The following is a 214,411-nucleotide window of genomic DNA, read 5'->3' as shown; positions in this document are numbered from 1 at the left end:
CGTCGGGGCTCCTCAGATCTCAGCTTTGAGGGATATCAATCCCAAATATCTGAAGCGAGATACATTGTTGAGCAAAAGAGCCCGTGCGCACTTATCTCCCGATGAACTGGTGATTGGACATAGCTTACATTGGTCCTTACTGGGGTAGACCCTGCAGTGAATACCTTCAGGGATAGCCCCGCCTTCTTCCATTTTTGGCCTCGGCGTGCAATCTACCAATAAAATCAATAGGCAAAGGCCGGAGGTGGTCACATGGATATGGCCCCGATATCCTTAAGTATACGTCCTTTACTTCTAGGTTAAAGGGAGGTTGAGGGAGTCTCAGGGAACGAATAGATGAATGTACGATTCAGCTTGCAATGCCCAGAAGGAAGAGGCTGCCTCTCTAGCTGGAATTATTTGGCGTTGTTTCGAGTCCGTCAGAAGACTATATCTAGGTACTGGGCAAAAAGGACTACGTTCTGAAGTTAATCCATCCCCGGAAGGTAAATCCGCCTAACCTTGTATTGTATTTGTTGAAGTATCAAGTAAAAGCCGATTTGCAAGAGCGAACAGCACCTAGCCCTAAGTACCTAAGTGCCAGCGGGAGACGGCCATGAAACCATGAATAACTAAACTGCATAAAGAACAAAAGCGTGAAGACAAAGAAGAATCCGCAGAAAGAGTTGACATTTGGTAGAAAAATACATCATTGTTGGAAAGCGTAACGGGTTTTTTATCTCCCACAAAGCTCCCTACTCCCTTTATCTAAGGCGTCATTTGTGTCCGTATACCTCTATACCAAGAGGGAGGACTTCTCCAGCCGCCTTCTTATCTTGCAAAATTTTGAGTTCATAGTCTAAGGTCTGTTCATACGGTGATACGATCTGTAGAACATCACGAAGCTCATAGAATAGGTATTTCCCGCCATCGGCATGAAAGAGTGTAGAGTTGCGAGACGCAGACCCTTTCATTCTTTCAAAGGGCAGATAGGTGCCGCCGTCAACAACAATTGAGCGCAAGCTCTTGCTCTGCACAGCGGCTAGGACCAACTCCTCCAGCTCACTTTCCATGTCCAGCCCCCCCCCCCTTTCGAACTTAATCTAATCATGGAAGATGCTGTAAAGTCCCAGAGACTCGACCTGTGGGGCAAAGAGCTTCGCATCTTGCTGGGTGTCTCATGCTGACACTAATAGGCGAGAAGATGATAAGGGGTAATGTTCAGAACTCGTAGTTTGGTAAAGTCTGCGAGACAGAGACAGCAGCCGCGACCTCTCCTCGGTGGCCCATACCCATCTTTCTGAACATTTTCCGTCGGTGCGAGATCGAGATATCCCAGTTAATCCTTTCAGCAACACAGTATCTCCCAGAGGGACTCATGCAAATCAAGTGCAAAGCCGGGCTCTGATTCCAGGAACTTTATCTCCAGAGAAAGCTATCTAAGCTGACTGGTAGCTCTGAGAATGGGGGCATAGCGGCGCAAATCCTCGCCCATCTACCTTTTATCGTGAGTGCCGACCTCAAAACCGTGAGCCAGCGCGACCCCTCAAGAGAGCTTATGTGTTCCTTTGGATCTTCACCTCCGATGTTATGAGAATGCAAGACAACTAGCTCCTTCACATTGGGGAGACGGTAGTAGGGAAAATCCTCATCAACAGTATGCGCATAACCCACATTAGACAGCTCTTGAAAATCCTGGCGAGCTGGATCACACAGTGGGATGAGTGGGAGGCTCTCCAGACTTTGGAAAGCCAACCCAGGGTGCGGAGACGCGCCACGATTCCCTGCTGCCGCGCAGCGTACGAGCCACGGAAAGAAAGGTCGACAACTGCATAAGCAAGGGTAAAAGTCAAACGAACAAGATTAGGGAAAATCCAAGTAAAATGGCAGCAGTGATGGCACCTCATACACATAGTATCCCGAATTATGCTCACAGGGTAAATGGGTTTAATGGTAGCCATTTTTACCAAATTGAGACCCACTGTTCCAGCGAGAAAGGCTCAATTACCACGAGCAGTGATATTGAACTGTCAAGTAAGCAACTATATACGATTCCTCAGGGTGTACAAGTACACTCCTGGCGACGAGGTCTACAACGCCTGATGTTTGTACAGCTGTGGGTGCTTCCCGAATATCAGAGCCCCTCTACGCTGATCTAAGTTGAGAAAAGCCTCTTTTGAGTCTACTCAGAGTGGCCGACAATCTTCCAAGCCTCCTAGTGTGGCTATTGTAGTTCCCAATCTCCGCATCTTTCTTCAGTCCGCTGCCAGTTAGCATACTCTCCGCACGGATCTTAGTAGTCGCACTGTGCTTGACAAGGAGCTCCAAAAGTCCATTGGTCGCCATTATCAGACACTCGCTCTACCACCAAACCCATGGGCGTAAACCACCTCCAGAAGACCTTTTCACCGACTGTTGATGCCAACGCCTCATTCTGTCTGATTTGGCGTCGATGTCCTTGCCGAGGCTTCCAATCGGATGCTCAATTGCAGAAACCAGGTCACACTCGTCTGCAAAGAACAGTTGCAACAGAGTGAAATCGTTTTTTGTAGCTCGGCAGAGTTGGAAGATGCGCGAAGTGTCCTCTCTGTAGCCGCCATACTTCGTGGATGATCATGAGAGTAGCTGAATTCCATAAATACGTTCTCCGTATCATGAGGTCCACCTGAATGCTCTCACATGTCTGCAATCTGGTGAGAGACTGAAACCCTTGCCAAATCCATTAATGAGCAAGGTGCCGCCAACTCCATGCTCCGCTGAGCCATTGGAAGGAACTCTCCCTATTTGTTTGCCCTGGTGGTAAACGGTTCTGATTGTGTGCAATTTATGCGTATTTTGTGCGCAGTCTCAAGGCAAATTGGGAAAAAAGTAACTTCTCGCAATATGTCTTTATGCTTGCCAGCGAGACTTCCGCCTCTTGCTCTAGTTAATGAGGATTCAGCAGGATGGGTAACCCTATATGGTTGTCAGGCGGCTCAATTCCAGCACTCAGGTAGAGGACGGGTGTTAGAAAGGTCTCACAACTATTTGAAAACGGGTGCTTTGGTCTTTAACGCTGATTCTCCTCCTCTTTCTTCTAACTTTTTCTTTTGTTGTCGAACTTGGCGCGAATCTACCTGGGTTCATTTCAATGGACGTGCTTCCGCTCTACCCGCAACATCCGTTGCAGATCTCTGCGCCTCAGATCCGCAATGGCCGCGGAATTGTGACGAAAGATCTCTCTTCAGGCGTCCCAGTATCGGCCAGGTCGACCTATATACCTTGAGATCCTGCAGAGACCTCATCTCAATGAATAAGACATGCCGGACAAAATGGAGAGGCCAGCCGATCAGTCGGATAATGCATGGGGCGGCCCAGATCTCGAGAAAGGACATAAAAATTCTGAGAAGCATCAGAAACCCATGTCGATGGGCGGAGGGAAACCCATGCCGCCTCCTCTACCCGACTCGAAGCACTATGTTGTCGACTTCGATGGACCGGATGACCCAGCCCATCCTTTCAATTGGAGTTTCGCGAACAAGTAAGTCAACATCGAAATGGACATAAAGAAAGAAACATGACTGACACTAACCACGACAGAGTCTATATATCATCGATCGTCTGCTTCGGGACCCTAACGGCCTCATTCACCAGCGCAATCTTCGCACCTGGCACTGAAGGCGCGAGTAAAGCATTTGATGTCGGCTCGGAGGTAGGCACCCTCGGCACAACGCTCTACGTCCTAGGCTTCGCATTCGGCCCAGTAATATGGGCCCCCGCGTCAGAGTTAATAGGAAGACGATGGCCACTGACGATCGGCATGCTGGGAGGCGCGATCTTCACCATTGCCTCGGCCGTGGCCAAGGACATTCAAACATTGGCCATATGCCGCTTTTTCGCAGGGACATTCGGCGCCAGTCAGCTTTCTGTTGTTCCTGCCGTGCTGTCGGATATCTGGGATAGTAGGCACCGCGGGGATGTCATGGCGCTTTACGCGCTGACGGTGTTTGTTGGACCGTTCATCGCGCCATCTATTGGGGGATTTATCGCGACGAGTTATCTGGGTTGGAGGTGGACGCTTTATATTCCGGCTTTCATAAGTTTTGCGAGTGGGATATTACTCCTTATCTCGCTCAAGGAAACATATGCGCCGCTACTGCTGATTTCGAAAGCGGCGGCCTTGCGCAAAAGGACTTCGAACTGGGGAATCCATGCAAAGCACGAAGAGCTGGAGGTAAAATTTGGGGAGTTGTTGCGGAAATACTTCACTCGTCCTCTGCAGATGCTTATCACCGAGCCGATTCTCCTGCTGATCTCAATCTACATGTCCTTCATCTACGGTATTGTTTACGCTCTTGTGTCAGCATACCCTTACATCTTCGAGACAGTCCACGGCATGGCTCCTGGAATTGCTGGTCTCGCATTCATAGGTCTCATTATCGGCGCATTCCTAGCTGTTGGATTTATCATTTTTCAGCACGCGGGCTATGCAAAGAAAGTGGCCGCCAATGGAAATGTGCCAGTTCCCGAATGGCGTCTGTCCTCGACGGCCGTTGGCGCCCCGGTATTTGCCATCGGTATCTTCTGGTAAGAAATGATGCCTACTGAAATCAAGAAAGGTGTTGATGCTGATCATGACCACTCCCCTAGGTTTGCTTGGACTGGATGCACCCCATCAATCCACTGGATGGCACCCATGGCGGCGGGCGTGACCATTGGGTTCGGTATATTGAGTATCTTTTTCCCGTGCTTTATCTATATTGTTGACACGTATCTGCCTTTGTAAGCCTTCCCATATACTGCCCTGTGATAAACTGGCAAGCTGACCATGAATCTTTCCAAAGAGCAGCATCAGCTGTCGCTGCCAATATTATCTTACGCTCTACAGTTGCTGCCGGCTTTCCGCTCTTCTCGAAGCAGATGTTCGCTAATTTGGGAGTGCAGTGGGCAGGAACCCTACTCGGCTGCTTGGCCGTCGTTATGGTTCCGATTCCTTTTGCCTTTCAGAAGTATGGGCCATGGCTCCGAGGAAAGAGTAAGCTGGTGCCGTAAACAGCTAAATCTGTGGAAATTTTATTAAACAGCGTCCAGAGGCCGCGGAATGAATTTATACTGGCTGCAAATATTTAACCAGGGGGCATATAGCTACACGGAGGGTAGCACCCAAGCCTATGAGCCCCAACCTCATCCAGGTCGTATAATCTATTGCTCTGAGTTTACCCCATGTTCTAGTACTCATTAAGATGGCGTATGCTGCGCTGTAGGAGTGTATACTGGAATTCTCTATGGGTCCCGTGATCGTCGGCATTAAGTCCCAGTTTCCGCAAAGTCCGCAAAGTCCGCCACCCCACCGGCAACGACGACTTTCCACGACTTCCGCTCATCAGCAAACCATCAGTTCTCACTTGGACAACTGGACCTGACGGAATATGTCAGAAATAACGGCCCAGCCTAAGCGCAAGCGCGCGCGAATGGCCTGCGAGCCGTGCCGCGAGCGCAAGCGGAAGTGTGATGGGGAGAACCCCTGCAGCACATGCAGTAACTGGGGCTACAAGTGCTCCTATCCGGCTACTCGAAGCACCAAGAATAGGGCTTCTGCGGCTTTTGCGGAGCCGTCACCAGCCTTGGCTGGTCCTTCGCCCACCGGCAGTGGCGGTGGTAGTGCTGGTGGTGGAACTACTGAACATGGTCGCTTGAAGCATCATCCAGGCGTGACTCGCAGCCTCTCTGCGAACTCTGGCGCGGCCTTTGTGCGGAAGATTGGCCTGAAGGTTGACCCGATGAATGCGCCTCGCCTGAATCTCTTCGGGTGGAACTTGGGTGCGCGGCACTTGCCATCAGGGCTCGCCATGGCCGCTAGCGCTCTCCCCATTGTCAACATTATTACTCAGGAAGAGATGACACAACTCGCCGAGGTTTACTTCACCAAGGTTGACCCGTGCTATGGGTTCCTCGACAAAGAGACACTATTTGAGCGTCTAAATGCGCGATGGCTGGCTACTGGTGCTAGCAGCATCTACGACAGTGTCTTGGCCGGAGTCGGGGCGCTGGGCCTATTGTTCTCAGAGCGGACAGCCAAAGTCACAGAGCTACTTCTTCATGAATGTTCCAAGTCCCTCCTGGACAGCTACGACGCGTTCACAGCGCCTTCAACGGACCTTGTCACCGGCTGGTTGCTGCGTGTCGTTTATATGCGGATGACTGCACCGCCATACTCGGCATGGCTTGCTAGCTCGACTTTGATGCATCTTATCGAGGCCGCAGGGCTTCATCACGAAGCTTATGACGGTATAGCGGGCGCATCGAACGCAAACTGTGGCGTCGATATTCGACGGCGCCTGATCGGCATGGCCGTACACCAAAACATGTGGTCATCCTACGACCTCGGTCTGTCCAGGGTATCTCTGAAAGTCGACCTCTCTTTGCCGGTGGCACCACGACCTGGAGACGTCACAGTAGAGCTGCTAGAGCTGCTACCCATCTCGGCAAGCTTAGACCCCGAGGAAACGCACGACGATTCCGACCTGCAGTGGTCCCTCGTCCAAACCCTGGACAGGGTCCACACCCGACCGCCATCGGTCATGGCCCAGACAAACGTGGTTCTCTGCATCCTGCGCCGTCTCCAGCTTCTGAATATGAACACTTCCCCTGCCATTGCAGACCGTGTTCTTGAACTGTTCCAGAAAGCACTGCAGTCAGCGCAGAGTATGCTTGCAGACTGCAGTCCATGGCATCATGCCGCTAACGTGCCCTTCCACATCATCACTATTCTCCTCGAAATGGACACTTGCGCATCCCTGGCCCTGCTACCCGCGGCCATGGAAACCATCAAACTGGCTGCCTCTACATACAACACTGCGACCATGAGAGAAGCTTACGCTACCGCCCGACTGCTTGTATTCCTGTACCAGCAACGGCGTTGTCATGATGCTCGATTGCTGCGGAATGTGCTCGATGGCGACAACCAGCAAGGGCCCGGGACAGCTGGATCTGGATCTGGATCTGGCTCTGGATCAAAGACACCGGCGCCAAATGGGAGTACTCACTTGGAAGACATGCCCCTGCTAGAGGAACTAGTTGCCGATATGCCAAGTCTACAGGGTTTCGACTTTGAGCAGTTCCTGGATATGGATATGCTGCGGTCGGCGCAGGGTATGGATGTACGATCGCCGGACTCGAATGCGTTCGAGTGAATGAATGTATACTTCAAGCCGTGCGTTCCCAGCTGGAAGTACATATAACTATGGGCATATACTGAGCGGCAATATCCGCAATACCCGCTCGAGTTTCCGCTCTGCTCCACCCACAGCTAGGAGTTACGTCACAGGAGAGCATCAACGCCCATACCGACACTATCCACAGTTAAATTAAAAAACACTCCAGTCTCCTCCTAAAAGACTACTCACTAAACCTTAAAAGGCCTCTTCGAAGCAATCAGCAAACATGGCAATACCCCTCTCTTCCCTCTTCCCATGGGCCCGGAGCCCACTCATCATCAGCGCCCCAATGCGAATAATGTCCAGCCCAGCTCTAGCCGTCTCTGTCTCCCGGTCTGGCGGGCTAGGCTTTCTCGGTCCCGGCGCAAAAACCCAGGATATGCTAAAGGACCTCGAAGAAGCCGAGTTACTACTCCAGAAGGAACCCGCTCTCGCTCTCGCGAACGCCATAAAGGGCTCAAGCGCGAGCTCGACGCCACCAGTTCTACCCATCGGAACAGGCTTCCAACTCTGGAACGACAATCTCGAAATCGCAGCCAGCGCAATCCAAAGATTCAGACCGTGCGCAGCGTGGCTTTTTGCGCCAAGAGATGGCCAGAGAGATATAGATACCTGGTCTCGGAGACTTCGCGCTTCTTCACCGTCTACACAGATCTGGGTGCAAATTGGAACTGTCTCCGAAGCACGTGGTCTCATTTCCCCCCACGCCGAACAACCAGACGTCATCGTCGTCCAGGGCGCCGAAGCAGGCGGGCACGGACGGGCGACTGACGGCGCGGGACTGATGACCCTCGTACCCGAGATATGCGACCTCCTCGCTGAGAAGAAAGTCCAAATCCCGCTCGTTGCGGCGGGCGGGATCGTTGATGGCCGAGGTGCACTAGCATCTCTATGCCTCGGCGCATCCGGAATCGCAATGGGAACCCGGTTCCTTGCGTCAACTGAAGCTCGAATTGCAAGGGGGTATCAGAATGAGATTGTGCGTGCAAGTGACGGCGGTGTCTCGACGACGAGGACTCTGCTTTATAATCATCTCCGCGGCACGTATGGGTGGCCGGAGGGTTATAGTCCGCGGACTATTATTAATAGGTCGTATGTTGAGCACTTCGAGGGGAGGAGCTTTGAGGAGTTGAAGGTTTTGCATGATGAGGCTGCTAAGAAGGGGGATGAGGGGTGGGGGCCGGATGGGAGGCTTGCGACTTATGCGGGGATGGGGGTGGGCTTGGTGAGGGGGGTTAAGCGGGCTGGGGATATAGTTGAGGATGTGAGGAGGTATGCTAAGGAGCGGGGTGGTTCTTCGGGGACAGTGAAGCTTTAGGCTTGGGTGAGGTAGGGCTGCTTCAAGAGTTCAGAGAAACTAACCCAAGGACCATACCTACTCCCATCCTGTAGAGAAAGATAATATTTTTATAAAGACTAATTGTTCTCTATGGAGAGATATATCAGTCATGACGTCTCATCATAGCCTACCGCTCAAGGAGATATGTGAATGGCCATACCATATACTCGAACACCTCTAGGCCCTTCACGTGGTCAAATTATATGCTCTGCGCCCTTCTCATACATCATAAATTATTGACGTCCAAAACATTACCTTTCTCTTATTGGAGGAGACTGAGGATAAATTAGCTTTAGCGAGAGGGGATATACAAGGAAATGAAGGGATCAGAAAGGAAAGCACGAGATTCAGACGCCTTCACCTTGATCGGTCATTGGACCTTGTCCCAGAAATCATAGAGGTAAACCATTCCATCCAACCCATCGCGCGGTTTTCCGCCCTAAGTTTGGCTCCGCCCGTTATATGATCCAGCGTCATCATCTGAGCGGGAGTAAACACAGCCGAGAGAAGTTCCTTTGCTGAAACTTGGTACCTTTCGACTGCCACCTGCGATTTGTATCGCGCGGTTGTCCCTAAGTGGGTTTGCATGGAAGGCAAATGAACCGTGTGATTGAGATTCGCGTTACAGTCCAGTAAGAGGCAAGCAACCTCGTAAAACGCATTGTCGTAACCGGAGGCGGAACTTTTGCCTCGCTCATGAGCGTAAAGCACGAATAGTTCCCATACTGTTTGCCCACCGTATATGTGAATACGCTTGTTAGGATCGGCGCCACGGTAGAGCAGAGAGGCGACAAGATCTTTTTCAAGTCCTGAAACTTCTCGGTCCCTGAAGTATGGAAGACCGCTGGGTGTGACACGAGTTGGACGGAGAGCGTAGTCCAGTAGAGGCCGGCCTTTTTTTTTGAGTTGGCTTGGGTCTCGATCCAGGACGTATTCGACGTAGTGCAATAGCCGTGCCTGAGTTGCTAGACCTAAGTAAGAGCAGTGGCCGCGCTCAACCCACTGGACGTAGGTGGTGTTCGTGGGTGAGTCCCTGCCATTACTCCAGTGGACATGTTCTGCTTTTGCATGGATAGTCATGACCCTGTCAATCTCGTCGAGAAGGGGAAACTGGGAAGCTGCTTGGCCGAGCTGCTCTAATTCGTAGGCGTAATAGAGAAATTCATCCACAAGCGTAAAGAGTCCGTTTAAGGAGCGTCGGAAGTTTTCCACGGGGTAGCACTTTATCAGAGCCAGAAGCATCCTGCATAATGTCTTCTGACTGCAGAAATGCTGAGGAACAAGGCTGTGCAGCGCCGTATGATGATTATCGCGGAGAAAGTCTCGCACCGTTCGGTGTAGAAAGTCGACAGAGTGCTTGAAAAAGGCGTCTTCGGCTTCATCCGTACGCACAAGCAGCAGGTCACCGCATCGGGCTTGTAACTGAAGGCGCAGGTCGGCACACACATTTGATATTTCGGTTGTAGTCAAGGTCTTCACATCTGAATAGAGAGCATATCGCTCATCTTTCAGCTCACTTTCCAGGAAGGACAGTGCAAATAAAGGGAGTGGACTGGCAGACTCGACGGCAATAAGAAAGATGCGCGCGGTGTCCTTTCGGAAGAAGGGATCAATCCGATTCAAGATGCGAGTGAAGTACTGATTAAGCTCCTGCGGCAAGCTTCGCAGACGTGCCTCTAGTGTAGTGTAGGTTTCCCCATTTTTGATGTCTCTCGTCAGATCTCGGACGACGAGAAATACCCACAGCCATACCCCGTTTGCGCGCTCCGCAATTTCCGGGACTAGACCAAGACATCTGGAATCTCTTCGAACGAGTTCTTGAAAAGTGTCATTGTCGGTGAGCATGCTGTGCACGTAGTTTTCCATGTCCCGCCTAGTAAAATCTTGCAACATGAACATGCGCTCAGGGTGGGTGAGCTCCTTCTCGAACGCTGCCCAGGGCCGACTAGAGGCACATATTTTGACGTTCTTGGACTGGGCTAGGGTTTTCAGAACTTTGATAATTTCCCACTCACTGCCGTCATATTCATCGAGACCATCAATAAAAAAGCAGAATCTGGCTGAGGATGCGGCGCTTGCCAGGTCCGCGAAAGCATTCTTCAGCTCCGTAATGTCCCATGGCTCCGAGCCCTGATGGTTGGGACAGACTTGGGAGACGAGAGACGGGTCAAAGCGAAGAATCTGGTACAGGATACTCTGGAGAAGCCCTAATTGAGACTTCTGCATGTCAACTCCGACATTCCAAAAATAGAAACTGGCGACAAATAGCCGCTCTTCACCAGCCCAGAGTTTGAGAGCGATCTTGGTCCTATCGTGGTCGGATATATACTTCATCAGTGTAGACTTGCCGCTGCCAGCCTAGTTCGAATGGGTTACTATTAAGTTTCCAGCCCAGAAGGAATAGATCGCCCTACCAAACCAGTCACCCAGTAGATCCCGCCTTCCTCCTCAAGCCACCGGCTGAGAGTCGTTGTTGATTTATCCAAGACCCAGTCTAGGGTGTTGAAATGCGCATTATCGATCTGACTGTGACGTTTGGTCATAGCCTTGAATGTGAGACTTTCTATTATCCTCTGCCGGTGCTCGACGAGCCTTCCCTCTTGAAGAAGGTCTGTGAGGGCCAAGTGTAGGCCAGAAAGATCCACGGCGTACCTCTTCCCGCTATTGCTTGCGGTCGGTGCTGTCGCATAGGCAATTGGGTCCTTGAAATTAGTGATTTGGTTTGACGTTGTAAGGCCAGCATCCTCGACTTCGCGACGGAGGCTCTCCAACACCAGCATGATGCTCGAGTAGTGTTCTTTCTGGGTTGCTCTTGCGACCCTTTCGCGAAGTTGCGTTTCCATCATCCGCAGTCTGTCCCACAGTCTCTGGATAGCCTTTCGTCGTGTAAATGCCGACATGGAAACTCGAACACTTTCAAGCATGCGATACTTTGCTTGGTTATTCACCTCCAATGGTGCCAGCTCCGCTAGAAGGCTGTCGGCGATCACGTTGCATTGGTCGGCAAGGGCGCGGATGGCCAAGTCATCTTTTGATAAGGGCTGAAAAGGTAGAGACGAGCAAATGTCCTGGTTGAGCAATCTGATATCTTCGACAACCAGCTGCAGCTCAGCCAGGTCTTGCCTTGTCCCGGCGTTGGAATCATAAATTTCTTTTGCTTCATGCACCAGCCGAAAGCCAATATCGAGGAACTGTGCGATGGCCGCAGCCAGACCCACGATGGAGAACGGATCAGACATAATCACAGGCCTGCCTATCTCGTGGAAGTGGAAGCTGTCAAAGTTCACTCGAGGGAAAGATGTAGGAGGCGCGCTGAAGGGCGAGGCTGAGGCAGCTGCCTGATCGTCGCTGCCACGTGATGGAGGGAATATGATCCCTGTCAGTGAGGCTTTTCTTTTACGCATCCCCAGCCTCGTTTTGCACCTTCTCCAGTGCTCTCCTCACGAGAACAATCCCCAGATGGACTCGCAGTTTAATTTCGAAGGAAACGAACGTCGGCCGTTGCTGGGTAACAATTTCGACAGTTCCATACCCTGGTCAGAAGATGATCGCTGGTGGATTCGTGTCCCAGCCCGACAGCTGCTCTGGCTGCGTCGCATAGTGCGCAAATCGGTTCGATCCTTGTCAGGGGATCTCACACGGATACTCCTAGTAGCTGTTCCTCTCGGCCTTCTTGCGGACTCGCTTGGATTTGGGAATGGCATGAAAGTTGGTCTGAACAGCATCGCACTACTTGCTCTAGAGTCGACTTTTATTTCGACCGCAGAGCTGATCTGGCTATTCTCGAGCCAGACAGTAGGCAAATTTTTGACGGAAATGCTTCCAAATGTGTTTCCCATCCTGGTAAGAAGACTTTCATAGGCAAGAGCGGAGTCGTTGACCGCGATAACTGACTACCTATAATTGCCTAGATCGGAATAATGTGCATAGTGGAACAGCAGAGAATACTCCTGAAATGCTTTATAGTTGGGCTACTGATCATACACCTACTTGTGGTAAATTCCCGCGAAGAATTAAATTGCTCACGAGTTTATATCTGACATGCCGAGGCTAGGGCACCGGCTTCAGCTTTCTGATAGGGTGTATTAACCTTGAACAAGCTTATATCAATTCAACTGCGGCATCTACTTTGTCGCAGCTCACATTGATGATTTCAGTCCCGTTCGCGATATTATTTGTGCTCTCCGATATATTATCTCATTACGGCCCTGGCTTGCGGGAAACGGACAATTCCTTATTCCTCGCATATGCCACCGGAGCTCTCTTACTAGCGTTCGAATTAATGTGGCTCATTTTCAAGTACAAAACGCACGATTATATGTTTGGAGAGCTCGCGGATAGGGAAGAGGAACCAGAACCGGGTGATCCTTCACCTGCACCTGAGCATGTCCGGATTCCGCTGCAATGGCGTGTCGCCTATTTCCTCTGGCTCGCGGCAGCCCCCACCCTCGCCGTCAAATGCTTGGCTAACATTATCAGCACTCCAGCCTGGCCTGTTGCGGAAGCCATATTTGGTGGTAGTGTATTGCTTCCCGCAGCAATTAGCGCCTCCGGAATTGTCAAGACGTGTAATATCGCAAGATCCGGCCGGATGCAACTAGTCATCCACCTGACTGTCGAAACAGCAATCGGAATCTCCTTCTTTACGCTTCCCATTTTGATCCTTATTGATGCCCTAATGGCCAATGACGCAGTTATATGGGATTTTCCCGTCATCCTCACCGCCAGTTTGTTCCTCACTGTCTTCACAGTCGGCATTACGATCAAAGATGGGACCCTAAACTATATGAAGGGCGTTATGTACTTGGCTCTGTATGTTATTTGCTCACCAAATTCTTTCCACTGGGCATACTAACATGCCTGAAGGTATTTGGTTATTGCCCTTTCGCTCTATATTGCTCCATACGAGCATGACAGTCCTTTTCACATCGTCACAACTCCTAAAAACAGATAGTAACTGGCAGTCTTATGGTCCTCTACTATGATACTGGATCCAGCCGAACTTCCTAGCTCTGTGCATATATTTGGAAAGGGTGAAGTGGGACACCAATACGTCTTGTACGCCATATTAGAACAATGTTTACTGCCTCATCATCAATCGTGTCTACAGCGCGATCTAAAGGACAAAGTGTGTGTCATACCAAGATAAAACACAGCAGAAAACAGAAAAAAAAAACCATTCTCAATCAATTATGTACAAGGGGCGGCTCCGCTAAAACAATGTAACACCCTTTTCTAGGCGGAGCGGTTTCCGTTCCGCCGCCTAATCTCGAGAATCTCTACCTTAATGGGTAAGCCTGTTGCCAAATCAATAACCTCTGACCTAGAAGGCACCGAGTCAGCTTCCTCGTCCAAAATGTGATGCAGACCGCCTCTGAGCTCCACCTCAGTTTGGTCAGGGTACATGGCGCTCGATAAACCACGCGCTCGGGAAACAGAAACAACATAGTATGTATGTTTGATTGGCGAACCGCACCACATCCGGGCAGCGCTCAAAGTCTTAATGGCGAGTGACGGGTCCATTCCAATTAAGTATGTCCTTCGAACATATCGATACTGGAATCAAAGGTCCAGGTAAAGACTCATGGGCAGCTTCAATCCGGGATATCATACATCGAAGAGTTGTGCATGGTTGGCTCTTTTGCAGCCATACAGATTTGATTGGTAACCATCGGGTGGCCCCTGGTTCAGGAGCCGTAACCCTAATTATCCAAAACCTGTCCGGAAATAGGCTATTCAGGATGTACGAAATGTCAGGGAATTCTGCTTCCTAAGAGCTTGGGATTAACAATGCGCTTTCTAGGTTTTCAGACAAGAACCGAGCCCAGAAGGATTTAGATGGTCTAGAGAGGTAATAGTTAGGATCCCTATACCAAGTGGGAGCGATAGCCGCGCGAACAGCTCGAATTCTTCCATGTCTCCACAAAGCCAAGTAAAAGTATCAGAAACGTCAAGAAGCAAAAACAAAAAAAACATACAACAGCTGGGATTCGCATGTGGTCACCCACCATACTACTAACCAGCCGGCGTGTGGCTTAAGTACGGCTGAGCGGACGGGAAGCCCTGTTCTCCACACCCTGTGGTCGTATGTACTTATTCCAACCTGAATGCGTTTGATATGGATTTGTAAAAGACATTAGATGGGTGAGCAGGTGAAGGCTGAGCTTCTCACTACCGGCTCACCTGCCTCGCTTGCCTCGCGCAACCTGCTGAGTACTCGTTCGTTTGCAGCAACCGATCGAAGATTGGCTACATAAGCCACTACGCCAGTACTTCAAACACCGGCGCAATTGGGTCGCCTAACATAGCCATAGAAATGTTGCCGACTGGACGGACTGTCATGACGGTTCGGAGGAAGGAGGCGGGGATATTGGCGTACCAGGCGAAATCGAGGTTGCGGGTTCCTGGTCCGAGAGAGCTGCTGGTGCCAGGGATGGTGTATCTATAGAGCTGGCTATAGATGCTCATAGTTAAAGCATGAAAGAAGAAAGTAATACGCGATGGCTTGACCGTACTCTATGCTCGCGGTCGCATGTGGTCTATTCGCCCCGAATACCTTGCTTGTCTCCGCGCCCTCGCTCACGACGCTCTCAGGCACGGCTCCGCGCCATGCTATACCCGACATATCTGCGCGAGGCAGTCTCGCCGAGGAAGGTCTTTTAGATAATAGAGCACACTCCATCGGCGCCCAGTACTAGGTTAGCTGATAGTGTACGAGTCCGTCAGATAGCGATATCCTGCACTACCACAGATATCTTGGTGCTTGTGGTTGGGGCACTCCCTTATATCCATAACCTGCTGTTCAGCCTCGTACACTGCCCGTTTCCGAGCACTCTTTAGGCCTTTGCCATCAACAGACACAGTTTCCGGTGGGTGTGGAATATATGCACTGCTTATTCCGTCAAGATTGGCCCGGAGGCGAAAGTAAAACGCTCCCCAAGCGGTTATGAGGGCGCTGAGCGTCTATAGCCGCTCGATTGGGGGGGAGGCGGGAATTCCGAGGTGAATATTTCTGACGCGGTCGATGCGGTCTAAGAAGGTAATAGCATCGGGGCTGGAAACAGTGCCGGCCATGTGCGATTTGTGCGCGATTGTTCGAAAATGTGAATGTTGTGGCTGAGACGGTGGAGTATGATAGTTGAAGGAACCTCCGATCTTCAGTCTATTAGTCGTCGATTTGAGCAGTTGCTGCGTTGGGCGATAAAAGTATGCAGGACTTTTCGACTGCTAAGAATACGGCAGGAGGATTTGGTTCGCGTAGCTCGGCCCTAGGGCTCACCCATTTTTCATTCGAGCATAGGCATCTCGAAGTTTTGGTTGCAGTACTAGGTACAGGCAGGTTTGTGCATACTGGTTAGACTAGAGGAACGCTAAGGCACCAGGACTGTCTTCCGTGTCTTCAAGTGCAGTTCCAAAATCCTCTCGTCCTGGCTAGAATTAGTTGTTCTCTCATGAATTCTCCTGTACAGAATATTCCTGATAAACTGCAAGCGCGCTGCTCAGAGAATGCCGCTCGTCGTAATCTTGGTCGGGTTTGGACACGAAATATCTGCCAGGCTCACCCTCATTCGCAGACGGCCCCCATATATGTTCGGGAAAAGTGGGTTCCTTGGAGAAGTCAGTATCCAAAGAGCAGCCCTAACTATATCGTTTGAATTATCACAGCATGAAATGCACACCTGAACACCAACCCGGGCCATCCATCTTCGAACATATTCTCTCAAAATATATATTTCCATAGGCCCAGGAACGTGACGCGTTCCGGGCTCAAATCGAGTGGCATAAGTCGACGATGATAAGTCCAAGAGTTGTTCAAAGCATTCCAAGTGATAAAGGTCCGTTTCAGTATTAGTTTGAGCCTCAGACAATAAAATCATCAGATAATGAATAGGAATAATCACCTGGTGATCCGCTCCAATGGTTCTCCCCAGGTTCCACTGCAATTCGATAATCACCGGGCAGAATCTTCTTTTCGCAGTGAATGAGCTGGCATTCTGCTCCATTAGCGGAATTCGGCGCCACCTGGAGCAGGAAAACCGGGTATGGGCGCTTCGAGTATGGTCCCAGCTCCGTGTTTACATAGCTTTTGAAATATCGAACCGCAGCTTGAATGTCTTCTTCCCGCCGTTCTGCGGCTGAAAGAGCCTGTCGGCGCTCTTGCTCCGCGGCATCATCTTCCTTCCATCTGTTGAAGTACTCTCGTATATCAGCAGTGGTAATAGAATTAGGATCGCGGCCGGAGACTCGAGCAACATTCTGTCGAAGTATTTGCTGGCGTTTCTCAACTGCGCGTTTTGCTCTCCTCTCTCGCTGAATTCTCTTTTGAGCTTCTCGCTCAGATGTGTCTGTGCCACTAACTTGTGGGGGATTTTTCCTCGCTGGAGACCTCGTTACCAGAACCTTGGCAGGCGATGACGGAGAACGCTGTTCATTAGAATGTAGTTCTATCGAGGTATTTTCGTTTGGCATCCGAGTGCCTCCCTCAGGTTGGGACTGGGTCTGGTTTGGTGTTGAGGCCTCCAAACCTGCAAAGAGTCGTCCGTTGTTTGTTGCCAATCTTGGCTGCCTGGGTTCGATGACATTCCTGTCTGTTTCAATACTTTGCGGAGGCTTGGAGTTAAGCGTCACACCATACACCCGTGGATCGATAGGGCGATACTCCATTCTGTTGAGGAAGAACAAAAGCTTTAGCAATACCTGAAGTTGGCACAAAATAGAGAGAATTGAGTAGTTGACCGAGTGGGCGAGCTCATGGACACATAAGTACAACCCATATAGCCCCTCACTAGTGGAAAATTACTTTTCCACACCGAGCACTAGCCATAACAGAAACAATAGAATGCCTGACATGCGCGGACTAAGAAAGGCATTTTGTTTTGGTGGCAAAGATACCAACATCTCATAAAGAAAACAAGGCCCTTTGTACCATGATACTCTTTCTTGAGGTCACAGTGAAGGTGTGAAGGAAGTAAAGAAAGTGTAAGCAATCTTAAAACTTTTCAGTCGTCTAACTCCATTTCTCTTTCCTCCATAGTCCGCAATGTTCTGCAGATGCCAAGCAACCGAACATTTTGATTTAGCGATTCCAGTCAACCCACTTTTGTAGCTTCACTGGGAAGAGTGCAACCACTTCATAAGCTTCACCCTAGAAACAAAGCTAGCAAGGTCTCTTGCTTGTTTGATGCTATTCCTGTCCCGGCTAGCCCTGGATAGCTAGGTACTTTGCTCTGATAGCGAGGCATAAGAATGCTTGCAGGGGGCAGGAACCTTAAGGACAGCTCCCTTCTTAGCAGGTCGATCAGCTACTTTGTTCTGGGGGACTTCTAAAGTGCCGCGGGACCCAGCAGATGCGTATAGAGTATCACGACCGTCGCGGGTCATGATCCCGAGCGCGGCGAGCGAACGGAGTCGAGAGTATTCTGCCGGGTCAACAGACAAGAACTGTCCTTACACATATTATGGTAATCGAAATTTCACCTTCACTGGGTTACTGACATTCTATGAGTAGACCAAACAGCTGACTTGTAATTCTGCATCTCAAGCTGGAAGGGATGTGTGGGCATATTGATATCACTTCACTTCTAGAAGACCCTTAGGTAGTAAAATATCATACTATAGCACAGGATAGCAAATTATACCCAATCATACCTGACACGAGCATCATACAACCTCCCCGCCGTCTGTGATATCCAGCCGCCCGAATCCCGATTATCCCTGCAGGTTTGTTGCAACGCAATACTTTGAAACAATCCAGCACCTGTACCCGGCGGTGCATTCCACACTTCATCGCTATCCGGCATGCAGAAGTCCAAGTCTGCCAGGGTTAGAAGACTAGGACTGCTGTCATCCCTAATGTCAGTGTCGGCTCTGCCGCTTTCACCTTGAGCACATGTACACAGCCTGCAAAGCTTGTACAGCGCCAAGCCAAAACGCTTGACCTCCTCGACGCTCACCCAGACTAGGGCAAGGGGTGCAGAAGACGAGTGCTTGGTGAGCATATTTGGGTAGTAGAACAGGCGCAGCCGTCGGCAGGTTTCGACTAGAGATGCGAGGAGCTCGTACTTCTGGAATGGAAGTTGGAAGCGGAGGTTTAGGTCAAGGGTTGTTTCCTGTTTGGCCACAAGAAGGGCAAAGATGCATTGTAAGAGGATACTCTGGTAGGTTGCCATGGGCCATGGGGCTTTGCTGTCCCGACAGGGCGTTGATTCCGAAATATACCATTGTGACTGGGCTATAAGTCAGCAAAGCTTGTTCTATTGCCTCGAGATTGGCGGTTTTTACTCTTTGATCCTGGATTGCAGAAAGTAATTTGAGGTGGAAAGTCATCGCTGTGTCCCGTCCTTCTTGCCCGCCTTGAATCCACAAGCCAATCATGACCATGGATTGCAAGAGGATACACGGTTCTTTGGAGACGTCAAACGTCCCTCGGTGTAGAAACGGCCAAATTGGGTGAAAGTCGCGAAAGTAGATATCGATAAAGTCCTGACCGGTCCACCGTGATGTGTCTGGTACGGGGCCGACCAACTCCGTGCTCAGGAGGGCCTGAGCATTTGGGACGGTTGACTCATCATGGATTTCACTTTCCTGTCGAGTCCTTGAACAGGTAATCCTTCTCCTCTGACATCGGTTGCACGGACTTCCACTATCACAGCGTTCTTTCCGAACATGACAGGCCCTGCAAGCCTTGGGGGCACGAGATGGCGGTGGCTCTTTCTCTGGGTGATATTTCCGAATGTGGCGGCGTAAGAGGTCACTGGTGAGAATTAGCCTTTGCAAAGTTTTATTAGATCTTTCGAGTGGTCACGTTCCTTCTGACTAAAATACTGTTGCAATGAGGGCAAGGGAAGCGCTCTGTTTGGGCATGGCGTGTTGCGTGACGGTTTAGATGCTCTTTTCGCCTGTAGGCCGCACTGCATCCTGGGTGTTGGCATCGAAAAGGAGCAATAGTATACATATTAATTTTTGTAGATTTTTTTGCTTCAGTTGGGAGTGGAGAGTTAAGAGGGATGCCGAGTGGCAACCCGGTTTCAAGGATCGACTACGTAACGACTAAGTAAGCAGGCATCCCGCTCGGCATCCCGCTCGGCCACTCCCGCTACCCAACTATAAGAATGTGAGAGTATTGCATTGTCCCGGATTAGTTGCAATCAGTCGAGAAACGTAAGGCAATGGTGTCTTCCTGCGACCTCGAATCCGTCAGTGTATCACTAGACAATGACCCGAACTACGAAGTCTCCTGGGAACCTGATGATCCGGAGAACCCTCGTCTCTGGCCGATATGATACAAAGGTACCACTGTCGTGATGATGAGCCTTGGTGCAACATTGGTCAGCCTATTTAGCACGCTATATACTTCAGGGATCCCCGGCTGGGAGGACGAATTTTATGTATCGAAAACCGTCGCTCTCCTCGGTGTCTTCACCTACCTTCTCGGCATGGCTATAGGACCATTGTATTGACGCTACCTAACGAAGTGGACGGGCGACGACCTGTCTACCTGATATGTCTAACCGTCTTCGTCTTACTGACTTTCCGGAACGCTTTTACAGTTGAGCATAAACGAACGCATTCAGAACTGTTAGGGTAGAAATCTCAGACAGACACTGCATAACTGTAGTACTCCCACCCAAGAGGTTGACTTGAGATTTCCGTATCTGAATCGGCCTCCGTCGGGATAGCCCTGGTACACGATTGCCACGGGATTCGGCAAGCGAGCTTCGTCCAGCACCAGTTTTCGATGATGAAAACTTCCAGACTACCTAGATATGTTTGCAATGTCTCCACTGTTAGGGTAATAAGACACTTAGTCCGGTATATCCATCAGAATCTGGATTTGTTTTTAGGTTGCCGAGGTGGGCTACTCCGAAAAGTGAGAACTAAACCCGGCGGTCACCCACCTGGGTGAACATAGTCAAAATTTCCCGCGTCATGAATGGAAGATTTAGATAATCGAGATCTACTAATCGCATACTGAACCGTAGAGGCAAGAGGGTGCCGAAGCGCGGGCGGTATACCGGGTAGGAAGCGGGATGCCGGAGCCTAGCAGTAGGTATGTAGGTAGCTTAGTGGACTGATTAGCTGATCTAGACTGAAACATTGAACCTTTTTTTAAAGCATATTATGCCTATGCACAGAAAGTATAAGAAATCTTACCCTCCCGTCTATCTCAACTATCCATCAACACTTTTTACATACACTCTATACCTCTCTCGTCAAACCGCCATGGCTCCCACCTTAAACGTCACCCACATCGGCACCGCCACCGCCATCCTCCAAATCAACGGGATCAACTTCCTAACAGACCCCTTCTTCTCCCCTGCCGGAACCACCTGGGACCGAGGCAGTGTAAGTCTAAAAGTGACCGATGACCCGGCCCTCCGCCTCGACCAACTCCCAGTCATCGACGCCGTCCTCCTAAGCCATGAAGACCACCCAGACAACCTCGACGAACTCGGCCGGCAGCTTCTCGATGCCCGCCCCGTCTTTACAACCGTCGACGGAGCCAATAACCTTGCCCCGCGCCCAGCCGTGCACGGTATGAAGCCCTGGGACGAAATCAGCACTACCATCGCCGGTAAGGTCTTCCAGATCATCGCCACGCCGACCCAGCATCTCCCTGGAGGCGAATGTACGGGGTTCATCGTTACGGGTGAAGAGTTCGGATATCACACCGAGACGACCCCGGATGGCCGGGTTCGCGTTCTGCCTAACGCGATCTACTTTACTGGTGACACGGTCTATAACGACGAACTCGGGCTACAGTCCATTGCGGACAGGTACCATGTCTGCGTGGCGGTTATGAACTTGGGAAATGCGCATGCGCCTGTCTCTGAGGATCCCAGTGTGCCTCTGTTGCAGATTACCATGGGCGGGAAGGATGGGGCGAGGCTTTTCCGTGACCTTAAGGCCGATGTTCTTGTTCCGATGCACTACGAGTCATGGGGGCATTTCACGCAGTTTGGGGCGGAGTTGCGCGAGGTGTTTGAGGAGGAGGGGTTCAGTGATAGGGTTTGTTGGTTGAAGGGGGGTGAGAAGGTTACTGTTCTTTAGGTTTTTTGGGAGACGTAGCTTAGGCATCTTTCTTCCTGTTTCGCGGACATTATTTCAGTTTGAGTGCCATTGGATATACAATTCGCCGAATTGTATTCCTGCTTGTATCTTTCTGGAATATTAATGCTTGGTTTGGTTTGAGTCTGCGGGTTTGATAACATATCACGCATTCCCGCAAAATTATGAAAATTTCCCGTACCGCGCAGCAAAACCAGTATAAATTTCATTATAAATAGTAGTTGACTGTTCTAAGAGAGGAAGCCTTCGTTGCGAAGGAACAAAAAAGATGGGAATGCGACGGAGTCTTAATGGATGCGCTAGCTAGCTACTGAAATCAATGATATGTAACGAATGCGAATGCGAATTATACCAGACATAGAAGAAGGAGGAACCATAGGCTCCTGTATCTTGACTATCGCTGGGGATACACCGGAAATCTTATGGCTGCAGCAAATAGAAAATTAACACTGTACCCCTGATGCTGAGAGCTTCTGCTGTATAAGGAAGGATGTGCAAACTGCAAAAGCTCTGTATGAACCTCACTCCAGAAAGTTCACCTTGCAATATCTGCCATATTTCTTCCTCTAACTTCTTTTTCCTGTCACAGGCCAAGCGATATGTATCATGCTATTCCCACCTTTTTGTCAACTTGGCCAGTTCCGACCAGAGCATTTTCGCCCGTATCTTGCATTCAGTGTCACCGGCTTCAACACATTCCGCCGGAACTTTCAAGGAAATAGGCCACTGTTTGCGTATCTTTTAATAAATTTGCCATTGTTCGTCCAGAAAAAGCAAGGTACTGGGTGCAGCTGTCCCATCGGTACTTCTTGCCGGTTTCATCGAAAGACAAATCTAGTCCATCACGAACGTCCAGGAAGAGGTCATGAGTCAGATCGTATATGGACCGCTCATTGCCTCTACAACAGTTAGAGCATAGTATAGATAGTCGTGGAGAATCGAAACCGCGGAGAGTTAGGTACTGCCGTGTCTTTCCTGCGCCTTTTTTCCAAGCGCTTTCATAGTAGGCCAGCAACGAGCTTTCGTAGCTCCCATGTAGACGCCATTGCTTAGCATAGTAGCTCCACTTGCAAAGAACAGTCGGGTGGCCTCGGCAAGCGAGAATTTCCTGTAGTCTCTCAATGGCCCGCAACTGCCCAATTCGCAAAGCCCATAGCACATCTTCTTCGTGCATGCGTTTCAAGGCATGGAGCATCTGGGCTACTGAGCTCACAGGACCATAGCTCCCTTCTGACACGTCTGCTAGGTGGGTGGAAAGCTCCTGCAAATACTTTGAGCTTTCCTGGCCCGCCTGGAGTCCGTAGATATACCGACATATTCGCCAGATTCGGACCAGAAGGTGCGGGTCTTTTGAACTCAAGAGCGGACTTTATATCGCCAAAGATCAATCTTAGCTTGAACTCGCCTTCTTCGGACGCTGTTTCCCTTTTGAAGAAGGGCGCTAAGCTCCAGCATTGACCGTTTATGTCCTTCCATTCTTTAGCAAGGCTCTTTGGGCCTTCCGGGGGAAGAAGGGTGAAGCTGTCGAAGCCCCAACTTGAGCTCCGAAAGAGCTCAAGGCAAAGGATATTGATGCTGTGGAGCATCATCTCCGCAAGATAAAAGGCATCGGAACTTCGGACTATTGGTATTGATTGAATGTAGGCCGCATCTTGAAAGCTGACTTAATTACGAGTACAGGCAGCGCAGGCTCTTGGGCATATAGATGCATAGCGCCGGTCTGACGGCGTCTCGTCTTTCCCTCCCTTCCCTTCGCTTGATAACTGGCGAAACCTGATCTTCCATGTCAGGAATCTGATTAGATGTTGGGTCGGCTCCTCCATTAGATCGATCCTTTTCCGTAGGAAACACCTTCTTGGGTATTCCGCGCCTAGGCAGTGTAAGAATGGGTATGCTCTGGATCTTTTTTGGTATGCAAATTACGTACGAGAAATCCATGCTGTATACCAATTCAAGGATTCTCCTGACATTTTCTTCTCGCTGGCTCCAATAGGCACGGATCCTTTCTACAGCATTTTTCAGACAACTAGCGCCTTCTGAGACATTGGTCCATTCATCTCTTTCATTTGCTGTCCTTGGTGGAAGGGAATCGTAAATTGAGTATCTTCGCGATGCTGTCGTAGTACTAGATTGAATAGAAAAGTAACGCTTGGACTCATCGTCGCTTTTTTTGTGGGCCATACTGAGATGTAAGAGGCAACAATACTGTTCCAAGGCCAAAGCTGGCAAAGACAAAAAGTTCATATTTGAGCGGTTTGTGTTGGCTCGAGAAGAGGGCGGAGGAGTCCATTTCTGCGACAAAATTCCCGATTATCGGTCTTTCACCAGCTGACACTCCGTCTGACAAGTGTAAGGCCTGGTGCATATGAGGTCGTGTATGATATGTTAGATTAAGAGAATTTTGCGTTAGTGGGAGGGATGTGCGACTGCTTGCCAATCAGGGTCACGCTCAACAGCAGTTCTGATTAGCTAGGGCTCCAAGCCATCCTGGACATCAGAAAGTCCAATTTTGCATTTGACCACCGCGTCATGGAGTGCAAACGGAGGTCGAAAATAGCGGAGTCCAAATACGGATCGATCGTCTATAAATATAAGTTCAATCCCCAGGACGAGGCTCGAGAATCCACTTCCCTTCAGCCCTTCAACAGCCATTGCCTCCCTTCTCCAAAGTTGCTCTTTACCCTGTCCAGCTACCCTAGATTTCTTGTTCAACTCAGTCTTCTACTATATGTCAGCCCCTCGAGAACCATACCTTCTTCTACGGACCCATATAGGATCTCACACGACGAAGTGCGGCAACTCTTCAAAGCAATTGAAGAGCAGAAGAAGGAAAATACGAAGCTCATCATTATCGCTGTCTGCCATGCTCATGCTAGCGTGAATGACCTCCGGGATGAATACAAAAGCATTTGGTTCAGTCGCTGTGAGTGTGGATGAACTCCTGACCCCCACGCTGGATGTTGTTAAGGCTCCCTACTGACCCGACCTAAACATGTTAGCCAACAAGAGAATCATACCACAACGGCCTACAAAGGCCTATCACGAACAAAAGCTCATGTTTCTTGTCAGCCCATATGTCACCAACATGTCCATCCACATACCGCCCAAATTCCACATGGTGACGATCAATCGCTGCCGCAATATACCTCGCAAGAAGAAAGGCGATGAGGCAGATGACAAGCTTCTGCTAGATGACTCATCCACATTCTGCAATGTGATGCTCAGAAAGTGGGACGAGAGGTCCAATACGTTCAGAAACCGCCGGTTCTGCGTCCTTGGGGAAGTCTACCTGTGCCTGAACCTCGACCAAGTGGAAAGGCGTCATCGCAACCCTACTCGGCACAACCGCGGGCGTGTTGAAATTCAAAGCTGGCATGAAAGTGATAGCTGCCGGCTTCTACTACAGCCACTGGCTCGGAATGAAGCTCTTCGGGGGTTATATCAGCACGTCAGCCTACATGGCTGCTGCTGGCCCGGCCGTCGGCCTCGCTTTAGGCAGAGCCGCTGCCGTCTACTTCATCCCATGGGGCAAATTGTGGGCATTTTTCCGGCGCCTTGTTGGAACGCTTTAGGATACTCTTGGTCGGATCTGGGATTGGGCTAAGGACAGGTTTTTGAGTTTGTCACCGGTGGTGGAGGATTTCCCGCCGCCTCCTGTTTACTCGATGAGCGCCTAGTCCGTTTAAATCGTAGTATAAAGTGCCTCGGACGAGAACTCTCCTTGTCTGTGGAGAGTTCTAGTTTATTTTATTTTTTTTTCTTTTGTTGCGTGCGTCTCTGTGCGCTTTTACTTTCGGTAGTCTCGACTGTGCTTGCTTCACACAAATTGTACCAGCTTTCCATTGTCTATCTGAACTAGCCAATGCTAATTCGCATATGCAGTTTCTAATAGCCTTCAGTGTTGTATCCAGATTGGTAAAAGTCAAATTTACATAGGCAATCGCAACAATGTAAAAAGTGATATCACCTAATTCTGATACCCCGGTGTGGTTTGCAAACCTCACCTCAGGCTGGGAGTGTTGCCGACTCCTTGGGAAACTCCACGCCCCTCTCCTCAGTAATCCACTGACCGGATTCACGATAAATGGTTTTCTTAGTAAGGATCCCTGGCGTTCGCCATGCTCCACAACCAATACTACGGATTGCTCGGTCCGTACTCCGAAACCAAAGGTGTGCCCGGAGTCCACGAATTGATTAGGATCCCCCGAGCAAGAACTATTGAAATACATAACCCGCTCTTTAAAAGAGGCGGTATATGAGAGAGCGGCGTCTCATAGCGCAGTTGATGTTTCAAGGAATGGATATACTCGTATAATGATTCCCGATTCTACGGACCCCGCCCACTCAGCCGCTCCCCTTAAGGCACATGGATAACTGCAATAAATATCCTATCTGGCTTTTCCTGAATGTTCAACCGACAAGCTATGGATTTTTCACGTCGAACTGCATACTCCTGACCCACGCTTGCGCCAGATTGCATGTTGTACCCCGTCGCCAAGAAGAGGAGAAACAAGGCTAGGCCCTGCGAAGGTTCGACTCAGCCTCACTCATGCTTGGCCCAGAGCTTTATAAACCCTCCCAAGCCCTCTCCGAGTCTGAAATCTGACAGTCAAGACATCAGCACCATGGCTGCCGCTGGTATCGTCTTTGAGGTCGTGGAGCCTCCGAGCCCACACTTGGGCGACCACTGCTGGGAATGGCTTCAAACGCGTGACTCGGCATATCCGGCTTCGTTTCCTGAAGCGCTGCGGAGACGACCGGCTTTGCTGCCGCCAGTATCTATTGGTTTGGCAATCAGTGTCACTCAGGGGACGGCCAAGGCCGTCGTTGCGCAGACATTTCGAAACGACACTCCTAGAACCATCGAGAAAGGCACATACCAGTTCCCGATCCCACACGAGTCGAGCGTTGTTGATTTTAGATGCAAGGTGGGTACAAAGACTCTGCAAGGAAAAGTCAAGCCTCGACCAGCGGCAAGGGAGGAGTTCAACCAGGCAGTGAAAAGGGGATACTCTGCCGGGCTTGTCGAGCAGGATAGCCCCGAGATCTTCAGGACGAACCTGGGAAATATACCGCCGCACACTACCGTCGAAGTCAAGCTGTCCTTTATCTTCTTTCTCAAATATACACTCTCCGATGACGAGGTAACAACAACCGTCCTCACAATACCGACGTATATCGCGCCTCGCTTTGGCAATCCTGGATTCCAGCTCAATGAGACCGGACCGAGACGCAGGACAAAGCTCTCCGTTGACATTGACATCCTGGCCAGCACTGAGATCCGCGACGTGCGTAGTGATACGCATCGAATCCTCGTTGAGCAAGGCGGTCGCCAGGGACTGGGTCAACGCTGGGCTGATTTCTTGACTGACGCTCCTCTCGATATCGACCACACCGCCGCCTCAGTCAAGCTTGATGAGGAGTCAGCCTGTCTGGATAGAGATTTCATCGTGACTATCTCTGTACACTCTCCTATTGACAAAGAGATGCCACACGCTACACTCGAAGCCCACCCGGACTTAGGAGCATCGTCGACAATGATGATCGAAATTCCTCCCAGCTTCATGCTCCGTAACCAGCGGCCACTCGAGGACACAGAAGTGGTATTTCTCGCAGACCGCTCAGGGTCAATGTCGGACAAAATACAGGGACTCAAGCAGTCACTCGAGTTCTTCCTACGCGGTCTTCCCCAGACCCGATTCAACTTGTACTGCTTTGGAAGCCACTACACGTCCCTGTGGGGTACATCTCAGCCATACAACGATGACACCCTGGGTGAAGCCCTCCGCTATGTTTCCGCCTTTGACGCCAACATGGGTGGCACTAGTCTCCTACCAGCCTTGGAGGGCCTCGTTCGGTGCCGCGCAAAAGGCTCCCTGGATGTTATTGTTCTTACAGACGGGGAGGTCTGGCGGTTACATGAGACGATCGACTTTGTGCGACGGACGCACACAGAATCCGGGGGCGCAGTCCGGTTCTTCGCCATGGGCATTGGAAATGCCGTTTCGCATGACCTTGTCGAAGGCATCGCCAAATCTGGCGGCGGATACACTGAGATTATTCCCCTTGCGAGTAGTGAGGGCTGGGAGGCTCGTATGGTGGCTGTACTGAAGGCTGCTATGACCGGGCACGTTGCTAGTATTTCTTTGGAAGTTGATGGGGTAGATCTTCAGCCGCAGGGTAAGGAAGTCAGGCCCCGCTGACTATGGTCGCTACTCGATACTAATGTTAAAAAATACGTAGGTGATGCAGACTCACCACCGACGCTACAGATGTCACCAAGCAATATCTCCACGCTGAGCCCATTCATTCGCAATCGCATCTTCATCCTCGCAGAAGGGAGCCAGGTAAATACTGACTCGGTAGTCAAGATCAAAACAAGGTCTATCAGTGGCCAGGAAGTTATAACCCAGGTTCCAGTCTATGCCCTGAAAGAGAAGGATGCCACCCTCCACCAGTTCGCAGCAAGAGCCCTGATCAGTGATCTGGCCACAAGACAAAGCTGGATCCAGCGCGAGGAGAAAATTGATCCTGGTTCACTGCACGAAAGCGAGGTTTCCCAGAAAGAGGGCGAACGGCTGGGTTGTCTGCATTCGCTGGTCTCGAAGTGGACGAGTTTTGTGGCGGTCGAGATATCAGAGGATACGGGGGAATCCTTGGAAGAGGACTGGGTCAGTATATCAACAGACACGATAACTGCAGGTATCGGGAACCTGATGAGACATACGAGTAACCCCCGCCGGTCCTGTTCACAAAGCCAATCCTTCGATGCCGACTTCGCGCCCGATACCAGTGCCTTCAGTCTCGATTTCTCGGCACTCGAGAATCCAGATATACTGGAGAACTTTGACTTTGATGCATTCCTCAACACCGATGCTGATACTGCCGGGTTCGGCTTTCAACCTGACGCTGCCCCTGCATATTTTACTCCACCTGTAGCTGCGCTCACTGGCTTTCCTGCAGCGAGGCGCAGCCTTCGATCGCAGTCCACCAGTGATTCAGTTAATCCAGCCAGTAGCGATACCGCGCGAAGCCCGCAAGCGCACCCTATTCCCGGCGTCCTCTTCAATGATCCTGTTGTTGAGGTGCAGTGCGTACCCATGATGATGAACAGCTACAGCTACGGCGACAGAGAGAGCAGCAGCCAAGCCAGTCGTGTTGAGTTCCCACCGGTTGACAACCCAGCAACCTTCATCCGCCAAATCCTCAAATACCAAAAGGCAGACGGATGTTTCAAGATCCCTTCCGATGGGCTGGCAACGTGTACTAGTCCGGAGATACAGGCGCTTGTCTCAGCGCTACTCGCCCAAGGGGTGGAGTATACCCATGCTGTCACGGGTGTGCTGGTTATATGGATGGAGGTAAAGATGCCAGCGCTGAAAACGTTGTGGGTGAGGATGGTGGAGAAGGCGAGGAGGTGGATTTGGATGGAGGAGCATGGAACTGTCGATCAGAAGGCCGGTGGAGATGGGAGGTCGGTGTTGGAGATTGCAGACGAGATGGTTAGGGCTGACTAGTTAGCTAGGGCTCGGGAAGTGGGGTTAGACTGGGTAGGTAAGATGATGTTGGTTCTGATATGCCTTTGGCTTTTGGTACTTGAAACTAGCTTGACCTTGGGTAATGCGAGTTATCATTGTTGCAATATGGGATTCAGTGTATAAGTCTACGAATACTGGTGCCGGAATAAGCACATTTATACCTCTTTACAGCTTACGGCCCCGTGGCTTGGAATATTTGTATCAGACTCATTCATAGCTTATATCAACCCTTTCTTCCTTTCGTGTAACACGTACATGCACTGCTTTACTTATCCAGACATCACGCTTTTCAGGCGATGCTATTGAATAATGACGAGATTCCGGTTGATTTACTGACCAGGTGAAGAAATCTTGTCTTGAACACCTCTTTACTTGAAGATAGAATCTCCCTACAACAAATTTATCCGGTCCACAGAAGGAGGTGTCAGCTTTGGCTGCAATGCCTGCACCACATGCATGAACACTAGGCTATACCCACCTGATTCGGTCCACTACGAGTAGTCGATCGTAGGGTTTTGGATATATCAACTTCCAGCCCACTTTGAACTTCGATGTGCACGCGCCGGTTCGTTCACCCTTAGAGGCCCTGATGCGAGACTTTTATTCGAGCAACGGCTTCATCACATAACCAGGGCACATGTTTCTCTACAAACTAAGGCGTTTCTGGACTACCAGCGTCATGGCCAGAAGTGATAGCGTAGGCATCCCACCTGTCTGGTTGGCAAGCGACAGGCCAATCAAAATGTCCTCTCAACACTCCGTCAGGCGACTGAGCCACTGCGGCCTCGATGTCGGGCTCTCTGTCAGCCTATTGGTAGCGAAGACGTTGGTTTCCCTTGCGGATTCACAGCCTTGTGCGCCAGTCTACTGATTCAAGTTGTGTTGGAACCACAAGGCTGAATTGTCGTCATATGAGCCCTCTTGGGCTTGATGAGGCGCAGTTCTTCATCAGGCGCCTCGATCCAGTCTCCATGGGGCAGCTTCAGAACTGCCAGGCGAATTCATTGTCGACACTTTCCACAGATGCCTAGAGGATTGAACATAGCCCCAGACTTGTTTCTATTCAATTCACTTAAGTACTGCGGTCTTCAGTCCCGCGCGGTACATAAATTAGCCACCTGCAGGATTCTCTTTCTTTTCTTTTTTCATTCCCTCCATCGTTAAGCTACCATAAGCCGTTCTGAGGTTATCAACAACTAGCCCACCTAAGCCAGTGGTAACCGCAGGATCAAATTCACGATAGATTATCCCCTAACGGAGGCTATGCGAAACACTGGCCTGGGTGACACACCAATAGCCGAAGAGCCAGAACAGTTACTTTTCAATCCTCCACCGGACATTGGGCTCGCGCCGGATGCCCTTGACAATATTCCCCGGTATCTCTTCCGAATTGTCTCCCCGCGTTCGGACGGCAAAACAGATGCAACATGGGTGCGCTCCGAAGCGGCCGAACAGAACAAGGATTCCAGCCGACAAGACATCTTCGAGAGCCTAGATTCCCAGAAAAAGGCCGTTATCGCGCGCACACTTAGCAAGCATCTCTGGTGGAAGAAGGATGATGTCGAGGACAATTTCGTCTCATGGACTAGCTCGCTGCTCTTTGCTCTGCAGTACATCTACTACCGACACCGGAGCTGGAAGGACAGGTCCAGATTGGAGGATATCAGGCTCTACGTTATCGACACAACGCGCTTCCCTCGTGGGACATTCCTCTGCGACCTGGATCTGCTAGAGGTCTTTTGTGAATTCGACGTGCACGTTAACTCACGTCAGGATTTGAATAACCTCCGAACGCTCCGAACCGGGGGTGGATTTTACTTCGGGGAATACCTCTCGCAGGGATCGTTGGAGATCGCGAATAAGCATCAGTCAATTGGTGCCGTGTTGCTGTTCAAGGATAACCTATTGCATCGCTTGCAACCTCTTTTCTCTGATATCCAGGTCCCCGCAGACGTGAAACCCCTCTGGGCGAAAGAAGTGCTTGATCTTCGCGAGAAAATCTGGCCTGCCAATACACCTGGCCAACTATCCATGCAGGAAAGGAGTCGTCGCTTGGGAGTTGTTTGGGAAATTGTGCATCTATTTGATCGGGGATGGAGATTCCCCCTCGCCGTGTACTTTGCAGCCCTAATCGGGCCGGAAGCCGGAGGTCGAGGAGATACATTTTTAAATACTTCCGCCCGTTCTACGGTGAGAATAATAACTTCCGATATCTAGGGTCAATGTCTGACTATACATGCGAAAAATGCAGGCGAAATGGACTGTCTTGGATTCTCTGATTTCCACATTATCGCGCCGGGCACAATGCCCGAACTCACACGGGCGAAGGAGCTCGTCCATGAGGTTTACATGTACTTTCTGGCTTATCGCGCTTCAGGTTTGTTTGGATCTTCTTCTTTCCCATGTATCCATTAATGTTTCTGTCTTGCTGATTAACCGCTAGAGTTCGTTAGGAAGGCTGAGACGCTTATTCGCCATCTACATCCACGTCATGTCTCAGAGCTGGAAGGTGCATTCCCTGTTGCAGACACAGGCTGTAATAAGGGTATTCTGCCCGCGCGGACCCTCTTGGAACGGTCTGGTGATTTACGCGCAGTGTGTGAAGAGGCTGTAAAGGTATACGCACACGATAAAGAATAAGTCATTGCTTGGCTTTCGTGAGGGTGTCTACAAGGGAGCCGCCGCCAGCGTGTCTAGAAAGAAGATTTTCATATCAGGTTAGGGGAAGAATGGAACATGGCTGTCTATTTGGCGCCCACTTCGGTTTCAAGAGCATAAAGAAGAACAGAATGTGATTACTGGGATGTGCTAGACCGAAATCGAATATATGAATTCAACTTCAGTAATCATGGATACTGGCGTTAAGCCATAAATTAAATAAATATTAAGCTATCTCCATTGCATTACACTGTGCAGTTCTGCATTCTTGCCCAGGTTATTTCTGTGCGCATTGCCGACACATGAGAAGCTGGTGTCACTAGGGTGATCGTGGATTGACTCCGGAAACCCTATGTTGGCGGAAGGAATGTGGTATCGTCACTCTGGGAATGATTACGGACTTATGACCCCGAGCATCTATTGGCGGTGCCTGGATCTTTTCCCAAATACATTATATCTTTCCATGTGTTTCAAGGCGGAAGTTGAATCAAGAGGCAGAGCGCCCTCCAAGATTATGCGATAAATACAGCACCGGCAAATTTATCCTTACTATTTACGTCTTCAGCTGCACGAGTTAGATGTTGTGCACAAATCTGGTCTCATACTAAAAAAAAAAACGGAGTCAGTACGCACAAATGCACACTCGCAGACCACGTAATGGAGTCACAGAGATGAGCCCAAGAAATAAGTCAGGGTGACTAAAAGTTGGCACTCTCAGGCCTGGACCTTCGCAGGAAACTCGGAGATGGACTTTCCAGTCACAGAACCCTAGACTAATCGAACTAGAGTGGGAGTTCGTACGTTCAGAGAAGAATGTTACCATGCAATTGGCCCATCCAAGAGGGCCCGAGCGAGGCTATAAGAGCCGCAATTTTAACTAAAGATTATGCACCAATAGGAGTGTTACATGTGAGACAAGTCCCTTCAGTTAATACCCACCAATACCACCCTAATCTCCTGTTCCTGGAGCCCGGGCTCACGGTTGGCCGCCAGAATATAGGCTAAGCTTAGCAGGGCACAATAATTTTGCTGGGCTGAGATCTGGGTTTGTTTAAAAGATGCCGGTAGAACCTCTTGCCACCCAAACCCAACCCATTACTTTCTCGCCCCAGCCACTCTTTAAAGTCACTCCCACAAGGGGCCAACTAGTCACTACCTAATCACTCGTCGCTCGTTATACAAAACCGACCTGAAAATGCAGCTCCTCGCTTCCCTCCTGCTCACCCCCCTCCTCGCGGCGGTAGTCTCAGCGGACTGCAGCGGCCCCATTAGCTACACCACCTGCGAAGACCGCATTGTCCACTGGTTCAACCCTGAAACCGGCGAAGTCTGCGACCCGCTCGACTGTGGTGGCGGCCGAGCCCCCGTCAAGTACGATGTCCCTGGCTGTGCCGCCTACACGGGGACCGAGATCTACACCTCCACCAGATCGATTCTCTCCTGCTGGACGCCGTCCACTGTCTCTGCTACTACCACGGCTAGCGAGACTCCGAGCGCCGAAGAGACCAAGACCGAGACCGAGACTACTCCTACTTCTGCGGCTACCACTACGAGCATCACCCCATCGACTACCCCTGCACCTACTTCTGCTCCTGCGGCCTCCAGCTCCACGGGTCCTGCCAACCAGACTGAAACAGCAGACGAACCTATCCATACCGGCGCGGCTGGCTTGCAAATGGCTGGTGGGGCAGGGTCGCTGGTGGCTGCCGTCGGCGCGATGATTGTTATTGTTAATTTGATTTAATTGTCATTGAAAGAGGTCGTTGTCTGGCTCCACTCTAGTGTACAGCACTCTCTTACCTAGGCTCTGTCGATGATATTTTCGAGGCGCGGAGCCAATGATAAGGCTCCCTCCGCATAAGAGCTTAGACCCTTACTTATTAGTCCACGTAATGGGATCGTCCTATATTACAGACCATCTAGAATGGAGAATATAAACCTAGACTGAGGGCATTGTAAGCGCTAAGAAACAATGGGACCGGCTCAAGGTGGTCAACAACTCCTACAAGAGGCGTCCTTGCACGACAAGTGCCAGGAGTTCAATAACCGCGTGCCGGGGAAAGCAGGCCGACCTTCCTTGTGGCTAGCCTCGTACACTAGGGCACACTGCAGCGGACTACTCTATATCAACTTCCCTCCTATAGCAACTATTACATACGACCACAGGGTGTGGAGAACAGGGCTTCCCGTCCGCTCAGCCGTACTTAAGCCACACGCCGGCTGGTTAGTAGTATGGTGGGTGACCACATGCGAATCCCAGCTGTTGTATGTTTTTTTGTTTTTGCTTTTATTTGTTTTATATGTTAAGACGAGTGGAGGGTTGGAGAGGTGGTCACGGACGCGGATATAATTAAGTGCGGTGTAGCCGATGGATATATATAGTTCGGTCCGGCTAGTTTGGTGACAGAAAAGGTCTACCCGAGGAGAAGTCTGTGAAAACACTACCTATTGAGGAGCAAATTTAGACCAAATAAACCAAATCCTCGTCATCAGCGCGCGCAGGCAGTTGGTGAAGCGGACCCGGACGGGGGTCATTTTATGCCTTGTTCATCCAGAGCGCCCAGGCACATTGGCCACCGCGAATTACTATTGTGTCATTAAGTCATGCCAATAAAAACCCAGTACAACCGCAATCTGCAACACATCAACCCACGGGATAGGATTTCCTGCGGCATTCGAAGTCGACGCCCAAGTTTTTTTCGGGCGCAGTTCACCGCGTTCCCCTTTCTCGAGTAGATCTTTTCGTTCCGGCACAGTCGGTGGCCAAAGCATATATCGCACCGGGATAGACATGGCCTGAACGCATTCAATGAGTATGACCAGCGCGGGTGTGTAGACGGAGGTATGAATATGCAGCACCCCCCCCCGCCGACTTTGGCGTCATGAATCCATGAAATGGGCTGGGCTAGGAATATGATGACGGAGAAAATAGAAGTCACCAGATAGAGGATGTAGAATAGTATTGATGGCGTGCGAAGCCGGGCCATTGTCGGGTTTCGAAAATGCGAAGAACGTTCGTTAGCGGTGGAGAAACAGCTTAATTTGTCGGCTAGAAGACTGGCAAGGTACGTTGCCCGTAGCATGCTGACGTTGCTTTCAGGACCAACTTTGATAAGATCCGTCGGGCGCAGAGTGAAGATGAGAATGGGCGTCATGAGCAGCGGAAACAGCGTGTCAAGGAGACCTTTATACAGCCTCAACGAGCCAATCATTGCGGTTGCTCGTCGAGCGAGGGTTCGTTGTCGGCCGGGGTCCAGCGGCGGGAGGAAGAAATTGAATCTTCGCGCCATAATGAGATCGCCTTCGGTCTGGATAACCTGTATTGAGTAACAGATCAAGCTGGATGGACACCTATTGCTTGACTCACCCACCGCAGTCGCTGGCTCACAAGTGCATCGAGTGAGTCTGGCGTCAGATCATGTTGACAAATGTCCCAGCAGAAAGCGATTTTCCATCCTTGGCCGGCGAGCAAATGGCCGCAGTACAGGTCTTCGGCACTGGGAACTTGCGGCCAACCTGAGATGCTGTCTAAGGCCGAGCGCCTCATGACGTATCCTGACCCGTACAGATTGGTGACGCCCATAGTATCCCGCATATGCTCGATGGATATGTCCCAGGGGGTCGCGATGTCTTGACCAAGAACGTCATCCTCAGGGAGATTGTAGTGGCGCTGGATGGTATATCTGGTTAACAACGCCGCTCCATCTGCGTAGAATTTGGCCAATGGAAGAAATGTAAGACGACTTACAAGACCAGGAACAACAGCAGCTAGCTTTCCATCCAGCAAGAGATGAGGAACCATTCGGCGCAGCCAGTCCGGCTCCGGAATTGCATCGACATCCAGTGCCGCGATGTACTCAGAACAAACGCCTGTCTTTCTGCTTTCCTCAAGGCCGAACCGAAGGTTCCCAGCTTTAAAGGAGCGCGGTTTTCCCGAGACCTTGGTGCGGGATAGGTACTGAACATCTCGAGCGGAACGAGTCCTCTGTACATTGTAAGTCCGGATTGCATCTTTCAAGTCCGGATTGCGCGCATCATCCAGCACAAACACCCTGTAGCGATCAAAGGGATAGTCCTGGCTAGCTGCCGCATAAACAGTATCCAGAATCAAATCCAAGCTTTCACCGCAGCAGATCACAAACACATCGACTGTTGGGCTCTCACTCCCAACAAGTCTGTATCTGGGTTGTTGCCAGGATTTGCTAACGCGGATTAAAAGGTAAAGCGCCATGTCAACCTGGAACAGCACCGGTCCGAATCTGGCGCAGATATCAATCAGGAACATGAGCCAGGCGGCCCGGACCGGTGACGGCGAGGATAGAGTAGCCAGCAGTCTGTATCGCTGCACTAGGTAGGCTCCGGAGAGAAGCCGTCTCAATAGCAGGAAAAGGGCGGCGATTGGAGAATCGAGCGGCAGCGGACTGGGACGTTTGACTTCTTTTTCGATGAGGTACGGGCTTCCTGGTAATGGAACCGCATCCCACCGGGGAACATGACGCGAAGTTTTTGATGGCATTGTGAGAGACACCCGGGAGCTCGGTTCGTGGGTAGATGTAAAATGGTGAGAATGAAGGAGATCCTTGAGATCCGGAAAACCAAAATTACCAGGGACTGTGGTATTCTAGGAACCCTTGAGAATTGTGGACACTTTCTGAATTCAGGGCATGCATGCATGGGATAAGCAAACCACAGACCAAAAGATAACATTAAGCTACCTGGCAAAAAAGAAAAGAAAGGAAAAGTAACTACGTTATCGCGTGCTATAGAATGTCTAACAAAACCGCCTAGGAGTTCCATGTCAAGTATTGCCCCTATTCAGGGGCTGAGCATTTGTACAACTCTATACAGAACCATCTTCCTCCTCTTCCCGGATGACGGAGTTTAGTGAGAGGAATAATTCCGTATCCTCGCTACTAAGTAAGGGTTCCTTTTCCAACCCTAGCCCTCTCCAATCATGGCCCGGCACGCCCATATACCAATAAATAAAACTATACCAATCAACGCCGGGTGCGAACCCTCGTTGCGAGAACAAATCAGCCGTGTAAACCAAGTCTTTGAACTCGAAGTGAAGATAGGATAGCTGATATTCCTCTCACCCAACAAAGTATCCTGCTTGCAGTTAGAGTCTGGATGTCTCTCGTGCTAGGATGGAGTAGGAGTTTACCTCGAGCTAAATCGCGCTCCATGAGAATCAGCTGCACCCTCGATAACCGAGCCATGGCGGCCGTATTGCCAAAGTACAGATTTGCTACTATGGAATGGATATTATCCATGTAAGCATCGAGCTTCATCCCGTCTTCGAGCACCCGCGGCCAATACGCGGTTCCGAGGGGCCGAAGCGGACGCATGGCCGAGAGAACCAAAAGTAGGTTCCTGCAGGTTCTGGTCATCAATTGGAGTGCTTGAATGTACTCGTCTGGGTCGCGATGAAAGGGGTCTCCGCCCATGCTCCGGATAAGGAGTTCGGATTGAGGCGGCGCGAAGAATGCAGAGATGATTGTGGTTGTATAAGGTGGTGAGCATGATGCCAATCTGAAGTCCAGGATGGGAATGTAGCTGTCAACAGCTGCGGCAGCGGCTTTGATGTCCAGAGTGCTATTGCGGCGCTTGAGCTGAAGCTCCGGGGGTATGGAGGGCATGCTGAGCGACCGAGTGTCTGACTTGGAGTGGTGATCAACGACGGCTCTAAACACTGATTGATATAAATAGTTAGATCATTATTTCGTTTCTCCGTTTTCTCACAAACGCCATGGGGTCTCCAGTTCACCATCAGCAGCAAACAAGGATCGTTGGTGCTGGTCTTCCGCGCACAGGAACAACATCTCTCGCCGCAGCCCTGGAGATCCTCGGATTTGGGCCTGTCTTGCACGGCGCGGAGGGTGAGTGGCAGCGATCCCTGGCCTCGATGCCGCATGCAACTCACATTGAAATTACATTCCCTCCAGGTCAAGACCGACAAGAATACACAAAACTCCTGCATGCAAAGGTTACCAACCCTGGTGCATCTGGTAACGAACTCTGCCAAATCACCGGCATATCCCTTTCGGACCTGACGGCCCGCTATACTTCGACCCTCGACGTGCCCACATCCGAATTCAGCGCAGAACTCAGCTCCCTTTATCCCGAAAGCCTGGTCATCCTCACAGTCCGAGACTCCGACTCTGCATGGTGGAAATCGTGGGACGGGACTTGGGGCGCTTATAACAGCGACTCCATCAAGGGCACCCTCCTCCGTATTTTGATCTGGCCTGTTTGGGAAGTCCGGGATTCCATTCGCATGGTCTCGGTTACCGTGGCTGGCTGGCGGCAGCGGCATGGTTGTTACGGACCGGCTGTGCACGGACGGTATAACGCAGAGGTTATTGACCGGATCCCTGCGGGCCGGCTGCTCGTGTACAATGTGAAGCAGAGCTGGGGTCCGCTTTGTCGATTTTTGGGAGTTGGGGTCCTGGAGGTGCCCTTTCCGCATGTGCGAGCGTCTCCTTTTGCATATTGAGTTATGTTCGGGGACAGACGCTGACGATCAGTCTACAGGAATGACACAGAACAAGCCAAAGAACTTGTCTCGGGTGCTCAAGATTCAGGCTGTTGTTAATTGGATGATAGGGTTGGCCATGGTGAGCGGTGGGCTTTGCGTCGCTGCATATTTGCGCGGGACATTTTAGGAACAGGGATGAATGCGCTGTGTTCTGATGTAAATGGCAGTCCTACGTGAAATGGAATATTGAATGCTGTGCAACAAGGGGTACATGAGTACACAAGCTCTGAGGACCAGGAAATCTCAGCTACACTGAATAATCCCTTTGTTCTTTCTAGCCGCTGTGGAACACACACAGGTTACGATACAGTGGGAATTCACCGAAACCCCCTCAGATAATAACCACCCCTGATGTTGGCTAACAAATTGATGGGTAGTAATAACGCGCGACAAATTTCTGTATCTTTCTTAGAGGCTACATAGCACCATCCAAAATGACTCCCCAGACTCGAACCATCTCCGTATTCGGTGCCACAGGACTTCAAGGAGGCTCGGTGGTCCGTTCCTTGCTGAAGGACAAGATCTCGAATTTCAAGGTCCGGGCCATAACCAGAAACCCATCATCAGAGAAGAGCCTATCGCTGGGGAAGCTCGGCGCTGAAATAGCTAGAGCAGATGGCTGGAATCAAGACGAAGTCCAGGAAGCTGTTTCGGGATCATGGGCTGTCTTCGTAAATACCAACTCTGATGATCCGGTATGTACATATGTCTCAAGCTCCATGTGGAAAGCAAAGCACGGATTTGAGCTAATATGTGATTGGAATACTCTAGATATTCCTGAATCCCGAAGGCCCGACAGAATTTGACCTGGGCAAGTCCATCATCGACGGGATCCGCGGCGCCGGTGTGAAAAACCTCGTCTTGAGCTCGATGAGAGCCGCCGGGGAAGCAACGGAAGGGAAGTTGTTCATTAAGACTATGGATAGTATGTATGGTCGTGTTCTGTGAGCGGTACATACATGCAACGACGTCAACCGATGCTGATTGATGTCCTTCGGCGTATAGTGAAGGCACACATTGAAAAATACGCCAAAGAGACAGGAAGCTTCGACACCGTTTGCTCCGTCCACGCTGGGTGGTATTACGAGTTGTTTCTCTCCGAGTGGATGGCGCAGCTTCACCGCGGGTTTCCGTATTATCCTGATGCCGAGGGATTTCTGAGCTTGCATCTGCCGCGGTGGGGGGGTCAAAAGGACGAAGTTGTTCCCTTCCTAGCTGTGGGGGATGATTTCGGGGATCTGGTTCATGGAATCCTGCTTGATCCGAGGGCGTACAATGGGAAGCAGATACAGGGCGTCAGTGAGATTTGCTCATTGCCGCGGTTTGTCGAGATATTTTCTGATGGTACGTTACCTGTCCGAAATTTGGGGCATCTATGCAGCCTGATACTAACTAGCTCTGTGAGCGATTAGTTACAGGTAGAAGGGCACGGTATATCCCGCTAGCCTCGTGGAAATCGCTGGGGGAGGGCATTGCGGAGATGGAAGATGTCCGGTTACTCTTTGCGTACGGCGAGATTACAGGGGGCTGTTACTTTGGAGGTGAGCCTTCGTCGACTGCTGCAGCGGCCTCCTTGAAGAGACTGGCAGAGACTGCTCAAGGGAAAGATGAAGTTAGATCGCAGTTGACCTCGCTTGCTTCTTTCTTCAGGGCACATTTCACAGAAAGGAAGCAGCAATGAGGATATGCCTGGGTGCACAATCATCTGTATTTTCATTATTCAAGGGCTTAATATCGAGACATTCGTTCAGCTGCTAAGGCTGAGTGCATCCCTGGGATCTTTCAAATCAACCCATCCATGAAACGGCTCACTGGCGGCAAACCCGAGTCGCTGCAAGACATCGGGGGAGTAATGGGATAATTGCTCTTTGCCAAGTGTAAGATACTGATTTTCCTCCTGCCAAGCAAGGCAATGGTAGATTAGCACAATGGCATGGCAAAGGAGGAAGACAGCCTGCCTACCTGTCTCAAATACCCCTTTGTGTAGAACGTCGAGTAAACCACACGATCCTCATCAGACCTATTCGCCGAGCCCGCATGAAAGCAAGAAGCCAGCATGATAAACGCATCGCCAGGCTGCAGCTCTGCGTAAACAGTAAGATTCTCATCCGGTCGCCGCGACGTATCCCATAGACGTGAACCCGGTATGATTCGTGTTGCACCGTTCTGCTCCGTTCTCTTGGTGGCCCCAACGAAGATTCCCACCGCTGCATCACGACCAGGTTTATACTCCTCTGAGGATATGGCGGGAAGAGTATGGTGCAGACCCATATCATCACGATGGAGCTTCTGCGGTTCGTTCCCGGGCCCGTTGGAGATGGCAATGGCAGCGTTGATTTGGGGGCGTGAGGTAAACGTTACCTCTCCGTTACCATACCAGCAAGTATATGTAGAGGTGAGGAGATGATCGCAGATTTCCAGGAAGAGCGGGTTGCACGCGATTTGGTTGATGAAGGTTGTGGACTTAGTGGCGATGCCGGATATGACACGGCTTTTGCTTGTGAAAACATCGCCTTTACAGAAGTCAGGGTAATGGGGCGCTAGTTCGTTGGAGATCTGAGACAGCATATCTGCTTCGATGAGATTGCGCAGACTGACGCCCCCATTTTGGGCGAGGGAGTCAAAGACTTCCTTCAGCTGGGCGGATTTGACGTCGAGGGCTTGAAGGGGCATTATTAAGGACGGGTTGAAGTATGAGAGCGAGATTTCAAGATGGCTTCATTGCCCTGAAGACATGTAAGTAGTTATTCTACCTTCTCAGAGAACTAGCCCTAACATACGTAAAACTATGCGAAACCTATCCGAAACCATTCCTCCAATCGCAACAGCTTGGTTTTTCCACCCTCCTTTCCCTGTGCAGCTGCTGCCAGCTGTTTGAGCTTCAGAGCAGTGTCTGTCTCCGTAGGCACATCACCGAAATATCGCCCCCCTGTTGCCTGCGTAAACGCAAACAGCAGTCGATGATCATCCATTTCCGGGATCCCCCGCCCAAAGTCCTCCCAGGACTCCAGTAGAACGTATCGTGATTTCTGTCCGGTAGCTGAAGAACTCGTCAGCCCGAATAACAACGGAAAAAAGGAAGGAAAAGAGGGTTGAGGAAAAAAAGGCAAGAAAAAGAAAGCAAGTCTTCTTCTGCAGACTGAGCACAGTTACACACCGCTACCTAGGCGGTCTAATGCTCCTCTGGCCCCTATTTATCGCAGGAATGATCGAAAAGCCGCACCCACCCCCAGCGGAAATGGGTGGTTCGGTGCCTGGAGGTTATTGGGAATACGTGGGGGTTGGTGCAGGCGCTCGCTGTTATGGATGTTCTGGTTGTGGACCCGGGCATGTTTTATTCGGGTGAGAGGTATGGGGAGGCGGCTGATGCTGGTGATGCTGGTGATGCTGGTGATAGTTCTTGGGAAGGGAATTGTCGCTCAGGGGGCTCGGCAGGCAAGCTTTCGTTTTCGGTGTTTCATTTACCCTACTGTCATCTTGGGACTTTGAAGGAATATCGGGAGTTGAGGGCATCATCCCTTTGGGCCAAGGCCAGGAAACGCAGAACTTATATGTTGGTTGAGAGAACGTACGTACCGGTGATAAAACCCGCTCAACTTTGGTATAGTTCGCCTGACGGTACGTTGAATAGCTAGAAGCTTGAACACCAGGCGCGGCCCCTAGGATATTACTATATACAGGCTAGCCCTTCTTGTATGGGAGACTTGATCTCCTGCCGCGCAGTCCCTGAGTTGTTGGAAATTAGCTCTCTCAGGCTGCTTCCTTCGCTGTCTCAAAAAAAAAATACAGGGTGAGTGACATAAACTTGGGATCCATAAACATTCTTGCTGGTATCTACGAGAGAGTGGAGTGCAGTGAAAAGCATGCATGCCTGTTAAGCATCCAGCCAATTGTTTGCGAGACTGGGGTCCCTCACCAGCTATATACAAAGTGCAGAATCAAGTCGCCCCCATACGACCGATCCTTAGACCAATAGCCAAACTTCCGAAAAGTAAGCTTAATCAATTGAATACCCTCGCCGGAGAAAGGACAAGGACCGTCCTGCTGCGCAACGCTAGTCTTCTTCGCCCTCAGCAAACACTGGCAGATCAGGCCCTTCGAGGAATCCAGAAACAGGGAAACCCCAACTGTAGAGTCAGCAGGGACGGCGGTATATTCCAACCCCGTAGAAAGCATATGCTTGTTAACTCGAACACACTCATGCTGATCGTAGCCATAGTACCTAGCGTGACTGATATACTGACTGAAAACGGACTCGTCTAACTGCACTGAGTTCAGACCGGCTGTGCTTGTTCCCTCGAAATACCAGATATACGGCAAAGAGAAGGGATGAATCAACTCACAGACTGTCAAGACCGTTGTTTTAACAGGGCGCTTAGCTCTATTCTTAGCGGATTGTTCCTGCCCCAACTCTTGACGCTTGTTCGGGGCGCTATCTACGTGCTGCGGCAACCGAGCCGATAAAGCGGGCCATGGCTGCGGCGGCCTTTCGAGATGAATTAGGGCAAATGACTGAGACCAATGAAGGCCATAATCAGACTCTAGCTTTCAACAAAGGCTCACAACTAGACAAAGCCCTTTTTCCATCAATGGCGACCACAATACCATCAAAGCGACCCAAGCAAAGAAGGCACATGCCTTTCTATTTGAACCCTTCACAAGCCATGTGCAACGATGGCTCTCTCCTCTTCTCCAACTCCGTCCATGTCCTAACCAGGGTATTTGATTCCTGCTCAACAAATTAAACAACATGGACATCCCCGATACCCCGACGACCCGCTCCTCGACGAGCTCTTTTTCGATGACATCTACCTCAATCCCCACTAACCCTATACCTCTCGCCCGTGCAAAGGATCTACGACAGATCCCCACCCCGACACTGGGTGCTAATCTTCGCGCCTCTCGGCAACAAAAGCTGCACATTTTACCACATCATCCGAAACCAGATCTCGTCGGTTAATATATCATCTCACCTCGCTTTCCTGGTATTTACCCGTCTAGGTTATCTCCGCAAGTTACAAGTTAACCCCCCCCCCCCCCCGGGGGCTCCCCTTCCCCCTCTTCCCTCTCCCTCACCCCTCTCCAACAGCATCTCCTCCATCAAATCCTCGATCCCCTGCTCAGTCGTCCCATCCAAATCCATTGCCTGTATCAACCCATCCAACCCATCCGCACTAAGCGGCTCAACAAACCGATGATACTCCCTACAAACGCCCTCAAGCACATGGCCCCCCTCCTCGATCATCTCCAAGAAAGTCCACGTCCAAGGCTGCGTCTCATTAGCTACATGCGTCAAAGCGGCCTCCGCAATCTGCATGATCTCTTTCATGAACGGATTTCGTGATCGAGGCTATCCTGTTTAACGCCACGCGGCCATTCGAGACGGGGATCGTCGAGCGGAGGGAAACATTCCTTACCACGGGACCACGTCGGTAGCGGTGCCTGTTCTCGGTTCCGCCGAAGCAAGAGCCGGGCCCGGGAAGCCCTTCTCAACCCCCCCCCCCCCCCTTCTGCCCTACCGCGGGCTCTGATATCGATGCTGTTGTTGTTTAAGTCAATACTCATTCAAGCTCGATTGGAGCCACTCAAAAACGTTCTACTACCGTTTATTAGAAGAAGTTTCTATACTTACCCAGTCTTTCAAAGCATATATGATCAAGCTAATGCACATATACTCTCACCCCTGTTTGTTGAACAACTAATTAGATGGCCCAGGGTTAGGGCTTCGTAAACATTAGAGCGATATTTTTATCAAACTAGTCACTTGCTATATTCATCTTCTATGGTATGGTATGAAGCTTTGAATGACCTGAAGCTTCTCCCACCTCAACCACCAACATTCCCAACGTCACATACCTATCGATTTACCATCGCCCTCGTGTCCTCCGCGATAACATTCATCCATAATGTCAAATAAGGAATTCTTCTCCAGTCCGGTATCATCACCCTGGGCTTATGTACTGCAATGTCAATCCCCGAATGTCCTGCTGACCAAGGCTAATGGCCCCTTAACAGTAACTGACACTAAACAGTACCATGAGTTGATCAAGTGCAACATCATGCAGCTGTTCCTTATATATATGCGAACTCACACGTTCTATACCACTAAGAACACTAGATGAAAGCCCGGGCCTCCATCACATCAGCCATGAAATCCAACACCGGGCTTTCTTTTCTCTCATTGGGCTGCCAGTAACCATTCTCCTTATTTAGGCGCCAAATTACACCATCATAATCCAGTGGCGCAGCTTTTGCAATACAGAACTCGAAGAACATATATAAATGAGACCAAGCTTTGTTTATCGCAGCATTACCAGTATTTATGTATACGTCTCTCTCGGTTCTCGCCTTACGCCCTCTGCTACGGGCAGCTAGGCTATATTCTGGATCAATAATCGGTCCCCTAAGCCCTAAATACCTACCACGAACCACCATGATAACCCGCCATGAAACTCGATCTCACCCCGCTCATCTTCACGGGTGCTATCTCCCCCCCAACCCCTCCTCACAACGGCCCTAATTAGCCACGCCCAATATTGATCCCGTTGGTCTCGAGATTGAAAAGCGGCAGGCAGACTGTAAGCTTCTTTCCCGCAAGGGAACATTCATTACCTTACCTGGTCCCATTTTTCCGTCACCTCCAATGATATATTAACTGCTCCTCGTATCCTGCGCATTTAGCACTAATTAACCGGCCAATTGACACCATACTACAATCAACCCAGGAGCGACAGTGCGCCATCATACCCTGCAACGAACGGAGAGCACCGTGATTCTGTAGTGCGTTCTTGCTTGGTACCTCTTTCAGGCGCGTTTTCTGTTCTGTTGCCATGGACGATAGAAGGAGATAAGAGGGCGGAGTATACTGATTAAGGTGTAAAGAACGGATTCTGCGGCGAGACAGAGAGTCGTAGCTCAGTTGTATTTTAAGTTATCTAAGGTTTGAACAAGAATTATCGTTGGGCGTTTCTTCCAGCCGCTGGTACTGGTGCTAGTGCTGGTGTTAGTGCTGGTGATGGTGATGGTGATGGTGCGTGTGCTATACCTAGGGTTAGGCTATATGTTATTTCATGTTAATAGTCATTAATTTTCTCACCCAGTACACTTCCAATGTCGAACGTCATCCTGAACTAAGGTATAGTGACCGGAATCTCTTCCTTACCTTTAACCTTGAGACAGCTGCGCCTTCCTTCATTGCTTTGACTCCATTTTATGATATAGAATGGAATAATTTGGGACGAGATGCCTAGATTGAAGGGGGTTTTCAAGCATGCTACTTCAGTATGCTATGCTGCGTTTTGGGGCTTTTTTTTTTTTTTTTTTTTTTTTTTTTTTTTTTTTTTTTTTTTTTTTTTTTTTTTTTTTTTTTTTTTTTTGGGTGCTTGAGAGCATTGCAGGCAGTTGAAGATGAGAGTAGAGCTTAGGGTTACTCGAGGTCAACTACGCCTTGACGCACGCCCGATCTATCAAGAATCTGTCTGGCCTTTGAGAAGTGGTGATTTCTTCCTATATATACCTCATTCGTCATGTAGAGGTTCAATTACTTTATGCTTATAATTATTGGCAGCTTATAGCTTGCCACCGTCCTTAAGGTAGCCCTTCGACTTCAACCAAGACCCAACATCCGCACGGTCGCGCTGTACCCATTTAACCTTTGCACGGATCGCGTCGAGACTCTGCTCGATGGCGCGGTCGAAGCCCTAAGAAGATCGTTAGTCAGACATTTCCCGTCATTATTCGGAAAAGACTAAGCTTACCTTAGTATCCTTGTTGACAAAGAAGCCCTCTACATCCTTGAGCTGCGCCTCCGTGCAGAAGCTGGCGGTACAGATCTGGAGGACGGTTCCGAGCATACCCAGACCAGGGGGCAGACGCTGGTAAAGGGTGTCCCAGTTCTCCTTAACCCACGCCCATCGGGCGTCAATACCGGCGGCGTGTGTGCGTAGTCCACCAAGGGGCATGTAGATATCCTGGTTCTTGACCTCGTCGCCGAGAGCGAGACCAAGAGTGCGCTTGATGAGCGCGGGGTCTTCGGCCGTACCAAGACAGCGAAGTGCAGTGGTCTTCTCGTCAGAGGTGGGGGCATTCTTGAAGCGGTCGTAAACAACGTTGTATTCCTTCTCACCACCGTTCTTCAGAACGATCGAGAAGACGCTGCCACGGATGTTGGGGTGGATGGCGCTGACATCGCCGGCAGCGAAGCGCTGGAACATGTCCTTGGCGGCCTTGACCACGACTTCGTCGCCAGCGTTACCAGCAGCGCTGAACAGCAGAGCCTTGAACTGTTGGAGAATGTGACCATCGCTATCAGAGAACTCCCAGCCGAGCTTGTGAGCCTTCTCGCTGACAAGGGCACGCTGGAAGGCTTCCAAGGCGTCCTTGGTCTGGGCGTCTTCGAAGATCCAGGCGGCGCGGAGAGCACCAACACGAGTCAAGATCTCGTTCCAAACAACGAACTCGGGTTCACTGTCGAATCCAGCCAGAAGCGACAGCAACCCGGAGGTGCTCTGGTACCCAGAGGCAGCCAAGGCACCGGCGTCAGCAATCATACCCGCGCGGTCCTCGACAGTGAGGAGACCCGCCTTTGCAGCTTCACCCAACTTCGTCAGGCGCTCAGGGGTGTATGATGTGCGGTAGATAGCGGAGTGATCAGCGTTAAGCTTGTAGAAGTCAAGATCAGGAACCTTGAACTCGCCCTCACGCTCCGACAGCAGAGTGTCTTCATCAACGCCCTGCTTCGTGCGCAGACCAAGCATAACAGGGAAGATAGTCTTGTCCTCCTCGGGGCGGACATCACCCGTGCGAAGGAAACGATTCTGCTTCACCTTGATTGATGAAGCGCTGGCGTTCTCCGAAACAGTGACCACGGGGAATCCAACATTCTTAGTCCAGATGTCCATGACCTCCTCCACGGGCTTGCCACTGGCATCAGCAAGGGCAGACCAAAGATCGCCCGTTTGCGTGTTGCCGTAGGCGTGCTTCTTGATGTAGTTACGGACACCCTGCAGGAAGACATCTTCACCCAGGTACTTCGAGATCATGCGCAGAACAGATGATCCCTTAGAGTAAGAGATGGCATCGAAAATCTGGTTAATCTCATCGGCACGCTTGACGGGAACCTCAATGGGGTGACTGCTGCGGAGAGAATCGAGCGAGAGCGCACTCTGCAGGTTGTCAATAACGTATGTCTGCCAGACCTTCCATTCGGGGTAGAAGCTGTTGCAAGAGTACCACGACATCCAAGTAGCGAAGCCCTCGTTGAGCCAGAGGCCATCCCAGAAGTCCATAGTAACCAGGTTTCCGAACCATTGGTGGGCGAGCTCGTGCTGGACGGTCTCAGCAATGCGCTCCTTTCGCGAGGCACTGCTGGTCTTCTCATCCAGGAGCACATCAACGATACGGTATGTAATCAGACCCCAGTTCTCCATAGCTCCGGCACTGAAATCAGGAACCGCAACCATATCCATTTTTGGCAGCGGGAACTCGTTATCAAAAGCCTTTTCGTAGAATGCAAGTGTCTTGGCGGCGAGGTCCAGAGAGAAACGACCATGCTCAATGTCCTGGTCCGGCGTAGCATACACCCGAATGGGGACACGGAAGTCTTTAGTCTCGATGTAGTTCAGGTGCCCAACAATGAAAGCAACCAAGTACGTCGACATCACTGGCGACTTGCTGAACGTGACAATCTTCTTCCCACCCTCAACCTCCTTCTCCGAGGCAACATCCATATTACCCAAGCAGGTCATGCTCTTATCCGCAATCAAGCTAACAGTAAACTCCGCCTTGAGCGCAGGTTCATCAAAGCAAGGGAACGCCCGTCGGGCATCGGTAGGCTCCATCTGCGTCGAAGCGATGTACTTCGTCTCGCCGTTGGCCGTCTTGTAGCTTGAGCGGTAGAAACCAGCCATGTTATCATTGAGTGTACCGGTGAAGGTGAGCTTAAGCTGAGCAGACGACCCAGCGGGAATGGTATCCGCAAACTTGATAGTAGCCTCTTGCTTGTCATTGTTGAGTGAGATCTCGGGCGACGAGCTGACTACTGAGCCTTTGGCGGAGACGGTAGCTGTGTGGATGTCGATTTCGGTGGAGTTGAGGGAGATGGAGGTTGTGTCTTCGACGACCTGTAAGCTATAAAATACAACGTCAGCTCGGTCCCGCCCTGTTCATTGCCGGATTGGTTTCGTGAACATACTCGATGACAACAGTACCGTCATATTTGAACGTCTCAAAGTTCGGCTCCAGCGTCAAGTCATAGTGAGTGGGCTTGACATTTGTCGGTAGAACCTCACGGCCAGGAACGCCAGTCGAGCCCGACACCTCGGAGCGTCGAGAACCACACATCCTGCGGTAGGAACAGTAGCGTTTTGGAGTCTGAGAGAGAGGCGAGCGTCGAGAGGTGGGAGGTCTGTGGGCGCGGGGAGTAGAGACAGAGTTGGGTCTGGAGATGGCGGAGCTAGAAGTGAAGGAAGAGCTGGAGGAAGAAGAGGAAGAAGGAGGGGCAGCAGACAGCAGACGAGCGGTGATGAGGGGAAGCTGCCTGCAACGGCCACTGCCACTGGGGGGGAGAGAAAGCGGTGGCCGAGGGCGTGCTGAGTTCAGCAGCTGCGGCAGCCGCGACGAGGACACGCGACGCATTCGACCAGTGATAACTGGTATTGACCGGGTGTTGAGAAGGAGGGAAGAAGTCTGGGTCTGGCGAGAATTAATTCCAATGGGCCAAGAACAATCAACATTGACAGCTGCAGGGAGAAAAAAAAAGGACAAGAGCTGGCCAAAACTGTTCCCCGGTCGGCAGAACAGAAAGCGGTTGTCTATTTGAAGAAGGCGGTACGCACCTCATCCCATCGGGCATTGCCACCCTTGATGCCCGGCGTCTCAGGCATCAACGACCTATATCGTTGGTGATCGCTGCCTCACCTCAATATAAACATCACTAGGAGTTCACATAGAAATATAACCTCCGTCTCATACTCTTTCAGAGTCCAACATACCCCGCACAATCTACCTGCTAACCTTCCGGCAATCGACCTCGTACAATCGAAAGCCGATCCTCCATAAAACGGAATCGGACTGCAGCCCATGACTCATAGAACAACAATTATGTTGCCTGAGGCAGTTATCCCGCAAACCAGCCTAGTCTACTATAGAACTAGCTAGTCTAGTCACGTGCATAACGCACCCAAATTTTCCATTCTTCGCCGCAAACTCTTCCTAACTCATACATACATATCATTCATTCACGCAGCAATCTACAGCATATACCTACTATTGATTCACAGGTATATGTAATAGGCTGTCTTCGACAGTGCTTGCCAGACGAAGTACCAGCTAGTTTGAGGGGTCCATGACATTCCCTACCCTAGCCTTTCGAGGTTAGGGGGGAAGTGATATCGTGGGTGGGCTTCCATAGATGGTTGGGACAATTTCAGGTTTTTTTTTTTATACTTTTGTTTGGGTTGGGCTTATTGTGTCGGTGTGTTTGATTGACTCTTTTCTCTGCCCATGGAGCTTGATTGAGGCTTTTGCAGTGAGCGGGCTGTTTATATGACCCTAGGTCTAGGTGAAGGACTTCTGTGTCTGCGTCCCTACATATACTGTCCAGAGCCTCTGGAATCCAAACTCATAAGACAGTACCAGAAAAATGAATATGCTCATGCATTGCAAAGGATTACTAGATTATCATTACCGTCGTTTTTCATGTCAAGCACTATTCACATTAAACCCATCAAAACCACAACAACCCACCTCTCCTCTCTAAAAGTTCGCAACATGACCCTCCTTAACCCTATTTACAGGCAATTTCGTAAAAACACTCCGACTCCACCCATCCGCATCAACAACCGTCTCCTTGACAAGAACATAACCCCCTGCGCGCGGGAGTATAACCGCCCAAACAAGATAATAAACCGCGCCCGCAGCAAAAATCCCAATCGCCACAACACAGTGCAAGTAGTACGGCAATTCCTCATACACGCTCTGGCCCTCGCTGGGCGGAATATAAGGCGCGATAACGAGGTAGATGTTTGACAGGCAGAAGAAGATCGTTACGGGGAGTGTGGCTTTTATGCCGGGAGACCAGTTCGGGAAGTTTCGGGCACGCGTGAGGTAGATGTAGATTAGGCCGGCGGAGACGAAGACGTTTACGATTGCGAGGGGGTAGGAGATTAGACTGTGCTTTGTTAGTACGGACCTTGGTTTGGGAGGGGAGGGGCGTCTTACTTGACGAGGAAGTTGTATGCGTCGCCTGGCGGGGGCGCCAGCATGATGATGATCGAGACGACCCAGTGCTCGAAGAGGCCGGCGGCGGGGGACTTGAAGGGTTTGTTGCTGGCCCAGAGCTTAGAGAAGGGGAGGACGCCCTCGCGGCCGAGTTCTTGGACGACTAAGACACCGTTAGTTTTCCCCTTATGGAAGAGAAGGATGAGATACGTACTTCTCCCCTGCGAAAAGATAACAGAAAGCACATTCCCAAACGCACTCAGCGCCACAAAAACAGACATGACCTTTTCCGCGCGCGCCCCAAACATATTCCCAAAGAACACGGCCGCCACGATCTGGCCAGACTCAAGCATCTGATCCTTCGGCACGGCCGCAAAGTACGCAATATTGCAGAACATGTAAAGAACACCAACAGACCCAATAGCAATGGGGGCCGCGATCTTCAATGTCCTTGTGGGATTCTTCGTCTCGGACAAGGCGTAGTTCGCATTCGAGTACCCGATGAACGACCAAATTACGTTGTAAAGCGCCATGACAATCCCGTACCCGCTCCCCGTCGTGCCCTCGAATGCATTGCGGAAGTTATCAGGCGTCTCGATCCGCGTGTGTCCGGCTAGCGCTACCCACCCAGTAACGACGATGATGAGGACGATGATGAGCTTTATGATTCCGAGGAAGTTCTGGAGTCGAAGACCCCATTTAAGTGCGAAGCCGTGGATCAGGAATGCCGCTGTGATGCAGGCTAGCCCAATGCCGCGCTGATTCCATCTGTCGACTTCGACTTCCGCCGCGTTGAGGATGTACTGCCCGAAGACGACGCTGTTGCTGGCTGCCCAGCCGAGCAGGACGGCGTAGGCGGCGAACATGGCTGTCGCGAGGAACTTGGGTTTCTTGTACACGTATTCGAGGTAGTTCTTTTCACCACCGTTTCTGTATATCATTAGTCAATCATCTCTCACATCCGAGTAAAAACGAGATCATACTTCGGAATAGCAGTCCCCCATTCCAAATAAACCGCCGTACCAGCAATCGCAATCAGCGTTCCAGCAACCCACATGAACAGCGAGAGCCCAACACTCCCAGACAACGAGAGGATGGTACTCGGGGTAGCGAATATTCCGGTCCCAATGACACGGTTGAAGATGAGGAACGACGCGCTGATGATACCAATCTGACGACGGTCCTCGGGCGTCGTATCAAAGATGTTTCCTTCATCTGTAGACCTGAATCAGAAAATGAATCACGCAGGCGTCTTGAGGTGTCTAACATACAAAGCTGAGTAACACCATCAGCCCGGCGCGGCCCCTCCTCAATGAACTTTGTGTCCTGATGGACCTCATTCTTGGGAATGGAGCTTGAAGTAATCTCCATGTTGAGCAGGGACAGCACCACCCACGCGATCACGATAACTCGAAAAGAAACACGAACTGATGAGTGAGTGAGCTGGCGTAGGGCTACCTCTATATAAGACGCCAGAAATGTCGTGCTGCAGTCAAGACTGATGCAATTAAATCAGGCGCACGCTAGGAGCCCAGGGTCGTATAAGATGGCCGGGCTGCTGTCTCGGCAAGGCCGCGACTGTACTGTCAGGAGCTGGGCATGGGCATCAGTCAAGAAGAATGAGAAAAGTGAATATTGGAGGAATACCGTGGGAAACCGAGGGCTGGTGGGTTGGCAGGTTGGCGGGTTAGCACGCAATGGGAGTGAAGGATCGGGAGAGGCGAAACTCTAGAAATAGTCTGGAAGCTGTGAAAGCTGCCACCAGCCAGACCCGGGCCATGGTCTGTAGAGCAGTATTGTGTATCGAGGTTGGCAGCGGCAAAGAAGCGCAGGCTCCACCGGAGCCACTGGAGTTGTGAAGGCCGCAAACGTTGAATCGCTGGGAGGCCGGGAATGACACACAGAAACCGATGGCGCAATTTAAGCTATTCTGAAGCAATTCCCTGGATGTAACTCTACAATTCACTCAATTGTCATGTTGTATTAGCTGGTAAATAATATTCAGCCCATAGCATATGTACAGCCCCCAACTCCAGACATGGCTCCATATCATCCTTCGTTATCCAAATAGTCGCAACGGCAATTTGTGTCCTTCAACTCCAGTAGTCCTCAAAACTTCCCAAACATACACCAATATCAAGTCTCTCATTGCAAATGGAATGCCATATGAGAAACGATCCCGGGGAGATTCCGGCCGGGTCCGAGCAAGTCAAGCCCTGTATAGATGAACGCCGAATGATAAATATAAAAAACAGCGAAGAGAAAGAAACAAAATCTGCACGCATGATCCAGCATGCAAGAAATACTACTCATCGAGCGATAGCTGCCCCCGTTGCATGTGCTAGATTCGAAGGAATCATCTTTCCACTCGATGGCGGTGTTTGTCGCTGAGCAAGCACGGTCAGCCTCTTTCGCAAAGATGCCAAGCGACTGCGAATGCTCGCAACCACTGATGAACCAGTTAGCCTCAAACACTATGATCAAAGGGGACTAGCGGACTTACACTTGATGACAACCGCCCGGTCTTCTTCCTGCACCCCGTCCAAGGTAATCTTGTCGCCCTTGTCGCCCTTGTCGCCCTGTTGGTGGACTTCCTCTGCTTCTAAAACGGCTTCCAGCATTCTAACGGCGGTCACATAAGCGATCTCGCACCCTGGGAGATCCTCGCCTGTGAGTTCGCTGATGGCCGCTGATCGGCTCATCTCCAGCGCGCGGTCATACATCAGCTTCTCGGCCGTCACGCCAGGGCTGACCACAACGTCCACTGACGCGCCGGAGCCGGCCGAGTCGAGCGAGTGGTTATTGGGGTGGCAAGGATGATCCATTGGCAGTCGTCTCTGCGCTTCAATCAACTTGAGCCGCACGAATTCCGCCTTCTCCAACACCTCGTTGAACCGGCCTCGAACCCATTGGACAACCTTGTTGATGCGAATCGATGCAGGGTCTAATCGGCTAGCACCGGACTCGCCCAAGCCCTCGCCTCGTTTCTGGCGGATCCACCAAGCGTTCGCAATATCCATTGACTTGGCAAGCAGGGATAGTGCCTTGACGTAAAGGACCAGGGCCTCTTCCGAGAGCGTCACGACAGCATCGGCCGTTAGCTCGCCATCCTCAAGGTCGGTGCCTGGTGCGTTGGAACCCTCTTGGGCTGCAGGAGCAAGCGGTATGAGCTGCTTGTATTTCACTTCCGCGAAGCCATATACAACGTCACTGCGGGTGGCGCACTCTTCGAGCTCTTTGACTGTTTTAGTATCCTCATCCGCGCTTACTTGAGGCTTAGCACTATCTCCCAAAGTGATGAGCCCAGCCGTAGGATAGGCAGGGAAAGGGTTATAGGCCAGAGGAGGGGAGCGACCGCCTTTAGTAATATTTAACGGTGGCGAGAAACCCATGCCAAATAACCTTCCACTCGCCATGTTGAGAGCCTTGGAGATGGCCGACGTTGCAGAAGTAGGGCTTTTTCCATAACGCCGCTCGTAGGACGGATGCCGATTGTGTGCCGAATCAGCTCGAGATCGACCCGAGACAACCTGAACCGCCCTGCTTGGAGAGGATTGCGGTGATGCCTGCGAAGTTATGGGGAGAGCTGGTGTAGTTTGCCTTCGCGGGAGAGCACCGTGTCTACCCTGAAGCCTTGGGTCATGCGCCATCTCATCTGCAAAAGCATTAACCTCAACGGCCCGCTTCTCCACAACTACATAGTCGCGCTCGAATGCGACTTCTTGTGCAGCGAGTTCGCGTTCCTGTCTCATCTTCTCGGCCGACCTGCCTGCCGGTGGGGTACCAAAGCTTTGTCGGCTCCTTTGACGCTCCATAGCATTGGACAAAATCTCCTGACGTCCGGGCGCTGTTGCATGTGAGACTGCCTCTGGCCTTTGCGGAACGGGACTCGGTATTTGCTTTGCCGCCGACAAAGGCCTGTCGCCACTCCTAGTCCTCCGCATGTGTGTAGAGGTCGTGGGCGTCGTAGGAGTCTGCGGCCTCTCATCACGCGGTACATACCGATGGGGTGGAAGGTAACCTTCATCCTCGCGACTCTTGGGACGTTGAACGTCAGCAGTCGGATCGCGAGATAACTGAGGTTCTACCGGTTCAGTAGCGACCGCTTCTGGAGGTGCTGATACGTCTTCAGATACTAGACCCGGTATTGGATTCACGATGATGGTATCCTTGAAGAAATCTGTGAATGTCATTCGGACCACCGGATTGAATTTCAAAAGACCGCGGACAAGTGCCTTGATTTCGTCCGAAGCCGGGTTCTCTTCTGGAAACTTGATCCGGTCTTTTGTGTTTTCAATCTTGCGTAGCAACTCAACGTGGTTTGTCGCCCTAAATGGCGGCCTTCCGACCACCATCTCGTAGAGCACAGTGCCAACAGACCATAAATCAGCCTTGGCATCATATTTCTCGTATCGTAAAATCTCAGGAGCCATATACAGTGGCGAACCGCATAACGTCTCTGCGAGGGATGTGGCAGGAAGAGATCGAGCGAAGCCAAAGTCTGCTAACTTGAGCAATGGCAATGATTCTAATCCCACGGCGGGTGTAAATGAGTGTTCACTCCCTTTCATGGGTGTCATCTGGGGCTGGTCGGGCTCTGAATACGTCGGCGCAGGGCAAAGCAGCAGGTTCTGAGGCTTGATGTCACGGTGGATGAGATTCCGGTCTCGAAGGAACCTGAGGGCACTTGCGAGCTGCTTCAGGAAATGCCGAACGACGACCTCATTTAGGGCTCCACCGACAACATTCGGATACTTGGCTATCATGTGCCGTGTATAGTTGTGGTCTTTCAAGCTGTCTCTTCGCTTGATGAATTGTGACAGGTCGCCCAAGGCACAGTACTCCATGACCAAGTGAATGTGGGTTCTGGTCTCGAGACAGTCCAAAAGCGCCACAATATGCGGGTGTACAAGGCCTTTGAGGATATCGATCTCCAAAGCCAGGTTATCCTTGAGCTTCTTATTCAGCTTTCCGAGATTGACCGATTTTATGGCAACAAACGAACGTGACCTCTGAGACAAGCACGCATATTAGCAATAACACCCTTAAAGCAGGCATAGCCCGAGAGCTGGTTCGGGCAGGACTGAGGATGGGTTTGTTGCTCACCGTATGAACACCCCGGTAGACAGTAGCGAAGCTACCTTTCCCAATGTGATCCATCCTCGTGTATTTCCCAATCGTCACCTCATCATAAGTCTCCTTTGAGCTCTTCGAGCTCCGTGTATGTTGTGACGACGCCATGGCGATGATAGCGCCTAGATACGCTTAGGTATCGACGAAACCAGTCCACGCCCGTCAACCACACAGCTACCTCAGCAACGGCAACGAAAGTATCGGAGGATAGGGGCCCATGAGGGTAGGGTGAGCAGGATCGGATGGGTGAGAGCTTTATCTCGATACCGATGGATTTGAAAAGGACGGACGACAGACGGGAGGCGGGAAGAGAGGTGAAGAAGCCGAGCCGGTGCCCAGATGGGAAAGGCTCGGTAGGTCGACGGGGAGCTCGACGTTGCCCTGGGGTCGTCGAGTCGGAAGCAGCGGCGAAGCGGAACCGGGGGAGCTGCAGGGGACGATGATGAGCTCCGTTGGTCGTCGGGGGTTGTTAGGAACCAGGGAAAGTGACGGAAAGCAGAAGGTTATCTGCCTGGAGGCTTGAGGATTGAATGAGGACGGAGCTGATAAGATAAGTAGGTTGGAGATGGAGGTGGAGAGAGGCAAGAGCGAGTTGTGGGAGAGGAGAAGCTGCAGTACGGTATGAAGAGCCAAATCGGAGAGAAAGGATGGAAGGTCTGGAGGATGAGGTGCAGGTAGAGAAGAAGATGTTGTCGCTTGGGAAGAGCGAGACAGCGCGAGCGTGACCAGGAGCAGCGATAACGGGAGCAACCAAGCAATCAAGCAACGAGGCACTGGCGATGATCAGAAAGGCGGTCAGCAGGGCGGTTACTGAGGAGTTGCCACAGGGTACTTGGTAATATAGTTCAACAGACTGTTAATAATTACAATAATATAATACTCTCAGTTCGAGGACACAAATGAGCAAGATAATAATCATCGAAGCCATAAAGCAGGCTGGACAGGGCGTTTGTCAAAACACCAAGTACCATGCGCAGAGAGTATCTTAGATCACGCTATCGATTAGATAAGAGTCGTGAGGCGTCCGCAATCAGGTGACTCATGACCTCCCCATTCCAATGTTCCATACTCTATGCCTAATGCTAATGATCTGATCCGGATCGCTCGCAATCGCATTCCAGTCTGACTCCATCCCACCTCATCGACTACGCATTCTGTTGCAATGAACGACTCATCCTCAGTCCCATCCCCAGTCCCAGTCCGGCTTGCAGTCCCTGCATCCAATTTATCGGTCTGCGCATCCCCGCCAATCAGCACCAGACCAGAACACCCCCTCAATGACTCAACAACCTTAGCCTAAGTGCCACTTTACCTCACTTCTCTCTGGGCACTACTTCATTCACGGCCTGGCAGAATCCCTAATCAAGAACGAATGGACAGTGCACAGTCCGCCACAGTCCCCTCGGCATCTCATCTCAGTGGTTTGATAGCGACTGATAAGCTAGTGAGCTCGATGGGGACGGTGCGCCGTTCCAGAGTGGAAGAGTAAATCAGGGCGCAGCATGAACGTGCTATGGCCTCCACTGTGAGCGCTACTTTTGTCGATCGACGCTGATAACCATCAAGCCGGGGAACTGTGAAGACAACGCCCGTTAAGTTCGACCATGGTTCTCCCATCCTGCGTGGCGGTAAAGGGATAAAATTAGCAGGAGCCACGATTCTCTCGTGCCACCTGAGCTCAACCTTGCATACCTAGTTATACCTACCTAGTCGGCACTTATGCTGCATGCTTTGGCCCTCTCTTTGTTCATCGACAACGCATCTTGATCACTTTTAACTCAATCAGAATAGACGTCGGCAGACCAGAAGGCCAGATGAGCTACGGTAGGTTTATGCATAAAGCTACAGCCATAACAAGGACTCGAAACCGCTTCATCTTTATACAAACCATATGTATCAGATACCACGAACATGCTGGTGATAATCGTTTGGTACCCTTTGTAGAACGAACGGCAAATCAAACTAAACTGGTTAAAGAAAGGCTGCTTATATTATTGTCTTCGTTATATTTCTATAATGGTTGGACTACACCTTCACGAATCCAACCGAGAAAAGAATCGCCCAATCCCTCAAATACTACAAATGCCTAATTCAATTCCTATGATACCACAATTTTAGCGTCTGAATAACGCCGCATTGCCGATCAGTATCTACTGATAATTACAAGACCTCTGCTTCTCTAAGATCTACCTACGTGGCCTACAAACATCTATAAAACTTGCTTTATTTGCATGGCCTACCTTTATAAGACCTGTCTGCGTGACCTGCCTGTGCCTTTATAAACCATGCCTGAAATACCTACCCTTATAGCTAATACCAGCCTAAGTACTTTCGGGGCAACCCACGCAGGTAGGTCTTGTCTACTATATAGAGGTAAAAGCAGGCTACTCAGGCAGGTCTTATAAGGCAGGTAATGCAGGCTTGAGGCTTGCTTATAATACAACAGAATGTTGTACTTTACTCCTTAAAGTATAAGATGTTTAAAATAGAATACAGTAGCATTTGGGGAATTAGACGAAATCAGAATGTATAAACAATATGGTCGGGGAATCTGCCCTGCCCCTGAAGTTGAGTAGGAAGTACCTAGGCACCCAGAGCGGCCAAAAGCACGTGCAGGAGAGAGTTAAAGATGGGTGTTTTCAAGCTCTCTCAAGCCTTGGTCATTATCTTCGTTGTTTGTTATCATATGAGATATATAGCATAGCATAGTGTCCATAAATCATCATCATAAGCGTCGAACATGAGAATGGCGCATGAAACATATCAAGCTCATCAATACAGAAAGGAAAAAAAAAAAAAAGAGATCAATCACTCTCAAAACCAAGTCGCCCATTACCACCTTGCACTTGCACACCTATCCCAACCCCGACCTTCACAGACTGGGTCGAGCCACCTAGCCCCCAATCTAGACCACATAATGCGGCCTCCGACTCGAACTACTATGCCTCCGTCCATGACTCGAATGCCCCCGTCTCGACCCATGACTATGACTCCTCCTCCTAACAGTCGTACTCTCCTTAACAACCCCCCTCTCGCGATCAGCCGAGCGCCGATAAATCCAAAGCGCCCAAAATGCCGTCCAGACAAAGAAAATAACCTCCATAATCCCAATCGCGAAACAAGCCTTCAACATGCGACACGTCTTGTTCAAGTCATCCGCTAGATCGTTGCCTTCTTGCCGTCCGTACGCGCCAAAGGGTCCGAGACTGATATAGACTGAATCACCGTCCCAGTCGCCGCAGTCGGCGTTCGCGATGAAGCGCAGCTGGTATACGGCTGCGATAAATGCGCCGAAAAAGAGCATGTCGACGAAGGAAACGAATGCGGCGGAGCGTTTTGTGGTGGAGTGCCGGATGAGCGTGTCGATGCACCAGAATACGGCGATTACGGAGACGATGAAGAGGACGAGGATGTAGGGGGGCACGATCATGTTGGCTTTTAGGTAGCCGTCGACGAAGTAGGCCTGTTGGTTGTGTATTAGTCCAGTCCATGTTTGCTTGGTTGGGGCATTTGGGGGGGGGGGGGGGGTCGTGTTTGGTTGGTGAATGGACGCACCATCATCCCGATTATGGGAATCAAGAAGGTTATCTCCGTCAGGCGGTTGAAAATGAAGAAGAGGCTTCCGATCATTTTGGCGGTTGCTTGCCTACACAATAGGGCTGACGGTAGTTGTCGAGTTGCCTGGGGTAGGAATGCGATGCGACGGGGTTAGGTAATGTTCAGGCGTGCGATCGCAGTCGCATCACAAAATGCGAACGCTATTTCTCAAGAGTCCACGAGAGAAAGCCGGAGATCGATGAGGTGAGCTCAATGTCTCAGTCTGTAATGCGATATCTCGATCTCTCGTACAATCGCGGCGTCGATCGCCAGCACAGATCAGCGAGGACTCGATTCAATCAATCAATCGCAAGCCAGCCAACACAACACCCGCAAACGCACGAGGATTCAGGAACGAGACAGGTCTCAAAAACAAAACAGATGCAAGGAAACTGGCGGTGGAAATAAAAATAAGAAAGATGAAATGCAGCGGCTGCAAGCAAAGTGATGCTATGGCGGGCTGAAAGAGACGAGGCTGGGCGAGTCAACGTCGCTGCGGGGGTGGCTGGGAGACCACCATCACCCTGCGCAACATTTCTTCCTTTGAATCTGACACGCTTCGAGACTTTTCAGTCTTATTAGTCTGGTATTATTATTAGCTAGAGGGCCATCTAGTACGGCCTGTGGGACAGCACGATGGTGCCATTGGTGTTGGGCTCTTGGTTCGTGATCCTTGTTTATATTGGCCAGCCCTAAACAATCTTGATTCTAGAGTACAACTGTACAGGCTTCCCGCGCTTTCGCCCAACGCCTTGCGCAAGGCACAAATTTGAAATTTGGAGGGAAAGGAACAACTACCAACCGCCCTTACCACCGAATCCAGAAGATTCTTCAATCTTCTTCCCCACTCCGCGCGTGGGCTTCGATTGAGCCGCCTCGTGCTTGCGTAGTTCTTCCGGCACACGCGAGATAGGCGACTTGATGAGCATTTGTTTGAGATCGTACCTGCAGCTGTTAGCATACCATACTTGCTTTTAAAAAAATATAGAAGAAGGAAGAACATACATAACGTCCGTATCCTCGTTACCCAAGAACGTAATAGCCACACCACTCTTCCCAGCACGACCGGTACGACCAATACGATGCGTGTAGGATTCAATCGAGGTGGCCATGTTGAAGTTAATGACCAGAGAGACGTCAGGAACATCAATACCACGACCCGCCAGATCCGTAGCGACAAGGACATCTGTCGACCCGTTGCGCACAGACGCCAGCGCCGCCTCACGCTGTTCCTGCGTCTTGCTACCGTGCAGCGTGACAGACGAGTAGCCCCACTGTTTGATTTCGCGCGCGATAGCATCGCAGTTGCGCTTGATGTTGACGAAGACAATGATTGGGGGTCGGAAGTCGCCGGACGAGAGGATCTCGCCGAGGCGCTTCTTGCGCTTGTCTTCGCCAGCGATCATCTCGACACGCTGCTCGACTGTGTCGACTGCTTCGCCGACGCCGCCGATGGTTACGATTGCTGGCCGGCGGAGGTACTTGCGGGCTATGCGCTCGACGGCCGTCGGCATCGTCGCTGTGTACATCATTGTCTGGCGGTAGCGGTCCTTGCCGCCGATGTGGCGGGACATGGCGGAGGAATCTTCGGCTTCTTCGGAGTCGGGCTTTTCGTTGGATACGGGGAGGGCGTCGAGAATTTTGTTGACGGGTTCTTCGAAACCTAGGTCGATCATGCGGTCGGCTTCGTCCATGATTACGTAGCAGCATTGGCTGAGGACTAGCATGCGGCGCTCGATGCAGTCGACAAGACGGCCGGGGGTGGCGATGATGATTTCGGCGCCATCCCGTAGACTGTAGGCTTGTTCTTCGAGGGAGTGACCACCGACGATACTAACGACGTTGAAACCAAGCGGTGTTGTGAACTTTTTGGCTTCGATTTCGATCTGCTGAGCCAATTCACGGGTCGGTGCAAGAACGATCGCGTATGGCCCGTCATTCTTGCGCCACTCGAACTCGTCTATCCGCGGTAGTTCCGCAATGTAGCATAAAAGAGGGAGTAGAAATGCCGCGGTCTTACCGGAACCGGTCACGGCAACACCGATGAGATCGCGCGACTGCATGGCGATGGGGATAGCAGCCCGTTGAATAGGCGTCGGCTCCTTGTACCCAACGCGGTCAACAAGCTCCATGAGCCGCTTCGGCAAGTTGGACTCGTCCCAGCTGCGCATAGGGTTCGGTACCGCACCACCCTTGGTCGCGATGTTGAAGTCTTCTTTGAAGATACGCCAGTCTCGTTCGCGCATGTGCTCCAGTTTCTTCTCGCTCCAGTGCTTGTCCAGCTGGTTCCGCGTACTCTCCTCGCGCCGTCTCCGCTCCATCTCAAGGATCTCTCGCGCGCGGATACCTCCCGCTTCGTGATCACGGTCCTCCAACGCCCGAGCATACTTCTTCGCCACGTTATCCGCCACCTCGTCTCCGAAACCAGCAAGACGCCCTCGTCCAAAGAAATTGGCTTCATGTCTGTGCTGGTAAAGCGGGTTGTAGTCACCACTAGTATCCTCCTCCGCGTTCCACTCGAAGTTGAATTTCCGATCCGTCGTCCGCTTCCGCTTCTTCTTCGCTGAGAAATTTGACGTTTGGTCTGCGCCCATGTATCTCTGTTTAACGAGTGCTGCTTGCGCCGCTGCCTCGTCCTCCTCGTCGAACTTTCTACTCCTTCTCTCATCTGATCTCGTAGAGTGCGAGTCGTTTCGCGAACGCATGGCCGCTGGCCCTGTCGGCGCATCCCCATTCCGCATAGCACGAGGACCGCTAGGAATTGAACGAGTATCGCCGTTCGTGTTTGGTGTCTCGGAGCCCATAGAAGGTGTATCCAGGTCCATCCTGTCTACTCCATTAGGCGTTCCATTTGTCTTAATCCGTCGCTGAGCGTCAACTTCCTTCGCGCGTTTCTCCAAAGCAAGTCGTTCTCGTTCCGCCTTGGACACGAACTTCGGCTACAGACACAAAGTAATGTTAGCCATAATTGCTCTTCAGAGAACATTTTAGCAAATTGGTAAAATGAGATAAAAGATAGGACGGAACGTACTCTAGCCGCAGCGGCATCAGCCTCTCTCTTCTTCCGAACCAGCTCTTCAACACTTAGTGGTGTCGCCGCCGGTTTCTTCGCACCCCATCCCTTTTTCTTCTTTACTTGCGGCTCTGGAGGAGGAGGGGGCAGGTCGTCGGGCGGGGGTGGAGGCGCGGATACATCTGGCGGCGGCGGAGGTGCGCCGAACTCTGCTGGCGGTGGTGGAGGAGCACCGAAATCATCAGGAGGGGGAGGAGGGGGGAAATCGGACGGTGATTCCATGGAGCCGTCCATGATGATGCCGTCCGAAATTGGAACTTTGCACAACGGCGTGTTTATAGAGAATACTTAACAATGATGGGGACATAAGACCTCGGAAGGGCCTCGATTTTATACGGAAGGCAAAGACACCAAGAGCGTAATCACGTGATCGTTAGATTTCTACATTTCGCTCAGACTCAATAGATCGAGGAGCTAGATCGAGGAGCTGCTACTAGTGGTAAGAATACAGGGGAGACAGTGTCCAAACTCATGATACCCACCCAATCCAAATCATGCGCGGTCTCGTTTCTTGAGCGGCAGAGTGGTGGGTTGGGCAAGCCGAACCACTTCGCTCAAACATGGAACTCGCTGGAAGGTGGTGAATAGTCAAAAACGTAGGAGAAAACAGGGGTGTTCTACACAGTGCCAGAAACAAACCAGACTCGGGTGATAATTGCACGTCGCCCAGGTCACGATGACCGGATCAAACTAACATCGTCCGAGGTTTGCTTTGGCTATCAAGCCTGAGCGGCAAAGCCACCGTTCACAGGACTTTGCTGCTGGTAGTAGTTGTGCGGGATGGCTTGCGGAGTTGGAACGACAGGAGGGGCGGGGGTCATTGGAGGTGCCTGTGGCGTTGGCTCTGTGCCTCCTGTCTTTGCCTTGGAGACAGACGCGGGCCCATGAACTTCCCTATCCAGGGTCATGTATTCCTTCGCGGCGTCCTGAGTACCGCGCTCAAGCAAGTACACCATGTAAATTTGGACAAGCTCCTTGGCAACGTCCGACGAAAGAGCGCTCTTCGACCGGATGTCCTCGACCACTTGCTTTATCCGCTCGTATTGAGCAGTTTCTGTCGCAGCGCTTGTGGGTTGGTCAAGCTCGAAAGTCAAGTAACTCTTCCAGAACGCGTGGCTGTCGAGGTAGTATTGTTGGTTCTTCTGGAAGACTTGGCGAGCCTCCTCAGCCGAGCCCTTGATCTTCCACAGTAACCGAGCCCATTCAGCCACAAGGGCGGCCTTGGTGCTAAGCTCGCATTGTGGGGAATCCAGTTGTGACTTGTACACTTCAATAGCGGCATCAAGACCACCGTGACGACGTGATGTGTTGGCCAGAGAGACAATTGTTTCGACGTGGTTGGGGATGTTGATGAGGATAGCTTCGTGAATCTCCTTGGCCACACTCACCCGCCCTGACATCTCTTCAAAGTAGGCATACTGTAAGCGGGTGGCCGGGTTGGCAATTGGAACATATAGATAGCTCGCGCGCTGATGAATGTTCCGTACTTCCTCTTCTTTTCCAGGCTGAGCTGACATCCATCTAGCATAACGCTGCCAGAATTCGTCGTAATGAGCGCATGTCACGAGACATCTCTCATACAAGAACTGAATCCGAGAGTAGGAGCCTTCGGACTCCTCGAAGTCAAGATACTTCTTCCAGTTGTTCAGCTGGCCCTCGTCTAGCTCGGTGACGTGGAAGTACGGGCGCTTTATTTCAGATTCGTAGGTCCAACGCTTCGTCGTCTCAGTCTGTGTCTTGGAGAAAATTTCAAGATGATGACTGTCGACACGAAGACGCAGATCGCGCTCGACCTCAGCATCGGCCTTTGCACCAGGGGCGACTTGACCCGCAGCAGCATCCAGTTCAGCACGGAATTGGGACAGAAGATCGTGGGGAGCCAAATCCGTCAGGGGGCGCGTTTGCGCAAGCTGCCTGTAACGCTCAAAGTAGCGGGCATACTGATGCATTGGAATCTCAATGACACGAGCCAGGATGTGGAAGATTTTGTCATACGCCTCAACGCGTTCCTCAAATTCAATGTACTTGTCCCAGAAGGGGTGCGAGAGGAAGTCTAGACCAACACAGTTCGCTCCGCGTTCAAAGAGCCTGCAAGATACAGTCGTCAGTCAGGATTCGAAGAAACCAAGTCTGTCAAGGGAGCAGGGGGCGGGAGGAAGGGAAGGAGCGAAATGACAAGGATAGCAAACATGAGAATTGATATCTTTCAGTGCGTGCGGGCCCAAACAATTCAACGACTAGGAGGATCAGTTTGTGGAAATGCTTTGTTTGTCCTGATTTGCAGCGAGCGCAGATAGGTACCATCGAAGATGATTTGTGGACCATGGTGTCGGTACAAGGAAAATGGTGCTTGAGCTCAAATCATTCTACGGGGGAAAGAACAGCCTGAAAACGCCATGGGTGAGAAGTAAACTCCAGTCGAGTTCGGGAAAGGCGACATCTCACCCAGCTTGAGGGAGCTGCTGTCAAAGAGCTTTGCGTCAAGCGCATTTGCCCCAGGATCATGTCGGCGCTGCATCGGTAGTGGTTACGGGGAAGGAAAGGAAACCAGCTCTAATCTACTTACTCTCTGATGATGTCTGTGTCGTGGGAGGTCTCGGCCTTGAAGGAGCAGTAGTTGGTCCATAGGTCGACGGAAGATGAGATACTCGCGATTCCTCTTTCATAGACCTACAGCGAACATCAGCAATCTACCCAAGCGTAGATCCAGACGTGCGAGAGTGTCGCATACCATATCCGCGGCCTCGGTTCCGGTGATAATGAATTCCAGATCGGCATATTTCTTCCAATATCCGAACAGCAGCGGGAACTTCGCCAGGAATCGATCATAAGCGTGGCGCACTGTAGTAATCGCTTGCGGATTGGAGTTGCGGTTGACGCCGCCCTCAAGAGCCTCAGCTCCTCGAACCAGCCGTTCCCAGGTCTCGAAGTTATCCGGATCGTCGAGCTATAGAGCATTTCTGTTAGCCTCAGAAGTTTCGGCACTATTATCGCAACGTACCAGCTCAGCTTCCAGCTTCTTCAGCTCTGCGTTCTCCTCCTCGGAGCCTCCATAGTGGTAGTCTGCCATGTCGGCTCAAGTCTCTGTACGATCGCAACAAAGCTGTCGGCGACACGAGGTGGTAGATTGTATATGAGAAAAGAGAGTCGGGAAAGCGAGAACCTCTATTATTTTCAGGTAGTGAAGCTATCGGTGTCCAACGAAGAGAGTGAAAGCCCTCCGAACGATCCCCAGCCACGGGAACTGGAACCGCGCCCTTTTTTTGTTCCGCCCCCGAATCTGGATTAGCGTCGATTCTGCAATTTCTCAACTCCAAACGATAGAGAGCATCGTCCATCCCAAAACCCAGCTGGTCAATTAAACATTGACGTGCACTCCAATCGTCGGCCGAACTCACACAATGGCCACAGTTCAACAAGCCGCCAAAGGCGCCTTCGACAAGCTCCCCTCTCGCCTCCGCAACTTCTTCGCTCGCTATCCTCCCCAACACTACTCCGCGGCCGTCGCACCACGTCCAGAGTCGATTTCAGATACACCACCGGCACCAGAGGCACAAGCGCTTCCCTCACCCTATACCCCCAACAGAGAAGCAAAGGGATCTAAACGCGAGGATCCCAGGGCGCCGTCGGCATCCCGTGCCCTCCTCCAATCCGACCCCAAATACCCCAACCCGTTCCTCCCGCGCAAGAACTACCGCACGGGGACATGGTTTGGCCCCATTTATGGACTACGCCAGCAGGCGGACTTGGTCAAGCTGGCTCGCGAGTACAATGTTGAAGCCTTGCTGCCGCTGGGGAAAAAGAGCACAGAATACAAGGAAACGAGACGGGCGGAGCGTGGTCTGCAGATCAAGGGTACGGGTATCGGGCAGAAGGTCAAGGGTCACGGATGGGAGAGGTCTATGGAGCAACGACTGGAGGATAGGAGAAAGGCGATGATGGAGATGCCGGAGATGGTTCGGTTGTGGAAGCAGGTGAGTCTACGCTCCGACGTTTGTTTTCTACACTCGATTTGGGTCAAATTGCTAACTGATTTCCTACTATACAGAGAGGTCACGGTCGTGGATGGAAGAAGTGGCCCAGACGACGGTAATCCCATCGTCTTCTTTGCTGCATTGGGTTCCGGGTTTTATAATGTACTATCTATGGTTTTTTGGTCCTCGACTTGTACAGCTTATGAAAGGCATCGGGGTCAATTTCATTTCAATTCTGCTTGCATGTACTGTACCAATAGATGTCTGCTTTGAATTTTTTCAAATAAATGCGTGTGCGAGACACCATATTTCAAGATCTCCAATCTTGAGAAAGCATCTTGAGTCAGCCAGGAATATGCCCAGGTGGTCACGCCGTATTTCCACATCCAACTACTACGCTTATCGGTGGACAAGAGTGGGGAGCTTGATCTTCCCCCCCGCGACGCAGTAGTAGATATACCTTGCTTGGTGACAAATGGTCTCAAAAGGAATAACAAACTAGACATCTGTAGAACATTTGTAGTTGTCAAGCGGAAGTGGTTGAGCCTCGGTCGGGCCCGTCCTTTGTATCGCTTCAAGCTGAACTCTTCCGTCGGCAACCGCCGGTAAGACAACTGAGATTCATCCTCATCCTCATCCCCACCCCCAATGATACTTATTCATACCGGCAACTGCATTGCTAGACCGTGGTTGATGTAGACTCCTTCCCCGACTTTGGAGCTCCCCACTATTGGTCAAGCCAACGCTGTTCCTCATATTTCCCCAGACCTCGCCACCTGCGTTCTTGATTATGAACAACTAGTTACCTTCGATAAGACAAAGATGCTACAACGCTGTGCAAGTTTTTCATGGCAACCGCAAATATGAGCGCGGAAAAGCGCAGCACAAAGCTTCCAGCATCATACTGCTCAGGATACTCCGATGACATCGACGCTATCCGCGAGCGCGAATATCCCTTGCTAGAAGGTCAGTATAACCTCGCCCCCCAATGGATGACTGCGCTAATCAGTTTCGACGTAGACACAACGTACCTCGACCATGCAGGCACAACGCTCTATGCAAAATCTCTGATCGACTCGTTCAGCCAGGATCTGATGGCGAATCTTTATGGAAACCCTCATTCCATGTCTACGTCGTCGCAGCTATCAACCCAGCGAGTAGATGACATTCGCCTAAGAGCACTTCGTTTCTTCAACGCAGATCCGGATCACTTTGATCTTGTTTTCGTGGCGAACGCCACCGCTGGGATCAAGCTGGTTGCAGACGCCTTTCGAGATTCACCGCGGGGTTTCTGGTACGGATACCATGTGGACGCTCATACGAGCCTTGTTGGAGCGCGGGAACTTGCGAATGCAGGATCGAGGTGCTTTTTGCATGACGAAGAGGTGGACGGGTGGATATCATCTTTGAGTTCGGAGGACAGGGGGGTCCCTGCGTTATTCGCCTTTCCAGCACAGTCGAATATGAGTGGTCGTCGACGTTCGATGCTCTGGTGTGAGCAAATACGTAGCCGGTCTTCAAAAACACGAGATGTGCATACACTTTTCGATGCAGCTTCTCTTGTCTCAACGTCTCCACTCGATTTAAGCAATCCTGCGGCCGCCCCGGACTTTACAGTCCTCAGCTTCTACAAGATCTTCGGCTTTCCTGATCTCGGTGCTTTGATTGTTCGCAAAGATGCTGGGCATGTCTTTGAAAGCCGAAAGTTCTTTGGAGGTGGTACGGTCGACATGGTCTTGACAGATGGATCTCCATGGCACGCCAAAAAGCGGTCTTCGATTCATGAAAGGCTCGAGGATGGAACGCTTCAGTTCCATAACATCATTGCCCTCAACTCAGCACTTGAGACACACAGTCGGCTCTATGGATCTATGGAGAATATCTCTTCTCATACTCGCCACCTTGCAAAACATCTGCACGATCGAATGACTGCTCTAAAACACTACAACGGAGCCAAAGTATGTCGGCTCTACACTTCGCCCCAGTCAAGTTACGATGATCCCTCGACTCAGGGTCCAATCCTCGCTTTCAATCTACGGAACAGCCGCGGTATGTGGATTGGCAAGTCAGAAGTCGAACGGCTAGCAAGCATCAAGAACATTCAAATCAGATCTGGAACACTCTGCAACCCAGGTGGTGCAGCCATCAGCCTTGGTTGGACAGGAACAGATATGCTCCGCCACTACTCCGCCGGAATGCGGTGCGGAGACGATCACGATATCATGGATGAGCGCCCGACTGGCATTTTACGAGTCAGCCTAGGTGCTATGAGCAGTCAAAGAGACGTCGACTCTTTCATGGCCTTCCTTGAGGAGTTCTACGTGGATAAACCCCCAGAGGGTATAGTCGTACCGCTGATGCAGAGCATGTCCCTGCCACAGCAACATCCCCGACAGCCCAGTTTCTACGTCGAGAGTCTCTCCGTCTACCCTATCAAAAGCTGTGGCGCGTTCCGAATCCCAGATGGACAGCGTTGGAAAGTGCGGAGAGAGGGTCTCGCCTGGGATCGGGAGTGGTGTCTGGTTCACCAGGGCACAGGAGTAACCCTCAACCAGAAGAGGTACCCTCGCATGGCGCTCATCCGGCCAACACTCGATCTTGGACGTGGAATGTTGCGCATAGTTTGCGGGGATGCACGTCCATCACAAGGTAAAGCATTGGAAATACCCCTCAGTCGCACAATTATCAACTCCAACTGCTTCACGACATCTCTATGTCAAAATGCCTCCAAGCCTTCCACTGTCTGCGGGGACAAGGTGGTCCTGCAGGCATACACCTCGCCGACGGTCTCTAACTTCTTCACATCCTTCCTCGGTGTACCCTGTACACTAGCTCGATTCCCGCCTCAGTCCTCTACCAGGTCTTACTCTGCCAGGGGCCAACGACACAGTCAGAACCTCGGCCAGGCAGCCCGGTCTCCCAGGCCCAGTATGCCCGGTTCATTCCCTCAGTTTCCTAAATCAGAGTCAACCCAAACCCCCATCCTCCTCTCAAACGAAAGTCCCCTCCTCCTCATATCCCGCTCATCCGTCAACCGCCTCAACGAATTCATCAAATCCTCTTCCTCCAACAACGTACATCCAAACTCCTCCTCTCCGTCACCCACCCTAGGTCCCAAAAAACCAACCGCCGTAGCGGCAGACGTCTTCCGCGCAAACATTGTCATCGCAGAAACAATCCCCACCGCCGAACGCCCATACATCGAGGATACCTGGTCATCGCTAACCATCGGCCCCGGAACCGGGACCGAAACAGGTCCTGAACAATCACAGCCACAGCCACAGTTACAATTCATCGTTTTGGGTTCCTGCGAGCGGTGCCAGATGGTTTGTGTTGATCAGTACACCGGGGTACGTGGTGACGAGCCGTACGCGACGTTGGCGAAGACGAGGAAGGTCGGGAGGAAGATTCTGTTTGGGAGGCATGTTTCGCCTGTGTGTTCCGCGGTGGATGGGGGTGAGGATGATGACAAGAACGACGTTGAGGATGAGACTGATGCGAGACTGGGAACAGTTATGGTTGGGGATGTCGTGACGCCTTCGTATGATGAAGACGACGTCGACGTCGATGTCCATAATAACGAGTCATGACGATTTATGACATGAAGTTGGTAAGGCTTGCTTGGGAAGATATCCAGCAGCTTTCATGTTCGGAAATTCAAGATTCATTCATATACCCAGTTCAATATAAGTTAGGTAGCTAGCATTCAACTTCTTCGTCGTTTCCCAGCAGGTAGGCCCATCTTCGCCCACACTCGCAACCCGTACAACCTCCCATTGTGAGTAGCCGACGAACTCTTAAAACATTCGCGTTCAAGACCGGCTTGATCCCCCTAGCCATCCCGGCCACGGTTAACCATATCGTGTGCCAACGGGTCTAGGTAGCCAGCTGTTCGCTCTCCATGGCAATTGGTATACGCACTTGAAGCAGTCCACCAAGGCAGCCCTGGGAATGCGAGGCGGGCTGTGAATGAAGCTTGCCTTTGGCATCTGGGCCGCCGTTCGGTGTCTGGTCCTACATACTCCGTACTACGTACAGCAAGCCTAGTCTAGACTGACTCAATCCCTCGACATCAAGAGCCGTCCACTAGATCTGAGTGAACAGCGCCTTGGTAAATTCTACCGGTTCCCCATCATCAGGAAATTGGTTTCCCAGGCGCTGAGGTCATGCCAAACCAAGCTCCTGCACTCATGGAGGTATCGATATCAGGACCAGAACGACCACTCGATATCAACCTTGCACCGACGTCAGTTTAGTGGCTACAGTTCAATGAGAAACGGCAAGTGCGGCAAAGCACCTGGGCAAGACATGGAAAATAAGGAAAGGGGCTGGGGCAGGATGCCCGATGTCAAGGGTAACACCATTATCAGACACAGCTTCGGTTTGGGAAAGAGGAAGCACGAAACGAAACGAAGTGGACAAGGTCTCAGTGGATGGAGTTAAGATCAATCTCCCATGATCAGTAGGGAGTCAGTCTCTTCCTATCATATGTTATACATCCAATAATCTCATCATAGACCTATGAAGAAAGAAAAAGAGAAAGAAAAGAAAACCCTCAGAAAAAATTTCTCCCATCCCTGCCAGCGCCTTCCAAATGTTACGTAATCCCACCAAAACTTCTGACAGTCACCAACGGAAAAAAGGATAACCCGCCCCGGCCAAACCACCATAAAACGCGGCATGCCGCAGCAACCTTTTCATTTTTTTCTTCTTCCTTTCTTCGTGCGGCGACGCAACTATTCACCCGTGTTGCCTGGACATCTTAAACCTCAATGATGTAACCCAGGTGTCCGTTGCGTCACAGAAGATTGGAATTGCACGCCGGTTCTTACTTTATTGGTCTTTCTGATTTTTATCCGAGGATGAGACCATTTGGTTTGGGATCGGACATTACTCTCTAAACCTCTGTCTTGATGATGATGGAGCAGTAATCTTTTCCTGTGTTGGATCCACCTACAGGCAGGGTTTTCCAATAGCGAATATGATATCAGATTTTTCACTACGGTTTTTTGGGTCATGGATTCATTGTCATTTGTAATTGTAATCGTAGTCTAGTTGATGCTTCGCATGGGTAGTATTTCCATAGCTGCATGTGGCTTATTCTCCCGGCTCGTCGCCAATCTTCTCCAGCTTGCCCATTTCTCTTCCCACGCCGGCCTCACCAAAGATGCGGATTCGGTCTACCCGCGTCTTCTCGCCGTCACCGTCGCCATCAACAACAAAGACATTGAGCGAGAAAACGCTCTGGAACTTCACAAACCGCAAGTCGATCTTGGCGGTGCCGGTCTTGGGGTCCCAGTCTTCAGAATTCAGCGTCACGGCTTGCACAGGCTTAATGTCCTCCGCCTCGTCGAACCCAAGCACATGCGCGCGGTTCGTGTAGAGGTGGACTGTCTTCGGCCGCATCGGGACCTCGTCGTCATCTCCATCAGAGGGAGGAAGAGAGGTGATATGGAGCGAGTGGACCTTAAGCGTCGAGTTGAATGGGACGAAAAGCATCAGCTGCTCGTCGGTGTCACTCTCGACCCAGTCCTTCGCACCAGAACCAGTCTCCTTGCCCTTCCCATTACTCAGCGAAGAAGGCTTCGACGGCTCGAATAGTGTCCTGGCAACTCCGAACTCGCTGTCGCGGTTTAGAAGCTCGAGACCCTTCGGGTCGTATTGGTCCGTGATGTCGCTGTATCCCTTGGGGGTAGCGGCTCCTATCCATACGCCGCCGGAGCCGGAAGATTCGCCTTGGGCGTTGTCTGAGTCGTCGGACTTACTCGCTTCGGTGGCGAGCTTGCGGATGACTTGGTTTAGCTTCGTGGGGTCTGCGCCGCGGATCGTGTTTGCGACACGGCCGCGTTCGAAGACGATGAATGTGGGCATGCTGACAGTGTCAGCACATCAGAGTCTCAAATCCCCGCATATGAGTTCGCTTCTTAGAGAAGAGAGGAAACGTACGCTGTAACACCATATGCCTTGGCGATCTCCTGCTGCTTGTCGACATCGATCTTGGTGAAGGTGATCCGATTAGGGCGCGAGAGCTGCGCGGAGAGCTGATCGTAAACGGGAGCGATAGCATGGCAAGGCCCGCACCATTCGGCGTGAACTAAAGGATGCAGAGAACATGTCAGGAATTTTATTGTACGCGGCGGATGAGGAACCCGGTCGAAGAGGGGTCGGGACTCGGGGATGAGAAGCGGGGGATCAACAAAGAGGAAAAGGTCTCACAGTCTGCGACGACGAACGTGGAGGAGCTCAACAGGTTGTTGAACTGCTCCTTGGAGGAGATGTGGATGGGAGATCCCATTGTAGCGATTGAAAAGGCTGATGGGTTGAGGAAGGGGAAGATGAAGAATTGATGTTGATGTTGACAGCTGCTCTGTATATGTCATCAGCCCCTCCGACTCCGCGGTGAGCGGAACTGTCATCACCGTCGTACCTGCTCACCAACAACAGTACGTACTATTTATCAAAAAATGGATCTATAAGAGGATAGACAGTTCCCAGAATCTCTATAGCTGTATTGAATTATTATTATTTCGCTGACGGGGAGCTCATTTCATTTTTGTGACGCCGTATCTGTATAAGGCGGGATTGTCAGAAGCAGAGATCTGACAATGCTTTCTGTTGCGGTAACCAAATGGTTAAGCAGGTCCAAATGCGGCATCATGACACCTGTTCAACCGATGAGCATTTGGTTCGGACTTCACTAACCCACAGTGAGTTATGCCGGGACGCTGTCGAGTTCGTTGCCCTCAGCACCGCAGCGGCCGGTATCACGCCTCGCCATGCGCGTACCGGATGCAATAGCCTTTCTCGATAAGACTCCAAGGCGGCATAGTCCATGTAGAAGTGCCAGTGCCAGTGGTCTTCCCAACTTGCCGTGTCGGCCTTCGCGATTCTCGTCACAAGAATCAAGTAAAGAAGCAAACAACATGCCTCCCTAACTCTCACGTCTTCCCTTCATCCCCATCATCCTGCACCGCAAACAAAACCTTCATATATAAACTACACCCACGACACCCAACAACAATCTCACCAGCCTCCACCTCGCGCTCCAGATCCCGCTCCGAAAGCTGAAACCCGTGCTCATCACCACACCGACAATCCCTATACCAGACATCCATTTCCTCGCCCTCCTCACAATTCAGATCCTCAAGATCAACGACTTCCAAACCCGTGTGGAAGACCGTCCTGCCCTTCCCCTCGCACCCAGCAACCCTATCCCGATCGAGCCGCAAAGCGCGATCGTATTCGGCGCGCAGGGAGGGGTCAGAAAGGGTTTTGTATGCGGTTGTGATTTCATCGACTGTTATGGGTTTGTTCGTGTGCGAGCTTGCTCGCGAATGATCGGGATAGGTATGCGTATAGGAGGGGAGAGTGGTGGTGGTGGTTGCGACTGCGCCCGCGCCCGCGCTTAAAGCTTTATCCGGGTGATGCTTTAGGAGAGCCTTATGGTAAGCGACTTTCAGCTGTTGTTTTGTGATTGCGGGTTTCGTATTCGATGATGAGCCGGGGAAGGGAAGGTTTAGGATTTCGTAGAAATCTGGGCCGGCTGAGGATCGAGTCATTTTCTTTTCGTTTGCCCGGCCCTGAGCGAGGGGGTTGCTTTGGTTTCGAGCGGAAGAGTAATTTCTCGAAATGGAACCGAAGCTTTGTTATGTTTGCTATTTTCTTGTCCTTCAAGTAAGCGGAAGCGAGGCCCCTTGGGCGAGTTGGTGAGGGCTGTAGATCAATTGTTGCGCGGGCAAGAAAGATTTGCGGATGCGGAGTTCCTCAGATGCCGCGAGAAAATTGAAGGGACATATGCGCCGCACGCCAGGTGAGCCTACCACGTCCTCTCCACCAGCGAGTTCAAGTTACTTGACAAGAAAAATTCAGATGTTCCTACAAGGCTCCTTTTTGCTACTTCTATGGCTACATGCTAATGTGCGCAATGCCTACGCCCGGGACGAAGCAATGAAAAATTCGTATATATTGTGCACCTCTACTAGGAAATCTATCCCATCGTAGTACAGTCTAGTGAGTAGACAATGAACCAGGCACAAATGGCCGAAAACGTCCAAAAATGACAAGTGAGTCGGATATCGAAAATGTGGCATCAAAATGGCGAAAAAATATCATGGCTGAACAGGAACCCAAAACCCAAGATTAACCAAAACGAACGCAAGCACAGGATGAAATCCTCTACTCAGAGGTCTTGAAGACATATCGGTCTTCAGCCTTGCTGGTGAAGGGAACACCAAGTTCAAGGAGCTTCACAAAGACGTCGGAGAACTCCTTGAAGAAGACGTCGCTGTCCTTGGCGTACCGGTCAACATGCTTCTTGAACTCCTTGTCCTTGACAAGCGCAATATCAGTAGGAAGCATCATCAGCGTCTGGGTAGACTTGTCCGTGAACTGGGCAGGACCGTTCCACTTGCGGTTTTGCCACTTCTCGTCAACGAGCAGTCTGAAGAACTCGTTGGTGAACACGGTAGGGCTAAAGTCCCAGGGACCGTCAAAGCCGGAGCGGTCGGTGTGGGCACGTCCAAGCGCGTGAGCACCGCAGAGGGCAACCATTTCCCGGTCGTCAAAGCCCATGCGGCCGAAGATGGCACGGATGTGTCCCTGGTCCTTGGAGGCATCGGGCAGACGTCCGTCGGGTGTACAGGCGGCAACATCCTTGTCCTGACGGCCAGGTCTCCAAGGGATGTTGGGGCCGCCAAGTTCCTGGATGGCGCAGGCACCAGCCAGGGTCCAGAGGTCGGAGTAGGTGATCCAAGGGAACTTGGCCTTGATAGGCTCAAGGAAGTCGCGGGCGTGCTTGAGACCGGCATTGGCGCCGTGGTCAGACTCGGGAGCGAATCTCATGGTGGCGCCGTTGCTACCTCCGGTGCCGGTTTCCTTATCATAGGTACCACTTGCGTGCCAGGCCAGTCGGACAAGGACCTATACACAGACGACAGTCAGATCCATGGTCTTGTGGATGATGAAAGGGAATTGCAGGGAAGCTTACCGGTCCGTAGCTGCCATCGTCATAGTCGGTCTCATTAGCGAGACGATCCGCAATGGCATCATACACCTTCTGGTAATCCGCCTGGGTAGGAGTAAAAGTCTTGGAGCTGACGGCAGCATCACCACCCTTTAGGTAGAAGTATGCACCACCAGCACCTGCGGCAGCAATACCAGCCCACAGGAAGGTGTTGGAGGACTTGCCGGAGTTAGCCTCCGAAGCATAGCCGCGGCGGGACGCAGCGCGGAAGCCTTGAGGAAGGGCAGCGCGAGAGCTGCGGACAGCTGGTCTGAAGGAGGAGCGCAGCAAAGCGCGGGATGCAGATCGAGCAGCTGATGCCATGGTGAAGAATCAAGTTAAGGAGCGGCCAGGACAGAAGGAAAGACAAGACAAAGAGGTAGAAGAGGAGAAGAGGAGGATGATAAGAGAAGGAGTGTCGGAATTCGCAGGACGAGGGAACAGGGATACAATGCAGACTAATAAACACTGTTCCAGAGTCTCCCCAGAGCCGAAGCCCATCGAACAAGCGCTCACCAATCATTGGGGCCACATTGGTGAGCTCTGGAGCCAGATCTTTCCAACTGAGTCAGCAGCAGAGTCAAGAATGGCGCTCTCTCCGCATTTCTCTGCCCTTCTCCGCCCCGCTGCACAGGGGGTGCCGATTCCCGTTGGAGTCCAGCAAACATGCGTGGCAATACGCATCATGGATCAGGCCATTGCTGGTCCATGGGTCGATGTTGCCTTAGCTGCTGCAAAGTAATCAGTCTACTGCTGTTAGTCATGAAGAAATTCGAGCATGGTTAAATGGACTGTTCTGTCGCAGTCGATATACATCAGCAACCGAGGTGTTGGTAAATGCCATGCCCCATAGCGATGAACGATATGGGGCTCTTGTCCCACTGATTATTAACAGCCACCACCTCTTTGGCCAGCCAGACTCACGGAAAATGCCGAATCTTCTCCGCGACTGTCATCCTTACTCATCAGTAATGTCCAGCCTTTCATGCTTTTCATGGTTGGTAAAGATTAGTTGTAGGTCACATGGCTGCCAAGCCCATTATATAAGCAGAGTTGTCCCGCACGAGCTAAAAGTTGACCTCAGGTCACCTGCAACCACCTTTTCATGCTGCTATGTTTAGCAGGAGCATCGACAGACGAAGGCAACTATGCTCTGAATAGGTCTATACGACTTTTTAAGGCAGAATCTACGGAGTACAGATACGAAAACAGAATAAAACAGCTGTATAAAAGGTGGCATTAATATTGAGAAACTTATATTTGAGATGTCCGTCGTAAAAATAGTCCTGCTGTTCAACCATGACAAACACCAGGGTGGAGTAGACGCAGCTCTGCTAAAAACTGTTTGGTTTTGATCTCCCACTGAACGAACGTAAAAAAAGAGTACGCCTCTATGCCACTGTCAGGCTAGACGCTCACTGTGTGGTTGGAGGCCGAGAACACGGCCGAGAAGCTATCAATGATACTGTAAGCTAATCCAATCTGTACATGCGACCGATCGCTGGAACTCATCATCAAGAGTTCAGCACGCGTCCGAATGCGAAAATCCAAGGTTGGTGGAAGATGGACGGTGGGAAATTTTGAAGCGAAAGAGAGGAGCAGCTCAGCAGAAATTTCGCTGTTAGCGCTAAGTCACGTGAGGGGTGTCTTCGCTTGCTGTCTGCTGTCATGTGATCTTCCGATGTACATTGGCTGGAGTGCAGACGATTGGGCGATCATGCTCTCGATTGTACTGTTTATCTAGTCAGTAGGCTTTATAGGGGCTCGGTGCGGATGTTAGTATCTTCGAACAGTCTTTCACCCTACGTGGTGGTGACAGCCTCAATCGTGTGTCGCTAAGCTGCTGTCCTCCCAAGTTCTCCAAAATATATATTTCGCGAAACCAAGAATAGAAGAATGAAATCTCGACACTTGCCTTTCACGACACCCAAACTTCTACGAAGCACTGTTCTAGATTCTACAGCTCATATAACTGTTTCGTAAAGAACTTACCTCTGTAGCGTACGAGATTAGGAACAGTCTATGAGACCAAAAAGTCGACCTGAGGCACCAACATCACGTGACACATCGGCTGTATATCTGTCCGCCAAAATTTGCACGCGGCTTTTTCTCTTTCTTCTTTACACTTTTCATACCTCAGGACGCATAATCAACCTCCAATTCCTGTAATCTTTCTAGGTTATCTCCATAGGATGGTAGGTCATATTGGCGAACGAGATTATTCTTGTCATTGGGCAAGTTAAGACTCCTCTACCGCGCTGGGTTTCTTCGGAGGTTCAGCGCAATGGTGGACGGAGTCGCATGCTGCTCGTGACAGACATCCTACTTTATATTTACCCACGTATAGTAGTCGCTTTTTCATCAACAAGCGGGCAGGGTTCATGCCAGAATGATCAGATGCTTGGTCGAGAATAGGGTTGTGGTTACGTCCTCTCTGGATGGCTTCAAGATGGCAGCCAGCCCTCGCCGACTTTGGTTCTCGTAGCGATTCCACTCTGAAGTCGATAGCAACTGGGCCAAGCATGACAGCTGATGATCGTCTTGCTGTTACGCCGCGTCTCTGAGCAAAAGCTCTGGGCTGGACTCTGCATGGCGGCTAGATGCTCCTCTTGTGGCCGGGGCCGGCCCGTTATAGTATTCAGTTTATATGGAAAAAAAGGGTTCTGCGCCGCACTGCCCTTAGTTCCTGAATTTATTTGCGACAATGCTTCGAAATTCTTTTAGAGGGACTAGTAATCAGGCCTGAAATGCTGACTGGAGCGCCAAAGAATGGGAAAGCCCAATTGTCAGTCAAGGCTCAGCTCAGTGCGTGGCCTGGTCAGCCAGATGGCGGCAGGCTCTTCCCCACCTCCGTCCTCCGCAGCTCAACTCGGCCAGTCTCTCCTTTTACTGCCCACCATCTCTCTTCCCTTCTCTCTCCCTATCATCACTCTTGCATTGACTTATGAATGCACGCCCCTTGTAAATATGTGCTGCTGGTTTGCCGTTTAATTCTATCCGCTCTTCCATTCGACCCGTTATCGCGATAGACCACACCCGCCGCCTGCCCACGAACCCCCAGGCCGTACCTGTCCCTATTCTTACTCTAGAGCGTGTCTGGACCAAGCGCCCACAATATGGTGGCCGGTATCAGTAAACGCCAGCAGCAGCGCAATGAGCGTACCTTACAGGACCTCATCCGGTCGGTTCCTGGAAACGATCGATGTGCTGACTGCTCGGCGATGAATCCAGGTTAGTCCGGTTTAGTACCAGCAATTAATGATTTCAAATGCTAATCAGTTATTGCATTTTTACAGGATGGGCCAGTTGGAATGTATGTACTCCGATCGGACGCGAACTAGATTTCTCCGGCGAAGCAACTGACATGGGCGAATATAGATTGGCGTTTTCCTTTGCATGCGATGTGCAGCCCTGCACAGGAAGATGGGGACGCATATATCAAAGGTCAAATCTCTGAGTATGGATACTTGGTCTACGGAACACGTCGATGTGAGTTATCCGGTCAAGATGCCCCTATGGATGTCAGTCGGCTGATGAGGAATTGCTCAAGAACATGAGGACGCACGGAAATACTATCGTGAATAAAATCTACAACCCCAGGAACGTCCAGCCGCCTGTTCCGACTGATATCGATGAATCCGATGCGTGCATGGAGCGTTTTATCCGACAGAAGTATCAAACAAGGTCATTGGAGACTGGGAGGCCAAAACCACCAAGCCGCCAGGATTCTAGCTATACAAAATCCCCGGAACCAGAGGGCTCGCCTCCGCCGCTGCCCCCGAAACCTGCTCGGCCGTTCGGCTTCGGTCTTCGGTCTGCCTCCTCTGCCACAAACCTCAATCGTTATTCTACTGCCAACCGTGGCCCAGAATCACCTGTCACGCCAGTGTCGGACTCGCGCCGCTCATCGTTTGATCTCAAGCTTGCTAGATTGAAGGAGATGGGTTTCACAAACGAGCGCAGGAATGCAACGGCTCTCAAGGGACTGGACGGAAATTTTGACAAGACTGTTGAGACATTGGTGAGGGTGGGAGAAGGCAAGCAGACGCCACAAGTCAGGACTCCGGCTGCTACGACACCGTCGATAGGGGCATCTGTGTCAGCTAATCCCTTTGATCAATTGGATGCAAAGGAGCCGGCACAACCTGCGCAGGCGAATGGACAGAGTTACAATCCTTTTGGCATGCCTACTACGCAACCCCAGGCTCAACCACAGCCAGCTACACAATCGCTTGAGCAATCCTTCCAGAAGCTCCAAGTGGCCCAGCCTCTGTTCCCACATTCCACCGGGGGATACCCAAACACACAGAATCCAGCTCCTCAAAGTGGCTACTCTCCGTTTGCCCCAGTACAACGCGGTTTCGTTTCCTCTCCGCAGCCGCTTGACAATGCGAGCAACCCTTTCTTCCAGACTGGAGCTCAGCCGCAAGCCAGTCTGAACACCCTTCAAGACCCTTATTCTGCTCAAACGAACCCCTTCTTCAGCCAGCCATCCACGCAACAACCGCAAGCGCCCTTCCAGAACCAGAACCAGCCCGCTGGATCTACTTACCCCACGACGCTCCGTCATGTAAACACGATGCCACCTTTATCGTCAACAACATCACCGTTTGGACAGCCATCTCCATTCCAACAGCAGCCGCAACAGCAACCCCAGCAGCCGCAACTCGGTTTGCAGACAACGCAACCAGCACAGCCTGGGCAGAGCCCATTCAATACTCTCCAATCCATGAGTGCAACGAATACGCCACTGGCTGGGTATCCTGGCCAATCTCCCTTTGGATATCCGCAATCCGCTCATCCCCTTGGCCAGCAACCCACGGGGCGAGTCGACAAGAATAGCATTCTCGCTTTGTACAGTTTCTCCGCGCCGCCTCCTGCTATTCCCGAGCAGCAACAAGCCCAGCCTCCGGCAGAATTCGGAGCAGGTCTACAACCTGGCCAGGCCCAGAACCCGCAACCGACTACATTTACATCAACAGACTATAACAGTCAGCCCCAACCAACAATTGACCAGACAGCTGGATCTCGGAATCCTTTCATGGGCTTCGCTGCCCCTGGAGCACAGCAACCCACCCATGTGCCGACTCAACAACCTGCGTATGGCATGCCCATGACTTCCGCCAACCCAGCTGCCAACCCCGGATTTATGCGCAGCCATATGAGCCAGCAAAGTGTGGATATTAATGGGTTCCAATCCGGACGGCATAGCCCGGATGCCTTTGCCAGTCTGAGCGCGCGACAGGGACGATGATATACGGAGTCGGCTCTTCCGCGTTCGATGTCTACTTTTCTTTTCTTCAAGACCTGACTTTTTTGGCGACTGTAGGAATAGCAGAAGATGTGCATTCTTGGGCGTTTTGTATATCCCATCCCTATGTCTGTATGATGATTGGAGGGAAGAATATTCCTTCGGTACTAGTATATAGCCTGGCAATGTGATGTCTAGATCTGGCGATAGCCTTCTCGATACTCCAAGATCGAGGCTGCAGGTGGTGTTTTCCAGAACTCGCCAAGGGCAACGGGGCAACTGCCAAGGGAGCAGGGGCCAACCATGTTAAGCATGCGGGCACGTGCTCTTGTCGTGTTATGGGGCGACTTGCTTTTGACACGGTTCAACCTGGCCAGTTCCAACTTCCATCCAGTGCGGGGGAAACTTACTCTGACGCTGACAGAACGGAACATGCATGATGACGCGCTGATGCCGCGATTGCTGCACACTACAATGATCGGATTTCATCAAGCCTGCTCTCGACGGCTATCTTTACCCCAAGCGCTGCTCGAGTCCGGGTTATATCATGGCCGGTGCAACCTCTTGATTGAGCTACACGCTTGGCGAGCAATTGGCGAACAACGGGCTAGCTTGGCTCCTTGGCTCGGCTTCTCTGGATCCCGCAGTCCCCCGTGGTCAATACGATACTCTTACGCTTTATCTTGTCTGGTTGGCTGCCCAACCATCTCTCCAACCTTCCGTCCTGTCCAGACCAGGGTGCCAACGTAAAAAGGATCTGGGCGCCAAGATGATTGCATCGCCTCTTCCAATAGCTGCTACTGTTAAAGCTCCATTTCATGGTGGGGATGAAAATTCTATACGCTTGCCCGGCAGAGACAGGCTTATTCCCGTCATTACACATTTATAAGATTGAGTAGATCCTGCTGAGAGTCCCTGTTTCCTTTCATCACCCCCAAGCCGGTATCGTTCAGATCACTCTTTTCGGAGCCTTGTTGTTCGAGTTCGATCTGAAAGAGCTATCACACTCTCTCAGTTTGAAGCAATGGCTAACGAAAAGGCCGACAACCCTGGCGGCCCCCGCCCTGGTCATGCTCCTCTGAGCCAGCCGGCTTACTGCCTCCCATACGAGGTCGTCTTGAAAGAACTTGGAACCAGAATCAACGAGGGCCTGACGAAAGACCAAGCTGCTGGTCGTCTGCAGCAGTATGGTCTCAACAAGCTCGACGAGGGCGAAGGCGTCTCAGTCATCAAGATCCTCGTGCGCCAGGTGGCCAATGCAATGATGCTAGTTAAGCGGCCCACTTTATTCTGTCCCCTGTCGTCCCTCGTATAAGAGCTCCCAGAGTCTGATCCAATTCGTCGTTGACAGGTGTTGATTCTGGCCATGGCGGTCAGTTTCGGAATCCAATCCTGGATTGAGGGTGGCGTTATTGCTGCCGTGATTGTTCTGAATATCGTCGTCGGTTTCTTCCAGGAGTATGCGGCCGAGAAGACTATGGAGTCTTTGCACTCACTGAGCTCGCCTACTGGGACTGTTTCGAGAGACGGAGAGACTTTTTCGGTTCCGTCTACGGATATTGTGCCCGGTGATATGGTTGAGTTGAGGACTGGCGATACTATACCTGCGGATATCCGGTGAGCACCTAATTTCACCTGCATCGCTGAGGACCTTACGTCTAACTCGAGTAGATTGGTTGAAGCTGTGAACTTCGAGACAGACGAAGCTCTCCTCACCGGTGAATCCCTTCCTGTGCAGAAAGAATGCGACTCTACGTTCAAAGAGGACACTGGCCCAGGTGACCGATTGAACATCGCCTATAGTTCCAGTACTGTTACACGTGGTCGTGCGCGAGGTGTCGTGGTCAACACTGGCATGGCTACAGAGATTGGCTCTATCGCAGCTGCCCTCCGCGCGACAAATAGCAAACGCCGTCCCGTCAAGCAAGGCCCTAACGGAGAGACTAAGAAGCGTTGGTACATTGAGGCATGGACTTTGACAGGGACCGACGCGGTAGGACGCTTCCTCGGAGTCAACGTGGGCACTCCGCTACAGCGGAAACTCTCTAAACTTGCAATCATCCTGTTCGGCGTTGCTGTGCTCTTTGCCATTATTGTCATGGCAGCCAACCTGTTCTCCAGTAATAACGAAGTCATCCTGTACGCTGTTGGGACTGGTCTCAGTATGATCCCTGCATGTTTGGTTGTTGTGCTCACGATCACCATGGCTGTTGGCACCAAACGCATGGTCGAGCGGAATGTTATTGTGCGCAAGTTGGACTCGCTAGAGGCGCTTGGAGCAGTTACAAATATCTGTTCTGATAAGACCGGTACCTTGACTCAGGGCAAGATGGTGGTCAAGAAAGCCTGGATACCTTCGCGCGGTACCTACTCTGTCGGCAATTCGAACGAGCCATTCAATCCAACTACCGGCGACGTTACTTTTACTCCGCTGTCTCCCTTGAACTTTGACGATGAGAAGGAGGGCCCGGTGGCTGAGAATGTGGAAGCCCTCGTTCACGGCAACCGCGCCCTAGAAGAGTTTCTCGACGTCGCATCCATGGCGAATTTGTCTCATGTGTTCAAGTCTGAAGAAGGAGACTGGCGTGCACGAGGCGAGCCGACTGAGATTGCTATCGAGGTATTTGCCTCGCGCTTCAACTGGAATCGCGACCGGTGGACCAAGGGCTCGAAAGCTGTGTGGCACCAGAATGCGGAATTCCCATTTGATTCAACCGTGAAGAGGATGTCAGTCATCTTCAGTAAAGTCACCCAAGAGGGCGAGCACAGCATGATTTTTACCAAAGGTGCCGTCGAGCGGATCGTTGATGCCTGTACAACTGCAGTCTGGGAAGAAGAATCCTCTTCCCCAATCGCCCTGACAGACGAAATGCGCAATCAAATATTCCAGAACATGGAGGAGCTTGCCAAGATGGGACTGCGTGTGCTGGCGTTGGCTCATCGGCCATACAACGAACAAGGCCGACTCCTCGAAGGATCTGATCTCAACCGCGAAGAAATCGAAAAGGATCTCTGCTTCCTTGGCCTCATCGGGCTATACGATCCGCCGCGTCCTGAGACTGCGGGGTCAATCTCGGCTTGTTACCAAGCAGGTATAACAGTGCACATGGTGACCGGCGACCATCCAGGCACAGCCAAGGCGATTGCCCAACAAGTAGGTATCCTCCCGGCAGATATGTCCACCGTTGGTGCCGATGTGGCCAACGCCATGGTCATGACAGCCGCACAGTTCGATAAACTGTCCGAAGATGAAATCGACGCTCTTCCAACTCTACCGCTAGTCATTGCTCGCTGTGCTCCCCAGACAAAAGTGCGCATGATCAACGCCCTGCACCGCCGCGGCCGCTTTGCAGCAATGACAGGCGACGGCGTTAACGACTCTCCCTCCCTTAAGCATGCCGACGTCGGCATAGCCATGGGCCAAGCTGGATCGGACGTCGCAAAAGACGCCTCAGACATTATCTTAACAGATGATAACTTCGCGTCTATTCTCAACGCTGTCGAAGAAGGGCGTCGCATCTTTGATAACATCCAGAAGTTCGTCCTGCACCTACTCGCCGAGAATATTGCGCAGGCATGCACACTCCTTATCGGACTCGCCTTCAAAGACCGCGACGGCCAATCTGTCTTCCCTCTAGCCCCTGTCGAAATCCTCTGGATTATCATGATCACCTCCGGAATGCCAGACATGGGCCTAGGCATGGAAGTCGCAGCACCAGACATCATGAACCGCCCACCCCAAACCAAGCAAGGAATCTTCACCCCCGAAATAATGGTCGATATCCTCGTCTACGGCTTCTGGACTGCAGCACTTTGCCTCTCCGCCTTCTCCCTGCGCATGTGGGGATTTGGCGACGGCAATCTAGGATCCGGATGCAACCGCGAGTATTCCGCAGACTGCGACCTGGTCTACCGCGCCCGCGCTACAACCTTTGTCTGCCTAACCTGGTTCGCGCTCTTCCTAGCCTGGGAAATGGTCAATCTACGCCTCTCCTTCTTCCGCATGCAGCCTGCATCAAAGAAGTACTTCACGCAGTGGGCGCACGACGTCTGGCGCAATAAATTCCTCTTCTGGTCGATCATGGCCGGCTGGATTACTATCTTCCCGATCCTTTATATCCCTGTCCTGAACACGGTCGTGTTTAAACATACCGGGATTAGCTGGGAATGGGGCATTGTCTTCGTCGAGGCGCTCTTGTTCTTCTTAGGCGTTGAGGCATGGAAGTGGGTGAAGCGCGTGTATTATCGGCGGCGCGCGAAGAAGATTGCAAACGCGGCACTTCCCTATACAGGGCCAACGACCAGCGGGAGTGAAGATGCCTAATGATTGCTCCCCCTCGCTCGAAGCGATCGGATCTCGAAGCTGAGGCTGAATACCAATCCGGAGCGGGGGATACTCTTCTTCTTGGGACTGCTTGCGCGATATACGGACTTTTTCTTACTGGATATATGGACTCTGATGGTGTGGTGGTGTGCTGACTCATGGCGGGTGCAGATAAGGCTTTTTGGTACTGCTGCTGCTGTTTTGGACGATGGAAGGTGGGAAAAGATGGGGCTGAGGGTGTTTTGTGCTTTCTGGTGAGTTTATGTTTATGGTTGATTGTCTTGGTTGTCTGGTAGATAGTGGTAGTACTGGTAGCGGTAGTGGCCATGCTGAGGTAGAAGCAGAGATAGCGGTAGACAAATTGGTACTTTTTGGTAGTTGTAGTGAAGTTCCTGTCTCATCCATCACTATGTAACATGTACTCAGCTGCAGTAGGTATCTAGTCGAGCGACCCATTGGAGAACCCGACTAGACAATACTGAACATGAACTCGCGGCGATCTGAAATAAATAGTTGAATGATTTCTCATTTACCTGTTCAAAGACTCGTTGGGGGTGGAATAATGCATCTGTATATATTTATATATCTTATGGTTGAGCGAGAGGGGAGCACCATCCACCCCGGCGACGCGGTTATCTTCGGGAGAGATATAACCATGCGTTTGCTGAAAAAGAGTAAAAAGGCAAAGGGAGAGGAAGAGCGTTGTACTAAGAAGGAAGGGATATTGCTTCAGTAATTGCTTACTGCTCAGCTGTGGTATGTTGCTTTGGATTTGAGATATTGTGGATATTCGTAGTAGTTCATACGGACGGTAGGTATGGAAGACAGAGGAGACCGAAAGGGAGAGCTACGGAGTAAATGGATATTTCGGGTGTGAATTTGGGTTAGATAGAAATGCTCAGGAGCGATGTAGTTAGACCTGAGCGTCTTTATGTGCTTGATGCGGTTGAGTAGCGTTTCTACGTAAAGAAGTACATAGCCAATTACGTACGCTGTTACACCAGGAATTTGCTATACGAGGATGTTTGGACAGCGGGGAACGTACCTCAGTTCGACAACGAGTAGTGCTTGACTCTGTAAGTGTCCTGATAAACACCGAGAGTCTTGTGGTTCATCCTAAATGCTCAAAGCAGACACAGTCGTCATCTGTAGTGCTGCTTCATGAAGCGCGGCGCATGGGAGGCGAACATCAAATTTGCGCTGTTTGCATTTAGGTCTCGCCGGCTTGCCTTTGGGTGAATCCGGGCTTGCCCGCGATGGTCCGTCCTTCGATCCTGAGGGCTGAAGAGCCTGAAGTTCAAACTCCAAGCTTGGCTGTCCCGGCTGTGTCTGTGACTCGACGAGTTGACGACCCGCTACCAAAGAAGCTGAATCGGGCCAAAGTATGGCGCTGCTCATAATCTCATTTGGCTCTTGAGTGGATAGATCGATAGCTCGAGAAGTCGGGAGGTCGTGCTCAGCGCAGTCACACCGCCCGCTTTCACAGGCATAGTTTAATTGAAGACCTGAAGCCTGGACGCTGGTCCAGCCGTCGTCGATCATGGTCCGAGGAACAGGGACACTGCACCCTGGACACGAACCGTGAACGACGAACGTGCGCTTTGTCCCGTGCACACTGCAAAGTTGACCGTGCATGCTGCAAGACCACGGTTCAGGTCGACCCACGAGGTCGATGACAAGCAATCGGATCCAGGATGATCTATGATTGTGCCGTCTGGAACGCAGCCTGCATGCTGGCCCATGTTCAGGTCGTGAACTCCCACTCTGTGACGGACTGATGGTGCTGAGGCGGGGTGGCTCTGCTTCCGCGATGGGGCAGAAAACCTTCGATCCATCGCAAATTGCAATCTCATGTGGAGTGTCCGCTGCCTGGAGCCGTTCCTTCGTAGATAGAGTTTACAGCCACCGCGCAGTCCTGGCTTTGCGATTCGACACTGCGATTTCCGTTATCATCCAACTCTTGGTGGGTAAAGCGCTTGGTGTTGGTGTTGGAGGAAGAAAAAAAAAAGCAAAAGTGACACTGGATCCCAAAAGGATTGACTAGGTTGGCTGTGAAGGACCGAAGATCGGAAGGCGCGATGATCGTCCGCCAAATAGAGAACCTTCAACCAAGCTGTCAAGTCGGAGTTTTTCAAGGTACCTTCGTTTCATATGCACTAGATACTACTGTCGCCAGAGACATGACAGAGTTCGCCGTGATGGTGGCGTTTGCGCGGAGTGGTTCGTCTGGCAGAAATTCCGATTCCGATGTCACTGGCTTGCGTATTCCGTATCGTTTGGATACGCTCCTCGTCTCCGCTCTTCAACTCAAAGCCGGACCCTCAAAAAATTTGGCCTCTCGCAGGCCTATAACGGAAGTTCCCGACTCAGAGTCTGGAGATGGGGTCTGATAGACATCGGACCGTGTTGATGAATTCGCGCACTGGAGACGATAGCCGTGAATCATGCCCGATCGAGATGCAGAAGAATTAGACGAATCCGAGGCGAGGGACCTTGGGGGGTATACAACTCATCTGAACCACTATTGAACAAAGATTCCGGGCCCACGAGGGGTCCTCTTCTCTTCTTGAACCGTGGGTCGCGAGGCAAGCATCTTGCCTGGCGAGGGATAGATCTGGACGGGGACCTTGGAAGGAATGGCACTTGAGCTCACGGCGGTTTTAGCACGTGCTGGCTAGAGGGCGGATAAGAGTCCACCATGCACGCTACTGTGGGAACGGCTTGCACGAGAGAAGGAGGCCCACTATCAGTCAGCCTTTCTGTGGGAGACTATTGAAGCACGTGCTTTGTGCGACGCTCGGGAATTCATTGATCCAGTCCTTCCATGGAGATATGGAGACCCATGACTCGAGTCACCTTCCTGAAGCGGCAAATGAACACTGCCGACTCTCGTCCTTCCCCAGGTTTGGCGTCATGGAGCTGATGGAACTGATGGCAGCTTCCGCGGGAATTCTTTCCCTGGCCAGACACGACACGCACCTTTTATCTTCCTGATGGTGATACCGCCGCTATGGAGATATGGAGTCCCATGTTCCAGGTTGATGGGATGCGCCAAGTAAACAGTCGGTTTCTCTCCGAGTCGCTGGTTAGCGGTCTCCGGTGAGTCTGTTGTGGCGTGGTTTGATGGTATCTCGTTAACGTGGAGCGGGTTCCAGACTCAGGAATAATACGATTTGGAATCCCTTGAAGCTATCGGCAATCGATCGATATATGCCTCAGATGTGGCGACGAAGTTATGAACGACCCCTCCTTTGCCTCTGTTGACTTTCCTATGCCGTATACAGAGCATTCATCACGGATAAAAGACCCAAAGTAGAATCCGCCAGTCTGGATCCTCGCAGTCGTTGCCCTTCCAACATTCGAAGAATGCCACTATATAAAGCCTATTTTTACCTGGTCAATAGTTGCGGCAATGGTCACATCGATTGACGGTACCGACTGGCATGATTGGCTGCAGAGGGGCCCCGGAGATGAAGAGCTCTAGCGTGTTTCAGAATGTCGAGCTTGTTAACTTAATTGCTCGCTTCCGAGCTTCCAACTGGCCCAAGAGGTGTCCAAGACGGCCGCATCCACGAGTCTCGCGCTCCACTGCTGGCATTATTGGTTTGGTATATCTCTGTAGTGATGCAGTGGCTGGGCAGTGGTGGTGAAGATGGCTGAGATTCAGAACGTCAGTATTACTCATAGAAACCTCCATCGCAGTCTATCCCGCCTTGGGTAGGTGCTTTGCAACCATGGCTCCAATTACTCGAGTTGGTGCCTGCCGACGCTGAATGACCATCACTGAGTTAATTGACCAACCGCCACATACCTGTTCGAGTTCGAGATGCGCCAAATGGACTGCCAGCACCGGCGATGCATCGTCGACCTGGATATCATCGGTCACGTTCCGTCGATATGCAACGGCACCCCCAGCGTCTGCCGCCCAGTAGCCCACGGTACTGGGTCTCACTGGCGCAGACCTCAACAGTTAAGATGGGACATGTTACATCTCACTCTGACGAAACTTGAAGCGTCAAGTGCCCTCGCTGCTCCCGCTGATTCGCCAAATAAGCGGCAATCCCGACACTCGTCAACAGCACGAGGTCTGTAGGGCGACTTATCTCAAAACCGCATGCAAGGGACCCGTGGCCAGCGGGTCTCGCGGCGCCCGGCACTCACTTACGCGGGAGTCCGTCCAGCTGTCATATCTTCGCGTATCAGTGGCCCTAAAATCACCTCGTGGCTATTCGCAGAACAAGGTCCATCAAGGTCCTTACCATATCGCCAGTCAATCAAATTATCTAATATTTATGCGTGAGTTGCGAGACAATTGAGGGTCCAGAATCCGCCCTCGAGATTCCTTCCTTTGTCAGGCCATTTGCCGCTGGTGGGGTTAGCATTGAACCTGTCACGCACCTCGCGGGCCTCGAAAATCAGACAATGGTGCGTATGACTATGACGGCCTCGGAATTGGGGGCCACTCGTCAATCATTCTGCAAGGCAGGTGTGAGCTGCGTGACGGCGTCGATCATCACATCACTGCATGGAGTACCTGCCTGAATCTGGTGCCCAGAACGCCATGCAGGCGGCAGGGCAATTGCACCCAACTCCAATTGCGAGCCGTCGGGGTCTGCCTATCATTTTCGATGGTCAATCGTGCCGTCAGATACGCGCAATCGGCTATCCCCTATCCGTGAATGATTTGGGGTATCTATTATCTTGACTGCAGGTTTACTTGCGGTGTAGATATTGTCTCTAATGTGATTCATGCACCGGCAAAGGATTCCCAATGATTCGACTCGTCACATTGATTATCCTCGCAGCGTCTGTGCGACAACGGTGCCCTCCCCCGTTTCGGCCTCGGACGCTCGGCACCCGAGGCCCTGAAATTGATTGAATGCTAAGAAATGACGGTGAACCTCGAGACAACGACTTTGGTCTTTGACTCGAATATCGAGCTCCCCGGCCGAAGATCCATCATCTGCCTCAGATGACAAATTACTAATAACATCTACGAAGGAAATTATATCAAAGTGGAGCGACGAGCTTCGAGCTTTCGAAATGGAAGTCTTCTCGAAGGAAATCAAATGGTCTCCAGTTCTCCTGGTCCCGTACCGGTTAATCTATCTGCTACGGCTATTGACCTTCTCGAAGGCTTCTATGGAGTCGATATGGCTCGACTCTTAATCAAAGGTGTGGATATTCAACAGTTCACCATTCAGGAGTAGCAGGAGCCGGCGGCGAGCCTATCTCAAGCTCGTCATTCCAAGGTCTAGCCGACCGTTGTTTAATCAATTATGGAGTCGCTAGACCAAGACATCAGTAGGGCCGAAGCCGGGGAGAAGGGAAGCGGTGGGAGAGGTGAGATGAGAAAGTACAGTACTAATCTTGCGTGGTGTTGTTGCCTGTTTCGACTCTCGACCCTCGACTCCAGCGGCCCAGCGTCTCCATTATCATCTCCGTCCCTTGTCGCGAACCCTCCTGTCAAAAAGTACCTTAATTCCCAGACAGGATCAAGTAGTGGCGACTGCGGTGCTAGCTATTTTTAAATGGCCAATGAGTGGCGGTAAATTCACGCGCTAGACTGCATTAGGTGGCGCTAGACCTTCCCGAGCCGGTCTCCAGCCTGGCCCGTCTGGAGTCTGCGAGTGTGCAAACTGCAGGTGAGAAACATCAAATGCTGTCACCGACTCCCGTCGTTTCTCGCTTCTCGAGTAGGCAAGAGACATGTTTTCGGATGGGAACTTCAAAACCTCAATACTGGACCTGGACCACACCCAGATTCAGAACTCAGGTTGGAGAGTTGGAGAGTCTAGACAACTGTCTCTTTACCTGACGCATCTGGAACGCACAATCAAAATTCGGCGAGTTTGCGTCCCACAAAATGTACCAGTACCTGAGTGATGACGAGAGGCCAAATATCGGGTTGTTACTTTTTGTGCGATAGACTGCGACAACGCCTGGTAACGTTCGGGTACCAGTATCTCGCTCGTACTACTCTGTCTACTCCTGTGGGGTGTGTACTCCGTACAGAGAGTTGGAATATAGATGCTCAAGCTTGCGGTCACCCACTCGGTTGACGGTCTTGTCTTGATTTTACTCTGTCTCTACAGAGTATCTAGTTCTACGGCTCCGGTTGGGATGGATCCCTTGCTTGATTGAGCCTTGTAGATATAGAGTTGTCAGGGTTTCGCTGCGATGCGGTCTCACCTGCACGATTGATTCCCCGCCCTGCGAGGGGCAACTTGAGTATCTCCATCTTCCATATGCCACACTTCGAAATGCAAAAAATCTAGAGTATGCGTCGCTGATCATTGCGTCGAAGTCGAAGGTTTCATTATTCGAATGCATGAGTCGGTCGGAGTCTCATTATCGCGATACGGCGATAGAGAATAAAGGATAAAGATTGAAGTCAAGATTACTGCATAATTGTATCGCCGCTATCTGCAATCACTGCAGCAATCTGCATCGTTATCATTGTTCTTGTCGTTGACTGAAAAATGAGGGGCAAGATCACCTAACTTCAAGTTTGACGAGAACTACGAAAGAGTTGCTTTTGCTTTATTCAATCTACTCGACCCATTGAAGGCCTCAAGGCACAGATCATCATGCATGAATTCGTGCCTGGCGATTCAAAGTCGAAGTCCAAGCTGCATTGTTTTGTCCAGACTCCAGATCAGAATCAGATCAGCATGAGTCAAAATCCAGTTAAAGGACGGTCCGGAGCTCGGAGTAAGCTTTTAGCTTTGGTTTTCAAGGTCATTACCTGCCAAGCAACGTTCTTTGACGTTGGTTGAAACAGCTCACTCGCTCTTCCGGGGTATCTAAGTAGATTCAAGACAAAGAGAACCTTGAATAAAGTGTAAGAAGCTCGAAGAGCTATCCTATTGGTCTAGGAAAGGATTCCGAATCCCGGAATTCAGTGTGGGATTATTTGAATCCTGGCGAGAAACAGCGTCACTTATGATTCTCTATTCTGTATATTATTAACTGAGGTTTTGTGCAACGTCGGTGCCTGCCCGCATTTTCCGATAAGCAGAGACAACCCCGATGTGAACCATAATTGGCTGGATTTTGGGGGCGCTGGCGGTTGTGGGTTCCAGGTCAAGACTGCTGCAAGGATGCGCTCTCTCCGCAGTTGTTCCTGCAGTAGACCGCAAATAAGTAGTGACCGGTCTAGACGGTGTTGAACAGGTCCAGCCAAAACTGGAAAGTATGTGATATGACCTTGTGGCTCAGTCTCTTTCACTGAAACCTGTCTCGCTTTACGGTTTGCAGGCGGTGATTGCTGGCTGCCTCAAAGGTAAAGTGATGATTTATTTGTCAAATGCGATGGTTGGATGCTCCGGCCCGCAGCAATATTGTATGCAAGGTGGGCGCTCACGCAAGCGTACCTGGCAGATGACAAGCAAACTTGTGCTGGAGGACAGGATGCAGCCCCTCATGTCAGAAGCCACAAGCAATCGGCATCGAGAAGCTGTCCGTGGAATCGGTTGCAGGAGCGTCATGTGAAAGAAGGTGCGTTGAGAGCGCATAATACACTGCAGATATTGGCTATACCGACAGGGATTGCATGCACCGTGATGTGTTCTCTGTTCTCAGAGTTCCCTACCATGCCACAATCAGTGGGCCGTTTTGAATCGCCACAATAATACCCGTTAATATAGGTCTCAAGTAGATTACTCCGGTCGGCGCATCGTAACCATCTCGTCAGCCTTCTTTGTCCTCTAGGGTGAAGGGAAGGCAAGTCGACGGCGACAAAAGTGTGGCACTGACCACTGACCACGGCAGCGGTGCGACGGACAGAATCCAGGACCCAGGGCAGCACGGGGAATTGATGTTGATCGACCCTGCCGTCCGTCGGTGTCTTGCTCACAGTTCACCTTCACAGTCACAGAGACCCTCTTCGTCTCATGGTCGCAGACGCAGATCTTACTCAAAGCACGGCGACGGCTCGAGCGCAATCAAAGCAATCTACCAAAGAGGCCTAGCGTGGCACTCCAACAGGCCGGACGGGATGCCCACTCGCAGTGGGGCCGAGCGAGTCAATCCTTCCCACTTCAAACACTGAGATAAACCAACTTTTCGGTAAGAGTGAGACTCGCGCTGCTATCAACGCCCGCACTTATTGGCTGTGAGAACCCCCCGCTCTCGCTCAGAAAGAGGAAATCGAGGCGGCCCACTTCAATTTCGACCCGGGCGCTGATTGGCTGCGGGGCGGTGCACATCGCTGATAAGCCGATGGCTTGGAATCAGACCAGCATGTCATTGTCACGTCTGGACGCCGTTGCAGCGCTGTCATTGATCGAGGGTGGTTCGTCGGTAGGCGCGGGCAAATGCGTGGGAGGGCACAGTCAGGCAGTCAGGTAGTTGTTGGTGTGATGCGGCTGGGTTCAGGGAAGAGGACGACGAAGAACGACTGGCGGAGGGCGAGCAGCATTAATCAAAATTGGATCTATTTTAGGAAGGAGCGAAAATCATTGGGCCAGTTACACCTTTTAGTCTTCGGTCCCGAAAATAATACTCTGTAGTCGTCTAGTTGTGGCAACTACTCAGCCTTCGACAACACAACATCCAAATTGAGCTGAGACATCATGAGAACCGCTGCCAGAGCTAATCAGACTGTAGCAGGAAAAACTCTGTTGGCCACTGAGACTGTCCGATGCAGCGCCGGGAACGCTGTTGGTTCGCAGCGGCAGCCTGTCAGCGACAGCGTACCTGAGCGACTGAGTCGAGTCGAATAGATCGCTCTCCGCATTCACCGATCCTGTAAGCGGACCGTCGCAATGGAACTGAGGCCACCATTGGAAATGGGGCTTGACTCCTACTCGTGCTCTCTTAGCAAGCCCCCCACTGTCTTTACGCTTTTTGGGACTCCCCGGGTGGACCGTCACCGCACCCTTCTCGCTCTGGCCTTGCACAGCATCCGATGGCAACAACGGCCAGCCAGAGCGAGCACTGTGCACTGTGCACATTTCTCTGCTCTTGCTCAGAGGGTGAGAGTTAGTCAATCCTAGTCCCACCGTGCCGTCTCCGCTGAGGTTGCAACGATGGATGGCCATAGCTGGTGCCAGAGGAGCATCAATCTTTTTTTCGACAGAGTAGGTATCTGATTGCAAGTCTGATAAAAGATGTATCTACAGGTTGGTACTATAGGTATACTGGTATAGAGTTGATAAGTGCTCAATATTGGCCTGCGAATGACACCATCCATGATCTATCGTCCGATTATTCGTCGCAGCTAGTGGAACCGTTTGGGAAAATAAAATAATTAATTTATTTCCTGGACAAAGTACGGCTCCAGTCCGTCGAATTCGTAGCACAGGCAGATCACACTCTTTTACCCACATCCACCAACATCCACTCGCTCACTCCATCACTCCATCCCCATCCACCATCCATTCCTTCCACTCTCAGTCTCTCAATTTCCCTCCCCCGCGACTTCATCTTCTCATCTCTTCCTTATTTCAATTTGTCCCTTCCTTTCCTTTTTAGTCCTTCTTGATCCCTCGTCTTTCGTTCTTTTTCCTTTTCTTATTCTATACATATCCTGCTTGCGTCTCTCTCTGCAGACCACCTATCTCTATCTGTCTTCCGGCACCTTGAGACTCTACTACTACTGTACTGTCTACCTGGTCCTGTCCTTCCTTATTAGACCTTGCGATACGTCGTCTAGAGAACGAGAGATACATAAGAGCACGGAACATCAACAACACCAACCTCGCTTCATCTCGCCTGCTCAAGTCTTATCTTGGGCCGCTATACTCTGCCTCTCCTATCATTCCTTATTGGGGGGCCCAGAGCCATCCGACAACACATTCTTTGCACCACTATCGTGGACAATACTCGCCAATAATACCTAAACTACTACTATATTTATAATAATACCCGGTCGAGAGCAGACTTTCTGCTCTTATATATTTCGACTATAACTAATGTGAGTACGGGTGGTATGGTGAGACGGTGGACGGGGTGCTGACAAGTATAAAGTAGCGACTATGGACGCATACACAATGGCTTCCAACGGACAGCCGCAATTCGCATACTACCCTGCCGATTCACAACCGAGACCCCAGTACGCCAGCCATCCTTCGGAAATGCAATACTATGGCCAGGTCTCGCCGTTCCCGCACGCTCAGCCACAATCTCAGCAGCAGCACTGCGTGCCCGAGCAGCCAATCTACACTGCTCCTGCAGTCCTCAACATGCACCAGATGGCCACCACAAACGCCTTCCGCGGCGCTATGAACATGACTCCCATCGCTTCTCCTCAGCCATCGAACCTCAAAGCTGCTCTTGCTGTGCAAGGCTCGCCTGCTTTGATGCCAATCGACACCCGTTTCGTCAGCCACGACTACTACACATTCCCCTCCACCCCGCCTCTTTCGACCTCTGGAAGCTCTGTGAGCAGCCCGCCTTCGTCTATTGGCTCCCTCCACACTCCTCTCAACGAGAACTTCTTCACCCTGGAGAAGTTTGAGGGCGTGAAGGAAGGATGTGAGGAGGATGTCCACGCTGAGATTCTGGCCAACGTCGACTGGCAGCGCTCAGCTTCGCCCGCCATGACTCCTGGTAAGTTGTCGGCTTGACTGAGAGCATCCAGTCTACCCACAATCAGTAGACTAATACCTCCTAGTGTTCATCCACAACCCTTCTATTTCCAGCCAGGGTTCAGAGCTTCTTTCGGCAAACAGCTCATGCCCATCGCTATCACCATCCCCTTCTCCTGTTTCCTCGATGTTCGGCCAGTCCCAGTCATCCCTCCAGGTTGAGCACTCCACCTCTTTCTGCGACCCACGTGAGCTCACCGTGGAGTCGGCCCACAACGCGCCTGCCGAGCTGCCTCCATTGCCCTCTTTGTCCTGCGATGACGAAGAGCCCAAGGTTGTTCTTGGTAGCGAGGCTGTGACTCTTCCCGTGCACGAAAACCCCGCGCCTGCCTTCACATCCACCACCCAGGACCCACTGAACACCCTGCCGACGTTCGACAGCTTCTCGGACCTCGACTCGGACGATGAGTTTGTCAACCGTCTGGTTGACTTCCACCCCAGTGGTAGCACATTCTACCTCGGTGGAAAGAGGCAGCGTCTTGGAACCTACTCGCTGGATGAGGATGAGTTCCTGAGCGAGCACGGCTTGGAGGAGTCGGAGGAATTGGAAATCTCTCTTTCTGGTCTCCCTACCATGCCTCTCGAGTTTGGTGAGACCGAAGAGTCGGCCAAGAAGCCAAACAACCGCAAGTCAAACAAGAAAGCTGAGACTGAAAGCGACCCTGAGGCTCTCGCCGGGATGCAGACCCAGATGCCCGTCAAGGGCAACGCAGTTGAGCCGGTCGCGCACGACCACTCTGATTGCCAACCCCGCCAGAACTCGGTAGTCAGCTCTTCTGGATCTGAGACCGCCTCTGCTCCCGTTTCAGTCAACCGCCGTGGTCGTAAACAGTCATTGACCGACGACCCTTCCAAGACCTTCGTCTGCACTCTCTGCTCCCGCCGCTTCCGCCGTCAAGAACACCTCAAGCGCCACTACCGCTCCCTGCACACGGAGGACAAGCCCTTCGAGTGCGGTGAGTGCGGCAAGAAGTTCTCTCGCAGCGACAACCTCGCCCAGCACGCCCGGACTCACGCTACCAACACCGTCATCATGGGCGTCATTGACACCAGCAACGGTGCCCAGTACGACGAGCGGGACCCATCCACGATGGGTACCGTCATTTACGAGACGGCCAAGTCCAGCGAGTCCGAAGAGGCGCCGGCTGCTGACCGACGGTCGCTCAAGAAGCGCAAGCGTGAGGAGGCCAATGCGTGATCCGGTATCTCCTGAGGCTTTCACGAACGCTATGCGACCAGGAACTTTTCCTATTCTTTTATACAACTTCTTGCATTTTCACCAGCTTCGACATTCATACCGGTCGGTTTGGCTTGGATTCGGCGTTACGAGCAATCATTTTTGGGTACGGGTTCGCATCACAATTCTCGAGGTCACAGAGAAAGAGAAATCATAGGAAACAAGCGGTGTTTTTGGGACGCCCTCATTTGGGAATATAGAAGGGGCGCAACACTCGGATCAACAAAATTATAGAGCGCATCGCATGGTTGAGACTTATCCATCTCAGCTACAACGGGTTGATCTTCTTTTCCTCTCGTTGATCATTTTTACCTCTACTCATTTTTATTCCTGCTTCTCTTCTTGTATTTGTTTGCAGTTTCTCTTTGACATATTTTTTTCTTCATTCACTTCGTTCACTGTCTTCTGCCTATTCTGTTTAATTTGCTTTTCCTGCCATCTGTGCTGGTTACATGTATAACTTACCTTTTCCGCTTCTACCTGTCGTTTACTACCTCATACCCCCATTGCATACTGTTTTATATTGGACATTTGCCAATTGGTTGCATTTCCCGTGTGCATAATACTGCGTTGTGCTTTTGTGGCGGTCGTCATCGGCTTCGCTAGTCATAATTGAGATGTTGCTGAAGCATATACTTTCCACCTTGTAGTCACTGTAGAAGAGCCACTGTATTGTTATTTAACATTGAAATTGATGGTAGATATGTATGCCGCTCGCGGGAGTTCGATTCCAGTACTCTTCAGGCAGGAGCGAGGGGACGAGCTCTCGCGCCTGCATCCTGCTCTACATAGCAACCGCTGAAGCTGTTCGAGTCTCTTGTATTCTCTTCATTTGCTGCACCCAAGGAATTTAAGATTTGACAGTAATAAAGCCGAAAGTGTTGCTCTAGTCCTTATTCTCGCCTCCACATTCTCGCGGATACACTTCATTGGCATTTCCCCACCAGATCTTATCTCCTGAGGGGTATCCAGAAGAAAATTCTAACCCCTCACAAACACCACTCCCTCAACATGTCACAACGGAACCCGAAGGCCCCAGGTTCAGGCACAAGCCTGAACGTAATCGCCCTTATCTCCGGCGGAAAGGACTCCCTCTACTCAATTCTGCACTGCATCCGCAACGGACACAAAGTCGTCGCGTTGGCGAATCTCCACCCGCCACTTCCCAGCACCACCACCAACAATAACAATGATGCATCCCACACAACAGAAAAAGAAAGGGGCGAAGCAGAAGACGACATCGACAGCTTCATGTACCAAACAATCGGCTGGAACGTGATCCCGCTTTACGAGGCTGCGTTGGGGATCCCGCTCTATCGGCAGCCAATTGAGGGGGATGCTGTTGATAGTGGACGGGTTTATGGCGATGTTGATGTTGATGCTACTACCTCTCAAGACAAGGACAACTCAGCGGTGTCGGGGACGGGTCCAGAAGACGAAACGGAATCTCTCATTCCCCTCCTCCAACGGATAAAATCCACGCATCCTGAAGCCAACGCTGTCTGCGCAGGCGCGATTCTCTCGACTTACCAGCGGACCCGCATTGAAGATGTCGCGGGAAGACTGGGGCTAACTCCTCTGGCTTGGTTATGGCAGTACCCGTTCCTTCCGGCCTCGGCGGAGCGAAGGTCACTCGGCGGTGCGGATTCCGAAGCAGGACTTCTAGAAGATATGGCGGCAGCCGGATGCAGAGCGCGGATCGTGAAAGTTGCTTCGGGCGCGCTGGATGAGGGGTTTCTTTGGGGGGATGTTGCGGACCCTCAAGGTGGGATTCGGGGGAAGATTGTGAGGGGGGTGAAGAAGTTCTCTTTTGGTGGGGGTGAGGATATCAGGGGTGCTGTTATTGGTGAGGGAGGGGAGTATGAAACGCTTGCGGTTGATGGGCCGGGGTTTCTTTGGAGGGGGAGGATTGAGGTTCCGGAGTCGGGGAGGGAAGTCAGAGTTGGTGACGGTGGTGTTGGGTATTTGAGGTTGACGGGAGCGAGGGTTGTGGCCAAGGGAAACAGTGAGGATGGTGTGAACCCGGACAACGTGCGGAGGCCGGCGATTTTGGATGGGGAATTTACGGGGGCTTTGAGTGGGCTTCAGAATGGGGATGTTGATGTGGATAGGAGCGAGGATGAGGCTGTACGAGGCGAGGGAAAGTCGTCCTGGACATCTACAGAGTCGATTCAGGCCGTCAACGGTGGTGTCTGGACAGTCTCTAACATAACAGCACCCGAGGCTGGCCCCGGTGCTGCCGAACAGATGGCCGCAATTGTGACGAAGATCCGCAACGTTCTAGATACCCCAATCCAAGGCGCCGCCTCACCCTCAGCCTTACCCTCAGCCTCACCCCGAACAACATCCGACATCATCTTTACAACCGTCCTCCTACGCTCTATGGCCGACTTCCCCTCCATGAACGGCGTCTATTTATCTCTATTTCAGAAACCGAACCCGCCCGCAAGAGCCACAGTGGCATGCGGCGAGAGCCTACCCGACGGCGTAAACGTGATGGTCTCAATGGTCGTCGATCTAGGATCCAAGGCTCAACGAGACGGCCTGCACGTTCAGTCGCGGTCCTATTGGGCCCCCGCAAACATAGGACCGTACTCACAGGCCATGTCTGTGCCGTTACGGGGATCGGAACGGATGGTTTACATTGCTGGCCAGATTCCGCTAGAACCAGCCTCCATGGAGCTGATCGAGAGTGAGAGCTCTACAGATAGCGGAAGGCCTTCATGGGATGAGACCTACTGTCTACGAGCTGTTCTCTCACTCCAACATATGTGGCGGATCGGAGCGGTTATGGAAGTGGGCTGGTGGTTGGGGACCGTTGCGTTCTTTACGGGGACGGATCACGTCCGGAGTAGGGCTCGGCTTGCATGGAAGCTCTGGAGGAAAATGCATACTCCCATTGAGGAGGCACTCGCTGAGGAGGAAGACGAGGACTCAACGTTAGACGTCTGGGATATCAAGTACGGGCGAAGAGGACACGAGCAGTCGCAACCACAAACTAGTACGCGTCCGCAACTTCCCAACTTCGATCTGGTGGAAGCCGAAAGCCCAGTACCTACATTTTTCGCAGTGCAAGTTCACGAACTTCCCAAAGGCAGCGACATCGAATGGCAGGGCCTAGGCTACCGTTGCATGGCAGTCCGATTAACAAACTCAGAGTCAAAATTTGGGCGCACGGTAGAAGCGACTACGAAAGAAGGTCTGCGATATACTGCTATTGAGATTGACAGTGGCGCAGACAGGGATCTCCAATCTCAGATGCAGCATGTTCTGGAGGTCTACGGCTCCCAACCTGCAGCGTCCCACGTCGTTATCTATACCAGCCAACCTCAGGCTATACCCCACGACACCCGCCAAGCACAAATCGTACCTTGCAAGTCCGTCTGGGGTCCAGAGGGAAGGAGACTAGCAGCGGGGGTGGTTATACAGCGACAGACGTGATGTAATCTATGGCCATGCCATCGACACAAGTTCTTGACTCCGAAGACCGCGTAAAGTCCGTCCAGGATGGAGGGGCGATGCGATGGATGGCGTAAGATTAATCGAGAAAACCTGCAAGAGGATTATCCAACGGCTCTTGGAGGACTCGTTGATTGGGCGATAAGCGTGGGCTAAAATGCCGGGCAGATGTCACCAACGGCCGCCCATCTTAAGCGACTCCCACTGTTCTGGAGTCTGGACGCTGACCCGGCCGTCGTACGTGTCGCCCGGCCGACTGGGCTGGCGCAGTCGCTAGAGCCTGCTAGAGCATGGTCCTCCGAGCTAGAGGGAAAGCGTTGGGAAAGAAAGCGCAAACAGGATCTCAGATAGGTAAACGGGCAGAAATAGTTTGATCCATGGATATGTACTCCGGAGTAGAGAGTGTGAGTGAGTGAAGATAGTGGACAGGAAGAGATCTCCGTAGGCAGAGGGAAGTGGTCAGAGCATGTGACGACAGAAAAGGCCCGCCTTCACCTTCCGCTCGATAAGCTGCCATCTGCACTCAAGTCTAACAACATCTCCCCACTGATACCGATCGGGATCTGATGTCTGTTCGTCTCGTCACTACTGTCAGGTAAGATGATCCTGCCGCCACCCTCGCCCTTGTTTTCGCCCCGCTGGATCTACTGAACCTACTGACCGTCCAGGCTTAGTACTAGTGGCCTTTGCTCTCCGACTTCCAGTTCCGCCCTCACACGACACGACCCGTTTTCCCACCCACGTCCGATCATGACGTCCCTCGCGCTATAAACACGATCCTGTTCACATTCATAATATCCATGGGGCCATGGCAATGTCCTCTTCTACAAGCCAGGAGGACGACGCGCTGTCTCCGCACCCGAACATATCTATGATTCCGACTCCCGCGGACTCGAATTCGGAGCTAGCTGATCTCCGCGCATTATCGCGATCACCGCACCCGTATCATCGCACCAGTATCAGCACCAGCAATGGCAATAACAACAATAATGGCAACTGCTCCGCACATCACAATCATAATCACGATCACCACCGAAAACGAACGCAAGCACGAACATCTAGCGATAGCGGCACCGAGGCGGACGACGAGAGTACAGGGCTGCTGAAAGGTCTACCGGTACCGCCGCTTCGGTCTCGGAGAGCTTGGAATGGGGTCTCGGAGACTGATGTTTGGCTTCCCGGGTTGGGGCTGCAGAGATGGCCGTCGCTTGCGCGGTCGACTTCGCGGAGCTCGAGACGGAGCTCGAATGGGGTTGCGGGTGACCAGGAAGATATCCTGGAATTGAAGAATAAGATCAAATTTAAGAGGAGGATTGAAATTATACGGAGGGCGTTTGAGACTGCGCTGTTGTTTTCTGTTGGTGGGGTGGTTTTGATGCAGCCGGGGGTGAGGCAGAGAGCTTGGGGGTGGAGGAAAGGTAGGTTGACTTCATGCTATGGTGATTCGATGGCTAATTTTGGTGATGCTAGAACTCGTTGCATATACCCTTACTGTTGTCGGAGTTTACCTTTTCTACCCACTCAACCGCCACGGACGTTTACGGCTTTCCAGATTCTTGTCCTTTGATATTCCGTCTAGTTTCGACCCAGCGCCGCTTTTATACCCAATTCTTATTCCGGTTTACGTTTCCTTGTCCTTGTCGAGCCACGAACCTTCATTGATACTCCCGAACGTTCTTCTAGCTCTCGCCTCAATACCTCCCGCAGCCATACCTATGCACGACCTAGTACATGGGCAATGCGTGATGCACTGGCTTCTTACGTTACTGCCTGTCCTCGTCTCAGAGCAACTGTCCTGGCGCAGCATCCGACCAACCCCTCTTTCTCTCCGTGGTCTTGATTCCGAACTCTTGACTCTTGTTTTTCCTTTGCACCAAGCATTGATACCCACTCTAGATTTCCTTTTGTCAACCAGCATTCTTCCAGCGGAGTTACAACTTCTGACGACTGCTCTTATTAATCTGTTTCTATTCGCCACGTCTCCTCAGGCCGAAATTCTCAAGGCACTGCTTTGGCTGGGCAGCCTTTGTATTTTTATCTCTTGCCGCCAGGTTCTCCATTGGGAGGTTGCGCTGGCCCGGATCCCGACCTGGAAGTTTCGACGGTCACCGAGCGGGTCGAGCTCGCGCGAGCCGAAGAGTATTCTCAACTTGCTCGATCATAGGATTTGTCAGAGGTTGAGTCGTGCGGCGTCTTCGGATGATCCTGGCTCGGATAGTGATTCGCCGGATGGCCATTTGACCTCTACGTCGAGAAGAACAACGTATGAGGTACGGGAGAAGACACCACCGGAGAGTCCTACTGAGAATGCCATTGTGGAGGACTCAATCCGGCGTCAATCATCTATCAACTTTGAAGAAGCCTTGCGCTCAGCAAAGGCCAGGACTACGCCCAGGGGGCGACGCAAAAGGCTAATATCGCCAGACCTGGCGTCGTTCCTGGCAATGACCGTTCCTCAGGTCCAGGTCCGCAAGTGGCTCTATGCGCTCTATACATACTTAGCTGTTCTGGCTGTCATCCTCGGTCCGGTGCGCAAGTATGTCGGCGAACGAGCTTTGCAGGGCGAAGATCCCTTTGGCTGGGCCTTGGGATACTTGCTTGGCAATGTATCCTGGTTCAGGTTCTGGGTTATTACTTCAAGCCTAGAGCGCTGGATCCCGATTCCCCCTCGCCTGGACACCAGTCTATCCGACGTATTCTGCCATCTCGGCCGAGCAGAACACCTCCGTAACGCCTTTGGCTACGCCAACACACGCCTCCTACTGATCGCATACTGCCTCACCGTGCTAATTACTGGCATCGTAATCGTTATCCGGTTAGGAACATACGTGGAAGTCGACACTCGCCGCAAAGTCTTCCACGGCACAATGGTTTTCATGTTCCTACCGACAATCTACATCGACCCAGCCTTTTGTGCGCTGGCCATGAGCCTCGTCCTGGCCATCTTCCTCCTCCTCGACCTCTTCCGCGCCTCTCAACTCCCGCCCATCTCAAGACCCCTCACATATTTCCTTGAACCATACGTCGACGGAAGAGATTACCGTGGCCCTGTCATTGTCTCTCACATTTTCCTCCTCATAGGAAGCGCTATCCCCTTATGGCTTTCCTTATCCGATATCGCTCGCACCGGCGACTCCCCGTGGAAAGACTGGGACGTTGCATCCCGCGACCCAAGTATGCTCTCTGGTATTATCTGCGTTGGTCTCGGTGACGCCGCGGCCTCACTCGTGGGCCGGCGCTTCGGTCGCCGCAAGTGGTTCTGGGGTGGTGGGAAGTCCGTCGAGGGGAGTCTTGCGTTTGCCGCGTCTGTCACTGCGGGCTTGATGGTTGCTCAGGGGTACCTTGTCCTGGGACAGTGGCCTGGTAGTGGAAGCGTGAATGGAAGCGCAAGCGAAGTTCTTAACAGACAGGAAATAGAAGTACAAGGGCAGAGCTTGTCATTGTTATTGTCACCGAAGAGCTTCGCCTTCCACTGGCCTCTAGCTCTAGCATTCATCAAGGCCGTCCTTGCGGCTGGTGGTGCGAGCGCCACGGAGGCTGTTCTCACGGGTTGTAATGATAACGTGGTTGTGCCTGTTGTGTTGTGGCTTCTTGCTCGGGGGTTAGGGTTTGGTGTTTGATCTTGTTTGATCTACCAATACCAAGCAAGTACTATCTATCTATCTAGCTATGGATGATATGATAATTCTCTATGATTGTTGATGACGTGATGGTGCATTTTATCATCGTACTAGGTACTAGGGTGTATAACAGATACGAATTCAGCGACGTTTCGTCGATTCCATTTGGTTCTTTGTCTGTCCTGGACTTTTGAACAATTGTAGAGGTAGAGGTAGAGGTAGATTGGCACGTGTAGACTGTGCCGTAAATAGGGCGGCGATTGGGACTCTTTCCAGGCCTCTGAGGTACCTTAAGCTTCAATGTCTATCTAGGTACTACTATTCTATCTAGTAGGTACGTAGTAGGTAATAGGTCCATTAACCTCGACACGAATATCATAATCCTATTTATTTGACTCAATCATCAATTACTTGATCTTGAACTCAAGCACGCATGCACTGACTGGTCGAGTCAAGGGGACCGGACGGAATATTCTCATATCTTTCCTCTCTCTTGCATTGCACGGAACCCGTGGATCTCGTCTCTTCTTTGAATTGGAATATGGACGGGAGAGAACCAACCCTGCCTGACCCGTCATTCTTGAGTGCAGAAGACGGTTGGGTTGGTATGATAGAAGCGACGTCTGTTCCGTGGATAAGGTAGATAGATACTACCAGCCACGGCCCTTCACTTCGCTACGGGAAACTGGCCTCCGGCAGTTTCTTAAGCGCAATAGAGAGATAATTGTATCTATATAGAGTTTCCCATACAATCAGAAGTACCTTCCATAAGTCAAAAGGATATGATGACTATTTTAGGAAGAAATATTTCCAGGGCGTTTCCCCCCGGACCCCACCTGGCCTACTTGAAGCGCAATATAGAAGTAGTTTGTAAATATAGATATTTTATATACAAACAGAAGTATCCTTGCGTCAATATAACGTTGCAGAATATGCGTATAGTGTAGGTAATACCTACCTACCTACCTAGTCCGGGCGCTATCATCCACCCGCAATTTTGAGGCCCGAACATGTCAACATTGACGGCCCGGAACTGGGATCCAGATATCTAAATATCGGGTACTGTACTTGGTGTACGAGAAAGAAGACAGATAGAAGGATGGAATGCTAGCTGGAGCGGATTTACCAACTCCCTTTTAGTTCAGAGAGTACCCCACCTGGGCAAGGTCAGAGGTCCAGATGAGTATGAGTGCGCAGAACTACCTAAGGTATGAAGAAAGAGGAATAGAGTAGAGTAAAGGAGTAGTGAGAATCCAGATATGACGGCGCTGGAAATGATACTATAGGAAGATTCATTCGCTTCTCTACATTTCAGTGGACTAGACTTCATCCGCTCCTTCCTGAAAGGCATCCCACCCCACCCTATTTGAGTCCGCTGTACAGGGAAGGTGCGGTGGAGCTCTTTCCGTTTCACTTCGGCACGCGACTTCCTAGTTAGAATCATTGGCTATATCCCAAGTTGCGGCGGGGGAAGCCTGGTGCCGATGGTATCGCTCCCTCCCATTGTACGTAATTAGTGATTACACCCCCCCGTCAACGTCATTGTCCTAGAGAAGTAAATTCCCACTGAGAAGAAGGCATCGTCTCAAAGAACGCCGCATGAGACTGGAACTTTCGCCTCATCGCCACGTCGTCACGAGAAGCACGAATATTAGGATAACCAACGGCATCCAGCGGCCGAAATGGCAGACATAGGGGCGAGGTAGTCTGATTCCGGCAGAGTGTGATGTACTTTCCAGCCTTGTGCACACTCTCGACTTCACCATAGACTAACAATTCCAGCTTGGGTAATCCCTTCGCCCCGAACGCCCACGCAGCGAACGTGAAGAACTCGAGGAGTTGGACGGGGGCGAAGTTTTTCGTGTGGGCGGAGAAATTGAATGAGAGGCCCGGGAAGCGGTAGGAGAAGATGGAGAGGAGGTTGTTGAGTGATTCAAAGTCGAGTGAGCGCGTTGGGATGTTGTTTTGTAGGTTGTGGAGGTAGTGGGTTAGGTGCGTTGGTGCTGTGCGAATGTGCAGGATTTCCCATTCGAATGGTGGAATGTCGTTGTCGTCCTGGGAGAGTTTTGCCATCTACATGAATCCCGGCTCAGTGGTTGATACAGGTTCTGCTGGATAATGTAAGGGGTAAACTTACGAGTGTTGATGGATCTTCGGATATTGCGAGACACTGAAGGTTTGCACCGCTCAGCAACGCCAGCATCTCTTCATCTAGCTTGACAGCGGTATCGGGGGGAGTCGACGTGTCAACTTCAGGCCAATGAGCTGCAAGACGTCTGTGATATACGAAGCGCCTGAGTCGCGTTCTGAGTGAAAAGACTGACCGCCAATGGATACGGTGGGATAGCGATAACTCATCCAAAGCATCCACGTGGATATACACATCTTCGAGGTTGGGCAAAGAGAGGTGAAAGAATCGTTCAAAAGCGTCGGTATCCTCATTATTAGCAGCGTCGATTTCCATATCAAGGCTGTTCAGTTGGACAGTGGTGGTGATGTCCGCGATAGTACCCAGGAGTTCTGAAATGGTGGCACATTGACGCAGCGTCAAATGCCGGAGTTGATGCAGCTGAAACGCGTACGCCATCTCGGGGACTGCATACTTGAAGTCAACACCACAAAGTGACAGCTCTCTCAAACGTGACAAAGACGTCTGGGCGTGCCCCTTCTGCAATTGAAGGATTTTTACTGCGAATGCGTTCTGATTCCCCTGGGGGTCTTCCCATCCTCGCAGGTTCGTGCTCAGCGAGTGATGGACACCCAGTTCGAGCTTTTCAAGCTGATGCGCATTGCAGCTGAAGAAATCCATAAGGGAGACGCAGTCTTTGATCTTGCATACCCCCTTCCAGGAGAAGCTCCGCACTCTGTGGAACATCCAGATGGATAATCCGTCACCATGATTGTTGGCGCACTTTGAGGTGTCTAGCGCGAGGCATTCTATGTTTCTCTGATTCTCACACATGTACCCTCCCGGACCCAAGAGATGATGAGGGACGCACGAGCCAAGCTCCCATCTAATTCCCCGTCAGCATCAAACCTCAGGTATACATCAAGGTCAGACGAAAGAGAAAAGCAGACCTAAAACTCACAACCCCATCCCTCACCAACCCTCGATACAACGGGATCACCGCCCAGGACAAGCCATCCTCAGGGTTTCTCAGAGAGGCAGCAGGCCTCTTGGAATCGTAAAAGCAATTCTTGACATAACAATCCCCAGGATCCGCCGCGAAGACCAGTTCTTTGGCGAATCTCAGGTTGTGCTTGTCCGGTAGAACAGGGTCGGCGTCCCAGTCTGTGTTCAGCGCAATTGTCCTCTTCCGATAGATTTCGTGAAGGTGTATTTCGATAATTGCATGCAGTCGGCGAGAGAGTTTGTTGACCTTCGTCAGGGTGTTGCTGTCGAGCTGCGTTCCCGGTGAGTACGGTGTTTGTGCGGGGTGAGAGCTTCCATTCCAATTCCTTACATATTTGCATATCTGCAAGAGAATCTCGGCGGGAAGAGAGTCCAGCATGGCTGATCGTCATCCATCAGCGGGATTAATTTGGATTGGTCTGGCTGAAATTGGAGGCATGGTAAAGTGAAGTTGGTTGAAATAAAGCACGCCTGTGTGGTCGTGGAGATGCGCTATACGCATACGGAGGCTGAAGATGGTCTTTTTCTGGAGTATGGCTCTCGAACAAGCTCTGATCCTGTTATCGAGCCATCTAGTTTCTAGAGTCAGTAAGTCTTCTTACTAATGGATTGAGGCATAAGTAGAAACCTAAAATCTTTAGTACAGTCTATCAGTATCTTTCTCTGTTTTACTCCAAGTATATGGCAGTCACATGATGACATCACTGATCACTCCCCCATACAACATCCAACCCCACACTCCACACCATCAATCGATCAACCCCCCACCCAACAACCAAATCGCCAATCCAAACAACTAAATACAAACATTCACCTACAATCCAATCCAAACCCACCCACTCACCCACTCACCGACCAACCAACATCACGAATAAAAATGTCCGACCCAATACCCTCCGCCGCCCCCTCCGACCCCTCAACCACAACCTCAACCTCAGCCGAAGACCGCAAAGCCGCCGCCGCCCTCTCCTCTCTAAACACAACCGAGATCTCGGCGTCGGGCGCAGAGCCGGGCTCCGGCGGTACATCTGGCGCAAAGCAGCAACCTTCATCGGCGGACCAGGAGGCGTTGGGGAAGGCGATGAGTCGGCTTGAGATTGCGGCGGGGAAGGGGAAGGCGAGCGGTAAGGCTGCGAGTTCGAAGGAGGGGACGACTGGGGGGAATGGGAAGGGTGCTGAGGGGGGGAAGAAGGTTGCGGCTGTGAAGGTTTCGGGGGAGGATGTGGCTTTATTGGTAAGGGTTATTTTTCTATCTTCTATCCTGTCCTGTCCTGTGGGCTGGGATGGACTTTTGAGTTGGGACAGCTAACTAACTGGCTGGTTGTTCGACTATAGGTAAGCGAGTTAGACCTAAGTAAAATCAAAGCAACGGAGTTGCTCAAGGCGAACGAGGGAGATGCGAAGAGGGCGATTCGGGCCTTTATCAGTGCTCCCGTAGGGGCTTGAGGTGCGAGTACGAACGAGTACGGGATGGAACTGCGTTCTTGATGTTGGAGTTGGCCTTGGCGTCACTATTGTAGGTTTTGGATCTGGTGTTCGGGGTTGAGTTGGAATGTCTTGGTTGAGTGCGGCGTTTAGTGTTCATAAAGAGTTCATATGGCAGGGTAGAAATGCATAAACTTTATATATCCCATCTATATCAACATAAACAAACATCATCATCATCATCTAGACAGTTCTCGTCGTAATTCATGTCGCGCAAATACAGGACGTCACCATCATATGTTCATACCCATGGCATCCATATCCAATCCGCATTCAAATGCAAGCTCAAACCCACTCAGTACCTAATCTTCCTCACCTCCCATCCTCAAGCTCATCCTCCTCAACCTCCCTAACCATAGCCCGTCCGCGATCAACCCCCCTCCCTTCATAAATCGTCCCCAGCAGCACCCAACCAAGCAACGCCTCGATCGCAAGCGCCCACCAAACCCCACCTACACAATTAAACTCCAACCCAAGCCCCAATCCCCATCCCGTAAGCAGCGGCCCCAGCGTCCGCGCCGCACTAGAGATACTCTGCGCAACACCATGCACCGTCCCAAGGATGCTCGCGTCCGTGACGCAGTTATTTATGAGGATTACCGCAGCGGGCAGCGCAAATGTCCTCGATATTACCTGCAGTCCGACGACGAGCGTAAACGCCGGCCAGACAAGATATGGCACGTTCGGGATAAGGATGAGGAAGGGCATAAGCGCGTACGAGAGCGGGGAAAAGGGAAGAAAAGTGCGGAAACTTGTCAGCGTCCCTAGTTTTCCCTGGATGCGCGGGTACAGGAAGATCTGGAGTGGGAGGCCAATGAACCCGATGATTGCCGTTGCCATGCCAACTCTCGAACTGGGGAGGCCCAGGCCGCCGCCGAAGCGGAAGGGTGGGTGCTGTGTTTCCTGCGGGGCGCGCGGGTTCGGAAGGAAGATGAAAGTCATGCTGTTGAAGGCGCTTGTGTGGAATGCCAGTAGGAATTGCACGAACAGGGTAAGGAGGACGTTGAGCGTCCAGATTTGTCGGAACCCAGGACGCTTGAGGTGTTGGCGGCGTAGGCGTGCGCGGATCGGGCTGGGTAGTGCAGACCTGCTGGTTACGCTCTCGTAGAGCGATGTGCTGTCGTCCGCGTACTCTGATAAAGCTCGGTAATGGTGGTATCGACGCCGGTGGAAGAGTCTCGTTAGGCGCCGGCCGAGTTTGCGGCCCCAGTCGCTCCTATACCGGGCGACCTCGTGCGTCTGTATATATACAATTAGCAAGATGGACATCTCGAATTAGGTGGACCGGGTGTATACGCACCTCATCAAGCCCCAAGAACACCGCACTCCAACTAAGGAAGATAAAAACCGCCGAGATCAAATTCGGCAACGCAAACGGCCACCTCTCCATCCAGTACACGCCCCCCTCACCACCAAAAACACTCCCCGGCCCAAAAAGCCCCGGGTAGTTCCTCCTGGGATCCGCCAACAGCCCACCAAGTATCGGGCCTACAATAACCCCAATGTTGAAACACATCGGAAGCAACAGGAAAGCCCGACTCTGGAACTTCTTCTCCTCGATAATCTCCGATATCATGGTTCGCATCACACCAACATTACTATTCAACGCCCCGCCCAGCGTCCTAAATACCGCTGCCGCCGCAAACGATCTCGAGAACCCGAACCCCAGACATGAGATACATGTTCCCAAAAGCCCAATAAGTAATACCCTCTTCCGCCCCATGAACTCGCTATCAGCAAGGCGGCCCCAAATCACGGCAGTCAGGAATTGCGCGGCTGTAAAACTCCCCTGCAGGATACCCGCCTGCGTCGAGATCGTGCTCTCGGGAAGCGATGGATCGAAGGACCGCAGTTGGTAGAATAGGTATGCCTGCAGGGAAGTCTGCGCGAGGGGTTCTGATAATCGCGCGATTGTGAGGATCGCGAGTTGGCCTTTATTGGGGAGGGAGGACCATGTTACTGGTTTTTCGTCACTTAAATCGTCCTTAGGTGGTGCGAGGAGGTTATCTTCGTCTCCATCTGAGTCGGAGTCGGAGCTGTTGTCGTTGGTGGTGTCGCGTGAGCCGCGCCATCGGTGGTCTTCGATTATCGGTGCGGGTTCGAGGAGGCGGAGGGGTGGGGAGTGGGTTTGATTGTCGTGGATTGCGGTGCGGACGCTCGTGTCGTCGGAGGTATTGTCGTGGACATGGTGAGCATTGCGAGAAGAATGTGGGTTGCGAGAATTTGAGGTGAAGGGATCTACATTGTCTCCGCGGTGAAGAATTGGATCATGCTGCTGACTAGCGCCCATTAAATAGAGGTGTAGTTGCACAGAAAAACCAAATATGCCTGAAAATCAACGCAGAAAGCGAAAGTGAAGAGAAGAGACCGACAGTTGGAGAAATAAAGAACGAAGACGCATCCAGACCGGATATCGGCTTGACTCCATGCAGCGCTAAGCAGAGTGGGGATGTGGATTCTAGGCGTCAACGGCAGGGCAGAATAATGAAGATATGAACTACTACTAATGGAATTAGGTACACCAACAGTGAACAAGCCAACTCAATTGGATAAACCTGATGCTTAATGGTGCTACTTTGGGACAAACTGACGCCGTCGCACGCTCCCCAACATGCGAGATACCAAAACAAATGCAAAATGCGCCTAGACACCCAACGATAACCGCAATTATACCAAACAAGCAATAAACAGTAAAGCTAGCAGCGAGCCATCAATCTAGCATCATCACACAAACAATACGGAATATGGCCTAATTATGCCGACTTCCTCCAGTCATCTCCATCGTGCTCTCAATGCCTTCCCACGGGAGCTCAGAATCCTCCTCGTCGTAATCTGTTGCATCTTTGCGGGAGGACTTGTCAGTCGTGCCCGTCACCTCACCCAGCTTAGGGTTGGCATCAATGCCAATCGATTGAAGCGTGACCTCGATCTCCTGCTTGGTCATCTCTTGCCCGCGCTGTCTCTGGCCTTCAAGGACATCGTAAAGAGCGTAGATCTGATCAGCCTTCATATCAATGTCCTTAAGCAGCTTCTCGATCTTCTCCGTGAGCGTCTTTCTTTGACGCTTGCTGATGGAGGCGTCCAGCTTGTTGTACGCGCCTTGGTATGAGACGAATTGCATTCTCAAATGCGCCAGCTCGTCCTCTAGTGCCTTCAGTACGGTAGCTAGAGCGACAGCTGGCGACTGTGCAGGCCGCAGTGTGGGTTCTTCATTGTAGACAGATGGCTCGGGCATCCGCTCTGAGACTGGAACAGGCTTGGGGATCTTGACGGCATCGCTTGTGTGCTCGCAACCTTCTCCAGGGACGGACTGCTTGCACACGGTGCAGTTCTTCCCACTATGTTGAGTAGCCCGGTCCAGCACTCGCTTGGTCACCTCAGGAAGCTTGTCAAGGTTCTCGGCCAGATCAGCGTGTCGCAGTGTGATGTCGGGCAGGATGAAAGCAGAGGTCATCTCCTCAGCAATCCGGCGGCGTCGTCGCTGAGTTGCAGGAATCGCAGAATGGTCCGAGTGTCGTCTTGGGCGCTCAGCCGCGGGAACTGTAAGCTGACTCTCTCCTTCCGCGGCACTAATCTTCGAGGCGGCAGTGAGGTCGCCCAAAGCGGAAGAAGGTCGAACAGGAGTTTTGCTCTCCTTCATTGATGATTTGCGAGGAGCAGGCTTCAGCGCGCTCTGACGGGAGAAGTTGTCGGTCTCGGTTGCGGTAGGCTCAGGAGCAGGATTTGATGAACGCCGCTTGCGGGCCAATCGCTCCTCTTCAAGCGTCTTTCTCAGCTGTGCAATTTCGCGTTCCTGCATACGTTAGCCAAGGTACACCGTATCAGATATGATAGAACTCACGTCGATGAAGCTCAACAGAGTCAGGTCTTGCTCCGTGGTAGAAGATTTGCGAGTATGTCCGGTTGCTTCAGCAGTCGTGTCGACAGGCTCAGTAAGCGTAACTTCCTCCACCACAACTCTCTTGACGCGCTTTCCCTTGTTCGGCTGGTTCTCTGACACCTTGTTCTGAGCACTAGTCGCCCGAGGGCGAGTAGCCTTCTGCTTCTTCGAAGACGACTCACGCACTCGTGGTAGTTCAATTGAAAAGAGAGCCTCGTCAGCACGTTCCCTCTCCAGGCGAGATATCTCCCTGTCAACCTGGGCCGGGACTCTTGACTTCGAATCCTCCTTGTGGTCACCTCTTGTCTTTGAGCGCCAGCTCTTAGCGGTAGCGTCTTTCGTAGTGCTTCGTCTGGTAACTACCTGGCTGTCCTCTGCACTGCCGTCGCTAGCAGTACTTTGTTCAGACTGAGCAGTTTCCTCCTGACGTGCGCCAGTGGGAAACAGTTGAGCAAAGCGGGCCTTGAAATCCGTCACCTCCTGGCGTAAAGCTTCATTCTCACTCTTCAGATCCTGAGACTCGAGGTACGCCACGCCTAGCTGAGAAACGGCCATATCCCGCTCCTTGTTCAGCTTCTTCAACGCCGCCTCCTGGATATCACTCTTGCGCTCGAGAAGATCAACCTTGTTCTGGAGTGCCAAGTTCGCCGATTCCAGTTCTGAAATGGTTAGCAGAGGCAATTGCATTCGAAAATAAAAAATAAATAAAAATAAAAATAAAAATAAAAATAAACACTTACTCTGATTCTCGTTGACCAACCGGTCCTTCTTGTATTCGTTCTGCTCATTCTCATAACGCTTGCTGTCTCTGTGTCGAGACTTTCCTCCCTTGAGGAAAGAGTTCTCCTGCCGCAGGTCATCCATCCTCTTCTCAGCGTCAGCTTTGGCCCTCTCGAGCTCCGAAACCTTGTCCTGCAGAAGTCGCAACGAAACAAACAAAGCTTTCTCATCTTCCGGGATTGGGATTGCATCAAGAGGCATATGTTCGCGGCTCAGCGAGACATCCGTAGCATCAGCCGGGGGTGAGACGAACCGAGTCGTCCTGGTTCTAGGCTGTCGGGAATACACCGGCGTCCCGTCCTCATAGACACCAGAGACAAGGTCCGAAAGATTGGGCAAATCTGGAAGGAGAAACGACTGCTGAGTGGCGGTATCACCCCCAACATGGGTAGACGAACGCGCCTTTGCGCGGCGAGTCTCCTTCATGTACGCCTCCTGCGACGCCCGCTCAACAGCATCCTGGATCTGTGCGTTCCCAAACCGCGTCGGACGCGACGAACTGGTACTCGCAACGGGTGGCCGCTCATCCTCAATCAGGGACCCATCATAATCATCCCGAACCTTCGCATGGATCTCAGATAGGGTACATCGTTCCTTGCGATTCGACTTTGGCGGATTCGGATCGATGTTCTCCTTGTGCGCAAGACTCGCCTGCCTCAACTGCGCATCTTTTCTCAAATTCTCACTAACGGCGCGCCTGGCCGGATTCCGGATCGCTGATTTCTGAGGCGTCGGCACGTCCAGTCGTACAGCGGGCGACGAAGACCGAACACTATTCTCCATACTCATGTATGAATTCCGCGAATCGTCTAACCGGCGCGGCGGGTTCGGGTTCGTCGGGGCCCGCCCAATCTCAATTGAGAAATCGTCGTCGATGTCAATGTGGTGGTCTTCTTCTTCTTCTTCCTCGGAAGTATGGATCGGTGAGATGTTGGGGAGATATTGTTCGAATGTAGAGGTGTTGAAGACGTAATCTGGTTCTTCTTCTTCGTCGACCTGCGATAATTGCTTTCGGGGCCTGGATGAAGACGCGCCGTTCATCTTGGGGAGTCGTGGGCTCTCGTCGAGTTCTCTGGTTGAGGCAATGGCTTCTTGTTCGGGGTCAAAGTCGGACCCGAAAGACGCGAAGCTGTTGGCTGTGTTTTCGCGCGACATAGTGACGCGACGAAAAAGGATACAGACTCGAGAGGGAAGCGGAAGGTAAGAACAGAACAGTCCTTCGCTTCTGTATTCAACTCTCGAGGGAATAAGATGTATCTACCTCTATTGTTGAGGAGCGTGCAGCAAAGCCAAAAGCGCGTCGGGCGGGATCCGATCAGCATAGCAGAGGGAAGTAAATGGGGAGGCTGGGTTGGGTTTGTTTACCCCGTGCCAAACTAGTCTCACCGCCCTTGCCACCACATGTCGAAACGTGCCAAGCTGCCATCAGTTCACAAGCCATGGATCGAGCTACGTTCAGCAAACGTTACGGTCTCTCCATCATCGAACTAAAATTTATACTTGAAATAATTAACACAGTTGATTATATTTCCAGCTATATCTGATAAATACCCCTCCCACTCAAGATCGCCGCCCAAACGCCTTGCTAGAGACACCACGAATCCAAATATGCACACAGAATGTCATTAATATCTTATAGTCGTTGCAGGTCGTACTCATTACGAGACAGTCATTATTGAACTGCCCTCACGGTGGGAGCCACGGTGGGGGCCGCGACATCGCTTGGAACTCCTGCTCCCGCTGGTGTTTCCCGTGCTGGACTATCCGGCGGTGAATGTGCACTCTCTTGAGGAGTCGAAGCAGTAGCTGCGGCGGGCGTTTGTTCTTCCCTTGCCGTGAATGTTGGCGTGGGAGAGTCGCTGCTCACCGGGCTCACCACGTCAATCTGAATCGTGGGTAGCGGAGTCAGCTCGCGTAACCGAGGCGGGCCATCGGGGTTTGACTGTGTTGTTGGAGGTTCATAGGGAGGTGCGTCTCCCCAATCGAGATTGTCGTAGTCGGGGGGCGGGATATTCCGCGCTCCCATGTCACCATCCTCAGGTTCATGTGAAGGATGTAGCGAATGTGAAGAAGTGGCATGCGAATGTACAAGAGCTAAGCTCTCTCCGTCGGAACCGCCAGCTGCGGAAGAATATGATTCACCACGGGAATGTACGCTGATCAGCCCCGATGAGCGATCAGGACCATCACTGCTCATCGCGGCAGCGTCGTTGAGAAGAGGTCGGGAGTCTGAATCGCGCGAACTAGCTCGAAGCCGAGACCCGTCATGTCGGACATAGCCAACGTCAGCGTAACTGACACTTGATATCCGCCTATCTCGGCCTCGACTCTGAGCTTCCGCTAGTGCTGTCGCCGCTGAGACTGATGTGCCTCCGTTGACAGACTCCCGACTGTTGGCACGTGCTCGACTTTCCACCCGCAGCTGTTCGAGACGAATAATGTCCCCTCGTTCGCGGGCTTCTCGACGCTCGCGACGTCGGGTCTCACGATCGGCAATCTCCTGTCGCCGTTGTAGACGAATTTGGTATAGCGATTCCATCATTTCCTCCCGTCGCTCCTCCTCTTCTTCCGCTGTTTCCGGAAATTCAACTACCATATCCATTCCTCCTCGTTCTCCTTCTCTAGCGATCACTTGCTCGGTAGGTTTCGGAACCGAGGAATAAGCGGGTAGAGTCATGATAGAGCGAATCGAAGTGTCGCGGCGAACTCCGCTGTTGGTAGTTGTTTGCGAGGGTTCTTCAGTGGCTTGAGCGGCTTCCGTTGCAGCAGCTCGGTTCGACGAGCCCGGGACTTGACCGTATGATGCACCAACATTCCATCGCGTCCACCGATCCTTGAGAAACTTTCCTGGTACGTATTTCGGTCGGCAGTTCATGCGTCGGAGGGCGCGAAGGACAAAATAGACGACCACTAAAAATGCCACCACGAATACTACGATGGCAGCAACCTAGCATGGTCAGTGATTATATCCTTCCAGAAATTCTATCGAGCAATGGGAACATACAATAATGACCACATGATTATTCCCACCCCCTGAGTCTCCGTTCGAGTTATCGTTGCTGTCTGATGCATTCCTCGGGCGGTTATTATCTGGCGGAAGGTCCGAACTTTGACGAGGCTCGAGCTGCCTTAGCTGAACCGGAACCAGCATGCTGCGAGTGGGCGAACAAACAGCACGAGAGCCCGATTATTGTTGAGTCCGACGCATTCAGGAGAATAGTCAAGTTGAAGTTATGCGAATAGGAATTATGGAGTGAATGAACCAGGTCCAAGCTTCACTGACCAGACAACAAAGGCAGAGAAAATAAAGCGGACTCGAGCGGAACGAGCACGAGTCGGCGGCTGGTTTGACAGCTGAGTGTCGGTGTGGGTCGGTCTGACGTTGAAAGCGATAATGTGAAACGACGCCGTGTATATTATATAGTATGCCAAAGAGGACAGATGGGTATCTCAAGAGACGACAAAATTAAGGGCTGAATTTCGACCGACTGAATCTCCGGAGTGAAGGCGGGAGGAAGACGAAGAGTGACATCGCGACGAAGGCTCCAACAAAAAAACGCCAAGTGCAGGTGGTACTGGTAATCAAGCCAGGCGTCCAACCTGCATACAGGTTATAATTGGAAAGAGGCCATGATAATCACCAGTAAGCTGAGCCATGGCTGGCTTCTGTTCATTGGCGCTGATCGCACTGCGTGTGGCTGGGCGAGCCTAGATTCAGTGTCCGACGAGACTCCGCCGAATGAAGGACTGCGAAATCGAAGAGATCCATGGCTTCGACAGGAACCAAGTACGGGGTATACAAGGTTCTCAGAGACTCTTGCGCAGCAGTTGTACATAAGTGGGTTTATCCAGTAGTAACAGTTTGAGAGATTGTTTGATGCTTCCCCGGATTCATGATCGCTGCATTGGAAGGTTGCTGGAGCGTACACACGTTACATAATCACCAGCCACCCTCTCCGGAATGCGCCACCACGAGGCGCTGCTTATCGGTATAGAGTATAGGGCTGAGTCCTCTTGCAAGATCGACAGCGTATGTGAAGAGATCCGAATATGGCTACCTTTTTATTCCGCTGATCCCCAAGAACTCGGTGTAATATAAACCCCAATTAGTGGGGTTGCTCTAACCCGGAATCATAGATACAGTTGCATGCCAGTTCTACCATTGAGCTGTTGGCGTCAATCGGGAACTGCAGAGTATTTGACCTGAAAAGAACTGCTCCATGCTTTTCCAACAGCCGGACTTGAGCAATATAGCCGCCGCTTGCTGCGGAGGAAAGCGGCGCTTTCAGAGATTCAGGTGCTTGTAACGTCCAATTGTTCGAATCACTCAGCTGGCTTCGAGCAGTCAATATCGACTTGGCAATTCGTACGTGTCAGTTTCTCGCAGCATCTAGTATCAGGTCATTCCAGAGTTGTTCAGTCAAGTCAATTGGCGCCACGGATACGCCAAGCAATCCTTCCACGAGCCATATTCGATCGGGCGACTCCAGACGACACGAAACTGCCCACCGTAGCGTCGATTCCTTGGTATACTTGTAAAGAATCGGTTTAAAAACATCGCGAAACCTATGGTTGACAAGGAAAAGTGAACTGAGATCCCAGGCACAGCGCAGGAGGTCGGATATGCTATAGAGAAGCTCGGTGGGGAGGTCATTAAGCCACATGATGCTATTGCTGGGTGTTGAAAACGAAAGTAATAAGTATAATATGGATATTAATGTTTCTGAATTCGGTAACAGATACCAGAAGAGTGTTTCGATGCTATGATCATGTCATTTCAGACATTTCGGATGTTGAATGAAGACTTGCATTGGTCGCTCAAGGCCACGAACGCCCAAATCCGATCTCATTTAAGCACTCTCGTTAAAGTCGTACGCATTTCCGAACCCCCGATTCAGGTACCGAGACAAGGCCTCTTTCCTTACTTACCCAGTCCACCGGGACTTCGAGATCGCTTTGCCCTTCGATAGTAAACTTGAGATCCTCCGCGAATTCCAGCCTCATAGGGTTACGGTACCACGACGCGAGACGATCTGCACAAAAGACATACAAATTAGCATATACTTGCCCGCCCATCAACTCCTACCATAACCCATCGAGACGAAGAAGGACCGCGAGGACGACTTATTCATAGCCAGCATAGCCCTGGCCTCCGGCTTCTGATTGCCTATCCCCGCATGCCAGAGTCTCAAGTCCCTCACCAAAAGTGATCCCTTCGGTACGGTAGGCTGAGACGGCGGTCTCAACTTCCGGCGCTCTTCAAGAGCCGAAGCTGTAATCTGCCCACTAGCCCGCTCACCGTGGGCGCCTTCTTGCACATGCAGTCCCGAATCCGTATGCGTACCTAGCCAGACCTCGGTGAACCCGTCGTCGGGCGTCATGGTAATCAGGGGCACGTTAATCACATACGCAAACGGGTACGTATGGTGGGCGAAGTCGGCATCGGCGTGGACGGGCTGAGATTATGGTGGGGTTGTCTCTGTTGGCGGCATCGTGGTGTTGCCGGAGCAGAAGGTCCATTTCGGCTTTGGGCCTAGGGCTGTGCTTGTTATTTGTGTTGCGATGGCTCTATACTATGCATGATTAGCCAGAGCCTCGCAAAGAAATAGAAATATAGGGATGGGCAAGACATACTCATAAAAATCCTCTCATCAAACCACTCCTTCACTGGCGGCGCATCCTGCTGGATATTTCCCGGGTTATAAGTAAACGGACTGTCGCCCTTCTTCGCCTGCAGGAAATAAGCGTCCTTCACCTATCTCTCATTTAGTTTCGAGAGACTCGTTGGGGATGACATTCTCACAACAGCAAGGCCATCATGGTGTAGACTTCGAATAGCAATCTCGAGATTTGCGGCGAGAGTCTCGATGCTTACACTTCTGGCTGTGAGGGAGACGGGATAGCTGGAAAGTTTTCTGATTCCAATTCCAATGCGGGTCACTGTCACTGACTGGCATTTCGGTCGTAGATGCTTGAAGAAGCGGGTTGTTGTTCTCAAGCTGTAGGTATTCATAATGATAAAGTTTCAGTTAAGATTTGTGGTAGATGGGTTATCAGATTCAGGTGAGTGAAATGGCTAGGTCAGAATACGCAAGACGAAAACAGTCTATTTATGTTTGCTAGAGTTTCTACTATACGTAATATTTCTCATATAATTCGCGCAATCTCGCCTTTCGCTTCACCTTTCGCCTTTCCTGCAAGATATAGTGGCCCACGCTACTACGCTACTCCACATGGTCATGGCATGGGGGAGAATTACGGGGGCCGTAGGCTATGGTGGGACGCTAAGCGAGAGCGCTACGGGCATGGTCGAGCCCCGGGACTCCCCGAAGGAAAATGTGTCCGGGGGCCACTCGGGGCGGTCGGGGTCTACCTGTATTATATCTCGCTCTCCAGGTTCCTCCACTTACTCGATTCCGGATGCCTTGGGTATTTGGACCGGTGGAAGTATTCATAAAATCTTTGTCCAGGGTCGTCGGTCGAATTCTATAGAATGCGTCGCGTTCTTGACCCTCAGCTCTTGCCTTGACGTTCAACTATTGTCGCTTCTAGGGGCAAGTACTGCGCATTCAGCATCATTGGAATATGGACCCGGCTCGAGTTGATTATCGAGTCAATTTACCAGGCCTCAAGGGTCGAAGCACTTATTCGTTTAAAAACCCGTTGATGCCGCCTATGTAATCCATGCAGGGCATTGTGGGGACGAAGAACGTGGGGTAAAGGGTTAAACGGTTGGAATTGCAAGTGGCAACGCGAAAGGCGAGCCAAACGCTGGCTAGAGACACTCACTCCTCCACTTCAAACTGCACTTCAACCGCGCAAATGCCGCGACGGTTTGAGCTCAACCGTAAGCGCCCTGATTTTACTGTGGCAGCTCTAACAAATATCTGACCTAGGATGGTGAATTCCGACCATGTTCTTTTGCTCCAGGCTGGGGCATTTGCCTTCTGCCTGCCATTGGAATTCACTAGTAGCTGACTGCCTTGCACAGCCAACCGTGTAGATTGCGCAGAGTCAAGTGCTAGTCTCGATCACGCATTATCTTGCTTCAGTAAAAGGTGACCGTGGTCGAAGGCAATGGAGAACGGCCTATATGCGCGGCCTGTCGAAAGAGCGCCCGGGATTGTCGGTGGGTTGGCGGCGGCGTCGGCGCCTCTACAACAACGCCAACGCCAACCTCAACCGTTGTCAGTTCCCGCCGAGAACCCAATAGTCCTGCAGGCCCCCTTTTAGACCACCTTGGCCTGAACACTGAATACCCCTCAGTCCCAAGTCCCCGAGATCGCCCTCCGGGACCCAAGAATCGCGGGCATATTCCGCCACTATATGACAAAATTAGCGGGCTGGTACGATCTCAACGACAGCAGACGACATTTCGAGGACGTCGACCCCGTCCGAGCTCTACATAACCCGCTTCTTCTAAGTGCTATTCTGGCCTTTGCTGCGGGGCGCTGCCATCGGACCCCACGCGAGACGAAAATATTTACCTTGATATCACTGAGTTTTTATCACTATGACAGTGTTCGGAGATTGATAGAGCTCACTAAGAACGTTGATGAGCTCCCCATTGGGGAGACTGTGGCTGCTTTGTGCTTGTCAAGATCGTATGAAACTATAACACGTGAGTCCCTTTCGTATTAATATCGACGGATGAGCCAGATCGACAAACACTGGCCATCGCCCAAATACTATTAATGAACAGAAAACGTCAGCTCTCAAAGCCATCTACAAGGATCTACTCGCTCCTATCAACCCGCTACATACAACTCACGGCAGATCTGACCAGTGCTGCATTCTAGAACTACATGCGGGAAGATATCACGGTGGCTCTTATCGAACAACGTAGTCTCATGATCGCTCTACCTCAAAATAACCCCTTCGCGCTGCTAGGAGATGGAGATGTCGCAAACGACGCAGACTATGCTAACTCTATTACTTTCATTCTCGGACAGATCATCATCAGATGTTTATCGATCCACTCGCCCGCTCTCGGAATCTCAGAGTGGGAAAGACTGAAATCAGAACTGGAGACCCGGAAAAGCTCACTCCCCTCATCATTCAACCTACCCGAAACCCCGGGATTGCGAGACCAGGGTGGTAGTAGTTTCACGTCCATCTGGGCGTTCCAAGGATGGCATGGTGAGTGTTTGAACCAACCAGCTAGGACTCATTTATCGATTGCATTGTTATATCACCTCTCCACTAGCATCATCGACCCTGGCCTAAGCTAAACCGAACTGAACCGAACTTGACTACCTACTTCTAATCTGATAGTCTCATCCATCCACTACTACCATACAGCAATGTCAATCCTCCAACACGCCGAACCCTCCCCGCCCGACCTAAGCATCGTAGAGCGGATGGCTAACATGAGCTCCCCCCGCGACCAGCTGGACCACCACGCAACGCAAGTATGTGCATTGACGCTGAGCAGCGACTCTGCGCCGGTGTGGGTTGATGCGTTTGGGCCGATTGGTTTTTCTAAGTAGCGCTTATTGCATGTGACCTAGATATCTCGACCATGTTCTGATAGGTACTATCCAGGCGGTCCGTGGCTCCAGAATTCAAGTAAACGAACAGAGATTAAGAAAGAGGTAGAAAGGTGGTGATGGTTGACGGGGTGGCCGGTTTCGAGCATTGTTAAGGCGTTTCCTTGGTCTGGGCCTGACACTGGTGCTGTGCGGAGATCTACCTGATTTGGGGTTTCAATTCACTTCAGGTACGGAGGGGAATGAAGTTCAAGGTATGGATGTATATTTAATCGCCTAGAACATTTCATAGCCTGTGGCTGGGCCTGAACAGTTTTCGATGCTTAGTTGCGCCTCATCCCCTCTAGAATCGACCACGGCCAAACGCCGAGGCAACCATACCATGAGCTGAGGGAAATAAGGCCAGATACCGCAATGAGATGCATCAGCTGAGGCTGAGTCAAAGATTGGCCAACGGCGCAGGAAGCACATGTTAGGCTACCCCGGTTCAGCTGAAGCTTTAACTGTCGTGTCCTTTGCGTACATAGGCGTAGGAGTCATCCTGCCAGAAGAAAGCGTGTTTAGCAAGGTTGCCTGATTCGACGCTGTAGCCTTCCCACCTGCAAAGACCACCTGCAAAAACCAACAAAGCTCATGTTCAAAGCCAGCCAACTCTTTGAATCTCGACGTCTTCTCTTTAATCGATCATCGAGTCTCCTCTCTCCATCCAGTAAGACTGACATCGAAATTATGGCCTCCACCACCACTCCAGCTCCCAGCGAGCCCTCCTCCCCGTTCCAAGACTACCTCAACACCCTGCATGATCCAGCCTCGAACTTGCAAACGACAATCCAAGCAATTCACGATCTTATTCCGCATTTAAAACCTTCCATATCGCCCACGGGCACCCGCCTCGTCAGCTTTTCCAACACCAACACTAACAACTACAGTAAGGTAGACCTATCTGGCACCGCAAAACTAGACACCCTAGGCTCCACCTACCTTTCCAGCGCCCGCCGGTGCACGCGCGAAAGAGCCCCCTTCAAAACCCGCCTACAGCACATCTCCCTCGACGACTCCATGGAGGAACTCTACGGTAAAAGTCAAGACCTCCTACAAGCTGGCTTAAAAGACGGAAGCGTGAAATTTCCGCCGCAAGACCCAAACGAGGTAGAGATGTGCGCTTGCTGTCGCGGGGATCCCGACGCGACTATCCTATCTGGATTCCATTATAACAATGCTCTCTTTTATGAGGAGGAGGAGTATAAGCGCATTTGGGGCGACGAGGAGAACTGTGGGTCTATGTATGGGAGTGATTTGAGTTGGTTTATGGCGAGTAAGAAGCAGGTTGAGAGGATGGCGAAGGTGGCGGAGGGGGAGGGGGTGGGGAGTAAGCTTTAATCCCTTTAGACTGTACCTTGTTTTCAATCGAGTGTTGGTGAATATGGAGAAGTGTTGTTTAACGCGCTTAGCGAAGTATCGAAGCCGATGTTCATGATCACGCCTAGACCTTCACCGTGGAGGATGTTTGCGTAGCTTTGCGGGTCCTCAGGGGGATTTTCTCTTAGTATGCAGGGATAAGCAGGACGGTTTGAGCTAACCAAGCGCATTCACGACAGGAAATACGGCGGCCGCGAGATAATCCTGAAGCATCCTGAGTGTGTCTCCCTATATGGCTGGTTTGAATATCCTTTGCAATGGAGCGAGATTCCTGTAATTAATCTGTTAACAAGCGTAGAAAGCAAAACCAGAAAATCGCCTGAGAAGCCCTACCTCAAGTGACCGCTGCGTCTGCTTCCCCCGACTATTGTCCAGCTTCCGATGCCTGCGCATCGTCTTGCCAGCACCACCTCGATGGCTATCTATTGCCCTGTGTCCTCATATAGCGTCATGTATACCGGCAATTCGAGATGGCGCAAAATAGAAATGAGTTGTTAACCTTCACTCATCATTAGCACTACATCAGCATGTTTTCTAGTATAGAAGGGAAACAATATCCCCGGACATGTGTCCAGTATACGGAATGATCAATTCCATCCACCTTGATATCCGCAGCAAAGGACGCAAGTCGGGCTTCGGTACTGAAGTTTTCCTCTGCGTTTGTGGATAGTTGGGTCTCTGCTGTATTCCGATGGCCACTGACAGGTTCTGCTGGTGGTGGGAATGAGAATGTAGGTCCTCGAGCGCGGGAGTCATAATACTCAGACTAGGAGTCGTTAGATTGGAGGGTGGAATACGAGTTACGGTTATGAACCAGCTTGCGTTTCTTGACTCTTGTATGAAGTCTAATGGCTGAATCTAGGTTCGATGTCAGTGACGAGGCTCAAGAATTTCTGCGTATACCCAGCACAAGACAAATACATCGATAGCAGGACCATATCGGAATCTTTATATTAGTTCATGCACGTATATCAGTACTCCTTAAGGTATCAACTTGCCTTACGGCCATCACATTTGCATTTCCGTCTCTTGCAGATGCCGCAGGCCCGCGTGATGTACTTCTTAGAAGGCGCTGAATACCTGGGGATTTGCGCAGATGCAGGGGCATTTTACAAGGAGATACTAGACATTTCCTGCGCCGCAGAAAGAAGGTATAACGGGGGTTGATAATCAATGGAGGTACACTATACGTATAACCTCGGGTCGGAAAAGCATCGTGCTTTTCCTTGAATTCTTGCGAAGGAAATGGAAAAGATACCAGATTCCTGGAGCGGGGTTTGGGGTTGATCTAATGCTTATATAGAGCCATTGCTCCACAGTGTTTCCAGAATCGCTAATTCCACAATATCCGTTGACCAAACTGACAACAGTGCTGGATACTCTCATACTATAACTAACCGGATATACATCACCAGCATGGCTCCAACAACCATCGACATTCAACCACCGGCTGTCGCACCGACAAAGACGTCAACTACCACAAATACCCGCCTCGAGAACCCCCCTCAAGTCCAAGTCCTAGGCAAGACCAAGAGCGGCAAACAGCTCAAGATCCGCAGGTACCTCAAATTCGACAACCACGAAGACTAGCGTCTCTACCGCAAGCTGCACCTCGCCGCTGCATTCCGCATCTTCGCAGACCGCGGCTTCGACAAGGGCGTCGCAGGGCATATCTCTGTGCGCGATCCAATCTTGACTGACCATTTTTGTGCGTATTCAACCCTGCAAGATAGATGGCCAGCTAACTGACCACTGTACAACAGGGATAAACCCCCTATCCGCACACTTCTCCCTAATCAAAGTCTCCGACCTTGTCCTAGTCGACGAAGACGGCAACGTCGTGGAAGGCGACGAACCCGTCAACCTCCTCGCGTTCGCCATCCACAGCGAAATCCACAAAGCACGACCAGACGTCAACGCAGCGTGCCACGCACACAGCGTCGCAGGGAAAGCATTCAGCTGTTTCGGGCGCGAGCTGGAAATGATCACCCAGGACTCATTGCGCTTCTACAAGAGCCACGCGGTGTACCGCGAGTTCCGGGGCGTGATTCTCGACGGGGAAGAGGGGAGGCGTATTGCTGCTGCGCTGGGGAATGGCAAGGCCGCTATTTTGCAGAATCATGGGCTGTTGACTGTTGGCGGGTGTGTGGATGAGGCGGCGTTTTGGTTTATTAGTTTGGATAAGACTTGTCAGGCGCAGCTTTTGGCTGATGCGGCGGCTGCGGGTGGGTATAGGAAGATTTTTATCAGTGAGGAGGAGGTGGAGTATTCTAGTGGGCAGGTTGGAGGACCGGAGAAGGGATGGTTGGCATTTCAGCCTTATTATGATGAGCAGGTTGCAAAGACGAAGGGGGGGTTTCTGCTGTAGTTACTGTACCTAGGTAGTTGTATAGATCTGGACCTGAAAACCGCCCCACTGTGAACTGTGCATGACGTTCCGACTGCCACTCTGCCCCTCCTCTCTGAACTTCTCATCTTCCTTACTTCTTCTCGTCATCTCATCGCGCTCCCTTCTTACTCTAACTTAGACTACACCCTGATTCTCCAGCCATACTTCTTGGGTAATGGACCGCTCAAACAAACCCGCCGCCATCGGCGTCACCGCAACCCCGCCCCAGCCAACAATTTCCCTCGCCAACAACGTCGTCCAAGCCACCCTCCCCTCCGGCGAGTCCGTCACCGTCAATCTCCACGGCGCAACAGTTACATCGTGGAAGACTGCCTCCGGCAAGGAGCAGCTATGGCTCAGTGAAGCTGCCGTCCTCGATGGCTCGAAGCCGATCCGCGGTGGAATCCCTGTTGTTTTCCCCGTACGTGCCCCGCCCCGCATTCTACCATTTTACGTCCTGTCGTGGCATGCCATCAGGCGATCAGCTGGCATCCACAAAATCGGATTATTTTGCTCTCTATAACAATGGACAGATGCTAATGTAAAGTGCAAATAGGTCTTCGGCCCACCCCCCTCCAACCACGCCACAACCCCCCTTCCACAGCACGGCTTCGCGCGCTCCTCGCTCTGGGAATTCCTCGGCAAGTCCTCCTCCGAGTCCTCCGGCGCCGCCACAGACGACACAGTGAAGCTCGACTTCGGTCTCTCCTCAGGCCTGCTCAGCTCCGACTTCAAGTCAAAATGGCCGTACGAGTTTGGGCTCGTTTACAGCGTGACGCTTTCGCCGGAGGGGCTGGGGACGTCTCTCCAGGTGCGCAACCAGGGGAGCGAGAGCTTTGAGTTTCAGGTGCTTTTGCATACTTATTTTGCTGTTGAGGTTTGTCATTTACACTCTTTTGTTGGGTTGGTCGTGGGGTTGAACTGAGCGTGAGGCTAACGTTGGGTGTTCATGTAGGACATCTCATCTATACGTGTTAAAGGCCTCAACGGAAAAACATACATCGACAAAGTCGCAAACGCCACAGAAAAGACTGAGTCCTCCCCCGCCATCGAATTCACCTCCGAGACAGACCGCGTCTATAAAGACCTTGACCCCTCCGTCCCACTCGTCATCTCGTCGACATCGCCCGAAAAAGACCTGTTTAGCATCACGCGCGAGGGGCTCACCGATGCCGTTGTGTGGAACCCCTGGATTGAAAAGGCAAAGGGGATGGGTGATTTCAGCCCGGACGACGGGTACAAGAATATGGTTTGTGTTGAGGCGGGCGCTGTCGGCGGATGGCAGACTTTGGAGGCGGGAGAGTCGTGGGAGGGGGGTCAGATTATTAAGAGCCGTATTTAGATATTGAAAGACATGATTATTTGTCGAAATGGCCGTGGTCTGCGCATATAGCTAGCCTAGGCCAAGGCGACAAGTAAGTTATGAGTGAAATGAAATGACATGAAATGATTCAAAGTCTTTACGCAACATCTTGACTGAAAGCAAACAGCTCCATGTTAGGACATAAGGGAGGGTCATGAAATGGAGAATGAAATGGAGAATGAAATGACATTTACAGTATATCTTCCGGCAGCACACGCACCAAGGATAGTTAGTTACTCTTAGTTTACTCACTCACACCTCAACAACCATTTTGCGGCGTCTCCCTTGAAGCTTGACTCTTGAGCTTATATACTACTACTACTCTGTATACCTAGAGAAGCAGCTAATTTTGGCGGGTGCAGTAGGAGGGCGGGACCGGGATGGCAGGACGCCTGGTATGGATCGGCGTGCTGAGTGCTGGTCATCGTCTACATCCATCCATGGTGAACTGCTCTGTAAGTAGATGGACTGTATTGAGTGGCATAGTATGCAGCTCGCAAAGCAGCCTTGTTCTTATCCTACACTGCCCCTACAGAGAGAAGCCATTTACGTTAGACGAAGGACGGAGATGATAACCTATTTTCATTCTTTCACCTACGGTACCCCTTCTTCTCGATGGAAAACACAAGCCACTAACTAGAAAATTCTACAGAGTATTCAGCCACCCATCTAACTCCCAAGTCTCAACCTCCAGGCCTACTCACGCCCAGTACTCTCGGCCACGGTTACCGCTTACTTTGGAAGAAAGTGCTATGGAGTATATCGGCGAACCTGCATCCGCAGCTGCCAGCAGCAAACCACGTAATCTGTGCAGCGGAGCCCAGGATGTCCTGCCCAGGCGGGCAGTTACCCTGTACAGAGTAGGTAGATAAAGATCTACCTTGCCGCTACCTAGTACTTACCGTTGAGTTGTTTCGTGACCGTTGCCTGGCTCCACATCAGGCCCTTGCTGCAGGAGCAAGGTACCTACCTGCGTAGATACACTATGCGATGTTCGCAAGCCGAGTACACAAGAGCACTATTCCAGAGTCCAGAAAGATGATGGTGGGCCGATGGCATCATGCTGGTCGATCACTGGGGATCACGGACTTCTCCGGATTGCGATGGTCCTTTGCATGTTACTTCTGGTTGAGTTGGGTTCAGAGCGAGTGCAGCGGCGACCCCAGGCTAGTACCTGGCTTTCGAGGGAAGTGAACTATCGTCCCGAGGAGGAGAACGGCAGCTCTGGCAGATGATGAGCCGACGCGAGACTTAGCTGGACAGTCAAAGCACTTACTTGCTTAGATAAATGCCATGTCATCCATTTGCTTACACTTAATCAATTCCCTCAAGTATCTTAATTAGGTTGACACTTTTCGCGGTGTATGGACTTCAGTGTCCACGACGCTACATTGCTGTAGCTGTAGCTGGATTCATAGTCCAGTAGGTATGAGGATACTGCCATCCTAAGACGTGTCGCCGACGAACTCGATATTGCAGATGATGAAGAACAGTGTGGCGTATCCCAGCGGCTGACGCTCGCTCCTTTCATACGTGGTACTGGCGGCTGAGTATCTTTGTATTCAGAGAACACAAGTAGTGATAATGATATTTGATATGTAGTTCCGTAATGATGGGCATGTAGAAACTGAGGGAGGAGGCTTTCGAGGATGTTGGGAGAATTGATGGTTCTTAAGCGGATGTAGCCCGGCCGGGCCACCTTTGCTCCTTTCCTAGGTACCCAGCAGTATCCATTCCAGGTGTTTCTTTCCAATCGGTCTGGAGGAGAATTGAGTAGCCAACCAGTCCAAAGTGAGGTATATGTTTCCCATAGGATTATATTGACCATGTTATGACCACGCAAGATGAGCTTCTTTGATCTGCGAAATGAGGCCCGTCCTACCGACCTGTGGTTAAACTATACCCAGTACCTTACCTGAGATAACTTAATCAGTACAATGCTTAAGTAGAACTAGGTACGCGTATGCCTGCCTAACTGAGTGTTGAAGGAGGTTCCGGACTAATGAACTACTTTTGATACGACGGGGTACGGCGAACAATCTGTGATTCAACGCTGTGAAATAACATCTATCGTACTTCCTAAGCCACTGAGATGGTTTCTACATTCTGAGCCAGATTTTTTCTTCAGAGAAAATAAATGTCACAACCGACTGCATTGTTGAAGGGTGACCCAGACGAAAGCGATAATTAAAAGAGTGCATGCTGGCGCTGAAAGCGCTCCAAGACTCTTACACCCTTCCATTCTTCACTCTTGCTCGCTTTTGCCTTCATCTTCTCGACTAGGTGCTTTATTTCAGAAGGTGGCAGTTTACCTCCTGTTATTAGAGATTCCAGCATCAATCGCAACCCCCTCTGCATTACCATGGGACATCGCAACTTCCAGGGCCGATAGAGAATCGGGTCTATCGGGTCTAGCCAGCTGAAGAGGATTGGCACCACGAGCTAGGACTGCCTCCAAGGCGCGCGGGTTAGCATGTTGGCCGCTTACGCCCCATATGGCGCCGCAAGGAAGGTAAATGCGTTTGGGAGTGTTCTGGGCATTGATGCTGGCGCCACGACTCAGCAGCATGTCGAGGGTCTCTAGGGCTTCTTCGAAGGGGTGGTCGCTAAATAACCCCGAGAGGATAAACGCCATCTGGGAGCTCGAGGGTGGAATGACGCCCTTGCCTGGAAGAAGCTTGAGCTCTATAATGTCCTTGGCGGCATTGAGGGGAGATTCGATATTGTGCTTTCCATAGTCAATGATGGGGACTTCTTTAAATCCAAGACTGAAGAAGAACTCGAGCATCACGAGCCCCGCCTTTGTTGCGGACGTCAGCAGCTCAAGGAAATCGATATTATTTCGAAGCGCGTCGTACGCGAACCGGCCTTTGATCCTATGTCCTCGATCGAGCAGCATCTGGACGTTTCGGATGACGCCGGACTCCAGGACTGCTTTCATCAAGTTGTGCAGGTGTAACTCCGGGACAAATGTGTCTTTCGGGTCGCCGCCTCGCTCATGGAGAAGCTCAAATAAAGCCTCATGGCCCGCTACCAGACCCAAGGCGGAATAGGCTTGTAGGTATCCGTAAGGGCAGTCTCTTGGGTCGATGCCCGCGTCTAACAGCAGCCTAACAATAGGGACGGACTGGCAGCGCAGAGCCCCAGCGAGTGCTCTCCCACTCGGTATTGCACCATGGTCGAGAAGTAGTTTCACCGGCCCTTGATGTCCGTATCGGCAAGCACATTCAAAGGCCGCCACACCATCCAGACGCGCGTTTGGATTGCAACCTCTCTGAAGCAGGTCATGGACGATAGTGTCCAAGCCACAGGCGGCTGCAGCACACAGCAGTAGATCAGTATCACCGCCAGTCTCTAGTGCTTGGCCTACATCGATATTTTCCAGCAAGACCTTGGAAGCGTCGATTGCGCCGATTCGATGGCTCCGTTCAAAAGCACATCGGAGTGGAACCAACGTACCGTTTGGCAATGTCGGATTGGACTCCGCACCATACTCTAGCAAACAGCGTAATGTCTTAACTCTCGAGTTTTCGACAACAAGGCAGATGACAGGACGGTTGTTGTGTTGAGCGTTTGGTCAGCCCCGCGCTCGAGGCAACACTACACAATGTCCCGAATGACACTGTCCGATTGAGACCACCCGCAAGAAATGGCGCCTAGAAGGAACTCATTCAATGTAATGGGGCTCTCGGGCCCGGAACGGTGTATCCAGTCTATTCTCTCCTTGATCACCTCCGTATGCTTCCAATGGATCCTTTCGCTATGGTCAATGCGACGAGATGGGATTGCTCCAGCTCTAGCAGTAGTCGGACCATGGGCAAATGACTATAGTCCAATGCATACCAGAGCGGTTTATCGAGGGATTGAGGCAGAGTTAGCGACCATTTTGACGAGTTCTGTAGTACCTTTCGAGTTTTTATCAATTCCGTCGCAAATCGTACATCTCCCACGGCCGCAACTATATCCATAAATCTCTTCCATGTGTCCTCATCCAGACAATCGGACGATACAGCTATGGCTAGCATTTTTTGCTGCGTGACTTGGGAACCATTTCTTGCTGCCCACTGAAGAGCCGAAGCCACAGAGTATTGGTATTTGAATGTGTATATGCAGACCCTATTGACAAGACAGAGAGAGTTGACGTCCCAGGTATATTCCAGGTTCTCTGCGACTTGGAGTAGCAGCTCAGCCGGGAGTCGGAGTAGTCCCATTTCAATGAAGGAATATTTCGTTAGCGGGCGGCACTGATCGGGCAAGACCGCTGCCTCGCAAATGATCAAGGCTTCTGTTCCTTCGACGAATGTGTTAAGGATCGCGGTTCAAAAGTGGAAGGCGAAGAGTGAATTGAGTGAGTGGCCTTGGCCGCTAAACATTCCACTTGTTTTGAGCACAATAAACAAAACGAATCTCTGTCAACAGACTGGAGAGGCACCGAGAAAATAGGCCTCTCCGTTAGAACAGTCTGTGGCTCAGGAATAAGAGGAAGGAATAGGCAGTCATTGATTGGTAGGCAGTAGAGTCTCGTGATCGGTCCGTTCCTTGAAACAACCACCATGAGGCATGTCCCGTCTATACAGGCTTTGTAATCATTTACCTACCTACTCATCCCTCCATCCACCCCTATCCCTCCTCCTCCTCCTCCTCCTCCTCCTCCTCCTCCTCCTCGTCGCAGCAACATCCCCCTGCGTAATCCGGCAACAAGCCTGAACAAGCTGAAGCACATTAACATACTGCTCAAAGAGCATGAATGGCGCGGAAGCATAGACAAGAATCCAGGGCCAGAAGCTGTGGATTTTATTTGCACTAAATACATTACCTTACTTATCATATCAAGGCCTTTGAAGGATAGGTAGTTAGGTAGGTAGGGTAGACGTAACGTACCGCGCCATCTCCATTGCCCCAGCGCTCACACTCCAACTCCAGGCCGAAGACGAAGATGAAGACCAGCCTTCGGCCTCGACTGATGGCGTAGAACCGAATTCTGAGTCCGACGAGAAAGACAAAGATACAGCGCGATAAAAAACACCTCGTTCAGCGCACACAGTAAAAAGAACCTCGTGACTCTCATAGTAAACCCTCAGCGCCTACGGCCGCCGCTCATCAACATCCTTATGACTCCGTGCCTGTCCCTGGCTCTGTTTACCACTACCGCCTCCAGTTGCTGATAGAGTCGCATACATATGAACATAATAACTCGAGTAGTCCAGACTCATTGAGCCTATACACCACCGCGGAAACGCGCTCGCCATGAACACAAGAAGACAGATCGTCATGCACCGATCGGTAATCATATCCAGGACCGCGCCGAACCGGGTCGACTGCTTAAAATACCGGGCTGCTGTACCGTCAAGAGCATCGAGAAGGCAGGAGTTGCTGTATAGGCAGAGCAAAGCTAAAGATACGTTTAAGAATTGGAAGTTGGAAACACGACCCCAGAAGAATGAGATGTCTCAACCTGGAGTTTAGTAGATTACTAAGTGGCACTAATCTCTCTACCTACCTATCAAGCTTGTCTCATATTCTAGCGGTCGGCATGAATCGACAAAGGGCCCAGGGCCCAGCTGGCCGGCGTAGGCAGCAGTTAGTGCCCCCCCGGGCGTGAACCGGCACGGCTTGAGAGCCTGACACCAAGAATGTTATGGATACAAAAGTGTCTGAAGGTCTAGAAAGCCAGGCTTTTTATAGTGTTCAGCCTCTCCCCAATTCCATGACCAGTCAGTCTAGTATCTTACTTGGATTAAGAAAACCACTACATCACTATTCAATGAGCATACTCAATTCAAAGGGCGAGCTCTGTTCATTTGGGTATGAGACATCACGGAGTCGGATTGAAAGCCATAATCACCATAAGGTACTGGAAGTCAGCCTATATTAACAAATTAGTTACCGTGCTTAAGGCTCGGAAACCCGCATCGCAACAAGAGCGCAGCCGGCACTCATACCTACCATCTCAGATCAGAATCCCATACGAGTACGACAAGCCCTAAATTCCAGAATCGATACTGATACCGTCGCTTGGGCTCATGGATTGTACACATATTCGTGGAAGAATCGAGCGTTTGTTCGTCTCATTGGTATTTACATGTTATACCGACGTTCTACCGTAGCCAGAACGCAGTTTAGGCTTCACCGGCGGCTATACTAGTGATCCTCTCAAAGGTAGAGCAGCAAGTGCTCCGCAGGCTTGCATAGAGAGTAGGCACGCAATCGAGCAATGTTGAGGCTCCCCAGCTCTCAAGAGGTCATTGCTAACGTTGGAGGTCGAGTCGCTGTGAAATATTGAGATGGCGCAATGGCGCACACAAAGGGCTACAGGAGATATGTTTGCTTTTTCTCTCATATGGCTAATAATAGTATTACTATTACCTGAATGGTGGACGACGGTGGTGGAAGGATGCACCGCAGCGCCATGGCCATGATCATCGCGAGCTCGCCATTTTTGGGCTCGCCACCTTTCAGGACCGTTGGCGAGCAATGATTGCGGACAGTATGGATTCTTCTCCATGTCTGGCACAGAGGACAGAGTATGGGATCTCAACTGACCCGTCAGACTTTCATCGAGGCAGGTATATTGTCAGTTCTCTCCGCGAGCCCCTTCCAAAACATAGTCATTGATAATGAAAAGCATCAGTCGATCTTTCCAAGAGGCTTGGAACTTGTTCCTCCTCTTGGCGTAAGAGAAGATCAACGTTAAGCATAAAAGGGCACCACCCGGAAACGGTGCCGGAGCGTTGAAGTCGCGACTCGCAAGGCAGCTTTTCGTTGCCTGGTCGACGTCAAACGAGATGTCTAAAACTAAGCTGTCCCTCATCGCATACCGCAATGCTGCCTCTCTTCCGAGGCGCATTGTAGTCCGACTATATTGACACCGGGATGGGGGACGAGTCGCCTACCTCCCGCCAGCTCTTTGTTGAGGCGCTTATCTTCTGGTGTATTGGAGTCATTTTATATATTGGTAGGATGTACGCTCCCTAGTCTTGTTGAGGATTACGTGATGACCGCGACATTTGTGAGTCCCGAATAGTCGCTTTCAGGATACCGTACAAGCTGACAAGAATAAACGGTAGCTCATTTATACCAGTCCTCTGGTCCTAATTCAAGTCTCCTCCCACCATGAGACGAACCTCATAGACTCAGCCGAATATTACCGGGTTCTCAGCGACCCGCAACAAGTTCGAAATCGAATAATCGGCAGCAAGATTGTTATAGGGCTAGAACAATGCATGCTGTTTTCGACATGATCAAAATATGCATGATGGCCACGTTTTGGAGACTGACAAGGAACCTTCGTTTACTTTTGTACGTGAAAGTCCTGACGTGGTATGTGGCCGCCGGGTTTGCAGTCATCATGATGACATACTATGCGTTACACCGTCGACCATTCTCGCAATATTGGGCGATGCCGGTCGAAGATATGCAATGCGCAACGTATCGAAACTATTTGATTACGTAGGCGGTCTTCTACATTTCGTCCGACGCAGCAATGCTCGCTATCCCGGCGCCATTATTGATCAAGGATCAGATAAAGAGGACGAAGAAGGTGCTGCTGGTGTGTATCATGAGCTTGGGCGTATTCACGATGGTGGCAGCAATTTTGAACAAAGCGTTCAACTTTGTTTCGCCGCTGACGACAACATATCAGCTTTGGTACATTCGTGAGGCGAGTACGACGATTTATGTCGCCAATCTGGTTTGCATCTGGCCACTTCTGCGCAAGGTCTTCGGCTCCGCGGCGGTGGAGCGTCGAAACGACCCGAATCGTGCACAGACATGGCCGAGTGACGCGACTGTGGATAGTTCCGCGATCGCAGTTGTCAACAATCGCCGAGCGAGGGCGCCCGTTGCGGGCTCTTGATAGACGGATGGCGGTGGAAGTGCGCTACTCTGGAAAAAGCGAAGAGCGCAACCAAACCGAGCAAGTTGGTCAAGCTGACGAAGGCGCGATGCAACCTCGACCCGACAACCACTTAGAGGCAGACTGCTCTAAGCGGTAGTTATTAGGCCATTATTGGTGATTTCAGAGCACACGCGGGAATATCTGATTCCTGATCAAGGCAGCCGGAGGACGTAACGGAGCTTGAGCATGCTCAGGCGGATAACAAGTCTTGCACAGCGGACACCGGGCCTGCCGCTTTGTGAACCACGGGTCAAGACAAGTGGCATGAAATATATGACCACATGTCAGGGCGCGAATGGAGTCGTCATCATCAAAGTCTTCCATGCAAATGGCGCATTCCATGTGGGAGACTCCATCGTTGTTGGAAGCTACACCCTTCTCCACAGGTTCGCGCGATCGCTCGGTGCTGACTCGCACCTCCTTCGCCGCGGCATCAAGCGAGCTCCTACTGCTCCTTGTTCTCGACGGCGAGAGGGGCGCTTGGCTCGTACTAGGGTCGAGCTCGATCTCCTTGTCGGTTTCGTGTTCGACGCGGTGGGCCGTCGACCACGCGCTATATTTCATGGAGGGGAATCGCGACTCCAGATCGGTGGAGGTCAGGATAGTGTGAGAGAAGCCTAGGGGCCAGCCCTCGGGGTCGAGCTGGCGGTTGGGGGCTCTGAAGCGCTGTCGCGTGCCGAAGATGATCCTGTAGCGGAAGCTGTTCAGAATGCGATGAGATAACGGCAGGCAGGCAGCAAAGCAAGAAAAAGAAAGGTCATGAGATGAGATAATTACCAGATGAATATGAAGAAAATGGCGACGCAGATGGGGGCCAGGTAGCCCAGAGTGGCCCCAGAGGGTTCGTCCGAATCCTGCGCCATAAATGCGATGCTACCCAAGGATTTTGCTTAGTTTAGTTAGACATTAAGTATTAGATAGAACTAGTAGAGATATCATTCGATCGAACATAGATGAGAGTTCGTGCGATGAGACAGTAGATAGACAGCAGACAGACAGGATGAAGTGGTGAACTATGAGCCGAACTGGTCGCGTCAGTCTCGTGTCTCCTGACAACCCCGCACCAAGACTCAGCCTCCATCATTGCCTGGTGTTGGCGCCTATTCTAGGTCCATGGCAGCGATATTGATGTTGAATACTCTGTATACAGACTATATCCTGTACAGAGTACATCTCGATCATGAGTTGCTTCGTATCTGACAACGAGTATCTCCAGTAGTCGGAGTATCAGCTGTCACCAGTCTTATCGCAGTGGAGAACCCCAGATCACGATGTTACATCGCTTGATACGGTGATACCTATCTTACGCGGACCCGCCGGTAACCGTCTGCGATTGATCTTCGATTGGTGGACAAAGCTCCTATCAGTGACAATTCAGTAATAGTATTACTTATCTCCGTCAACTTAATTCCTATTTTGTGGGTCCAACCCGACATTCCAGAAGCTCATGATAACAGTCCCGCCCCTATCTCTCTCTCTCTCTCTCTCTTCATTATAATCATTCTTTCAACTGTTCATCTGTATTAACTCCCTCCTGTTGTCTGTGAGACTGTCTTGGTGTAAGATTGCACAGTTACTCAAACAGCATGCTCAAGCAATCATTCACCCTATTCACAAGCTGTGCTCTAGTACATTGTAAAACGCCACTGGACAGCCCAGAGGACCAGCCAACCCCAGATCCAAGAAGCCCAATCGCGTGGGCCAACGGCGCCCGGTCCATGGTGAGATGGAACAACTGTAACCTCAGCTTCTCGGCCTCCCCGTCATCCTCTTGATTCGGCCAAGTCCAGTCCAGTCCTTATCGTGATTCGCCATTCACTCACCAGACGCGTCCATGCCTTCCCTGCAGCTTCTGGCGCCGCTTGCTCGTCCTATTAAAGCAACATCGCACGCTCATCTCTCTGGGCAACCCATCCCGTCTCTTCTTTTTTCCCTCTCCTTCCCTCATCTTCGTTGCTCTCTACTTTCTCCTCCCATTCTGTGTCTCCCTCGTTCACTGCAGCAATGGGTGTTGAAGAACCCAAGAAGGGTGGTGATGTCGAGGCCACCTCCGCCTCTCCCCCGGCCTACGTCGATGATGGCCAGATTCAGAGCTTTGAGCAGGAGGACTTTTGGACCCGAAACGGTCTCAGTCTGAAGTCTTTCCAGCGGCGCCCCGCCAACTATGTCGAGCTCAACCGTACGATGAAAACCCGCCATATGCACATGATTGCCATTGGTGGTTCTATTGGTATGTTCGCCGACCACAAGCAAGAAGACTTCAATTAACCTGGTATAGGTGCTGGTTTCTTCGTCGGTTCCGGTAGTGCTCTCAACACTGGCGGCCCTGCTTCCTTGTTCCTGGATTTCTTGATTATCGGTATTATGATCTTTAACGTCGGTGAGTATACCTTCTTTCGCGCTCGAGATCGCAAACTGATCGATTAGTCTACGCTCTTGGTGAACTCGCTATCATGTACCCCATCTCTGGTGGTTTCTATACTTACTCGACCCGCTTCATCGATCCTTCCTGGGGTTTCGCCATGGGCTGGAACTACGTCGCTCAATGGGCGGTTATCGTGCCTCTCGAGTTGACTGTCGCTGGTCTCACAATAGACTACTGGGAAGTCGATATTAGTGTCGCTGTATGGATTACTGTCTTCATGGTCGCAATCATCGCCGTCAACATCTTTGGGTCGATCGGGTACGCGGAAGAGGAGTTTTTGTCCTCCATCCTGAAGCTCGGCGCCATTATCGTCTTTATGATTATTGCATTAATTCTCGTCTGCGGTGGTGGCCCCTCGGGCGGCCAATTCGATGAGTACTGGGGTGCGCGCTTGTGGTACAACCCTGGCGCCTTCGCCAACGGCTTCAAGGGTTTCTGCTCCGTCTTTGTGACTGCTGCCTTTTCCTTCAGTGGAACTGAACTGGTTGGTCTTGCCGCTGCCGAGTCCAAGACTCCCACCAAGTCTCTGCCCGGTGCTATCAAGCAGGTCTTCTGGCGTATTACCCTGTATGGCCCTTCCTTCTTTCTTTGTGAATCGTCGCGTCTAACCGCCGTCACAGCTTCTACATTGTCGGTCTATTCTTCGTCGGTCTCTTGGTTGCCCACGATGACGAACGCCTCCTGGGCAGTGGCGGGTTGATTGATACCAAGGCCTCCCCCTTTGTGCTGATTGCCGCCGATGCCGGGCTTCATGGTTACGACTCCTTCATGAACGTCATTATCCTCATCTCCGTCCTGTCAATCGGCGTCTCCGGTGTCTACGGTGGTTCTCGTACCCTCACTGCCCTGGCTGAACAAGGCTACGCTCCCAAGATCTTCACCTACATCGATCGCTCGGGCCGTCCTCTTATCTCCGTGCTCACCCTCATCGTCTTTGGCGTTCTCGGATACGTCAATGTCGACGCGGCCGGTGATGAAGTCTTTGCCTGGCTCCAGGCTTTGTCCGGTCTCGCCGCCCTCTTCACCTGGGGCTCCATCTGTCTCGCCCACATCCGTTTTCGCAAGGCCTGGGCCTACAACGGCCGTTCCCTCGACGAGATTCCCTTCAAGGCAGTTGGTGGCGTCTATGGCTCTTGGCTCGGTCTGTTCCTCATCTTCATTGTCTTGTGTGCTCAGGTATGTTCTTTCTATCCGTTTTTACTCTTACGTTGCAGCTTCTGACCAACTCCCACAGTTCTTCGTTGCTGTCGCACCTCCCGGTGGCGGCCCTAACGGCACCTTTAACGACGCCAAGGGTTTCTTCAAGTCCTACCTCGCCCTCCCGGTCGTACTCTTCTTCTGGGCCTGCGGCTACCTCTGGAAGCGCGAGGGATGGCTCCGCACTAGCCAGATCGACATCGACAGCGGTCGCCGCGAGATCGACTGGGAGTTTATCCACGCCGAACGCGCCAGAGTCGCCGCCATGCCGGCCTGGAGGCGCATGTTCAGCATCATATTCTAATAGCTTTACTCTCGCATTCCGCCATCTTTACCCTCCGCGGTGTTTTCGGACATGTTCGAATAGATGACAGATTGCGGCTGCTAACGTCTTACCATGTGTGATAATCTACCTACTACTCTATTCAATGTATCATGATCATGATTATGGTGCGAGTCGCAACAGAGTTTTTACGTAAATGATACTACCCCCCGCATGTTATATCTCCAGTGAATAACATGGTCTGGGGACTGAGACGCCGAGGTGAGACCCACGGATCGTAAGCTCGATAAAGAGTCAGGTGAGCCCGCGGCGCATCTCGCCATCCCCGGGCGTCTCACCAATTCCCCTCCATCCATTGGACAGCTAGCTAAATTACCTTTGGCTGCGATTGCCACTAACAACACTCGAAAAACGCCTGATCTTGTACTGCTCTTGCGAGACAACCTGCAGGTGGGTGAGTTACGACCTGCCAAATCAACCCTAGCCTCTACTTAGGCCGGCGTTCATTTTATTTGGCCCCAATTCCACCGCACCCTATCCATGCGCCATAGGCTATGGATTGTACACAAAACCTACGAGTCACGACTCGCCAGAACCAAACCAGAACCAGGCTAGCACTAGCCCCTCTCCAAGGAACAAAGAATCTTGAACAAAGTTCAGTTCGCAATCGCCCCAGCCAAGCACCTCAAACACCTAGTGTCCCCCGACCGGTCACCGCACTTGAAGTTGCACTTTGCACTTTGCAGCCAGCGCCTCCCCCTCTCAGTCCCGACCCCTAAGGCAAGCCAAGCCAGCCCATGCCAGATCGAGGTCTTTACTCCGCTACCTGCCAAGAGTCCAAGACACGACCCAATCTCTGTCTCAGGTGCAGCGAGCGCCGAGTGCGACTTGGATTCCAGAGCGCGAAGCCCAGACTGATATGTTGCAGATACTATCGAAGGGAGGATGAAGGATCGAGATACCGAGTCCCGAGTCTAGCCTATCCTCACTTTCAGTGCTGACTGCTGAGTGCTTGGGCCTTTGGCGGCCCTATCCGCCATCATGCAGTCTTCATGCTCATGAATTGAATCATTGACCCTTGGCACCCACGATGGCGACGGCGCCAACGTGCATGAAATGGCCATGGGACATGGATCCTGGAACGAAATTCGAAATCCGAAGGAAGCATAGAACCAGGATGGAAGAACCCAGACTCCTTGGCGCCGTGGCTTGCATCCATCCGGATTTGACTGTGAATTTGTGCCTGCGCTGCGACTGAGGGATTGGGTTGGGTTGGTTGGGCTGGACCTGCAGGCTGGTGGTGTGCTTGCTTACTGCGGTCTGCGTCGGCGCGAATGCGAATGCGATTGTTACCCTCTCACCTGCTGTTGCTTACGTGCTTCTAACTACGTGCTGACGCTGGCATATTATGCATTTGGTTCTTATTGCTTGCATGTGAGATTGAGACAGGGACATGGATAGCACACCTGCAGCTCAAGAACACTTTGTAAGTGCGGCAGTGAGAAATTAGGTAGACTCTCGGATGATAAATCGTAGCACGAGGTATCATATATTCTTACGTCCGTTGCTCTAACTTTATGATAGCTACTAGTGCTGTCCATGTCCTGTATGAGTTGGTTTGTTGGTTGCCGAAAATATATATGTATGCATGTAAGGGACAGCGGTCTGTATTCTCCCTAGGTTATGTACTTGGCCTTCTACTTATGATCTGGGAGGATCTGGATTTATATAGTTCCTATTATTGGAATGGATTGAATGTTGGAGTTAGAGATAGAGAGTACTGGGGATTCCAAGTGTCCGCCACCGCAGAATGTAGGTTTCTTGTAGCAAAAAGGACAAGACACAACACCGTGCGGGATGAGACAACACTGACAAAAAGCAGGTTATCAAGTAAAAGAAATACACCGACAGAATCAAGAAAAGGTCTATAATAAACTGAACTGGTTAACTAGGAACTAAGGAATTACCTCAGGCTTGATGGATCATCCCGTGGCTTTGCCGCCTTTCAAGAGAATAGGATATACAGGATCATGGTAATATCTGGATGATATGAATCGGAACAAGCATTTCAAAACGCCAGCGCTATGCAAGATCTTTCCCTTCCGCTCTTTTTTTGGTCTTTTCTCGTAGATAGTATAACATAACACCAACCCCCCTACCGACTCTAACTCTGACTAGGCGTAGCAGTAGCGTTCTCCTGCTTCCGCTTATAAGCCTCATGCATCTCGAAGCGGAGATCGAAAAGTAAATCATCGACCTCCTTGACTTCGTTGCGGTCCAGGGAGGAGAGTCTGATTCGTTCGATGACGGAGCGGAGGGATGTTGCGATCGAGGCGTTAGGCCTAGGCTGAGGCTGAGGCGGAAGTGCCGATTCAGGTTCGGGTTCGCGCTCGGGTTCGGGTTCGAGATGTTGCTCGGGCTCGGGTTGTAGCTGGGGCTCGAGCTTTGGTTGTGGTTCTTCAGGCACCGGCTCTGGTAGGGCTGATTGTTCATGTTCAGGTGTCGAGATATGCTCAGAAAGCGCCTGGGTTTCGATCTCAGGTTCTAGATGCTGAGGTTGAGGTTGAGGTGCTGATGTTTCAGCTTCCGGCTCCGGCATTGGCATTGGTATTGGTTGTGCTTCTGTTTCGAGTGTCTCCTGCACTTCGGACATTTGGACGTCCTCGGGTTCTTTTGGTTCTGTTTCTTCGCTTGGCTGCACTTCGGTTACGGGAGGCTGAGAGCTGTGGCTTTCCCGTTGCTGTTCCTGATCCGCGGTTGGAACCTCGAGAAATCTACGGGGCTCTTCAAGAGAGCTTTCTCCTGCAGTGGTCTCCTTATCTGAAGGTACATCCGCAGGGAGGAATCTCCCTGTCTCGGATCTGCGGCTCTTCTGCTTCTTGTTCTGTTTCCGCGAGCTACTGGGCCTAGGCGATTTCTTCGGAGAAGACTTCTTCGGGGCCGGCGTTTCTTCTGGGATATCAGGCGCTGGAGCACCACTGATTCGGCCGGACCTCCGCTTCTGGGATCCTTGGGTCTCCGGTTCTTTCCCAGCGTCATGGTCCTTTTCAGACTGATTGGGTTCGGTCGAATTGTTCGGAATCTCGAATGTCGCTTGCTTTCGCTTCTTCGTAGAGGAGGTCGCTGGGGGTGGAGTTTCTTGATGCAAAGAGGAGAGCTTTCGCTTCTTCGAAGAAGCATCTTGGCTCCCTTCCACAGCAGGCGTTGAGGCTGCAGTGAATGATATTCTTGAGGAGCGGCGCTGCTCTTTCTCCCTCTTGGCTATTGCACCCCAATTCTGCCCTGGGCGATCACGCTTTCTCGTAGTCGCACACATGATCGTGTAATCCTCGATCTCTTTGTCCGTCGGTTCATCACCGGCCACATCCACCGCATAGACTAGATCATTTTCTAGCTGAGACATAGCCTGCGTATCAGTATCTTCGCTGGCTGAGTCCACAGCGTCGGCACGTTCCACTTGCAGCCTCACAATGTTCCCATTGTGTGAAGGAGGTTCAATGACAGGATTGTGACTGGTGTCGTTGCCCATCTTGCTTTGTGCCTCCTGATCTTGCTGAGCTGGAGTGGCTGCTGGGGATTTATCCTTTCCGGAGCGAAGCCGTGTTCTTAAGATCGGCTCTGCCTCTTTGCCATTGTCCTCCTCGGCTGGTTGAGCTTGGAATGGGACATCAGCTTGTGATCCCTTGCTAGGTGCCTTCGATCGCCTAGATCTGTTTCTTTTTCGATCTTTAGATTTTCTGCTCTTGGCTGAGAATTTTGAGGGGGAGCTTTGCTGAGAATCTGTAACCCGTTGCTCGGGTTCCGGCGGCGAAGATGGAGGATCAACGTCCATAGAGTCGGCGACAGCGGAAACCGATGGGGGTATTGCGGATGCCACTGACGATGCCCGTCCTCGGATAGCAGGTGTCGGAGACGATCCGAGGAAACCCTCTTCGTTGTCCGCCTGGACGGCTGGTATCGTAGGAGTTTGCGGGATCTCTGATCCAGATTCTTCGTTCCGTAGACTGCGCAAATGGGGCGGCGTCAAGAAGCCCAGTTCTCTCGGTGTGGCGGTAGGCGGGGAGGAAGAGCGGAGGTTATCGATCATGGAAAACATTTCTCGGTGTCGCGTGCTGTCCTGTTGACCGGAGGGGGCCATTCCATTCTCGTTCTTGATGTTGTGGGGGGCCTGCGGAAGCGCCTGTTGCGATTGCAGCTCTTCCGTTTGCTGCCACGTCGGGCCTGTGGCATCTGAGCCTGTTCCGGTGGACTCAAGGCGTGGAGGATGTGTCTCGGTAGGTGCATCCAAGATATATGCTAAGCGAGACTTGACTGAAATATCCTTTGCAGAGACGTCCCAGCTTTCCGCGGCTTGACTCTTAGTGTGCATGTAGCCTGTAACGTTTGCCTTCCCCAGACTTTGCCGTGATGGCGCCGAGCTGGCTCCAGACGATGACATTTGGCTGTTCACGCGAGCTTCAAAGTCTCGCAGAGCTCGTGATACCGTCGGGTTTGCTGCCGTTTGATGAGCTTCGTATGAAGTCCTCACAAAATCTGCAAATCGCTTCGCTGCGGAGATATGCGTAGAATTCAAGGTCAAACCGATAATCCCTTCATATCCCTGCAAAGTTGATGGATTGTGAGGCAGGAATTGTAGAACATTCAATACAGCAGTCGTGAGCGCGCGATACTGTTTGAGTTGGTATTAGTAAATACGCAATAAAATTTCTTCCAAGTACTTACAGTAGTTGATATCCTGCTCTCAGGGGCACTCTCCACAGTGAGTTTGTACTGCTCATCTTTTAAGTACAGGCCAATGGGCTGCTGGAGTTGATCCAGGAGCAAGGCTCTGAAAGATAAGGCGCCTGATCCAAGTAACGCAACGAGCGACTCTATGAAGGTTGTGACACCTTCCTGGGAGTCTTGCACAGTATAGGACTCGAACAGGGCTCGCTTTGTCAGCTCGATAGATTTTGAGGGGAATGGCGGTGCAAGGGTATTGCCCTTTGGTTCTTCGTCGGAGTTGGGGAAAGAAATCGGTAAAGAATGATTGATGATGGAGGACGCAAAAGAATAGATGGAGCGGATATCGTAACTCATCAGTAGTTCCGCGAGAGGTTCCAGTGCTAAGGTTACTATCGCGCGATCGCCTCTTTCGCTTCTCAGAACACGAATGAAGGCGTCCAAAAGTCGATCCCAGGGCACGGCGATATCCGAGAATCGCAACCCTGCAGAGAGTATTTTGAGGAGATTATCATAGTCGCGGGAAATTGATCCGTCCCATGCACGAATTGATTCGGTTGGAAAATAGCAGAGACAGTCCACAGACAACTGTGCGTTTGAAGTCCAAACAATCTGCCCAAAGCTTTGAACACCAAAATGCAATTCACTTTCATTTGAAGAAAGATCCGCACACTGCCGCAGAATGTCAAGTCGAGAGCCTCTTGTGAGCTTCCCATGGGATGCCGCTTGAACGATATCGTTCACTAGACGCGAATAAGCTGGGGTTAACCCAGAGGCCTCTGAGACGTTGCTGACGAGTCGGAGTAAGTGAAAGATAGGAGCATCGGGATTGTTGTTAGTTTTCGAATGACGGTGGGTAGGTGTAGCAGCTTGGTATGTCGAGTTCGCTGTCTTCAGAAGCAGTTTCTCTGTAAATGAAACACTGCCCAAAGCGAGCACCATTGTGGTTGAAAGGAATCCGAAGCGCTCAAAGAAAGCATCCATTGAGTGTTCTTCAGTAGCGTTCAGTGAGGATGGTCCCGCATTCCATAGACGTTGCAGAAGCCCCAAAACTTGAGCTACTGTTTGCATTGACTCCGGAGAGGGAGTGATCTCTTTGCTAGCGGCAAATGCCAAAGCACGAGAAAGACTGATCCACGCGGCCGCAATATTGGACTTCTCAATTTCGGGATTCCAAACCGACGACTTCAAAATATCTTCAAAGACTTTTAGCACGGCAAAGATCCTTGACCTGACCCATTTACAGTCCAAGGGGGGCAGTTCTTCCGCAACAACCCGCTTGGGTTCATTCACACGGTTTTCTGACCAAGCTTTCGGTGGATGAGAGCTCCACATCATGTTAGACAAGGCGTGAGCAAGCCGATCACTCAGGCTAGGCACTGTAGCGAAGATTTTTGATGATGGTGAGGCGATGTACTCCTCCCACACGGTATCAAACTGCTGGAAAGACGCGTCCGGGCGAAAGGCATAATAGAGCAAATTGTAGTAGCTGGCAACCGCCAGCTGACTAGGCTGTGAGCTTCTATCGTGCTTCTTTCTCTCAAATTGAGATATTATTGGCTTGCTCAACATGCGCAGTAAGGATCGACTCGTCGTCTCGCTAAGATTGACCACAAGAACAAACCGGTTCCAGTTTCCGTGGGCCTTTGACTTGATTTCAGGGTCACTGCAGTTGAAGCATCTCTGCAAAACAAGGACCCAATCTCTGAAATGTTGCCACTGGTCGATGTTGAAGCGCTTATTCCTCAGAAGCAGTGTTATGACGCCCCAGATTTGCGGAACGTGGTCACCAGTATCGGGATTTGCCATCATTCTCGACATGCGCTCACATATCTCGGATACCAGCTTTCGATTGTTTGAGATGGGTCGGTCGAAGACGTCACGCAGTGTCTTTGACAGAGGGGAGTTCGGGCCGGATGCTAGATACGCATTGAAACCGAGTTCTAGTGCACTTAGTCTGACGTTCTTGATTTGATGAAGCAAGCCAGATAGGAGATGATCCATCCATAAGGCACACTGGGAGATGAATGTCGACTTGTTCTGCTCGAATAGGCGATCGTATATCATCAACCGCTGAGAGACCACGGAATTTCCTTTCACTCTGTCGGTCAAGTCATGTAGCATTTCCAGTATTCGGGTCGCCCTGGCGTTTGTAATAATCCTTGTCGGAAACTTTTGTGTTGATAGAACGGTTAGGTAATGGGTCATGACGGATTTGGGCAATTTGCCATCTTCGAGGCAGCTCACAGAGTGCTCCACGAGAAAAAGCTTGAAGTCGTCGGGTAATTGCGAAGAGATCTGAGAGTGCCAAACGAGTACCACAGAGAGCTTCAATGCTTGAATGACAAGATTGGTATCTAACGGCCCGCCTTTTGTGAGGTCGCGGCTGATATCCCGCTGGATGAATTCGGCAATTAACCCCAGCTTGCGCGCAATTTCCTCTTCTGTCGGCAGATTCTCGTACGCCCTCAATGCACCAAAGAATTGCATGTAAGCATCGATTCGTGAGCTGGTCGATTCTCCAGCCAATTGCTGGGTGACTGATTCCAGAAGCATAGCAAACGTTTCGGGGCTGTACGAAACCACTCCAATCGTGCTAACCGGACCGGGGGAATTCGTTGCTTTCAATATTGACCTCGCAGGTTTTCGTTCGTTCGAGGGAAGGAGGACTTTCGATTTCGTGTTAGAGTTCGTGAACGAAGGGGGTTTGATGAACTTCGGCCATGGTGAAAAGTTCACGCGCTTCAATTGGCGGCTTGATGGAGCGCCGGTTGAGTCATTCTGCAAGATTGAAGATTCATTAGGCGTCTGTACGGTCACAGGTGAGTCTTCCGTCCGACCTTTCTCGGACAGCATACGAGACGCAGTCCTTGGTGGAGTCGGCGGACGAGCAGACAGAGGACCCAGAACGTCGACCATAGTTCACGACAGGTGATAGTGAAGGCAGGAAAGGGATAGGAACATTGCGATATGGCCAATCCAGAAGTGGACGCTGACCTGTCCCTATCCTGATATCGAAGCACGGAAGCTGAACCTGATGAAGCCGTCTGGAAGTCGGAGACTGGAGACCATGGTCAAGAATCGAGATCGCCTGCGGCGCGGAAGACGCCAAGCCTCGCGGCCACACGGCACACGCTCTCGACGCGGCGACGCGTTAAGTGGCAGCGCGTTTGGTGCCTTGCCGCTAAGACTGCAAGGCTCCTAATCCGAGAGTCACCTGACAAACTGCCGCCTGAGGATTCAGGCCACCTGCGGAGAAGCTGACTACTCTCGGTGGGGTCTGCTTAGCCTTTCTACCATATGGCGCTCAAAGGATCAACTGAACAATGAAACGCTCTCCGGGCACAAATCATAGTCCTTGACTACTATTTCCTTCAGAGGCTTGACTATCCCCGCGGACTCGTCATTGAATCCTTTCTGCAATTGCCCGAGAGGAGTGCTTCCTGCATCTGACCCCTGTCTGCCCGCCGCTAGAGCTCCTTTCCGTGCGATCGACGAGCTCCTCACCAACTTCTTGCATACGAATTAATCTTCAATAGCTCAAACCAACAAAGCCACTATCAAGAGGGACAGCTAACAGATATGGCTTTGCGTGTCCTTCAAGGCCCAGGTACAGTGCTGTCGCCGTAACATGAATACCCGCAGTTACAGTTGCGCTAACTCAAGCTTCTCTAGAGAAGTTGCGGGAGGTCACAAAGCTCCTTGATTCTCTCGAAGCGGATTTGAGAAATGATTCTTTGGACTCCGCACGTAAGTCTTTGATCTATGCATGCACTTTGCATAGTCCTGATTTGTTTTAGAAAGGACCCAGACCCTCTTACAGCTAAGGCAACACGGTACTAGTCCCGACAACGCGGGACCTATTTATTCTAAAAAGGTACATGGACCGCTGACGTGCACGATCAAGATCTAATCCTTAATAGGGTATTGAGGTCTTATCAAAATATGGTGTCGACGGAGAGACAACAGATGTGCGCCATGCCGCCCTACGGTGTGTCGCCAACGCTCTCCTATTAGACGAAAACATGCGCCAGCTATTCGTAGATACTGGCAGATGTGGTAAACTAGCTGAGATGCTCAAGGTATGAATGCAGCCCGTATTATGTACACAACTAACAGAACCAGTGTGATTCTTCCGAGCACGAGATGGTCATCAGTCGGGTACTGTTCCTCTCAACATATAACACTAACGCGAACTTCGAAGACCTCATCAACAACCATTCCTTGGGAGACAACGTTCATTATGTGCGTTGAACCCCGGCCGAAGAAACTAACATGTTACTAACACTGGCAGCAAATACTTCGACACGCCAAACAATTCCCCAAGTCTGGAAGAAAGCCTCTGTCGCAAATCGATGAACTAGCCTTTATTGATACGTTGAAGCTGGTATTCAACGTTGCAAAACTCTTCCCAGATCTGTCTTCGACATTCTCGCCGTCGATTCCCCACATCTTCAAAATCATCAGCCGTATCGATATCCCTCTAAAGCCTCTGGACGGTCTTCTTGGGACGCTGCTTAACTGCTTGTCCACACTTGACCTCGAGAACAAGAAGGGGCGGTCTTATGAGAGCAATCCGCTTTTCCCTACATTCAATCAGAACTGCAACGTGGACAAGTTGATCAACATCTTGGACCAAGCAGTCTCAGCATATGAGCCCGACGAACTTGAAACCAAAGCCATACCTCTGCTCCACGCGCTTGTCACAATCCACGAGCTGGCGCCAGAAGGCCCTCGCAAATATATGCAGTGGCTACTTTTGCCTGATGACAACGACCGAAGCCGGCCGATTGGGCAGTCCGACACCCTGTCCTCGAAACTGCTCAAACTCTCAACCATGCCATACGCCAACCTCAAAGTTGCGATCTCCGAACTCATGTTTGTCCTCTCAGGAAAGGACGCCGAGAGCTTAACGAAGAACATTGGATATGGTTTCGCTGCAGGGTTACTTGCCTCGCGTGGCATCCAAATTCCACAGTCTGCGGGTGAAGCATTCTCGACCAACTCTCAAGGCCTCGATCCGGCGATCAATCCGATTACGGGTCAAAGATGGGACGCGGAGAAAGAGGACACAGGCCCGCCCATGACGAAAGCGGAGAAGGAGAGAGAGGCCGAAAGATTGTTTGTACTTTTTGAGAGGCAGGTAAACCATCTACTCTACGCCAAGCAACGCTAACTCCAAGACAGAGCCAAGGCAAACGGCATTCTCGGGATTGAGAACCCAGTCACACAGGCTCTTCACGAAGGCAGGCTACAAGAGATATCTGATTCCGACAGCGACTAAGCCTCAACATCTATATAAAGAGCGCGTGATAACATTCCGCAATTAGATATGCATCTTAAGCATCTGCTTATTTCAGGTTCTACCAATGTTGGCGCAGCACCTGTTTTCACCGCATTGTACATAATCGCCATGTATTGACATTGCTCATGATTTACTTAACTACATAATGGCCTTGCTGGAGAACGCTGTACATATCAACGGTTACCGCCAAGCCCCCCTCCAATGACGTACTGTGGGGGGGTTGGGCGGAAACACTAATCTCGGCAAAAAATTTGAGTATCGCGGGGCTCTCCAGGGCGTTTCAACTGTCATCTATCGCTGCTTTTCAGCTCGTACCTGTTCTACGCATTCTATTTCCTATTTTTAAATACGTCAATAAACAAAAGCCGCCATAATGTCTAAGCCGTTCAACCCAGAGGAGGCGGAGAACTTCGAGGATGTAAGTCCGGTCCCTTATCGCGCCCCTCGCGACAATACAATGCTGACAACCAAAAGATGGAGAAGCAGTTCGCGGTCAAGGGTTCGTCCCACGTCCCCTCTTCCAGGAATTCTTCAGAAGCGTAGACCGGCCGAAATCATCATCACGGATACTCACCTATCGCAGCCGTCGAACACCTCATGACATACTGGTCGATCCTCGAGAAGGTCCCCGGATCGCAGCTGCGCCTGACGAAGATCGACGACGAGATCTACGAGCACTTCAAGTCAGAGTTCCCCGAGTTCGACCCGGCGGCGACAATTGACGAGGATGCGATGAAGAGCAAGGAGGGCAAGGAGAAGTGGCGCAACTGGATCAACCAGTATGAGAAAAAGATTAACGACTTCAACTTCGGGACGATGCTGCGCGCGAACCCGAAGACCGAGTATGAGGAGCACAACACGATTTTCGGTGAGTGGCTGGGTCTGGGTCTATAATGGATCTCTTGGAGTGAGGCAAGATTCGCTAATGGAAATTGAATGGGAATGCAGCTATGCGGATGCAGTTCTACGCCGTGGAGATCGCGAGGTAAGTCTTCGGCGACGTTTCCCACATGCTGCAGTGAATGATGCTGACTTTCCTTTGTCATGTAGAAACCGGGCTGGTCTCAATGACTGGGTTTACGAGCAGGCACAGAAGAAGAGCGCAAGCTCATAATTACATCTTACTTTTGTCGGCTCTCGACTGCTAGAATTTAGATACAGATTACCCATCCTATCTATAACGTCCGACCATCTCCGTAGACTTCGAAGTCGAACTCTGGCGCAATGCGTCATGCGCTACGGTGGCAGTGACCTCGTGGCGCTCCCAGTGTAACTGTATCACCCGGCATGACCTAGATCCTTGGGAAGAAGTGGATTCTTACAGGGCCGAATGTATTTATATAAAATATTTCTTTGTCCCGGGCGTGGTGGTCACAACTGCGTGCGGCCAGCCCGGATGCTGAGAACAATACTAATGCAGGCTTTGACCTCTTTGATTGAAACACACCCTCAATATCGCCGGATTTGTGTTCCTGATGCGAAACCGAGGTCGTCAGGCGCGCTTCTCGAAACAAAAGAAGAAAAATGGAAATATCGCGCGAGACCTCTGGTTTGTGTTCCTTCGCCGTTCCTATCTCTATCTAATTTGCAACTCTCCACCACTGCTCAATCACCATTGATCCCATGAATAAACAACACACCGATTGATACGCAGGCCACCATGGCTACTGTTCTCAATCACCTGAGAAATCTATTCAGGATGCCACTACTCCATTTCACGGCAAGCAAACGTGTGCCGACCCTCGCGGTAGCGATTTTTACTTGCTTCATCGCCAGCTTTACCATCCCGCTCTTCTCCGTCGTCCTCAGTCAGATCTTCACTGAGTTCACGCTGCGAGGTGCCGATGAGATCACAGGCCCAGACTTACTCCAAAATGACTCGAACGGCTGCGTTCAACTGCTGGCCCTGGGCGCCCTGGCCTGGTTCTTCAATGCGATCTACTACGTCCTCTTCGTCGTGTTCGGCGAGCTACAAGCCGCGAGTGCTCGTAGCAGAATCTTGGAAGGCTGTTGAAAAAGGACCAGAGGTTCCTTGAAGAGCAGGAGGAGGGAGCCCGCACCTTCTTAGGTTGCCTTCAGGTGTACGCCCCCGTCACTGTTCAATGCTCTTAGTCTTGATGTTTAACACATAGCAGCCACATCCAGGAACTCCAAACAGCCACATCGCAATCTCTACCGCTGGTCTTGCAGTATCTGTTTCGAATCCTCGTCTCACTCAGTCTGGCATTTTATACCTCCTGGAACCTGTCCCTCGCCATCCTTACAGGGATCCCGGTCGTCGCGTTGATAGTCCCCTACCTGTCGCCGAAGATCAATGGCAGCATTGAAGTTCAGCAAGTGAACTCAAGACCGCTTCCAAGATCGTCAACACCGCGGTGATCTCAATTGATACCGTAAAGTGTCTGAACGCGCAAGACGTCGAGCAGGAGAAGTTCAGCCGTCGGATGGACAAGGCGGCATCTCATTATGTCAGGCAGGCGCTTTTCAACCACCTACAGATCTCCGCCATGCGTTTTATGATGTTCGCCATGATCGTCCAGGGCTTCTGGTATGGGAGTCATCTTGTGACGTCGGGGAAGTTGAATTGAGGTGAAGTGCTGAGGACATTTTGGGCTTGCTCTACAGCTGCTCAGTCTATCGAGGCGCTGATGCCGCATCTGCTGATCCTGGGGAAAGGTAAGGTTGCCGCGGCTGCTTTGAAGAACACACTGTGTCAGGGGGCGAATGCGAGGAATTCGAGGGAGATGCAGGGAGCTCTGTATCCGACGCATTGTGAAGGCGGCATTGAGGTGTGGAAGGTATTCTTCTGATGTTGATTTCACTGTCGATAAGGCTGACCTTGGTAGTTATCGTTTTCATACCCCTCTCAGCCGGATCAACTATGTCTGGACTCCTCTAGCTTCTCATTTCCAGCTGGTGCGGCCACATTTGTCATTGGCAAGAGCGGTTCGGGCAAGAGTTACGCTGGCACAATTACTCACTCGTTTCTACCTACCTACATCAGGCGATATCTTCATCGACGGAAACCCCATACAAACGCTGGACATCAACTGGATCACTTACCTAGGATCAACGGGGCGTACTCTTCAACGATTCCATACACAAAAACATCACTTTCGGCAGGTACGACTACAAACACATTCCTAACAAGTAAATGGAGGAGTCTATCAATGTAGCAATGCTCGCCAGTGTCATAGAGAAGCTTCCTCATGGAATCGATACTCTGGTCGGCGAGGGAGGAAATTGCCCTTAGCGGGGACAGAAACAGAGGGTTGCAATCGCGAGGGCTCGACTTTGAGACTCTCCAATCCTTATTATGGATGAGCCGACTAGTGCTTTGGACGGCGCGAACCGCGTCGCGGTCATGAATGGCATTCGGAAATGGCGCGAGGACGAGGCAACTATAGTCATCACCCATGACATGTCGCACATCAGAGACAGCGACTATGTCTATGTCTTGGACCGAGGTTCTGTCGTGCAGTGCGGATATAAAGGCGAGCTCATGAGTAAGCCGGAGTTAACTGGCTTTTTCCAAGAGGACCATGAAGAAGACAACTTCGGGACGAGTCTGATGGCGGCCTTTCCGATACATCGGTCTCGTCCATGGAAAGTTCAGCTATGGCCCCTTTACCCCCAAAAGCGTATGTCAAGAACTTTTCCATTCCTCGGAACAGTCGTGGCCCACTTAGGCATAGTGAGGAAGCTGCTCCCCTCAGAAAAATTCCATTTGTCACAGCCACCGATATTGTAATAGACGAAATCATGACGAGAATCAAAAGGGTGCGATTTGAGAGTTCCTCAAAGAGGTCTAGGTTGCGCCGACATACACAGAAGTTCCGACGCTCTGAGGAGACCAATGTGCCCTCGCTACAGAAGCCTATACGCAAGACTTTGCGCTCAGGTACCAATCTTATCACCCAAACACCGCTTGTTCCTTTTCCTCGCTTCCATATGCATCCTCGCTCATGCTAGTGCCACTCCGATATTCTCATACGTCCTCTCCCGACTTCTCCAAACATTCTACAACTAGCAAAATGACTGTTCGAAATGGGCGCTGGCCGTTCTGGGCGTGGCAATCAGTGATGCATTCATAACCTACTTTATGTATTGCCTTCTCGACACCTGCGGCCAAGCCTGGGTCGACTGTCTCCGGAAGCAAGCTTTCCTCCAAGTGCTAAACCAGGGGAAGGTCTAGTTCGAGGATGACAGGAATACCGCCGCGCAACTAACCACATGTTTGCATGAAAATTAAGAAGAAATCAAAAGCGTAGTGACCCAATTTAGTCAGCTTGTTCTAGTTACTCTGACGGTGGCGGTGCTGGCTATTATATAGAGCTTGGCGATCTGCTGGAAGGTAACGCTTGTTGCACTCTCTACCGGGCCAGTCATCTACGCGATCACGAAAGGGTTCGAGACGACGAGTGAGACATGGGATCGGCGAAACACTGCTGCTAGGACGTCGGCCTCGGAGGTCTTTCTAGAGACTTTCTTTGAGGTACGCACAGTGAGGAGCTTGGCGCTGGAACACTACTACCACCTCAAAACATCTCATGGCTGCGTCGAAGTGCTTGACTGGGGTTGCGGAAGGCGATGTATACGGGGTCACTGTTGGGTTGATTGAGTCTACTACTGTGCTAGTGGTGAGTTGCCTGAGCCCAGTCCCTAGGTCAGTGCATAGATAATATCGACAGCATTGATATTCTACTATGGCGCAACCCTGGTGAGGTACGAAGAGTTCACGGTGGACGATGTCATGTCTGTCAACTCGGCCCTTCTCTTCAGCATCACATACGCAGCCACAGTAATTACATAGTGTACGCCCTGCCTCTTCCAGCGGCCTTCTCAATGACCCATGAACTAAAATCACTATCTAGTCCCCCAAATCAGCAACTCCCACGAAATGGACCGCCACCTCTTCCGCCTCGTTAACCTCCCCCAAACCTCCCACTAACACACCGGCTTCCTCAAAGCAGCCCCCATCCAAATAAACCACCTAACATTCCGGTACCCAACCCGCCCGGACGACCCCATCCTCCGAAACATCTCCACCGCCATCCAAGCAGGCTCCTACACAGCAATCGTCGGCCGCTCCGGCTCCGACAAATCAACAATCGCATCCCTCCTCCTCTCCCTCTGCGAAACGCCCGCAAACTACAAACCACTTATATCCATAGCAGGTCTTGACATCCGAGACCTCCACACGCCATCCCTCCGCTCGCTTATCTCCGTTATCCCGCAGCAACCGGCCTATATTCCCCGGCACGATCCAGCAGAATATTGCGTACGCGCTTGATGCGTACTCCCCGCTCGCGACGCTCTTCAATGTTCGTGCTGCCGCCCGCGCAGCGGGCATAGACGACTTTATTTCCTCCCTACCACGCGGGTACGAGACCGTCGTTGGAGATGGCGGGGTCGGACTGTCGGGGGCCCAAGCGTAGCGCGTCGTAGTTGCACGGGCTCTCGTGCGGCGTCCTCAGATTCTCATTCTCGACGAGGCAACGTCGGTGCTGGACCCGACGAGCGCGGAGATTATTAGGCAAACTGTGAGACGGCTTGTTGCGGAGCGGAGTGGGCTGACGGTGCTGGTTAGTACGCACGCGAGAGATATGATGGAGGTTGCGGGTTGTGTTGTTGTGCTTGAGGGGGGGAAGTTGAGGGGGTTGATCGAGAGGCCTGAAGACGACTCCCATTGAACATATGTGGTTCATGTATCAACCATATCATGTCATATAATATTATATTCAGACATTTAAGTTGCCAGCTAGCTAGGATAGATAGCAAACATGTAAAGCCAACCCTATCCAAACCTAAACTTTAGCAAACCACCTCCGAAAAAACTCCACAGCCTGCTCCTCTGCCTCTCCACACTGCCTAGCCGAGTCCTCAACCGCCGTATCAGCCCTAACGCAGAATCCATGCCCAGCACCCAGATAAACCTTGACCTCCCCACCACCACCAACTCCCTCCTCTTTACTTGCCATAACCTTCTGTACAACCTCAATTTCCCTCCCCTTAAGAATAGCATCCAACTCCGCAAGCGCAAAGCTCACAGGAATGGCAATCTTCTCAATATCCCCAGGGAGCGAAAGCATACTCGGGTGTCCTGTGAATCCGGCATCAATAAGGTTCTTGTTTTCCTCCTCGCCCGTTCTACCATTCGTAACGGTTGTCGAAGCCCCGTGCGCCAGGAGGATAGTATGTTTCCCGCCCCAGCAGAACCCCGCTGCGCCGAGGGGGAGATCTCCCTCGGGGCTGTGGCGAATCGACCTGAAGAAGGACTCTACGAGAGGGTACGATTTGGAGGGGCGGTTCGTGATCATGAAGGGGGCTACGCCAAAGAGGAGGGTTGCGATGTGATAGCTTCCCCATTGCTAGTAAGAAGTTGGTGTTTTTGACGAGATGGGTGAGGAAATACGTACGGCTTCGAAACCCAATCCCATAAACTCCCCGTCCTGCTCACGGCGCGAATCGTCTCAAGGACCCAGAATGGCGCGGCCGTTCCTGTCGCGCACAACACCCTGGTCAGCATATGATCTACATCGAATATATGGAAAAGTAAAAGTACATACCCTTCATAAAATCCGGCAAATAAACCCTAAACGAGCCCATGTCGGCATAATGGTCTGCCAGAAGGCGATTATTGACAAACTCCCACCCGAAGGCATCAGGGACTATAACCACAATCCCCTTGACTTCCTCTGGCGGGACGGGTGGCTCAGAGACGTATGTCTGTAGTCCGTGGAGGGTGGTGACGTGACCCTTGGGGGCGCCGGGGTGGATTGTGCCGGTGAAGCAGTCTGGGCAGGACATTGTATATATATAGGTATGTATAGATAGATAATAAATAAGAATACTTGGGGTAGGTAGGAATAATGGGTATATATATTTGCTTGGAGAGGAGAGATAAAAAGGGAGTTACGAGTTCGAGGGATTTTATAGAGGATGAGTGTCGACCGGGGTTAAGTGGGCTAACTCCGAGCTGGGCCCTTAAGACCGTGAAGCCTGGGAAGCTTGGGAAGCTTGTCTCGATCGTGAAGTCCACATCGGGGCATTCCCTGATGGCAGTTGGTCTGCTCCTGTTGGAGAAATGCATTGTTATCGCGAGGTTGTCTCCTAGACTGCTGGAGCTAAATTACAGTCAGGTAGTAAAGGTCACACAACGCCGGAGGTTTATCCCTTGAGCCGCATCGCATAATCATGAGCTCTGGCATCATAGACGACTGTTCATATTTACAAGCCACTCCCAGACGAAATATGCTCATCTTTACGCCCAGCCAGAGCGTCAACTGCCGAAACCAATGAAACGCCAGCCGTGATCAATTCCAAGCGAAGCCATCCACCAGACGCCAATTGAGAAGTTCGACATTCGTTTATAGCTGAGTATTGCCCGTTGGGTCACCGGTATACCACTCAGCAAGAGTCTTGAGTCCGGACTCAGCTTCCTTGGGGAAAGCGTACAGTTTACTGACGCGCACCACAAGGTTTTGACCCTCAACATAGGACTCGATCGCACGAGCACGCTTCCCCATAAAAGACAAAATGAGGACTTGCAAACCTCCCAGTTAGAAGAAGCTCTGGTGATGGCGAAGGAAGTAAAGATAAGAAGACTCACCGATACGTTCACGTGTTCGATGAAACTTCGCTTCTTCAAGCGGCCCAACATTGCGCTCGAGGATGACGACGAAGACGAGAGCCCGCCACGGCGCGACACTCCACCCTCCAAGGAGGAAATCCGCATTCGATACCCCCAAGCAAAGATGAGCAAGTTGTTAATACCGCCCTGGTCATATTCCTCAAAGCCCTGGCAATGCACTTCCGGAGGAGCTATCCTCGAACTGGACATTACACCGCATGGCCTTCAAAGCAACGTTCAAAAAGGCGGAGTTTGAAGCTAGAACAGATGGATACCTTGGTGACCTTACGGAAACCCTAGCGTTTTGACTGAGGTGAAGCCTGCCTTGAGGGCTGGAAAACTGGTGGGTATTCAGATGCAGGAGAGTGCCCAGATGGTCGCGTGGATCAAGACTGACAACCCAAGCATCCAGAAGAAACGCAAAACGTACGATATTATCTCTGACCGGATGACCCTTTCTAGTCATACTGACTCTGTTTTAGGCGAATCCATCCAAATCTTTATCACCGTCGCCCACTACGATGACGAATATCTCGATTATCTGAACAACAGCGAATCTCCAGCCGTCAACAAAGATCCGTCTTTCCTGAAAATAAATCAATTCGGGCCATGGAATACACTAGACTCATCTCACATGCGTGAACTGGGACCTCTTCTTCTGGCCATCAGCCTGCGAGCCGACCATGAGAGCAAGCGGTTGTACGCATGATTAAGCACCACGGTAGCAAGGGCATTGGCGGCGCAAGGAACTGTACATCTTCTGATGCTGAATTGTTAGCGACATTATCTCAAAGCCTCTCCTTGTATTCAAGCTTTTCCTTCCGGATGATGACGCTCCCGACTGTAGACGCCTCCTCTTCCACTAGATTAAGTGAATACAACCAGCTTTATCATCAGAAACACAATCATAGTAGCAACTGTGGCCTCAGTATACTCAGATGGTCTATCTCAGGAGATTAGGGTCAATTAAACCATCTCCTAGTAGATTAGGCCGAGTCACCGTAAGATCGCGGGTCTTCAACAACCAAGCAGCGACTGGAATAAGCGACCGCCACCTGCACCTCTATACTACCTCACTTTTCAACTTCGAGCCTAGTTTCTACCACATCCTCGACCAAGAAGCAGCATACCATGCCCTCACCATCCAGAACAGACGCCGAAAATGTAATTGGCGATGCTATTATTGATCAAAGCTAGTGTCTCTAGTGTCTCTCAGTCACTTCTATTCCTGTCCATGATTTATTTATGCAGGTGCCGCAGCTCGAATACTGACTTGCAGAAAATGCTCCGCCGCGTCATCAACGTCAAAAGCATGTTTGTGAGCTGGCTGAAATAACGCGGGTAAAGCCAGCTCTTTCTGCAGATTCTGTAACGAGTTACCTGCCTACATCCTGCCGCTATCGTCCCTTCGTTCGCCAGGGAATCGGCATCGTGTTCATTGTCACCTCATAGATATAAACTCTGTCGCTGTCTCACCTTCCAGTATTCGAGCTCACTCTGACCGGAAGACATAACTATGCCATCGACCCTGCCACCAATCGTCCTCGATTTTACACTACGAGCTCTGTATTCTTTAGACGGAGGAAAGCCTCCAGCATCGTCCTTGCCTACGCAGTTCCAGTGCCTCGAGCTGAGGTTGCGGCGTCGCTTCCCTTATCGAGGAATTTCACCTACCACGACCCTTTGTCAAATAACAGCAACTAGGAAATTGCAGTCGATCGCCTGCAAAGCATACCCCAGCGATATGGATTCATCGTCGGGAACATGTCCCTCGTACATTTCGCACTGATTCCCGAAGGTGATTCTAAGTTCGATGTGCGACTCGATTCATTGCCGACGAGTCCTATATCGCACCAAAAGGACACAGTGGGCATACATATATGAGCAACTGTGTCCACCTCAAGGACCTAATGAGGCATTCGCAAAGAACCCCTCGGATATATTGCTGCCTTATGGTATCAAGCTTGCTGTCTTGATGTCTGTCGGCTGTCTGGCTCACCTGCCGCATGTACTGGATCCTGAAGTACACTATAGGCTGTTGCCGAAACCAGTGCTGGCGTATTCGGGATTTCCAATGCCGAAATCTTTAGTCGTTCATTCTCGAATCTCCCTCGATCGAGTGCACGACCCGCGGGCCGTGTAGGCGGAGGTTCAACGCATGCTCAGCCATGTATACGATAGAGACTTGCCATTCGTCATCAAAGTTCCCCAATCCGCCTCAAGCGAAGGTACATTTCTCTGTAAAACAGAGAATGGCCGACAGTTAGCCGCGAGCATTCTCAAGGAGGAGCTAGGTCGAATGATTCGGGAATTAAACCCTTCAAACTATGACATGGGGGATTGCGGTCTTGTACTGCAGGACTTTGTAAACGGGGACTCAACGGCTCTTTCGCTGTTCGTTAACCGCAAAAGTCGATGCATCTTCATTGCGTGTACGAAGCAGCTATTCGACGATTGAGGGCTATGGGCCGGCGGTCTCCTATTGAGAGCAAGCGCAGCTCGAAGTCGGCTTTCCCCCGTTTCAAATCAAGTGCCCGCTATCTACACAGTCAATCTTACTACGGCCCCGTCGGCATAGATATCATGTTCGATTCAGACTCGAAACAACTGATTATAGACTTAAACATCCGCGTCACGGGCACGCACCAGCTCGGATGCCTACGCAGTCACTTTGTTAAGAGGGGACTTTACGAAGCAATGCTGATTTCTTCTGTTGCGCCCAATTGCGCAAAGACCGCATTCCAAAAATATTTCTGGGAAGAGTTGGTACAGGTAAGTATAGTCTTGACCTTGTGGACCACCAAGCATCCTGGGGAACCCAGCACGACAGCGATTGTTGCTGCTGCTGCTGCTGACGGCTACGAGCTCGAGACGCCGACTAGCAGAATTGATGAATCTAGGCGGAGCCAGGTTTAGACACGTAAATGAGCGTTGTTTTATGGAATGCCCCCTTCGTTGTATCATCATCGTGATCGAGAAGCTGAACTGAGCATGGAATGGACTTGATGCTCGCGTTGTCTACAGTATACTGAGGTACGTATTTCCGAGGAATCAGACTACGAAATCAGAGTACTTCGAAGATAAGATGGTAAACGAACGAAACTTTAACAGAACGCATCATCACTTTTTAATCAGCTAGGCTAAACGAACGAGCAACTTAATACTCCTTCCAATGGCATAAGACCTCAGGCAGGAAACAAAAGCAGACACCAGAGCCAGCCCAGGTCCAGCTAGGGCAGGGCAACATGATACTGAACATGATACTGTAAAGCCCCCAGTTTCCAGATCCAGATAGAACTAACAACAAGATACCCAAAATACCCACCCAACAGGATAAGACGTCACCCATCCCTAGGTCTATGGATGCTAAAATCCTCAGGGCGTATGACTGAAGGATTGAAATTGGAAGGTAAACCATCTAGAGTTGTAGATTCTGATTTGCGTTGCGGTACGATGCGGTCCTACATCTCCAAGGCCGTATAAGAACAAACACATCGAGCTAAGGGGCTCGTTGGAAACGCGCAGAGACGACACTGAGCTCACCTTAGTTGTTGCTCCCTCGACTCATTCCTCCTCCGCATTACCCTGTTTTTCTTCGTCCGCTTCTTCTTGTTCCTCTCCTCGTCGTCAGCCGGTGCATACAACGGTATCACATCCGCGGCGCACACCTCCCTCACCTTAAGGGACCGGCCAAACTCATGAAATGGAAAACTGTCTACATAGACAAGGCCCGGCCGCGCAACGCAAAAATTCGCTGGCCCTGGTCCAGCTCCACCCGCGGCCGCCAAGAAGACTGGTGGACATTTTGACTCTTCGAGCTGTCGTCCACAACCCCGCCAAACTCCCCGGGTTCCCCGGAGAATGGGACGCCCGTCCGTCCATGTCTCGCGGTTTATAGGCGTGCGGAGGGCCTGACGGAGAACGTCGATGAGGGCCTCTCGTCTCGTCTGGGCTTGCGGGCAGGTGCTTGGATAAGAGTCTTTGAGCAACCAGCAAAATGGCACGCAGGCCAGCAAGTCGTCGGCTATGGCTGCTTCGTGCCGCTGGGCGTTATGCATACCGAATTCGGGGTCTTTGGCGTGATGAGGCGTGGTTGAGTTGGCCAGATGCTGGGTTTGCATCTTCCAGACTCCGGAGGTTGGATTGGCTTTTAATTAAAGATTCCGTAGTTAGTATCGGATAGAATCGAAAACGCACCCTATTTTCCGCCAGGAAAACTCACTCTTGTAGAATCGCTCGATGAGATACTGGAGTCTATCCGCAAACTCAGGGTCTTCCCCCTGGTCATCTGGACCCTTTTTACCATCCAGATACCAGAACGGCCGGTCAAAGAATTGCTCGTGGACCGTGAGATAGATCAGCAGCTCGCCCAGAGTCTCACGAAAGTGACCAGCTACGGTAGGAGGGAGCAGAGGCTTCAGTTCGGCCCAGTCCATTTGGGCGCAGAACCCATCGGCACGGGAAATCAAGCGGCGGGTTTGATACTCTGGAAGGACGCTGACGCCTGATATCACATAGTCCAGAGTCCAACCGAGGGCCAGGTTGCGCATCAGTCGGTAATGTCTTCCCAGGTCGACCATATCGTTTATCCACTCTTGCACTCCTTCTGCTATCTGGGTAGTGATCTCTCATGTGACGTTGGTAATCGGGGTAGCGCATGACGAAGTTGGTCCCATATCGCTTTTCGAAGTCGACTTTTTTTCTCCGATTCGTCCCAGGACCGCTTCTCCTGCTTATCGAACTGGGCGACGATAAGGGTACATCTGCAGCCTTTCGCTTCAGGACTTGGGTCATTTTAGCGATACGAATATGATGTGAAGTGGAAACCGGGGGTTGAGGATTGAGCGTGCAAAGTAAAGAATAGAGACGATTGAGGATGTGCTGAGGAAGGAGTCGGAGGGGAGAAAGGCAAACATAGGGATGAATCTCTCTTTCAGCTGTGCAGGTCTTCGTTTGCATCTGGGTTGTTGGGCGCCAGTGATCCGTGGACGAGTGCGCCAACCCACGCAACCATCTGAGCGACGCCGAGCCATTTTCCAAATCATGTACTGAGTGCCCTCTCCTGTCTTTCATGTATTTCCTTACTTACCTTCTTCAGAAAAAACGTGTTAGGGAACGGTTTAGCCCTCTCGCAATGGCAGAACACAAGACAGTGGAACCATAGAGACAGGCAAAATTCGTTTCCTTATCAATGTCCCGACTTGAGCCAGAGATGACCCAGTGCTCTTCCTGTAGTCATAGAGTACGACGTCTGGTACCCTCAACAGCCATGGGCTCAAGAGATCCGCGAGCTGTACTTGGGGGCGGCTCAACACGCACCTGGACGAATGTGCTCCCCGACCAGAACAATCATCATATGGGCTACCGCAGCTCACTGCTGCATAGTCCCTTCAGCTCAAACTACCTCAAAGTATCCAAAGGTTAGACTGCCAAGAATCTTGGAAGTTGTTGGTGCCATCCTCGCCGACGGGGGCTACTACGGACTCGAATCAGTGGTGCTCGCTGCTTCTGGGGCAAGCGACATACAGCACACGCCGATTCCGCGCTGGTTCCTGCGCAGAAGAGCGTAAGGCTCTTGGAATGTTCTCCCCTTGTGTACTGAGTTTGTGATAGATGAGAGTTTAGAGGAGGCCTTTGGAGGTGCAGCCGACTTTGAACTTCTCTACGACAGGCGGCAGACGCCTACGAACACCATTCCGAGGATCGAGAGCGGCCATTACGCTGGTTTCCCGGGCATTAGGGAAGAGAGTGGTTCCCACCTGGTCAGGGTCTAAGTGCCCTTTGTGGTGACGGTCCTGGGCGTTAAGGTCGGCATGGATAAATATATATTTAGGGCCTTGTTTGACGGTCTGTCATACTGCCATTCATTCGCTTCGCTGTCCGACTGCCCTTCTGTCTTTAACGCCCGCCCCCCCCCCCTTTTTTTTTCATTTTGAAGGTGCCTTTGGTTGGCAATCTATACCACTCCTGCGAAGAAATGATTTGTAGTAGTCAAATAAGCCATTGCCCATTGGTGCCTTGTGACAGCCTAGCGCAGCCTGCTCAGCCTCATGTCATGTGCATTACAGCTTCTTAAGGCTCAAGCAGCTACCAGGATTGCAGTATATTCCAGCTTCTGTGAGGTACCTACTTTGTAGCAAGTCAATATGCCATTCAAAAATAATGAAAACAACTTCCTTCCACCACAATCCCCTGCGAACGCCCAATGTCGGGTGATCGACTTCGCAAGCGCGGATCCTCCGCTCCCCGAATACAAAAGATATCTCGCAGCTGTCATCGACAACGCACTCACCGAGGAAGAATGCAAAGAGCTATTACGCCTAGCTGAAGCAAGCACCCCCGATAATGCCTGGGAGCGCGCTCTCATCAACGTCGGGAATGGCCGCCAAACGCTCTCCACGGAGTCGCGCAACTGCGGCCGGATCATCCTGGACAGCCCCGAACTTGCCGGCAAGCTACACGACCGACTTTTACCATTCCTGCAAGAGCTAGGGATCGACCGATTTGAGAACAAACCTCTTATCACGGGACTAGCAGGCCGGAATCGCACATACCAGCTCAGTCGCTTCAACGAGCGTTTGCGCTTTCTAAAGTACGTTGGGGGCGAATATTTCCGCCCGCACTGGGATGCCCACTATGTCACGCCTGACCGGTGGGAGAGGTCATATTTCACGGTTCACATATACTTGAATGGAGACGGCGAGCAGGATCTCGAGGACTTGAAACGTGCGATCGATGGCGGGGAGGGTGCTGCTGCAAATACCGACCTGGAGGGGAGCTTACTGGGCGGAGCGACGTCTTTCTTGCCCCGGTATGAGGAGAAGGAGAGGCATGTGAGGGTGTTCCCAAAGACTGGATCGGTCCTTGTCTTTCAGCAGAGCGAGCTGCTGCACAGTGGGGATTCGGTGTTTCGGGGAACCAAGTATACACTCAGGACGGATGTCATGTACAAACTGGTTGAGTCGTCAGATTAAGACTGAGACTGCGACTGTCAGACCGTCAGACTCTGCGTCTGAAATGCGCTGGCATTGGGCCATCGTCAGCCTTGGAGGGCTAAGCCTGCGCCATGCCTGCAGCGCGATATGGCCAGCGTCAGGCAACATCAGCTTGTGAGATACGATTCTAACCAGAAATGTCTATTCCTCCGTACTCGTACACCGTACTTCGCACCTCTGTATTTATCCCCTTTTTGTGGGCGGAGCCTTCAGCATAAATGGCACAAATGACACAAACCAGCACTTCTGGTCTTCCGCGGGTTCCGTACTCCACTCTGACAGTGACTCGCGTTCTCGACCTCGCGGCCTCTGACTCGCGCTCCCTCCATCACACTACACAGGTTTGCTTCTTCTGAAATTCTTCAATCAAATACCGACCCACCAAGAGTCCCGCATCTGAATGCACTCATTCAGCGAAAATAATCTTGCTGCCTGCTGGCTCTGGTTCGCGACCAGCGCATGCATTCTTGTTGTGCAGCCATGTTCCTTGGGTCGGAGACAAAGCCACACCTTTCTGATGATGAAGATGAGCTATCCAAGGATCGGCAATTCAAGCACTGTTTGCTGATTCGTGACAGTTGGAATCGATGATTCTGTGTGGGCAGTTCCGCAGGACAACGCTGCCCACTCTGCTAGCGGCCAGCCACAGCGATCCGGTCTTCAGCATAGCGGAAGTGCCGGCTCCCCCTGCCCTGTGATATCATGGACCCTCAATTGCGACCCGTAGTTCACAAGGGTTGGCCCACTCAGCTGTGATCTCCGGACACTCGGCGCCCTTGGCTACCAAGGCCGGTTAGCACGGTGCTCCCCATGAGGATCCGTTGCTCGCCGTAAATTTGGGCTGGCCTGCCTCGTGTCTCATCTAGTCCTCTTGATCTCCTTTAAAAGAGACGACTGTCTTCGGACATCCTCGCTGCACGCAAGTGGTTATTATTTGCAAGCGAACAGGATGAAGTCTTCCACAATAGCCCTGGCTTTGGCGGGATTGCTGTCAGGTTAGCTTTCCTTCCACTTATCATGTCGCGTATGCCATTCTAACCTGGTCTGTCTTTCGCATAGGTGCGGTATCAAACCCCACCGATATCTCTAGTCATGGAGCAATGATACAGCGATCCTTCCCGAACGCCCCCGATGGATACGCTCCGGCCAACGTCTCTTGCCCTGCCAGCCGTCCCGAGATTCGTCTTGCGACAAGCTTGTCGCGAAACGAAACTTCATGGCTTGAAACCCGCCGCGGAAAGACTCAAACGGCTCTGAGAGACTTTTTCGGCCATGTCAGTGTTGGGAATTTCGACGCGGTCGGTTATCTCGATCGGATCGGCAGCAACTCCTCGAATCTGCCTAACATCGGAATTGCGGTCTCAGGTGGAGGATACCGTGCTTTGATGAACGGTGCCGGAGCTATCAAGGCTTTCGATAGCCGTACAGATAACTCGACCGCAGAGGGTCAACTGGGTGGCTTGTTGCAATCGGCGACATACCTGGCTGGTCTGAGCGGTGGTGGTTGGCTTGTCGGCTCCATCTACATCAACAATTTCACCACTATCGACGCGCTGCAAGCCGGCGATATCTGGCAGTTCCAGAACTCCATCTTCGAAGGCCCTGATGAGGGCGGCATCCAGATCCTGGATTCGGCCAGCTACTACAGAGACATCTACGATGACGTTAGCGCCAAGGCAGATGCCGGATACGAGACTTCGATCACTGATTACTGGTAAGAGCTTGATTCTTCTCTCCAATTGTAGCTTTTGACGCTAACAATCTCCAGGGGCCGCGCTCTCTCTTACCAGCTAGTCAACGCTCCTAGCGGAGGCCCAGACTTTACCTGGTCATCAATTGCTTTGGGACAGGAGTTCCAGGATGCCAACATGCCGTTGCCGATTCTGGTCGCGGATGGGCGATTCCCTGGCGAGCTCGTGATCAGCAGTAATGCCACTGTGTACGAGTTCAACCCCTGGGAGTTCGGTAGTTTTGACCCTACCGTTTTTGGCTTTGCGCCATTGGAATACTTGGGCTCTAACTTCACTAACGGATCCATCCCTGAGAACGAGACTTGTGTCCGTGGTTTCGATAACGCTGCGTTCGTGATGGGCACTTCGTCCAGTCTGTTCAACCAGTTCTTCCTTCAGCTCAATGGTACCGGTCTTCCTGACTTCCTGACAAATGTCATCGGCGATGTTCTGCAGGAAATCGGCGAGGATGATAACGACATCGCGGTGTACTCACCTAACCCATTCTACGGCTGGTTGCCGGAGTATACGGCCTACGCTCAAGAGGAAGATCTTGATGTCGTGGACGGTGGCGAGGATCTCCAGAACATTCCCCTGCACCCGTTGATCCAGCCTAACCGCCACGTCGATGTCATCTTCGCTGTTGACTCGTCTGCTGATACCACGTACAACTGGCCCAATGGTACTGCTCTTGTCGCTACCTACGAGCGTAGCTTGAACAGCACCGGTATCGGCAACGGTACCGAGTTCCCTGCTGTTCCCGACGTCAACACGTTCGTCAACCAGGGACTGAACACTCACCCAACCTTCTTCGGATGCAACAGCACCAACACCACCGCTCCCCTGGTCGTCTACATCCCCAACAGCCCTTTCAGCTACTTCTCCAACTTCTCGACATTCACCCCCGACTACACGCTCGATGAGCGAGATGGCGCCATCCAGAACGGTTACGACGTCGCGACCATGGGCAACAGCACAACGGACAGCGACTGGTCCGCTTGCGTCGGCTGTGCCATCCTTAGCCGCTCCTTCGACCGCACCAACGAGCAGATCCCCGACATTTGCACCCAGTGCTTTGACAGATACTGCTGGGATGGATCCACCAACACCACCACGCCTGGTGAGTATGAGCCGACTACCGTTTTGGAAACCGACGAGAATGCCGCGTCGAGCATTTTCCCTGGTGTTTTGACGAGCGTCGTTGCGGCAAGCATTGCGGTTATCACGATGGTATAGATGATTGAAAGCGATTGCTATATGTATATATATACGATTTGTGCAAATGACTCTTGGTTACTTGCAATTCAATAGTATACTTGAGCATGTATTCTTAAAACGTTCACTTTGGCCGCGGAATCTCAAAAGCAACAGACTGCGTAGTCTCCGCACAGGAATCTTGTATAGCATAAAAATGTAAAGCTATGCGCATAACTTCCGCTGCAGAAGCTTTGTCACGTGCAAGCCACCGTTGCCATGGACAACCTGGCACGTGACTTCCTAAACGAGCAACCCGCGACAAACACCACCTGGGCACCTCCACCTGCATGGATCAACGGTCGGCCGACGACTCCTGCACGAACGACAACAGACGACCAAAGAATACCGACATTTCGCGACGGGCGCCAAAAGACCGTTACGTCTTCCCGACATCGCACTCGACATCAATCCGTCTAATATTGTATATTCCCCGGTTCGTTACTCCGGCCGCACGACGCGCCGCACGATGAGCGATTGCAGATCAACAATATCCGACTCCCTTTAACCGACCACAATCACACCACCAACAAATACAGAATTTACATGCTCACCAATAATACCTAATCTCGCGTCCCGATATCACACAATGGCCCGAGCAGCGGTCATCCCACAATCACCACCGAAGCGCGCGACGCGCGGCAGAGCAAAAGGAACAACCACAAAGACAACGGGTAAACAGAGCGCGAGCACGAGAAACACAAAAGCCGCTGAGACGAAGAAGCGAAATGCAAGGGCTGCCGTGACGCATGATGCTGACACCACATCGGAGGAGGACACGGATGATGAGATCGGCGTTATCGAGAGTAATAGTCGCGGAAGGGGTGCTGGGTCCAAGACGAAATCGACAACTACAATGGCAGGACGCGGAAGGAAAGCTGCAGCCGTGCCGGAACCTGATAGAAGCGAGAGCGACAATGATGACGATGAACTAGCCCGATCTGGTGCGCCGAAGAAAAGGGCGGGGAGGCCGAAGACTAAGACGCAGACTGCGAAGGGAGACAGCACTACTACCAAAACAGCCGCGGCGCCGAAGCCGAGAGGCAGGCCGAAGGGGACGGGTGCGTCGGCGAAGACGACCTCCGAGGAGGATATCCTGAGGCAGAATACCCGGCGGAATGCGCTTTCTCAGGATAGTGACGAGCTGTCGTCGCCGCAACAGGAGCCTACGCAAATCTTTATAACAACTGGGTCTGCTTTATTGCGTGGGCCAGCCAAGACGAAGAAGAAGGTCACTTTTCAGGAATTGTCGGACTCGGACGAGGGAGACCTGAGCGAGGCGCCTGCCCCCGCTGCCCGACGCAGGAGAGGCACGATTGTCGCGAAGGACGGGGACGGAATGGGCTCCAAACCTGTTCGCAAAGCTGCCACTGGAGCGACTAGGGGTCGTAAGCCTGCGGCGGCGAAGAAGGGCAGTACTAAGCCTCTTTCGCCAAAGAAGGATAGACAGGTTGCGAAGGCGATATCGGCATACGCAAGCTCTGACGGTGAGGATGACGAGTTGAATGGCGAAAAGGATGCGATCAAGCTCGTGGTTCATTCACCTCAGAAGCGTGCCTCTGGTGTCTCTGGGCTAGGATCGCCTGTGAGACGGGTCAATTTCACACCTAACAAGTCTTCCAAGGCTTTTGATGAGAACGGCGAACCGAATCTACCGCCTGCGAAGGCGTTCGACTTTGGCGATTCTCAGTTCATGGCCAGCCCTGCCCGTCGGCCTCCACCTTCCTCGCCCTTTCACTTCACGTTGAAAGAGACGCCCAAGCGAGGGCTTTCTTTCCATGACAACGCCAAGATAACCAGGCCAGAGGCTACCCCAACGCAAAAGTCACACCTCAGGACCTCACCGAAGAAGGCGAACCTATCTACGCCGAAACCAGGAAGTCTTTTTGGTTCTCATGCCGACGGAATCTCGCAGCCGAATTTAGCCCCAGCTCAAAATTCGCCCTTGAAAACGTCTCCCAGAAAAGGCCTTTTCGGTTCCTCGTTTTCCTCGTCTCAGCAGCCCACTCAACATGATTCGACCCCTTTCAAGTCCAGTCTGCTGTTGAGTCCTGCGAAGAAAGTTAGCACGCCGTTCAAGAGTTCAATGACTCATGTACCCTCGTCACTGGCGAAGGAAACTCGACCAGAAGCGGAGGCAGATGAGGAGGATGATGATGATGATGAGACCGTCTCAATGTATGACGAGTCGCCATCTCGGGGACAGGTCTTTGAGGGCGCGACGCAATTCGACGGTGGGGAGGCTGAGGAGGTTGATGGGGAGACTGAGGGTGTATACGATGAGCCTAGTTCGAGATTAACGCCCGAAGGAAGTCCTGTTGCTCCTGAACCTGAGTATTCAGAAGAGGAAGAGGACGCAGCTCAATCCGACCATTCTGTGGATTATAATGAGAAGGATGACCAAGTGGCTCTTTCCGAGGAGGATGAGGTCTCTCCGGTCAAGAACCTTAGTCATGCTGGAGATGAGGAGTTTGCGGACCAGGAAGACGAGGACATGTTTGAGGACGAGGAAGCGGATGTGGAAGAGACTGGTGTGCAAGATCCATTCAACAATGACCAGAACGACGAATACGAGAGCACAACCCCGAAAGAGGCGCACCAAATGGAGTCCAGCCCGGACAAACTTCAGGAAGATGTCTTCGAAGATTCGCCGGAAGCTGCGGATGATCGGGAAGAAGAGTCAGACATTTGCATTAGCGAAGAGCGGGTAGCATCAGCACCCCGATACAGTTTTGCCGATGGGCGTGATGACGTCTTTACGGAGGGCTCACCGGTTCGCGATGTCGAGGAGCAGAATGATGTGCACAGTGTCAATAACAATGACGATACGTCTGTGTCGGATGGTGAAGAGCCGTTTGACTTTCGACCCATAGTCCATGAAGCTAACGATGAGCCCAGTGAGGCTGCTTCGCTTCATCCAGTCAACGACGGTCCAATTCAGCCATATGAGATTGAAGAAGTCGAGGATACTCCGTTTATGAGCTTTCTCTTGACACACTGGGCCCCAACTTTACCCTGCGTTGACTACGAGCCTACAACGCCCGCTCCTATATTTGCAGAGCGCAGATCGCCGCGTCTCAGCACGCCAGAAGATGAACAGAACGATGCTCCAAGTAGCCCCTTCATTCCCGCCGGGCTTGAGGACAAGGACAGTACACCAAAAGCCAAGGAGCAGCCTCAGCAACCCTCGGTTGCTAGCAAGGGCCCACGCTTTACTCTGCTCGCCGAGCAATTCAGCCAGTGGTCAGCAAGCAGTCCCGCGAAGCCTGAAACACAACGTCCACATCGCAGAGGTGTTTTCTCTATAGGAAGGCCCAGTGACGTTCCGAGCGCAGCCTCTCGTGTCCTTTGTACTGATATTTTTGCGAATGCGCCGACTCTCTCGGCTGCTCCTCGCTCTCAGCAGCACGCTCCTATCACTCAGGCGCGCGATGCCTTTGAAGATGAGGAAGAGGAAGATCCTGCTGTGAATGATGTGGAGTCAAGTCCTGCACGATCTGCGAGAAGTCCCATGGCAGAGAAAATGGATGACGAAGCCCAAGCAACCCCAGAAGCTCCTGAAGTATTCGAAGATGGTGACGACGACGAAGAGGAAGAACGTGCCGTAAGTCCAGTATATCCTACCCTTGAACCGGAAGAGGAGAAGGAAAACGAAGGCATTTCTTTGCCTCCGGCCACGCCTGCTAGAAATCCCTCGCTTGCCGCGCAGACATTCCACACTGTGTCAAAGGTCCCTCTAAAGCCTGAGGGCGAAATCTCGCCCCTCAAGGTTAGCCGAAAACGCGGCCGCTCTCTATCCATTACTTCTCCTGTCCGATCTTCCCCTCGACTTCGGAACTTCACCCTCCCTCCAAAAGAGCCCGAGTCTCCTCCGCGAAAGTCGCCTAGACTCTCGCATGGATTAAGCCGGAAATCTGTGTCAAGAGAAACTTTGGAGCGACCTGTTGAGCCTCAACCGAGTCGTGCCCGGACACCTCGCTCAGCTAGTCCTTTTAAGACACCTCGCAAGCAGGTGGCCGCTTACAACCATCACCTACGTGGTGCTGTTGTCTTTGTGGATGTCCATACTACGGAAGGCGAAGATGCGAGTGGGATTTTCATCGAACTTTTACAATCAATGGGCGCCAGGTGTATTAGGAACTGGTCATGGAACCCGCGCATGAGTGTTTCACCAGAAGAGAGCGCAGCTTCTGCGAATGGCAAGGTTGGCATCACGCATGTTGTGTTCAAGGATGGTGGTGTTCGGACATTGGAGAAGGTCAGGCAAGCGGCGGGGGTCGTCAAATGTGTCGGTGTCGGCTGGGTTTTAGAGTAAGTTTTCCTTTTCCTTTATTGAAAGATTCGGTCTAACTCGAGGTAGCTGCGAGCGTGAAGGCAACTGGGTCGACGAGGCACCGTACGCTGTCGACAGCTCAATCATACCCCGTGGTGGCGCAAAGCGTCGCAAGAGCATGGAGCCTCGGGCGTTGAGCAACGTCAATGGAACCCTTGTCAAGACGGGCATGGCTGGAACGCCTTCAAGCCGCCGCCCGTCTGCCGCCCATGGAAACATGTCTAGGAGTACCACCCCCGATGATCGCTCCACGCCAGAAGACACTCGAGGACAAGAGACCAGTGACTATAAATTCTGGCAGACCCCACGAACCCCCGGGTTCAACTTCGACGCCATTGGCATGTCCCCCGCGACGCCGTTCTATCTAAACCAGCGGTCGAAACTGGTGCAGCAGACCTGTCCTCCCAAGCAAACGCGACAGGGCCTCTTTGGAAAGACCCCGGCCAAGGAAGGACCATCTCGGGAGTTGAAGGCGAAGCTGGAAGCGGCGCGGCGGAAGAGTCTTGCATTCAAGCCTGCTGTTGGGAGCCCACTTGTTGAATGATTGGCGTTGAACTTGGCCTGCGTTAGTGACTTTATTTTATTTGCATTGGGCGGTTGTTTTTATCATACCCTTTTGCAGGAGTAGGGTGGATTTGATTTGATAGTATGCTTATTTGAATACTTTAATTCTATACTCTCTTCTGTCCTTGAACTGAAATATCCGCGGTGGAGTCACGTGCCCCACTTTGGCCCGCGAATAAGCGCACTCTTGGGAATGACTCGATTCGTGAACTTCTTTTGTGAATCATCCCAGATCTTCCTCGAGCTTATATTTGCTGCTTTTATTGCTCTTGTCTGTCTTTTTAACTTTCGACTTCCTTTATAACCCCTTGCTTCTCTGACCGCCGCCTGGCTATATAAGATTCAGCAATAGTCGCTAACCACCTGGACAATCAATTCGGAGTCCCGCATAGGAAAATCCTCCACTCTACTCAGTCAATTGCGTACAACAGCTGCCAGCTCAATTGAATAAACATGACCTCCGAATCCTGGAGTCCAAAATGTACCGCCCTCCCCCCCATCCCCATCTTACCAATCAAATCAACAAATTAACAACCCCGACAGCCTGGACAACAAAACCCATAAACCAAGACGTGACCTATTCCGACAAGGAAAGCGTCCAATCGGCCCTCCAAAAACTCTCAAAACTCCCACCCCTCGTCACAACGCACGAGATCGCAAATCTCAAAAGGAGTCTGCGCAATGTAGCCCTGGGCAAGGCATTCGTCCTGCAGGGCGGCGACTGCGCCGAGCTCTTCGACTACTGTAACCAGGATATGATTGAGGCGAAAGTTAAGCTTCTACTGCAGATGAGTCTCGTCTTGATTTGGGGGGCGAATATGCCTGTTGTTAGGATTGCGAGGATTGCGGGGCAGTTTGCTAAGTTAGTATCCTTTGTTTCCTTCCCCAGGTATTTATTTATGATTGAGGTGTGTGCTGATGAGATGTGTGTAGACCCCGCTCCAGCCCCATGGAAACAATAAACGGGCAAACGATCCCCTCTTTCCGCGGCGACAACATCAACGGGTTCGACCCGACAGCTGAATCACGGCGTCCTGACCCGTCGCGGCTAGTCTCAGCGTACTTCCATTCCGCCGCGACGCTCAACTACCTGCGTGCGTCTCTCTCTTCGGGCCTTGCGGACCTGCACTCGCCGCTTGACTGGGGACTCGGACACGTGATTACGCCGTCCATTAAGGAGAAGTACGAGCGCATTGTGACGAGAGTTAAAGATGCGCTGAGATTCATGCAGACTGTGGGTATTGATACGGATCGCGGCGTTGAGACGGTTGATGTGTTTACGAGTCATGAGGGGTTGTTGCTTGAGTATGAGACTTGTCTTACGAGGTTGCTTAAGGATCCTACAGGTCCATCGTCATCGGTTCAACACACCATTCCAGCTGTAGGAGCAGGAGCAAGCTCAGGCTCAGGGGTTCCTTCTGCCTCCGGCAGCGGCAAAAGCTACTACGCAACATCCTCACACTTCCTCTGGATCGGCGACCGCACACGGCAACTAAGCGGCGCACACGTCGAATTCTTCCGCGGGATTGCGAACCCCATTGGAATCAAGATCGGTCCGTCAATGACTCCGGTGGATCTAGTCACACTGCTTAATACCGTGAACCCCACGAAGGAAATCGGAAAAGTCACCCTAATCTCGCGGTACGGCGCGGCGAATATCGCTTCCCACTTACCGGGCCATATAGCCGCTGTTCGAGAATCCGGGCATATCCCCGTCTGGCAATGCGACCCGATGCACGGGAACACGCGGTCGACGCCTGGTGGAGTCAAGACGAGGCGGTTCGAGGATATATTGAGTGAATTGCGGCAGGCGTTGGAGATTCATCGTGCGCAGAGGAGTTTTCTTGGTGGCATGCACCTTGAACTTACGGGGGAGGCGGTTACCGAGTGTGTTGGGGGTGCCGGGGGACTGACGGAGGAGGGGCTGAGTGAGCGGTACGAAACGTTTTGTGATCCGCGGTTGAATGAGAAGCAGGCGCTGGAGTTGGCGTTTTTGGTTGCGGGGTTTTATAGGGAGATGGAGGAAGAGGGGGGTGAAGGGGTTAATTCTATTTAGATTCTAGGGCTGGGGGCTTGGGTGGGATGGGCCGGGCTTTCAAGGGAGAAGAAAACGGAAAAGTTAGATGCATTTCTGCTTGTCTATCATATTTTCGGGACCAGGCATGTTGCGACATCGTCATAATACAAAATAGGAGAGCCGCATGCTGACCCCCGCCGAGATAATCAATACCGCGGCTCCGCTCTAACGTCAACCCTTAACACCTCCAAGCCCTCCATTCCCCGAGCCATATATACCCATACCACCACTTCTGCCAGCACCATCAACAAGACTGATCCCCTCTTGACTCTCGGTGTCGCCAGCATCGAAGCCCTCCATTCATGGAAACTAGTATGGACCTCGGAGATCTTGAGGATCCCGTCGCCTCGTTTTCGTCCCCGGTTCCTGTCAAGTCCAAGCTCGTAGACTGTTTCCGTGTGCGGGAGGCAGCGTAGCGGCCGCGAGTTGGTCCGCGTTAGGGTCTAAATAGGGAGAATGAGGTGCGCTTGAATGAGAGAGGAAAGTCGCGGAGTGGGGGTAGGGATATAGTTATGAGGGCGGTGGTGAGCTCGAGGATGGTGCATAGAATTTGAGCGACGGTTGTGTCTGGAGAATATAAGAACTCAGCGTCAGTATCGACTTGTTAGTGTAGAGGTGTGGAGGGAGTACATGTCAGATTGTTTATATCCCAGGTCCGAGACAAGATCGCAGCCCTTGCCAACGCGGCACCACAGGCAACGCTCCCCAGCCCAAATAAAAGAAACACAAGGATTCCATTTATTCAACAGCATCTGCTGTTTCCAGAACGCTGGCACCGCGAGAGCAATAAGGACGACATTAACGACAAATCACGAGCACCGCTTGACATGTATATTTGGGACACCGTATCGGCTGTGAAGCAATTAGCTGTTCTAGCCACAGCCCTATCGCCCCAAAAGCCGTGGATAGGGCTGCATTGAAACACCAAGACTAGGACTCCGGAAATTGTGAATAGGGCTAGGAACGCTATCATTATGGTGCTGGCGAGAATCATGTATTTGTGGGGGAAGATGCGCACTATTGAGACTGTCATGCTGAGCTTGACAAAGGCGCTGGCGGCAAGCGTGGTTATGAGGGTGGTATAGTAGATCTTTTCGTCATGAAGTTTTTCTCGCCGAGGGACTGACAGTTGGGCGAATACCTTCATCCAGACGACCATATCCTTGCTGGGGAGGTCTTCCTCGTGTACACCGAGACCATAGTATGTGGAAACGTATGTAACGGCCGAGTAAACGTTGACCAGGAACTGGATGTATTCGGCCGCTATCCAGATATTGTGTCTAGCTTAGATACCAGTGCCACAGCGACCAAGTAGTCTTCTAGTCCAGAAGACTTGACGACGGATCGCCGCGCATATATCTATACTGGTTAGCAGCAGTTGAAGATGATTTCGACAAGTGAGCTGACCGCAAGACCGCAGATCAAGTTGCAGAGCATAGCCATTGTTAAGGTGACGGCCCTAACGGCGTTAACCATTCCAGCCCCCATATTGTAGAATGGTGGAGAGGAAGAAGTTGAGAAGGACGTCTAGGTAAAGTGAAGGCATTCGACCCCACTCACTCTGATATGACCAGGCTTAAGCAGCGTTTGAACTTCCAGGCACGCCATCGTCAGTGCGGGGGATAATCTACAGCCCCGGCCACCGGTCGATCTCGACTTGCCCTAAGCGAGCTTGAAAGGGCAACCCATAGAGCCTTTCTTATACCCCAGGATCCGCAGCCTTTCCGACATGGCCAGGCCGCCATTGCTCTAGTAGGCCTCTGACCATATCAAGAGCCAGTTGTATATCCAAGATCGTCGCAGGATTCTGTTTGGCAAAATTTGGACGCGATTGCGATTGAGGAATGCAGGACAGGGCCTAGAGCCCTGAATAGGTCATCAATCTCCGATAAGGATCAGGGAAACCTTGAAAGCTTGGCCCATGGTTAGCTCAAATGACTACCCTGTAGACATCTGAGACAATGAAGACAGTCTCCTGTAAATTGCATAGGACCTCCTTACCGGTTCTGCATCTCTCGCTTGCGCAACTTCCCCCTAGGCCCCGGCGGCGCACGCAAGCCGAGCACACTTCCCCCTGGATCTGTCGTCATGCCGAGGATGAGAGAATTCGGCTCGTGACGAGGTCATCGCGATAACTGCTTTTCGGAATTTACTTTGACGGCGATGGTTGTGTAGTCGAGGAGATTCGTCCCTTCGAGTCACGAAGTGGTCGCGCCTTCCTCTTGTGATCTTCACATGGCGGGACCATACTATCAACACCCTCCACCAGACTGTCCGAGATAACAGCAAACCCTCTCTGTGTGAAGCTCACAGTTATAGACAATGCACTGTCTTGCAAATTCCGGACTGGTAGGCCCACAATAATCGCTGGCTGGCCAGTATGTAATCATACCCCTCAGAAATGCATTGACAATGCTGCAGGAACGAACTGATCCGTGTTTAACGCGCACCTAACGGTCATTTCAGATGACAAGTTGGAATTTGAGTCTGACGTGAAAAAAAGTTCTGAATTGCGGGTGTCGGCTCCTCATTATCGCCGTCTGTTGCGTCCCAATCCATTCAGGTAGGGGGGCTACCGGCCTTCCTGCAGGCGTGGATCACTGTAGCGAGTAAGTGGTCCATCGGCGACTTCTAGATCGAGACCGTCTGGTGGTCGACCGAGTGCTGCAGAGAGGAAGTGACTTTGAGTGTTTCTCCGACAGCAAGAGTGAAAACGAGAGCGGGCTTGCCTTGCCTAGGTCCAGTAATGCGCGCGATTTTCGTATCTAAGAGTGAGTCAGGGAGTGAATACTGTAGGGGTCGAGAACCTAAGGTAGGCGGATGGGTTAGGTAAGTCCCAAGTATTCTAATAGTGATTGGGAAGAGAGCCAAAAGTCCTTCTTGTCGCCGAAGACTTTGCGATTTTCGAGCACCATTTAGGTACCCGTGGGGATGTGGTGAATATCTTTGGTTTTAACCTTGAGCTGTCCGTGACGCGAATGGGATGCGGCTGAGCTTGCAGTGGACCTCGCGTCGACTCAGGAAACTGTAGTTAAGAGGCAGACCCGTGAATTATGTTATGCTATTTCTGCGGCCTTTGGGACCGTTCCTAACATAATGTCGATGACTAGAGTGAACGCGGCATCTGTAGTCCTCTGACTAACGGGGTGGTAGGGAATCGTAGCTTATAAATATCACGTATAGATCCCATGCCAGAAAGACTATGTATGTAAAGGTATAAGTTGCACATGTCACATACTCATTAGGACAGATCATTCATATAGTATAGTATAGTACGACGCTGAGATGATGTGATATCAATGCCAAATCCATGCCAAATCGATATCCAACTCAACATGCTCAATCAAACCAACCAAGCAGTTTATCTTTCGCAAAGCTATGATAGCGCAGCGCTCGATAGGATATGTCTTCCAATTATATCCATTCCAAAAGTGCAGATTTGCCAAGAAACAGTCTAAATCGTTATTCGTAGCACGAAGTGAATACAGAACCGAGATATGTATGTTTGCGAGCCCCTCGAATAGGGGTGCAGGGACTAGATGTCGTGAGGTCTTACTCCACCTCCAACCCCAGTCCCAGGAGGCGGAGCAGGGGAACGCGCAGGCTCTGGGTATAGAGGCGCCACAGGAGGCTGCGTCTGAGAATGATATGCCATATCCGGCTGGTACGTCGGGAGCTGTTGCCCGCCCACAAAACCGGGGTTATGAGTTCGGGTATAACCCTGCTGCATCTCATACCCATTCGTGACATCCTCTTCACTAGACGAAGACCAGTTCCCGTCATGGTCATGCGGCTGGCGCGAGTACACGCTCGGCGCGAAGGGATTCCCCGACGGATACGTATCCGGGTGTGGAAGGCGCCCGGGGACAGGCTCCGAAGACTCGTCTGGCTGGTGCATGCGCTCTTCCTCCGGATTGCGCAGCGCGTCGGTGCTACCGGTTGCGCCGTAGACGCCTGGGTATGGGATTGTGGGCTCGGTGCCCCACGATCGAATCGGGTATGCGCGCCCTTTCTTCCAGGGCTCCGCGAGGGAGGGGAAGTATTGGCGGTAGGAGATTATAGCGCAGAGGGTGCCGAGGAGGGAGCCCGTTATCACGTCGAATGGGTGGTGGCGCGCGTCCATGATGCGGGATACGGCGATGAGCGTTGCGCCGAGGCACGGGAACATGACGATGAACATCTTCCAGACTTCGCCTTTGTTGTCCATGATGTGGAGCTTGCCGCCGATCCAGAGGGATAGGTAGAATAGTCCGGCGAACGAAGCTAGAGGGTAGCGAGTTAGCGTTTCGTCTTTTATGCACGGCGAAGGTTTTCTTACAGCTACTGTGACCGGAAGGCCACGACCGAAACCCATCCTTCAACAAGTGCGGATCCCCAGTACAGATACTATAATCCGACAGTCCAAAAGGCACAGCATCCGCGCTACCAGCGCGAGGCTTACACCGATCGATGATATCAGGACGGGGCTTGCCGCAGGCATTCTTCAGCGCCTGCGTGATAACAAAACACAGCGCCTGGGACAGGATAAGACCCAGAAACCCGCAATTCAATTCCCACAATCGATCCTTAAACCGGTATGGCCCCGTGAACTTCCGCTTCCCAGACGACTTAATCGGCTTGTTATGCGAAAACAGACCATCAACGAACAGCGTATAAATGGCGATAATAATCAGCGGTCCTCCACCGGAACATGCGACGGCTGCGAAAATCGATATCCGCTCGGGGTCGGCCATGGGGTATTGAAGGGAGATGTTATTCAAGGAGAAACGCTGGTGGTATGGTTCGATTCGGTCGAGGATCCAGAATCCGATGACGAGGGCACTGTGGCATGTTAGGTTAGCGAGGTCGGCTGCGATCAATCGAGGGAACGAACATGAGGATGACATAGTCGAGGATATATCTAGAGAAATGAAGCGTTAGCAAGTATCGAATGTGCGAGAACGAGGCAATCCATCCAACTCACGAAATCACCACCCGCGGCCGCAGTCGGCGCTTGGAGAAGGGCAGTTTATCGGGGATTCGGTCCATCTAGCGCGGCGCCACTTCTCAGGGATCAGATCGTAAGCTATGTATGACTGAGCTGGCTAGCGTGACGAAATGGAGTAAACAGGAAACTGTGCACGTGAAGCAAGCGAGGGATAATCTGAAGATAAATAAGATAAATAACCATAAGAACCCGAAGGAATATGAACGAGATTAAAGAAATTCAGGAGGGACATTGGCGCGAAAAACAAAGCATCTTGGCTGGGAGTCCGGGGCCAATCCACAGCGGACAACTGGGGCTCGTCTTGCCTATAAATACCCTGTTGAACCCCAGACTGCTGCCAAGCCCGTTTCATCACTTTGCTCAAGAGTGCGATCTGCTGCCAGGCCAGGCTCAGCCACCACCATCGCCCCGTCTTGCCGGTTGTGGCCATGAAGCATTTAACTGAGACTTGGAATATAGAAATTCTTGCTGGCTTGTGTGTTACTCAACATGGAGACCACATCGTACTCCGTACTTCGCAGAGATGTTCAGAATCCGCGGAACCCGAATAATAAATTTCGCTGCCTAGAATGCCAGGCAGACACAATCCATGTTCCAGACCAGGCGCCCTGCGCTGGCTGTACTGTCAGATCTACGAAGTGCGAAGTACGGAAGGCGTGCCGCATAGACGATAAACTACTACACTACTGAACCACTCCTGAGTGTGATGCGTGAAGATCAATGTCCAAATAATTTAATTAAACAAGAGAAGAATTAAATAACAGTCAAGGCCATTAAAGCGTTTTAACTAAGTAAATCTGGATCGAAAAATGAAAAGTAAAGGAGTGTTGTACAAACTTCAAAGTACATCCGTCAGCCGTTAGGGTCATATTTTCATCACGACTTCTCAATCATCGTGAGCTTGTCTTCCGCGAGGCAGAGAAGGCAGCCGACTCGATCTCATATCATATCGTATCCTGTATGATCTAGCAGACAGTGATGTACAGACCAAGACTATGTTCAAGTTAGCAATTGTTCAATATCAGAAGAGGATCAGGGTTACTCACGGCGAGGGGTTGTAGTCCTCGAAGAACTCGAGCTCGGTGTTGCCAGCGTTGCTCATCTCGACACCGATGGCCTTACCAGCGGGACACTCGAAGTTGCTGATGGAGTAGGAATTGCCAGGGGAGATGGTGAAGTCACCGAAGTTCTGGCTAACACCAGGGGCGTTGCTGTAGGAGGTCGACATCTCAGCGGGTGACTCGAGGGCAGCGAAGGAGACCTTGCCGTCACCGCTGAAGGAGTAGGAAGAGGTCTCGAGATCCTCGAGCTTGGGGAAGAGGAAGACAAGGCTACAGGTCTTGCCGGCATCCGAGGGAGGAATGTCGAAGTTAAAGATGGTCGAGGTGGTGGAGGAAACGGTGCCGTTGAAAGAGGAGCCGGGAGCCTCCTCGGGGGTGGAGGAGTCGACGGGGATGATCAGGTGAGGATACTCGTAGTCGCCAGAAAGGTCGGCAGGGCAGCTTCCAGAGGAAGGCGTGGGGGTTTGGCCGCCGCCGGAAGGTCCAGTAGGAGTCTGGGTCTCACCACCACCAGCAGGGCCAGTAGGGGTCTGAGTCTCGGCAGGTCCAGTAGGAGTCTCACCACCACCAGCAGGGCCAGTAGGGGTCTGAGTCTCGGCAGGTCCAGTAGGGGTCTCACCGCCACCAGCAGGTCCGGTAGGGGTCTGAGTCTCGGCAGGTCCAGTAGGAGTCTCACCACCACCAGTAGGGCCAGTAGGGGTCTGAGTCTCAGCAGGTCCAGTAGGAGTCTCACCACCACCGGCGGGGCCAGTGGGAGTCTCACCGCCACCGCCGCCACCAGGAACAGGGGTCTGAGTCTCAGCAGGTCCAGTAGGAGTCTCACCACCACCGGCGGGGCCAGTGGGAGTCTCACCGCCACCACCGCCACCAGGAACAGGGGTCTCAGTGCTGCAGTCGACAGTCACGGTTGTGTAGAGAGTAGTAGTGGGGAGGCACTCAGAGCACTCATCACCGCCGCCGGCACCACCGCCGGGGCTGCTGGGAGAAGGAGAGATAATGGGAACAGTGGAGGTACCCTGGCCAGGGCCCCCGGAGCCGGGGCCTTCGCCAGTGGGGCCGCTAGGCGAGGGAGAAACGACAGGCACAGTCGAGGTGCCCTGGCCGGGGCCCTCAGATCCGGGGCCCTCACCACCTCCGCCGGGACTGCTGGGAGAAGGAGAGATAACGGGAACGGTGGAGGTACCCTGGCCAGGGCCCTCGGAGCCGGGGCCTTCGCCAGTGGGGCCGCTAGGCGAGGGAGAAACGACAGGGACAGTCGAGGTGCCCTGGCCGGGACCCTCAGATCCGGGGCCCTCACCACCTCCGCCGGGGCTGCTGGGCGAGGGAGCGGGCGACTGAGCGGGAGTAGAGCTAGGAGCGGGGGCGGGGGAAGAGGCACCACCACCGCCACCGGCGCCAGATCCCGCACAAGAGTCGGCCATCAGCTGAACGTTGACGCAGCCGGTAACATCGCCGGAGTCGGGGGATGTGTAGATGTTCATTCCACCGTTTTCACCAGTTTCACAGGCAACGAAGCCAGTCTGGCCGTTGTACTCGAGCTGGCCGTTCTGGTTGACGGAGAATCCTGGGGTAGGGGTAGCGCCAAGGTCGCACTGGAACTGTGTTGTGGGGGCTATTCGACATGTCAGAGATCATCAATCATAACTGATATCGTCAATGGGGGTCAAGACTTACGAGTCAAGATGCAGCCACGTCCGCTGCCATCAGTGATGGAGCCGCTCTGGTCAATGCAGAACTGGCCAGCGGGCAGTCTGCTGTCACCAATGCGGTTCTGTCCATCACCGAGCTGTCCAACGGAGCCGGAGGCATCGCCGGATGCTGTGATGTGGAAGCAGCAGCTGGTATCGCGAGGAACGAAGGCGTTTGCTCCTGCAGCAAAGACCGCAAAGGTAGCAAAGTTTCTCATGTTGACTGACATGTTCAACCGATGAAGCGAGTGTGATTGAAAGTGTCGAGATTGATTCTTGACCTTTCCTTGAGTTGAAGGAGTAAAGCTCCGGGGGGCAGAAGCGGCTTTATAACTTCCGGCTGGGAGCTCCGGATCAGTTGCCTGGGAGTATGCAGTCATCAGTTCCGTGAAAGGAGCAGTGAACCCTGGGAGAGCAACTGCCGGGTTGGGCCAATGGCAGTTACTTCATGACAGCATAAACAGGATGTGACCCGTTCGAGGAACTCAGGCCTGGAACTCTTCTGGGCGTGGTGGATGATGGGGGGCTAGACGTCATGGCTGGCGGTGGAGCTCGATTCTTTTTACTCTATAAAGTGAATCCGGGATATATCTCCCTGCCACTGAGCCGGCAGCGGGGCCAGTACAGGTAATGCATCAACAGTGGACCTAAGAGATGCACTGGACCGGGTATTATCACTCTGCCTTAGTCAGAGATCCTCGATACGTGGTTCAGATGAGCTTCTGCGAGATAGAGGGCGAATTGTAGCCTCGTCCACGGCCCCAGGTGGCTCTGGTAGCCCACAACCAGACCATAGTTGGCAGCGTCTGTTCACGCCACTGGCAACAAAAAACCTTCCAAGGTCGCTTGGTTATCCGTGAAGACCGGCCTCATGGGAGTAACCGCGCCCGCATTTTGCGGTCCCACAATGGATGGGGTGTAGGATATACGGGGTATTCGTAGATGTCATGTTCGCCAGCAGCTCGCAAGGAGGCCATGTGTGAGTGAATCGCAATGCCTTGCAGGCGGGCTTGCATCATACTGGGCCAGACAGGGCCGCAAAGGCCTCAGGCTCCACGACCTGCAGTGAGTGTGGAGCGATTCATTAATAAAACAAGTCCGATCTGATGGCCCATACGCTCGATCCCGATGAAGCAGCAGTGACTGGGGCAGTGAGTGCTGAGCTGGGCCAGCATCATTGATGGACCTGAAATCCTGGATGTGTTATGGAGAAGATAAGTGGGAAGGCAGCCAGGGACGCAATGTGATGGGTTGCTCGGAAGGGGGAAACTGGTCCTCCCGGAGAATCGGGTGGATCGCCGCATTGAACCGCGGCCAACGGCTTTGCTTATCTTGCTTGTTCCAACTCCATCCACATCGGCACTCGGATGGTTGAGAGTCACTCTGGGTACGTACTCCTCTTCCATAAGGAAACTACCCACGTTGATCTATCCATGATCCCACACATTGGACGTCATTGCAGCCAGCCTTCGTAAACAAGCGAGGTGGATGTCGGAGCAACCAGAGTCCGGCTGAGATGAGATTCAAGGCCACAGGAATCAGCGACCACAGTTGAGAGCGACAGTTTGTCTGGTTCCGAATACGATAACAACGATGTCTACAAAGTATCTGCCTACTAGTAGACCTGATAATTATAGAAGCAGTATAGCTTCCAACCTTACCTCCGCAGGGGCCCTCCCACCACTAGCAAGCGTCAAAACTCGGGTCTGTCCGTGTTTCGGCATCACAATAATCTTGCCAGAGTTAGTCGCCGGCGATCTTCCGAAAAAAAAAGCATTGTTATTGGATGCCAAATGCCTCAAGGTTGGCATTGCAAGGTTTTCTACAACTAGCCGACGAGCTATGTCCTATTCGGGGATGAAGCTAATGATGTGGACAGCCAAGACATTGACATAGTCACTTTGATGGTACTCATAGCTTGCTTGCTTGGACAGCTCTGCAGGCACCGAGTAAGGTCACCATGGAATGTTCTATTTTAGAAACAGTTGACTTGGTGCAAAAGCCGCAATCCTGATGGCTAGCGCAGTGCCTGATACTCATCAGGCAACGATTGACGTTCTTGAATTGATCTCATGTAAGTATGATGTGTAGGGTGAAACGTAACCGCATCTCCATCGAGTCTAGACCGTAAGTACTCTGGCGAGCACAATACAGTCCAGATAGAAACCGGTCAGAGAGCCCTCGCTGTTAATCTTGGAATTCTGTATGTTGAGCATACTGACGGGAAGACAGTATGCTCATTGCGTGAATTGTAGAATTCCCATCCTTTACTCTTGGGTCTACTCTGTGATTTAGATGACTTGAATATTCGTGCGATCTATCTATTGCTGAATATAGTCGGGTATCTGAGTCTATGTTCGTCATATATGGGCTGGACTAGGCTGCTAGCCCATGCGAGAGGCCCGAAATTTGCTAATGCGCTTAGGGGCCTCTTCGGGCTGGACTGAAACCATTTCTGGTTCTTCGTCAAGCGAGCCACCGTTCTGTTTGGTCATCCGGCTCCTCATCTGGTAAAACTCGCTGGCGATCTCTTTCCGATGCAGCTCTTCGTCTAGCTCATCAGGCTCTGGGGCAGTGGCGGTTCCTTCAGAGATATCTCGCTCGACAAGGGTGTCAGCAAGAATTTTCCCGTTGTTTTTGGCAGCATCCTGTGACTTCTCTGTAAAGTCTGAGATTGGCTGAGAGAACGGTTTAGGCTCTGCGGGCGTAGCAGGAAATAGAGGCATTGTTGGAGTCGGTGCAAGCGGAGCTGCCTTGCGTTGAGATGTCTTAGATGCCTGCACACCGCCGCTCAATGACGCAGTAGAACTCGTGTCGGCGACGGTGCTTGCCATACCGCGAGCAGTCTTGAACCGGGAAGTTTTCTTGGGGACCGGGGCACCATTCGCCGTCGAATCCTTGTCAACGGATTGCGTACGCTCGATAATGGAGTCTGACAAAACAGGAACCTCAGTCTCTCGAGGCGCAACTTTCTTGGTTTCTGGCGCTGGTGGTTCAGGTGCTGGCGCAATGTCAAGTTCATGGGCAAAGGCAACCTTCTTCTTTGGTTTTGCCTTTGGAGCCGGTTCGTCGTTTGTTTCTGGCGTCCTTTCTATCTTGACCCTGCTGGGCTGCTCAAGGTCCTCTTGCATGTTCGTAGGAAGTGATGCAGAGTCTTTGCCCACATTCCACATGCCTCGTGCGTTCAGCTTCGCTTCCAGCTCACGCATCTGTTGGTGGTAGTCCTCATTGAGAACAGGCCGGATGCTGCGTCCATACTCGTCTTCCTCCTCGTCCTCTTCTTCATCGTACGAGCCGTACGCGTCGTCGAGCGAGATGTCACTCGCATCATCAGCCAGCTCCAGCTCGGCCACTACCGCACCGACCTCGTCCAACCCATACCGCAGCATTTCACGGCGGAGCTGAGCATCTTCAGGAGATTCATCAATGTCCATGACCGGGATCTCTTTCTCGACTTCTGCCGGGGTATGAGCCGCGGGAGCTGGGGAAGTTCCATTGCTGGCGGCTGAGACAGGTTCTGAAGAAACCGCTGATTGAACGCCCTGGTTATCAACCCTTTCTCCAACATTCGACAAAGAAGTATCTTTTGCTGTAGTCTCCGAAGAAGTTGATTCAATAGACGCAGAAGCATCGGGCTTGGGAAGGTCTGGAATGTTCTCAACCCCAGCCTTCTTCAAGATATCCAACAAGTCCGGCGCCTGATCACCCGGAGTCGTAGTTTTGCCTGAAATAACCTCCCCATCTTCGTTAAGTTCCTCGATGATCTCCTGCATAGGAAACTCGGCCGTTGGCTCCGGCGGCTGGTGCTCAGTGTCCAGAACCTCCAACTGGGCCTCGGCAGCACGCAATCTCTTCTCCATCGACGTAATGTTATCCCTCACGTAGTCGATTCGTCTTGAAAGAAGGTCGGTCACTTGTGTTCTACTCCGCTTGAGGCCTTGTTTCTCGCCGATAATGACTCGGAATTCGTCTTCGGTGACGAGCGCCCCGCCGAAGTTGCGGTTAACTCGTAGGAAATCGTCCGTTGTAGCGTCTTCATCGAGGTCCGCGGTATCTTCTTTCAAACCCTCGTATTCTGCTTCCCATGTCCTCCAGTGGTATAGTGATTGTTGGAGTTGTAGAATGTTGCTCTCAAGTTGGACACGTTGGCGTTCAAGCCCCTCCATATTGTCTTTTGAAAGTCCCATAATGATTGCGGACGACGACTACGAGTCGGATTCGAAGACCAAAGCTGAGAGTAGCAACTGAGTTGAGTGTGAAAAGTGAGTGAGTTAGGGGAGCGCAACTTTTGCGGCGGCAAAAAGTAAAGAAATCCCGCCGCGCGGAACAACGAGGCTTGCATCTGATTGGCCCGCGGTATCAATGCGCGTCAGATGCTGGCTCGCCTTGAATACTTTCATCACACCTCCAACACTGCGCAAATATTGTCGGCTCTGCTTGTCGCCTTGGGTAACGGTATTACAGCCATGCCTCCATCTCGCGAGGCCTTGGTTAACCGCCGGGACGAGGATGGTAGGCTTTCAACTCTGTTTCAAGGCCTCTCAAGTTCAGGCTAACCACGTCTTCCTATCTAGAGGTCTGCCCTGTCTGCAAATCCTCGCGGTACCTGAACCCGGACATGCGATTCCTCATCAATCCAGAATGCTACCATAAGATGTGCGAGTCCTGCGTGGACAGGATCTTCTCCGGCGGACCCGCGAACTGCCCGGTAGCGGGATGTCATAAGACATTGAGAAAGAATCGGTTTCGCAAACAGACGTTCGAAGATATAAATGTTGAAAGGGAGGTGGATATACGTCGGAGGGTTATGACAGTGTAAGTTCGCTTTCCTGCGTTTCACCTGCAGGCTATTCTAAACGGCTCTATCTCTATTTAGCCTCAACCGTCGCGAAGAAGAGTTCGATTCAAAGCTCGACTGGGATAACTTCCTAGAACAAAGAGAGGAAATGATCTTCAATCTCGTCAACAGAATCGACGTCGCAAAGACAGAAGCCGACCTCCAGAGCTACGCATCCGAGAACATGGGTTCCATCCGCGTCAACCAGGCCCTCGAAGCGAAGGAAGTCACCTCATTCCAAGAACGGCAGAACCAAGAGCAAGAACTGGCACGTATGCGACGGCAGGCCGCGCGAGAAGAATACGAGAACGAGCGAAGGGAGCTGCAGGCCAACCGCGAGGACATTCTCAGTCGTCTTGCAAATGGTCGACCGGGAGACGCCGCTTCCATCACGCGAGAGGGCCAGAAGGTCATGCTCAAAAAATCCTCCGCTCGACGCGGCGAGATGGAACGACTTCGGCAGAAGCAGGCTGCGCTATGGGGGACAGATGCCAAAACAGCTGGGGATACTGGCGCCGCGGCCGAAAGGGCTGGTTCTGGGCTGATCAAGGGACTCAGGAAGATCAAGACGCCAGAGCCCGAGAAGCCGTACGATCCCTTTGGCGGGATGGTTCCCAACAAAAGGGACTATTATACTATGGCAAATCACTACCCGTCCTCGTATCTTGATCCTATTCGGCAGGATACGAGGATGCTTGCTGGTGGTTATGACCTGCAGGAATATTACTCGAGGACCATGCTTGAGGCCTTTGCGGGTTTGGGGTGCTTTATCGACGAGGAGATTCCGAGCCGAGAAGCAGGCTCTTTCGGCACCATGAAGCCTGTCGGTACACAAGGCGCTGCTCTAGCGGCGGGATCGGGCTCGGGTAGCACATGAGGCTTGAGGGGTGATAATCGCCTTTGCCAGGGCCTTTGCATTATTGCATAGCGGCGGCGCTCGTGTTTTTGGGGTTTCTAAGTTTGCACTGGGCACTTTTGATATAGCGAACGATTTTGGTATACGTGGTGTAAAATATGTTCAATCAAAATACATTTCCGAATATTATGCAGACAACAGTATTATACAAGTGTTCAACACGCTTCTCAAATCTTTCCACCAGTAATCTCCTCTCCCAACTTCTTGACTCTTTCTTGAATGATATCCCAGCGTTTGGATTCTCCTTTTGCAGTGTTGTCGGTGTTGTAACGTGCTCCCATGCCCAGAGGGAAGCCCGTGTTCCAAATGTTTTCACCAGGCCTAGAGTCACTGCGCCAGGCCTCGTTCTCTCCCTCAGGGAAGACCTTCTCAATCTCAGCGTTCAGTTGGTCCTCAGTCACGATGAAGTTGCGAGCATTCATGTAGAGCGAGTGCAGTTGGTCTCGACGCTCCATCTCTTTCTCAAGTTTCTTCTGTTCCACTCGGATCTTCGAGGCCGCGAGGCGTTCGGCCCTACCAGGGTCCGGCAGGGTAGTCGAGCGATTCGAGATCAATTCCTTCGGCACTGAGATCGAAGTAAACCGTTCGTCGTCTCGTTCAGGTTGTCGGAGAACGCGCTCCCGTAGCATCTGTCTGTGTTGACTCCGCTTCGCCATTCTGTTGTCTGTCCGCACCTTGCGGTCGTACAGCTCGAGTAAACCCTCCTCGAAATTCTGTCGTCTCATGTTGGCGTGTTGCCGCTTTGCCTCTCTGTATTTGGCGTGGGGTTCTTCTGGGTTAATTGGGTCCTGGACCGCAGGGAGAGGTGTAGCGGCCTCGATGTATGCCATTCCCGGTTTGTCGATTCGGCGGGCGGGGAATATTTCGCGCGGTACGGGCAATGTACCCTTGACGCGGCGCTGAGATGAAAGATCCGGCTGGATTGGTCGAGGGACTTCAACAAAGTTGGGAGATTCAGGTCCGACCCGGAGACTTGAAGAGGAAGAGAAGCCACGGAGCTGCACGGCGCTCCGGCCGCATCGGCGGAAAAGAGACATGACGGTGGAGTGAGTGTATCGCCTAGCAACCTAGATGGAAAATTGGCAAGTGCTAGGTGAAATTCAAGAGTTGCAAGACAGGTACGAGCTCAACCCGGCGATACTGGGCTGGGGTGAGCAACGCGGTTCAGGCTCGAGAAGGCGGAAAAAGATCGAAGCGATTTTCTCGCCGTTGGTCCGTGCACCACTCCGCTTGGCGCTGTAGAAAAAAATAATTTCTCCTCAACTTTTCTCTCTTTTTCTTCCTCTGCGCTTTGCCACCTTTTGGTTTACCCCTTATTCTCAGAACTCTTGTTCGTTGGTTTTTTCGAGGTCTCGAAGAAATTGGACGCAATGGGTACAGGAAAGAAGGAAGCCACGCGCCGAGAGCGCCAGGGCAAGGTCGGCGATGGCATGGCCAACGTGAGGACGAAGGGTGAAAACTTCTACAGGTGAGCCTACAGCCAATTTATCGTGATTATCTTGGTTGCTGACTTGAAAAGAGATGCGAAGAAGGTCAAGCGGTTGAACATGCTCAAGGATGGAAAACCTCGACGTGATGCCGAAGGCAACATCACCGTTGCTGCCTCGTACCAGTCTCGAGAAGCTCCCGTCGCTCGGATAGAACCAAACCGGAAATGGTTTGGAAACACTCGAGTTATCTCTCAGGAGGCTCTGTCCTCGTTTCGTGAGGCCGTCGCCGAGCGTGCTTCCGATCCGTATCAGGTGCTCCTCAAAACCAACAAGCTCCCAATGAGTTTGATCAGAGACAACCAGACCGTGAATGGCTTAAAGCAACACGAAGCTAAGATGGCCATCGAAACGTCACCCTTCAGCGACACATTCGGGCCCAAGGCTCAGAGAAAGCGAGTCAAGCTCGGCGTCTCGTCGCTTGAAGATCTGGCTGGGGAGACGATGAAGATGCACGATTCGTACGTTGAGAAAACAAACAAAGGCACCCATGAAGATGGTACTCTGATTGTTGATGGCGACGACGTGGCGGAAGATCTTGGACTTGGTACGATGCCGACGTCTCGTGAAGCGGTTTTCTTGAAGGGTCAAAGCAAGCGAATTTGGAACGAGCTGTACAAGGTCATCGACTCGTCTGATGTCGTTATCCATGTCATCGATGCTCGCGATCCCGAAGGTACTCGCTGCAGAGGTATTGAGAAATACATCCGCGAGGAGGCACCTCACAAGCATTTGATCTTCGTTCTCAACAAGTGTGATCTGGTACCCACCGGTGTAGCGGTAAGTTTATTCATTTTCTTCAATATTCTCTTCATGATTTCCCATTCCTTCCATTGGCCTAGGCCATGCCATCGCTAAGTCAAGTCTACTTCTGTGAAACAATCTTGTTTCGCATGTTCTCTATGGAAGTACGTCTGTTACAGCTTTGGCAGATCAACGCTAGTTCGCGCCGAACTTCATTCTGAAGCTAGGCTGATTGGCTTTCGTCTTGAAAGCTTATCGTTAAGAACTAAGCAGTGTTCTGTTCGTGAGTTGAGTACTGCTTCGCCATCGGCGTCTTCATAGCAGCGCTCTTAGTAACATTTCACACATCCCTACACTTATCGTTCCTTTGTCTATCCTGTCTATTCTGCAATTTGCCTATGCATGATGGTGTTTCTAACGTGTTGCACCAGGCCGCTTGGGTGCGTCACTTGTCGAAGGACTATCCTACTCTAGCTTTCCATGCCTCGATCAACAATTCGTTCGGCAAGGGATCTCTCATTCAACTCCTCAGACAATTCTCGTCTCTTCACTCCGACCGAAAGCAGATCTCGGTTGGCTTCATCGGCTACCCTAATACGGGCAAGTCATCGATTATCAATACTCTTCGCAAGAAGAAGGTTTGCACTGTTGCTCCCATTCCGGGAGAGACCAAGGTCTGGCAGTACATCACTCTGATGAAGAGAATTTACCTTATCGATTGCCCTGGTGTTGTCCCGCCCAGCCAAACCGATACCCCCGAGGATATTCTTCTCAGGGGTGTTGTACGAGTTGAGAACGTCGAGAACCCCGAGCAATATATTCCGGCAATCCTCAAGCGTGTCCAGCCCAAACATCTGGAGCGCACATATGGTATTAAAGAAACGAGCGACTCCATTGAGTTCCTCAGCATTCTTGCGAGGAAGGGTGGCAGGCTTCTTCGTGGAGGCGAACCAGATCTTGACGGCGTTGCCAAGATGGTCATCAATGACTTCCTCAGGGGAAAGATTCCATGGTTCACACCTCTTCCGTACACTCCCGGGGATGAGGGCGAGAAGATCGAAGGTCGTGAAGGCAGACTCGGCGAGATGGGCCGTAAGCGCAAGATAGACGAGACCGAGGGCGCTCAGGATGCGAACGAAGACAAGGGAGCTTCGGCTGAGGCAGCCTCCGGCTCCGAAGAAGAGTTTGAAGGGTTTGACGATGATGAGGACGACAACGACTCGATCGCAAACCTCGAAGTCAGCGATGATGAGAGCGGAGAAGAGTGAGCGCCTTCGCAGCTACCAACCTCCAACACTTCACAATCCCCGCAAGCAGAGTTGCTTACCATTCGCACAATACTTGGTCTGCTTGTTTGACACAGGGCGTCGCGAGATCGTCCTGTGCGCTTAGCTGTCGCTCTCTGCTTGGCCGGTCGGCGGGTACTTGACAGCTGTTCATCCCAAGGATGCACTCCGAACCCGTGGCACTATTCATGTCGACCGAGTCCACCTAGGATGAGGAGAAGCGGTGCCGTTCAGCGTCAGTACCCACAGCGTCGATTAGGCCTTCTTGGGCTATTTATGTCGTACTAGCGTGCATGCTCTGGTGGCGTTTCCGGTGGAAGGACCCATCATCGAGCTCGATGTCATCGACATCACTCTATCTAAATACCCGATACCCATGTCAAATACCATGACAATATTCCATTACATCCTCGCATCTGATAAGTACAACGTGTAGATAGCAAACAGTAGAGCGCGACTCGGCATTGGTGGCTCACCGCCGTGACTCACGTGGGGCAGGACAATGATCGCCCACATGGCCGGCCCGCATCCATCCATCTCATGGGCAACTGCCTCATTGCGGAGGACGCGCCACCGCCGACTCCTCCTGCTTCGACCTTCCATAAACCTGCTTTCAAGGCCATGGCCTGTCATCTTCCTTCTTCCTTAGGAGATGAGCCCCTCTTCAAATGATAATGGCGGAGGGCATGTCCATTGTTCCTTATAGCTCATCCAGCGATGTTGTGCTGTAGGCTTCATCTTTCTAGCAATGTCGGGCACTGCATTCCAATTGACGTTTTCCCAGGCGCCATAACGACTCCGTCGTCGTTTACGATAGAGACTCCCGGCAGCTAGTCATTCAGAACGCGGCCGAGCACGATGATGACGATCGCCAATGCCCGTACTGTCGCCGTCCGTTACGAGGGGAGAATCCGGGCCCAGACAATCATCACTCCCCGAGCCAGCCGGAAGTCGTGAACCCCAATTACTTTCGCATGCTCCACGATAGCCTGCCTCCTGCCTCTGCCGGTCCGACCGCCGATCAGCCACGACGCTACGTCCAGCCTGTTATTGCGGACGGTCCTTCGAGCGGTTCGGACAATTCGAGGTCCAGAACACAAAGTGGGCATGGAATCTCGTCGGCGGCATTCACACCGGACTACTTCAAGAAATTCTTCGTCGAAGAGACAGTGCTGGGAAAGGGCGGAAAAGGCGTGGTGCTATTGGTCAGGCATGTGTTGGATGGCGTTTCCCTGGGGCATTACGCCTGTAAACGCGTCCCCGTTGGAGATGATCATGAGTGGCTCGAGAAAGTCTTGATGGAGGTACAATTGCTACAGCACCTTTCACATCAAAACCTCGTATCCTATCGGCATGTTTGGCTTGAAAATGCGAAGATCACCACATTTGGCCCGAGTGTCCCGTGCGCGTTCATCCTCCAGCAATACTGTAATGCGGGTGATCTCCACAATTACATCTGCGGCTCCGTGCAAACATCTACAACCCCTCAGGAACTCAAGAACCGCCTCAGACGGAGGTCGAAAGGCGGTCCTGAGCCTCCTGTCGAGCTCAACGAGCCTCGCAAACTACATTTCGACGAGATATATTCATTCTTTAAGGATATAACTTCGGGGCTCCGGTACCTCCATGCCAGCGGCTACATACACCGTGACCTCAAGCCTAACAATTGCTTACTGCACAAGACCAGCGATGGCGTTCGGGTCCTGGTCAGTGATTTCGGCGAGGTCCAGCCCCAAGATGCTATCCGGTTATCCACCGGTGCAACGGGCACTGTGTCGTACTGTGCGCCAGAAGTGTTGCGACGAGAATATCCTGATGGTCCTTTCGCCAATTTTACGTTCAAGTCGGATATATTCTCTCTCGGCATGATTTTGTACTTTTTATGCTTTGCTCAGCTTCCCTATCGGAACGCCGACCTCATTCACGAGGAAAGAGAGGATCTCGAAAAGCTTCGCGAAGAGATAATCGAATGGGCCGGCTTCGACCGGGGTCGAATGCGCTCTGATCTGCCGGAACAACTCTATACCTTTCTACGGCGTCTGCTATCTGTGGATCCTGATAAACGGCCATCTGCAGACGAGGTTCTTAGTGGTCTCGAGGTTGGGGCCAGTGCGAACGAGAATCTTCGCTCTAAACGTGGCAGCAGTGGTTCCTCAGCTCCTGATCTACATACTGGCTCCAGGATCCGTCCTCTCGACGACACAGTCGATACCCCATTCGATCAACCTGTGTCTCCGAAAAGATCTTTCTCGCGGGGCCCCGCAACCATCCGGCGCAATTCTGCATACGACTCCAATGGGTCAGTCGGTGAATTGACGCCTGTCTTTGAGGACATGGATCGCAACGCAGAAAGAAGAGGCTCGCTCAGTCCAGATCGTGATCTTATTGTCCGACCACGGTTCTCGAGCACCCCATCTCTCTCCCCACCCAAGACTGAGGCTCGACAAGTCGGGTCAGTGAACAACGAGCCTCCCATTCGATTGCTACCTCCACCGCCGGGTCGTTTTTCTCTTTCACGGCAGTTGTCGAGGTGGTGTCCACCATTATTCGCAGGACAGTTGGCGTTATTTGTCGCTAAGATTGCTATGGCTCTTCAGCCTTGTACGCCGCTAGCTGTTAACCCATGGTTACTGTATTTTTTGATCCTAGTCGCAGGTATCAACCTGCGGGCGAGGAGTGCTGGGGTGCAGGTGGCGTCTCTGCTACTGCACGTAGCTGTCGTTGTATTGAGCATGAGACTGGAAGTTCTATGTGTTTGGCCCGGTTCGACCGCGAGTGGGATTATGTATAGGTAGGGAATGAGTTATGATATGATGTACAAGAGTTTTATTCCTATCTTGTGAATATATTATCGAGGCAATTGCGCCTTCCGAGTGCGAGGCTAAATCTTCGCCCTCTTTCCTCTGGGATCTTGTGTAGGCTGTTGTTATTTATTGAGAGTAGCTGCAAACCGGAGGATCTTACCTAGGCCTTGAGCATTACTGCTTTTAGAACTCAGTGGATGTGGGAGAAACGAACAACCGCACCTTTTTCATCAGTTCCATTGTCACAAGGAGCGACGGCGGGCAACTTGGGATAGGAAAGAGCAGCAGTTTCCCTCATGCCTTTCGTGCAAGTAACCAGTCATTCCATGATAGGACGTAGTGACTCTGGCCCGGCTCGCGGGGCTGCGGACGGGTACGTCCACGGAACGTCCACTGCCCGTGGACATCCTTCTAAAACAAAATACATTTCATATTCCAAATCAGGACCCAGCTAGCTGTACATGTGCGTGAAAGGCGAAAGAAAAGAAAAGAAAAAAAAAAAAAAAAAGGGGGGGAAAAAGGAGAGAACAAGTGCGCCAGCCGGGATTCGAACCCGGGTCTCTCATTTACCTCAATGAGATGGGGGACGAGGAGCTTAACCACTGGCCAACTGGCGCTATTGTGCTTTTGCCACTTATTATTTGCTTTCTATAGTGTTATGCCCGTTATGAAACAGCTCCGACCATGCCCCTAGGTGTACAATTCGTGGGTTGTGGATGTTGATATTTATGGCCTTTTTGTATCGTGGGACAGGTTTAGATAGTTGGGAAATTGACCTGAGTATATGGCTCTGCGGAAACAGCCGTAGATGGGCTTCTGGCGAGGATAAGGTGATATATATCCTAGCCGGTTCCCTTGTTGCTGGAGCATGACTGCGCCTAGGTATACCAACAATATATACTCACTAGAAGACCGACATAGCGGCGGGTTCAGAAGGTGGTAGAAAATAAAACGGATACTTCGCCGGTGATCGTGCCCAGGGAAACTATGATTACTCAAAGGACTTGAGTTGGAGCCCTTGCTAGCTCAGCAAACGATCTATCACAGCAAGACATGCTGTATACAGGAATCCGAAAGGTAAAAAAGCATGAGACAAACGAAGACGACGACAACCATGACTTCGCTTGGAGGCTGCTGGGTAGAACTTAGAATTCATCGAACCAGGTATACGGTCGACTGGCAAAAGCATGTAAATGGGATGACCCAGCTGTTGAGAACCTGTGGCAAGAGGGACCCAGCGAGGGAGACAAGCTACGAATTCAGCTTCCGTACCCTATCACGCTATCACGGTAGCATTTTATGGCGCAGTATGATGAAGCTGGGTGCGTTGGATGAGGTTTTCTTGTCAGCTGCACGTTCGAGCAATTCTGATTAGTTCTCTATTCCTTGATTCCGAGACTCATGCTTAGTTTGCGTAATGAAATCGTCGCTTGAGAGTGATTGTACTCCTTGGCTTCACTATTCACATGAGTATCCATAAGACATGGAACCTGGAAGTGTTCTAAATCAAGGCAAGGAAGTGCAGTATGGAGCATGACTTGTAACGCTTACCTTCACTTATTCCATGGTGGAACTTCCAACAGGATCTAGATGGGCCTTTGATGGTGAAGGCAGCACCTGTTCATAGATATACGTGAACTCACAAAGTCTATCAGAAACCCTACCTTACCCCCACCTTCCCAGTGCAGAGGTTATCCAATTTTCATTGTCTTCTTTCATGAAACTGGCCTACTAGATAGCTACAACAGTCACTATACAAGATTTAGAGTCTTGCGCGCTTCTTGGCAACATCCATGAGAAAAGATAAATACTCCCATCAGCCGCCCCCAGGGCAGCTCTCTTTTTTCTTTTTTTTTACTTTTTTTCCTTCTCCCCACCGTGCTCATCCTCTTCAATTCATCGTTCCTCACTTACTTTCACAACCTTGTTCTTTTCTCGTTCAACCCGGCTGATCGTTTAACCCTTCCCATTCCAGCACCATGTGGTGCACCAAGTTGCTTCCGCTTGCTTGGGCACTATGTGCTGCAGCTCAGGCCCCGATAACCATAGAGATTCCTGTGACGACTGTTGTGGACGGAGGCACCATTGTGGCTACTACGACCTATGTCCATGGGCCCCCTCATCCCTCGACTACTACTACTGACGCTGCCGGCACTGTCTCCTCTACCTCTGACCAGGATCCTGCTACGACTACCTCTGTCACCACTGGTACTGCCAGCCCTCCCACAGGTGTTGGCTCGCCTATCTATGGAACCCACACTGAGATTACCAGCACCATTACCAACAGTGGAACAACCAGCACGACCTCTGAGCCTCCAACGACTGACACTGTGACCATGGCCCCCATTCCTCCCAAAAGCTCGTCTACTACTTATATTACTACGACCACTCAGAATGATAATGGTGCCATAATTCCTATTGTTATTCCGATTCCCATTCCAATTGGTGCTCCTCCTGGTGCTATTCCTCCTGGTGGTGGTGTCCCTCCCGAGGATCCCAAACCGCCTTCGGACGATGACAATAACAGCCAGGACGACGACGACGACGACGAAGAATGCACCACGGATACTGCGAAGATTGTCACCGTCGTCTGCGAGTCAGTCGCAATTACAGCCAAGGAATCAGTGGTCCCGACAACAACTTGCTCGCCATCGACCACGGCTACGACTACTGGATGTTCTATTACTGATTCCACGACTACTGTCACCAAGCCTTGCTCCTCGAACACTGCGGATCTTGTCACTGTTAGTTGCAAGTCTACGGCGACTCCTAATGATCACTCAATGGTTACAACGACGACTTGCTCCCCAGCAACTACGGTGACGACCACTGGGTGCGTTGTTACCAATAGTACCACCACCATCACGGCGACCCCGGTTCCAAAAAAGGATGTGTGCTCGCCAGAAAACTGCGGTGCAGAGGAGGGTGAATCGTGCCCTATCCCAAGGCCAGGCATGAGTGGGGGCTGGGGTAAAACCGAGCCTCTCAACTGTTCGATGATCCCTAATATCAAAGTCGATAAACTGCCCAAAGAAAGGGACGGGATAGAAGTCATACTGGGCTCTGAGGAGCAGCTGAAGTTGACAAAGCGCGTTCCACCACATATGACGAGAGACAAACCCTTGCCCGACTTGACCGGAAAGAGCAAAGCCGAGCTGAGGCAATTGATGAACCATCAATCCAAGGATATCGAGAGGGGACTTGGAGAGTGGCTTGAAAAGGGGCATGGTATCAGTAGCAAATGGTTCCCTATCCCGGACAATGCGAAATCACGCTTCGGAGTGAAGGGACTTACTGGGTGTACTGTCGTTCTGATTTTTTCAAGAGACGGTGCATGGATTGGCCACATGTGGGAAAAGCCTATCTTCGATACTGATTTCGGGCCAGTTCCTGAGGATCTATTCCAAGCCAGCACCTTTTACGCATTCCGGGACGCTACACTTGAAGGCGAGATTCAGCCCATCATGTCCCTCATTGGAACAGATCAAAACCCTGGGCCATTGCATTGGTCAAGGCAGCCGGTCATCGTTGTGGTCGCACCTTATTCCGACCACCCTGGCGGGGGCGCCAAATATCCAGCAAGGACTAAATGGCTGCTTCAGCAATTTAGCGAACTTATTTTCCCCAACGGAATACCCCAGGATCGTGTTGCGGCCAGAGTATATCCAAATATGGTTGTTAGCGAGAAGGACGCGAATTCCAAGATCGGAGCCTTTGGTCGGGTTATCCTGGAGGTCACCCCTGTCAATCAGCAAATCTATAGTGATAATGGCGCGGAGCGACTTGTGCAAGGTAAATGGCGGGTGTGGGCTTCTGGCACTTGGATATTGGACACCTCCTTTTGGACTCAAGATAATTGGCAGGGTATCAGTGGTATCCAGGCCCCGTCGAAGCGACAGCAACCCAATCTATATGATTGCCCAATTGAAGAACCCCGGGAGCTGTGCTCGCCGGAAACATGCAATGATGACACATGTTCTCTTGATGATGGAGAGGCAGGCTGGATTGAATTCGAGCCAGTTGAATGTGCAGCAATCCCAACCATCACCGGGGGCACCCCACCCGCGAAGACTGGACAGACAGAACTGATAACTAGCGATGGAAAGCGGTCAGACGTGGTTAAACGTGCTCCTGGTGATCTGAGACCTCTTCGGGACGTCACGCAAATGACGCAGGGACAAAGAATGACCAGGATATTAAACATAAGCACAAGGCTAAGCAACCCGCCGGTCTCAACCCCCGAAACGGGTCCAAGGGTTGGATGGCTCCCATTGGGGCGAGACGGTCTGAGCAGCCAGTGGTACCAATTTGAGACCAAGTTCATCGATATACAAGCCATGGGCGTCAGAGGACTTAAGGGGTGCACTGCGGTCTTCATTGTATCGAGCCAGGGCGTGTGGATCAGCCATATCTGGGAAAACCCTAACTTTCGAGTTTGGATTGACCAGGCCAACGGAATATATGCGCCCACCTCCGATGCCGAATTTCTACAAAGAGTCTGGGTTCCACTGCGTGATGGCCGCGGACCCGGCGTCCAAGGTATTGTGGACTTGCAGCAAAGACTTCTGTTAGCTGAAGGGTATCAACCCAAGGTTATTGTCGTCACACCTTTCGTATCAAGATATGACAAGTCGCGACTCAGATATCAGGCACGAGCAATTTGGCTAGCAGAGCAATTTGAGAACCTCTTGTACCCGGACGGCTTTACAGGCGAACCACAAAATCGACGCGTGATCTATGGATATCTTGATGTTTCTGAGCACCATGGTGCAGATTTAGACAGAGGGCAGCAAACGGGTCGAGCGATGATGGAAGTCGCCGTGCAAAATGAACATCGAGTGTTTCAAAATACCCGATATACACTGGGTCGTTATAGACTGTGGGTTGGGCCAGATTGGGCTTGTGATGTTGACTTTTACAATGGCAAGGCGGACTTGGAGGTTGGATTCAATGCTCAAGGAAGGGCCTTGCACAAGCGAGATAATCCTTGCGCACCAGAAGAGGCTATAGATGTGTGCTCGCCAGGGACCTGCGATGATGACGCCTGCTCTCTTGGAGATGAAAAGGGGAAGTGGGTAGCCATGGACCAAATCGACTGCGCAGCAATTCCAACCATGACTGTGGAGAAGCCGCCCACTGCAACCGAGGAGGCAAGGTTTGTGAAGATCAGTCGCACTGAGAAGCGGTCCGACATGATCGAGCGCGCATTCTCAGAACCCACAAGGCCTCTTCGCGATATCGACAAGATGGATGAGAAGGAAAGAAACCAAGCCATGAAGTCGATAAGCGAGCGTTTGGGCAAGTCCAAGTACTCCGCATGGCACCAATTGCAGAAAAAAAAAGGGCTCAGCAGCAAGTGGTATGACTTCACTACTAATCGCAATCTCGAGGTCTTCGGCGTCAAGGGACTTGGAGGGTGTACTGCAGCCCTGGTTATTTCGAGCCAGGGTGTGTGGATCAGTCATATCTTCGAACGCCCCAACTTCATTTCCGACAGAGGACGCAAACAGGTCTCTCTGGACACTTTCAAAGAGAAGACGTTTGGTCCCTTGCGCGATGGCAGCGGGGATGAGGTTGAGGGTGTCAATAAGCTAATCGGAACAGACGGTCGACTATTCCACCGCCATGTACAAAGATCGTTATACTGACCCCTTTCATTTCGGCCGAGAACAAGACTTTGCTATATGAGGAACGAGCAGAGTGGCTGGCAGACGAACTGGAGCGACTTGTCTATGGAAAGGACTTTACAGGTGACGAGAAACATCAAATCATACTGGGGTATGTCAGGCCTGACAAGTCTGCCAACGCGACAAAGGACGATGGAATCTCTGGACGAGCTCTCCTAGAGCTGACTCCACGGAATCACTTCGAATGGCGGAAAGACTGGCGATTAACAATCGGTCGTTTCAGACTGTGGCTTAGCGGAGCCCACGCCTTCGATGTGGACTACTTCAACGCGAAAGAGGTCTACCATGCTAAAGAGCTTGGTCCCAAAGGAAGGCCCTTGGACAATAAGAAAGATCCAGTTTGCCCTGGCACCACGGTTCCCGCGACTCTGCTACCAACGACAACCAAGACGACGACGACCACCACAAAGACAAAGCCTCCAGGCCCAACGCATACTGACCCCTGGAACAAGGACATCGGCAAACCAGACTGCTACGACAAAGACAATCGCGAATGGGACAAAAACGCCATAAGTGATCTCGCCGTGGGATGTGAGGTCGCAATCAATGCCACTACCTCCATGGGCGCCGACGACGAAATCTTCTGGTGGGCAGGCGACTCCGAACACGACAACGACCCGGAAAAACGCAAACAGCACTACGAGGCTTGGATCTGGTGGGTAGAAGGATGCAGGGCGCCGCGTAAGGACCCCTGGTATCCGAAGACGATCAAGAACCCGTTCAAGCGCTTCGATTGCGAGGCTGTTATCAAGAACATCTTCGATGGCTGCGAAGCGAGGTCGGGCGGAAGGATGCAGTTTGATTGTTTGGCTTATGAGGGCAAGTGGAAGAAATCTTACAAGGATGAGTAAAGCGTTGGTTCGCCCTAAGGTTTTCAAGGTTCTTGCTTGATCTCTCAGAGACGCCGCTTGTCTATACTAGCCTGTTCGCATTCGATAAGGCTTAGTCAGGGCTGACGGTTCTCTTCTTTTTTTCAATCTCCCGCTCATCAGGTACTTAGCTATGCGGACTAGGATTAAAAAGTGATGATGCATTTCCAGTCCATTCCTGATCCAGGTTTACTACAAGTAGTAAGTAACAGTAATAGTAACAACAACAGTAAGCCTTGCCCCGTCAATTCAGCATAGCAAGAAAACTGCCGTATGGCTCTGGACGTAAGTAGTTCTGACGGGTAGTGGTAGTGGAACCGGAACACCGAGCGCTGCTGAGAAGTAAGTATTTAATCAGTACAGCACAGCAAAGCAAATCACCAGCTTGGCAAAAACAAGCCTATTAGTTACTTATTAGGGAGTACTACGTACACTGAGTATGTGACAACTGACTGACAAGTCACGCGACAGCGACAGAGACAGAGAAGGAGTTGGAAGACTACGGAGTTTACAGAGCCTAACACGTAATATATTCGAAAATTGCTTGCCTGATCCAAGAAGCCCAGTTGACGTCCAGAAGTACTCAAGGCTACCTGGTCCAAAGGGATATATACTGCGTCATGTGGGGCCGTGAAATGGGAAATGTGGCAGAAGCGCAGAAGAAGCGCGGAAAAGGGAGATCAAGCCCTAAGCGGAACAACCTCGCGAAAGCTGAGATCTCTCGGTAACTACAGACTAAAGCGACGATCTATCGGAGTTCCTGGAATGGATGGATCTCGCTGCCAATCAAGGGAATCAAAGTGCTCACGGGATCAGGCGCATCTTGATTCTTGAAGATAGCAGATGCGGCGGTGCCTGGATTGCCGCAAAGGATATCCCACGCTCAGGGTCCCGGCCCGGGGAGGAAGAATCCGCAACAGTAGTAGTTCGTCAGCGTTGGAAATCGGATGGATCATGGCGGCCTTTGCTCCTATTTCTTTTGAGAAACAAGCATCCTGCCAGGATCTGAAGGTCATGGGGGCCGTAGAAAAAGTAGTAGCTGGGCGCCCCCGCGGAAGAGGAAGTCTTGAGCTAGGGCTAGGTACGCGCCTCGAGGTCACACGCCGAGTTTAGTCGGAAATGCAGGAGTTCGCCGCTAGATTAATGCGACTCTGACAGTCGCTTAGAAAAGTCTTAGCCATGAATTATGAACGGTCGATGCAATGTCCGTAGGATGAATTAGTTGGCACAGTCGAGACTCGAGACTCGAGACGGTGCCAACTGCCAACGAAGCAGAAGTGCGCCAGGGTCGAGGCCTCGAACTAGCCGGGTTGAGGCATGCTTGGAGAATCCAAGGGGTTTCGAAAATAAAAATAAATGAGCGAGAGGAATTGGCCAATAAGGAACAAGGCTAGGACGATAAGCTTGTCGGGTGACCTGAAGACTGGAAATCCGCTCTGCAAGCACGGACTACCGAAACGGGATCAGCCTGGTCCAGCCAGGAACTCCCGGAGTTTGTCCGGGGTTGGAGTTGTGGGGGATGTCAGGTCGAGAACCAGATCCTCAGTGTTCAAGCAACATGCAACAATCAAAGACAGCTCAACAGTCAATGGCAAACTGACACTTCGCCACATCTCAGAAACCCCATGGGCAGGATTTAGCGGGAAGGCGACGCTGATTAGTGAAGGATCTCCAACCAACCCAGCCTCAACCGGCCTCCCCGGCGATGGAACATTCGAAGCACCTAGCGAGCTTCCAGAATTCTCCAGACTGGGCAGGTGACCATTTCCCTCAGCGAAACCTGCTCGATCTCCAGGGTTTCCAGGTTTGCCCCCGAGGTCTGGGCCGGTATTTCCTATTTGGGATACCCGCGGGACGCCACACTTCGTCACCTGACTGTCGTGAGTTGGATGGGATGGGATGGAATTGTCTTCCCTGCTGGAATTGCCCTCCTAGATCTGGAGATTGGGTTCTGAATGTGTTTTTGTGATTTCATTGATCTTTGTTGTTGAAGCTGTTTGTTTCAATTGACTTCAGGGATATTAAAAGCGTATATTCAAGGCTGTCCTTCGTTCAAGTATTCTTTAGTCTCACCAGTTCCTTGTACTCTGTGGAAAAGAGCACCCCAGATCTAAGAATCCCAAATCCAAGCCAGACAGACCAAAAATAAAATGGAAAACAGCCAAGCTTAGACTAGTCGAGTAAGGTACTTTGGGGATGCAGGTGGTCGAGTGACCTTGGGTGGAACCAGGCCTGTCATTACCCGGGTCTGGGCCAAACTGCCTTGTTGTTTCTCTGCTGCTCATGTGAGCTTCCATGACCACAACCCTCTAGCATCGTGAGGTATAAAGTCTGGCTTCAATTCTCTCCAAAGGTCTCTCCCATCCTCATCAACAATCACAGTTCTCACACTCAATCTCAATCGTCTTTATCTCCCTTCACAGACCTGCACAAGTCTTTGAGCTTTTGAGTTATACTTCAGCTTCTCTCCTCTATATCTACCTGTACCCCCGCCAGCAAACCCCTTCACATCGTCACATCTTCTATCTTCCATACCCATACCACCACAATAACAATACAAACACAGCAATGTCTGTCTCCATCGAAACAACCTCCAACCCAATCGTTCCCGTCAAGCAGGAGGCACCCGCCATGGCCACCACGACCAACGGACTGCCCGAGTTCAGCCTAGCCGGCAAAGTCGTCTGCGTCTCCGGCGCAGCCCGCGGTCTCGGTCTCACCCAAGCAGAGGCCCTCCTTGAAGCCGGAGCCCGCGTCTACGCCCTCGACCGTCTCGAGGAACCTGTGAGTACTACAATACCACACTACTACCACACTCCTAAATCTCTTCATCAGGAGCATAACTAACAAGATCTATTCTAGTCCCCCGAATTCTTCACCATCCAAAAGCGCGCGCGCGAAGAACTAGGCACAGACTTCCAATACCGCCGCATCGACGTCCGCGACACGGAGCTGCTGCACAGCACGATTGAAGCAATCGCCAATGCAGAGGGTCGTCTCGACGGCCTCGTTGCCGCCGCCGGAATCCAGCAGGAGACGCCCGCGCTCGAGTACACCTCGCAAGACGCGAATCGGATGTTCGAAGTCAACGTCACGGGTGTCATGATGACCGCGCAGGCTGTCGCGAAGCAGATGATTCGCTTCGGGAATGGTGGTAGTATTGCTCTTATTGCTAGTATGAGTGGGACTATTGCTAATCGGGTAAGTTGTATTCTATATCTTTCCAGCTGTTCCCCGCACCATATCGGGATGGGTGTCATCCCCCGCTTCTGACCGTCACTAATTTGACTTGGTTATCCAGGGCCTCATCTGCTCCGCCTACAACGCCTCCAAAGCAGCCGTAATCCAACTCGCGCGCAACCTCGCCTCCGAATGGGGCCAGTACAACATCCGCGTGAACACCATTTCCCCGGGGTACATCGTGACCGCGATGGTCGAGCAGCTGTTCGTGCAGTTCCCTGAGCGCCGCGACGAGTGGCCCAAGCACAATATGCTCGGCCGCCTGTCGTCCCCGCAGGAGTACCGCGGTGCAGCGGTGTTTTTGCTCTCTGATGCTAGTAGCTTCATGACTGGGGCTGATTTGCGGATGGATGGGGGGCATGCAGCTTGGTAGGGTAGCTATCTGCCTAACTTGCTTGCATTCTCTGTATTTTGTGTTTCATTGTGGTTTTTCTCTTTCCTTGTTTTGTGATTTTTTTTTTTGGCCATGTTTGTGAGCGAGGGGTCATTGCATGGCGTTTTATTCTACATGAGCCTTAACAGTCCTCTTTCTTTCCTTTTCTCTACCTGATTACTGTGATCATTTCATTTGACGAGCGAAAAGAGTTAACTAGCGATAGCGATCATGGTGTTGACGAGTTTGCGATGGGTTGCATAGACCTTTTCATTGTCTGTTTCGATTCTTCCCTCTTGAGATTTCAATTGTGTATTACGTTTCATTCAATCCAGCAAAATCACTTGAACCAAACATCTCCCAGTATCAGTAAACACTCCTTAATTCAGCAACTAAGGATAAACTCACACAAGTTCGCAGAGAGCACCCACTTAGTGTCCGATTTGACAGCAATCCTGCCCACCTGACCCACCACCGGTCCCCCACCCAGTCGATCACCATTCATCTCGGCTCCACGTTCACGCATCCTGCATTCATCGATTCATCCTATCACATTTAGCCGACAATACCCGGCTGGATGGATTATGGAATGATAGCCAAGCCAGGATGCAGTCTGGTTGGTGAGTTGTTCCCAATCAGAACACTACCTAGGCTAACAGTCGACCCAGATGTCAAGGTTTCCCCGCGATTGAAGTCATGGGTATCGTGACCTATCGTGACCTGACTGGTTTCTGAGGAACTAGGCTGATCGGTTCCGAGTTATCCACGGATCAGACGGAGCGGACGCGTATTCAATGACTTCAACGGTTGAAAATCAAGGAATCAAAGCTGACCCTTGACCTGGGCAATGAAGCGGGATACCTTGTCCAGCGGGCTTATGGTTACTTTCCTGGGAAAGTACATTGTGTACTCGTACCCGTTCACTGGTCATGAGGGTAGTCAAACATTTGTGTCCATCCTCCTACCCAGACCAACACGTCCGGCTGGTAACGTCGTGACCGCCGCGCTTCTCCAACTCACTGACTCGTTACCGTTTCAGGCCCTCTGCAGTGCTTTCCACTACCTTCGGGCGAAGTTTGTCCGTGGAAAAAATCATCAAGTCCTCCGCGCACCAGAAAAATTTCATACTCAGGCTAATTCGAAACCAAGCTGCGAACGCCATGGGGCCTCAGGCTGATTGGGCGTTTTCTTCCCGTCAGCCACAGCCACGTAGCCGACGCCGATGCTGTCCACTGTCATTATCTTCCAGAAGTTCTTCATCGATGCATGTTCCGGCGTGGGGGGTGATCATTGGATTGGGTTAAGACCCCAACCCTACCTAGATAAGAACTGCCACCCTGAGCACGATGAGTATCAGTGCTAGCTTGCAGAGTAAATAGCCAGCAGGAAGACAAGTCTCTATTCCACGTGAACAGATAACCTGGTCTCAGTTCCCATCGGGCTATCTCCCCCCGTCCAGTAATGCAGATCAAAATGGTTAGTGGACGCCTGACACGGTGTTTCGATGAAGACCCCGGTTCCTGGGATACCATTGGTTGGAGGGAAGTATGTCGATCGATAGGGCAGAGCCTGCACAGCACGTTCTGCGTGATGACCCCTAGAATTGGAGATAGATCCCGTTCTCACCATTCATCTACCGCAATCAAAGCACACGTTGACATTGCCTAGCGTTTGTACAACCGATAATCTGAGCTCGAGTATCCGAGTGGTCTGTGAAACAAGGCCTCGATTGATTAAGGATGTCGTACAGAGGTCATTGCTTGTACTGACCTGTATGCCGGCAGATTGCGCGTCCTATATTCCCCGACTTAGGCAAACATCTTTGCGTTATCGGTTGCATTGCTTAGTTCTCGACTCGAAGAATGGGCGCATCGGATGCTACGACCGCTGACAGGACAAGCGCCGAACCCTGAGTTTTGACCAGCTCCGGCACTGCCTTCCTTGAAGTCTCCATCGTCCCGTGTTTCACAGCTTGCACAACCAGGTTGGTGTCCTCGTGCAAACTAGGACCTACCGGCACTCTGCACCTTCTGCGAAACATCGATATGTTAACGAATATCGCGGCTGACTCGGCAAAGAGTGAAGATTTTGATTCAGCGATTTGGGGCACATTCTCGAGGCCAGAATCAAGCATTAAGAACAAATTTCCGACAGTGTAGCTCTCCTAGGGATCCACTCAGTACCATGCAGCACCCGAATCTGGGTACTTCTGTGCTCGTAACGACGGTAGTAGTGATATTAAGATCCTGGTAAGTAGCCCCATGATGATAGCCATATGGTAATGGGCGAGGCTCAAGAAGATGTTAATGCCTGAACCTGTACCTGATTCCATGCCGAAACGCGACGCCCGCTGCAAACTTTATCATGATACCGCAAGACAGATACCTACAGTCGTTGAATGCAGTACATTATTGCAGCCGTGGCATTTGAGGCGGCCGGAGGTACGGTTTAGGATGTTCCGGTTCATGAAAGTACTGTTATGGAAGGAGCGAGAGGGAGGGGGGGTTTCCCTATCATCCACTTCAGAACATCGATTCTCTCGTCCTCAACCTCATCGCCCTCGCTCCTTAGCAAACTAAAGCCGACTAAGAATGTGAAGCTTTAGTTTGGTAGCAAATTGTCAACTCTACTTTTCTATTGAGCCACTCATCTAGACCTGCACAACATCTCTTTGCAATAACGTGTAGTATGCTAGTCTGTTGTTTTTCTACCAGTCCTGCCTGTCCTGGCACTATGTATCACGTGCGGAAAAGGGTGCTAAACCCAATCTGGCGCCATGCTTTCCCCAGGTTTCTCGACCGCGTCGATTCTTCCTTCTTCAATGTCTTCGAGATTATTAAGGCTCTTAAGAAGGTTCTAAGAGGATTAGAATGTCGCAGAAAAGCTGATGACCCGGACCCCAATTCGTCCTGCTATTGTCACCCCAGGATCCTTGAATAGCCGCTCTGTTTACCGAGGAGCTCCCATCTACCCCATACTTGGCTATATCCGCCTGCTAGCGTCGGAAAAGCCAACAGCCACCTTGTCCCCCGCAAAGCGACTACCCAAATGATAGCGATGCCAATCGAACAGGGAGAGATCTGGACGGGATAGTTTTCCTAGCTCACAAAGATAAGAATATGCCCGATGGACTCAGACGAACGACTATCGCAGCGTTCGGACGGGGATTTGATATCTCCTTCCTCGCCACGCCCTCGCTCCGCCTCAGACGCGCGACAGCGGAAATTGCGAAAGGTGACGCGAGCCTGCGATGCCTGCAAGTCCAAGAAGAAAGCCTGCACCGGGACTATCCCATGTGGGCCATGTGTCCGCCGCAAGCTGGACTGCACCTACAACACAACCTATCATCGCGGCATCGCCGTGACTCCTCCATCAGTTTCGCGCCCGAGACCCGAGTCCCCAATTCCAACACCCCGTCAAACCACGCAAGGGACAGAAAGCGAATCGACAACACCGTATGAGCTAGAACAAAGACCCCAGGCCGACGTTGCCGATCAATACTGGGGTCCGACGTCCGCGCATTCGTTCCTGGGCTGGGCAGTCAGGGATCTCCCAGCTACAACGTCGAATGTGGTGACCGGCTCACGAGACACTGCTCGTGTTTCAAAGGCCTCGATATTTCACTATGGTGACCGGGTAGCACCCGAAGTACGAGCGACAGAATTTCAATGGCCTGACCGAACGGAGGCAGAAGGCCTGACACGTCGATATTTCGAGTTTGCTTGCCCGACCTACCGTACTTTGCACCAGCCAACGATCGAGTCGATAATTCAGGAACTTTACGGAGAAGATAATGATGGCCACAACCGTTTACCCCCAGAGTCCGCCGCATCTCATGCGACCCTGTTGATGGTGTTCAGCACAGCTACCATGTTTCGCTCAGGAGCCAATGGCCGGATTACAGACGCGGACGACGCCGGTTGGAAAACCAGTGAGCTTTACTTTGTCAAAGCAGAGCAACTCCTGTCCGAGGAGACAGGTGCACCGACACTTCAATCGGCTCAAGCGCGATTCCTCATGGTCCTCTATCTATTGAGCTCTTCACGTGCAAACAAAGCTTGGTTCACACTTGGCACCGCGATACAATTGATGATGGCGCTCGGGCTACATAGCAGACGCTCGAGAAGAGATCATAACGGGGAGAACCTGGTGCAACGAGAATGTCGACGTCGAATCATTTGGGGCTCATACACTCTTGACAAATACCTCAGCGTCATCCTAGGAAGACCGCGCCTGTGGCACGACGGGGACGTCGATGAAGAGCTTCCAGCAAGAGTGAACGACATCGATCTCTCACCCACAAGCATACAGGCTCCGAAACGAGACTGTGTGATGGACGCTCCAGTGTTCCACGCGTTATTGGCTCGCACGCTTTCACAAGCCGCCAAAGAACCCTACGTCGTCGCTGGTATAACCAGCAGAAATCAACTAAATACTATTAGAGCCTTGTGTGAGAGTGTTGCTGAGTGGCACTCTGGACTGCCGCCTCTTCTGTCCGGCGATATTCATCCAAGTAGCCTTGTTCCGGTTTTCCAGCGACAACTTACAGTCTTGCAGCTGGCACGTTACCACCTTCTTATGTTCATCACTCGACCACTACTTCTCCGCAATTACGGACACACCTGGCCTGATTGCGAAGCCAGCTATATACACTATCTCGGGACCTGTTTGACCGCCGCTCGAGATGCGATCGAGATGGTTCTCACCTTTGTCCGTGAAAACCAACTATTTCACGCATTCTGGTACTCCCAATACATTGCTTTCAATGCGCTCTCAATTATCTACATCTACCTTATTCAGGTGCGACGGGGGCGAATCTTCCCAATTAGCGAAAGCTTCAGTCTCTCCTCCAACGAGGGGCAACTATCCGCTCTCGACGAACAGACCTTGTACCACTTATCCGAAACAGCCCAATACCATCTTGCCGATGCCACGGTGCGCAATGCACCTTCTTGGAAATATAGCGCTATCTTGCAGGGATTACGGCGAGAGCTTGAGCGTCTAGGCTTGAGGTCGCCGTACGCCGAGGCTTCTAGCACACAGCCGATGCCCACTGATGCTAGAGATATGCCCCCAGCGCCGAATGGAGACGTGACGCCTATGCCTCCGAGTCAAAGCTACGGCTACGTACGAAATGGAGAGCAACTGACGGCCGGTCCCTCCGTCGCAGAGCCAGACGGAAGTTTCATCGCCTTTTCTGGAATACATCGCTCGGGAGACCCATACTATGTGGACCCGAGGACAGAGTATCTGTTTGATAGTTTTGCGACAGATAAGGACTTGATGCTTGATTTTTGGCCGCAGCTGGATAGTCTGCCTATAAGTGAGTCTTCCTGCTACCTGTGAATCAACGAATTGCCACTGACAAATTTGTAGGTTATATGGGATGAAGTAGGTTCTATGGGATGAACTGACGATTGAATAATACGATTACCAATCGTATACACTCGAATTATCTCATAAGCAGTTCAATTGGTCTTCAATCATTGAAAGAAGGGCTATATTCAAGTTGAGTTGCTGCAAAAGCGCCATTCCTCGATCGTTGTATGCAGGCTTATCCCCCATATCTCACACGTTGAACGATAAACACACGAGCGACGTAATTCATTTCCTTCTCTATTTTAGGATCCATAAACAAAAAACCTACCGGGGGTACACCGACGCATATCCATGATTCGGCCGCGGATGTGGCCGATATTTCCGACCTGCTTTTCCGACGCGTTGCCAGAACGCAGGTTTAAAGCAAGAGGTACCCACGCCAGCTCTATCCCATGTGCAAGTCCAGAACTTTGTCAATTCTGTCAATTCACAATCGCCGCAATGTCCTTACCCACTCACTTCACCCTCAATACTGGAGCGAAGATCCCAGCTGTGGGTTTCGGAACATGGCAGGCTAAGCCGCTGGAGGTGGAAAACGCGGTGGAAGTCGCATTGAAGCAGGGCTACCGCCATATCGATTGCGCCGCTATCTACCGCAATGAAACCGAGGTCGGCAACGGTATTCGCAAGTCGGGCGTCCCTCGTGAGGAGATCTTCATAACGGGCAAGTTGTGGAACACGAAGCATGCGCCTGAGGACGTGGAACCAGCCCTTGATAAGACATTGAAGGATTTGGGTACGGACTACGTTGATCTCTACCTGATGCACTGGCCTTGGTAGGCTATCCAATGCCTCCTTGCAGATTTATGCTAATTCGAGTCTACAGTGCCTTCAAACCCAGCGATAAGTGGTTTCCCTTGGACGACAACGGCGTCTTTCAACTGGCCGATATCGATTATATCACCACATACAAGGCGATGGAGAAGTTGCTAGCTACAGGCAAAGTCCGCGCTATTGGCGTTTCAAACTTCAATGTTCGCCGACTGGAGGAGCTCCTAAGCCAAGTCAACATCGTCCCCGCCGCCAACCAAATCGAAGCCCATCCTTACCTCCAACAGCCCGAGCTGCTCCGTTTTTGCCAAAGCAAGAGCATTCTCATTGAGGCCTACTCGCCGCTAGGAAACAACCAAACCGGTGCACCGCGTACAGTTGACGACCCCGTGGTTCACAACGTTGCAAAACAGCTGAGCATGGACCCTGGACCGCTACTGGCGAGCTGGGGTGTGCAGCGTGGAACTGTCGTCCTGTCCAAGAGTGTCACCCCGTCGCGAATTGCAACCAACCTGCAAGTTAAGCATCTTTCTGATGACGCCTTTGCAACGCTTACGGCTCTTGAACGCCATAAGCGGTTCAACTTCCCTGTCAACTGGGGTTATGATATTTTTGAGGAGGCTGGGGAGGAAGCTGTGCGAAAGATTGCAGTAGAGGCTGGGCCTGCAAATAAGATCAAGTTTACTGTTTGAGTACATAGGTAGAATGCACTTGATCAATCACAATCAAAGAGAGCTAGCGTATAGTAGAGGTCTATATTCTACAGGAACCCTACGCAATAAAACACTCCTATCTCGAATTGAGTAATTTCTTACAACATGTGGACTTTCGTATTGTCTGCTCTGTTCGTTTGTTTTCACGATACACCATGGGGTCCTACGAGAACATGGAAAGAACGACATATGAAACAGCTTCTGCTAGAGGCGCAGGCTCCAAATGTTCGACTTGAAACCCGGAGCGCTCTCGACTCGTTGCCTCGGTTGCTCCTAGTTCTGGCGGATTTGAGTATGTATCCGCTTGGAATCCGACAGCACCCCAACACTGGCGGAAAAGCAACAACCTCCCATTTCCCCTCCACCTTCAGCACTCGCGCGATGGAATTACTTTTCCGGATTTCTCTCCACGGTTGGCACTTCGGATCATGGCAACGGATACGCCCCGTCTGGGGCGTTGCATATCCGAGATGGAGTCTCTCGTCGCTGATATTATAATTCACTTTGTCGCTTGGTCTGATCCATCTGTCAATCACCCATTTGGATAATATCCAGCGTCATGGCGTCACCAGCTGCCCTACGACCGGTGACACCGTCATCTGAGCATTCAAACGAGGCTCTTACACCGTCAAGCAAGTCGTCGCCAGCAACGTCGGTGACTGACGTTGACGAGCAGGCGATTTACACCATCAATGACCTGTTACGGGCTCGTGCGGAGGGCGATAAGGCTGATGAGCCTATTGTGGCGTATCCGTCAAGGGGAACGGAGTATAAATATTATACACCGCGTGAGGTGAGTTTTTTTTGCGAGAAATTTAGGATTGATTGGCTGATGTAGAACTTGGTATAGCTACACAATCTAGTCGAAGCCGCTTCAGTCACATACGCAAAGACGATTCCACAACGGCGAACATCAGACGATCCCGTGCAAGTCGTTGGATTGCTTGGTCCGTCTGACTTTGAGTACCTGATTACGCTGCTTGCGGTTTCGCGATTGGGACATACGGTTTTACTTCTGTCGACGCGCATCGCTGAAGATGCGTACGTCAGTTTGATTGAGAGCACCAAGGCTTCGTTCCTCATTGCATACCCTGCGTTTGAGGCTGTTGCAAAAAGCGCCACCCAGCGAACTGGTGCTGTATTGCAGCCTGTGCTTGCGCGGGAAGACTACATCGACAACACAGAGAAACTGCCAGAAGCTCAACTCGACGGCCTAGTTGAGAATAAACACATTGCCTGGATTATCCACTCGTCTGGCTCGACTGGCCACCCGAAGCCCATTTTCCAGACGCACGCAGGGGCCTTGAAGAACTATGCTAATAACTTCGGCCTTAGAGGCTTCATTACACTTCCTCTCTACCATGCCCATGGTATCAGCTGTCTCTTCCGCGCCGTGCACTCGCAGAAGTTGATATACATGTACAATGCGGAGCTTCCGCTGACGGGCTCCTATCTACTCACGACACTCCAGGAGCATCCGGAGATCGAAGTCCTTTACGCCGTCCCCTACGGACTGAAACTGCTCTCAGAATCAGAAGAGGCCATGAAGGTTCTCGCACGATTAGAGCTTGTCATGTTCGGCGGCTCGTCCTGTCCGAAGCCAATTGGCGACAAGCTCGCTCAGAACGGAGTCCGTCTTGTTTCTCACTATGGAACTACAGAGACCGGCCAACTCATGACTTCGTTTCGAGAGCGGTCGGATATAGACTGGGATTATGTCAGGCCTGGTACATCACTGCTGCCGTTTATTCGATGGGAGGAGCAAATGCCCGGAATTTACGAGCTCTGTGTTCTCGAGGGATGGCCGTCAAAGGTAGCGAGTAACCGGCCAGATGGAGCATACGCAACCAAGGATCTGTTCGAAAAGCACCCAACCAAGGAGAACGCGTGGCGGTATTATGCTCGTCTGGATGATACGCTCGTGCTGGAAAATGGCGAGAAGGCTAATCCCTTAGTGATCGAGGGCGTTGCCCGCAACCATTCCAACGTGGGTGAGGCGATTGCCTTTGGTGCGAACAGGCCTCGGCTTGGGCTGTTCTTGATCCGTGCTGAAGAAAGTACTGCTGAGACAGATGAGCAAATTATCGACTCCGTGCTCCCGGCTATTGAGCAATCCAACGCCGAGAACCCAGCATATGCATACATTTCTCGAGACATGATCCGCGTCTTGCCTGCAGATACGATCTACCGAAAGACGGACAAGGGCACCGTCATTCGCTCTACGTTCTATCGGGAATTCGCTGAACAAATCAATCGGGTCTATGACCAGGAAGACGCGAGTGGAAGTCAGGTTCTGGAAGGCGAAGACCTAGTTTTATTCCTCCGTAAGAGTCTGCTCCACGTTACGTCTTTCGAGTCCAGTGCACTGCAGGATTCGACAGATGTATTTTGCTTGGGTGTCGACAGTCTACAATCTCTCCGCCTAAGAAGCATTATTTTGAAGACGCTGGATCTCGGTGGCCAAAGTCTTTCTCAAAATTTTGTCTTCGAAAACCCCACGATTCAGGGCATGGCTGACGAGCTCACTCGGCTGAGACTCGGTGGTAGCCCTCAGCAACAGAGACCAGTCGAAGAACGGATGGCGGATCTCATTGAGAAATACAGTTGCGACTTCAAGGTGCACGTTCCGGTCTATAGAGGAGATGACGGCGAACACATCGTCGTGACTGGTGCCACTGGCTCTCTCGGTGCACATGTCGTTGCCCAACTGGTCCGAAGAGAGCGCGTCCGAAAGGTATACTGTCTTGTCCGAGCTTCGTCACCACTATCAGCTCTCCACCGAGTACGACAAAGTCTGCATGCCCGTTTCCTATCTTCAAGCCTCAGTCCGGATGCAGAGCGTAAGATCGCTGCACTGCCCGCTGATTTGTCGAACAATACCAGACTAGGCCTGGATGAGGCTGTCTATGAGGAGATTATCAGCTCAGTCACGGCTGTGATGCACTGCGCTTGGTCCGTCAACTTCAATTGGGCTCTCGAAAGCTTCGAGCAGCCCTGTATTGCAGCAACCCGCAACTTGATAAACCTCTGCCTAGAGACACGGGGCCCTTCGCCGGCGAAATTCTCCTTCTGCTCATCTGTCAGTACTGTCGCCCGCACACCCGGAAACTGGGTTCCCGAAGCTCTTCCAGAGTCCCTCGCATACGCCCAAACAATGGGCTATGCTCAGTCAAAATTAGTGACTGAGCACATTGTCAACCGCGCATGCCACAAAACCAGTCTATCGTCTCGCGTCCTACGCGTTGGGCAGATTGTAGCAGATACAGAGCACGGTATCTGGAACGCAACCGAGGCCATCCCCATGATCTTCCAGACGGCAGAAACGATCAACGCCCTTCCTCTACTGGACGACATTCTCTCCTGGACGCCCGTCGACACCATCGCATCAAGCGTCATTGAGGCAACCCTTTCCACAACGGGGGCCGAGGTCCTCAATGTCACCAATCCCACCCTCAACCATTGGACGCAAGACCTTATCCCTCTTCTCAAGCAAGCAGGGTTGACCTTCGAAGCTCTTCCCAAGCGCGAGTGGCTTGCTCGTCTCCGCACCTCAAACCCTAATCCAGCGCTCAACCCACCCATCAAACTCCTCGACTTCTTCGCAAGCAAGTACGACAACGATGCGCCAGTCCGAGTCCTCTTATACGATACCAAGAAGAGCCAATCCGCCGCTCCATCCCTCCGCAACACTGCAGGTCTCACACAGGACTTCGTCACCCGGTTCATCCAAAACTTCCGCCGGCACGCCTGGGGCCCATCTACCACTTCAAGTAGTCCCTCGCCCAAGAAAGTAGTCTTCCTAACAGGCCCCTGCGGCTCCGGCAAAACGACCGCTGCTCTTTCGATCGCGACAAAGTTAAGCGTTCCAACGATCGAGGGCGACGACCTGCACTCCCGCGTCTCCCGAGCAAAGATGGCATCTGGAATCCCCCTTTCCGATTCGGACAGATGGGAATGGCTCGCTCATATCCGCGGAGCCGTGATGGACCGCCTTCTCCGGCCTTCAACAACCTCAGCAGGAGTCGTGGTTACTTGTTCCGCTCTGCGGAGAGCCTACCGAGATGAGCTACGCAAATTAGAATACCTGCTTGAGGATCCGGTAAACGTCACCTTTGTTCATTTGGCCGCTGGAAAAGAGGACGAAGGAGAACTTAAGAAGCGGTTGGTGCTAAGGGAGAAGGAGGAGGGCCATTATATGGCGTCTGGTATGGTGGAGTCGCAGCTGGAGGCTTTGGAGAGTCCGGTTGAGGAGAGGGATGTTGTTGTTATTGATGCGGCTGGAGAGAAAGGGGTGGTCCTTGGGGAGGTGGAGAGGATTGTTAAGGGTGTTCTTGCGTAGTCCATTTTGTGGTGTCTAGGTTTCTTTGTGGTTTGTTTTAGTAGGATATTTCTTTTTTTTTTTTCTTTTTTTTTTTTTAAT

At 51.6% G+C, this 214,411-nt stretch overlaps 71 protein-coding genes and 1 non-coding gene across 72 annotated transcripts; 40 read left to right on the top strand and 32 right to left on the bottom strand.

Moving 5' to 3' along the window:
• Positions 1-3,386: 3,386 nt before the first annotated feature.
• On the top strand, positions 3,387-7,151 carry BDV17DRAFT_281704 (MFS transporter/fungal specific transcription factor domain-containing protein; the record flags this gene model as incomplete). The annotated part of the gene is made up of 6 exons (XM_073760072.1): positions 3,387-3,499; positions 3,559-4,545; positions 4,609-4,740; positions 4,803-5,006; positions 5,498-5,616; positions 5,668-7,151. 6 exons carry the CDS (start codon positions 3,387-3,389, stop codon positions 7,149-7,151), a joined length of 3,039 nt encoding a protein of 1,012 aa, XP_073615719.1.
• Positions 7,152-7,276: 125 nt separating this feature from the next.
• BDV17DRAFT_86411 (nitronate monooxygenase) lies at positions 7,277-8,664 on the top strand. Its single transcript, XM_073765253.1, has 2 exons — positions 7,277-8,325; positions 8,445-8,664. The coding sequence occupies exons 1-2, from the start codon at positions 7,402-7,404 to the stop codon at positions 8,454-8,456; spliced, it is 936 nt and encodes a 311-aa protein (XP_073615718.1). The 5' UTR covers positions 7,277-7,401; the 3' UTR covers positions 8,457-8,664.
• BDV17DRAFT_263032 (uncharacterized protein) lies at positions 8,241-11,786 on the bottom strand. The gene is made up of 3 exons (XM_073757855.1): positions 10,929-11,786; positions 8,446-10,872; positions 8,241-8,326 (listed from the first exon to the last, which is right to left on the bottom strand). Exons 1-2 carry the CDS (start codon positions 11,751-11,753, stop codon positions 8,872-8,874), a joined length of 2,826 nt encoding a protein of 941 aa, XP_073615717.1. The 5' UTR covers positions 11,754-11,786; the 3' UTR covers positions 8,241-8,326; positions 8,446-8,871.
• A 188-nt stretch (positions 11,787-11,974) lies between these two features.
• BDV17DRAFT_263030 (uncharacterized protein) lies at positions 11,975-13,678 on the top strand. The gene is made up of 4 exons (XM_073757854.1): positions 11,975-12,357; positions 12,426-12,509; positions 12,569-13,326; positions 13,381-13,678. Exons 1-4 carry the CDS (start codon positions 12,217-12,219, stop codon positions 13,466-13,468), a joined length of 1,071 nt encoding a protein of 356 aa, XP_073615716.1. The 5' UTR covers positions 11,975-12,216; the 3' UTR covers positions 13,469-13,678.
• A 1,097-nt stretch (positions 13,679-14,775) lies between these two features.
• On the bottom strand, positions 14,776-15,139 carry BDV17DRAFT_291206 (uncharacterized protein; the record flags this gene model as incomplete). Its single annotated transcript, XM_073762084.1, has 2 exons — positions 14,776-14,968; positions 15,030-15,139. 2 exons carry the CDS (start codon positions 15,137-15,139, stop codon positions 14,776-14,778), a joined length of 303 nt encoding a protein of 100 aa, XP_073615715.1.
• Positions 15,140-16,247: 1,108 nt separating this feature from the next.
• On the bottom strand, positions 16,248-17,227 carry BDV17DRAFT_86385 (uncharacterized protein). The gene is made up of 2 exons (XM_073765252.1): positions 16,413-17,227; positions 16,248-16,349 (listed from the first exon to the last, which is right to left on the bottom strand). Exons 1-2 carry the CDS (start codon positions 17,176-17,178, stop codon positions 16,327-16,329), a joined length of 789 nt encoding a protein of 262 aa, XP_073615714.1. The 5' UTR covers positions 17,179-17,227; the 3' UTR covers positions 16,248-16,326.
• A 919-nt stretch (positions 17,228-18,146) lies between these two features.
• On the bottom strand, positions 18,147-19,468 carry BDV17DRAFT_298381 (Zn(II)2Cys6 transcription factor; the record flags this gene model as incomplete). The annotated part of the gene is made up of 3 exons (XM_073763679.1): positions 18,147-18,740; positions 18,796-19,227; positions 19,319-19,468. The coding sequence occupies 3 exons, from the start codon at positions 19,466-19,468 to the stop codon at positions 18,147-18,149; spliced, it is 1,176 nt and encodes a 391-aa protein (XP_073615713.1).
• Positions 19,469-20,736: 1,268 nt separating this feature from the next.
• Positions 20,737-21,564, top strand: BDV17DRAFT_298380 (MBL fold metallo-hydrolase; the record flags this gene model as incomplete). The annotated part of the gene is made up of 1 exon (XM_073763678.1): positions 20,737-21,564. One exon carries the CDS (start codon positions 20,737-20,739, stop codon positions 21,562-21,564), a length of 828 nt encoding a protein of 275 aa, XP_073615712.1.
• Positions 21,565-24,667: 3,103 nt separating this feature from the next.
• On the top strand, positions 24,668-25,154 carry BDV17DRAFT_291203 (uncharacterized protein; the record flags this gene model as incomplete). Its single annotated transcript, XM_073762083.1, has 2 exons — positions 24,668-24,796; positions 24,894-25,154. The coding sequence occupies 2 exons, from the start codon at positions 24,668-24,670 to the stop codon at positions 25,152-25,154; spliced, it is 390 nt and encodes a 129-aa protein (XP_073615711.1).
• A 1,053-nt stretch (positions 25,155-26,207) lies between these two features.
• Positions 26,208-29,099, top strand: BDV17DRAFT_291202 (VIT and vWA domain-containing protein; the record flags this gene model as incomplete). Its single annotated transcript, XM_073762082.1, has 2 exons — positions 26,208-27,762; positions 27,826-29,099. The coding sequence occupies 2 exons, from the start codon at positions 26,208-26,210 to the stop codon at positions 29,097-29,099; spliced, it is 2,829 nt and encodes a 942-aa protein (XP_073615710.1).
• Positions 29,100-30,383: 1,284 nt separating this feature from the next.
• BDV17DRAFT_291201 (uncharacterized protein) lies at positions 30,384-31,760 on the top strand (the record flags this gene model as incomplete). The annotated part of the gene is made up of 3 exons (XM_073762081.1): positions 30,384-31,302; positions 31,372-31,497; positions 31,564-31,760. The coding sequence occupies 3 exons, from the start codon at positions 30,384-30,386 to the stop codon at positions 31,758-31,760; spliced, it is 1,242 nt and encodes a 413-aa protein (XP_073615709.1).
• Positions 31,761-32,865: 1,105 nt separating this feature from the next.
• On the top strand, positions 32,866-33,653 carry BDV17DRAFT_86351 (uncharacterized protein). Its single transcript, XM_073765251.1, has one exon. It carries the CDS (start codon positions 32,974-32,976, stop codon positions 33,520-33,522), a length of 549 nt encoding a protein of 182 aa, XP_073615708.1. The 5' UTR covers positions 32,866-32,973; the 3' UTR covers positions 33,523-33,653.
• A 1,162-nt stretch (positions 33,654-34,815) lies between these two features.
• BDV17DRAFT_291199 (nucleotide-diphospho-sugar transferase) lies at positions 34,816-36,294 on the bottom strand (the record flags this gene model as incomplete). The annotated part of the gene is made up of 3 exons (XM_073762080.1): positions 34,816-34,827; positions 34,886-35,095; positions 35,146-36,294. 3 exons carry the CDS (start codon positions 36,292-36,294, stop codon positions 34,816-34,818), a joined length of 1,371 nt encoding a protein of 456 aa, XP_073615707.1.
• A 576-nt stretch (positions 36,295-36,870) lies between these two features.
• BDV17DRAFT_291198 (uncharacterized protein) lies at positions 36,871-37,417 on the bottom strand (the record flags this gene model as incomplete). Its single annotated transcript, XM_073762079.1, has 2 exons — positions 36,871-36,887; positions 36,943-37,417. The coding sequence occupies 2 exons, from the start codon at positions 37,415-37,417 to the stop codon at positions 36,871-36,873; spliced, it is 492 nt and encodes a 163-aa protein (XP_073615706.1).
• Positions 37,418-37,527: 110 nt separating this feature from the next.
• BDV17DRAFT_291197 (sulfotransferase family protein) lies at positions 37,528-38,274 on the top strand (the record flags this gene model as incomplete). The annotated part of the gene is made up of 1 exon (XM_073762078.1): positions 37,528-38,274. One exon carries the CDS (start codon positions 37,528-37,530, stop codon positions 38,272-38,274), a length of 747 nt encoding a protein of 248 aa, XP_073615705.1.
• Positions 38,275-38,750: 476 nt separating this feature from the next.
• BDV17DRAFT_281698 (NmrA/HSCARG family protein) lies at positions 38,751-39,997 on the top strand (the record flags this gene model as incomplete). The annotated part of the gene is made up of 4 exons (XM_073760071.1): positions 38,751-39,011; positions 39,088-39,241; positions 39,322-39,660; positions 39,729-39,997. The coding sequence occupies 4 exons, from the start codon at positions 38,751-38,753 to the stop codon at positions 39,995-39,997; spliced, it is 1,023 nt and encodes a 340-aa protein (XP_073615704.1).
• A 66-nt stretch (positions 39,998-40,063) lies between these two features.
• Positions 40,064-40,989, bottom strand: BDV17DRAFT_281697 (phytanoyl-CoA dioxygenase family protein; the record flags this gene model as incomplete). Its single annotated transcript, XM_073760070.1, has 2 exons — positions 40,064-40,213; positions 40,279-40,989. The coding sequence occupies 2 exons, from the start codon at positions 40,987-40,989 to the stop codon at positions 40,064-40,066; spliced, it is 861 nt and encodes a 286-aa protein (XP_073615703.1).
• A 4,895-nt stretch (positions 40,990-45,884) lies between these two features.
• On the bottom strand, positions 45,885-48,657 carry BDV17DRAFT_291193 (M1 family metallopeptidase; the record flags this gene model as incomplete). The annotated part of the gene is made up of 3 exons (XM_073762077.1): positions 45,885-46,016; positions 46,074-48,444; positions 48,509-48,657. 3 exons carry the CDS (start codon positions 48,655-48,657, stop codon positions 45,885-45,887), a joined length of 2,652 nt encoding a protein of 883 aa, XP_073615702.1.
• Positions 48,658-49,498: 841 nt separating this feature from the next.
• Positions 49,499-52,482, bottom strand: BDV17DRAFT_263017 (high affinity methionine permease). Its single transcript, XM_073757853.1, has 6 exons — positions 52,183-52,482; positions 51,807-52,128; positions 51,519-51,750; positions 50,750-51,465; positions 50,536-50,698; positions 49,499-50,485 (listed from the first exon to the last, which is right to left on the bottom strand). The coding sequence occupies exons 2-6, from the start codon at positions 51,904-51,906 to the stop codon at positions 50,071-50,073; spliced, it is 1,626 nt and encodes a 541-aa protein (XP_073615701.1). The 5' UTR covers positions 51,907-52,128; positions 52,183-52,482; the 3' UTR covers positions 49,499-50,070.
• Positions 52,483-52,844: 362 nt separating this feature from the next.
• Positions 52,845-55,776, bottom strand: atg1 (serine/threonine protein kinase ATG1; the record flags this gene model as incomplete). Its single annotated transcript, XM_073760069.1, has 3 exons — positions 52,845-52,984; positions 53,039-55,547; positions 55,642-55,776. The coding sequence occupies 3 exons, from the start codon at positions 55,774-55,776 to the stop codon at positions 52,845-52,847; spliced, it is 2,784 nt and encodes a 927-aa protein (XP_073615700.1).
• On the bottom strand, positions 55,653-56,797 carry BDV17DRAFT_86225 (uncharacterized protein). The gene is made up of 2 exons (XM_073765250.1): positions 56,536-56,797; positions 55,653-56,441 (listed from the first exon to the last, which is right to left on the bottom strand). The coding sequence occupies exons 1-2, from the start codon at positions 56,594-56,596 to the stop codon at positions 55,924-55,926; spliced, it is 579 nt and encodes a 192-aa protein (XP_073615699.1). The 5' UTR covers positions 56,597-56,797; the 3' UTR covers positions 55,653-55,923.
• A 1,368-nt stretch (positions 56,798-58,165) lies between these two features.
• Positions 58,166-59,388, bottom strand: BDV17DRAFT_86165 (uncharacterized protein). Its single transcript, XM_073765249.1, has 2 exons — positions 59,224-59,388; positions 58,166-59,131 (listed from the first exon to the last, which is right to left on the bottom strand). The coding sequence occupies exons 1-2, from the start codon at positions 59,296-59,298 to the stop codon at positions 58,574-58,576; spliced, it is 633 nt and encodes a 210-aa protein (XP_073615698.1). The 5' UTR covers positions 59,299-59,388; the 3' UTR covers positions 58,166-58,573.
• A 671-nt stretch (positions 59,389-60,059) lies between these two features.
• On the bottom strand, positions 60,060-65,408 carry BDV17DRAFT_281692 (uncharacterized protein; the record flags this gene model as incomplete). Its single annotated transcript, XM_073760068.1, has 7 exons — positions 60,060-60,210; positions 60,271-62,204; positions 62,297-62,595; positions 63,081-64,426; positions 64,905-65,008; positions 65,070-65,285; positions 65,340-65,408. The coding sequence occupies 7 exons, from the start codon at positions 65,406-65,408 to the stop codon at positions 60,060-60,062; spliced, it is 4,119 nt and encodes a 1,372-aa protein (XP_073615697.1).
• A 331-nt stretch (positions 65,409-65,739) lies between these two features.
• BDV17DRAFT_291187 (mitochondrial 54S ribosomal protein mL59) lies at positions 65,740-66,431 on the top strand (the record flags this gene model as incomplete). The annotated part of the gene is made up of 2 exons (XM_073762076.1): positions 65,740-66,312; positions 66,387-66,431. The coding sequence occupies 2 exons, from the start codon at positions 65,740-65,742 to the stop codon at positions 66,429-66,431; spliced, it is 618 nt and encodes a 205-aa protein (XP_073615696.1).
• A 558-nt stretch (positions 66,432-66,989) lies between these two features.
• hxB (putative molybdenum cofactor sulfurase protein (HxB)) lies at positions 66,990-70,242 on the top strand. The gene is made up of 2 exons (XM_073765248.1): positions 66,990-67,278; positions 67,333-70,242. Exons 1-2 carry the CDS (start codon positions 67,161-67,163, stop codon positions 69,900-69,902), a joined length of 2,688 nt encoding a protein of 895 aa, XP_073615695.1. The 5' UTR covers positions 66,990-67,160; the 3' UTR covers positions 69,903-70,242.
• Positions 70,243-70,903: 661 nt separating this feature from the next.
• Positions 70,904-72,733, bottom strand: BDV17DRAFT_262992 (thioredoxin-like protein 1). The gene is made up of 3 exons (XM_073757852.1): positions 72,529-72,733; positions 72,259-72,406; positions 70,904-72,184 (listed from the first exon to the last, which is right to left on the bottom strand). The coding sequence occupies exons 1-3, from the start codon at positions 72,605-72,607 to the stop codon at positions 71,410-71,412; spliced, it is 1,002 nt and encodes a 333-aa protein (XP_073615694.1). The 5' UTR covers positions 72,608-72,733; the 3' UTR covers positions 70,904-71,409.
• A 515-nt stretch (positions 72,734-73,248) lies between these two features.
• On the bottom strand, positions 73,249-74,044 carry BDV17DRAFT_262988 (CSL zinc finger-domain-containing protein; the record flags this gene model as incomplete). Its single annotated transcript, XM_073757851.1, has 1 exon — positions 73,249-74,044. The coding sequence occupies exon 1, from the start codon at positions 73,869-73,871 to the stop codon at positions 73,251-73,253; it is 621 nt and encodes a 206-aa protein (XP_073615693.1). The 5' UTR covers positions 73,872-74,044.
• Positions 74,045-74,257: 213 nt separating this feature from the next.
• Positions 74,258-76,169, bottom strand: BDV17DRAFT_262987 (peroxidase). The gene is made up of 2 exons (XM_073757850.1): positions 75,299-76,169; positions 74,258-75,231 (listed from the first exon to the last, which is right to left on the bottom strand). Exons 1-2 carry the CDS (start codon positions 75,635-75,637, stop codon positions 74,488-74,490), a joined length of 1,083 nt encoding a protein of 360 aa, XP_073615692.1. The 5' UTR covers positions 75,638-76,169; the 3' UTR covers positions 74,258-74,487.
• A 2,176-nt stretch (positions 76,170-78,345) lies between these two features.
• On the top strand, positions 78,346-80,735 carry BDV17DRAFT_85952 (putative GTPase activating protein for Arf). Its single transcript, XM_073765244.1, has 4 exons — positions 78,346-78,544; positions 78,610-78,626; positions 78,692-78,802; positions 78,864-80,735. Exons 1-4 carry the CDS (start codon positions 78,430-78,432, stop codon positions 80,565-80,567), a joined length of 1,947 nt encoding a protein of 648 aa, XP_073615691.1. The 5' UTR covers positions 78,346-78,429; the 3' UTR covers positions 80,568-80,735.
• On the top strand, positions 80,718-81,451 carry BDV17DRAFT_85965 (uncharacterized protein). The gene has a single exon (XM_073765247.1). The coding sequence runs from the start codon at positions 80,868-80,870 to the stop codon at positions 81,312-81,314; it is 447 nt and encodes a 148-aa protein (XP_073615690.1). The 5' UTR covers positions 80,718-80,867; the 3' UTR covers positions 81,315-81,451.
• On the top strand, positions 81,452-84,966 carry BDV17DRAFT_85954 (cation-translocating P-type ATPase). Its single transcript, XM_073765245.1, has 3 exons — positions 81,452-81,834; positions 81,916-82,181; positions 82,236-84,966. The coding sequence occupies exons 1-3, from the start codon at positions 81,589-81,591 to the stop codon at positions 84,886-84,888; spliced, it is 3,165 nt and encodes a 1,054-aa protein (XP_073615689.1). The 5' UTR covers positions 81,452-81,588; the 3' UTR covers positions 84,889-84,966.
• BDV17DRAFT_85955 (uncharacterized protein) lies at positions 84,967-85,466 on the bottom strand. The gene has a single exon (XM_073765246.1). It carries the CDS (start codon positions 85,342-85,344, stop codon positions 85,045-85,047), a length of 300 nt encoding a protein of 99 aa, XP_073615688.1. The 5' UTR covers positions 85,345-85,466; the 3' UTR covers positions 84,967-85,044.
• Positions 85,467-94,696: 9,230 nt separating this feature from the next.
• sebA (putative C2H2 transcription factor (Seb1)) lies at positions 94,697-96,820 on the top strand. Its single transcript, XM_073765242.1, has 3 exons — positions 94,697-94,807; positions 94,861-95,442; positions 95,507-96,820. The coding sequence occupies exons 2-3, from the start codon at positions 94,869-94,871 to the stop codon at positions 96,676-96,678; spliced, it is 1,746 nt and encodes a 581-aa protein (XP_073615687.1). The 5' UTR covers positions 94,697-94,807; positions 94,861-94,868; the 3' UTR covers positions 96,679-96,820.
• Positions 96,821-97,451: 631 nt separating this feature from the next.
• BDV17DRAFT_298376 (uncharacterized protein) lies at positions 97,452-103,796 on the top strand (the record flags this gene model as incomplete). The annotated part of the gene is made up of 6 exons (XM_073763677.1): positions 97,452-100,137; positions 100,881-100,957; positions 101,008-101,132; positions 101,226-101,594; positions 101,647-103,550; positions 103,635-103,796. Exons 1-6 carry the CDS (start codon positions 97,729-97,731, stop codon positions 103,794-103,796), a joined length of 5,046 nt encoding a protein of 1,681 aa, XP_073615686.1. The 5' UTR covers positions 97,452-97,728.
• Positions 103,797-105,335: 1,539 nt separating this feature from the next.
• On the bottom strand, positions 105,336-107,308 carry BDV17DRAFT_291177 (uncharacterized protein; the record flags this gene model as incomplete). The annotated part of the gene is made up of 3 exons (XM_073762075.1): positions 105,336-105,869; positions 105,934-106,810; positions 106,875-107,308. 3 exons carry the CDS (start codon positions 107,306-107,308, stop codon positions 105,336-105,338), a joined length of 1,845 nt encoding a protein of 614 aa, XP_073615685.1.
• Positions 107,309-107,806: 498 nt separating this feature from the next.
• On the top strand, positions 107,807-108,375 carry BDV17DRAFT_291176 (huntingtin-interacting protein K; the record flags this gene model as incomplete). Its single annotated transcript, XM_073762074.1, has 2 exons — positions 107,807-108,163; positions 108,265-108,375. 2 exons carry the CDS (start codon positions 107,807-107,809, stop codon positions 108,373-108,375), a joined length of 468 nt encoding a protein of 155 aa, XP_073615684.1.
• Positions 108,376-108,726: 351 nt separating this feature from the next.
• On the bottom strand, positions 108,727-116,225 carry BDV17DRAFT_281684 (uncharacterized protein; the record flags this gene model as incomplete). The annotated part of the gene is made up of 10 exons (XM_073760067.1): positions 108,727-109,653; positions 109,715-110,686; positions 110,970-111,016; positions 111,178-112,207; positions 112,256-112,953; positions 113,035-113,734; positions 113,765-114,255; positions 114,440-114,464; positions 114,792-116,021; positions 116,079-116,225. 10 exons carry the CDS (start codon positions 116,223-116,225, stop codon positions 108,727-108,729), a joined length of 6,267 nt encoding a protein of 2,088 aa, XP_073615683.1.
• A 944-nt stretch (positions 116,226-117,169) lies between these two features.
• Positions 117,170-118,257, bottom strand: BDV17DRAFT_262960 (ankyrin repeat protein). Its single transcript, XM_073757849.1, has one exon. It carries the CDS (start codon positions 117,736-117,738, stop codon positions 117,448-117,450), a length of 291 nt encoding a protein of 96 aa, XP_073615682.1. The 5' UTR covers positions 117,739-118,257; the 3' UTR covers positions 117,170-117,447.
• Positions 118,258-118,622: 365 nt separating this feature from the next.
• Positions 118,623-119,087, bottom strand: BDV17DRAFT_291172 (uncharacterized protein; the record flags this gene model as incomplete). The annotated part of the gene is made up of 3 exons (XM_073762073.1): positions 118,623-118,642; positions 118,709-118,829; positions 118,878-119,087. 3 exons carry the CDS (start codon positions 119,085-119,087, stop codon positions 118,623-118,625), a joined length of 351 nt encoding a protein of 116 aa, XP_073615681.1.
• Positions 119,088-119,896: 809 nt separating this feature from the next.
• Positions 119,897-121,683, top strand: BDV17DRAFT_281683 (uncharacterized protein; the record flags this gene model as incomplete). The annotated part of the gene is made up of 7 exons (XM_073760066.1): positions 119,897-119,921; positions 120,149-120,207; positions 120,341-120,699; positions 120,807-120,859; positions 120,890-121,174; positions 121,349-121,559; positions 121,608-121,683. 7 exons carry the CDS (start codon positions 119,897-119,899, stop codon positions 121,681-121,683), a joined length of 1,068 nt encoding a protein of 355 aa, XP_073615680.1.
• Positions 121,684-122,292: 609 nt separating this feature from the next.
• On the top strand, positions 122,293-122,943 carry BDV17DRAFT_291171 (uncharacterized protein; the record flags this gene model as incomplete). The annotated part of the gene is made up of 1 exon (XM_073762072.1): positions 122,293-122,943. The coding sequence occupies one exon, from the start codon at positions 122,293-122,295 to the stop codon at positions 122,941-122,943; it is 651 nt and encodes a 216-aa protein (XP_073615679.1).
• A 1,455-nt stretch (positions 122,944-124,398) lies between these two features.
• On the top strand, positions 124,399-126,713 carry BDV17DRAFT_281682 (class II aldolase/adducin N-terminal; the record flags this gene model as incomplete). The annotated part of the gene is made up of 6 exons (XM_073760065.1): positions 124,399-124,497; positions 124,573-124,690; positions 124,746-125,286; positions 125,531-125,792; positions 125,928-126,248; positions 126,327-126,713. 6 exons carry the CDS (start codon positions 124,399-124,401, stop codon positions 126,711-126,713), a joined length of 1,728 nt encoding a protein of 575 aa, XP_073615678.1.
• Positions 126,714-129,042: 2,329 nt separating this feature from the next.
• BDV17DRAFT_291169 (ankyrin repeat domain-containing protein) lies at positions 129,043-130,226 on the bottom strand (the record flags this gene model as incomplete). Its single annotated transcript, XM_073762071.1, has 2 exons — positions 129,043-130,125; positions 130,194-130,226. The coding sequence occupies 2 exons, from the start codon at positions 130,224-130,226 to the stop codon at positions 129,043-129,045; spliced, it is 1,116 nt and encodes a 371-aa protein (XP_073615677.1).
• A 3,381-nt stretch (positions 130,227-133,607) lies between these two features.
• Positions 133,608-134,589, top strand: BDV17DRAFT_281681 (uncharacterized protein; the record flags this gene model as incomplete). Its single annotated transcript, XM_073760064.1, has 5 exons — positions 133,608-133,663; positions 133,710-133,743; positions 133,802-133,962; positions 134,007-134,139; positions 134,188-134,589. 5 exons carry the CDS (start codon positions 133,608-133,610, stop codon positions 134,587-134,589), a joined length of 786 nt encoding a protein of 261 aa, XP_073615676.1.
• A 162-nt stretch (positions 134,590-134,751) lies between these two features.
• Positions 134,752-135,494, bottom strand: BDV17DRAFT_291167 (putative RING finger protein; the record flags this gene model as incomplete). Its single annotated transcript, XM_073762070.1, has 2 exons — positions 134,752-135,319; positions 135,409-135,494. 2 exons carry the CDS (start codon positions 135,492-135,494, stop codon positions 134,752-134,754), a joined length of 654 nt encoding a protein of 217 aa, XP_073615675.1.
• A 568-nt stretch (positions 135,495-136,062) lies between these two features.
• BDV17DRAFT_262946 (amino acid permease/ SLC12A domain-containing protein) lies at positions 136,063-138,716 on the top strand. The gene is made up of 5 exons (XM_073757848.1): positions 136,063-136,861; positions 136,910-137,011; positions 137,059-137,623; positions 137,677-138,232; positions 138,291-138,716. The coding sequence occupies exons 1-5, from the start codon at positions 136,636-136,638 to the stop codon at positions 138,555-138,557; spliced, it is 1,716 nt and encodes a 571-aa protein (XP_073615674.1). The 5' UTR covers positions 136,063-136,635; the 3' UTR covers positions 138,558-138,716.
• A 1,984-nt stretch (positions 138,717-140,700) lies between these two features.
• BDV17DRAFT_291165 (putative telomere length regulator protein (Rif1)) lies at positions 140,701-146,177 on the bottom strand (the record flags this gene model as incomplete). Its single annotated transcript, XM_073762069.1, has 2 exons — positions 140,701-143,205; positions 143,259-146,177. 2 exons carry the CDS (start codon positions 146,175-146,177, stop codon positions 140,701-140,703), a joined length of 5,424 nt encoding a protein of 1,807 aa, XP_073615673.1.
• Positions 146,178-146,615: 438 nt separating this feature from the next.
• Positions 146,616-148,848, top strand: BDV17DRAFT_262933 (synembryn). The gene is made up of 7 exons (XM_073757847.1): positions 146,616-146,868; positions 146,934-147,008; positions 147,059-147,135; positions 147,182-147,340; positions 147,384-147,503; positions 147,553-148,397; positions 148,446-148,848. Exons 1-7 carry the CDS (start codon positions 146,841-146,843, stop codon positions 148,540-148,542), a joined length of 1,401 nt encoding a protein of 466 aa, XP_073615672.1. The 5' UTR covers positions 146,616-146,840; the 3' UTR covers positions 148,543-148,848.
• Positions 148,849-148,936: 88 nt separating this feature from the next.
• On the top strand, positions 148,937-149,677 carry BDV17DRAFT_291163 (polysaccharide biosynthesis domain-containing protein; the record flags this gene model as incomplete). Its single annotated transcript, XM_073762068.1, has 5 exons — positions 148,937-148,981; positions 149,038-149,062; positions 149,147-149,431; positions 149,512-149,548; positions 149,614-149,677. The coding sequence occupies 5 exons, from the start codon at positions 148,937-148,939 to the stop codon at positions 149,675-149,677; spliced, it is 456 nt and encodes a 151-aa protein (XP_073615671.1).
• Positions 149,678-150,223: 546 nt separating this feature from the next.
• BDV17DRAFT_291162 (ABC transporter type 1, transmembrane domain-containing protein) lies at positions 150,224-151,151 on the top strand (the record flags this gene model as incomplete). Its single annotated transcript, XM_073762067.1, has 4 exons — positions 150,224-150,522; positions 150,570-150,644; positions 150,699-150,900; positions 150,963-151,151. 4 exons carry the CDS (start codon positions 150,224-150,226, stop codon positions 151,149-151,151), a joined length of 765 nt encoding a protein of 254 aa, XP_073615670.1.
• A 1,514-nt stretch (positions 151,152-152,665) lies between these two features.
• Positions 152,666-154,256, top strand: BDV17DRAFT_281676 (P-loop containing nucleoside triphosphate hydrolase protein; the record flags this gene model as incomplete). The annotated part of the gene is made up of 7 exons (XM_073760063.1): positions 152,666-152,757; positions 152,830-152,860; positions 152,897-153,058; position 153,377; positions 153,537-153,790; positions 153,834-153,959; positions 154,002-154,256. The coding sequence occupies 7 exons, from the start codon at positions 152,666-152,668 to the stop codon at positions 154,254-154,256; spliced, it is 921 nt and encodes a 306-aa protein (XP_073615669.1).
• Positions 154,257-154,370: 114 nt separating this feature from the next.
• BDV17DRAFT_298360 (dienelactone hydrolase family protein) lies at positions 154,371-155,431 on the bottom strand (the record flags this gene model as incomplete). Its single annotated transcript, XM_073763676.1, has 3 exons — positions 155,133-155,431; positions 154,983-155,064; positions 154,371-154,923 (listed from the first exon to the last, which is right to left on the bottom strand). Exons 1-3 carry the CDS (start codon positions 155,371-155,373, stop codon positions 154,371-154,373), a joined length of 876 nt encoding a protein of 291 aa, XP_073615668.1. The 5' UTR covers positions 155,374-155,431.
• A 763-nt stretch (positions 155,432-156,194) lies between these two features.
• On the top strand, positions 156,195-157,062 carry BDV17DRAFT_291159 (uncharacterized protein; the record flags this gene model as incomplete). The annotated part of the gene is made up of 3 exons (XM_073762066.1): positions 156,195-156,446; positions 156,516-156,895; positions 156,975-157,062. The coding sequence occupies 3 exons, from the start codon at positions 156,195-156,197 to the stop codon at positions 157,060-157,062; spliced, it is 720 nt and encodes a 239-aa protein (XP_073615667.1).
• Positions 157,063-159,735: 2,673 nt separating this feature from the next.
• BDV17DRAFT_291158 (uncharacterized protein) lies at positions 159,736-160,776 on the bottom strand (the record flags this gene model as incomplete). Its single annotated transcript, XM_073762065.1, has 2 exons — positions 159,736-160,343; positions 160,419-160,776. 2 exons carry the CDS (start codon positions 160,774-160,776, stop codon positions 159,736-159,738), a joined length of 966 nt encoding a protein of 321 aa, XP_073615666.1.
• Positions 160,777-162,216: 1,440 nt separating this feature from the next.
• BDV17DRAFT_85477 (uncharacterized protein) lies at positions 162,217-163,381 on the top strand. The gene has a single exon (XM_073765240.1). The coding sequence runs from the start codon at positions 162,343-162,345 to the stop codon at positions 163,168-163,170; it is 828 nt and encodes a 275-aa protein (XP_073615665.1). The 5' UTR covers positions 162,217-162,342; the 3' UTR covers positions 163,171-163,381.
• Positions 163,382-163,950: 569 nt separating this feature from the next.
• On the top strand, positions 163,951-166,285 carry BDV17DRAFT_85483 (lysophospholipase family protein). The gene is made up of 3 exons (XM_073765241.1): positions 163,951-164,186; positions 164,251-164,905; positions 164,960-166,285. Exons 1-3 carry the CDS (start codon positions 164,141-164,143, stop codon positions 166,155-166,157), a joined length of 1,899 nt encoding a protein of 632 aa, XP_073615664.1. The 5' UTR covers positions 163,951-164,140; the 3' UTR covers positions 166,158-166,285.
• Positions 166,286-166,483: 198 nt separating this feature from the next.
• BDV17DRAFT_262913 (uncharacterized protein) lies at positions 166,484-171,158 on the top strand (the record flags this gene model as incomplete). Its single annotated transcript, XM_073757846.1, has 2 exons — positions 166,484-170,486; positions 170,536-171,158. Coding segments are annotated over exons 1-2 (4,235 nt in total), but the record flags the coding sequence as incomplete, so codon positions are not given.
• Positions 171,159-171,269: 111 nt separating this feature from the next.
• On the top strand, positions 171,270-173,128 carry BDV17DRAFT_298358 (3-deoxy-7-phosphoheptulonate synthase class II; the record flags this gene model as incomplete). The annotated part of the gene is made up of 3 exons (XM_073763675.1): positions 171,270-171,553; positions 171,616-171,934; positions 172,006-173,128. Exons 1-3 carry the CDS (start codon positions 171,526-171,528, stop codon positions 173,126-173,128), a joined length of 1,470 nt encoding a protein of 489 aa, XP_073615662.1. The 5' UTR covers positions 171,270-171,525.
• Positions 173,129-175,994: 2,866 nt separating this feature from the next.
• Positions 175,995-178,177, bottom strand: BDV17DRAFT_281670 (phosphatase PAP2 family protein; the record flags this gene model as incomplete). Its single annotated transcript, XM_073760062.1, has 4 exons — positions 175,995-176,042; positions 176,775-177,412; positions 177,468-177,970; positions 178,113-178,177. 4 exons carry the CDS (start codon positions 178,175-178,177, stop codon positions 175,995-175,997), a joined length of 1,254 nt encoding a protein of 417 aa, XP_073615661.1.
• A 658-nt stretch (positions 178,178-178,835) lies between these two features.
• BDV17DRAFT_85342 (putative GPI anchored cell wall protein) lies at positions 178,836-180,769 on the bottom strand. Its single transcript, XM_073765239.1, has 2 exons — positions 179,183-180,769; positions 178,836-179,129 (listed from the first exon to the last, which is right to left on the bottom strand). Exons 1-2 carry the CDS (start codon positions 180,676-180,678, stop codon positions 179,102-179,104), a joined length of 1,524 nt encoding a protein of 507 aa, XP_073615660.1. The 5' UTR covers positions 180,679-180,769; the 3' UTR covers positions 178,836-179,101.
• A 2,256-nt stretch (positions 180,770-183,025) lies between these two features.
• Positions 183,026-185,146, bottom strand: BDV17DRAFT_85315 (prefoldin-like protein). The gene has a single exon (XM_073765238.1). The coding sequence runs from the start codon at positions 185,070-185,072 to the stop codon at positions 183,270-183,272; it is 1,803 nt and encodes a 600-aa protein (XP_073615659.1). The 5' UTR covers positions 185,073-185,146; the 3' UTR covers positions 183,026-183,269.
• A 150-nt stretch (positions 185,147-185,296) lies between these two features.
• BDV17DRAFT_262898 (TFIIH/NER complex subunit TFB3) lies at positions 185,297-186,737 on the top strand. The gene is made up of 3 exons (XM_073757845.1): positions 185,297-185,397; positions 185,460-185,700; positions 185,762-186,737. The coding sequence occupies exons 1-3, from the start codon at positions 185,352-185,354 to the stop codon at positions 186,597-186,599; spliced, it is 1,125 nt and encodes a 374-aa protein (XP_073615658.1). The 5' UTR covers positions 185,297-185,351; the 3' UTR covers positions 186,600-186,737.
• BDV17DRAFT_262896 (uncharacterized protein) lies at positions 186,738-187,807 on the bottom strand. Its single transcript, XM_073757844.1, has one exon. The coding sequence runs from the start codon at positions 187,673-187,675 to the stop codon at positions 186,806-186,808; it is 870 nt and encodes a 289-aa protein (XP_073615657.1). The 5' UTR covers positions 187,676-187,807; the 3' UTR covers positions 186,738-186,805.
• A 130-nt stretch (positions 187,808-187,937) lies between these two features.
• Positions 187,938-190,551, top strand: BDV17DRAFT_262895 (putative GTPase NOG2). Its single transcript, XM_073757843.1, has 3 exons — positions 187,938-188,106; positions 188,158-188,905; positions 189,301-190,551. The coding sequence occupies exons 1-3, from the start codon at positions 188,009-188,011 to the stop codon at positions 190,135-190,137; spliced, it is 1,683 nt and encodes a 560-aa protein (XP_073615656.1). The 5' UTR covers positions 187,938-188,008; the 3' UTR covers positions 190,138-190,551.
• On the top strand, positions 190,481-193,076 carry BDV17DRAFT_85265 (protein kinase IKS1). The gene is made up of 2 exons (XM_073765236.1): positions 190,481-190,882; positions 190,940-193,076. The coding sequence occupies exons 1-2, from the start codon at positions 190,824-190,826 to the stop codon at positions 192,948-192,950; spliced, it is 2,070 nt and encodes a 689-aa protein (XP_073615654.1). The 5' UTR covers positions 190,481-190,823; the 3' UTR covers positions 192,951-193,076.
• BDV17DRAFT_85270 (uncharacterized protein) lies at positions 190,524-190,959 on the bottom strand. The gene has a single exon (XM_073765237.1). It carries the CDS (start codon positions 190,786-190,788, stop codon positions 190,558-190,560), a length of 231 nt encoding a protein of 76 aa, XP_073615655.1. The 5' UTR covers positions 190,789-190,959; the 3' UTR covers positions 190,524-190,557.
• A 415-nt stretch (positions 193,077-193,491) lies between the features above and the next one.
• BDV17DRAFT_t77 lies at positions 193,492-193,576 on the bottom strand. Its single transcript has one exon. It is a non-coding gene; the product is annotated as a tRNA-Gly (tRNA).
• Positions 193,577-194,938: 1,362 nt separating this feature from the next.
• On the top strand, positions 194,939-199,497 carry BDV17DRAFT_291146 (uncharacterized protein; the record flags this gene model as incomplete). Its single annotated transcript, XM_073762064.1, has 2 exons — positions 194,939-198,586; positions 198,628-199,497. The coding sequence occupies 2 exons, from the start codon at positions 194,939-194,941 to the stop codon at positions 199,495-199,497; spliced, it is 4,518 nt and encodes a 1,505-aa protein (XP_073615653.1).
• A 2,586-nt stretch (positions 199,498-202,083) lies between these two features.
• BDV17DRAFT_298356 (putative short chain dehydrogenase) lies at positions 202,084-203,248 on the top strand (the record flags this gene model as incomplete). The annotated part of the gene is made up of 3 exons (XM_073763674.1): positions 202,084-202,299; positions 202,378-202,716; positions 202,817-203,248. The coding sequence occupies 3 exons, from the start codon at positions 202,084-202,086 to the stop codon at positions 203,126-203,128; spliced, it is 867 nt and encodes a 288-aa protein (XP_073615652.1). The 3' UTR covers positions 203,129-203,248.
• A 2,960-nt stretch (positions 203,249-206,208) lies between these two features.
• On the top strand, positions 206,209-208,658 carry BDV17DRAFT_85210 (transcription factor domain-containing protein). The gene is made up of 2 exons (XM_073765235.1): positions 206,209-208,451; positions 208,505-208,658. The coding sequence occupies exons 1-2, from the start codon at positions 206,255-206,257 to the stop codon at positions 208,516-208,518; spliced, it is 2,211 nt and encodes a 736-aa protein (XP_073615651.1). The 5' UTR covers positions 206,209-206,254; the 3' UTR covers positions 208,519-208,658.
• A 290-nt stretch (positions 208,659-208,948) lies between these two features.
• BDV17DRAFT_281661 (NADP-dependent oxidoreductase domain-containing protein) lies at positions 208,949-209,970 on the top strand (the record flags this gene model as incomplete). Its single annotated transcript, XM_073760061.1, has 2 exons — positions 208,949-209,283; positions 209,334-209,970. The coding sequence occupies 2 exons, from the start codon at positions 208,949-208,951 to the stop codon at positions 209,968-209,970; spliced, it is 972 nt and encodes a 323-aa protein (XP_073615650.1).
• Positions 209,971-210,550: 580 nt separating this feature from the next.
• Positions 210,551-214,330, top strand: BDV17DRAFT_298355 (uncharacterized protein; the record flags this gene model as incomplete). Its single annotated transcript, XM_073763673.1, has 2 exons — positions 210,551-210,784; positions 210,842-214,330. 2 exons carry the CDS (start codon positions 210,551-210,553, stop codon positions 214,328-214,330), a joined length of 3,723 nt encoding a protein of 1,240 aa, XP_073615649.1.
• Positions 214,331-214,411: the final 81 nt, after the last annotated feature.

Source organism: Aspergillus undulatus (assembly GCF_047715775.1).
Source record: "Aspergillus undulatus strain CBS 261.88 unplaced genomic scaffold BDV17scaffold_23, whole genome shotgun sequence".
NCBI classification, from domain to species: domain Eukaryota; kingdom Fungi; phylum Ascomycota; class Eurotiomycetes; order Eurotiales; family Aspergillaceae; genus Aspergillus; species Aspergillus undulatus.
Note: the sequence above shows the minus strand (reverse complement) of the source record. Positions and strands in the feature narration are given on the sequence as shown.

Coding starts and splice junctions, on each gene's coding strand:
- BDV17DRAFT_86411 (XM_073765253.1), top strand. CDS start 7,402: ATGGCAATACCCCTCTCTTCCCTCTTCCCATGGGCCCGGAGCCCACTC.
- BDV17DRAFT_263032 (XM_073757855.1), bottom strand. CDS start 11,753: ATGTCTGATCCGTTCTCCATCGTGGGTCTGGCTGCGGCCATCGCACAG. Junction 10,873..10,928: donor TCTACTGGGTGACTGGTTTG/GTAGGGCGATCT, acceptor CATTCGAACTAG/GCTGGCAGCGGCAAGTCTAC.
- BDV17DRAFT_263030 (XM_073757854.1), top strand. CDS start 12,217: ATGAAAGTTGGTCTGAACAGCATCGCACTACTTGCTCTAGAGTCGACT. Junction 12,358..12,425: donor CAAATGTGTTTCCCATCCTG/GTAAGAAGACTT, acceptor ATAATTGCCTAG/ATCGGAATAATGTGCATAGT. Junction 13,327..13,380: donor GGCGTTATGTACTTGGCTCT/GTATGTTATTTG, acceptor ACATGCCTGAAG/GTATTTGGTTATTGCCCTTT.
- BDV17DRAFT_86385 (XM_073765252.1), bottom strand. CDS start 17,178: ATGGAGTATCGCCCTATCGATCCACGGGTGTATGGTGTGACGCTTAAC. Junction 16,350..16,412: donor TTGGAGCGGATCACCAGGTG/ATTATTCCTATT, acceptor ACTGAAACGGAC/CTTTATCACTTGGAATGCTT.
- BDV17DRAFT_86351 (XM_073765251.1), top strand. CDS start 32,974: ATGCAGCTCCTCGCTTCCCTCCTGCTCACCCCCCTCCTCGCGGCGGTA.
- BDV17DRAFT_263017 (XM_073757853.1), bottom strand. CDS start 51,906: ATGGAGATTACTTCAAGCTCCATTCCCAAGAATGAGGTCCATCAGGAC. Junction 51,466..51,518: donor TGGGGGACTGCTATTCCGAA/GTATGATCTCGT, acceptor AATGATATACAG/AAACGGTGGTGAAAAGAACT. Junction 50,699..50,749: donor TATCTTTTCGCAGGGGAGAA/GTACGTATCTCA, acceptor ACGGTGTCTTAG/TCGTCCAAGAACTCGGCCGC.
- BDV17DRAFT_86225 (XM_073765250.1), bottom strand. CDS start 56,596: ATGGCTTCGATGATTATTATCTTGCTCATTTGTGTCCTCGAACTGAGA. Junction 56,442..56,535: donor ACTGAGAGTATTATATTATT/GTAATTATTAAC, acceptor GATCATCGCCAG/TGCCTCGTTGCTTGATTGCT.
- BDV17DRAFT_86165 (XM_073765249.1), bottom strand. CDS start 59,298: ATGATCGGAAGCCTCTTCTTCATTTTCAACCGCCTGACGGAGATAACC. Junction 59,132..59,223: donor TTCCCATAATCGGGATGATG/GTGCGTCCATTC, acceptor CACAACCAACAG/GCCTACTTCGTCGACGGCTA.
- hxB (XM_073765248.1), top strand. CDS start 67,161: ATGGCAACCGCAAATATGAGCGCGGAAAAGCGCAGCACAAAGCTTCCA. Junction 67,279..67,332: donor CGAATATCCCTTGCTAGAAG/GTCAGTATAACC, acceptor GTTTCGACGTAG/ACACAACGTACCTCGACCAT.
- BDV17DRAFT_262992 (XM_073757852.1), bottom strand. CDS start 72,607: ATGGGATCTCCCATCCACATCTCCTCCAAGGAGCAGTTCAACAACCTG. Junction 72,407..72,528: donor CACGTTCGTCGTCGCAGACT/GTGAGACCTTTT, acceptor TGCATCCTTTAG/TTCACGCCGAATGGTGCGGG. Junction 72,185..72,258: donor AAGGCATATGGTGTTACAGC/GTACGTTTCCTC, acceptor TGACACTGTCAG/CATGCCCACATTCATCGTCT.
- BDV17DRAFT_262987 (XM_073757850.1), bottom strand. CDS start 75,637: ATGGCATCAGCTGCTCGATCTGCATCCCGCGCTTTGCTGCGCTCCTCC. Junction 75,232..75,298: donor ACGATGGCAGCTACGGACCG/GTAAGCTTCCCT, acceptor GTCTGTGTATAG/GTCCTTGTCCGACTGGCCTG.
- BDV17DRAFT_85952 (XM_073765244.1), top strand. CDS start 78,430: ATGGTGGCCGGTATCAGTAAACGCCAGCAGCAGCGCAATGAGCGTACC. Junction 78,803..78,863: donor GGTCTACGGAACACGTCGAT/GTGAGTTATCCG, acceptor GAATTGCTCAAG/AACATGAGGACGCACGGAAA.
- BDV17DRAFT_85965 (XM_073765247.1), top strand. CDS start 80,868: ATGTTAAGCATGCGGGCACGTGCTCTTGTCGTGTTATGGGGCGACTTG.
- BDV17DRAFT_85954 (XM_073765245.1), top strand. CDS start 81,589: ATGGCTAACGAAAAGGCCGACAACCCTGGCGGCCCCCGCCCTGGTCAT. Junction 81,835..81,915: donor TGGCCAATGCAATGATGCTA/GTTAAGCGGCCC, acceptor CGTCGTTGACAG/GTGTTGATTCTGGCCATGGC. Junction 82,182..82,235: donor ACTATACCTGCGGATATCCG/GTGAGCACCTAA, acceptor TAACTCGAGTAG/ATTGGTTGAAGCTGTGAACT.
- BDV17DRAFT_85955 (XM_073765246.1), bottom strand. CDS start 85,344: ATGGGTCGCTCGACTAGATACCTACTGCAGCTGAGTACATGTTACATA.
- sebA (XM_073765242.1), top strand. CDS start 94,869: ATGGACGCATACACAATGGCTTCCAACGGACAGCCGCAATTCGCATAC. Junction 95,443..95,506: donor TTCGCCCGCCATGACTCCTG/GTAAGTTGTCGG, acceptor AATACCTCCTAG/TGTTCATCCACAACCCTTCT.
- BDV17DRAFT_262960 (XM_073757849.1), bottom strand. CDS start 117,738: ATGTGGCTTAATGACCTCCCCACCGAGCTTCTCTATAGCATATCCGAC.
- BDV17DRAFT_262946 (XM_073757848.1), top strand. CDS start 136,636: ATGGGTGTTGAAGAACCCAAGAAGGGTGGTGATGTCGAGGCCACCTCC. Junction 137,012..137,058: donor TATTATGATCTTTAACGTCG/GTGAGTATACCT, acceptor CTGATCGATTAG/TCTACGCTCTTGGTGAACTC. Junction 138,233..138,290: donor TCATTGTCTTGTGTGCTCAG/GTATGTTCTTTC, acceptor CAACTCCCACAG/TTCTTCGTTGCTGTCGCACC.
- BDV17DRAFT_262933 (XM_073757847.1), top strand. CDS start 146,841: ATGGCTTTGCGTGTCCTTCAAGGCCCAG. Junction 147,009..147,058: donor TGATTCTTTGGACTCCGCAC/GTAAGTCTTTGA, acceptor GATTTGTTTTAG/AAAGGACCCAGACCCTCTTA. Junction 147,504..147,552: donor TGGGAGACAACGTTCATTAT/GTGCGTTGAACC, acceptor TAACACTGGCAG/CAAATACTTCGACACGCCAA.
- BDV17DRAFT_85477 (XM_073765240.1), top strand. CDS start 162,343: ATGCCATTCAAAAATAATGAAAACAACTTCCTTCCACCACAATCCCCT.
- BDV17DRAFT_85483 (XM_073765241.1), top strand. CDS start 164,141: ATGAAGTCTTCCACAATAGCCCTGGCTTTGGCGGGATTGCTGTCAG. Junction 164,187..164,250: donor TTTGGCGGGATTGCTGTCAG/GTTAGCTTTCCT, acceptor TCTTTCGCATAG/GTGCGGTATCAAACCCCACC. Junction 164,906..164,959: donor ACTTCGATCACTGATTACTG/GTAAGAGCTTGA, acceptor AACAATCTCCAG/GGGCCGCGCTCTCTCTTACC.
- BDV17DRAFT_85342 (XM_073765239.1), bottom strand. CDS start 180,678: ATGAACATCTACACATCCCCCGACTCCGGCGATGTTACCGGCTGCGTC. Junction 179,130..179,182: donor GAGGACTACAACCCCTCGCC/GTGAGTAACCCT, acceptor ACTTGAACATAG/TCTTGGTCTGTACATCACTG.
- BDV17DRAFT_85315 (XM_073765238.1), bottom strand. CDS start 185,072: ATGGGACTTTCAAAAGACAATATGGAGGGGCTTGAACGCCAACGTGTC.
- BDV17DRAFT_262898 (XM_073757845.1), top strand. CDS start 185,352: ATGCCTCCATCTCGCGAGGCCTTGGTTAACCGCCGGGACGAGGATG. Junction 185,398..185,459: donor TAACCGCCGGGACGAGGATG/GTAGGCTTTCAA, acceptor CTTCCTATCTAG/AGGTCTGCCCTGTCTGCAAA. Junction 185,701..185,761: donor CGTCGGAGGGTTATGACAGT/GTAAGTTCGCTT, acceptor ATCTCTATTTAG/CCTCAACCGTCGCGAAGAAG.
- BDV17DRAFT_262896 (XM_073757844.1), bottom strand. CDS start 187,675: ATGTCTCTTTTCCGCCGATGCGGCCGGAGCGCCGTGCAGCTCCGTGGC.
- BDV17DRAFT_262895 (XM_073757843.1), top strand. CDS start 188,009: ATGGGTACAGGAAAGAAGGAAGCCACGCGCCGAGAGCGCCAGGGCAAG. Junction 188,107..188,157: donor AAGGGTGAAAACTTCTACAG/GTGAGCCTACAG, acceptor TGACTTGAAAAG/AGATGCGAAGAAGGTCAAGC. Junction 188,906..189,300: donor TGGTACCCACCGGTGTAGCG/GTAAGTTTATTC, acceptor GTGTTGCACCAG/GCCGCTTGGGTGCGTCACTT.
- BDV17DRAFT_85270 (XM_073765237.1), bottom strand. CDS start 190,788: ATGACAGGCCATGGCCTTGAAAGCAGGTTTATGGAAGGTCGAAGCAGG.
- BDV17DRAFT_85265 (XM_073765236.1), top strand. CDS start 190,824: ATGATAATGGCGGAGGGCATGTCCATTGTTCCTTATAGCTCATCCAGC. Junction 190,883..190,939: donor TCATCCAGCGATGTTGTGCT/GTAGGCTTCATC, acceptor ACGTTTTCCCAG/GCGCCATAACGACTCCGTCG.
- BDV17DRAFT_85210 (XM_073765235.1), top strand. CDS start 206,255: ATGGACTCAGACGAACGACTATCGCAGCGTTCGGACGGGGATTTGATA.